This window comes from Epinephelus fuscoguttatus, linkage group LG6 (genome assembly GCF_011397635.1).
Source record: "Epinephelus fuscoguttatus linkage group LG6, E.fuscoguttatus.final_Chr_v1".
NCBI lineage: Eukaryota > Metazoa > Chordata > Actinopteri > Perciformes > Serranidae > Epinephelus > Epinephelus fuscoguttatus.
Window position 1 is genome coordinate 24232483 of NC_064757.1, and position 222264 is coordinate 24454746.

The window sequence follows — 222264 nt, forward strand, 5'->3', positions numbered from 1 at the left end:
CCACATTTTCAGCAGCGAGCAACAAATCCACTTTTTTTTAGCGTGTACACACACACACACACACACACACACACACACACACACACACACATATACATGGCCCTCCTCAACATAATACAGAAACGGCATATAAAAGAGCAATGCACAGAAGCATAATAAGTGGCATAAACAGTGACTAATAACACACCCTATCTCTCTACCAGCATCTCCCTCTCTCCCTCTGCCCCCTCTTCTCCACACACACACACACACACACACACCTCACCTCCTGACATTTAAATATTTTAAAACACAGTAGTTCAAACGGGAAAAAACAAGTGAGAATTTCAGTCCTGAAATCTTTCATTTTATTTTATTTAATCTCTATTTTAGTAATATTCCCACAGAGATTCCTAATCTTTTTTGACAAGGGAGTCCTGGCCGAGACAACAGCATGAAAAGTTAGTTAAAAGTAACAGGCATTCAGTGGTCAAATAATACTTTGTCCTGTTGTTAGAATTTTCTATGCTATAAAAAATTATAGGTGGGTTGGTTAGTTAAGTGGGGCTGAAAGAGTAAGAAGCAACACTGAGGCATGGCAGTAGCAGTAAAGCAGAGGGGGAGCTGGGAAATTTTTGGCTGCCTGGACTAGCTCACAGGCGTTGCCCCATTAATATTTGTATCTGCATAATTTGTGACACTGATATTAGTACAAAAACCACATTCAGGCGGATGTCAGCTAATGATGTCAGAGTCCCAAAAAGACCCCTTGGCTTTAAGAAATCAAAAAAGGCCAGCCACGTGAATATCCTCTAATATTTTATCCTGTTTTCTACGCTTTTTGGATTTTTAATCAGCGGTATTTCCATCACAGCTTACCCATATGTGAAATAATAAAAAATGACCAATAAATGAAAAAAAAAAGAATTTGATAAAACTCTTTATTTGATTAAATTACGCATAACGCAAGAATGAAAACGTAAAAGAGGTGCTGAACTGTTAAATCCACATGCAGTAACCCTGGTCCCTGTGTAAACTAGGATAAATAAATGTAACAAACGAGCCTGGAAAACATTTGACCTTTCTGCAGGAGGGGTCAAATGTGTCAGGGTTATGAAAACATTCCTCTTAAAGGTCCAGTGTGTAGGATTTAATGGCATCTAGTGGTGAGGTTGCAGAACGGACACTTCTCCAATGTGTGTAGGAGAGCTGTTGTGGCTGACGTGAAAGCATGCCAATAAAACGGCTCTACCTAGAGCCAGTGTTTGGTTTGTCCATTCTGGGCTACTGTAGAACAACATGGTGGACTCTGTGCCCCTAACTCCTTCACACTGGACCTTTAAAATCTTTGACAGGTCTAAAGAAGCAGCACATCACAATTCAAGGTTACAGTGAGATTCCTTCTGTACATTAAGTGCTTTAGAGGACGAACCAATAATGTAGCATTCGACATGAAATAAAATCTTAACACAACAGTGAATATGTTGACATGATTACAGTGAAGTACTGCTTCCTGTATTGATTCTTTCAGTCATTTCTCTCCCAGTAAAAAAAAAAAAATAATAATAATAATAAAAAAAAGGTTTAAAGGAAAAACACAAAAACTACCGGACTGAGAATAAACAGGTACCTGGAAAAACAGCAAAGCTCTTCTTAAGATGAACAAAGCTACTGTTGCATGAGAAATGTCAACATTCATTAAATTGCAGTCGTATCTTTTACTCCCTAAGTAACACTTTAATAAACTAAAACACAACACAAACTTAAAAACCCCAAAATCACATAGCTATACTCATATGTCTCATTCATTTAAATTATTTATATAGGGTGAAAGAGCTTTACACAGTTTTAGTTGCAAGTCATTTTCGTTGTAAAAGCTAAACAGGTGCAGGCACACACACACACACACAGACCTAAAAAAGTAAAGAGCTAACAGTTTTTGAATACATTCGCTAAAATTTTCAAAGACCTCATGAAACAAAACAAAAAGAAACTAATATATTTAGATGAGATCAAGAATATTGTGTGTATTAGGATTTTCAGCATGATCATCCTTTACCGTATTTATGGTATAAATTTGACTCTATACACTTTAAAGACTTGCCCTTTGTAAATATCAGAGCAGCAAACAGGATCTGTGGACCTTACACTTCATCTCATATCACCTATCAATGTTTTACTATCTGTGACAAACCCACACAGACTAGTGTGCTGTAAATCTGAACATCAGGCAAGCTGCAGTGAAAACAACGTGCATAAGAACGTGCTTGCTTTATCGGCCAACAGACTGATAATGGAAATACATTTGGTGTCAAAAGAGTACCAATCAAATCCAGAGAGCACATAGGCTGACATTTTAAAATCCGCTCCTTACATGTTTTTCTGCACATTTTATCAAATACACGACCATTCTGATGGTTATCAAATAATCCCTGTGAGATTTTATTCTGCATAATGCATCAAAAACCCTAAATCCAATCTTTAGTCAGATGTAATGGGATAATTTTTCAGGGCAGTGATAAACAGTAGAGGGCTTGTGTCACACTGGAAAGATGTTTTCTCAAGAGGAAAATAAGAGAAAGCAAAGATACTTTGATACCATTAAATTTATATCATTTCATAATTTAATCTCCCCATCCTCCCACAGATGCCTTGCGTTTAGACAATTTGTTGCATCAAGCCATCCAACAGTGCGGCCAGTGTTTTCGTTAGAGATAATAATGCCCAGACTTCTGTCTCTAACACACAGAAACAAACATCAACAGAACAGTACATGATAGGTATCCTGTTTTTCAACATTGGCTAGGTAGTGTTCACGGAGTTGAGTTTGCGGTTCATTTGTGTCTTCGATTATATACAGATTATTACAGAATTGCTTGTATTTAGTGGCCACCTTCATCCTAAAATCTGTATTTTTAAGTTCCTTCTCACATAAAAGATTCCAAATGCACAGTGGGACCAAAGAGATTCACACACAGTTATGATGTAAAATGAGGCAATATGGTTTGGATATATACAAATAAACATCTATGACATGACTGGCTATCTGCAACAAACTCATACAGGAAGTTAAACAGTTCTTCAAATACAGACACACTGAGGAAGTAAAAGAGAAGTACAATAGAAAAGATGTTTACGATGGCGTCCATCTGTAACCATGACGACAGCTAGGAGATCTCAGTATGAGGCTGTGCATTTTAATGAGTGCATACACCCGTGTGTATATGGAAACCTTTGTGTTTTTCTGGTGTGTGTGTGCGTGTTTGTGCACAAAGTGCAACAGTCACAGCCAGCTGTCAGTGACCATTCATAATAGTCTGTGATGTGGATGCAGTGGTGGGGGGCAGTGCTGACAACGAGCTGGGAGCGCTGGTGAAGAAGTTGTCGTCTTTCAGTTTGAGATGCTCTGGGAGCTCCAGCTTGACCTTGGCCTCCTCAATGTCGTTGTTTATGGCTGCGATGAGCGCTTCTGTTAGGAACAGAAATGAGGGAGAGATAAAGACGAGGAGAGACAGAGAGGTACAGGGAGGGAATCGTGGTGGCTTAAGAGGAAAAATAGCAAGATCAAATCTGGAGGCATGGATCATGTTATGCCTTTGACTGCAGGCATACACAAATTGAACTTGTGTGTGTTTGCGTGAGAGAAAGAGTGTATGTATGAGCATGTGTGAGTGTGTGAAAGAGGGAGAGATAAAGACAGAGAAAGGTGTCCTACCAAGTGAGTTGTAGCTTCTCTCTGGACGGATGTAGCCCACCATGACAACACTGAGAACCTCCCCATAAAAGTCCTCTTTGAATGTGTGAATCACATGAGTCTCCTACAACAACAAAAAAACAATATATGAATACATTTTTAAAGAGTACAACAACTGTCAAATGTAATGTACTACATTTTAATATTGTGTTATCAAACCAGAATGTTTTATGCTAGGTTCACACTCGGGCTGTAATGATACACTGACTTGGAGTTATCCAAGTAATCCAATATATATACTGATGCATATGGTCACCTTAAAGATACGCCTTTAGTTTAAAATTCCCACAGCAAGAATGTATCACCATTTCCATGCAGGCACACCTCCTTCCTGAACATTCAGTGCTAGCAGCCTAACGCCAGGCAGATAATGGCAAGCAGCAAAAAAAAAAAAAAAAAAAAAAAAGACACTAAGAGTATTTACCAGTATCGTCTGATATCAATCACAGGCCCCTGAATTGACTCAAATCCAAATGGTATCAAGGCAGAATTTGTGATATAAGCTAATATCATATCATCAACCAAAGAATCAATATTTAGTATAGTATCATGATCAAAGTTCAGATTTACACCCCTGGTTCACACAAGCAGACAGAGACAGAGACAGAACTCTACAAGTCACTGTGAACACGGCAGTAAATGACGAAAAACTGTTGTCTATGACGTGTGTACAAAGTATACAAACGGGACTAAAACACTTTGAAACAAATTTCATGACTTCATTCACAACAAGTGCTGCGTGGGTCCAGACCTTGGAGTCCCACCCCATTGAGTTCAAGTTGACTGATTTGTCTGGCATCGTGACATGAAGCAGATTAAGATAAGAAACAACCAATGAGCTCTGCGGAGGGGACTCATTTAGCCAACAAGCAGCACGACTGGGACTTATGCTTTTGTCAAGCTGTTGTCAAGCAGTGCTCCAGAACCAATGAGGAGTAATGACAATGATGAGTGCTACAGACAAGATAGACGCTGCTACTGCGGCTGTTCCTGATTGACATGTCTTCGCAATATTGCCTGACATCGAAGTTTGATTTACAGTCAGGTCCATAAATATTTGGACATTGACACGATTTTCAGCATTCCAGCTCTGTACAACACCACAATGGATTTGAAATGAAACAATCAAGATGTGCTTTAAGTGCAGACTCTAATTTGAGGGTATTTACATCCAAATCAGGTGAACGGTGTAGGAATTACAACACATTTTATATGTGCCTTCCACCTTTTTAAGGGACCAAAAGTAATTGGACAAACTAACATAATCATAAATCAAATTGTCACTTTTTAATACTTTGTTGCAAATCCTTTGAAGTCAATGACAGCCTGAAGTCTCGAACCCATAAACCCAGCGTCTGGTGATGTCCATGGGCACCATCATACTGCTTTCACAGTATGCTTCAGGTCATTGTCCATCTGCATTGTGAAGCGCTGTCCAATGAGTTTTGAAGCATTTGGCTGAATATGAGCAGATAATATTGCCCGAAACACTTCAGAATTCATTCTGCTGCTTTTGTCAGCAGTCACATCATCAATAAATATAAGAGATCCAGTTCCACTGGCAGCCATACATGCCCACGCCATTACACTACCACCACCATGCTTCACTGATGAGGTGGTATGCTTTGGATCTCGAGCAGTTCCTTCCCTTCTCCATACTTTTCTCTTTCCATCATTCTGGTACAAGTTGATCTTTGTCTCATCTGTCCATAAGATGTTGTTCCAGAACTGTACAGGCTCTTTTAGATGTTTCTTGGCAAACTCTAATCTGGCCTTCCTGTTTTTGAGGCTCACCAATGGTTTACACCTTGTGGTGAAACCTCTGTATTTCCTCTGGTGAAGTCGTCTCTTAATTGTTGACTTGGACACAGATACACCCACCTCCTGGAGAGTTTTCTTGATCTGGCCAACTGTTGTGAAGGGGTTTTTCTTGACAAGGGAAAGGATTCGTCTGTCATCCACCACACTTGTTTTCCGTGGTCTTCCAGGTCTTTTGGTGTTGCTGAGCTCACCAGTGCGTTCTCTCTTTTTAAGAATGTACCAAACAGTTGATTTGGCCACACCTAATGTTTTTGCTATCTCTCTGATGGGTTTATTTTGATTTTTCAGCCTAATGATGGCTTGCTTCACTGATAGTGACAGCTCTTTGGACTTCATATTGAGAGATGACCTCACCAGATTCCAAATGAATATACCACACTTGAAGTGAACTCTAGGCCTTTTATCTGCTCCTTGTAAGTGAAATAACGAGGGAATAACACACACCTGGCCATGGAAGAGCCGAGTAGCCAATTGTCCAATTACTTTTGGTCCCTTAAAAAGGTGGAAGGCACATATAAAATGTGTTGTAATTCCTACACCGTTCACCTGATTTGGATGTAAATACCCTCAAATTAAAGCTCAGAGTCTGCACTCAAAGCACATATTGATTGTTTCATTTCAAATCCACTGTGGTGTTGTACAGAGCTGGAATGCTGAAAATTGTGTCAATGTCCAAATATTTATGGACCTGACTGTACTTTGCTCTTCTCCACTCTTTCAACGATGTTGATGTTAGATTCAGGTGGATACATGTGGATACATTGGTCACTAGTTGTAGGTAAGGGAGAATCAAATCACCCTCCCCCACGGAAATCAGTTAGTGTGGACTCTGTCAGACTGAAGATGAAAACAGAGTGCAATGACTTGACAATACTGTCTGATATCAGGCAACAGCAGGCGCTTTCACTTGACTGAACAGCTCGGGGTGTTGCCTAAAGAAATGTGTCTACAGTGCAGACTATAGCCACTAGTCTCTTGAAACATTTTCAACAAAAAGGGTATTTATTTTATTTTAATAAAAAGTTATTTTTCTTAATTCAATTTTTTTTGTCCTGCTGCAGGAAATCTGATTCCAAATTTGAACGATGGCCTTGTGACTAAACCATCTCTGCCTTTCAACCCTGATTTGTCAAAGACTACTTCACATCTTATAATTAGATTTGCAATGTGCACGCCATCTTTCTGACTACAACACCATGCAGTTTGCAGTGAATGCTGCTTTCCTTGTACTGACCATGGACTTCTTGGTATTTTTGTAGTAAGGGTTCCAGCCAATGCTCATCACCATCTTGTAGACATCGCCATTACCGACACAGGCCCAGCCATAGTAGATCCCTGTGCTGATGTCTGCTGGAAGATTGTCCACCACTGAGTCAGGAAAGTTGGCTGGAAATGGGGGAGAGAGGGGGAGAAAAAGTCAGAATAAGGACAGAGATAAGTTAGCATGTAAGCTCAGCTAGAGAGCTGCTCATCCTAAAATACAGAAAGTGTCTTGCTCAGTGTCATCTTAAAGCAGAGAACTCTATTTATAGAAACTTTTTAACTAGTTGTTAAGATAACCAAGGTTAGACATTTGTCCCATAACTGTTTTTCATTACAGTACCTGAGAACACTGGGTACTTTCGGCATATGTCTTCACTGTTTAGAAGCTCTGCATGGTTGGGCACATGACTCTGTCTTAAAAGCTACTACTGTTTGCTTAATGATGTATTTACATATTCTTTATATTCAATAGTCCTTTTTAAACTACCTGTTCAAGGTGGGAATATTTCACCATTATGCCATAGATGTATAATACTAATCAGATACCAGATGACAAGATGGCGCCTATTCATTCCAACGGGGTTGCTCACCTAGCACATATGCCTAAAAAGTTTCTAGCTTCCTGGTTTACTTCCATGACATGCAGCCCACTGGATGTGCGAGGTAGTGTTTCTACCGCTGACCCCACTCACGGGATCTAGCTCCTTTCCTACATTAACATTGTCATTTTTCAAGGCTCAAGATAAGTTTTACAAATGTTAACCCTCCATAGATCAAAAATTCATAAAAAAAAAAACCCAGAGTCATAACTGATCTTGTTTGCAGTTCAAGGTGTCCTAGCAACAGTTTTACAAATGTCTTTTTTATGATGGTTGGGCCGCGGGGTATTCTGTCACTTCAGTCCCACAAACGGTAACTGGAAAGAATTGAAAGCAAGGCTGAGCAGCTTTCCTGGGGGTCGGAAGCGGACCTGCTCCATATGTAGCTCGATGTAACAGGTCATTTTAAGTTAACAAAAACTCAATGATTCTTATTTTCAGGTGATTATAAATTAATAAAAGCATGATGGTTATAAATTGCAGGAGAGAGGGGCGTCTGGGGTACTTTGCTTGGCCTGGCCCTGGATAAGCAGATGAACATTGATGGATGTATGGATAGTTATGGATATTATGTACTATCTGCCAATAGATGCCCCTTAATCCTACACACTGGACCTTTAAGTCTGATTCACCATCAAAAACAATGTGAGCCAAATTTGAAATGATTAAACACATGCACACATATGCTGTCATTAGCTACTGTATGTCCTTTCTGAGAGTAAATGGTATGTATAGATATTATATAAATAACATAGCGACAATATTACATTAATCACAACAAGGTACAGGTTTGCCTTTTTAACAGATCTGATTTGACTTTTTATTTTACGATTTTTATAACATTTTTTCGTTCGTTCATTTGGACTGAGATATGACGTTACATTTCTGGAAGCATCCACAGTGACATAATAGTGGTGATTTGGGTAAATACCGGGGCTTTCAACATCTGCCGAGTTTCGTTACTTACTCACATTTACTGCAGTCAAAAAAACGATGCGCGCTGGTTGCGTAAAACGGTGTCATCATCAGCGCAGTTCATTGAAACCGGTAACTGAACGCCAAGGAGTATGAATGATCAGTTCAGGTATCTGATGAATCATCAGAGAGAGTCTGGAGGACACTCATGTCATCACCTCACACTGACCATGTTAATTATCTACCAGTACACTAGTTCCCTCTCTGGTTACTCCGTACAGATTTCGACTGACCTTACGCTATCTGCGTAAACTATCTTACATGTTTGCCCCTCAAAAGCTCGGATTAAAGGTAGATGTTTAGCTTACCTGTAGGTATTCCCAGTTCTTTGCTTCCTCTCCCGAAGCCTCGGATGACCTCTCCCCGGCAGAAATACGGAAGGCTCTTCATGACTAGCTCTCTTAACAACAGCTGGCTACCTCAGATGGAGGCTACAGAATGACCTCGAACGACACAAGGAAGGAAGTCGGTCTGACTACTCAGCCAGCACTGCTGCCTGGCACTCTCTGACAGTTAGCACAACTAAAATATCACCCTTGTAGACTCCAGAGTCCGTCCTTGTATTTAGCTATAGGTTCACCTGCCTGGTTAGCTTGGTCGAGTTGGATAAAGTTGAACGTCACTCACTGAGCAGCGATGGTAAAAGTTCACAGCTATGCTAGCTAAGCTAGCTGTTGTTAGCTTCAGTAGAAGGACCCTGATCCCAGACCGGGTTTATCCAAAGGTTTTGGTTGTACAGTACTCGGCAGATGACAGTCCCGGTTCCACTTGGGTCCACTTACAGATGACGATGAAATGAAGCCCTGTAGTTACATGTGTTGGACACATCTGCCTCCGTAACGCTTCTCCTGATGTCATTGACCGCGTGACCAAAGCGGGCCGGGAGTCTCATGTAGCGTTCATGTGTTGTAGGAAAAAAGAGCGATTGGGAATGAGGCATTCATGGACCCATCTAGGGCAGAGGTCAGCCACCTTTACTTTCAAAGGAACCATTTTTTGACTAAAAATAATAATAAAAAATCTGTGTGGAGCCGCAAAACATATTCGAACCTTATATTAAAGGTAAAACAGTCTATTAATTCTAAATTGCATTTATTAATATGTTTTTACCAAAAGGTGGCTACCCTGTGGGGCATTAGGGGCCTATTTATGATTATTTAGTACTTTCACTTTGCAGAGCTGGAAGTGAAAACAAACAAATCTGTCCATGCACTTCTAAATTCTCTATTTTATCCTGAGATTTTTACTTTTTGGATTTGGTATCCATAGCTAACCAGCTAGGAAGACTCAAGACTAGCCACCACTATCGTGGTATGGCAAATTTCTGAGGAAAGGTACAGGCAGTAGATTTATTACTCACATTTTAGTTGTTGAATTTTTTATTTATTTGTTTATTTTAATTCGGAGGACAAGCTCCACATTTTTACAATGGAGAATGTAAGAATTTCTTCAGGTCTACAACACTGAGAAATAAAAAAAATAGTATGTTCAATAAAATAGCCGTTAGTCATTTCTATTTGATTTATTTATTATTTTATTTGAATCATTTATTTATTTTATTTCATTTAATTTCATCTGATTTTATTCTATTTATTTTATTTTATATTTTGGTCAAAGCCACAGGGAGTCACTGGAGAGGGGCCAAAGAGCCGCATGTGACTCCAGAGACACAGGTTGTCTAGGGGAAAAGTGACGCATATTTTAGACGCTAAAGTGTTGCGTTTGGGCGATGAAAACGCAAAGCATGTTCTACAACAAGCTAAGTGTACTATCCTTACATATCATTATTACTAAGCATTTTGCATACATTGACAGGTACTCTTTTCGCAGTGCCTAGTAGAATTTAAATTTGAAAACCAAACTATGGTTGACATTTTGGAGGCCTTGTCGTTTGCAAGTGCCTTCATTATTTCAAGTGTCAGTTGTAAAGAGATGTTACACATGATGTTTCACAAATCAGCAAATTAAAATTAATACGATTTAACTGCCATCAAATAGCCTAAATTCCTGAATTTCTGTAGTTTTTCTGTGTCGGTGGAAGTGTATAATTTGCCTAATTGTAGTCACCCATTGTTTTCAACTTGATGATAGCCCACCTGTTTGTTAGTTGCTTCTTTTTGGCGTTTGCAGCCACAAGAGGGCGACATAAGGACTATGCTTTCCCAAGCATCCAACCTATGGCCCAGACATACAGTCTAATTTAGGCCTAGGCTACATTGTTTTTAATGGGTCCTCAGTGTAAATGTGTGCCCAGTTGAACCCTCTGGACCTTGGATGTACCCTTTTAACTAGCCTGACCCAGCTGTGATATAAATGAGTTGATCCGAATGCTGAAAATCCTTCCTAAACGCAGGCTAATTTAAACTAAGGTTTTAACAATATCTATTAGATCGTATTTATTATCAGATTTGAAACTTTACATTATTTCAGCCTGAAAAAAATAAAATAAAAAAATCTTAAGGACACAGAAAAAAGAAATACAGAGATCCTCAAACATGCAAACATGAATTTGAATAAATATTCCAATTTTTACCTTATTTTGCCTTTGTTATTCAATCTGTTTCAATGCATCAGCAGGAGAACAGCAATAAATGGGTAGCCTAAATAAGTGGATTGAATGCCATGAAATTATTTTGCTTTATCAGATGATTTAAGCAGGGCTGGAGCATCATGAGCCCACTTTGGGTACATGACTGTGATTTCTAGGTCGTCCAACTGACTTCATAATCCTGCTTTGTGAGATCATCTCTCAGTACCCTGTTTGACTTTATACAGAGTATGAAGAACAGTTAAAATGTTGATAAAACTTAATGGCAGAATTACATTTCACATTTTTATTTTCATATGATATGATTGGGCGGCATGGTGGTGTGGTGGTTAGCACTCTCGCCTCACAGCAAGAGGGTTGCCGGTTCGATCCCGGGTGTGGGAGCCCTTCTGTGCGGAGTTTGCATGTTCTCCCCGTGTCAGCGTGGGTTCTCTCCGGGCACTCCGGCTTCCTCCCACAGTCCAAAGACATGCAGATTGGGGACTAGGTTAATTGATAACTCTAAATTGTCCGTAGGTGTGAATGTTAGCGTGAATGGTTGTTTGTCTCTATGTGTCAGCCCTGCGATAGTCTGGCGACCTGTCCAGGGTGTACCCCGCCTCTCGCCCGATGTAGCTGGGATAGGCTCCAGCCCCCCCGTGACCCTCAAGAGGATGAAGCGGTTAGAAGATGAAGATGATATGATTGCAAGTGGCTCAGCAGGTGAGCAGCTGTGGCTCAGAGGTAGAGCAGGTCATCCACAAATTGGAAGATCAGCTGTTCAGTCTTGGCTCCTCCAGTTTCCATGTCAAAGTATCCTTGAGCAAGATACTGAACCCTAAATTGTTCCTGATGACTGTTCCACCAGTGTGTGAGTGTGTGGCACCTTGTATGTTAGCCTCAGCCACTAATGTGTGTGTGAATGTGACTCTTTGTGTAAATAGCGCTTTGAGTGGTCAGATGACTAGAAAGGTGCTATACAAGTGCAGGTCCAAATAATGGAAATGGGTCCTGAAATATAACGTGTGCAACCTTTGGTCATATTTGCCTGGGCAGCAATTATGCTGGTCTCTTCCTTAGTTACTGTACACTCACACATAAAGGCCCTTATCAGTCACTGCCTGACATGTGTATATTTATGCAGACAAACATGATCATGGCATGATAAAGTGTTGGCACACCTTAGCCTTTTGAACTCATTGTGAGTGACTGTGTTCCTGCATATTTTCTGCAAAAGCAGTATACAAAAGCACACAGCAAGCCCTGAACAGCCACACCAGACATATAAATGAAAGTGTGTTTCCCTGTGTAGGCTACAATGTATGGCATCACCAATATGCAGCATATACACTCATCATAGGCATTCATTAAATCATCTGTAAACTGTCACCTCACTGCTTACTTTAAGAATGCCAACCCCATGTTTATTAAATCATTAGCCAACATTACTTTTCTGACACTGAATTCAACATCATGGGAAGATTAAACTCTACAACTGTTGAAACACTGAAGGGGGTAAAACTGGTTTAACAAGCATTCAACTGGCAAGTTACAGAGAAATGAAGATAAAAATCTCAGTCTGTTACTGGCATGAAAAAAAGTCAGATTTACCACGCATGATGTCAGACCATGCAGATAACGATTACACAATAGTTCTGACAAGTATTTTAGGTAGTTGTCTGATACTAATTTTATGCAAATGTTTTCTTGAATTATTCAGTCAACATAACTTGTGCATTAGGCCTCTTATAATCACATTGGAGAGTAGCGTTCAGTAGCTTCCTGCTTTGCCACGGTGCAGACGCTCCTCTTGTTTGCTCTCTGCTTTGCTTTTATTTTTCCTATTTTTTCCTCCTGTCACAAACATATTTAGGGAGGTTTCCTAACACAACTAAATCATTGGGAGGATAACTTTTGAGATCTCTGGGTTGCAGTTGTCTGCTTTTTCCTCAGAAGAAACTGCAGATATTGACATTTACACAGAGCCATGGCAGGGGACGGCTCAGACCAACGGGTAATGATTTAGATTTGAGTTTGAAGCACGACAGAAAAAAAGGATGTTAGATCTAGAGGAGATAGATTTCTTTGTAAGAAACTATCATTTGATGAGTTCTCATCTTTTGAATATGTGTCATTTAAAATGGAAATGAAGTTATTTCCATGTATCATAGTGATTTGCAGACCATGTAAATAGGTACTCTCCAAATTTTCTTCATGATTTTACTGACATACTTTCAATTATTTGCACTGAATTTGACTGTGTAGTTATTACAGGTGATTCAAATGTACACATGGATAATGTCTGTGAGAAAAATGCCACAGGACTTTCTGCCATACTTGACACATTTGATCATTCTCAACGTGTGACAGAACTGACCCATAATACAGGGCACACGTTAAATCTTGTCTTAACTAAAGGTGTTGACATTTTGAATGTTACTGGGCTTGATGTTGCTCTATCAGATCATCTCTGTGTATTTTTTGATCTGTCAGTAACTCCCCATAATGCCCATGGATCAGCAGATGTTTAAAAAAAGATACACCACAACACTTTTTACGGAAGCTATTAAATTTGAATCTGCCACAATTTCAAATCATGTTGATGATCTGTAGAACTCCTGCACTTCTAAAATTGCAAATGTCATTGATGCCATTGCTCCTCTTAAGTTAAGGTGGAATAGATCAGTAATAAGCAAAAGGCAACATGGAGAAACGCTCATTCTGTAAGGGTCCAGAAAAGCAGAACTAAAATCAAAGCTCCACATTCATTTTGAAATCCAGAAAGAAAATTTTGCATTTATAATCTGACTTTGTGAAGTGCAAGGCAATCATTTTTCTCTGAGATCATCAACAAAAACAGTAACAACTCATGCATGTTATTTGCTACTGCAGACAGTTTAACCAACCCTTCCAGTATCTCCACAACTAGTTTCTACCAGCAAATGTAATGAGTTTGGAGACATCAGATGTGCGATTAACTCCTAAATGCCAGAGAATAAAGTTCCCTCACTGCAGTCTTCCCAAAGTAACTTGTTAGGTATGACAGAATTTAAGTCCGTCAATGACAAAACACTGAAAGAAACTGTCTCCAGCCTCAGTTCTTCCACTTGCTGCCTTGATGTTTTACCCACTATCTTCCTTAAAACTGTGCTGAGCAGTGTGGTAAAACAACTGACTCTTAAGTTGATGCTTTGAAAACTGCAGTCATCAAACCTCCTGAAGAAGAGCAGTCTTGATGCCACTGTACTGAACAACTAGCGGCCTATTTCAAACTTACTATTTTATAGTAAAGTTATTTAAAAAGTTGTCTACTCAGTAACTTAACTTTTTGAAGCTGAACAGTTGCTTTCATAACTTTCAGTCAGGTTTTCAGCCCCATCACTGCACTGAGACTGCACTCGTAATCGCCTGAACACAGGCTCAGGCAAAGTCTCTATTTCAGTGCAGTTGGATTGAAGTGCTGCTTTTGACACAGTGGACCATTTTGTTACAAAGACTAGAAAACTGAGTCGGACTGTCTGGAACTGTCCTGAAATGGTTCAAGTCATATCTTCATGACAGGAAGTACTTTGTCTCGATTGGTAACTGTACGTCAGAGCAGATGGCTGTGACATTAGGGGTCCCACAGGGAGCCATCTTGGGACCCCTCTTGTTTAATCTCAAAATAATAGCATAGCCTACCATGTTTATGCAGATGACATGCAAATTAACATATCACTTTCACCAGGTGATTATGGACCTGTAGAATGCCTGTGTCTCTGTATTGAGAAAATCAATGATTGGATGTGTCAAAATTTTCTCCAACTCAATAGAGATAAGACCGACATATTGTTTTTGGACAACAGAAAGTAAGACAGAATGTCAGCTCTCACCACGAATCCCTCTCTCTTATAACTAAGAGCCACACAAGAAACTCTGGTGTTATCCTGGACTCAGATTTAAATTTCCACAGCCACATCACATCTGTAATGTCATCTGCCTGCTGCCATTTAAAAACATTGCTAGAGTGAGAGGAGCAATATCAATGCATGACCTTTAAAGGCTTACTCACGCCATTATTTCCAGTAGATTAGATTACTACAATGGTCTGTTTGTAAGACTTTTAAAACATGCGGTTTGGCAACTTCAGCTCATTCAGAATGCTGCTGCTAGAGTCCTGATAAAAACTAGGAAATATGACATTACTGGAGTTCTCTACACTGGTCACCTGTCACTCAGAGAATTGATTTCAAAATCTTGCTGCTTGTGCATAAATCACTCTGTGGCTCAGCGCCCACACATATCTCTGACATGCTTGTGACACATGAACCTTTGAGGACCCTGAGGACATCTGGGGTAGGCCTACTGACCGTCCCAAGAGTCAAAACAAAACATGGCAAAGCAGCATTTTGTTATGCAGCACAAGCCTGGAATAACCTCCCAGATGATGTTAGACAAGCCTCGACTATGACCACTTTAATTCAAAGATAAAAACATTCCTTTTTCACACTGTAATGACTACAATCTTACGTTTAAACTCAGTTTTAAATCATTTTAAATAATCTTTTTATCTTTGCACCTCTTGTCTGCACTTTTGCTATTTAATGATAATTTTTTAACTGTAAATCATCTAGTAATTAAAAAAACAAACAAACAAACAAAAAACATGGCAGACTCCATAAAAGAGGACCCACTTTGTATGTCTATATAAACGGCTCATTTAAAGATAATAAAGACACAACAATTTTTATTTTCAGGCGATTATAGACTAATAAAAAGATAGTTATGAATCTTATATACCATTTCTGCCAATAGATGCCCCTCAACCCTACACACTGGGCCTTTACTTGTATTTTAACTGTGGTTTACACAGTCTTCTGATCCTTACACATTTTCAGTGACACAGTAATAATTTGATAGTTAGTAATTAATCAGCAGTCAACTGTCTAGATCAGTTGTTCTCAAACTTTTTTCAGTACTAACCCCCTTTAAAATATCTTTTCAGCCAAGGCCCCCCTGTGTCATGGTGATGTTTGTTTTGGTGTTTGGTTTTGTGTTTGGGGTTGTTCTGTGTTTTCTTTTTCCCCTCCTTTCTGTTTTTTCTCCCTGGCAGTGTGTGGGCAGCTGAGGGTGTGGCTGTCTGAGCAGGGCCTTCATTACGAGGAACACCTGGTACTCATCAGTAATCACTCCTGCCATAAAAGCCTGGTCAAGACACCACCCCTGTGCCAGATTATCCCATTGCAGTCTGTCCCTGATGATTCCCTTGTTCATCACAGCTTCTTGTGACTTACGTGAGCTTCTTTGAGTTTTTGTTATTTAGAGTATGGACTGACCTGAGTTCTTCCTGTTTATAGTTTTCCAGTGTGCCTCGCCTGCAGTCTCCAGTGCTGCTATTTTTCTGGTGCCACCTCACCTGCAATGCCAGTCAGCCCTCAGCCACCACCTCCAGCCTCTTGCCTTTTTCCTTTGAGACAGTATTCTTTCAATAAAAAGCCCCAGATCTGTCCTTGCCTCTGTCTCTGCAATTTTAGGATCCAAACACCAAAACTTAAAACTTAACACCCTGACCATCACAAAAAATGTTTTGGTAGAAAACAAAAGCATATATATTTCAAATTAGAATCCATCACTAAATTCACAACAAAACAATTTTTTTAAGACTAAGACAGCATTATAGTTGCATTTAACTCCATCATTTTGATAAGTTGCACTAACATTTTTGTGGTATAATTAATTAAGGACTTCAGGTATGCATGACTAGTATCTTTAAATCAACATTTACCAAAGATACCACTTCCCCAGTGGTAAACTGTAAACAGCCAGAAAAAGAGGTGGGTATACTGCATATAGCTGTGTATACCCTCTACACCACCACTCATTTACCCCCTGTGGTGCTCCAAAGCTCCCCAAGGTGTACGTGTATCCCCATTTGCATGGTTCTATAAAGTCAGATCTGAGAAACTAATAATTTTATTACATTTAAACAATCATTAACCATCATTTATAATCTATAAACTTCACCGATAAAGGTTTAAAGTCTCAGTGGCTTCCATAAAGTCGATATTTTCCACAGCAAGAGCGTTCCTGGTTTGGAGCAGGTATGGGGGAGCCCTTCTGTACAGACTTTGCATGTTCTCCCCCGTGATCAGCGTGGGTTTCCTCTGGGTACTCTGGCTTCCTCCCACAGTCCTAAGACATGCAGGTTAGGTTAACTGGTGACTCTAAATTGGCCGTAGGTGTGAATGGTTGTCTGACTCTATGTGTCAGCCCTGTGGTAGTCTGGCAACCTGTACAGGGTGAACCCCGCCTCTCGCCCAGTGTCAGCTGGCATAGGCTCCAGCACCCCTGTGACCCCCAACAGGATGAGCAGTTATGGAAAATGAATGTCAGTGCTCCAAATATTTTTTAAACATGAGAATCTCACAGTAACTTTAGACATGTCTTTATGTGTTCCTCTGAATTAAAAGGTTACAAACCATACTTCCTATCAGTTTTCATTTACTCTATCTTCACAGCTTCCTCATATGATAAGAAAGAAATGGAAGAAAAATGATAAAGCAACAATCATTGTAACCTTTTGTATTTGCATGGTTGGTGGTACTGCTTCTCTTTTAATAACAAGTGCATTCATCCTGGTCTTTGAAGACCTGTGTCATTGCCTCACTGGACTGGATTCAAGTCCAAAGCTTCAGCAGAGAGGTTGTTTCTCAAAACTCAAGCTGCTGGGATGCTGTGCTATTTTAAATGTTAGTATAAGCTAGTAGATCATCAATTAAAATACATCAGTTTTGTATAACTGTGTTCATAGATGTCATCAAAATAAGGTGAAAGTAATAATTGTATTCATTTAGATGGTCTAAAAAACTCAGAAGAAAAGCATAAAACTGAAGCTAAAAATTGAAGGCTTAAATCCCCAGTGTCAAGCCTGCAGCAAACCAGCACCGCAGTGGTCTAATCTGCAAACACTTAAAAGGCTTTGAAATGAGCTCCGTCTGTCAGGAGGGTTATGTAATTTTTGGGAGCTGAACATCTTTCATGATCATTTCAAACTATACCCAGAGCACTATTGAAAAAAGGAGGACATCTTTCACTGTTTCTGGTGGGGGTTTTTAACTTATAATATGGGGTAAAAGACTAAATTTGAGAAAAAAAAAAAAAGTCTGACAGGAAGTCTCACTGTTATAGGCAATTGTGCCCCAGGTGTTTACACATGGACAGACCAGAGCAGCTGCACCCAGCAGGTTTACAGAGAGAGAAAGAGAGAGAGACTCGTACGGGACCTGCTGCTTGTAAAGTAAAGGTAGGAAACATTGAAATATTCTGTGATTTAGGTAAACAAAAGATGTAATTGTGACTTTTGATTGCTAGATTTTTTTTTGCCTAATAATGTTACAATGGTTCAGTCTATACAAAGTCACTGAAAACATCAGCTTAGTTTGTTAAGGTAGTCCCCGTCACCTTATAGAGGAGATAATAGAAATGGGGGAAAAAATAAAACCGATAAAAACAACACGAGTAACAAAAAATACGAGTAAAATCAGTAGTGTTAAGTCGTATTTAAGTTAAACAATTTGTTTTAAAATCTATTTGACTGAGCACAAAAAATACAGTTTTAGGGATGAAAACAAATTGTTATAACTTTAAAATGCTGGTGAGACATTGCTCCATTAAGAGGAAATCTGAAAATGACAAAAATAAAGTAAAGATCACTTCTTTTCCTTGACTTGGAGTCTCAGTTTCCCAGTTTCTGATGTACTCTGCATTGAATGGGATTTAAGATGCACGATTACAATTGATAGATTACAATAGGCTACTCCAAAATGTGAGGCTGGTTACGGACACTGGATGAAATTAAATCGTGGCTCAGTCTGACTGATCCAGGTGGGAAGAACAGCTATCCAATCGTCTCAGTCATTACTAAGCGCAGTCAATGTAGAACTGAATTAAGAATTAAGGAGAATGTAAAGTACAGTATGGTCAGATGGTCTTTTACATGACTGTGGAGTAGAATTTACTGAATCTGGAAGAACAAGCCCAGCCAGCAGTGCTTCAAGATTTTGTTTCAGGAATGATGTCAGAATAGCAAAGCCCTCTACACCGGAGCCTTCAGGGTTTTCCCTGGACTGTCTAACCTTATTTGAAAATTCCGACAATATTTTTTAAAGCCAAAACTGTTGTGCCTTTTATCAGCGACTCCTCTGATTGGATACCAGGCGTGCGCACTTTACGCGCGGCACTCCAGTGTGGAGGCTATGCGGGAGTGACACAAGTAAGTAATAGCGATGAATTGACGTTAGTTAGGCAAACAAACGTATGTTTGTCATTAAGAAGTAAATAGGACTGGACATCGAACCTCAGTATTACCTAATTTTTGAGTGCCGGTGCTTGACAGACCATTTTAGAAAGCAGGAATTCCTGTCTCATCTGCTTTACTTATCCAAATGGGTCTAGGGCAAAATAAAGACTGCCTTAGTTGTATCGAACAGTTCCAACTGATTCCTGAAGACAACTTTAAATATTGTTTTGTTTCCATGTGTAATTTGACCCCTGGCTAGACCCTATTGGGATATTCAGAACTGTAAATGTGTGTCCATGTGGAGAGTTGGGTTGGGTTCGCTATGTCGTGCATGTGAGCACACCTCATTTGGTATTTTTATTTAGCACACATGTAAAAAATCTTCCTGGAAATTATTAAAAAAGAATGATGTAATTGCCAATACCTTACCAGAAGTCAAAGGTTTATCTATTAAAGATGTGCTCCTCCTCAACAGCCTTTCCTTGTTTAAAAATCTGCTTGACTAAACGCAAAAGTAGAATTTCAAAACATTTTCACTTAAACTTTAGAGGGCTGAAAGGTAAACTTTGGTTTTTGAATATCTAAACTCCAACTCCAAAACTCCATCTTTTTTTCCTCTTAAAAATATCTACATGGATACACAAACTTTGCTTTATGATCAGCTTTACATTTCATACTTCAAAAAATCCTCTTTGGTGAAAGAACTGATTTGTCCACAACACGTTTCTTATCTTGTTTCCAGGGACAACAACATGTGGACTGACTAATCTGCCTGGATCCATAACAAGAGGAACTTATCTGCACATCCATAAATATAATATACAGCCATGCTGATGTTTAGAAAATCACAGCATTAAGGAATATCTAGAACATCACCCACCAAAGCATCCATCGGACATTGTTATCTAACTCATAAGTAATTTTAGAGACAAAACAGCTCAGTAGTGCATGTAGCCTACAATAACAATTCAGGTAATGATTTTAGACACAGAGACAGCACATAATAAATCACTGACTATATGAAAGAGCTATAAAGACTAAGTGCAGCTGGACTACATACAGAGCGCACACTGTAAAAGTGTCTTAGTTGAGGTCATCCTCTCAAACAATGAAGCGACTGAAACAAAGATGTCTGCTGCTGCTGAAGCTCACTGCGGTACTGGCATCACTATGGATGATTTCCCTGCTCAGTCACCCCAAACTAGGCTGGCACCCAACCTACATTCTCAGGTACAGCTGGTTGGAGTATGAAGATGCTGATGGCAGTCCAGAGAGCGTGTGCGACTGTTCAGCAATCCTGCAGGGAGACATGGAGGCTGTGGAGCAGGCCAAGTTACTGACCATCACTAAAGACTTCAAGAAGAGTGTTCAGATCCCCGATGAGTATTATATCCATGCAACCAAAGACTGTGGGTGTGTTCCTCTAAAGGTTTCAGCAATTGAATAACTGAAGAATATTTTTTTAATGCATTGGATATGGAAAAAAAAATTGTTCAATGTTGTGTATTTACAGGAATTTCAAGTCAAGCAGGAAATACCTGACTTTTCCGTTAAGCCAGGAAGAAGAGGAATTCCCTTTGGCTTACTCCATGGTTGTGCATCATAAGGTATGCAAAGTCTAAAGCAGTGATTTAATTTTTAAACAATCAGTGATTAAAGGGTCACTCCACTGATTTAAGATATGGAGTTCAGTTTACCTCTTGCAAGGAATCTAATATTTTTGGAACCTGCCCCATACTAAGGACAAGGCATGTCACGATACCAGACATGCATTTCAGTCAGGAGAGACAGAAGAATGAAGTTAAGATAATATTTAATACAGAATATGAGTGTACAGATTAACAGATGATTCTTTGGCGCTTGGACACCAGAGGGAAATATTTTGTGATCTAGGGGCATCTGAGTGGCAGCAAGACGGATGAATCAATTAAGACTAGGAGGTGGGGGCATACTAGAACACATGCAAGCATATATACTGTCCCATCAGGTCCAGAAGAATTGCATACCTGGTACCTATGGTACTGCAGAAAAACAAGTACCATCGCATTTTTACAACTTTGGCATCAACTTGGTACTGAAATACCAGTTCTTGTAACATCCCTACTAGACATGAGAAACTGTTATAATATTTTGGCCTCTGCTACGCTTGACCATTTCTTTAAATCTGTCTCTTTTGAGTCTCCCTGTTTTATAGAATAGCAATACTAAATTGCTGGAGTGCCCGTTTAAATTGTCCCAAAAATAGGCAAAATACATGTAACAATGAGTCTATGAAACATACACGTACACTTAATGTTTTTTTTTCTTCATGTACTCTAGGTGCAGAACTTTGAGCGACTGCTGCGAGCCATCTACGCCCCTCAAAATATCTACTGCGTCCACATGGATAATAAATCAGAGCCTTCGGTTGTCTCTGCCATCAGAGGCATTACTTCCTGCTTCCCCAATGTCTTCATGGTCAGCCAGGCTGTGAGTGTAGTCTATGCTGCCTGGCCACGAGTGCAGGCTGATCTCAACTGTATGGCTGACCTCTATAACTCCTCAACCAGATGGAAGTACTTCATCAACCTTTGTGGCCAAGATTTTCCACTGAAAACCAACTTGGAGATAGTACGGGCGCTGCGTTCACTGAAGGGCAGTAACAGCTTGGAGTCTGAAAAAATGCCTCCAGAAAAGAAGTGGAGGGTGTCCAATGCTCACCAGATAGTTGATGGACAAATCCAGGTAATTCTTTTGTAGATTTTTATGATCTGTCACCTGGCTATATTGATATTTTGAACTGTGACTTTATGGTTGTAACTTTTTGTTTAGATTGACTTTAACGACCATCACCATCATATTAATTCACTATTTCAACCGTCTCAGGCAGCAGGAAGGACAAAGATGCCACCCCCCTTCAACCTGCCCATTGTGTCAGGAAATGCCTACATTGTGGTTAACCGAGGCTACATCCGAAGCGTACTGGAGGACAACCGAATACAAGCACTGATCGAGTGGGCCAAAGACACCTACAGTCCTGATGAGTTTCTCTGGGCAACCATTCAACGAATGCCTGGTGTTCCTGGATCACTGTGGCCCAACCCCAAATATGACATGACAGACGTCAACGCAATTGCACGGCTGGTGAAGTGGCAGTGGCATGAGGGTCCACTGGGTTCACTGCAGGCTGTGTATCCAGAATGTCACGGCACACATGTGCGGGCAATTTGTGTGTATGGTGCTGGAGACCTGCAGTGGATGCTTAATCAGCATCACCTCTTTGCCAATAAGTTTGACACAGACATAGATCCCATTGCTATCTACTGCTTGGAGAAGTATCTGAGACAGAAGGCACTCGCTGAGTTACATTAGGTGTGCTGGTCATTCCTCTGGCAACAAAGAATGACTCAAAGCCAAATTTGACTGTCTTACAACTATGAGAGCTATTGGAACCATCTTTTGCTACAGGTAATTAAACGATGTTTATATTTAAAATTGTTTACATTTGCAATATGTCTTTATGTAGGAATGACTTCCAAACAACAATGTTGTATGGCAAAAACTGCTCCTCACTTACAGTCACCATGCAGCGTGACAGAGCCTGAGCCAGGCTAGGACTGGCCATCTGGCAATTCTGGCAAATGCCAGATGGGCCGGCCCACCTTGCAGGCGGAAAGGCCCCCACCTGTCATGCTGGGAAAAAAACACGGAAGGAATAAAAAAGAAAGACCTGCTGATGCTGCAAAGTGTTTCTAAGATTAGCAGCAGTGATAACAATAATAACAGTATGCCAGCAGCACTGAGTTAAGAGGAGGAAAGAGTAACATGGACAGATGAGCAGCAGTAAATTGCTAACACTGGAGTAACATTACAGGCCAGTAGCGAGTGTCTGTCCACTGTCCAAAGTTTTAAGCTGATATAAACACAAATTGCTGCTGCAAAAAGATTCTAGCAGTTGACCCTGTGCTTTTATATGGTATTAATCTGTATTAATTTTGACATTACATATATAGGTGTCACTGTGATTCAGTGTTATAAAACAAAAAAGTCTGTGCAGACAGGGTACTTTTGATTATTATGCAATGAGCAATGTGTTTATTGTGGTGTATAGTATTCTTTTTGTAAAGACTGTTGAGGAGGAACACATCTTAAATGACGTAAAACATTGGACATATTTTACAACAAATGAATACCTTGCAAGCGACAAACAAATGTATACAAATGTAAGAAAAGGCAAATAAAGGTACATATCTCAATCTGAACAGTAGGCACTATCTCAGCCCCGTCACCAGAATAAAATGTTGGTATTATACATTTCTGCAAACTACAGAGACATTACATTTGTACATTTCATAAATATATCAACATTTCAATAGAGATGTAATTTAGATAACATGTAAATGAGTGGCTTGCAGTGACCAAACCGGGTATTTTAAGCTGAAACACAATGTTTTCCAAACCTGAACCAGGTGTTTTTTGAGCCTAACCTAATCACACCTAACCAGAACATTGTCACAACATAGAATTTAATACTTAAAATGTAAATACACACATATGAAACATACAAATATAATGTATCTGTGGTATGTAGAAATGTACAAAATGTACGATGCCAACACTGATTCTGGCGATTGGGTTGCACTCCCCATACTTTACCTCTTTAACCATCATTCAACATTTAGAATTTCCTCATCACTCCCAACAATCTCTCTCTCTCTCTCTCACACACACTCTCACACACACACACACACACACACACGCATACGCACAAGATAAACCATGGCTAAAATTACAGTTATGCTTCGGGTGAGTTATCATATCAGAGTCATCTCAAACTGTCGCAACTGAAAGCATGCAACACATTACTGCAGCTACTCATCACTACGCTGGCCCTCAAAACTTAACACATCACAACTTAAGAACACAAATACAGAAATGGTAAAACACAATCAAGGACAGAAAACGTTGCTGAAATTTGCAGCGTGTTTCTGTATTCGCTTGTGTTTTCTCAGCTTGCTGCTCATACGCTGTCAAATTCATGCTGTTCTCTTCAGCTGAAAGTGTGCTGAGCTCTCAGGGCCGTTGTAGATAACTGCTGTTTTGCTACCTTTATGCTATGATGTTGCAAGTTTTTCTCACAGTGACACACAGTATTATTAGATGAAAGCCTTTTAAAGATTGTATGAGGTGTTGAGTGAGATGGTGACATCATGTAAAAACCCACTGTGACAGGAGCCACCTCCGCCATCTGTAACTATTCAAAAACCTCGGCTCAGCCATTCTGTTTCATGCCATTAAAACTGAACACACAGGTACAGTACAAAGATTTTGTCGTGTGAATCATATTATTGTAAACTGTTGACTACCTAAAATTACAGTCTAAATAGAGTGTCCCTTAACATTACAGACTATTGACAGAGCTACATTACAGTCACATCCCAATTACCAAGGCAACACAAATGTTTATGTGCGAGCAGATGGGCTGTAATACACTTTATGTTTGCATGTGTTTGGTTATTAGCTGTAAGTGTCATGAGCCTCGCCACAGCTTCAGAGAATCCCTACTTTTCATTATGAAGATGGGCTACAAAAGGTACAGGTGACAGCTGACAGGACAGATTAATACATGAATGTGACAAAGCCGGTTAGTAATTCCTCCACAGTGAATCACATGGGAATCAAAGTATTGTTCAAATTAAAGATTAAGTCAAAGAAAACAATCGCTACAGTATGGGGGAGACAATCAAGTGCTGTGTAAGGTACAGTAATACAGGATAAAGCATCTTCCCTTCGGCACAGTGACAGTCTCTGTACTGTAAATACAGTATTATGTTCAGCACCCTCAGGTTAGTATTTTCCTCAATGAACAAGCAACTGCCTGATGTTTTGTACCACAGCATCTTCCTTTCTAACCCGTTGCTAGTTGTTGGTGTAACAACTACGTGCCATACACATCATGCTGCAGGCTGGCTTATATTCAGATATGCTGTGGTAGAGCACAGCATAATGCAGGGAGAAGGTAGGTAGCAGCCAGGTATCTTGAAACTGTCAGACAAAGGAGCTCCCCTTCCTGTCGGCTCTGAGAGGGAGAGAAGATGAGGAAGAATTGTAGTACATCTTTGTCAGTGAGGCATTAGAATTAAACATTTACAGCAGAGGGACTGCCAATAAAAACAGTGGTCAGATCATGAACTACATACCTCTGCAAGCAATCCAGAAAAAATGGGGACTTTCTGCAAACCACTGACAAGTTACATTTGTACATTATAAAGTAGTGCAGTGTTTCCCAACTGGTGGGTCACGGTCCAAAAGTGGGTTGCGGGGCCATTCTGAATGGACCGCAAGTGACTCGCAAACGTGTCAAGTTTGTAAAAAAATAATTTCATTTTTAAGCACAGTGAATTTCTAGCACAGAGCTTTATGTTAAAGTCCTGTTTCCTGCTGTAGATGGAGTGACTCCATGGCCAACTATTACACAGAGAAAGCAAACTAGCTCGACGACATGGCCAAACACAAGTATGATGCTGAATATTTTAAACTGTGTGGACCTCAAACCAATGACTAAGGAGAAATCTGGACCCCGTGGCTGGACCAGGTGGGAACCACTGATGTAGTGGATATATTAAAAATTTACATTTAAACAACACTGTTGTTAACGTGGTTAGGTTTGGCACAAAAATCACTTGGTAATGGTTATGAGAAGATAATGTTTTGGCTTAAATACCCAGTTTTGGGGGCACAATCCACGCTGGAAAAGCAGGGATGTCTCAGTAAAAAAACATTTTTCGTGGCGCTCTATCTTTGGTGGAAAAACAGCAACAGGTCGCTACAAAACACCCATGTTTGCTGGCTAAAAGCTGCTGGAAACTCAGTGATGACTAAAGAACAGTTGGTTTTGTTGTTAGTTAGTTGTTAGTCTCTAACAGTGGTTTGAAGCAGTCTGCAGTATGGCAGGGGTATGGTCTGAGACTCTCTCAATCATCCACCTCTAACACACAGTATAACAACAAAGTCAGCTTATATACTTACAACGTCACTTTAGAAACACTGCTATGATACCAATGAAATGTGCAAATGTAACACATTCATGGTTTGCAGAAACTGACATTGCCAACATTTTCTGCTGGCAACTGTGCTGCTATAAAAGCTAAACTAGGACTGTTGCAAAGGCACATATTTTATGACTGTAACTGAAATTGGACATTAGATATGCATACTGACATTCTAACTACACGGATAGTATGTTTTTCTGTTAACTACAACAGTGTAAATCAGCATTTGATCAGCACTTACTAGATGTATAGTATGTATTCACTTTGGCATTTTTAAAGATGGTTTACTCTGGCTGATGAGTTATCTCTGCAGCAGGTTGGATACATGATTATGTCTTCATTCTACTGTCTCCATCAATTATTTTTTATTCCTTGTTCGTAAAAACAGATTTATTCACTGCAGCAGGCACCATGGCTTCGTAATAGTTGTTGTTACCTGAGCCCAGCATTTAATTACTACCACAGTCTTTGTTGGTCATGGAAACATTGTCACAAGCATTGTCTCCAATGAAATGCTAGGCAGGCAGACCAGCATGAAAGAGTTCAGTCAGTCAGTCAGAACTGTTTGTTTCACTGCAAGTAAATGAGCAGTGAAATATCTAAAGTTGAATCCGTTGATGTAATGTAAAATATACAGTAAGCATGAGAAGATTTTCTATTGTGTTTCTCTCACAAATCAGTGCCTGTATGTCTCATCCATGTCTTGGCTAATCAGAGCTTTATAAGCGACACCTAGGCAAGTTTAGAAGCAGTTAGCTGACTACATATAAGGCTAGTCTGGTTATTCTGTGATCAAAAGATGCAGAGCTAAAAAGAGACACACAGTTCACAGGGACTGTAACATGGCACAATACCAAGTTATATTAATACTAAAAAATCTGGCATGTGTAAACTCGCTCTATTTGGGCATTTCTTTCCCGTTCATCACAATATTCAGAAATCATTCTCTCTCTCGCTGACAGAGAAGAACGGCCCACTACTTACTTAGCTGCTGCGTCTTGCAGTTCTGTATCCAGTCTGGTTTAGCATTGGGTTGGAAGGCAGAGAGAGCATAGGTTAGCGAGGGAGGTTAATAAGCGACGGGTGGGGACCATATAGTCAGTACACATGCAGTTGCTGGGGATTAGTAGCCTGTATCCACACTGCCACAGGAAGGTGAGTGGAAGGAAAGGAAATCAAGCATCAGTGTTCTAAGGTGGGAGTTTTTCAGGATCAAAGGAGTGAGCCACAGATGCACTGCGATGCACAGGGAGCAAAAGTTCTCCAACAATAAACCAGTCAACAGAGCCATCATTTTACCCTCACACACTTTAAACACTTTTTTACAAGCACTGGGTCAAAAGGTCAGTCTCTAGTTTTCAGACTCAAGACATGAACCCTTAGAGCAATCATAAAAGTAATCATAAAAATCATACAACATAAAATGGCATAATATTTCAATGGTATTTTCTCTTCCACAGAAAATTTCCTCACCAGAGAAAAGCAACAGTATTGGTTATTTGTTCAAATGTTTATATTTCTCGCTCTTTCTCACTCACATCCTCTACCTGGGCTTCTGCAAGTGTAGCCTGTGGTGTAATTTAAGGTATGCGTGACAACCTACATCATCACGCATCACAACTCAAGGGTCACATGGCTTGTGTGTCCAGGCATAGCTTGTCATGGTTAAGTCAAAGATACTCTATAACAGAAGATAAAACATTAAAAGCTGTGCCAATGGTATGAAATAGTTCGGTTACGGTCTCCTAAGTGGGCGTGGTTGTCTCTCCCTGCATGCCCCCACCTCGTTTGGAAGTGACGCAAACATTGTGCGGATGGATGAAATCAGATTCAAAACAATACAACACTATGTACAGTACAAATTTAATGTCCGTTTGTTATTTTGCTGCTCGTTTTTATCTGCTAGGGTGTAAGATCACGTCAGTTGTTGCCATCTCACCAGAAAAAAGTCATTTCCATGTCATAATGTCTAGAAGGGTTGGGGCTTATGAAAAATGGGTCCAGTATTTTTTTTTCAGTGGCTATGGAGTGAAGGAAACGGTAATATTCTGCGCTCATGTTCATTTTTCCCATTGGAATGAATGGACTCAGGACCACTGCTAGTTGCCTAAAGGGGCCTGGCAGAGGTGAAACCCATGAGACACAGATACAGGAAATGGATCTAAAGTGGGCCGTCTCAGTTTGTCAACGGTCTCCAGTTAAGTTAGCCTACTGCTTAATGTTGTTGTGTGAAGCTGGTGCTGAATATAGTCCTCAACATACTTGCAAGAGTTGTCTTTTAAATAATATGACAACCCACATGTTCTATTTTAAAACTATTTTGTTTACCGACCCTGTCACAGGCCCTTGCCCAGCCCGGTTCACCAGGAATCTTCCCGCTGAGCCTATTTCCCACTCTCTCCTGAATGAACAGTGATATTAACCAATTTACAGGAACAGCCACATCACTGAATGAGACAAGTAAGAAAATCAATATCTGGCTCATTTCATCTTAGACAGGGAGACAGCCAAAGGTCAGTCAAAGGTTAGTCCCAGCATGAGGAAATTCAAGACAGCGTTGAAGGATTTTTCAGGGAGACTTACACACAACCAACTGATCAACACAGGCAGGTTAGGTGATTTACCTCATGCATGCAAATTTGTGTAAACCCCTCTCCTCGTCATACCTTGGGGCAAAGTGAGAGATTTTTTTAGTCCACAAGCATCCGCTGTAAACAAACAATGCTACTGTCTAAGACAGACTTGACAAACAAGTTTTAGTTGGCAATTAGTTGGTAATTTTAAACTGGTAAAGCTGGAATGGAGGAGGAGAGGCAAAGCAGTTCATTTGTTCACATGGTCCCTCTGTACAGACTATGATGACAGGCTGTCACCAAAAACAGATAAAAAGGACATGGTCTTCTGGTGGACTGCCATTAAGTGGTGTTGTAAGCTTTCAAAATAATCAGATATTTTCACACAAGGGGAAAAGGTGTTGTTGTTTTCACCTTATGTTTCCACATGTGACCAGTAGATTCATATGGTATACAAAAATACAGGTTGACTCACTTTACAATGCTGGGTGGAATGTGGACGTACTCCATTGGGATGATTTCTCCAAGCTCCTGCAGACTGTTCACATACTTGATCTTACTGCTAAACTTGGAGCTGTAGAAAACAGAAATCATAAAGGTCTGTCTCAGTAACGTGCGTGACAGTTGGCTCCTGAATTTCCAGTGTAATCAAACTCTCATCTTGGACACAGTTAAGGTCACAATGGGTGTTCGACTTGTGGTGGTGTTAAGTGATAATAGATCCTGAATTGTGTATCCTGTACCCTGGGAACTGTGATACTGTTGTGGAATTACTTTAGATCATGTACTGGTGGTGTGGCTATAGATACTGGTAAAGTTAAGAGTGCAATGTGTGAATTTTCTGTAATTAAAACCTGCAATGTGCATCCTGTCCTGTATTGCTCTGCAGTTGAGATTGTTCTCTGAATGTGAAGTTACAAACCTTATGAAAGGTCTGGTGATTCCAAGCAAAGTCCGTATGAACCAGGAAGGATGGACAATGATGAACATCTTAAGGTTTTTCTTCAGTCTGTGGGACGAGAGAAAAAGTGGTATAAACAGATTAGTAGAAGCTACATTAAAAACTATAACTTACTTACTTATTCAGAAAGACATACTATACATTCATTCATTTTTCATAACCGCTTATCCTGTTGGGGGTCGCAGTGTGCTGGAGCCTATCCCAGCTGACACTGGGCAAGAGGCAGGGTACACCCTGGACAGGTCACCAGACTATCACAGGGCTGATACATAGAGTCAGACAACCATTCACACTCACATTCACACCTACGGACAATTTAGAGTCACCCGTTAACCTGCATGTCTTTGGACTGTGGGAGGAAACTGGAGTACCAGGAGAAAACCCTCCTCACAGAAGGGCTCCCACATCCTAGGTTCAAACCAGGAAAAAACGTCACACCTGTTCCACCCATGGTCACCTCTTTCCTGCTTGATTTGACACACACCTAATTTTGAGGCTGTTACTACCTCTGTTCCTGGATCAGACGCGAGACAACTCTGCCCCCCCCCTTTCCACAATTGCACCTTATATACTGAACTACGAGGTGGCATAACGGCGCAACATTCCTGCCTTGAACAGGCAGTGTAAAAGTGATGGAAGTGATAAAAGGATGACTGTTGAGTCTCATTTCCAGGTTGATAAATACAGATCCTCTCAGTAAAGTCCAACAGCCAACCTAAGCATCGGTATTTAAGACCTAGGAGTGAGACTGCCAACAATTATCATTCTCCAGAATTGCATACTGTACCTTTAACCATTCCTGCTGGCAGATATAAAGCACATGGTATTTCAGAGTGAAGTTGTTAAGCTTTTGAAGATAAAAATAGCATGAGTAATATTTGAAGATTAACAAAGTACCATGGCCATGGTGTGTACTTTCTGTTAACAATCCCATAGTGAAATGTGTTGCATTTTATAGATGTGTCAAATCTGTCAGAGTTGACTCAGAATGACTTGGAAGTGTCATGCAGAGATGTAATTTTACTGCTCACTGTGGAGTGAACAACTGTCTCTGGACTTTAATAACAGTTGACATCCAAAAAGCTGCATTACCGCCACCTACTGGATGTAAACCTAACTCTCCACTTGCACTATATAAAATAATAATAATACTCCTATATCATCCACTTCCCACTCTGTTATACATTTCCTATTTTCCTGGCATTTGGGAGAGCAAAAATGTTTCTATAAAAAGCTGCTGTGCATCTTCTCCAGAAACTCTACTACAACATCCAAAAATCTCCTCGTTGCATCAGATTTTCTTCCTACTCCAGCAGTACACTAAATTAGCACTGCCACGGAGGCCAGAAACTGCACTTGATCTGCACAAATCAATATTCCTCATGTTTCCTGACTGACTTGTTCTCCTTAGCTTCCTCTCTCACACCATATCTTGCCTTACCTACTTCCTCACACTTATGTCTGATCGTTGTTGTGGCTCCTGTCTTCCTCTCGTTGGACAGTTAATCTCCCATGCTGCACAATCGCCTTTGCAAAGAAACACTCTGGTTCTCTCTCTCCTTCACATTCATTGTCCCACATTTACCACATCTCAGAATCACTCCTACACACAAACAGACCATGTCCAAATTTTCAACAATTCTTACATCCACCTTACTGGTTACAATATGTGGTCCATTAACACCCTATCCAGCAAGTGCTCTAAACCAAAGTAAAGCATGATGGACTTCGTCTCAAACTTTTCTTGAGTTACTTTGTCAAACCTCTTCATTGTGAAGCCTTCTGTCACGCCCGTACACTCTTCTCTTGCACACACTCTGTGTGTGAGACTCCGTCAACAACACCTTTTACTGGGGCATTCGTGTTCAATGTGAAACAAATCAATGAATACACATCCATCCCACCTCTCAAAAATTTGATTTCTGAGGCTTTTTCCATCTGCCTCTTTGACATGCACTCCATGTCTATCAACCCAAATAATTTGACATTGACTAGTTTAACTTCTCCCACTCCGTCTTGATTCATCTCCCCACAGTGTGCTTCCCTAACAAAGCTACACACCTGGCCCCTCGATCAAGCCCTGAACCTTTATTCCCATCATGCCTTCCTCTCTTTCCTGTTTAGCAACAGCCATGAGCTCTTCATCAGGAAGTGATCTGATCTTATAATCAGTGACATCATTACAGCCAAAAGGCACAACTGAGTTCATCCCACATTTGTTGTTGAGCATTAGAAAAACATGTTTATGTTAATCCCAGTCAGATAGTTAGTAGAATTTATGATAGGTACACCCCCTGCTGGCATACTGGCATAAAACATGGGCTGAGTTACAGTTATTTCTTGCATCACAATAAAAAAAAAAAACAAAAAACAAAAAAACAAACCTAATTAAACAAACAAATCAGTCATAAAATCCCTAGGTATTGATGAAAGTTTGGCTGAGTATGTGTGATTTTATTCATATAAAGTATTTTGTTCATATGAATAAAACCTATACTCTGATATTGAGCGAGTAATCTTTCTAAAGCCTCTCTTTTCTATGAGCACTTTCATAAGAGGTGTTGCAAAGGGAGACATGATTTATTATTTACTTTCCCTGATCACAGTTTGTTTTTTAATCAAATAAATGTATATGAAATTCTCCATTACAGTCTGCTTTAGACAACAGTGTTATATCCTGTCATTTAATCTCAATATATGTGTGATAGTGTATTTATCTCTAATAATCATAATAGTGTTTCATTATATTCTGTAGTGTTTTTTTAATTATATGTTTGAAGTCAAAGGTTAATAAGCTTTTGGTAATAAAGAACCATGGAGAGAGTTAAATTGTTTGGTTTAATGTGGTGGAGGAGCATGAATGTTTGTGTGTGTTAAACACTACAGTAATACTATACTGTACTATATACTATTGCAGTTTCTGTGCACTGTTTATGTGAATATTACCTTCTATCTATCATTTGGTAGCACTTTTTCATCCAGGTGAAGCCGGGCATCCTCCGGCGTGGTGTGGCGCCATTCAGGTAAACAATCATGTAATCTTCTGCCACCATTAGCTCCAAGGTACTGATTACATACCTGCACAGACAACAGAAAATACAGTGTAAAATGGACCTATGTTAATGTATGATGACTGTAACAAAAGCAACACAAGCAATATCCTTGTTAATTCAGTGGTATTATATACACATATGTGTTTATTCAATTGTGCAGTTTTGTGGTGTGGCTGTTTTTCATGGTTTGATTAGGCCCCTTAGTTCAGATTAAAGAAGTTTTAATGCAGCACATCATGATATTTTCTAAGGTGCTATATCGTAGGCAACTGGACTTGCTCGAGTTTCACCTCTCATCCAAGAGGCTCTTTCAGTGCTAAAGAACTGGTGCAGAGTCGCAGGCTCTGTGTGGGTATGAACCCTTTCAGAGTCATTGAGCCTTGAGTTTCAGAGTTGTTAAGATCACATGTGATTCGTTGACCCACCTGGCCATCATGTGTGTCATTAGGGTTAGGTGGGACCAGGTGTGAATGGGTGTTAAGTCGTCTGCGGAGGGATCTGTAGGTGGGTGATAAGAGGTGTCGTAGGCCACCTCCTCTGTTTAATGATGGTCCTTCTACTTTTTTTTATTTCATTCCTTTTTTAAACCATCTGGTTTCTCTGGCCAAGATGTGAACATTGCCGTCCTCGAAAGAAAGACATTCTCTCTGTAAGGGACATCTCTGTAAGGGTTCACACCCACACAGAGTTTAAAGCCTGTGACTCCACACCAAGTACGTTAGAACTGAAGAAGCCTCTTGGATGAGAGGTGAAACATCTTCAAGAGACTCAGGCAAGTCCAGCTTCCTACGATATAGCATTTAAGATGACCATGACCTGGATGACTGAGTCTTTACTGACATCATTATATTTTACATAAAAGAGTTGCTGCCAATTTTGTGGCAACAGTTTAGGGAAGGCACTTTCCTCTTTCAACAGGACAATGCTTACATGCACAAATAATATCCATAAAGAAATGGTTTTGGAGGAACTTGACTGACTTGACATCAACCACATTTGACATGTTTGGGATAAATTGGAAAACGGACTTTGAGCCTACAATATTGGATTTTTGACAGGATTTTTGGATGATGTACTGTAGCTGTACTCACAGAAAAAGATTTTCCATTACATAATTGTAGTTGTCACAGTCACTGTCAGGTAGAAAGCATGCTGCAAACACGATGATGGCATTCTGCTCAGCGTAATAACCTGGAATCATAAAACATAAACGTAAAAAGAAACTCACTGTGGGTCTCATTTACAGTACATGTGCACAAACCTTTTCTTTTATCATGCAGGAAACAAAAACATTTGGAACAATTGAACATTTCTCAAAAGCAGGGAGGGCATCAGTAGAGATCAAATGATCAAAAGCTATGAAACATACAGCAGAAACAGCTAGGTATGGATTTTAAGCATTTGTATTTGCATACCTCCGTGGGAAACAACTCTTTTGTACGGCTCAATGCACTTCATATCAATGCGATGCTCCTGCTCTCCGATCACCACACTCCTCCACAGCCTGTTTTCTCGGCTCTCCTCAGCTGCTCTGTGTCCTGTGATAGATTCACTTGATGCTGCTGCTGCACCCAGGTGAGACTCTTCTCCTGTTTGTGACATAAAGATGACTTTTACAAGACAATATAAAAACAAATTAATATTTTTACTCTGTTTTTTTTTTGACAATATAAAATGTGTGTTTGCATGTCTGTCTGTATGTCTTGTGTGCACATTTAGACATGTTTGCATTGTATCTTCAGGTGTGTATGGGTCTGACCGTGTCGGTTGAACTCCAGTGAGTCGGCCTCGTCAGGTGTGTCCAGCTCATCTATGTTGACATCAAGATCATCACCAGTATCCAAGGCCTCATCCTCTGTGTCCAGGGCATCTTCTGAGAGAAGAGACCCCTCACTGCGGTCCAGTGACACATTCATGGGTGGAGCTGTCAGCTTTCTCCTTTGATTGGACCCGCCTGACAGATCTGCAGAGGAGGGCGGATCTGGTAAAGGAGAGATGGTTCATTTTCAAGTTTTCATTTGGTTATTTACTGTAAGATTCCCCTCATATGACTGTCTTTGAAGAGGCATTCATCTTATTGCTATAGAGTAAGGTGCATTTACATTAAATTTATGGACCCTTCTTCTCCTCCCTCTCCTAAAATCATGATAATTCTTTCCTTTAGACTGCTAAAATATAAATCAAAACATTCAGAACAGTTTCCTAAACCTCAACAAAACATTACACATTGATATAAAACTTATACTTTTCATTTGCACTAAAACACCCAAAGACTTTAACTAACAGTAGCAAAATAAGTTTAGTTTATCTTGCTGTTCATTTACCTTCTCTGTTATCCATGTCCTCAGCAGCCTCCTCACTGGAGGCCGTCTTCATCATCATCCCTGCTGCACCGTCTCCCTGTTGGGAGTGTCTGCTCAGAGGCACAGATAGACAATAATGATCCACAACATAAATTATCATGGCTATCACCACTGCTATCAAAGGCACAGCTACGCAAAGTATTGGGACAAACAAGCCAAAGACAATCATCTACAAAGGACAATAAATCTAACTTTTCCCATGATATTGAATGAGGAAGAGTTTTCAGAACTGTTCATTTGACTTTGGACAAAAAAGATTACAGAAGCAGACAGAGGGAAAGCGACTCACTGCTTCATTCCCAGGCTGCACGTGTGGGCTGTGGAAACAATACTGTGCAGTGTTGCTACCTCCCCCCAACCACAGCCCCACTACCAGAGTCTGATTAACATAAGGCCCGCTAACAATAGGGAGGAGCAGCACAGAGAAACCAGCACACATGATTATAGAAACAAAGACTCAAACACACACTTTTCTTTCTCTTTTCAAATCCTCTGTCCAAATACACCTACCTTCCCCTCACAGTGTCTTCTCCCAGCATGAGAGACTGAACCACTCTAGCCATAATCAAGTCACATGACCACTTGATTATGAAAAGGTCTGCTGTGTATGCACCCTAACACACACACACACACACACACACACACACACACACACACACACACACACACACAGTAAAACACAGGGGAGGGTCGTGCATCCCAAAGAGGGGGCTGTCCATCTGAATTACAAAGTGGGACAAAGCAAGTACAATGATGCAACTGCTAATGAGGAACAATTAAACTGTAGTATACTTACACACATACGCCCACTCATGCACATACGTATACATGTACACACACTGAATACTAATTCAAGAACATGACTTTGATTGAGAAAAAATGCATCTTGGGTGAGAGGTAAGGTGCAAAACAGAAGCAAGTCCCTGCTATGGGCCCTGTATTTCCCATAATACAACTCAGTAGCATAATTTGTTAGGCCCTGCTTGACTGAGAAATGCTTGTGTCTCCAACTCCCCACACATTGGAGTGTGGCTTTTGTCCCCCGTCTCCTCCACTGGAAACCACTGTATGTTAGGAAGGGATCTTTAAATGGCCAGAGTGGACAGGAGAAACAATTACAGCTCAAAAACTTCTTAAAATGTGTATATGGGCATGTGAGTATCGTTTTGAGACAGACTTTAAAACATGTGAACCTATCCTTTCTGATGGTGGTCTGTATCAGAAAACAACATAGCCACATTTCCGTACATATTTCAATCTGCGCCGTTCCTGCTTCTCTGATCTTTCTTTGAACCTAAATGTATATTCTATAATATGACGCACTAACAAATCAAATGCCTTCACAGCTGCTTGATATGGCTGTAGCTGCTTTGGTATACAGAAAATAAAAAGATACCTGAAGGATCAATTGCAATTTTAAAATGATCTGTGCTGCCTCTATGTGGTAAAAGACAGTAGCGCAGCTCTTGGTCTTTGGAAAACCCATGAAAATCCACTGTTATCTCTCTCTGTCAACACACAATGGACATAATCCCTATAACCATAATAATAATCTTGTAAATTCTCATTTTTCTAAATTAAAGAGATTATTAAGTTATCAATTCAGAAAAATTGAGCAGTTTTTTCCCCAATTGAATGTATTATCCGTCTGTATGTTTTTGATTTTTTTAGAAAGATCAATACAAGAAAACCTCTATCCGAAAATACATTATCTCGCTAAGGTTAAATTGCAAAGTGGATGGGCCTTCACTTGATACCAGTAGGAGAGAGAGAAAGGATCCAAAATGTGTCACACTCTAAATCTCTAGGAATTACTATTGATTCACAGCTGACTTTTAAGAAACATGAAGCAGTGTAACACTATAAAATTCAATCTAAGGAACTCTAGGTATATAAAAAAAACAGCTCCCCTTAAATGCAGCAAAAACATACATGCATTCAATGATTTTTCCCCCCAGATTTCATACTGCATTACAAGCTGGTCACAAGCTGGGAAAAACAACACTTAGCCCACTGCAAATACTTTACAAACAAATACTCAAAGCACTGGACAAAAACCATTGTGTTATCACCACCGTAACATCATTCAAAGGCTTAATCTACTGACCTCTGACAGCTTTGTGTGCCTTGCTGATGCTCGTCTAGTGTGCAAAGTGATTAATGATCTGGCTGCTCCTCCATTAAAAGAGTTCATACAACTGCGCTCATACAATGGGAGGGCATCTCGGACGACCACCAGAGGCGACTGTGCAGTACAGCACAGATCTACTGAGTTTGGTGGATCAGTCTTCTCTGTTAGAGCTACAAACTCAGCACCAAGTGAGATAAGACAGTGCAACAGCTTTGTTGGTTTTAAATGTAAGATGAAATCATGGCTAACACCTGTTGAACTCGCTGAGAGGCACATTTCAGTCTGTATAAGTGAAAGCTCACCTTGAGAAAAGGAAGTGGACGTATCCCTCCGGCACATACCGTGCATGATCTTCTCTCTCAGGCTGGACATGTGATTGGTAAAATTGCTGTCCGTCATACTGGTAATGGCCGTGGTCTGATTCATACTGCCCCTGGTCATCAGTGTGATACTGAGAGCACTGAAGTTCAGAGTTGGAGTCATCTCCATACTGGCGTTCAGCTATATACGTGAACCTGGGACTTTGATCATCCAATCTGTACTCAGCATTGCCTCCAGCATCATAATAGCTCTCAGCCTGCTCAGATCCGTACTGTAGAGCAGTGGTATCAGTTGTAAACTCAGCATAGACATCTGTGGTGTTTTGCTGGCTGTTGGGTTTAGTAGCTACACAGGCTGTGTGGGCGCTCTGGTGTTCAGTTCTTTGGTCAATGTGGTGGTAGTTGTAGCCATGTTGGGTTTGATCCTGAGTTAGATTCTCACTTCCTGTCCACTGGTATGCAGCGTTCTCGCTGGTTGGCTGGGAGGAAAACTGTGATGTCACATCTTGGTGTCTTCTTTTAGGGGAATAGAGGGTTGGGGATCACAGCGGAGAGAAGGGGAAATTTAGAAAGAATTGTAAATACAAATATTTGCAGTGAGCCTCATTCATTTGCCTCTGGTATTTTGTATGGTCTATGTATCCTTGAAATACTAAAATTTTGGGTGGTTTACTTAAAGCAGCATATCAATCACACATTCAAACTGTCCAGTATGCTATCGTTAGGACAGCTTAGTGGCTTTCATTGTGACATTTCTGTTCTTCAGCTTGTTCAATAGACTGATGAAGTTTAAATAACAGAGTGACGCCTATGAGCTAGTTTAGACAGTCAACTCGAGCTGCACTGATTCATACACACACAACATACATTACCATATATCATCTACAAAACACACCCTCCCAATTTGGCGGTCAATTTAAGCTGCAAAATCTTCCCAGCTCTCTCTTTGCCTTGTCAGTGCTGCTGCTTCTCTGCATCGTTACTGCTACTTGCTCTTTTAGTCCCACCTCCACCCCAGCATCCACTCGCAGGCTCAGCTAAAGGGGGAAAATGCTTAATAATCACTCCTCAATATCTCATGTAATATATCTGTGGTTAACGATGAGGCTGGAGTCTAGATGCCAAACTCTCACAATGTTCCGCTGTTGAAATAAACATTCAAAACATAAGTTGTCTGACTCAATGAATCTTATGTACATGGTAAAGGTGACGACTAGTAGCACTATATAGCAATTTAAGATTATACTATCGCGACGTTTATGGGTGTGTACACCTACAGTGCTCAAGTGAGGTTGGCAGGCATCAAAGAGACACAGCCCTGAAACCCCCCCCGCAAATATAGCCAGGTGGTACGACTAATGAGAGTGAATCTGGAGCTGGTTTTTACTTTAACTTTTGCCGGAGCGCATGTTCACAAACCGTAATTGACAATCCTGCATAGTATACCTTTAACAATGCAGGTTTTAAAGGTTACACACAAATTGTTTGGAGAAGAAAATGCATTCACCATGTTTATCAAGCCTTAAGGCCACACACGATGTGTTTAGGTGAGTTACACTGAATGTAAACTTTTCACAAGAACACTCCAAAGGATACCTAAAACCAGTGGTTCCAAACTGGTGGGACGCGGTCCAAAAGTGGGTCGCGGGCTGTTATATTGAAGTACTGTTTCTTGCTGTAGAGTGAGTGACTAATGAACAGCTGCTCAACAGAGACAGCAAACTAGCTTGAGACATGGCCAAATGCAAGTATGACGCTGAATGTATTAAACTCTGTGGACCTTGAACTAATGACTAAGGAGAAATCTGGACTCTGTGGCTGGACCAGATGGGAACAACTGTTTTAAACAATGTTTAAAGCTACAAAAAACAGAATGAAATAAGATTCTGCTGCCCAACTCAAAATCAAAGTCCTCTGTAATAACAGACATGGTAGTAAACAGACTGCTTCACATACAGTATTTCTAAAACAATAACACAAAACTAAACAACACATAGGTACGTTGTGTACTCTTTGCTAATGTAAAGTTGAAGGTGCATGGCCAAACTTTTAATGTCTGCTACACACTGGGTATTACCTATGCATGTACACACACACACACACACACACACACACACACACACACACACACACACAGGCTTTCACGCATACACTCACACCCACACCTTGCAAGAGAGCTAGGGGAGCTGTTTCCATTAGCTGTGGTGGGGCTCCAGCTGTAATGAGGCAGGTAATGCATATTTAATGAGGCGTAAACAGATTTATAAACACACACACACAGAGCTGCAGATCAAAGCTTGCTGCCAAACACATGAAATACACCCACATACACAGTTTGTTTCTTACTCGCATACACATAAATATGGACACATAATCTCTTTCTGTCATACTACTAATATTCTTTCTGTTAGTCTGTCACTTACCTACACACACACACACACACACACACACACACACACACACACACACACACACAGAGATCAAACTCAGGAGGGCCTTCTAGCTCAATTTCGACAGTCTGTTCAGTGATGCCTTTATTCCTCTGAAATACAGACCATTGAGGAAGCTGTGGAAATTCAAAACCTAAGGGAGAACTGACGAAGGGGAGGGGTGGTTGGTAGTCCTAAATGTGTATGTATGTGTGTATGTGTGTGTGTGTATGCGTGCAGGATAGATGTGTGTGCCAGCCCAGTGACCAGAAGAAAATGCTGGCTTTGTACGTTCCTGCAAACCAGTGATACATTACATTTGCACATTTCATAAGTATCATATCAACATTTCTAAAGTGATGTAGTTCTGATTGAACGCATAAGAATTAACTTTGTCATGAGAAGGTAGAGGGGATGGACAACCTGTTGTTTTTTTAGCGAGACATGAGCAGCATTTTCAAGGGCAACTGTGCCACCAAAACTGGCAGTTTTTATCGAGATAAAAAGGTATTTTAAGTCAAAATATGATCTTTTGAACGTTAGGCAAGTGTTTTTTGTGCCTAAAAACAAACACACATTAACCACAGTGGCACTGAAATCCTTTCAAGTCTTTATGATGAAAGTTTTAACATATCCACTACATAATAATGGAGAAATGATACCTGTGGTTTGCAGAAACATACAGTGCCAACATTTATTATGGTGATTTGGTTGCGAGTGCTCAGGCATCTTTGTTCACTGCAAATAAAAAATCTGCCATGAGCAAAAGCAGAAATGCTGAAAAAATACTTTACATTTTTTACATGTAGCCCGTTAGCACAAACAAAATGACCTTTTCTTATACTGTGTTTGCATGAAAGTAGAAATCTGAGAAACGCATAACTGAAAACCCTGGAAAATCAAATCATAACCACCTGCATGGCTGGATATACACTAGATATAAATGACATATGTGTTTTCTGCAGTTTGTGTTAATCAACCATTCAATATTATCATTTTTATGCATGTATCTCATTTTTATTGAACTGTACTGACTTTTGAATAACTGTAATTGTGACAGAAGTAGATGGCACAGAGCTTAAGACATAAGGATATTATTTGATGTGCGTTGCTTACCTTAAAACAGGTGAATAACTTTCTTGAGAAGACTTATGGTCTCCAATGTGTTGCTCAGTTGACCATCTATCATGATCACCAGTCCTTAGAGGCTGTCCATTATAGTAATCCATTGTATTATGTAGGAATGTGTCTCTCTTTGGCTCAAGTGTTTGTGAATCTGTTTGTTGAAATGAAGACCCTCCAATCAGCTCCTCAGTGAAACTCAGCAGATCAGAAGTTCCTGCCTGTTGTCTTTCTTCCCTCCCACGCTGCACTTCCAAAGCCCATTTAGGCAGGTTAGTGCTCTCTAAATCGATCCCCTCCTCATGCTCCTCCTCATCATTCTCCTCTTCCATCAAATCTCCAGAAAATGGTAATCCAAGTCCTCTGTCAGTGGGAATACCAGATTCACTTAATGGGGTGCCAACTAAAGAGCTGGTGTGGGAGACCGAACTGTTGGTGAGTACAGGTGATTGTGGTTCAGATGTGGTTTGAGGTGCATCCTGTCTCGCTAACTGACCTCCCCAAACTTGAAAGTCGCTCAAAGAAGTAGGGCACGGTGGAGGTGCAGAGGGTGACTGCCCACCCTCATCTGAATCTTCCATTGAGATCTGTGAATGGACATACACTTCCTCTCTGGTTTTCAGAAAGTGATCTGATGGATATCTTAATGATGGAGACACACTTCTGGCCACAGTGCTTGATTTATCCTCATAGTTTCCTTCTTCTACCTGTGTTTGACTGTAATCTGTTGGTCTGGAATCTGATTGACTGGGACTGAGTATTTCTGGCACCATGTGATGCTCAGTGGCATTATCAGGACTTGCTTGGTAATGAGCTTGACTTTGCTCTGTAACTTTGCCAAGTATACTGTCAGTACCTCTGATCTCTTGATTTGGTCTTCTTTGTTCCTCCTGGTGTTCCCTCTTTGCAGCTTGGGCCTGGGTTTGCAGTACCGTTGCAGCATAGGAAAGCATGCTAAATGTCTCCATAGACTTTCTTGTACCTTTTGATTGCCTGTCGACCCTTTTAGGCCTATCGTGCCACTCTCTCTCAGCTTCTTTTACAGTGCCCGACACAATGATGTAATCCATTTCTAGACCTGATGAAGAATCTCCGTCAGAATTGGACCTGAGTTCATCGCGACTACCTGGGTGAAGGCTGTCAGGGCTATACTTTAGTGTGTCTCTTTCCCCCCCAGAGCTGGAGCTTAAAGACATGGTTTCTGTTGTTTTACCCACCACATTTCCAATGGTCTCACTATCAGGACCACCTTGGTTTTCAGCAGCAGGCCCATCTTCATTTTGGACCATTGTGAATGAGAGACCATGCTTCTTGGAAACAAGACTGTCCCACTCAACGAGGCTTGGGGATAGTGACTGGTCAGCCTGGATCTGAGTCTCAGCAGCTTCTCCTGGACTGACTGCGGTCTGACTGACAGTGGAGCAGTCCACCAGAACAAATGGGGAATGAACACTGGGTTGCTCTATCCATTCAGCCCCCTCTGATCCCTCTCTGCTTTTGTTGTCATACTGACTCTCAACTGAACTCACCCCACTACCAATCAAGTGACCCAACTCACTAGTTCCCTCAAATGAGAAGACCTGGTTGGTGGGCTGTTCTTTGTCAGAAATTACTGCTCTGTATTCAGTGCTTCCTGGAGGATCAGCCTGCTCATCTACCTGAATAGGTTTTGTCAAAGCAACAAAAGGGCTAGACTGCTCCTCCAGTTGTATCATGTCCACAATAGGGCTAGCATAGGTGTCAGGGGAGGATGTCAGGCTCCAAGTACCAGCTCCTACATTGTCATATTCTGAAGTAGAAGTGACCATGCCAGGGACAGGTAGGTCCCACATGTCAGTGCCTTGGTTGAAGGAAGTCTCATCTTTTGAATGTTCGGATGGCAAGTTCTGAAAGACAGAGCTCTGAAAACTCTGGGTCTCATCATCACCTGTTTCTTCATCCTGTGTTTTACCTTCTGCCGTCTCTATGACTATTTTCACATTGTGCTCATAACCTCTCCACCCCACTTCCTCAGGTGTCTGACTAAATGCTTTATTTAGACCTTCCTCCTCTTCTACAGATTTTTCTCCTTCTACCTGTTTGCTTGCATTTGTCTCGGGAGAATCACCGGCATCCAATGATCCCATGTGACTAAGGTTCTTTCCATTTTCAGGTCCTTCGGGGCTTGTTATTGTGGAAGAGCTGTCTTCCTGAATGGTGGTGTTCCACATCGCCATTCCACCATCAGAGAATCCTCCTGGACTTTCCACAGATGCACCAGCCTCAACAGTGGGATTCACCCCACAGAAAGAACCTGAGTTTCCAGACAAGTTGTCAGGGGTCGTAAGGGGTGATAGACTGTCATCTCGGATTGTCATATTCCACATATCTAGTGATTCAGGATAAGACGTGGTGGTCCCACTATCTGATTTGAGAAGTCCCTTCTGAGCTGTGTATGTCCAGAAGTCTAGCGGCTCAATCTGTTTGTCTCCTTTTTTCCCTTGTACCACTTCGTCTTCTTCTTTAGATGTGTCTGGTGTTAAAGTGTTTAGGGTTGCTTTCTTTTTCAACAATGAGGATGTTTTTTCTTTCACTCCAATGACACCAGCCCTGCATTTTCCAGTTACTTCCTCCTCCGGTGGCGTCAATTGCAGATAATCCAAACTAACAGGGTTCCAATGATCCTTAAGTACAACATCTGGGTTCCAGGTGTCATATGACTCAGTCTGCTCAGTGATCAGACTAAGCTGGGGTTCAAGGCTCCTCCCCTTCTGGTGGGCATTCTCTGACTTTAAGATCTCTTCTTTACTTTCTTGTTCTGTCGTATCATCAACTGACTCTTTCCCTGTAACTTCCTCCACAATATTCAGCGGGCTCTCAGATACCTTGGTCCTATTATCAGTAATATCACCTGAGGACAATGCTCCTTGTGTGTCAAAGCCAAGTTCATCCCAGGTCTCTGACAATGACGATGACACACTGTCCTTGTGCTGCAGACCATTGATCCTTTCAACCACATCTTCTGGGAAGAACCTGACCCCACAACTGCTGGGTGGGCGGCTACCTACCACGCTGTTGACTGGGGTTGGAGGAACCACAGTGTCACTCATGTCATTCCCATGGATTTGACCATGGTGGTCAATTGAAGAATTTCTACTGTCAAGCCCACCCAATGAATTTGGAGCAGAAAAATCAAGCAAGCTCAGCTCTTCAAGCTCTGATAAGCTAGAGCTCCCTGCTCTTCTTTCTCCTTCATCTCCTCTTACATCAGAATTTGCCAGTTCCCCTCTTGTTGGCATAGAGTGGTCACTGCTATGCAGCGGGTCAAAACTAAACAGGTCAAAGTTATCACTCTTATTTCTGCCAGAGTGGTGCTTCCTCCTCTCCGGTGGACAAGGAGGGGAGAGGGATAACAATCCCAGGGGAGAAGGGTTTCTCAGAAAGTGCCCTCCTGGCCCTGCTGCTGGCCCTCCACCTGCCATAACATCACCGACTGGACTGTCATCACTGAGGAACACTGAACTCTCCTTGGAGGAGCGACTGCTGCGGATGGTGGTCATACCACTATCAGGGCTTACAAGCTCCCCACCAGCACCAGCTCCTACACCTCCTGTGTCTTCTTCACCATCTGCCATAACTCTACATACAGAGATAAAATAACACTGTCACTGCATTGTGTCATTCTTGCCTAAAGTCCATAAATAAATAATATTCAAGCTCAGATTTCATGTTGTGATGACTTTCAGTGACACTGGATGAAACAAAATCAAAAGGATGCATTGAATTACCTTGCTATTGGCACCACATCTCCGTTGCCTCCCTCAGCTCTCTCTATGTCAGAACCATCCATGTCATTGATACCAGATGATCCCTGGGAGAACTCCACGCTGCCTGCCACTCCCTCTGTGGAGGAGGTCCTGCTGCTGGGGTGGCAGGCTAATACAGAGCTGCGTCGGTCTACAAAGTCCTTGAGGAGGCCCTGTATTTCTTCTACTAGTGGCGGAGGAGCACCAGTAGTTAAGGAGGTGTTTATGGGAATATGGTAGACCTGGAGACTCTCCTTGGCCTCCAATTCACCAGAAAGAGACCAGCTGGAAGACTCTTCCAACTCACAGCAGATCTGAAATGAAAGCCATCGTCCTGTAATATTTTCTGTTTTTCTATTTTTACTTTTTTAAAGGTCCAGTGTGTTGGATTTATAGCATCTAACAGTGAGGATTGCAGATTGTAACCAGCTGAAACTTCTCCCATGTGCCAGGTGACAAGGTGATTTAATCTGTTAAAAACACTGAAAAAAGCACTTTCACATTAAAAGTCAGTGTTTTTCCATTGCTGTTTGGCTAATTTCTGAGGGGCTGCTAACTACAGTGGCCAACATGAAAACATAAATGGCCCTATCTAGAGCCAATGTTTCGTTCTTTCATTCTGGGCTACCGTAGAAACATGTTGGTGCAAAATGGTAGACTCCCTATGTAAGTTTTAAACAGAACGTTTTAAGGTAAAGAAAACACGACTATTATATTCCATTTCTGCTAAAATATCCCCCTAAATCCTACACACTGGACCTTTAAAGTAGCACTTTGACATTTTGGGAAGTATGCTTTTTTGCTTTCTTGCTGAGAGTGTTTATCAAAGAGGCACTCGTGTTTCACTCTTGACATCTAAGTGGCTGTGTTGGTGGCCTTACATTTTATTTACCTGGTTTAGGAGATCGGTGTTGTTTGAGTAGACAGCCATCTGCTGGCGGGGATGATGAACTGTATTATTGATGGACAGGAGAACCACCAGCCCATCATAGCCGTGGCGATGGCTGAATGATTTCAGCCCGTCAACATAATCATGCCAGTCCTGGGTAAGCAGAGAGAAAGTAAAAAAGAAAAAGGGGGAAGGAATCAAGATCATTAAAGTGTAATTCGAAGTACTTGACAGATGCAACTTTTAAAAAATATATTATTAATGAACTAATTATGTAAAAAACAATCATTACATTTTACCGTAATAGTCTCAAAATGATTATCACACATGTTGGTTACGGCTGTATGGGAAACTTTGTTAGATCCCTGCCTTTTATTGCGCATATGATTTGATTTTTTTGTAAAACTGAAGTGGTTTCAAGTAAGCCTTCATCTGTAGCAATGAGAGACGAAGCTGTCAAACCGCACAGAGGGGTAGAGAGACACTTTGTGATTTATTGTTTGGAAATTAACTGTTTGCTCTTAAAACAGCCACCATGCACAGATTATGGTAATTCAGTGACACGCACAATGATTGATGGATGGAAAGTTGCATTAATTAATTGTTTTGCTTGTCAAGGGAACTTGCTTTTTCTTTCTTTCTGAAATGATTAACAACAATGTTATGGCAATCATAATTTGCAACGCAGGGTTACACATGAAGTGTGCAGAGTGATACTTTTGAAAACATATTTGCTTGATTAATCTAGATTTGCTGTACAACTGTTTGTTTTGAGAAGTTGTCAAATTTGTTGTTGTGCTTGTTTAAGTTGAACTTTCATTTTAGTAAAGCTAATAGAGAATTTCTAAGTTTGACATTAATGTGTGTGTCTGGTATTCTTGAAGACAATTTTTGTTGCATGACTTGTCTGATTTTGGCTGACTTTGAAGTGTGTTTGTATTTTTTTTCTGTGTGCTGTGTCTTACAGTGCATGTGGTCTTCCTCTCTGCTTATTCCTGTGTGTGTGTGTGTGTGTGTGTGTGTGTGTGTGTATTTGTATGGTGTATGGGTCCACTGAAAGTGATTGATGAGCGCTGCAGGCGCTGTATCTGCCCAGGCTGTGTCAATATTAACCTGTGAGGATGAGGGGGCTACAGTACTCCTCCCTCTGTTGCTCCCTCCATCCCTCCATCTTTCTCTTTCTTCACAATATGGCTGCTGTCAGACACAGGCCCATCAATCCTAACACACACACACAACTGTCACTTCGCTGACACTGCCATTTCTCAACTCTGATATCCTGATGAGTGCAATGAAGCCTCCCAAGATTCGTTAAAACACACATATTCATTCACATAAGTACAAACACACAAGTAAATGCACGCGTGACCCTAACACATGCAGATACACACATAAATCCGCCTGCAGTCGTCTACTGTAATCTCAGTGTATGAACAAACATGGACCCGTATGTACACATATGAGCTCTGGTAAAGCAATAAAGTCTTCATGATTTACAGTACAATAACAAAGAAATGCTCAAATGATGCTGATACTATAAAGCTACCACCCAACTGCGTGCATATGCACACAGAACTGCACACACACATTCTCACACACACAGGCGGGGAAATATAGTCAGAAAACGAGCAGAGTGCAAATCTCCGAGATAACATGCAGGGCGACAGTCTGTCTGCCATTTGGCTCTTAACTGAGTAAATTACTACTCATATTGCCTGCCCCTCCTCTTTCTCCCTCTTTCTGCCACCCCCAGATTCACAGATTGCCTTTTCTTATAAATTACCAACATGTTAGCTATAAAAATCCACTTGCTAACTGTCTTCATAACCTTAGGATCCGGACACAGAAACCTGTTTCTCATTTGTTGAGCTTTTGGTGAGCTGAGATATCATCAACAAATAGTTTCCCTTAAATCTTCACAGAAATTACTTTTTATTAACTTTCATTTTCATTATTATTTATTCAAGTTTATTTTGGGGGCTTTTTTTTTTTTAGATATTACAGATAGATGGGCAGAGAGAGTGGGTGTCATGCAGCAAAGGGCTGCTGCTGAGGACTCTGCCTACAGGGTGCACACTGTACCAGATGAGCTACCAGGGTGCCCCACTTTCATTTTTATTTAAAACAGACAGCCACTGGAAACAATTCTGCAACTGCAAATATTCTGAATATTATGAAAGTACTACAGATGACCTTGAGCAAATGAAAAAAGTGACGGCTGTTATCATTTGTGCTTCATAACTGAATCATTATTTATATTCAAAAAGAAAAACTTTGGAACAAAAGCAAACTTTTTCCGAAGTGTTTAAAAGACAGTTGAAAAAGCAACTAAAACAAAAAGGACGTAATATTAAAATGATCCTGGAGGTGAAGATGGAGCACTGAGTTGTGGCCCACAGTAATTGTGGTTCTTCTTTTTTTAACTGTGCTTATGCATATATTCATGTATATTAACAAAAAATGAAAAGATTTTGTACACTATATGAAATTGCTGTTTCCAAATAAAACTAAAATCAAAGAAAAGGAAAGCAATTTTAAAATAATAGGAAAAAAATGTGCAATACAACAGGAAGATACAGTTGTAAGGAAATAATACTTGAACCACTAAAAACCTTTAGTAGCATGTCAAAGGCTTAAAACAATTTTTAATCCAACAATGTAAGGAAAAACATTTATTTTTGTGCTTGTGAAGGTGATTGTGTAATATAGCCTATCTGACCTGGCTTCAGGTATGCTGGGGGGATTGGTCCTGAGGTCTTGACGTCTGTAACAGTGGCAGAACTATTGTGGAAAGAAAAGTATTGAAGTCTATCCCTCTGAGCACAAGTTTCCGCATAAACTTTAAGTGATGGACTACATATTGTACCCCTCTGTGTGCAGCATCTCCCAGAGTAATAAAACTTTTCACTCAGCACTTTAAATGACAGAAAGATCCAACTTTATACTTTGTGAAATTACATTTGCTGAACGAGATCTTTTATCAGAGACAGATGGTGTAAATGGTCCTGTTCGGTACCTCAGACTTTGTGCATCAAATGGGAATTATTCTCCCTATAATGTAACTTTATGTGTTATATCGGTTTTATTTTTCAAATGGCATCCTTTCTTTTACCCAGAACATTTTCATTTATCTCATTGTCCCTCACCTGTGTCTCTGTCTCCCTGTCACACATTGCTTCTGAATCTCTGGTTCTCACACACTTTACAGCTTCATCTTTCTCCCACACTAGGCCCCAATCTGCACACACACAGACACACACATACACACACACCCTCCCTCTCTCTTTGGTTGTCTTTGCTCCACAGGTAGCAAGTCTTTAGCGGCTGCTTGCAGTTCTCCCAACCTGCCATCATTATGCACAATAGCCTTAGGTACAAAACTCAGGCCTCATAACTCACGCCCCGCGCGCGCAAATTCCCGTGCAAACACAGTCAAAGCAAAAACACATTTCCTGCTGTCGCCAACATCTCCGGCAAAGAATTAATCAAGCGTTCATCCATTTAGGCTCTTTGCATACCCTTTCCGTCAGAACACAGAACGCTAAGAGAGTTGCGAGTTCTTCTCAGGCGATCATTTCGCCACCCTGATGAATCCATCAAGCGAGGTTTGATTTATACATCTGTCTGTGATCACAGCGGTACAGCTACAGCAAATGGGGTGGCAAGGAGCGAGCTGACACCACCCTGCTCAAATACACACATGCAAACGCATGCACACATGTGCAACACATACCACTTGCCACACACACATGCACAGCCGAACCAACACACGCATGTGCTCACAAACCGACAGTCATACACCCTTGTGCACACACACACACGCGTACACAAGAGTATTACTGCTTATGAAGTTTTTGGAGAGACAGAGGGAAAAGGGGAGGGGGGTAAAAGTTTGCAGAGAAAGAAGCCCAAATGTCTTTCTGTCTGTCTTTCTCATATGGACCTTCTCCGCATGCTCCATTCGCTCAGCTCTAAGTGCAGGGATTTGGGGGCCAAGATGCAAGCACTGAGTCTATAAATGTTTTGTTTTGTTTATTTGTTTGCCCTCAAAGCCCAAGGAAGCCACAGGGGGAGAATGAAAATGGGGGGAAGAGAAAGAATGAGAGTTTCTGAGGAGATGATGAGGAAGAATCATCAGCACAAGTTACTTAAGATAGGCTACAGTGTGATGACTGTCTTGTGTAGCAGTTTTCCAAACTTGTCTAAATATGTATATGAAAGAATTCATATGATGTGTGTTACAGCCAAACAAATTTATGGCAAAATATCTTCACAGCCTCTTTGTGTGAATGTATTCCCATATACAGAGCTACAACACAGCAACACTGGACAGATTCAGAAAGTGTGTGCATGGTAAATATCAGACTAATATAAATAAGATGTTATGTTTAAAGAAACAACCAGGAAGTCAGAGAGGAGTAGAAAGATAGAGGGATGGAGGGGCGGGGCACCCTGACTTCTTGGTCTTCAATCTTAGTCCCTGGGAGGCCCACCCTGCACCTGCTGTCTCCTAGTGCCTCTCATCAGAAAGGCATTTACCGAGTGCCGTGGCTGCGGGCCCCTTCATTAGCAAGCATAATTATTTGTGCAAGTGGCGTAGGGCAAAACTGGCCCCGCATAAACAAACAGAAGGGCCGGAGGACTGTGAACAAACAACACATTAGAGACAATCAACAAAATGAAACCTAAAGCGTACCTCAGACGGAGAGATGCACGGAAAGAACAGAACAAACAAATCTACATCATAAAACATTTTAGCGGTGAAAAACAGAAAAATAGTAACCAATGTCAAAAATTATGTTAAACCTTACGCAGATGCATTATTCCATAAGCAGATACTCAGACTTAGCCACAAATACAAGCGTGAAGATACAATAACCACACTCACACAGAACAAGAGATGATTAATTCTGTTTACCACACCGAGATATTAAACAACATAATTATTCGGATATCTGGGTGGAACACTGTTCGTGTGAGATTTTGAGCTCATACCAAAATAAAAACTTGTTTTACTTTCTGGTGGGAAAAAAACCACAACAACATATTGTAATACTTAGATGTCCATATTAACACAAGCAAAAAACACATTATTCATATATTCATGACTGTGTGTGTGGCTGTGGGCTCCTGTCCTTCCCACAGTTCATCAACTCCACAGCATGACAACTCTTTATCCGACCAGTGTTTCATCTGCCAGCGCTAATTACTGAGCCATGAAAACCTCTGATACACAAACACACACTCGCTGGCCTGAATCTGTGAATAATGTGTTTTTAGTGGGTTTGTTAATTTGAGTGTTAAGTGTGACACAAAATCTTACACACAAGCAAGAAAAACCTTCCAACATCTCTGTTAGCCTTGTGCCAACTTAGCCACTAGCTGTCATGTTTCTCACATCTACAGGTGATGCTGCACAATGACAGAGTGCCCCTGAGCAAAGATCTTGACCCTTGTTGGCTCCTGTGGCGTCTCTTGTGCTCGCTGACACAGTGCTGCTACTAACCTATTAGACAACGTAGGTGCCTTTTACCAAAAAAAGAAAAAAGTCCCAGTTGGCTTGACCACGCAAAAGTAAATACCACGCTGCGTGGCCTGAATACTTTGTCTGTTTGGCAGTGAGATACGGGGGAAAAAACCAGCAAGTATAAAAATGTTATGATGCATCTGTCATTACATAAAAAACTGCCACACAAAAATATGTGTAAATAAAAAATGATCACTAGAATTTTACCAAGTATGTTTAATTAACATTTAAGTTTCCTGGAAATACTTTAAAACCCTTACCTTTATTCTCCCCTAGAGTTCTAATTTATAAAGACTACACAAGCTTCAATGTGACGTATACCCACCACAACTCATAAGGACTTACAGTGTCACTTGTAGAGTACTGCTCTTGTTATTTATTCACTCAGTCACCAAATGTCCACTCAAGCTCATAGATTGCATACAGGACTGTGACATACACCAAACTGTTTGTGAGGCTAGAGTAAAAATTAAAGGTCTGGGCTTCCAGTGTTTTTTATGCTAGTTTTTTTGGCAGTGTTTTGGGCCATTGTAGCCAAATATGGGAAATATTGTTTGAGGATCTGATAGAAATATTTTCCCTTGAAGGTTTTAAATGTAGCGCACATTGATAAGCAGATACAAATGACACGCCGAAACATCCAGGCAGGCGCTGTGTTTTTAAAAGAAAAAAACTCCATTCATTTCCACTTTTCTCTTCCATAATAAAGGAGCACACAGACTGACTAATGTATGTTTGTACAGTACACAAAAATACATTAGTCAGTCTATATAATGCGTCCATATCATTACACCAAACACACGCTGAAGCTTTTTCTTCTGCTAACTAGGCAATCACAGCCACATCTTTTTTTTTGCTTTTTTTTTTAACCCCAAAATCTAACTCTGTCCTCTTTAACTGCCATCAACCACACACACATACACACAGAGCCAGACAAAAACACACTTTGACAAACACATAACACATAAACCATTAAAGACTAATTGAATCTAATTTATTTAGTTTTCTGGAAAGAATCATTTAAGGCAGAACTTCCCTAAGCCCCCTCAATAAATGACACTCTCATACCGTTTTACTCTCTTTTCAAACACAATTAAAAAATAATATATAAATATATACACACTGCAAATGACATGCATATAAGGAGTTCATTTTGGAGCCCGATCTCAGGTCATTAGTAACCCACCATGACGCTGTGGAGTTGGAGGGTCCGCTGGCGACACACAGGCCCCTGGCCATTTATTCTATATTAAGTCTCTAATGGGCCCTCTCTCTCTGTCTCTCTGTGTCTCTGTCTCTCTCCCTCGCTCCTGACACACAGCATGTCGGCACAGCGCTGGTAAAATATGCACAGAAAGTCCGGTGCGCACACACAGACAAAGCCATTCAAATGAATGGTTATTTATTCGCTAAACGAGGATCTGGGTGTTTAATGTTCCTTGGACGTTAGGTAGTTTTCTGGGGGAGGCAGAGCCATACCCCTACGGCTACAGACATCATTTATTTTACACATAGCCTAATACCGCACACTAGGCAGCTGCTGAGAAAAATGGGCTTTGGAAGTGAAAAGGAGATATAAAAGAAATAATGAATGATTTTTTGGGGGGGGGGCAGTGGTGGTGATGGGAGGGGGGTGAACACATTAGAAGTTAAAGCGGGGAGAAAAGCAAGGGGTAGGCTTAGAGGCTTAAACACCCTCTGTGTGTGTGTGTGTGTGTGTGTGTGTGTGTGTGTGTGTGTGCGTGCGTGCAAATGTGAGGAGGAAGAACAAGACAGCGACAGACATAGAAAAATAGAAAAGTCAACACAAACATTCCACAAACACGTGTGAAAATGTGTGTATGTTTCCATGTCTGTGTGTGTGTGTGTGTGTGTGTGTGTGTGTGTGTGTGTGCACTGGATTTTGGGATATCCGTGGGGAGGCAGGTGATACCTGGTTGTGTGTGAGGCTCTTAGGCCTCCATCTGCATCTCATCCGAATTCAGAACATCACAACATCAGAGGGGCTCCTCTACTTGCACAACAACACCTTCCCAAAGTGACACAGTGCCGGTGTGATGTATTCAAAACAACAAAGCCATTAAAAGTAACTTTTGAAAAAAAGAAACATTGTTTTATTCATTTCTACATTTTTTAACCAAAATGTCCACATTTTTTAAAATCTTTTAAAAGACTGAGCAAGTTATCACGAGCTTCTCTGGAAACAACTAACAAGGAAAGCGGACCGCGTTATATTCGGATATAATCACCATGATATATTAAAAAGAACCTCTCTGGCTAATGAGGCCATTAATGTAAGTAATAAGTGTATTAATTGGCCAATATTTCTATGTCAGCAGTACACAAGCTTTAAGGATCCACATTTATATAGTTTAACTGTCGTCAAATGGTTAGAAATATCGTATAAAATACAAACTTTAAAGAGTTTCTATTTAATTGTGGGGTAAAATGGACACATTTAAAATTTATCTAATAAAGCTGTAAATTGTAAAGAGGCAGACGGGACATTAACACATTCTCTTTGGACATGTTGTAAATTGTTCTCTTAGAGAAACATTCAAATATACTTTTCTAATAACGCCTTTGAGAAGATCTGGGAACCTACCCCACTAGTTGTTGTCCTAGGTGCCAATTGTGTGTTACCTTAGGCTGACAAGTAAGAAACTATAGCTATTTAATATGGTATGGTTGTGGCAAGGAAACTTATTCTACTTATGTGGAAGTCAGACTGCACACCAGATAAGAGAGCTGATGAATGTATTGTATTTAGAAAGGTTAAGGTTTTCCAATAAGAATAATGCCGGATTTATACTTCTGTGTCAAAACAACGCTGTCTCTACGCCGTAACCTGAAATCCAATTCTTATTTTTCCAGTCCTATGCTCAGTACTTCCCAAACACATGCATTTTTGCTAAAACATATTGATATAAAAACACATCAGTACAAACAGTTTCATGCATGGCCATGTAGCGTGCCTAGGCAAGCTCTGGCATCCTGCTTATACACAGAAGTGTTTTGAATGGTAAGGTTTTAGTGTTTGAGAGACTTGAGTTGTGTGAGAATTTGTAAATGATTGTTTTGATATTGTTTTGCAGGTAAAGTATTCCTTTAATCTTTATTGGGTTTTCCACCTTGCACCACTGGGCTCAGTTTACCCTTAATTAAAGGAGAGTATTGAACGACCTTCAACATTTAAAGTTTCAGAAAGAAATTATCATATTTTCAAAGAAAAAAAATCCCTGAATGTCATTGGTAATTTAGTTTATATTTTCAACTGATTGAACAGTAATGCAATTTGACATTTTGGGCTTTTTTATTTCTTTTGTAATATAAAACGTACCTCCTTATCTGTAGTCATTGAAGTGAGTGCTATGGTCATCTCTCCATCAGAAAATTCCTTCAGCTCCAGAGTCAGCAGCTGCTCCAAGTCTACATCCAGTCAGCACACACAAACAAACTAACAGTTATATCAAACACACACAAAATAATACAAAACATTTCCACAACAGACACACACAAAAAAACCACAAGCATGAATACTCTTTCCAGAAGTGATACTTGGAAAACATTCCAGTGAGCAAAATGTGACTCTACAGGCACAGAATACCTCAAACTGCAGAGGCAAATTATTACTTTTTGTATTATATTTTTTAATATATAATATAATGATTTTATATTTGTAGAAATTTCCCAGAGCCTTGTTCTATGTGTGTAATGTCCCTATGTCAAGTTTGTGAGTAGAGTGGGAACCTCTGGGTGCTGAACATCTCCGACTCCAGTATCCAGTTCTTTCAATACATCCATGGTGATGCCACAAAGACTTCCTGTTTGTTTTTGATCAGACTACTGCAGATGCTTCCTGGCAACTCATTTTCACATTACCAGCCATGACATCTTAAATCTTAATGGTGCAAAATAGTTGAGTAACTCACCAGTTTGAAATGAGCTTATAGTTTAACTAAGGAAGAACTTAGAAATTCCTAGTTCAGGGCCATTAGGACACTTAACAGGAATGGAACCATTATTATTTCATTAGTTACACCAGTACTTCTCATATGACAATGTGTGACATAAAAAAGTCTATCATAGCTAATGCTTCACCTGTTGCTGTAGTGTCTGCAATTTGCTTTATACCACAATTTTATGTGTCCTGTATAAGATGACAATATAATGAGGACAACAGAAAACAATACAGTTATTATCTTCATTATTAAACTGCATGAAGGAGCACCAAGGTTCTATGTCATAGGTAAAGACACAATCCATATAATCCAAGAGGGATGCAAAAATATGTACTTTGTCGCTTCGCCTCATCATGTTGACCTGCAGTGACATCACTCCATTGCTCCAAGGACCTCATAAGCTCCTCCAGTTGTGCTGACCGGCGGCCATGTTTGAGCCACAGGGCTTCACTTTGCAGCAGCAATGCCTCTGCAGACACACACAGAAACACATATGGGTGTAAGTTCATGTAAGTTCAATCTAGGTTCAAAAACAACATGGCCAATGATGATGATATATTTGATCAGGTTGTTGATGAATTTCTGCCTTTCAGAAACTCATCAACATGTATGTCCCTCTGTTTTGGTCTTAAGCCAGATTTTTTTGAGTCTACTTTATTTAGTTAGTTGACTTTTGAACTCTGAAATGTGGCCTTTATATTTATCTGCACTGTAAGCTGTTCCATAGACTTATGGATGCAAATCATTGACTGCCAATACTGGTCAGTAAAAGCAATTTGCTCAATGCCCTTTTAACCTAAACTGGAATCAATAAATGATGCTGACTGAAACTTTCCTCTTTTGCCAAACTTTTAATTCAACACAATGTTGCTGTCAGGGACAAGAGAGGAACACAGAAAACTAGTGACCAAAATTTGTGTTGCTTTTGGGAGACTATGTAGGGAAATTCAGGTTAAGATTAGACTTTCTAAATCGTTCTTGGTGTCAAGAACACCTTTTGAAGGTCTTGGTCTTGTCTTGGACTCTACTGCATTTTTAGTAAGTCTTGTCTCAGTCTCACTAGTCTCAAATATCACTAGAATGCCTGAGCAAAAAAGGAGTGTATATATGGCAATAAAAGAGGTTAATGAAGAGGAATCTACTTGTTTTCTGTTGGTGGTTTTATGTGAATGTGGCCTCGTTTTGTGCATACTCAATGTTTATAACTGAGACCTTTGGTCTTGGTCTTGACTTGGTCTCAATCCCTTAAAGTCTTGTGCTGTGTCTCAAATCGCGTACTTCTGTACTTACTCTTTATATTTTGAGTGCATAAGTGCGTTCACACTGAGAAGTATGGAAAAAGCAGTGCACTATGAGTGCCTGGATGGTGCACTTAAAAGAAGTTGAGTGTGGAACTATGGACATGTCTTGCCCTCAATGGTCGCCATCTTGGCTACGCAGCGGAAGGCGAGGGACCATTTTTCAAACTGGAAATGGCAGTCGAGGACTGTGCAACCATGAACGTCGCTGCATTGTACAAATACATGTGTTTTTTGCACTAAGCACCACTATAATGTTGTAATGTTTATTGGGTTAATTTAGCAGTCCGTAATGATTAGGTACCGCGAAAGATAACACGAATGCTAATGCTAGTTTGTTAACTAGCTAATCTGTGGTCATCATTTCCAGTAAGTGCACAACGACCGTGTTTGGTTCGAGACAACATTACCCTGTTGAAATTTGCGCACTACGCCAATAAGTACATAGTGCACGTAGTATACTACATGGAAGTGTACTAACAGAAGAATGTGATTTGAGACACACTACCGCTCTTGTCTCGAAACACGCTTAGGATGGTCTTGACTGCATCTTGTATGTACACACTGCCGTATCTGACGCACCAAAATTACTAAATCATTAATATTCAATGAATGGCAACAGCATAATTTGTGATTATATGATCATTCAAGCTTTTTTTGGTTCAAATATTTAAGATTTTCTGATATTCATGGTTGAATATTTCCCACTGGTCTCATTTTAAGCAAGACAACTCAAAAAAAATATGCAGTTTGTACATAATGTACAGTACAGCTGTAGCAAGTTTACTGTGTATTAAAACATGTAAAATAGCCATAAATAACTAATGCCCAGTTCAGTATATAAACCTATAAAAATTCAGTATGTCCTCTGGTAACATTTTTCCTCAGACAGAGTTTATGAGGCTCACTGAGCTGAGCTACTGGCCTCTTTAGGAATCAATGAACCTGAGAATGTAAATGTCCAAAGAGCTTTTACGAAGAAATACGAGACCCTAACTACACACAGTACATCACTCTGCTGCTCTAATCATCTCTCTTCTTCTGTCTGTGTCTCTTGACTTAACTTTTCCTCTACCTCCATCCACCTTAATTCACTTTACCTCTATCGGGCCATTCTCTGTCTGTTCGTCTTTCTGTAAATCACGGTGAGAGACGGCAGAGAAGAAAAGCAGCAGAGCGTTATTGAACAGGGATCAGTCATGTCTCCTGTCCGACCTTTACACAGCTGCTTAGCATTGACAACTTGGGCACCTGTTTTGGCAGGCTGTAACTGATTTAAACACACACACACACACACACACACACTGCAGATGTACTACTCCTTCTCTGTTTTATCTCTTGTTTGATCATGCAAGAATTTAAAAGCCTCCCTAAGTAGAGTTCCACTGATGTAGTTTAATTGTTACGATGTAGTAAACATTTAGTATAAGATGTGTATTACTCATTAATATTATTGTTCCCAAGCCAACACAGATACACATATTCTGTAGTAAGACTTTCATTCATACAGTACACACATAAATCACAGGTGTCAAACATAACATCCTGCAGGCCAGAACCGGCCCCTTAAAGAATCCAATCTGACCCACTGGATGACTTTGCACACCTCATATTGCTGCACTTGTGAAGGCTAAGAGGTGTCAGGTTTCAGAAGCAAATCAAACAGTGAATAGCCCACCTCATCTTAAATGCTGCTTCAGAGGCTTTGCCACCCTCACCAGAATATGGTTCTCTAAAAAAATAATAAATACTTATTGTGGTCATATTTAAAAATACTGAACACATGGGTGCTGATGAGAAAATCTTTTGTGATTTAACTTTATGTGCGTAGAGTGTTGGTGCACATCAATGTGACCTGGGGGGGACCAGGGACAGTCCTGCTTGGAATTTTTAATTTTTTTTAATAAATGCTGCAATTTGGCCATTGATTTTAAATGGACTGCACTTCTATAGTCTTCTGACCACTCACATTCACACACTGGTGGTTGAGGCGACCATACAAGTTGCCACCTGCTACTCAATAACCATTCACATGCATTCACACATCAGTGGAACAGCCAGTGTGAGCAATTTGAGGTTCAGTATCTTGCCCAAGGGTACCTCGACATGCGGACTGGAAGAGCTGCGGATCGACCCGCCCATCTTCCAATGGGTGGACAACTAGCTCTACCTCCTAAGCCACAGCCACCCCATTTTAGCCTTGGCAAAGGCATCAATTTATGCATGAAAAGTTTAAAATAAAACATTTTACCTTCAAAAAGTATGCTACTAGGGGCCATTAAATACTGGGTTTACTTTGAGTACAAGGAGCGTCACTTTCCCTTGCCATAATCCATTGTTTACAACATAAAGCCTTCAATCAGGCGAATGCAAAACGTAAAGCAGAGGTGCTTTTGTGACTCCCCTTTTTTCCTTTTCTTTTTTCTTTTTATTTATTTATTGTTAATTTGAAGCAAATAACAAAATCCTTGTTTGCGTTAGCAGCAAAACTACGACAATGATGGAACAAATAATTCACTTTGGACAGAAATTCTGTAGATGGAGCTTTTGCATCCATGTATTATGCAAAATATTGTCAATCAGCAGCTTCAGTACAAAAGTATATGTATCAGACTTTGATCTTAAAACAATATCAGTTGCCAAGGCACTGGTTAAACTTTTGATTTGTAAATGGTTTATAAGACAGGGGCTAACCAAACCTGCTTCTTCAATAGCTTCCACTTTAGCTTGGTATGGTGATGTCAGCATTACTACACAAGTCTGGAAATGTATGGAAAAATGCACATGTAATGACAGCGAGTAGTAGACTGACTGGATGTGGAAAAACTGAGACATATCATTGAAATTGCACTTGGTTTCTTAAGACATTTTAGGATTGGAGTTGCTGTTATTTAAAGTTTATGACACAATGGTTTTACTGGTTTGGCCCACTTGAGACACTCCTGACATAGACACACATTTTTATCCTCTGGCCCTCCCTACTTCTTGTTATCTCTATTATTTACTCACCTTTTATTCATTTTAAACATTAAGTGATTCCTCCATAATTTCTTTAAACAACCTTTTACTTTTTAAAAATACGGCTACATGACGAAACAGAAACAACTCAACAGACTAAACTAACTTCATTAAAAAAAAGAGTCACAATACAGGACTTTGTGTGTCTTCGGCACTCTTCCTTACTCACACTCACCACCCCTCATCTCTCTCTTTCTCCATCTCTCCTGGTGGGTGTTAAGCGAGTCATGTCAGGGGATTTGTGTGTGTCCTCCTTCATCGCCCCATTACTCCCCCTGGGGGGCGCCTGCGCCTCCCTCACCTCCGAGAGTCTCCCCCAGCGCTGCTCCGATGTGCTCTGCTGCCTCTTGAAGAATCTCCCCGGCGACTGTCGTCACCGCGGACGATGCCCCATCATCCGCTGTTTCCTGCTGCCCGTCGTGATGGACCACTCGCAGGATGCTGGACTCCAAGGTGTGGTACTCAGAGCTAAGAGAGTGAGAAGAGGGGGGTGAAGGAGATGTGGATGGCCGCAGGGGAAGGAGCGATGATTGTGAGGCATTTGCATAAATACAACTCCCCTTTGGGTCATGAGTGATGAACACACACAGGCCTGAAATACACACCCAAACATATTCACAATCTCATTTTTGCATCAACAAATACAGTCTTCTGAGCCAGAGCCCACTGTGTCCGAATATGTTTGTGGTCTGCAAGTGTGTGTGTGTGTGTGTGTGTGTGTGTGTGTGTGTTTCACTACACCTGTACACACATTAATCAGCGTTGGTCCATTGAAACAAAAATCTTCTTAAATTCACTGAACCCCCTTTCAGGTAAGATTTTAATTACTTCCCTGGTGTCTCATCTATAAAGCAGTTAAACATTAGCTGAAGTTATCGAGTTACGTGTGCTTTGACATGATTTGCATATGTGAGCGTGTTTACCTGTCGAGCAGTCCATCTCTCAGCAGTGTGAGGGAGAGTTTTCCAGTGTGATGAAGCTTCACAAGGTCTACATCGTCTCTCCAAAGCAGCAAGCTCTCGCAAATTTTTACCCTCCGCAGATACCTCACCGTCTCCCCGGGCAACTCAGCGTCACATCGCCGGCGGCAGAGCACCGGCACACACACTCCACCTGAAGCTTCCTTCTGGAGCACACAGTAAATCAAGCCAGAATCAGATTTTCCCACAAAGTTAAGCAATAAGTTGGTTTTATTTGATTAAGGTTTTTAACATAAATTAGTATTTTATTAGATTCTTGTACATACAAGTGCACCAAAGAGTACTCAAATCAGAGAAATTTGTCATTATTTCTTCACGCATCAAGATTTGTCTCCTCCTCCACGCTGATGACTCTGTTATTGCAGGCCGTCTTCATGGATCAGAACACGATCATGGCCCGGTACTGGACGAATTTGTTAGTTGGTGTGACAATTGGTGTGCCTTTACTCAACATTAATGTGTTCAAGACCAATGAGATATTTAATGATTTTCGGAGGAGGTACTTTGTGATCAAGGGGGAGTCGGTGGCAGCAGTACTGGGGCACTGTCTTAGATGACAAGCTGACCTTTGATGAGAACACTGACAGCATCTGTAAGAAGGCAAACCAGCGCCAATTCTTTTTAAGGAAGCTGAGGCGTTTCAGTGTAGATAGGACTACTATGAATATGTTCTGTTCTGCTTCTATCGAGTCTGTTCTTTCTTTTAACGTCATCTGTTGGTTTGGTACTCTGAGCCTTAAAAACAAGAACAAGTTGGAGAAAGTGGTGAAGTTGTGCTGTAAGATCACTGGTGTTACTTTTAATAACCTACAGCATCTGTACAGAAAGGGTCACCTCTAAAGCTCAGTCTGTTGTCTCAGACTCTCAACATTCCTTTCATGTTGAGTTTCAGATGCATCGGGACGGAGGTTTTGCCTCCTTGAATGTAACACTAAGCGTTACAGATCGTCCTTTGTCCCGTCTGCTATCACTTATCTTTACTGGCAGTGACCACCAATTGTCCATGATTTACCCCTGATAGTGTGTGATTTTGGATTATGTGTGTTTGTATTGTATTGTCTGTTTTGTTGTACTCAATGACTACTGTCTGTATCTCGAATTTACCTAATCCTTACTTTACCTTATTATTAGTCCACATTAATTGAATAATGTTCTGATGATTACATCTTTGCGATATATGCTTGAAATTCTTGAATACTTAAACAAAGTTTTACCACTATAATGACAGCATATTTATACACATATACAGCAGGGCTGCCTTCCGAAAGTCAAAGATTCGAATCACCAGTCAGAGACCCCTCAGACGACTGAGGTTCTTCAAGTCCAGCAGTTGGGGAGGTTTTTTTCTTCCTTTGTCAATCAGTATTCATTGTTCTTCTGGGGACCTTTTCATCCCTGCAGAGTGAGCTCTTCCTGGCTTTCACACTGCTCTCTGGTACAGGCAGCTGCAGACCCAGACCTATGGTGAGTATAAGTAAGATGGAGGCAGCTGCCCAGAGGAAGAGAGGCTTTGCCCAGTCAAACTCTGAAATAACGTTATCCTCTGCCTTCTTCTTAGAAGTGGTGAATTGACGGCTCACAACAACTTAATACGATACAGGCTCTGGCTTTTATTTGATATCTAGTGTCAGAAAAAATGATGCTGCACATTTCCGATCCTTCAGTGGTGTAATTAGCATGCATTAGCTCAGAGGGCTAACTGGGCTTGTTTATATGAATGCAGCTGTCACCCTGAATGTCCTGCTGAACCCTGAATAAACTCTCAAACTCTATATGGAAAAAAAGGAACGAAGTTGAGTATTTGCATTGAACAGCCAAATCCAGTAGACTAAGATGATGCTGAGTACAGCCCTTGTTTAAAAGGGGAAGTGGATCAAACTTGCAGGTGAGTAGAACAGATCAATCTCTACAGTGACCTGAGAGGCATTTTCATGGTGCACCATGTTTGAACCTTTTTGGTGCATTTGTTAGATAAATGAGTGATGCAAGGGGATTTACCACACTGCTGTTTAGCATAGGATACAGTTGCCAAAGCAGCACTTTAGCTTGCACTGAATGCCAGCTGCTTTTTATGTTAGTGGTTCACTGGGCAAGCAGCCAGATAAAGCCATAACAGAGTTCCCAGTTTTCAAGTGATTGGTACTCTGATGGATGAAGTTTTGGGAAATAGTGCAGTACTCCGAAACAAGAAAAATAGATTGCAGTGGCTACCACTGTCCATGAAACATGAACACAAATCAAACAATAATGAGTAAGTACAGACTTGTTTTCTAACTTGATAGCCATAGAAGTACGCTAAACCAGTATGCATACTAAATATGGTCAATTTCTGAGTGTGCCATCTGAGTGTGACACTGTTCTCCCACAGTGGGATGCACAAAGGAAATGGAGGAGCTGCTCACAGCTGGAAAGAATTAAAATATATTGTGAAAGTCCGGCTTATAAAACAGCATGCTCAAACAGCACAGGAGAGATTTGTACTCACAATCTTCAGACTGTGGAGCAGCAGCTCTCTGGATTGTAAGGTGACATTAATATTTCAATTAAGGTGCAAATTTAGGGGGTTGCTCCACATTTGTGGAGACTCTGAAGATTTTAGCTATTTAATGGATAAATAAATGTATCTCTAAAAGGGTTTGAATTGATTATCTTCTCCATTTAAAGTCTTTTCTTTTAAGTTGAACCAAACCTATCCCTCCTATTACCCCTTCCTATTATTTTTAATGAATTTACTGAATTGATAAATTGTACAAGAGGGTTTAAAAATACTAACTTTAGACAGTGGAGCAGTTTCTCTACCAACTGAGCTCTCAGGAATCTCAAATGTGAGGTGACGCTCACAGAGATGAATTAGATGGACGGTTTTAAATGACAACTCAAAACATCTTTATTCAGCCTATAACTAGCAGCTGTGTATTTTTAATCATTTTTACTGAATGAGTATTGTATAACTGTATGGTTTTAAACCAGAAATGAGAGCTGATTGTCAAGATTTCACTTCGATTTCAACTTGCAAAGTTACAACATTGTCCAAAAAGGAGGAAACAGAACATGTGAGCACAGGTGGTCGAGCTAGCTTGATGGCCAATTGTTCAAATGACTTTTTCATGCTTTTGTTCTGTTGTGTTTTCTTCTTTGGCAGGCTGTTCAAATGACTCTGCAGGTAATAGAGGAGCTGATCATGTGACCCTCACCTGCCTATTATAGTATGTCTTCCTTATTAAGACTTTTTATTGGATCATCTGCATACGTTCAGTCAAAATTGTTACATTTTAATGGATAACAACCCCTTAAAATGTAAAACTTTACAACCTAAATTAAAAATGAATGAATGTATGTTTTAAGTGTAAAACCCCTTAATATATACAAGTTCAGGAGTTTGCATGTTCTCCCCGTGTCAGCGTGGGTTCTCTCCGGGCACTCCGGCTTCCTCCCACAGTCCAAAGACATGCAGATTGGGGACTAGGTTAATTGGTGACTCTAAATTGTCCGTAGGTGTGAATGTGAGCGTGAATGGTTGTTTGTCTCTATGTGTCAGCCCTGCGATAGTCTGGCGACCTGTCCAGGGTGTACCCTGCCTCTCGCCCGATGTAGCTGGGATAGGCTCCAGCCCCCCCGCGACCCTCAAGAGGATGAAGCGGTTAGAAGAAGATATACAAGTTCACAGGTGACTATATCCTAATTTGTACCTTAAAGGACCTGAATCTTTTAATGAAGACACAAATTTTAGGTAAATGAATGCCAATCGTGTTTGAAACAAAAGCTGCAACGGTTAAAAAAAAAAAAAAAAAAAGGTATGATTTACTCTCTAGGCTTGATGTTAATGTCATGATCCTGGGTTTTGGTTTCATATTCTGTTATCTTGTGGACTTTGTCTCTGAGTTTTCTGTTTGTGTTTGTTCCTTATTTGATGTTGTTTAGCTCATATTTAATCTACATCCTGTTTTATTTTGTAGATTCTCTCCTTGTGTGCCATGTCTGGTTTTACTTCCCATCTTTGTTTTCCCACCTGTTTTCTGCCACACCTGTCTCGTTAAGTCTCGCCCGGTCCCTGAGTCTTCCCTTCACACCTGTTTTGTATTAGTCTTGTCTGCTCCACCCTGTTGTCAGCCAATCCCTGTTTCCCTCCTTTGCCTATGTCTTCCTTCTCCAGCTGTGTCTCATCCTTGTGATTAGTCTTCTGTGTATATATACCTGTGTGTTTCCCTTTGTCCTTTGTCAGTTTGTCTGTGTTCCTTCTGTGTTCATCATTCCTGCCATCTTCATGCATCCATCCCTGGTCTTCATGTCTTTTCCTGGTTGGTTTTAGTTTGGATTTTTGTCCTGCTCCCAGATGTTTTTTTTAGTTGCCTGCCTTTATTTGGAAGTCCTTCATCAGCTACATTAAAGCTCACCTTTTGTTGAAAACTTAAATCTGCCTGTTGAATCTGCATTTGGGTCCTCTCCTGAACTGGATACCATACCATAACAGTTAAATCATCCCTGCCGACGATAAATCTCAATGCCCCTCACAGACAGAATTCAATACATAGAAACGTATTTCTGTGTTATTTTTTCCTCCAGACTCCACAGAATGAAAATTTCACAATTTAGTGTGATAATGATTTTAAAATTATTATTACAAGCAAATTTTGTGGGTCGCTCCATGCCTTTGGACCTTGTAGATTAGTACCTATATGTAAATCTAAACCACTGGAAAAAGCTTGGTTGTCACATGTTTTTAGGTAGAAAACATGCACACAAACAGGCAGAATTAATGTTACCTGGCTGAGATGCAGTGCTATGCACAGTGTTGCAGCCACAGTGTCAACATCTGGCTCTGGTCCGCCTAAAACAGCATGGATGGGGTCATCTGCCTGGAAACAGATACACACAAACATACATGGTTATTGTTGGCTTCCTTATCTCTAAACATGCTTGACAACACATCATTCAGTGATACTTAATCTCTTTGTTTTCCAGCATCCAACAAAGAAAGCAGGTGGCAGTACTGTACATCACTGTTTGATTTGATAGCTGATGTAACTGTATCACTTGAAACTCCGTGAACCAGCATGACTGTGTTAGATGACTGCTGCATCTCGAAACCAACAGTACGCATTAATAATGAAATGGTGCTGCAAGGTTCAGCTTGTACATGAAAGAGAATAATATACAATATGCACCCCTCACAGGCAATGTAACAGCAAAGCAAAGGTCTTTGTTGGCGAGAGAAACTTTATCACTGCTAACTCAGAGTAACACGCTGTATCAAAGAAGTGACGAGTCCCATTAATTTTACTTAACAATGCAGACAAACCCTCCTCATTTAGGTTAAGTGGACATTAATGACAGCTCCATTACTGAGATTAAACATTCATCTCTGGGTGAAAAAGGCAGAAAATTAAGTTTCTCCCTTCATTTATTGACTCAGACTCTTGATATTAGACTTCAGTATGGCAGCATTGGTATTTAAATACAGGTGTTTCCATAGTGCTACACGGCAGAACACATCAAAAGGTCAGGATGTTCAACATCTGGCAAACATTATAAGAGAAATTTGAATCAGAATGAATCTGAATCAGACTCTAATGACATGCATCGTCATTCATTACACCCACTAAATTAAAAGGAGGCAGTGCAGTCATTTTTGGTAATTGGGATCAAAATCTTGCTCAGCCCTCCCCATCCTGCACTGGGTGTTCTGTGTCAATATGAAATGTTTTATCTAAAACAGATAAGCTGACTCACCACAAGTACAAGCCTGCCCTGCAGCCTGCACCATTAATCAAGATGCAAAATGTGGATACAATGAATATCCCGTCTATCTGCAGCTCATCTTAATGGGCTTGTAGGATGCTCTGATGGGAGAGGAGCAGTGGAGGGGAAGAAGCAGTTTTACAAAAACAAAGATTGTCAGGGAGCCTTGACAATTTCCTGGCTAGATTCTTGCAGGTAGCCCAAACTGGCAAACCTATGGTCCCAGACTCAGTTGTGTATCCTCTTAAGCCAGTGTTCCCAAGCTGGGGGTCAGGACTCCCTAGGGGATCACAAGATAAATCTGAGAGATCACCAAAGAGGTTAATTTTATTTCAGATTTTTTTCATGCAAATTGCTGGAAAATTGTACCTCACTACAACCTATTTAGATAGAACTGCAGGAGAGTTTGTCTGACCTGGTCATACCTTAAAGCAGTGGTTCTCAACATGGTGGTTGGGTCCCCCAGTGGGACCACAAGATAAATCTGAGGGGTCATGAGTAAACAGTTTTGGGAGGCAAAAAAAAATATGGCTTTTTTGCACCAAATTATTTTTCAGGGTTAATTTTCATAATCAATTATTTTACTTTGTAACACATGATGAGGAGTTAGACAATGACACAGCTTTATTTTCAGGGGTCAAAAGAGAAAAAGGTTGGAAAAAACTGCTTTTTGGATTATTGCAGAAAATAAGCTCTGTGGCAAACAAACGTTTATGGTACTTTAAGAATTGATCTTTTGCTAAGTCCCCCCTGCCCCCGAGACTGGCCAATCATAGTGGAGCATCAGGCCAGTTTAGACCAGGGTCTGACAACAACACAGATGTGCTCCATTGACTCTAATGCAATTGTTTCAGATTTCCTTCATGTTCAGGCTGGTTTTGTGGATTTGGAGCTAAATGTTGTGCCTGGGGCACGTTGTGTATTAATGATACTTGTTACCTGGAGAGGTTGGAAAAAGATATACGTTTCTGCCCTGTTCCAAAACCAAAATCAAACCCTGAAAAGTGTAGGGTTAGCTAGCTAGCTACTGAAGATATAGCCTACTGAATGTATACACATGCTGCTTTTGCTTTTTAATGATTATAACAGTGAAACAAAGGCCGACCCTGCTGTACAGGAACCAGTGAAGGGAAGCAGGGAAACTTTGCTGATTTTCAACCAGCTGTGTGTCATCGCATTGTGCGCAGATGAAAGTTGCTTGACCTCTGGCGGTGAAGGTCCAGGTGCTGGTAGTGGCACGGGAACACCTGCATCTGCACACACTGTGATGCCACACAACTGGTTCGATATCAGCAAAGTTTCCCTTTATATTCATTGTCTTGTGTGGCGATCAGCAGTGATGTGGTGGTTCACTTTTACACTGTGATCTGTAGCCTATAGTTCGGCTTTAGCTTCTAACTATCTTTGTCTTTTTAACCTGTTGTTGCTGCTGAGTCAGTTTGACATCCTGGATATATCCTTCAAACACAGACTGTAGACCCCTCTGTCTGCTTCTCTCTGGAATCACCAAAAATATTATAATGTTTCTTCAGGGAGTCCAGTTGGTTACAGTGTGGGCTCCCTGCTTACTCTGACAGCTTGTCAAACCATCACAAAGGGGCAAGATTATCTTCACAAATAAACAGCACGTTCATGATTTTTGAAGCCTAAATGCAATCGCAGAAATAAAAAACTAAACTATAAACAAACTACACCACTGTCACGACAACATCCCCACCACAATGAGGTGGATGATGTTCTGTAGCCTCATTTAGCCACTTGTTAGCAAATGCCTTTTCAAAGACATAAAAGCATTAAAATTCATGATTGGGGTATTAACTGATGTATTTTATGTCTTAGAACACGTACAAGTCTCTTGAGCTTGTGTTAACCACAGACCTTATTTCAGGCATCTAACCAAAAATACATTAAAAAAAAAAAAAAAAACAACCATTGCCTTTGAGACGAGGGAACTGGGAGGGCTAAAATGCTAACTCACTTCTGGGTTTAAGGACTCATTCCTGGAGCACTCTATTAAGGAATGGTCTAGCCTGCTGATATATAACTTCCCTGTCTACATGTGCAGTTGAATAGCCGCTGACTGAACAGCCTTCTCTTGTGGACAATCTGCTGGCTAGACGTTATTGAATGAAGATGCATTGTGTTTGAGTTCCAAGCCAGTTCCACAAGATGCTTTACATCTTAAAACAAAGACGATGCAATGTTATCTGTGATGGATTAACTATTGACACAATTAATGGAAGTCGGTGGCTGCCTTGGTGTGCATTGGAAAATGCTCAGCAGCGGTGTTAATGTGTAGTTAATAGGTTAAAACATTCAAAGCATGTTTTTTTGAGCCCCACAGACTGTAATAATTTTTTAACTTTTATTCAATAGAGTAATGCTTTCTCAAATATCACCCTGGATGCTGAGCTAATGCTTCGCACATTTGTTGACCTGTCAAATATATAATGGAGTCTGGTGATTTAATGGTGTTTAATGCTGGGGATACACCAATAAAGTACTGGTAATAATGCATAGGAAATAGAGTTGGTGTCTTGTTTCTGTTCAAAGGGCCCATTGGATAAAAGAAATGAGGGGAGAAGAAATGAGAGACCAAAGCACAGAGAGGCAGGGGAGGAGGAGGGAGGTTAGGGGCCGTTGATTACACTCAGAATGAGAGAGGAAGGAGGGCAATGAGCTTATGAAAAAGGGGGCTGAAATACAGGGAGTGTGGGCAGCAGATTGATAAGTCAAACATGTAGAGGAGGTGGGGGGAAGGGGAACAGGAAAGACATGGGGGACAGACAGGTGAAAAACTGTGATAGGGAGAAGAAAGGGAAAGACGGAGGAAGAAATTAGATAAGAGGGAGTGAAGATGAGAGAGGCAAAGAAGTGGAAAGGGTGGGAGAAAGAACACTATGAAGAGGAAAGAGGAGAAGGTGTGTGTGAGAGAGAAGGAGAGGAGGGAGGAGGTCTGCAGCCAGGTCCTTCATCGGAGGGAGAGAGAAGGAGAATGAATCAATACTAGATAGCCAGAGAAAGGAAGCGATGCATTAGCAGGAGAAAAGGCCACTCAGTGTCTGTTCTGCTGCAGCGGGAGAACATAGGTGTGTGCATGCCTGTGTGTGTGTGTGTGTGTGTGTGTGTGTGTGTGCGCGCGCGAGCATGCATCGGCCATCTGATATATCCTTCAATCTGAGTGCTCTCCCTCTGAGCTCTATCTCCCAGTCTCACCACATTCAGCCTCTCCTCTCCTCTCCTCTCCTCTCCTCTCCTCTCCTCTCCTCTGCGTTTGGTCATTGCAAACCAGCTTTGGAGTATATTATGAATCTCCTCTGGATGCCCTGCTGCCTTAGTTTGTATTTTCCGCCAAATATCACTCCGAGATGAGGAGATTTACTCGCTTACAGTAATTGCTCCTTGCATAAAAGCAGTGGGGCAGTTAAATACAACCTTTGAATGTACTCTGAAACAGTAAATGTTTTTATTTCTGGAGCCTGTCCCACCAGGCGCATTCGATTCAAACAAAGTAAATGCACACATGTCAGCTAATCATACGGGAGTTTCAATTTCATCAGAATGCATGTTCCTGGACACGAAAATGAAGCACCCAGATGAGACACTGTTAAAACAGGCTGAGTATAAAACACACACACAAGGACCCCAGAATGAGAGGCAATGCTGTATAGTGACATTAGCTGCGTCTCAATTCAGGGGCTTCAGCCTTTGAAGGACGTGACCTTCTCGGTCAACGTCGGCCATGTGACAAGATCCTATCAGCCAAGCCGAACAGTCTCTGAAATGGGACGGTCTGGTCTGCAGAGGATTTCCTGGTTGCATCACCAGTTGTTCTCGCCCTGACCCGTTGACACTCCTGTTACCTAGCAACCAGCTGCACTTGACGAAAGAAGGAGTAAGCTAGTAAGTTAGTTAGCCCTAAATCATGGACCCAGAGATTGTTATTTTATATATATATATATATATTTTATTTAATACTTGAGGAGATGATTCTCCGCTGGAGACACCACCGTTTGATATATTTCCAGCTGATGGACCGTTTTCAGGTCAACTTATTAAATTAAGATTGTTTAAGCTGTGTGCTTTTATCTTATAGTAATGTTCACAACAGTTAACTGTTAGCTAGTTAACAACTGTTAGTTAACTTAATATATAATCGTCACCAGCGCACAATGCATCTTGGGATAGGCTCGGCCATAAAGGATTCAACCACTGCATCCTTCAAATTCTGGGAAAGAAGGCTGCATCTCTCTGCCGCATTTGAAGGAGCCTTCAAAATGGGACGGCCTTGGTCACCCTGATGTGATGCAACCGGTCTAGATGCAGCCTTCGAAAGCTGCAGCCCCTAAATTGAGACACAGCTTGTGTCAACCAGAGTTGGGTACTGGTAACATTTGAACCAATACTGGTACCAGTACTTGGAACTGGGTACTGGTACCCAGTGGTACTTTTTTTTGGTACTTAACTCTTTCTGTAATAACAAAAATGTAATTTTTTGAACAGGCTGCAGGGGTGAAATTGTCTCTTTCTCTCTGTACTCTGCACCAGTCAACATGCAATTCTGCTTCTTCACTCTTTTGTAATCACACATAGAGCTAATCTTTTGTCTCTGTTTGTCTGTCTGCTTGTGTTTGTGTCTCCTCATCTCTCTCGCTCTCTGTTTGCATACACCTGACAAATATGTAGGGCTGGCCAATTAATCAAAAATTAATCGGAACCGACATCAGAACCTCTAATCGACATAATCTTGCCCATGTCAGTGATTTTTTTTTAATTTTCTAAATTCTTTTTATACTTTCCTAACTGTGTGTGTTCATGTACTGTCCCCTTAACAACGTACTGCCGCGTGTAAAGTCATGTGATTCCGCTGCGTCCAGTTTGTGACATGGAGACAACACGGAGGAGAAGTCAAACACTGAGCCAACTGAGCAACTTGAGCAGCTTGTTCCAAAGAGAAATGTTTCGTCCCTCATTTGCACACATTGTGGCTTTGGTGAGGATGACATTGAACAGAAAGAAATCAAATGTAAACACTGCGGAAAAAACATTTCAGCAACCAAAGGTAATACCACCAACTTGTTTCAGCACTTGGAGCACAATCACGTTACTGAATATGAACATAAAACCAACTGACATAAAATAGACCAGACATTGAAACCATCGCCGCAGATTGTGGGCCAGCTGCAGAGTAGCTTCAGGGCATTTGGGGCTCTCTGCTACCAAAAATTGGCACTAATGGATTTATGGTGCACGGTAGTAATGACATGATTCAGACAGTACACCTAAAGCAGTAGTTGACAAAGTCTCGAACACAACTGTCATTCACGTCAATCACAGCTCGTTAACTGCGGTCAAACTGTCAAACTAAGAAGCGCTGATTAAATATGAATCAAGATTTTGTTACTGCATTGCCTATTTCTCACCTCAAATGTTTTCAGAAACATAATGTATAAGCAACTAACTGTATTATTCATTCAGTCATTTTCTGTGACCGCTTATCCTGTTGGGGGTCACAGGGGGGCTGGAGCCTATCCCAGCTGACATTGGGCAAGAGGCGGGGTACATTCTGGACAAGTTGCAAGACTATCACAGGGCTGACACAAAGAGACAGACAACCATTCATACTCACAATCACACAGTCACCAGTTAACCTAGCCAGTATGTCTTTGGATGGTGGGAGGAAGCCGTAGTACCTGGAGAAAACACACTATGACATGGGGAGAACACAGACTCCGCACAGAGGGGCTCCTCCACCTTGGGTTTGAACAAGGAACCCTCTTGCTGTGAAGCAACAACGCTAACCACTGCACCCCTGTGCCAACCACTAATTGTATTACATTAATAAAAAACTACGATTTATGTGGAATATGCTCAGTGAACAAATCAACATTTTCCATGTGATGATTTTCCATGTTTTCTTTATTTCCTTTTGGTTCACTCGTGCTATAAAAGCTTTATAAATGATTGCACTTCCTGTAGCCAACCTTCCTTTTCACAGTAGAAATGCCTAGAAGACAGCAAAGGCAATTTGGACCTCTTTAATCTAGCAATTTGTTTTACGTCACAGCTATTATGTGTTGGAGTAAATACTTATTGGGATGAGTGGTGACAAATGTTGGCTCACCCTCGACTCACAAAGGGTTTGAAAATTACCTATTCAACTTTGGAATTATCAGTTTCTGGTACAAAGCACAAAGCTAAGAATCAAAGTGGTCCTAAAAAATGATTTTCAGGTGTTTGTGTGTGTGGGTGGGTGTATTAGTGTGCAGACTGAGAAGGACAGATGGTGGATGTCCACTCAGCACATTGCTTCAGCTCTATGCCAAATGATGGGAGAGTGAAGGAGGGAGAACCGTGGAGCTACACAGAGAAAAACTGAGTGCGAGAGAAAGATAGGTTCAGTGAGCGCTAAGAGCCGGGCCAATTAGAGGTATGGATGTCCTGGACGGTGGCCATACAGAGAGTAAAGAGAGATAGAGGGGGAGAATGACAGAAAGTGGTCAGCAAAACAGCCACTCATCAAAGTTTATAATGGAGCACTGGGAGATGGAGATATAGTGTTTGTGTGCATGTGTGTGTGTGCGCATGGGAGAGAAATGGTTGATAATCATGACATGTGTTACACTTTATCTGCAACCTCCATGACACTCATCAGTTGCCCTCCTTATCACTCAATTACCCTGCTGTGCTCTGATCTGCGGATTTGCTTCTTTGATCTTCTCTTCTCCTCAGCTTTCCCCTTCGTTTATGTGAAGTACATCCCGGATAAAAGCTCTTATCCTCTTTAAATTTAATTCCAGACAGGCTGTTCATGTGCATGTTTGTATTGTGCCGACAGACACCTGTTTATATGAATAAACTGAATATTCTGAATACTATAGCATGGCTGAAAATATAATTAATAAAGAGATTAAAGCAAACACAAGCCTGTATCCTGGGTACCATATAGCCTATGAGATGTAGTAACAGCATATTGGTGCACATATCAACACATTTTCTCTAGTGTCCCTTTAACTGAACAAAAATTTGATCATGTTTATGTTCATTATGTCCTATTTTAGAATTTCCCAACTTCAAAAGCATGTTTTACTATTATTTGCCACTAGGGGTGTAACAATAGCCTACATCATGCAGGGTCGATATATCAATTCAGAGCTCTACAATCCAGTATCATTGCTGCAAAGAAAATGTGAAAACATTGATACCTATTGTCACCTTCAAGGTATATTTTATCTAATTTTGAAGTTTACATGGCACGCCTGTGTCACCATTTTCATCCAAGTGCACCTCCTTCCCAAACGTTCATGCAGTGCTAACGGCCTAGTGCCAGGCAGACAATGGTGAGCAGCCAAGAAAGAGACAATGAGGACATTTACTGATATCATCTAACATCATTCACAGGCCCCTGAATTAAATCAAAATCATATCGTGGCAGACTTTGTGATGTCAGCATATTGTATCGTTGTCTAAAGAATCAATATCATGTCATATCGTGATGAGATTTGTGAATTTCACTGCTATTCACTACTGACTTTTGTACACATGAGCACCATCACCATCGTCTGGCCAGGAAGTACTTTGACATGCTCAGACAATGTATGTACCTTTGTCTGCTGATGAAAATCATGTGACATTATCTAAAGCTCAAAGAACTGCCATTTCAAAGTTCCGAATTGATGTCCTGAAAGAAATACTTCATACTACAAAATGACCATTTGTAAATCAGTTCATCATGCCGTGTCACATTAAATTCTAAAAGAAAACTTTTAAGTATGATTCCACGGAAAATGGCCAACACATTGATCTGCTGATGTTTAACAACAGCAAAACTATTCAAAACATCCATTAACAAACTCTCACATGACCTGTGCAGTATAATCTATGTCTCATTTACCCAGTTATATGCTCAGTGCTTCACAAAAACATGCATTTTCACAAAAATTACTATTTAAACCTGAAGTAAAAGTGAAACTCATCTATCCTCTCTTCAAAGCCAGACTCTATGACAAGTGTTTGAGAAGCACTGAACATACAACTGGATAAATGAGACTTGGATTACACTGCACAAGTTGTGTGAGAGTTTGTAAACGGACGTTTTGATATAGTTTTGCTGTTGTTGAATATGATCCTCAGTCAATGAATAACTCAATATGTTTGCTGTTTTCTTCACAAATTCAAGGTAACAGCATAATTCACTGATATACAAATGTCACTGTGTAGGTGAAGTATTTCTTAAAGGACTGAGCTTCACTTCTGAACCTTTGAAATGGAAACTGACAAAACACTCTCACCTTAAAGTCCATTCAATAGCTTTTCTTAGAGCTTTTGATCATATCACATTATCTTCTCCAGCAGACAAAGGATCATACATTGTCTGAGCATGTCAAAGACCAAACTGCACATTTCCTGGCTATTCCTTTAAAGTACTCTAAAAAGGGAGCATCTATGACAACTGGGCAAAGACCCTTAAATGTCTAATATGTCAGAGAACTGATAACAACATGGCGGTATCTATGGAAGAGAACCCACTCCATATGTAGACATGAGCAACTCATTCTAAGGTAACAAAAACACAACACTTATTTTCAGGTGATTATTAAGCAACAATAGTTATGAATATTAGATACCATCTCTGCCAATGATGTCCCAAAATCCTACACACTGGACCTTTAAAGTGAGATTGTTTTGTCAGCTATGGGAAATGTTAATGATGGGATTTTCCCTGTTAACTTTGAAGAGGGACAATATTGCCCATAGAGGACTTGCAAGAAGTTGGGATTCAGCTGTAGGACAACATAAGTAAATCATGTGTGAATGTACACGTGTAAATATTTTTCATATCTGATTGTGGATGTATGAATGTGTTCTCCCACTCCTTTCTTATGCATAAAAAACAGCACCATTACAGCACAATAACCAAAAACAGTACTATTACTATGAATAAGTCACTGAACAATAGTGTGTGCATGCTCTTCTGTGGCTGACAGAGTTATTCCTGATCAATTCCTGACATTGACAGGTGCCTGGACATGTTGTATACTCCTCAAATGAAAAACAAAGGGTATCTAACTCAGCCAAAATACAAATGCCCAAGTGCAGCTGTGCCAAATATCAAAGGAACACTGAGTCATCACAAATGCTCTTTGAGAATATACTGTATGCCCTCACGGCTCAGAACCTCTGAAAGGTACCATCATGGCCGAGCACTGCAACTGATAATGTGGTCATGCCATTTAAACAAGCACATATAAAAAGAGCAGTCTCAGGGGCCCTATAGCTCAGGGCCTCAAGGCATGTGCATCATCCATGAAAGACTCTCCTGATGTGAATGTCTGTGCAGATCTTGCAGGTATCCCTGACAGACTGACTGTACACAGGGCAGAAATGTAAAAACAACTGAACCACATATATATAATCTCCAACAATATGCAAATATGTGTGCCCCACAGGCTCCACAGTCATTTAGTCTATATAAATTAGGTTGTTTAGTATTTGCATGAGGCTTTTTTTTAATGTGTGAACAGATATTCAGTCCTGGATCAAATGCAAATCATGAGTCAGTATCTGCAGAGCAACCAGATAGCAGGGAAGGACAGCCTCTGGCTAAACTTGTTGATGTCACGCCTCCCCCTCATTAGAGATCAGCTCCTCATTCAAATTCACACACTGATGTTCCTGTAAACACAACGAGCTTATTGTATGGGGCCAAACACGCCTTCCTTTTCCCCTGTGCTGTCATATTGTCGATCTACAGGTGCTTGGGGGACCGAAGGGACGTGAGAGGCTTTTGCCGTGCGCTTTTTCAGCAACAGGAACGCAGCCTGTAGCACGGCAGCATCAGCCTCTCCGTCATGGTCTCATTCATTACACCCACAACCTGGTGTTATAACGCTGAAGGCTCTCAACTCACCCCGAGTCTGCTCTGGACCCTCCGCAGATACTCTTCCATGTCGGCCTGCGTCGCTACGGCGTCGCTGCAGCTCTCTCCATAGACCAAGTTTCGGCAATAAGGCTGCTGATGCGTGTGTATGTGTATGTGTGTGTGTGTTTTCTCTCTCTCTCTCTCTCTCTCTCTCTCTCTCTCTCTCCGCTTCCGAGTCCCCTGCTGCGCTCGCACTGCAGCACTCTCTGCTGCTGTGTGTGCCGTCGGTCCTCCCCTTCTCTACGGGGTGAACCCACAACACCGAGCAGTGGGTGTGACGGCAGGAAGAGGAGATCCGACGGTGGCGCGCTCGGTGATTCAACCGCGCTCCCTGCGGTAGGGAGCCCCCCCAACCGTCCCCCACATACACACACACACACACCTATCCTATACCGTACATAGCCTCGGCGTCCACCAATGACACATCGTGGTGAATGATGTAGCCTATATAGTAGCGCTCCAGCACCACGGACAGCACAATTTAATTGCTAGCGGCTGTAGCGTTGGTTTCAGCACATGCATGTCTGTATTTTGGTGTGCGCCGCAATTTTCACACATTTTTTCCATTTTGCCGCAATGTGATGAAAACCAGTGCCAGAACCAAAGTGCACTGCGATGCCTTTCTGGACCGTGAGTGTGACAGGAAGCACTTTAATTAATCTGAGAGAAAACAGAGAACACACCAAGACAGAGGCTATCTCTCCCACACACACACACACACACACACACACACACACACAGAATAGACATATAATAGAAAGCCAGCCAGCCCTGGAACTTTAATATTTAAAATGGACAAGACATTTATCACTGGGTCAGGGTGCCACTGGATTTATCCCTTTACATAGTCTATCTATCTATCTATCTATCTATCTATCTATCTATCTATCTATCTATCTATCGCCCGTACTGACCCCCACCCTCTGCATTATACAGTCATATCCTGCTTTATCTATAAAGCAATATTGGGCAAACTTTCAGCCTACCCGTCTGCACCCTTCTGTGTGTCAGCTCCGGTAGTTACCAGCTACTCTCCTCTGAGTGGTTTTTAATGAACCCCGGGTTTTTACAGATCTGGGGAAAACTGCATTCTCCTACTCTGTACCATGGGCATGGAACAACCTCCAAAAAGATCTAAAATTAGAAACATTTATATCCACTGATGAAGTTAAGGTCGTCATAAAGAATGTGATGATGTGGATTTTTGTATTATATGTTGTATTTGTTGCATTTTAATGTGTTTTTTTAGCTGCTACCTCGGTCAGGTCTCTCTTTTAAAAGAGATTTGCAATCTCAAGGGGACTTCCTGGTTACATATAGGTAAATAAATAAACAATGCTATCTGGCCCCAAGGTTTCCATGTGTCATTAAGTTTGTGATAATTAAACTGCACACAACTTTGTTTAGGAATTGCACAAAGCAAACCATATAAACTAAATCAAACCTAAATTAAATTATTAACAACCCACTGACATTTGGTGAACCTGGAGCTTTTGGGGCACCTGGGGGCCTGGGACACATTTAATAAATTTTGTTACCCCCTAAGGATTGGGGTGGGGCCCTTGGTGCTTGCCTATGTTGCCTATAGGAAGATCCGCCACTGCGGACACACGCATGTATAATTTGTGTGTGTGTGTGTGTGTGTGTGTGTGTGTGTATGTATGTATGTGTGAGTGAGTGTGTACTATTTCCACTGTTACTGTCAATGGCTTTTAGTTCAGCACTACATTTGTTGGAATCAGCGGTAACCTGACTCTTTTTACTCAAACAGGAAATATGAGCATCTCTAAATCATATCATGGTTTCCCATTTGTGGTGAAGTTAGTGATACTCTGGTCTCAAAGTAATGGAGGCTGTGTTAGTGCACTATCAATGTGGGCAGCCAAAAGGTCTTTGTACTCTCAGACCAGAGTCACACCAGAGATATGATCAATATGACTTTCATATATATGTGTGTGTGTGTGTGTGTGTGTGTGTGTGTATGTATGAACTGTTTTGTTTTTTTTTTAGCATTACAGAGTGAATGCATATAATGTGTCAATAAAGGCTACAGGGAGACATGCTCCTTATGCAAAACACTACATGTCCTTTAACACTAACATAATAAATTGATATTAATTAATTACACATCTCTATCTCTTTCTTTTCCTGCGTGATTCTTCAGTGTTGATGTAAAGTAGTGAGTCACACAGTAAGTCACAAAAACCTGATATTTTGCTGCTGATGTTTAGTTAAAGTGCAACAGCAAATGTGCTGGTGATATCAGGCGTCTCTTCATCTAGTGTGTGGACAATTATGGATGACAATACTAAAAGTACAAAACCAAACAGCCTGAAAATAAAGAGTTAACTGTCACTTGTTACAGTAAAACAGAGTTTAAGGTACATAAGGTTCAAAGTTTTCCTTTGAGATCTGAAGTGAGCTCCTGTATGGATTCTTATCTTGATGAATGAGAGCAGCTGACAGCAACTGACAGCCTGCAGTGACAGCTGATGGGAAGTAGAGGACCTCAGTGTGGTCACTGTGTAGTTGCAGTCTGTCAGCATTATCAGGTGTGCAGGATTGAGACCGGGGTGACAAAACCAAACGCTGCCTCCAGATAAGGGCATTCACATTTTGGAGTTTCTGCATCATCCTTTGTAATGCTCCTACACGCTTATCATACAGGAGGAGTTTTAGTTGGTTGCAGTCTGCAACCTCACCACCAGATGCCACTAAATCCTACACACTAGTCCTTTAAATCAAATGGATACTCCTTTAATAAGAATACAATGACAGTCTGTGACAGCAGAGATGAAACTCACAGCATGGATGGATTACTGAATGGATCTACCGAGCACAGGCCCAGGGCCCCCCCTGGCCTTCCTTTGCAAAATGTTACTCAAATTGCCACCCAGAGAGAGACTCAAAATGATCACAAAAACAAAATAGGAGAATTAAATGCGGGCTGTTAAATATGAGGTCTCTATCGTACTAAGCAGTGTTAGTAAACAAATTAATTTCAGATAATCATATTGATTTACTCAGTCTCACCAAAACCTGGCTGTGTCCAGATGAATATGTTAGTCTAAGTTAATCCACTCCTCCCAGTCATAATAATACCCACATTCCTCGAGGCAGCGGCCGAGGAGGGGGAGTTGCAGCCATTTTTAACTCTAGTCCACCCTGGATCCAGAGGTGTTAGCCAACTATAGACCAATATCTAATCTCCCCTTTCTTTCAAAGATCCTTGAGAAAGTAGTCGCCGACCAGCTGTGTGATTTTCTCCATGATAATAATTTATTTGAGGAATTTCAGTCAGGATTTAGAGTGCATCATAGCACTGAGACAGCACTAGTTAAAATTACAAATGACCTTCTGATTGCTTCAGACAAAGGACTAGTCTCTGTACTTGTTTTATTAGCTCTTAGTTCGGCGTTTGACACAAATGACCATCAAATTCTGCTACAGAGACTGGAACACTTAATTGGCCTAAAAGGTTCTGCACTATGCTGGTTTAAATCTTATTTATCTGATCGTTTTCAGTTTGTTCACGTTCATAATGAATTGTCCTTACGTACCAAAGTTTGTTTTGGAGTTCCGCAAGGTTCTGTGTTCGGACCAATCCTATTTACTCTATATATGCTTCCTTTAGGTAACATCATTAGAAATCACTCTATAAATTTCCATTGTTATGCGGATGATACACAGTTGTATTTATCGATGAAGCCAGAAGAAAGTAATCAATTAACTAAACTCCATAACTGCCTTAAAGACATAAAAACCTGGATGAGCACCAATCTCCTGATGTTAAATTCAGACAAAACTGAAGTTATTGTTCTTGGCCTGAAACAACTCAGAGACTCTTTATCTGATGACATAGTTTCTGTAGATGGCATTGCTCTGGCCTCTAGCACTACCGTAAGAAACCTTGGAGTAACATTTGATCAAGATTTGTCTCTTAATTCTCATTTAAAACAAACCTCACGGACTGCATTTTTTCATCTGCATAATATTGTGAAAATTAGGCCTATCCTGACCCGAAAAGATGCAGAAAAATTGGTCCATGCTTTTGTTACCTCAAGGCTGGATTACTGTAACTCTCTATTATCTGGTAGCTCTAGTAAGTCCTTAAAAACTCTCCAGCTAATTCAGAATGCAGCAGCACGTGTACTAACAGGAACTAAGAAACGAGATCATATTTCTCCTGTTTTAGCTTCTCTGCACTGGCTCCCTGTAAAATCCAGAATTGAATTTAAAATCCTACTGTTAACTTATAAAGCTCTAAATGGTCAAGCTCCGTCATATCTTAGAACGCTCATAGTGCCATATTATCCCACCAGAACTCTGCGCTCGGAGAACGCAGGGTTACTCGTGGTCCCTAAAGTCTCCAAAAGTAGATCGGAGCCAGAGCCTTCAGCTATCAGGCTCCTCTCCTGTGGAATCATCTTCCTGTTGTGGTCCGGGAGGCAGACACCGTCTCCACATTTAAGACTAGACTTAAGACTTTCCTCTTTGATAAAGCTTATAGTTAGGGCTGGCTCAGGCTTGCCTTGTACCAGCCCCTAGTTAGGCTGACTTAGGCCTAGTCTGCCGCAGGACCCCCTATAATACCCCGGGCACCTTCTCTCCTTCTCTCATCCCTCTCATCCACCCCTGACTCACAGCTATGTGGAGTCAAACATTATTTTTAGAAAATCTATAGAAGAAAATCTGCTTCAGGTTTGCTTTAGTGGCTGACAAAAGATAAGAGGGCCTTGGTATGGATGTAATCAGTGGGAGGGCTGTGTGACAGAAGGTCACCTCAGTGAAATTCAGGTAGTTGGCTTGTGAGAACTGTTAGTCTGTCTATGAGCATGTTATGAGTACAGGCTACAAATCCTTCTAGTTAGGGCTGTATTAAGTGAGAACACAAGCAATGTGAAAGATATAGGCTATTGTATTTACAAGTTAGTGGGCCAGAAAAGGTACGGAAAGGAAAACCTCATGAGCCTCCCTTGATGACCCTCTAAATTAAATCACAGACAGTCAAATAGACAGTCACATAAAGCAGCCATAGCAGCCACACATTCAACCTCACGGTGGAAGAATGTGTGAACTATTGTGAACTGCGCAAGCTCTGTGTTTGTACAACAGCCTACTGTCCTCTCCTATAATACTAGAGGAAAAAAATACCTGAGCAATAGAATCTCCCCTGTTACTTTCATAACTGCAAATTGCGTGTGTGTGTGTGTGTGTGTGTGTGTGTATGTATGCATGTGTGTATATGCACAAGGAATTACGGTAATGTTGAGAGAGACAGAGAAAAATAAGGAGCATGAGGAGCAAACAGTAGAGAGGTACGAATGATTGTCCAGACGAAAAGTACATAGTGCATACTGTCTGCAAAATCCATCTGCACAGGCATCGGTGTGTGTGTTGGTTTTTTTTTAATCGGTGCCTGAATGACTATTAAAAACCTCTTAGATTAATTAAGAAAATTAAAAATACCAAAATAACTTTTCTTTATCACCAACAAGTCTGGGTTTTACATGTGCTTTTTATAATGCACATTTTACTCGCAGGTTTGGGATTATTTTGCGACTTTTAAATGTAGATGTTGAATCTGTCCAACTCACAGTTGGGAAAGCTGTCAAAGTTAAAAATGCAAAAGCAGTAATTTTATTAACAATCCCAGCTGGCACACAACAGAACTTCAGTGTTGAAATGTGGTTGAAATTATGTCAGTTGTTGTTTCAACATTAAAACAACATCGAAACAACGTTTAATTCTGATGGTTGTAAACAGGTTAACAAAATTCTCACAAATCAACATTGAAATTTCATCTGTTCAACATTGAAACAATTTTGAAACAATGTTTAAAGTTTATGAAACAACACTGCAAAATTAAAGTTGATTCATCTGTCAGAATCAAAACATAATATAACAGTGATTCAACCATGGTGTATGACGTTGATTCAACAGTGAATAAACATTAGTGTCAGCTGGACTTATTCCATACATATCAGTAAGTCCTCAGCATGAAACTTAATCAGCCACTCAGGGTTTTGACCAAATTAAAGGAACACTTTTCAGTGAAGTGCAGTCCAATACAACAGGAACACATATTATAGTCTATAATTTAGAATACAATTGCTTGAACACCTTTTTGGCAAAATTAAAGCTTAAAAGCATTACTTACAGCACGTCTACTGATTTGGATATCATTGTACTCTTTGGTATTTCTGTTATTTTGTCCAACCCTGTAAAGTTCCCATAAACAATATGTTTTAACAGCTTAAAATCATGTTGCAAAATTTAAATATTTATTTGTATATAACACAGACACTAGTGTGCAATGTGAAATTATTCATTACAAAGTGTTACAAAGCTCCTAGATAATAATATTCATCTTGTTCTGGTGACAGTTTTCTTCTTCTTGTTCTGGAAGTTTGAGGTCAGAGAGTTTGGGAAGAATACCAGACTGCAGTAAGTTTGCCACTGTGATGAATAATGATGAATAATGATATAAAGTTATACCTTAGCTGGCTGAGATAAACTCTTGAAGGCAACAGGCAGACACACTGCAGCTTTGATCCATTAATGCCTGCTCGCTCTTTTATGGGGAAACGGAAAGATCTGTCGTATTTTGCCTCTAAATAATTTCCCATTACACAAGTAAGGCTTACAGCGTCTGCACCACAGTCCTAAACTGGTTTAATTTTCCATTGAAAACAATAGGCCTCGCTAATTGATTTTAATGGCTCTCTCCGCGACGATGAGCCCCTTATGACTTGGAGAGAGGTCTTTAAGATTATTATTATTAGTATAATTGCCATTACCCCCACACTTTCCCTTTGCGAATGGGAGACAGAGAGAGAATATCTTTGCCCTTAAGCTGAACAAATAATTATTAGAGACAGGAAACAAACAGACGACCGTCACTCACACGCACGCACACAAGCACACACACATATAAACTCTCCACCTTAGAGCAGACCCCCTCCTGGCGACCCTCATTCCCTCCGCCGCCCTCTTCGTGCAGCGTGCCGCTTGTAATTTATGCAAAATTAATTGATACATCTTTTATAATTGATGTGCTGTAAACTTAATGAGTAATTTATGTAATTAGTCAATTAAGGATAATTCCAGCATATGTTCCGTATGCCCAGAAGGTGTGCTTTACAACTAGTTATTTGTCCAGGAGTTGGGTGCAGGCGAAGACTGCCGTAGACTACCTAATTAATTTTGTTATGCAGATCAGCCACGGTGTCTATTTAACGGCCCCCTTTGTGAAAACAGATTTAATATTGATCTTTCCCGGGCGTTTAAAGAGGATGCTTTTACCCGCGTTGGCCTCTGAGGGCCTCAGAGTTTCAAAACTCATTTTTCAGGCGCCAGGAAAACAATTAGAAAACAAAAAATACAAGCACAGCAACGACTTTCTTTATTTAGCGATGGATATATAAGTGTTCGCTCTCTGTCAGAGGAAGTGGCACTAAAAAAGTGATTTTCCTTGCAATTACATGATGTCTTTAAAATATGCTCTCCGTCGACACAGTTGACCTTTTGAGTGGGTTTGAAGGACTGAGACATAACGGGAGAGATACACCGGCTAATTAATTGACACAGTTTTGAATATTCATACCCAATACAGCGAGCATGCCCTTAATTACATTGTTGGACTTCTCTCCTAGGAGGCTAAATCACGAAAGGCTTAATTATTGTAATGTATTCGGGGCCCCACCGGGGCACCGGGGAAGACAGGAGCCGTCAAGGACCCAGTCATGACACCTGGCTAGAGAAGGAAAAAAATATACGAGGAGAGGAGCAGCTTTTGTTGTTCTCGGCTGAACAGAATTCAGAGCAGGGGATGAAGTTTGTTTACATCCTTGTAGGATTCACCGGAGAGTGTTTGAACAGACAGACAGCCGCCGGACTCCCCTCTCAGCAATTAATCAACAACAGCCCCCCTCCTCTGTCTCTCTCCTCCGCTTTCTGTGTATGTGTGTGTTTGTGTGCGTGCGCGCCCCTGTAGTTGAGAGCAGAGCGCACTGATGATTGTGCGCAAAGGAAGACATGATTTATTGTTTGCAAAGTCTGAAAAGTGCAGTCGAGCAAATTTAACAAAGAGGTTGTATTTATATATTCCATTCTTTACTGTTTATTTCCGCGGGTGAAATGTGCAAAGTTGGCGATTCAAATCCACATCAATACACTGTCATGGTTATTTCAATCAGCACGAGACATCTTGATTTTAAAAACATGCTTTCCACAATTTTTATGAGACGAAAATCCTTATATGCAAAGCAATGGAGCCCTCCAACACCATCACATCAGTGTGTTCCCTACAAACTTCTAAATTGCGTTTGTTTTTGTTTGTTTATTTAAATCAGAGAGGTCAAAGGTCATGGTCAGCTACAGAGGAGCAGTCATGGAGGTGTTGGGGTTTTACTGAAAGACACTGACAAGAGTAGTCACTTTACACAGCTTAGTGGTTAAGATCAGTCACTCTGGTTATTTTCTGCCCCATACTTTACGCAGGACTCTTTGATTGGCAAACAGGAGATTAGAAGCAAACGCGTGTCTTGAACGGAACGCACCACCCACCCCTCATTTTTATTCATTTCTTTACCCCCATCTCTCTCTCTCCCTCTCTCTCTCTCTCTCGCTCATACACACACACACACACACACACACACACACACACACACACACACACACACACACACAGCCCTCTGCTCTCCCCTGACGTGTCCCCTAAGTGTCTGGATAATAGATAATAGAGCCAGCGACCTGCGGGGGTCTTACAAAAACGGCGCTCGGCGAGTGGGAGCATCGCACAAGAGGAGAGGAGCACACACGCCACACACAGACAGCGGAGCAAACTGGCCCCTCGCATCCTTCAGCCTCCGCGGGAACAGGAAGGACCTCTTAACTTTTACGCACAGAGACTGACTTTTACGCACAACGTCGAGCGCTGAATTTGACAAGGAAAAGTCTTTAAAACAAACTTTCCTGGGATGCAGGAGCCTCTTACGGATCTTACCTGAGAGCAGCGGGCCTTCAGGCTACACTGTGTTGATCTTTATTCTGATCTGATGGCTCAGAACTTTGGGACAAATGCGTCAGATGGAGACTGATATGAAAACTGTCAAGTTAGCTCCTTAAATTATAGAATTTTAAAATAGAACTTTACAGGCTGTTTTACTTAACGATTCAAACTTGTAGAAAACAGTAACCAGTCATGCCTCGCCCTGGGAAGAACTCTTACAGCGACCAGAAGCCCCCATATTCCTACATATCACTGACAGCCATGGCTATCCAGAACTCATCCGAGAAGATGCTGCCTCTGAGTGACATTTATAAGTTCATCATGGACCGTTTTCCGTATTACCGAGAAAATACCCAGCGATGGCAGAATTCCCTGCGACACAACCTCTCCTTCAATGACTGCTTCATCAAGATCCCTCGGCGGCCTGATCAGCCCGGGAAAGGCAGCTTCTGGGCTCTGCACCCGGACTGCGGTGACATGTTTGAGAACGGCAGCTTCCTGAGGAGACGGAAGCGCTTCAAGGTGCTGCGCGCTGAGCATATGGCCTGCAAGAGCTCCCCGATGATGCACTACTTTCACCATCACCACCACCACCCGGGCAGCAAGCTGGGCGCAGCATCGGGCCACCATGACCACTCAGCCGGCCCGGCAAGCACCGTGGGTCGGCTCCCTCACTTTCAGGGTTACGGGGGCATCACTTGCGCACAGTCCGGCGGGTTTAAACACCCATTCGCCATCGAGAACATTATAGGACGGGACTACAAGGGCGTGATGGCCAGCGGGCTCCCTCTCACCTCGGTCATGCACCACCTGGGTTACCCGGTGCCCCCACAGCTCAGCAGCGTGGTCAACTCCATGTGGCCGCATGTCGGGATGCTGTCGGAGTCCATGGGTGGCGTGCACGTACCCGCATCATCCGAGTACGCGCCCTTCAGCGTGTCAGCAAAAGGCCTGTACCACAACGCCAACGGGCAAACCCTGCCCGCCGTTCCCGTGCCAATCAAACCCACCCCGTCCCTGGGTCCCGTGCCCAGTTTGACGGGGCTGCAGTCCGGCCCGGCCCAGCTCTGCTCCCCGGTCTCAGTGATGGAGAAAAGCGACCTGCTGGAGGGGAAAGGCAACCCTCTCCACCCGGCTCTCCTGCTGTCCTAACCGGTAAATTGCGGGTCATTTTTGAAAAGTAACGCAAACAAGAAGGACACTGACACTGCGTAAAATAAGATAAGACAGCCTATCAGCGGCATCATAGTTTAAGTTAAGTGCGGCTGTAGGAGAGTTGTAAAAACTAAGGTTAACATTGTGCTGTGTAATGAATTTTTCATTAGACCCATGTTGATTGAAATCATTATTTATTTGCACAATTTGTGAGGGCATTTACCACATACTGTAATGTGGCACTGATAAATACAATCAGACAAGTAGACACGCTGAACCCAAAGAAAGCTTTGACTTAGGAGACAAAATTCTTTCCAAATGCAATCCAACAACTCTGTTTCTATATTTTGCTCTTATTCTATTTATTCTATTTTAATCTATGGCAGGCCTATCGGCTAAAGACACATGGGCCTTCATGTTTTATAATTAGGCCTGTTGCACCTTTTTTGTGTGTTACTTAGCAGTGAAATTGAAAATGTTATGCTTGTATTATAACACTATTTATCTGAGAATATTCATAAAGAACTTAAAACCGAATCTTGTTTGGTGTTGTAGTTATTTAAATACTTGTTTTGATTAAATGTCCACACGGTATTTTCAGGATCAGTGTTTGCACACACCAGCTGAAGGAACAATTAGATTCAATTAAATCTCCGACATTATTTTTTATAGGAAATTACTTTAAGATTGGCGTTTATTTAAAGGATAAACCTATTACTTATATTAAGTTAATGTGATTCAAAAATCTGATTTCAAGTGCACTAATTTAAGAGTCAATTTGGCTTATTTTTGCGTGCGTAATAATTGCTTCTCTGAATATAATTATTAAATATTCTAATAAGTGGTGCTCATATCAGCCTGTACAGCAGGAACTATTAACAGCAGGTTATTGTGCATCATTGCCACCAGTTGCTCTCCCAAATGCATTATTGATCACTCAGTTTATTTTCCTTATTTCACACCAGCAGTTTATAGATGTAACAGATCCCCATTTTATTGATAATTTTGGCTGTAAGAGTATAGGGGACATACAGTTATGATGGTCAGAGTGAAAGCTGTGATCTTGCATATGACATGAAAGTCATCTGAGCTTTTAGGAGTCTGCCCAAACAAAGTCAGGAATTCTTCTTGAGCACTTCTCTCATTAATCACAGTGGCAGTGTATATTGAATTTTAAATAATTCAGCAGGGGGATAGTGCAAATGCTTTCTCAAGGTCATAATTTCCACCTAACATATGAGTTCCCCAAATTCTAAAAAATAAAATTATTTAAAAAAAAATGTGTAAAAACAAACTTTACTCAGAGAGGTGTTGAGATTTAAGTTAAGCTATTATCTTCTATAATTCATCATTTTGTGTGCACACATTCATGCAAGAGAGGGCATGGTGACATGATTCACATCTGGAATGGGCATTATGTGCTGATGCATGATGATCTTTACTAGATGGCTAAGAGCAGCCGACACCCTGGGCTGTAGCCTCACAACTTCAAAAGCAGGCAGGGCGATCGGATCAAGTTTTGCTCCTTTGTTTGCTCTGTTTAAACACAGCTTTGAAGCTTCTCCTCTCCAGCAGCACAAAGCGCCAGGTTCAGCCCACTGAAAGTGACTTATATTCAACCCTCCTGTCTCCTGTTTAGCATCCCAAAGGCTCCTGGAGCCGACACTATTGTCACACCAGCCTCTGAACAAATAATTGAGATGCACCAGTGGAGGAGAGGCGTGGGAGTGAAGAATTAAAACCTATTTGGGCGTCATTGCTAACGAGCAGAATACATATAATCGTGATTACCCATATCTTCTACCTTGTCCTTATAATTCTCTTATTTTATCCTATTTTTTGTGTCTTCATTTCCTTTTTTCCTCTCAAGTTTCTTCTATTACACGTATATCTCCTCTTCTGATCTTTTACTTCTCTCATCTATACACACACATTTTCACGCACAGTTTCACTGCAGGGTGTCTGTGATTCCTAGTTAAAGGGAACTGACTTTGCAGTGGCATGACGAAAGTGTCTATGTGTAAAGTGTGTGCCTCTGCCTGCAGGTGTGTGCGTCTGTGTGTGTGTGTGTGTGTGTGTGTGTGTGTGTTGCTTTAATTCCCTGATCAGCAGGCCTCAATGTCTTTAATAGCCCTCACTGCATTAGTGCATAATTAAATGTCACTAATTAAGACACAATAAGAGGAGTAATAATGCAGCCATTATTACCCTCCATGATCCTCTGTCCTCACAACACCGGAGTTCGATGCCTCTGGAATCATAATATCACATGAGGTCTCCTAATGGGCACATGTGTTTATGCACAGGCTAATAGGAGGTGTATGTGCAGTTTATTTTTCACACTGTGATGGCTGTGTCAAAGCATTTAGCAGCATATGTTAAATGATTTTCAGTACAAGTCTGCAGAGCAAGTTGGGAAATAGAGATGCACGTCTGAGCTGCATTTAGTTTTGGGGGTATGTTGGTATGCAGGCTCCATCATCGTGTAGGATCCTATACCTGGCTGTGTATTTATGTGGGGTGTCAATACAAACATTTTTGTTTAATATGTAGATAGCCATTGTAGTAGCCATAGTAACGTAGGTAGCAGTGTGTTCCTACAAAGTAGTTGCATTAAAAATAACTTAAACAGCTGCACTCTAAGTTATCTGTACAATTACCCAGGCATGAATATTTTGAACATTTTGAGTTTGTTTTTTCTTTTAACAACAAATATCCAACCTAAAAGTAATCATCAGATATAATCGTAACACTTTTTTTGAATAGTTTGCTAAAAGGTGGTTTATAGAGTATTTGTAACATTTCAACATCTTATGAATTCAGCTGTTTCATTTTATTCAGTAGATGTTTGACAGATTAACCAGAGTATTTGTGACAATTCATGAACTTACCTACATATTCTTAGAATAATTTAGTTGAGCTCAAACTATTCACTCAACCTGTGCAGTACAGGTTGAGTGAATAGTTCAGATTATTATGAGAATATGTAGTGAACTGTCATATGTACTTAACAGATAAACATCTACAGACAAAACAAAAGCTGAATTGTTGAATCTCAACTAAAGTGCTGCTGAAATGTTACAAATACTCTATAAACTATCTGCAGATGGGCTATCCAAATAAAGTGTTACCAGTATTATTGATTAATTATTGTTTTTTCTTTGTTTAAATCAAAAATACACAGCTCACTACATGCCTCTCCTCACTGTGAGGTAAAAGCGATCAGTAACTTTAATGCACCAGACTGAGGTCTTTGCAGATGTGGGTTGTCCCATAGCTCACCTGGTAGAGCGTGCGTCCAGTGTATGAAAGGATGAGCCCTTACCGCAGTCACTGGGTTTGATTCCAGTCCGCTGCAGCTGCATGTCAGCCCCTCTCTGTCTCCCCAGTTTCTTGTCTATCTTGAGCTGTCCTATCAAATAAAGGCAACAAAGCCAAGTAATAATTTTGCAGATAGGAATTGGAAAACATCTTAGAGTGATTACAGTAATAATGGGAAAAAATGACAAGTACAAAGGGTTGTTTCAGTGTCTCATTCCAAAATTGAAACCACAGGAAACTGCTAGTCTTCTGTATTGAAATGCTACAGAAGCAATCACACTGTGTTGTCCACTCAACTGACTTCTTAAAACAGTGATGAGGTTTTACCTAAAAATATCAGGGAGGAATCAGAAAATACAGAGAATTGAGTTCAGTTTTCTATCAGATGATTTACTGGTGATGAATATATACCTGTTAAAGTAACAACTGAAGAGTCAAGACTTGTAGCACCAACACAGAGCTGTAATGTAACACAATGCGTCCAAAGACTGCACCAGAAGTAAAGGCAGTTTAAAATTTATTTCAAACTAATTATGTTTGGTTACTAAAGACGTTCCAAGCATACAATATATAAAAACTAATAAACAACAGTAAAAACACTGATGATTTATGACAAGGACAAAGTTCAGTAACTTGTGCACCAGCCTGTAAAATTAGTTTCTGTTTTTGGTTTTAACAGCTGACCCCTAATCATGCATCCATTACAACAACAGGTTTACAGAAATATGATATTTCAGTTACTCAATATTACACCATATGAGAAACAGTTAGCACTGATAAAAGTGTGCAGGACATTAATATGTAAAAACTGTTAATCATGTGAAATATGAGCTTAAAATGAATAATAGGAGTCTTATGGATGAATAAAACATTTAGGTCAGAGGTGCTTCACTGTCAGCCCTCAGAAACGAAACGTTACGGTCTTGAATAGGCGATGATACATTAGTGGTAATTACCCACACTTCATAGGGGCCAGGATGGCAAATTCTACATGCGTTTTTCTTAATGACCAGCAAGAGCAGGCCATCATAATGAGCAGCTTAATTCATTGATCTGATCTGCCATTCGCACTGACTCAAGCACACTGGCGTGCATACACATTCACACACGCAAACATGAACAACCTTAAATATTATTCTTTGTTCCAGACCGTCTGACTTTTATTCAACATATTGGCAACATCAGATAACAGAAATTTGTTCTAATTTCTTTAAACCTATAATTGAAGTGCACGGATTCCTTGTTGAGTGGAGCCATTTCAACAATAAATGGAGGCATACAACTACAGCAAAGCAACTATTAACTTTGTTAAACAGCTTTACCAGAGACCAGAAATATGTCTATCACATGACCTTCATAAAGCCCTCATTATCAAAAGTTAAAATGCATCCAATGGTTTCATTATTTGCAGAATCAGAATACAGTGAAGGGAACCCATTACAAAACTCACTACTGGAAGCTGGCTCAGGATTCTTTACCTTTTAACCACAACCACGAGAAATGAAAAAGAAAGGGGGATGACACAAGCAGAGAGAAGGTAAAAGTGTGACAAAGAAAGAGAACATGAATGAGGCAAGAAAGAAAGAAGGAAAGAGGACATTGTACAAGAGATGTACAGCTGAGGTCATTAGGACATCATACCCTCTTACAGAACTAATGAAACTGTAATATTCTTAAGAGGTTTTCTTTTTGTCACAGATTACAGGATGACTGCTGACCTCATAATGCAGTCTGACAAGATTTGTACATGAGGACCTTGAAACAGACAGACAGACTTTAGGGAGACAATTTAGGGAGACAATTTTATGGACTGGCTGTCTTAATTATGTTTTAATCAGCAAACTGTACTGACACAGTCTCCGAAAACACAAGTGTTCCTTTTTATTGAAGGAACCCAAATTCCATTATACATAACAATACAGTGTAGTGCTTTTAAGTCAAATATCTATGAGAATATAGATACCATAGTCTTAATAGTGAAGAAGATAAAGAGAGATCCAAATGAAATATGAACTGAAAATGGAGATGGTAAAAATAAAACGACGACATACCTGTTTGTTTCTTGATTTGTCCACATCCACATTAGATGAATATAATCTGGTTTCAGATGTCCTGTAGTTGTTGCATTAATACAAATATTCATATTTTTGAAAGTCCGTTGGCCAAACAAATATAGACAACAAGTTAGTCTATTAGTTTAACATATATATCTCATATTTGAGTTGTAATAAAAAAAAATGTAAAATATTCCACATGTTATTTTTCTCCCATATTTTACCTTCTTTCACCTGCTGCAGCAATGATCTCATTATGGAGGCTGAACTGTGCCAGTTCAATAATAACAGACTTGTTTCACTGATTATACATAATCAATTGGTTAATATATAGAAATATATAAAAACATAATGGAGAGATGGTGATAATTAAGAGATAAATCAAATCTACATTTAAATTATGCCTTTAAGAAAACCATTAGCAAAAGAGTTACACAAGGACAATTACGTAAATGTGCTAATTAATAATCCTATTATCCTGTCTTTAAATTATCAGCAGGTTATTAAAATTTCAAATGGTTTTGCATTTTGAGAATGTACTCCATGTTAATCAGTTTGCTTATATATCTCCAATTAAATTTACATCTCACAAATATTTTGTCTTTTGCATTAACAAATATCAATTCATGAAGACGCCTACAGTATCTTTAATTTCAAGATGTGTAGTGTGACACACTGGATATTAAAGGTCCAACCTACCAATGGAAGACGTCACTGTTTAGCTGATGAGGGCTTAATCTTGCTCACAATATAGGAAATTATGGCTGGTTGATAAACGTTAACTGGAATTACTTTTTAAATGTATTCTATTAGAATATATGTAATTTCAGTCCTGCTGTCGTGTATCATGATGACAAATTAACCTTAATTCAAACTGTGTCATTCTGCAATTTGAGTTTCTCTTAAACATGTCGACTCAGTTTCCCCTATTTACTCCATTAATCTAAAAACCTGCCTCAAGGGATTTCTAAAATCTATTTCATGTGTATCTGTCATCAATTTACAGATGCATATAAAATGAGGGGGAATCTGACACTGTTTGAAAAAAAGATGGTCAAAGTGGTCAAATTACTATCATGGGAAAATATCAATGAATAGAAGCTACCAGAGGAGCACTTTCTTACACTTTTTGTATTTGAACTTTATGTATTTATTTATCTATTTATTTGCGAGAGTGTGTGAGTGATTTTCTCTTTTCTTTTTTTTAATGCTTAGTCTTATGTTGCTGTACAGGAAAGTTGGAATACTGAAAGAAGAAAAACTGATTATGAACCATTAAATATAGATAGTGGGCAGAACCTTGAATATGAAAAGGAATCAAAGACATTTTTCTATGACAGAAAAATTAGGATAACATACTTAAAAATTCAAACCTGTACCGTAACTGTTGGTGTTATCTGATGTATCACTGGGTGACACACATAATGCCATCAGAGCTTTGCAATGGCTAAGATACACGAAATGACATGATGACAATAAAAATATATTTTTAAAAAATTACAGGAGTGTATATACTGACTTTGAAAAAAAAGAAATATTAGTCTTGTTTTTCTGAATTAATAAAGATTATTATCCCCACATTCTGAGAAAAGTTTTCATGAAAAAAATTCTTTCACCATGAAAACATCTCTCATAATTCTGAGATAATAATGTAGTTAATTCAGAAAAAACAAAGCAGTATTTTTTTCTCAAGTGAGTGCTTTACGCTTCCAAATGCTTATGTATCCATTACATATATTTTTTTTCTAACCTTAATTACTTAAGGGAAGTTTTGCTGAGAGTATTGCCTCTGATCACACTCACACACTTACACACATTCACACATGAAGCTGCCCAGTTCTGATCTGCTGGTCACTGAGCGGCTCCACTGGAGCAGCTGGGGGTTAAGTGCTTTGCTCAAGGGCACCTCAGTGGTAGTAATGAGGGAGGGGTGGTGGCTACTTTCCTACTGCCGGTCCAGTGGCGAGCCGCTCCTCATAATATTCACAGTATCATACATTTACCCTTTTACTCTTCACCATATGTACAAACACCATGTGCTTTAAAGCAGTGGTTCCCAACAGGGTATAGTCAATGTTAAATTGCATAGGCCAGTTGAGAACCACTGCCTTAAAGTACGTATGGTGTTTGTCCACTCACTGTAATGGTGCAGTTGTGGTGCATGTGGTAACTTATGTGAGTATATGTGATTCAGTGCGAGCAGGCAGGCGGCATACGGCCACATCTGCTCTTACCTTGATAATGGTCGTCGTGTCATATTCACTGCCATGGTCTTCAAACGTGGGACGAGGGGTCATTGGGCACGTGGCAAGGGAGTCAGCATCAGCCAATGAAAAGGCCATCTGGGGGGATTAGCATATTGGCATCAGGCCTGGAGACAGAGAGAAGTTGTCAGGGGGAGAGAGTCCTAATGACAGGTCACTCTGGACCACTGCACATTACTATAACTCTTCTCCTGTCTCTGCTCCATAATGTAGCACATTGTCTTTCCCTGATTACACTTTATTTCTCTGTCTCTCTCTTTGTTGTGTCTTAAAATGCATCTGATCCTGTTGGCCATACAGGATGTGAATGCTTCTCTGAATGTTTTTGTCTTTTTAACCATTCTTTTCTCCTCTCCTCTTCTCCCAAACAGTTTCCCCTCTCCCCTTACATTCCCTCATCCATTTCTCTCCCTCCCCTCCATCCGTCTCCCTCTCCTTCCTTAATAATTAGACAGTGATTCACTGATCTGGGGTCAAATTTTATCTGCCCCCTCTGGCTGAAGTGTATTGTCTCTGCGCCGTCCTCGGAGTAAGGTCTTCTGACGCAGCTCCTATCGTCTTCAATCTGCCACCTATCTTTATTGGCCCAAATTATTACACCTTATTATCCATTATTACATTTTATTATCAATTCAAAACAGGTCAGGAGTTCAGCCGTTCTGGCCCCCTTCCCACCATTTCTCCTCTCCGACTTCCCCACTTTCTCACTTTCCCTTAACAGTTCACACAAAGAAGTTCTCTGGCCAAAAAACTTCAGCAATTTCATAAGAGGTTAAGTGCTCTGCGAGAGAATGAGAGGCCATATAGGCTCACTTGACTCCTCAATAATAGAGATTAAATTGAAATGGAAAATAACAAAGTGTGACATCAGCTCTTCCCCTGCACAGAGTTTGTACTTGGAATTTTAAATCTCGTCTCACAATGTCAAAACATGGTAATTGGCAGTGTTACAGAGAACACCTTATAACAAAGGTTTGGCTTTCTAAAACTGCCTTGGATCTGCTGTAGGCAGGACTTGTTTGGTTACATGAAGGTACAGAGAGAAAATGTGTACAATACATAATCAGACATTTCCTTTAGAGACTATAAAACTCCCTAAATCAGGCTAATAAAATCATTTAAAGTTTTGACTCATTTCTGTAAAACACTGTGTAACCTAGGGATTTAAAAACTTACCCAAACATTAAAGCAATCCAAAACTGGTGATGCTGAAACAGTGGTGTTGAAATTTACAATTAAAGGCTATTACCTCATCAGTGTGTGCTAGTTCTGCAGTTTTCTGTAACCGCTTATCCTTTTAGAGGTCGTGGGGGGGGCTGGAGCCTATCCCAGCTGACACTGGGCGAGAGGCGGGGTACACCCTGGACAGGTCTCCAGACTATCACAGGGCTGACACATAGAAACAGACAGCCATTCACGCTCACATTCACACCTACGGGCAATTTAGAGTCACCAATTAACTTACATGTCTTTGGACTGTGGGAGGAAGCTGGAGCACCTGGAGAAAACAAACATTGACGCGGGGAGAACACATGGCACAAGGAGGTTTTCATCATACTGCTTTCTAATCTTTCCTAATTTCTTTAAAGGCATTACACCACACTACACTTAATTTTACATGATATGTGATTATTTAATTAGTATATGGTTTCACAGTATGGGTGTAAAGTTTTGCCTATCGCCTTGCAAAAATACTACTGAATAAATCTTCAGCAGAGTTTCAAATGGCACGCTGACATGAAACTGATTTATCATTCGAAATCGGAGCTTTAAACAAAAATTACCCACAGAGAATCAACAAAGACTCTCTTGACTGATCTTTGATCATCAGACACCAGAGGTCTTTCCTGTCCCATTCACTACACCGAAGTGAATCCCCACCAACTCTTAGGAATAATTCCTCCTTCTGAGTGAGTTTGAGAGAGTCAGCTTCCATGAAAACAGAGTTAAAGTTTCCATTGTACCGTCTTTGTGATGAAGGAAGGCTAAAAGGTCACGTTTAGCTCTGGGCTGGTGGTTAGCGGGATGAAGTTACAGCCTGTACATCAATTATAATGTACGCACTATCAGTGAAGTGGCTGTTTGCTCTGGGTTTTTACTGGCTCAACTCTCAGATGATATCCAGAAGCTCCTGGTTCTTTCTTGCAGCAGACACTGGTGTGTTGGCCTGCTCCCCAAATGAAAGGAAAAAGACTGTAAATCTGAGTTTGAATAAATGTTTAAATTATGATGCTTCAAAGGGTATATGCATGGCATTTAAACTTGTTTTGGGCACTAGCTACATTTACATGCACACTAACATTCAACTCACAATATGACAATATTCTGAATTTGAGCTGGGTCATGTAAACAGCATGTTCAGTTTGGATATTCCAAATTAGACCTTTTTCCGAATGAAACCTTTTCTGTCAGGATTCTGACTTGGAATGTGCCAGTTTTATTCTGGTTTTAGGAGCTTTCTTCGTGCATGTATGCAGCGCATTCAGAATATGCATCTTGACTGGGGTTTTTACAGCAGTTTGTGACACACAGCCTCTTGACTGTTTGCGGTCGGCTCTGTGCTTGTACACAAACCAACACTCCAGCAGTTTGCAAGACTGTGGGGAGAGATGCATGCCCAACAGAAAAGCCCACATTTCTGGTCAAAAGGACAAACACACCTACTTTTAAACATAATGAAAGACTTGGATATCAACAGATTTTTGGATATGTGCAGATATCGTAACATCAAACTTTTCCAGAAAGTGGTTGAAGAAATGAGAGAGGAAGGCTAGTTTGATGCAAAGAAGCAAAATGGCACAAGCGGTTCCAGCTGTTCCACTTTTCCATATTCTGACAACATGTTAGGGCACATTAACTGAGGTATACACAGCTGCATGTAAATAGGAATATTAATTTTCATTAGCCCTGTAAACAGCTTAGTAGGACTACTGTCTTCTTCGAAACAAGGGCAAAAAACTAAATATTTTGCACATGTAAACGAAGTCTGGGAGTAGCGTAAAAGAGGGAAAATGTTTAGAGCAGTGGTTCCCAACTGGGCCAAAAAGGGGGGCAGGTCCATTCTGAATGGACTGCAAGTGACTCACAAACATGTAAGGTTGTCAAAAACACACTTTATTTTTAGGTACAGTGAATTTCCAGCACAGAGCTTTAATTTTGAGGTGCCATTTCGTGCTGTAAAGTGAATGACTAACAGACACCCACTTGACAGAGCTACCCAAACAACATGGCTGAATACAAGGATAATGCTGAATGTATTAAACTGTGTGGACCTTAAACTAATGACTAAGGAGAAATCTGGACCCTATGGCTGGACCATTGGGAACCACTGGTTTAGAGTGTAGCTCTATACTGTAGTGAGAGGGTGTTAAATTACATAGTACTTCACACAAATTCACTCTACTCTGCCTGATATTTGACCAGTGTATTGGTGTTTTCCAAAAGCTAGGTATGGAATAAAACATGGCTCAATAAATGACTACTGAACTTAATGAAAGCACAGTTTTAAGGTTCTGAGTTTAAGTCCTACAAAAGTCTTCACAAAACAAGCTAGACTGGAAAGAAAAGTGTGTATTCGCTGAGACCTTTAAAGCATTTTTGGTTGATTGGTTAACATCTTGTTCTACTGAATGAATTAACAAAATGAAGCCCACAAAATATATAAAAAAATAAATTATTATTTTAAAAATGTGGCGCTCCAGAACAAAAAGGTTTAAACACTAATGCACTTGACAGCGGTGGAGCATTTGGCAACAATGCACTGTTCTCTCGTTAGCGTTAATTGCAGCTGTGACAGCGGTTAAAGGCAAAGGTCCTCCTCTGACTCCCAATCATTTATCTCTCCATTACGGAGAGCACTCTGGGTTTTTATTGGCGTAATAAAGTCGATCTTCACTATCACAAAAAGCCTCCTGACCCCTGGGTGCTCCGGAGGCCCCTGACTCCTCCCAAATGTATTCATCATCTTCATATTCATTCTCTGTCACACACACACACACACACACACACACACATGCACATGTACAGGTACACACACTGCATGCAAACAGTGGGCACACAGGCAGAGATGTTGTTTCTCACTTACTGTTTAATTAGAACAGAGAGGATCATTTTAATGAACCAAGGGACAGGTGTCTTGAGGGTGTGTTTTTGCGCGTGTGTCTTAAGCAAAAATGACTAACTCTGTATTTCCATTTCATTTGCAATCATTTTCATAGATGTTTTAATGTTAATAATGTATACAAATATATCAACTATATCCCACTGATGTCTTAACTGAGACAAATAAGAGTTTAAGGATGCTTGTTAGTAAATCTGGTACTTGTGCGCCCTCTTGTGGTGTGAAGAACTCACATTGTTCAAAGGACCTGTTAGTTGTGCAACCACATACATGTTTGATAACATGAATGTTATGTAATTTCTTCACATAGTAAGGTCCAAAAAATAAACCAACATAACAGGTGTCCTTAGATAGAAATGCCACTGTCTTATAAATTAGCTGAAACATTTTCAGAGGAGCATGAAAAGTCCAAAAAGGGTAATCTAAAATAGATAAAATCACAATTCAATTAAAAATCTGGACACTAAACTAGAGGAAGAGAAGAAGTGGTAGAGAGGCTGAGGAAACAAGATGTTTTTCTGTGTAAAAATCTTCAGTTTTAATATGTATAATTCCATCAGTGCCAATAAAAAGTCAGAAACTGTCTCATCTGCACACTGAAAATGAAAAGATTGAATGACAGAGGAGGATGAATTCATCCTGCAGATACAGATTACCTTCTATGCTCAGTGACTCATATGCCGAGTTGGCATTTACCGAGTGTATTAAAATCAATAAAGGCAGTCAAACGAATACATGTTGTGTGTTACATAAGCCTATGATTCTGGTCAAATAGGTCACCATTTCTTCTGCTGAGTGTAGAGGAGCAATGTCTGCATTTACAAGTATATCTGTCATGTTTGAAATAATAATAAAAAGACATTGTTGAACTGATTATAAACAGTATTATCTTTTTTTTAATCTTTCAAGGATCAATGCAAAGTCACAAAATGTTCCCTCATTTACGTGAAAATAAGTGCAAGTTTTTAAAAAGTAACATGTTTCCTTATATATCTGGTCAGTTATGGGTGTGGACTGCCAGCTGTTTAAAGGTTAGTGGGTCTTTGAGGTGGTGGGTGCTCTCTGTAGGCCTGTGACGCTACCTTTGAATCTCCTTTGAACAAGAGGTCAGCTCTCTCGAAAACAAACTACACCTACGTCATCACGACCACAACACACACTTCAATGCTTTAAGTAGTTTTAGTTGAATTAGACTAAAGGAGGGAACTGGGACACACAAATCTAATAGCGGTGTATCGTGAATATTCAACATCTGTCTGAAATATTTCAACTCACATATCAAAATGTAATTGATGTAGTATCAAAATGATCATTTTTATAGATTAAACTGTAATTTATTGGTATGCTGCATGTTAAAGGAATATTCCACTCAATTACTCACCTCGTGTTACACTGAATTTGTGAAGAAAATCTTCTTTTTCTTGCATGCCGCTACATTAAATGATGAATTCATAAATAATGAAGGAAAACAGTGACACACATGTATGAGTATTTGGCACATTCGGGCAAGTGCATGCAACTCTGCTCAGTGGAATATGCAAGCAGAGCTCAAATGCAAGCACTTATCCAGGTGTGTTACTTGTTGGCCTAAGTGTTTTAATGGTAAGCTTTTAGTGAAAATGCATGTGTTTGGGTAGTACTGAGGATATGACGTGACTTGCATGAATTATGTGAGAGTTTGTAAATGGATGTTTTGACATAGTTGTGCTGCTGTTAAACATGACCTTTTCTTTGTTCACTGTGTTGGCGTGGAGGCATTGATATCCAAATGATTATTTTTATGAGTGAAGTATTCCTTTAAAGAGGAATTCAGAGCATCACACATAACGCTTTGTGACTATGCCCTCCATTATTTACAGTGCAATAGGCGCATTTCACTGTTGTTGTAAACTGAAAAGCTGACGTCACATCCTTGTAGCACAACTTAATGCACATCGATGCCCCCGATTCTGACTGCCACCCGCCCACCCTGTCTCCCACAGACACTGAGTGACATGATGCACATAATGTGTGTGTATGCACGTATGAAACCTGTTTCTGACGCAGGCGGGGGCGGCAGACCAGTGACGCAGAGCCTCGTACTCACCTTTAAAATCTGTCACTGGCACATTGGTGACACTCATACAGATCTTCCTTCAGAGGTGGACAGATCAGGACCTCAGCAGGTAAGAGAGAAGACAATACTTGTCATTTCACCATTTGAAATAAACTTTAACTTTCTGTATTTCTAGTTCTGTAAATTGTTTTCTTTATTTGTATGATTAACCTCAATTATACTTTTCATTCTAGGTGCAAAAGGAAAAAAAATTGACATCACAGCATATTTAATCACCAGAAAATAACTATGTGGGTCTTTGAGAAGATCAGGGAGAGTGTGGAGAGCATTCCCCTGGAGCTGAGTCACTATTTGGGGAAGAGTGAGGAGGACATCCTTCTGTCTTCTAAGGCCAGTCTCTCTCACAAGCTACACAACAACATCCTCACTCCGGACAAGATCCCAGAGTTCTGCCTGCCGCCCAGGCTCTGCAAGAGAGGTCCACTGCTAGAAGCTGAGACAACGGTACCTTACCTACACTGTCTGAGGAAGATGCCCAAAAGCAACACTCCTCCAAACACTATGCATGTGAAGAAGGATGGTGATGTATCAGTGGCTACAAAGAAACCTTTGCCATTCTCTGCAGAGGGGTACGGCCTGGCTGGGATATATGAGAGCCCCAACACTCGAAGGAAAGAGTCTCTGTTCCACTCAAAGTGCCCTGCTTACATGTTTGATAGAAGCCTTCCCAATGCAGCACCCAGGCTGGCAAAGGCAACAAACCTGCCCAAGAAAACTTTATCGAGGTTTCTCCCTCTGGTGTCATCCAAGAGCCTGTCAGAGACAGGAAGCACAGGAAGCGAAACACCTTCTTCCAGTGACTCATCCCCCTTCAGTTCCCCTTATAGTGCTAAATCCTCCCCGTACTTCCCACCAAGCAGTGGCCGTCTGAAAGGAGCAACATCCTGTCCCTCGTTAACTGACAGCAGGGAGATTAGAGGGAGGTGGAAGAGGGCGATTTTAAGTTTAACAACCTCGCCCAGTAGCCCTCCAAGCTTAGAGGGAAGCTCACCCACCTTAGCCCCATCTGCCCTCTTCCCGTTGGATGTTCTGCAGTGCCAGGAGAGACTTCAGCATGAGCACATCCTCCCTTTGCAGTGCCGTGGTAAAGTGCGCCTCTACATTGAGCACAACACATTGTCCACCAACACAGTCTCACCCATTTCCACAGTCAGAGTCCGCGTGGTGTCTGTAGAAGGCCTATGGGATGACACTGACAGACGAACCCTCAACTGTGCAGTCAATCTGTGTCTGACCCCAGGGAAGCTGCAGCAACAGGAGAGTGCCACCATCAGGAACTGCCGCAGCCCTGTGTTTAATGAAGACTTCTTCTTCACAGAGCTGAGCAGAGAGGATCTGCTGGAACTGCAGCTCAGGTTAAAAGTGGTAGATAAACCTGCAGCTGGAACGCTAAGAAGAGGGACAGTGATTGCAGCAGTCACCAAACCACTGTCTCAGTTACTCCTTCTTAAAAAACAGGCAGAGGAATAACTTATTTTTCATCATTTGGTGGGAAGGCAGATATGATACATGATCAAAATGTGTGGTAATTATTAGAATATGTACAAAAGAAAATGTTGAAGAGAAGGAAATAATAAATAATGTAGCTTGTGTAGGCTTCATTTACGTTTTGCAGCTGCTATGTAAATTTTCCCTATTGGTATTTAAATATGAAACACAGTACACAAGGCAGTCATTAGGTACTGAATATCACTGTACTTTTGGTATTCCCTCTTGATCATCTTAATGTACATTTGTGAAAGCTTTTTTGACCACCAGCTAATCTGCTGTGTGATCTGTAGCATGTTTATGTAAAGTCACATTGTTCTCAGACTAAACAACACATATAATAACAGCGTGGGATGTGCCAGTTAGATTAGTTGTGTTTTTTTCTTGTCTTCCTATAAAGCACCATTTGTGTAAAATGGATACTTTGCCAATTTTTAACTAGCTTTGTATCATAACAAACTGGGTAGCATGTGTAAATGAACTATGGCAAACTTCACCCCATTTTACCAGCGCCCACATCTCCCTGCTCATCTCTCAGCTCAGATCCACTGGCTCTCGGGCTGGTGCTCGAGCTACAAGTTGTTCTTCCGAATTTTCATCAATGTACCTATAAAATTTTAAAGAGTAACATTATAGAAGTGGTTCAAGAGAAATGCCAGCCCCTCACTCTCTCTCTCAAACTCAGATCAGACTATGAAACTAGGCAGTGTTGATCAAATATAAACCAAGACTCTGTGACTGTATTATCTATTTCTCACCTAAAATGTCTCCAGAAACATCTTTTAACATACTGTTTGGCTGTTTTGTGAGAATTTGTGCACCATAATGTTTCTTGTATTGGAAAATGATTCCAGATTGTTTGCTTCAACCTGGCCACAATACTGCTTCCTGTAGAAAAACATAAATAAATTTATATATATTTGATCTTATCAGGAGGAGCATGCATTGGTTCAGTGCCATGCAGTGCATTCTGGTAGTTGTCGGTTATCTTTTTTAAAGACCATCTTTCCGTCAGTGAAATACTTCTTTTAGTAGGCCTACTGATTTGAAAAGAGCTATACAGTTTTACAGGGGACAGATCAATGTCTTTACATAAAAACAGAGCACATTTCATTCAACTTATCAGCTGTCATAAGAAACTGTTTGTTAACTGTGTCAATATAATGTTTGGCTTCATTCATGCATTGTAAAAATAAAGGTTTTGAATATGTGGATATGGTATTTTTGATAATATGATTAGACAGTAACTGTAAAGCCCATATAGAGGCAGTTAGCATCTACTTACCCTCGATTCCTTTCTTTCAGTGCAGCAGCTGGGATACATGCACATGGTAGAAGTTTGCCTTCAGGCCTTTTTACCAGCAGGCCCGCCGTCAGGGGAGGTCAAAGGGTACAGATGACCCTGGCCAAAGGCTAAGGGGGGCCCATGAAAAGGTCTATGGCTGACCCTTAAATTGCATCAAGTACAATTTACTTACTGACTTAAATCACTGATAATACAAGTTATATGTATTAACATGATAAATAAATATAATTTTATAATTAAACGACATTTCAACGTGCCACCTACCCACCAGCAGGTACCATGAAATCTGACATGGGTCAGGTTTGTGATGTGCAGAACTCACAAGTGCTGCAGATATAAATGTGTGAGGTGGACTGCTGCCTGATGTGCCAAGTCAGAATGCCTCATCAAAAATCAGGAGCTCCTAAAGGAAAATCCAGGGTACAGAGAGAATGAGAAAATAAAGGAGCAGGGAGTGATGGACAAGTGTCTGGAAAAAAAATGTGAAGAAGCAAAAGGTGTGACAGGCAGAGCTGAAGGTAAAAAGTAGGGCAGAGTAACAGTAAAAAAAATAGTAACATGAAGACACGTGTATCATACAGTATTAAACTAGAGGTCCTAAGGCATCCATTGGTACCAACCATGTTATGCTGACTTGTCGGAAAGGGGGGCAAAAAACACTCCAAAGTTACGCTAGATTTTGACAAGGGAAAAAGGAAGATTACATAAATTGGGTGTGACCAGAAAACTGAGAGTTGACAACTTTATACTCTTCACATTATTTCAGTTCTGCACACAATTTGACCAATATTTAATTAAGGACTGAATAAATAAATGTAGAAAAAAAGTTCACTCATGATTTGATCTTATGATTTACTAGCATGCAGTAATGTTTCTAATCAATGTTCATTTTACTTTTCTCTAACCATTCATTGGAGGACATCTTTTTGGCCCAGGATACATGACTACCTCTGCTTTTCAAAGTATAAGAACAAGGTCTTAACACGCAGTAGATACAAAATACATTCGCATAAAGCATAAAATTTCGCATAGTGATATGTAGAGTAATTTCGCCCACGGCCCTTTGATGGGTGCGGATGAGTGGCCCACTTTTGAAAATGTTGTCCCCTTGCCCATATCTTCTATCAGCTGGCCTGCAACCAGAAGCCCTTTCTGTAAGAAATCTCACCCCTTTCCTGCAGGAGACTCATGTGCCTTACAAGTCAGTAACCTCACCTTGCTGTAACCTCACAGCAACTGCCACCAACAACAACATGGAGGTTCACAACTTTATTGAACAGTGTAGACATAAGACACAGCCAGACATTCAGTATAAAAATGAGTTATATATTTCTCTCTATTTCAGCATGTCTGTGTGCTTGATTTCTGTTATGGTACACATAGCTCTTACTGGTCTTCAGTATTGGGGAAATCCAGCAGCATCAATTCCCTTATTACACCTGGTAGTCAATACATGTGCAGTAATTTACCCTGAGTGCATTCATCTTTTTTAAAATTACACAGGGAGCGAAAGGTAGCGGTAGGTAGGTAGAATATTATGACATATTAAACATTACAAGATGATTAGACATTAAAGGGGGACAAAACACACCCTCCCTATGCCTACATTTATATTTCAATAGACCTTTGTTTTCTCCGTGTCCTACCTCACATTGTTCTTTAGAAAGAACAAATTATGAATTTTGCATCAGGCCTTTCCTGTCATATGGAATAAATGCATGTGTTTCGCACTTTTCCTTTGCATTTTTTTTTATACCTTTATCCATGCAGCCTTTAGATTTTTCTTTTCCTCACGTTACTGGTGTACTGCCCAAATGCTAACTGGTGAGCCTTTTTAACTGCAGAAAGTATTGCAGGTGTTTCTTGGTAATCACTGCTCTGACACCACTCGTGCAATTCCGCAATCATATCTTTCACAGTTTCTGATGGGCTTACACCGACAGTGGTGCTCTCAATCAACTGGTTGCCACATTCCTCTGGCAAACTGTCTTGCAGAAGTCTCTCTGAAAGTCTGAGGCACACACAGATTTCTTGAAAGCTATTAGCAAGACATGTGCACTGTTTAGCTTGCGCACTAACAACCCCAAAGTCATTTTGATGATGTACAATCAGATGCTCTCCATCCCATTCGTAACTTTGTTGTTCAAATAGTGACCTTGCCACCTCCTTTCTAAGGTCATCTATATCAGCACCCATTTCTTGGCATTTTTCTTTGGCCAAAAGGATGTGCTTACACAGATTACCTCTGGTGGAAACAGCACACTGACACTGCATCGTGACGACATCAACATGATAGTATTTTCCTTCAACTTCAGAAGGAACTGAATACAGACCGGCTTCCTTCACCATAATTTTGTGAAGCAACCCTGCACTCTTCATGCTGGATGCAGCTTCCACTGTGTCTTGTGTCCTGGAGTCTAGAATCGGGTCAGCACCGTGGAGGTCGTCCATGTAGCTTTGAATAAGGAAAGACAATGAACATTACAGAACGTGGAAATAAAATGAGTGATTTGCAAATTTTAAACATCAAAATTCTTATCTTTGTCTCAAAGACCCAGTTGTCTAACATGATGAAAAAATATTATTTAATTCACCCTCTACTTGGATCTTAGAAAAGCAAACTCCCTTGGAATTAAAGAAAATAAATTAAAAGACCTATCTTTTCAATTTGGCTTTTAATATAGTTTAAATTAACTGGTATTATTGTTATTTTTTGTGTGTATTGTGATCAAACTGTTTTTTTCTGTGTTTGATTGTGTTGTTTTCCCCTCACTATTAGTTTTCAATTGCTTGTTATTGTTTATTTTCATATAATCTTGTTTAGACAAGCACTTTGGGCTGCATCTTTGCATGATATGTGCTATACAAATCAAGTTATTATTACTATTTAGAATATACAAACAGGGTCACCAGGACTGCTGACTACACATGCTTTTCCTTGAGTTCAGGAGTGCAAATATTCAACTATCAGTATGCTACAAACCTGCAGTAGTTGAAAACTTTTTTATTCAAGAGTAGAAGCAGTTCATCAAGACGTCTGTTAGCATATCCTCGAGGAAACTGATACTTGATGCTGAAAAAACAATATTAAGAAAAGAAGGGTATGAACTGAAACTGGCCACAGAGATCACTTCATGTTAACATTTATTTCTTTTTTGTTATGCAAATAACTAACTGGAAATGCTATAAAATATGATGTATACTGTTACATTAAAATTGTTTTAGTATTGGATTTAAGAGCCAAACCTCTCCACTAAGTTGTTGGTTTTGTTGCTTTGATGAAAAAGGCGTTGTCCATACTTGGCCCACATCTCTGCATGTTGGAACCACTGTGTTTGCAGATACGTGGAGATTGTTTTGGTGCCAGTCATTGCATCAAGCTTCTCTGTGACCTCCTTAGCTTTTTCAGTGAAGTCAGTTGCCTATATAACAATAAAATACAAAAAATGAGGACCAGTTTTTAAATTCATTGTATCAATGCACTGCCCAAGCACCTGAGGTCATTTGCACCCAACTGGGTCCAACAGGCTGACGTAGAAATCCACACCACCATCACCTGTGTGTTGGTGGGTGCAGTTCAAGGGCACTCCAAAAAGGAAATGGCACTGTAATAACAAATTACTTACAAGTGCACACTGCTTCAGCAGGATCATTGACCTAATGACCTCATAACGTACTACTGGGTTCTTGTTGCAACCCTCCTGCCGCAGCATCCAGCGATGAACAGCCTATTCAATACAAAACATGACAAAATGTCTCAAAAGTATAACCAGAGACAGTCCAGTGATTTTAAATATCAAAAAATGATACAGATGACTCTCCATTCAAAGAGACAGTGCTCAGGTCGTGTTAGTCTTCCAAGTCCCTGTCATCAAGATAGCAACAGCGTGAACTGGCTTCTCTACACTTAATATGACATTAGCACTGTTCTGTTTTGACAGTACTTTATGTCTAGGAACTTTGGCATTACCTGGAGAACATGGAACCAACATAACAGTGTTTTTGCATGTGGGAACACGTTGCGTATTGCCTCCATCTTCTTCACATCACGGTCAATCATGATGTACCTGTAAACGGAAACAACAGACTCTTTGTATGGAATGTTTGTGTAGTATTTTTTCTTATAATATGGCTGCCTATAATGATTGGTAACCATGTTTAAAAGAAAATCCCTAATTTCTGTGCATTGGGATGGTAGTTAAAATGTTGGTAAAGCATATTACCAGATTCGGAGCACTGTGGAAGTTTCGAATAGAGAAATCTGCAACACTAACGACTCCACCAACAATGAAGTACTTTCTACATCACAAACATATTCAGATAAAATAATGAAAAGTGATTTGTGACATCATCATTTACTGCATCTAGAGGTGAAATGTGAATTTTAAAGGTGTTAAAAACTTAATCATGGTCTCTAGTAAAAGGCTAAGTATCGCACAGAGAGAGGTTACTATGGTTACAAAGGACTCTTTAACAGATTAGCATATTAGCCTGTCCATCAGGGTGAAAGATATAATACATAGATGAATATTTATACACACTTTAGACAGAATTATTTGTGGTGTGGTATTTTAGACGAGTTACCTTGGATGAAATGGACTGGCAGCCTCTTGCAGCTTCTGCAAACATAGTGACAAGTATTGTGATGATTCCTCGCTCAAGATGAAAAAAGCAACAGGGACACCCCGGCCATGGTCCGATTTGATGGCAACAGCATATAATACAAATCCATATTGTGTAATACCCTTGTATGTAGCGTCAAGATATATCATCTCAGGGCCATATTTTTTTAACTGTTGAATTTGCCAGGGTGAGCTTAAAACAATAATCAATGGCTTCTTCTTACTATGTGAAAGAGTCTGATAGAAAATTACACTCTCTTTTAACTCTGTTTTGACCAGATGATCGACAGCAACACTATCATTGCCGATGACATGCACTCTGGTCTGTGACTGAAAGTTCTTTTTTAACAGTGTAATGTCCTTAGGGGTAACAAAGTAGCTTTGATCTGTGTGATCCTTCTTCCCCTGGGCCTTCGCCCACTCTTTGCATTTAAGCAGGATTTCTGCATTTGAATCTCCCAGCTGAAAACAGGTATGAATGTAGGCAATCAAATCGCTGTCGACCTGATTTGAGCGATCTTCCTGAGGATTGCTGAGGTCATGTCCCGAATGCTTGTTCATTAGGCGCACAATGCAGTTGTTGAAGGTGTTTTTGCTCACAAATGTAAATGAGACATAGGCTCCACAACTGTTGGCCCTTGTGGTCATGGGATCTCCGCTTGACTTCCCTTTACATTTATTACCTCTTTCACACCGCCACTGGATCTGGTCTGGTCCCCTTTTTTTCATAGCTGTGAATATTCCAGTCCCATTACTTTCTAATTCCTCCAAGTGTCTTGACATGAACTCGTCCCGTGTCTCATTGCGGGGTACGTTGTGTACTGTCCTTTTAACGTCTGGATGGCGTTCTTTGCGGAGATTACTTTCCAATGACCGCAGACAGTAAGAATCCATTTCACTGAAATACAAAAGAAAAGGAAAAGTCAAATAATCATTGAACAATCATGACATAATTTAAAAGGAACACTGTCTAATGAGAATTAAAAGGAAATTTAGGTCATTTACTTCTGCTCGACTGGCAATGGCGTAGTTGTAGTTGATGAGGTGGGTGTACTACGAGGTAGATAGGTAGGTTACTGAGGAGAAAGTGGGTATACTCTTCTATATATTCCATCTGCCTTTTGGCTGACAGTTGGGTATACTGTGAATGGTCAGAAAAGGAGGTGGATATACCCCATATACTGTGTATACCGTCCACTACACCAGTGAGACTGTGAGAAAGTATGTGACATTTCACAAACAGTATGAACTTATTCAAACTGTAATTCTCAGTCATATCTATTGAAAATGTAAATCTATAATCCTACTGGACATAAACACTACACTCATCAACTAGTGCAAGCTGTTGTGTCAAACAAACAATACAGTACCTACCAGTAATAAACAGAAAAACTATTTCCTAATTAATATTTAATAGATACCTCTGATAACTACAATAACCTGCCTGTTTATATTTGTTTCTTGTGATAATTGCACTAACCATTCTCAGAGAAACATAGTTGATATTACTAGCTACTAGTGATAATAGCACTGTCCTTTCTGACAGAAATATAATTAGTTTATATAATTAGCTACCCGTGATAAATGTGTTAACGTTAGACTTCTTATTAGCTATCAGTAGTATATGCGTTGGCTTTTTCGACAGGAAAAACTGTTAAAGCTAGCCACCAGTGAAAAACTGACTAACCTTTCTGACAGGAAGACCATTGTTATTATTTTTATTTAACTAACATTACTAACTTATGTCACAAAATGTGATTTATCTTTGGAGCTGCCGGTGATAAAGCACTTTTAATTTAGCAGACTAAATCCATCTTCAACTGCTAAAAGGGGCTAATGTTAACGCTAATGTTCATTTAGCAATTTCTGCAAAAATGTAGCTTGCAAGCTAACATTAGCAAGTTAGCTTGTTAACTCTCACACACAAAAAGCAATAACTAGTTTGTGTTAAATCAACGTTAATAACTTCATTACTTACGAATGATGTAAACTCTGGACGGTTGGTCGGAGCGGAACTTTTTGCACCACTGGTCGGAGCGTACCGGATGTTGCACATTGGACTTCCTTGGTTACAGCAGAGTGGGACAATTCTGCCGGAAGTATGACGTTGGGCACCGCCCACCGCAGAACGTCCTCATCTGACGTTGGGGCAAGCGAGTCCTCAGAATGTAAACATGGTGACAGGTAGATGAAAGAAAAGCCAAAATGGTCTTCGAAAGCTTGGTGGTTGATGTCCTCAACCGGTTTTTGGGGGACTACGTTGTCAACCTCGACAGCTCGCAGCTAAAGCTCGGCATATGGGGAGGTAACTGAACTTGTGTTTGTCGTTTTAGTGGACGAGCTCGCTAACCAAGCTAGCTAGCTAATGCTAACACTCATTAGCCGTCAGTCGTGTGAGACAGACTCCCTCAGCTGTCAGTGTCAGTTTGTCTCGTTCAACGTTAGCTGTCCAGTTTGAGCTAAACAGTGCAGCCAAATGCTAGTTTATACACAGACCAGTCAGGCTTGTTAGTTTTTGGCTGCTACAATTACCTTATGTCAACGTGCCTCATTTGCTACTGCAAGGCTGTTTGCTCACTGCATTCATGCGAGTTACAGAGGAGCCATCAGTTCGGGGTCACACCCTTTCACACACCCAGGTTAAGACTCGTCACTGTGCTTCATACTGGGTCCCTTTCACAAACTCAGCCAGGATCGTGCACAGTCACAGCTCTGTGCACGATCCGGGCAAATGAAAGGATTAGTAGAGAGGTTTCAGAGCCACTGCTAAACATGTACCAACTTGTAGCAAATACTCAAACCACAGAGTAAACACCTTCTTTAATTTTTTTTTTTTTTAACCAAAGCTTCCATGAATGTTTTTTTTTTTAAATAATATCTGATTTCTATTGCCTGAATGTTGTGTTAAATCAATAGACAAAGGTCAAAAATCTCGGACTACACTGTGTTTCTATGCACCTTACAACACAATACTGATCTGTTTGGCCTCTCATAATGTACATAGTAACAATCAGTAAACAAATACTCCTGTCATTGCAGGTGATGCTGTTCTAACAAATCTTGAAATAAAGGAAAATGCCTTGGTAAGTTGCAAATAACTGTTTAAGTAAGCAAAACTAGTCTGTCATTACATTCTGGCATTCATGATGGATTTGTGTTACAATGATTGTGTTACTGCTCTTTCATTGCAGAGTCAACTTGACATTCCTTTTAAAGTGAGAGCTGGTCATATAGGTGAGGTTGTTATTTGTCACTATTTGTCACATACCCTTTGGCAGAGAAGAGTATCTTCTCACTTTGTGTTTCTTTTAATAGGACGGCTGGAGCTAAAGATACCATGGAAGAACCTCTACACCCAGTCAGTGGAGGCGACACTGGATGGTGTCTATCTGCTTATAGTCCCCACAGCAAGTGAGATCACCGTCGACATCCACCTAAATTCATAAAAAAATCATGAAATTTATGTTCTCATCATAGACATTATAGCGTATACTGTTGATTCCCACCATTTCAGTCAACACATACAGTGCCAAAAGGATATTAATCTCCTTTATGTCAATGTTAAGATTTTTACATGTTAAAAATTAAAAAAACACAGTAAAAAATGCATTCAAGTCAGTTGCTGTGAAAAAATATGTAAGTGTGGATTTAAAATACTAGGTATATCATGTTCAGTCAAATGAATAAGCCTTATGATTAGCAAACACAGCTCAGTGTGGCACACTAGTCAGACAAAGAAGGTCTCTCACTTATTCATGATCCTAAGGTACTTGTCAGGAACAAACAGAGAACTCAAGCTTAACCTTTTGTATATTTAATTGTTTTTAAAGATGTACAGACAAGTTATAATTTTTATTGGCCCCATTCTTTCCAGGTATAAAGTATGATGCAGACAAGGAAGAAAAGCAGCTACAAGAGGCTCGTCAGAGGGAGCTACAGAGGATAGAGGAGACAAAGCTGAAGGCTGCCGAGCAAGGTCAGGGTTAATCTTTTTTTTTTCTGTGTCTGTGTGTGTAGACATGTGAGTCTGATAAACATTCTCTGTATGTCACTGCATAAATTAGGAAATTTTTGCTTCCAGGTAAGTTTTTAACAGGTTTCAGAGACATTATTAGCCAAACAGTGAAAATGAATTACTGCCAGTGAAAAAATTAAGTTAACTATGACTTCAAACAGCAGTAATGAGAACTAAGGCTCCTTCAAACCCTCCCTTTGGGGGGGAGTTAGAGGTCAAATTCTTGTTCCTAAAGCTGCAGGACCAGATGAGTTCTAATATTTATCATATTTGTTTCTGTATGACAGAGGACCCTAGTCTGGAAAAGCAGGACACCTTTGTGGAGAAGCTTGTCACTCAGGTCATCAAAAACCTGCAGGTCAAGATCTCTAACATCCACGTACGCTATGAAGATGATGTGAGTATTTATACTGGGTTACCTTAGTGGTGTATTTATGTACAACGTAACTCAGATTTGCATTTGTAAAAATAGCAACAAGTGATAGACACAGGGAATAAGATGTGTTTGCATTTTTACAGCCCCTCCGACAATGTATTCTTGTGCGTAAACAGTTCACAGGCTTGACTCTGATTTCTTTTGTTTGTTTTCCAAAGGTCACAAATCCAAACTGTCCTTTGTCATTTGGAGTGTCACTGAAAAAACTCAGCCTTCAGGTAATGTGCTGTAATGTCCCTCCTGTCAGATTGTATCATATATTGCATTCAGAAATTAAGGAGTTCTTAAGCCTAAATTAATACATGAAATTTAAACATAATTATATATATATGTATCACAATTTAAAGTAATCTCATGAAAGCCCCTATATCGCACTGCTTGTTTGACCAGTGACTTCCTGGGGCGCTGCTCAACTTGCGACCCAGGCAGTAGTGCTTGCTGCATGTTGATGACTGCCCCTCAGTGTATCACCAGTAGATCACCACCTTTAAGTCCTGGTGTGACAACCATCCCCTCATTTTTAATAATAATTAAAATGAAGAAATCGTATCTGACCCCAGGGAGGTGTGAGTCAATGATCCTGTAGTCATTGGTGACAGTGAAATTGGGTAGGTGTGCTCTGAAAAGTACTTGGGCATACAAATGGACAGTAAACTATGGAGTGGAGTGCCCATGGTGAGTGTCTGTGTGCTAGGCTGACTCTGAGACTTTACTTTTTTCATAGCCTCAGACTGTTTGGTTTGGGAGACCGAGATCATGTTAACATTTTACAGTGCTGTGCAGGAAAGTATCATTAGATATGGTGTGACACCCTTACAATTAAGTTAATGATGAATTCTGCAATGAAACGTAAGAAAGAATTCCTATCGCTTCACGCTATCTATGAGAGACGTGCAAACAGAATTCTGAAGAACCGGTCTCATGTTCAGTATTCTGAATACAAACTATTACCTTCAGGTAGACGTTACAGTAAATTTAAAATCAACCGCCTCAAGGTTTCCCGTCTTACGAACATCTACACTCGTCAACAAGAAAGCAGGTTAAACCATAATCATAAGTTTAGTATGTAAGAAGGCACTATTGCACTTTGTTTCATGGGTTATGTATTATGGTTTTTATGACTTCTGTCTCATTTCTACAATGCCTATGTATTTATATCTTCTTCCAAGGCTTGTGCAATACTTTATATATCCATGTTTTTAGTTTCATTTTGTGTAATTTATAATACCTGTGATGTACCACTGTATTGTCACATTGACTATGTATTGCTTCAAGTTAATTGCAGCTGGGTGTAGCACTATTGCCCAAGCAAAATTGCCCTCTGGGGATAACAAAGTATATTATGATCTTATCTTATCTTACAGACATCTGACAAGAACTGGAATCCCAGTCTTTTGGATGAGAATTCCAGGCTTTTCTATAAGGTAAAAGATTCAACTACTTAATCTGTCATTTATGCCTGCACTTTATGACCTATACATTTATGTTTAACGGGAAATTTAAAATGTGTCCAGTGTGACAAGTTTGTCATTGCATTTGATGACTTTGTCACCTCAAGTAAACTCAGACTTCAACTAACGTTTGGTAGCAGTTGTTCAAGGAGCCATTTTTTCCCTCATAGCCTAATTTTGGGCCTTGATCCAAACTGTAGAAGTCATATTATACTGTCAGCTATGTTTCATACTCATGATAGATAAATATTTGTACTGCTATAATTGATTTGTTTTTCCTCCTTTCAGCTGGTCCAACTAGACAGCTTGTTTGCCTACTGGAATGTCAACTCACTTCTGTTCTCCAACCACAGTCCAGATGAGGCCTTGGTAAGTCTCCCTGTCACTACTGGGTTGTACCTTGTCTCCAACAGCTAGGATTAAGTCCACCTATTGACTGTCTTTATCTGCTTTATTGATTTTAAAGCCTTTGCTATTAAATTCTTTTCTGTGAAAGTTGGAAAAAAAGGTTCTTGAAATGCTTCTGTGATAAATGCAGATTTTGTTCACCTTTCATTTAATCCACAGAGGCTCTACTCATCATAAGCCCAATGGGTAGAATGTGTATGTGTGTGGTGTTGTGATGGTTAATTTTTCTGTGTTTAATAAAAATAGATGAAATATGTTAAGAGGTTAAAGAGATAGTTTGGACCTTTTGAAGCCAGGTTGTATGAGGTACTTATCCATAGTCAGTGTGTTACCTACAGTAGATGGCGGTCGGCTCACGCCCAGTTTGAAGAAGAGGAGGAGCTGCTGGTCTACCACTGCTTCAGTTAGTTAGTTTGATTGTATTATTCAGCGAATCTAAACTAAATGCCCAAGTCACACAATAATACAAACAAACTAAGATATAACAGCTTCAGTTCAAGGCAGGTGCAATTCAGTTCCTCATTGGAAATTGTCTGACGGCAAGGTGAAGTACCGAAAACATTCTAAATATAGCGCACACTTAAACTGATATTGATTTTTTTTAGGTGACTAAGATGTGTTTTGTTGCTGACCCCTTGACAGCACTAGATTGCTTAGCTTCTGTGTCAGTACTCCTGCCTGTTTTTCCAAACTGGGGGTGAGCCCAACGACATCTACTGTATGTAGTACACTGACTATGGATAATAACCTCATACAACCCCACTTCATAAGATTCAGACTGTTCCTTTAACAAATAACTGACAAAAGAAGACAGATATAATGATAATGAAGCTCCTCTCCCTTTGCTCTTTTTGTAGCGATGTCTCCAGAGCAGCATTGACACCCAGAGCTCTTTTTCTGCCAACCATGACTTCAGTAAGTGTCGTCCTTTATTCACACTTGTTACAGTGTTCAATATGTTCACTTTGAGAGTTTTATCTTGACCACCTAATGAAACCCACCGAAAGCCACGTGTTACTTGACATGCAAGAATCAGTAGTATGTGTATAGACAGTGAATTGACACTCTGTATTGGCTATGTTACACTGCAGTGCCTGACAAATGTGTGAATCACACAGCTTGATGCACCATCACCACCGACACATTTCAACAGATTTTCAGCACATTTCAGCAGATTTTGTTTTGAAGCACAGGCTCACAGATTTTTGAAGTTTCTTACACGAAACATATTCACAATTTTCATATCCCACAAAAATACTGGTCAATTTGTTGCCCATACAAACATTAAGTCATGTATAGTACAACCCCATTTTTTAAACAACATAATGCCAAGGTTTACAGTTTGCTTTGAATAATCAGTTCCTTGTTGCTGGTCCACAGTCTTTCGTCCTATATCAGCGGATGCTAAACTGCGGATGAATCCGAGGTCAGATTTGGACCACTCTGCTCCAAAAGTGGACCTAATGGTCAACCTCAGTGAGGTGGCCATTGAACTCAACAGACCCCAGGTAGGTGTGTGTGTGTGTGTTGTGTATGAACTTGTCTTTGTAGAAGCCTGTTTGAAACAAGGTTTTCTGGGAGAGAGAGAGAGAAAGAGAAACAGAAGACAAACAAGGTGACAAGAAATTAATTTATAGTTGAAATGCACAAATAATTGAGTCAGTTGTTCACTGATGACAGCTGCACTTCTGTCAGTATTCTTTGCCAACTGGTAATTGCTCTCCTCTTTTTCAGTACATCAGCATCCTGGAGCTGCTGGGCTCAGTGGATATGATGTCGCGGAATCTGCCGTACAGGAAGTACAGACCCGTGGTCCAGCTTCACAAGAACGCCCGCGTGTGGTCAGAAAACACTTTTACATTTTGACTTTAATTTTTGAAAGCAATCTGACCAGACAGTGTGTGACGTTTAACCTCCATTGCATGTGTTGGTACTTAATATTGCAGGTTGTAAAGTTGACTTTGTGCTTCTATGTTCCTACCCCGCAGGTGGAGGTACGTGATCACAGGCATCCTGGAGGTGGATGTGAGACCTCGTCTCCATATGTGGTCATGGCAGCACATTCGCAGTCACCGGCAGATGGTGAAACGCTACCGAGAGCTCTACAAGACCAAAATCACCAGCAAGAAACCCAGTGAGGAGCTGTTCAAGGCGCTAGAGGTGAGACAGGGCTGAACTGAGCTGAGCAGCAGGAGGGGAAGGAGATATGTAGTTTCCCACTTTTATATCTTAGCTTATTTTTGTTTGATTTTAATATTTGCAAATGCTCTCTGGTCAGACATTACTGCTCGCACAAGTCCAGACCGGCTTGACTACAATGACCATAATATGAAATATAAATGTATATAATATGCAAGTAGTTAATTATACCTTCTCAATATCCTTTCAGTGATGCTTTGCTCTGGCCACAATTACCCACTTATCCAGTGTTCAGTCCTTTTAAGGCATTGATTGAAGTGCATTTGAGATTGATGATGTTCCTCAGAGAAATACAACATAACATCTAAAGGCTTTGTCCTCTGTCTGTGATGTCCGAGCATCATCTTTCCCTTCATGTGATTAATAATGGACATTTAGTGATGATGCATTCTGGCATGGAGTAGCAGGAAGCCACTGAAAGCTCTAATCAGCTTGTCTTGTATCTGTTCTCAGGAGCCTGAGAAGACCTTGGATATTTTTAACATCACGCTGGCCAGACAGCAGGCGGAGGTGGAGGTAAGCTCTGTCTCACCTACTTTATAGCTGGCAGCTTCACTTTGTATACTTAACTTTGTACTATGGCATTTGTAATGACCTGCAGTATTTAAGTTCACACATTCAGCGCTCAGTTGGTAATGTTCTTAAGATCTTTATATCCCCAGTATTCTACTTTCACAGATACAGAAAAAAACAAGTTAATACTTTTCCATGATGGATTTGAGAAGAAATAGACACAGAAATGATACACAGTACACAGAGTTTATTGTATGTTACCACCAACATAACACATATGACCAAAGTGATACAAGACTAAACACAAACCAGACAGTGGTCACAGTTATCAGCAGTGGCATCTAGTGGTTGAGGTTTTGTCAAACATTATGCACTCAAGATGCAGCTGTCATTTCCTTTTACTTGACAACTGGTAAGAAGTTCTTACATAATCTTGGCTTCCCTGCACAGCATTTTGCTATAGACTGCAATTTTACCACTGATTTTTTTTTTCATATCATTTATTGCTATTAGGTTTATTAATAATGAAAAACATTGTTGGCCAGTAAAAAAGATTTTTGTTTCAATGCTCTTGTGTGTGTACCTGGTTATTTCATGTGTCAGATAATGCAGTGAATATGTGCCTCTTTAATTTGCCTCTGTACTTACACAAGCTGAACAAATACATGCAAAACAGTTTAAGCTTAGCCTTAACACTCAGACTGAAATAAGCCAAAGTAAACAGCCAACATATGTAAAACATCTTTCTATACAATTAGTTGAGATGTTTCATTTCTCATTTGTTTACTGTGCTCTTGTAACACAGCTTTGGTCAGATATTACTGAAAATTTGTGTTGCCTCTGTCTCTGCGAGAGCTTACTGGCTCCGAACTGTAGTTGGGAACATGCTGGCTTATTAACATTAAATCAGCTTGCCTCGTTATTAGCTGGTATCTAGCTTCTAGCACTCTGGACTACTCTGCAGAAGGAAGGATGGCAAGGCATTCAGGTGCCATTCACCAACAATTGCTTTATTGCAGTCTTCACCAAAATACAATAAACATGGCCTTCTCATGCGGTTAAGATGTAGCCCTGAGCTTATCTAGACACTTAATTATACTGCTATCATCACTCTTTGTCGCCTGCCGTCCTCACTGTGACGCCCCGAGAGAGCTGCTTCCCTCCACACACACAATGAAGTACACGTCACACCCTCACAGGCTACCCATAAGGCCACCACCCTTAAAGGGCAAAAAAGGGTGTAACACTTGTCATGTTTGTTCACATTAAGATATCAAACCTTGTCTGCTAACTTGTATACTAGGTGAGAAAATGGCCATTGCGCAACCAAATATTGTACATAGTATCAGAGTTGTTCCAATACCAATACCATTATTGGAAATTCCTTTAATACTACCTGAAATGTCTGAGTCAGGTATCAGTGAGTATGTGAGCCTGTGAACTGATCTGATATTAGTAATTTATTAATAAACTAAGTAAATAGTTGCACGCCTTTATAAAATGGCACTTTTCCTGGTTATCTTTTCTTCCTTGCAGCTCTAAACAGTAGCCTACACGGCAAGTTGAGCAGTGCAGCCACTGGCAGCTACTGTTTTAGAGCGGTGAAGAGGAATTGATTTGTGGTAAATATTGTTATATTGGCTGTTTACAACAAAAACAAAATGATAAAGAAAGTTGAATGGCATTTATTCTCTTTATTTGTTCATGTTTAACAAAGGGTTTAACCTGAACCATGCCATTCAACAATGATAGCAATCATTTCACATTGATACAGCGTCAGTAGTGTACAGCTGTTCTTTTGTTGTTTTTAATGTAATGGTATCAGATTGGTACTCTGTAGTGGCCGATACACAAGCTTATAAATCAGTATTAGGAAGGAAAAAAATGGAATTGGAACATCTCTACAAAGTATGATTATTCAGTCTTAAACTTAATGAATTGAAAACTACATGAACTGAAGTGTTTCAGCATGGTGAGCTGGAGTAGAAACCTTATGAACCTGCTATCAGTGAAACACGCTGCTCTAATTCTCCAAGACGATGATAGGCCTGACGAACTTTATGGACCCTGGAACTTCATTAGATCCTGTCTGGAGAAAGCTTGCAACGATTCTGTGTTATTGAATCCCTGTTGGTATATTCTGTAAAAAACAAACAAACAAAAAAAAAGGTCCAGCTCTCAACTCTCATCTGTCTTTTTCAACTTGCCCAGGCTAGCAAGGCAGGTCTACGCATTTACCGGCCAGGGCTTAAGATGGAGGAAGAGGAATCACAGGGTTGGTTGAGCTGGGTGTGGAATTGGGGAGGAGAGCCCGAAGCAGAAACAAAAGAGGCCAAGAGTGGAGGTAGGATGTAGAAAAAGGACAAAAGGATATATGTATATGTAAAAACATCATGACATGTACATTTATAAAAGATAATATGCACGTGTGGCTAACAGGACCAAAGCAAAGTGCTCCAGTGTATTTTTATGCAAACAGTTATTTGTGTTTGCTTTTCTTATTCCTCATTTTATTCCTGTTCCATTTACTCTCTCTTGCCCTGTCCGTCTGTCTTAGGTTTTGATGAGCTGTTAACCCCTGAAGAGAAAGCCAAACTCTACACTGCCATTGGATACAGTGAAACCGCTGCTAATCCCAACCTGCCAAAGAATGTGAGTCACTTCCCCCCCAACACCCACCTGTCAACTAATAATACACTTCCCTTTGGCTGTCTGTCCCACAATATTACTAAAATCAAAATGCACATGCAGTACCAGGTGCTTACATTTGGCATTTTGTTGTCATTTCTTTGTAGTTTGAGGACATGAAGGTGAATTTCCACATGGAGAGGCTGTCCGTGTCCATCAAAGACAACAAGGACAAAAATGAGATCATCAGGCTGACTGTGGGAGAGATGCACTCCACACTCACACAGAGACCTGGAGCACAAGCCATCAAGTTTGTCTTAACTCTTTGTTTGTTTTGTGGGTCTTTGTGGGTGTAGTATTAGTACTGTATGTTTTAAAGACCCTGGTCTACAGTTCAAATAAGGTTTTTCATTTGATTTTGTTTCATTTAAGAAACACATTCAGCACAAGAACTTTTGTTTGATCTTCATTAAAAATTGAATATAAATCCCACTGATTAAATATTAAAAAATTAAAACAGCAACACCGTGATTAGCAAATTATTGCTAGAACTGATAGAGGCAGTTTGTGGTTTTACTTTTGGTCAATTAGAAAACAACACCCCTCATTAACACCAAATCCCTATAAGGGAATTTTGATGGCAGAGTCTACTACAAAGTAGCAGCCTTATAGTTGGTGTTGTATTTTTTTCAGCAGGATGGTAATTACCCGTAATTACCATGTTTTTACCGCAAATTTTTTTGTGAAGTCCAACATTTTTAGATCTGTCCAGTCATAACATCCGGTTAAAATAATTCCCTATAAAATCTTGTCCTAATTGAATATGACTTGAGCGAGCATCAGCAACAAAATAAGTCTGATTGCACTGTCTTCTATTGCACTGGCCCAGCTGGCCAGGAGCAAAGCTGTGCTGCCATTTTGAGCTGAAATTTTGTCTGATGCACTGTTTCTGTTTGATTATGTTGCTTACTTTGGAAGCACGGTAATGAATGAAGTATGGCTATTTTGGGAAATGAGAAACACAGCACAGTACACTGCAAAAACTCAAAATCTTACCAAGAATATTTGTCTTATTTCTAGTCAAAATGTCTCATTTCTAGTCAAAAAAATCTCATTACACTTAAAATAAGACTCATCACCTAAAAAGTTACTTGTTTTTAGGCAATTTTCACTTGTTTCAAGTAAATTTTCTTGTAATAAGAAAAAAAACCTTGCTCCACTGACAGATTTTTCTACTTATTTCAAGTGAAAATTTACTTGAAACAAGTGAAAATTGCCTAAAAACAAGTAACTTTTTAGGTGATGAGTCTTATTTTAAGTGTAATGAGATTTTTTTTGACTAGAAATGAGACATTTTGACTAGAAATAAGACAAATATTCTTGGTAAGATTTTGAGTTTTTGCAGTGTACCTCCTTATTTATCTACCAAAACTTCAATAAGTTGACAGCAGGCCGGAGGGAGATTGCCAGGGAGCTGAAAGTTTTTGGTAAATGACCATTGCTAACAAAAACCTACTTGTTGTTGGCTATATTGTGTGTCATTTCTAGTAAATTTAAAAAGCGTGTTTTCGGTTTAAAAAGTGCAAATGTAGGAAGATGGCAAGTACTCTCCCATTTTAAAGTGGTTACATCTCCAGTGGAGATGCTCTATGGAGCATAAGTACTTGGCTGTTGGATACTTGATTGTTTACATGATGCAACAGTTCTAAACTCAATAAACATAGATACTATTTGACAGGAATCTAATTTGTCCAGGATTTTAAAATCTTCCAGGACATGTGGGCTGGCACAGAACCCTGCAATGCTTTTAGTATATCTCATCCTCAGGATCCTGGGATGGGTGTCACTGACATTTATATATTTTTCCTCTTTTTATCAGAGTCACCGCCCAGCTTAGTTTGTTTGAAGTCACCGGCCTGGCCAGTAACCGGCCCGCTCCAACACTCCTGTCATCGAGGAAGGCAGCCACAGGAGCAGGGACCCCGCTGCTTTGCATCCTGTTTGAGACCAACCCACTGGACGAGAGCGCCAACCAGCGGCTTCATGTGGAATCACAACCCTTAGAAATCATCTATGATGCTGTGAGTGGTGTCAGTCAGTGTGCATGTATTAGCATGGACAAAACATTACAGGGGCACTTGTCAAATGTATTCTGTGTTTGTGTGTGTATGTAGATAACAGTGAACAGCATGTCAGCGTTCTTCATGCCTCCTGACGACCTGCAGCTGGATGAGCTCACCAACGCGACCCTCATGAAACTGGAGCAGTTTAGAGACCGCACAGCCACAGGTCAGTCGCACATACTTGCACAAACATCCATTGTATGTCAGAGGTTGATTCCAGGCTTGGTCACAGCTCTCTGATGGGCAAATGTTTCCATTCCTCAGTCTTTGTGTTTACTGGGTCATTTTTCTGTGCTTACACACAGCCAGCACGTCTCAGCCACTGAGTTACTGTTTATCTCTGTCAGACTAATTGTTTCCCAAGAGTGTTTGCTGATGTTCAAGCTCAGTTTTTTCATACAGTGGCATGATTCACTGTGGCCCATTGCTGTACATTCATAGAAGCGCTGTGATACTGATAATATATCATAACTGCAATTCAGGGATGAACATTTGAAAGACTTTTCATCATTAGAAAATAACTTAACGGCATGGATTAAATTAAACATAATTCGGCCATTATTATTATATTTCCTTCTGAGACCCTGTGTCCTTATTTGAGGACATCACATTTTGGGTTCACTTGACCTTATGCTTTATTCTACTTAACACTTCTATGTGCCGCCTAGTGGTAGTAAGAGCATAATACACATGTTTAATTGCACACCAAAGAAAAGCTCTGGCCTCTGGAGCCAATGATTGTAACCTGAGAGTGCACTAACAGCAAGGTGGGAATTCTTTTGGGTGGGGTTGCTTATTATTATTAGCTTATTAGAAAGTCGAGTATACTTGATCACAAAGCTCATCTGTTGTTTGTTCTGTTCTGGCTGTGATTGATAAGTTAATGACATTTTGTTTTTGTTATAGGTCTGATGTACGTGATCGAAACTCAGAAAATTCTCGACCTGAAAGTGAACCTGATGGCCTCCTACGTCATCATTCCACAGACCGGCTTTTACAATGGCACTCAGAACATCCTGCTGTTGGATCTTGGACATTTCCAGGTCAGAAAGTTAAAAACTTTGCAAACAAAAAGGCTTTTAACCAGAAAATTGCTCAAGAAAGATGTACTAACCATGAAGGAGTGGATCATCTTAGTGTACAATATATAGATAATGCAAAGTATTGCATTTAAACCAAGGAAGCAAATTGACATCTTTGATGAGTTTGATCAAAATGCCTTTCTCATGTATCAACTGTAAGGTCTGAATTTTTATAGTAGTACTATACCTACATAAAGGGCATGTCTTTCAATTTAAAATAATGTTCTTTTTCTCCAAGAGTGTATGTATAAGGATATTTAATGGCTATGTATATATACTTATACATATATTTTTTTGGGATATTTAAGGATTCTTCCCTAGTTGTTTATTTGAACCCCATTTTTTCTTTCCTTGTACTTATTTTTTAATTTGTTTTAAGTGTGTTTTTTGTGTCTGGTCCTACTTTTGACCATGCAGTACAAATAAATGATGATGATGAATAAATGAATTGTGGTTTCCCTGAAGATGCAGTGAAAAACAAAACAACAACAGAATGAGCCTTTTGATAGTTTTTCAGAGGCTACATTTAAAGGCTATAAAATTTTAATTTGTTGTCTTTTCAGATGTCCAGTCAAAGCAGGAAGCATCTGCCTCAGCTGTCAGTGGGCTACAGCAACATTGAAGACATCATGTCCAGAGCGTACGACAGCTTTGACATACAGCTTAGCAGCCTGCAGTTCCTTTATAGCAAACCAGGTACCTACACAAGAGCGTTCGCCTGTCACTTTTTAAAGGTTCTTTACTGAGTCTCTGTAGAAACTAGGAGGTCACATACGAGTTTAGGGTTTATTTAATCTACTGTTTGAAAGTCAGGAGGCTCAGACTTTTTAGAAATTGTTGATACTTTTCACAATATAACACAATTCATACAGAGGAAACTGTATTCACCGTAATCAGCAGGTAACTGTTGCAGCCCTGATGACTGTACTTTGTCTCAGCCAAGAAAATAATGCACAGACATCAGAATATATCAGGTCTCAAAGCTTTAATGGTGTTTGATGTTGAGGGATCATGTATAAATGGAAAAATGGAAATCATGTATTTCTCCAGCAAAAATGTATTTTATGTTTGTTTTTGTCTGTGTGTGTAATAAAAAGATATGCAAAACATTTTCTGTGTGTGATAGATGGCGACTGGAAAAAGGCCCGTAAGCAGAAACAGTCACCGCTGCACATATTGGAGCCAGTGGACCTAAAAGTAGTTTTCAGCAGGGCGATGGTCGTCAAAGACTCCCGCATGGCAAAGTAGGTTTAAAGTTTTTTATTATCTATACACCCAGTTATTTTGTTTCCCATGTTGTAAGGTTCAAAAGTGCATGGCACACTAAAGTTATAGGCTGTGTATTTGCATGTGTATCTTTGTGTTTCCATGTTTGCATATGTTTTTCAGGTATAAGATGTCTGGAGAGCTCCCTCTGCTGTCTCTTCGTATTTCTGATGTTAAACTTCGAAACGTTCTGGAGCTTGTAGAGAGTATCCCACTGCCTGAGAGCAGACCTGCTGCACAAGGCTCTGCTCCATCCTCCACTTCAAAGGTCAGAATAACAGGATGGTCTCTAGATGGCCCTGATTACATTTGGTATGGAGTCAGATACCTGGAGGAAGTAGAACCAGGAAGAAAAGGATTTTTATTTTCTGCAGTTTTTTTCTATTGTTTACTGCAGATTAATGTTGTTGTTTTTAAAAGAAATTAGAGAATGAAGAAATAAAATAAGATGAATATCAATTGATGAATACTGTGTGCTTTAAAAACAACACGTTTGTACGTTTCTTGCTGGTATGGCTCATGTTTTGATGTTGTATCCTCCTCAGCCAAGGCAGTCGTTTACCCCACAGCTCACTCCCAGAAGACCCCCCAACTTAGCCGACCAGCGCTCCTCTGTCATTTTCGAGTCATGTGAGACCATCAGCATCACCTCATTGGGTAATATACACTGCATGTTCTATACAAGCGACAACCTCTGGGGCTGAAAAATGAAGCCAACGCAGAAGTGCCAGAAACTGCAGTTCCTTGAATGGCCACATGAGGCCGGCTCCAAAAGCCAGTCATCCCCCCCCATGTTAAAATGTTCAACTTCACAGCAGAAATAAATAAGTTTACAGCCTGGTACAAAAAAACGGTGTTGGTCTCTAAAGCAAATTTCCCCATTCTTGACAGCTGTACAGGGGTTAAATTTTAATATCATTCACCCGCATAAATTTATTCAAATATGGTTGCCTCTGGTTACAACTGGCTCCAACAAACGTAAATGGCCAAAATGCCAAACTTGAGGCCTCATAATTGGAGCCCACAAACCAATGAGTGATGTCACGGTAGCTACATCCATTTATATTTACATAAATTTATATTCAGTCTATGGGTCTATAGCCATGTCTCTCACTCTCTACATCCCTTATGCAGCCACACATGCATAATCATTGCGCCACATACATGGCAACACTCTGTGTGTGTGTGTGTGTGTGTGTGTGTGTGTGTGTGTGTGTGTGTGTGTGTGTGTGTGTGTGTATGTACCTGCAGTATCACAGGTGGGTAATTGTGTGTGTTTTTGTCTCCACTCAGGGTCAGAGGAAGATTTGTTCTATGATGCTCCCAGTTCCCCTGTTGGTGATAAACCATTCTTCCCAGACAATCCCATGCCGCTGCGCTACGCAGACTTAAACAAAAGGAAAAGTTCAGAAACTCAGAAGAACATGACTGACTTCATCATGACGTTTGAAATCAGTGAGGTAAAGAGAAGTCCTGTTGAACAAGGTGACAAACATAAGTCTGTGATGCTGTTTTAATTCTTTCGTTGCCTTTCCTTGTATTCTAATCTGTTTTTCCTCTATGTTTTCCTTCTAGTTTTCTGTTCAGTTGTGTCGTCTCTCTGAGGAAGAGGAAGTCACAGTCCTCCACTTGGACATAGAGGGTCTGGGCACTGAACTGAAACTACGCACCTTCGACATGACGTCTAACACCTACCTACGAGAGATCTGCCTCAAGTGCCCTGAATACATGGGTCAGTAGATGCTTTCAGGATTGAGGTGTTGCCTCAAACAGTTCAGGAGACATTCTTCATAGCTCAAATTTTGGCTAGCATTTGGTGATTTAGAAAAATTCTAATAAGCGTTTGTGAATAAAAGTCAGGCGAGTCTACGCTGCAGTTTTTATTTGTCTTGTTTCTTTTCTTTTCTTATATAGATTCTGAAGAGAAGCAGGTTCAGCTGATCACCACTCTAGACAACACAGAAGTTGACCTGCTCACCTTGGAGTATATTAAAGTACATACAATACCTTAGGTTGAAACAGACCCCTTCACATCCATTTGTTCACAGTAGTTCCACAGATTGTCAGTATGCTGACTGATAATTCCCCAAATGGCTGTAAATGGCCTGCTCACTTATGATTGTGTGTCTTTTCTAGGCTGATAAGAATGGCCCAGAGTTCAAGTCTCAACACAACAATACAGAGCAGCTCATCAAGGTGAGGGAAATGTTAATTAAGTAGTATCTAAAATGCTTCTATGGTATTCTGTTCTGCTGTATTGGAGTAAGTTTATTGTGATGCAAAGAACATATTTAATTCCAAACTTATCTTGATGTTCTTGACAGTAAAATTACAAGTAAGCAATGGCACCTGATGCAAGAATAGCAAAGATGCTATTTGACTAATATTTAAACATTCTGACATACTTTCTCCACCAGGTGACCTTCTCTTCCCTGGATGTCCATCTCCACACTGAGGCTCTACTCAACACCATGAACTTCCTCAACAACCTTCTACCTCCATCCACTAAGAAGGAGGGAGGGGCTGAGGAACTCCCCACCATCCCCGAGGAGGACGAGGCAGAACCAGAGAAGGAGGGAGAGAAGAAGGAAGACACTACTCTAACCAGGAAGAAAAGTACTGGCATCACATTTCACATTCCAGAGCCTTCATTTTTCGTTGTCATCTTCAAATACTCATCTTTTCCTTCTTGTCACCTTTTTCTCACAGGTACAAAGACCTCAAAGTTTGCAGGTGTGGTGAATCTGCATATCAGAGCCGATCTCCGTTGTCTGAAGGTCTTCATTCGAGGACAGAAAGCCAGGATCTCTGAGATTAGTATCGAAGGTATGAAAGTGTTGTGACATCTGCTCTGTGTTCCTGAAGATGCTAAAATCAGTCCCTCTGCATTGCATTTTTGTAGATATTGTTTGCGCTGTTGTTTCATCAATCATAAATGGTGATGAATGTGGCAACAAGTCTGGTGCCAAAATTCTTTCTTTGTCTTAGGATGCAACCTTTTTGATTTGCTTCTCCATATGTTGCACACAAGTATGCCATCAACAGGAAAATGCAAAGAAGTGCTTTCTCACCATCTCACTTTTTTAACCATGCAGGTCTGGTTTCTGAGGTTCTGATGAGGAAGAAGGAGATGGAGGTTCTGGCCAACCTGAAGAACATCGTGATCCTAGACTGCGACAAAGATGCAATGTACAAGAAGGTACAATCAACAAGCGTCCTTCATTCAAAAATGTGAAGACTCCATAGAGCTTGTAGCGATGCAGTTAATGTACTTCTAATTCGTCTCCTTCCTCTGATTTGTGTTTCCCCATAGTTCTTTAATCCTGTTTTCTTATCTCTCATTAATTGCATAGGCTGTGTCTATTGCTGATAAGGAAGTGTTTGCCTTCCGCATGGTAAACTACACAAATGCAACAGGTGGAGACGCCTATCTGGACATGTCTAATGTCGACACCGCTGTCACGCTGACTGTGGGATGCATCCAGGTCATCTTCCTCAACAAGTTTGTCTCCTCCATATTGGTAAGAATTCTGTATCCTCGTCAAAATCCAGCACATTAAATAGTTGGTGTTGTGTGTGTATCAGTTCATCTGTGTGGGATAACGATGGTAGAGCTGCACATGCACATTTATGTGTAAGGCAGGATTATTATTTCATGAATATGTGAGTCTTTCCATTTGTTTTATAAGGTGATAATGAAATTAGGAGTGCCATAAAACTTAATTTAATATGAATTACTTACTGACTCACTTAAAACTAATGATGCATATATGTTAATATTTCTGTGGACCTGTGTTTTTTCTGTATTTAAACCCAGACTTCTAATAATTTCTTTCCTACATTCTGTTGTTTTCTCTTCATTCTTCCTCTCAGGCATTCATCAATAACTTTCAAGAGGCTAAAGATGCCTTGGCTGAGGTGACAGTTCAGGCTGCAGAGAAAGCAGCGTCAGGTGTGAAGGAGCTGGCAGAGCGGAGCACTCGTATCGCTCTGAACGTCCACTTCAACGCTCCCGTCATCTTCCTGCCCCAGTCCTCCTCTTCCTCCAATGTCATTGTCGCTGACCTCGGTCTGTTGTCAGTCAAGAACCGCTTTTCCAAGCAGCCCTGTAAAAGCGATGCTAAGATCCCGCCTGTTGTGGATATAATGACTGTGAGACTGACTGACCTCAAGATGTACAGGTCAGAGACCAGACATTTTAGGGATTATGAAGAGTCACAATAATCACATACTCTCTCAATAGCTTCTCTCATTATTTGTGTGTTGTTGCTTTTTCTTCCACAGGACCACATACATTGATGGGGGTTTTCAGGGAGACACCGAGCTGTTGATGCCGGTCAGCCTGGACTTGGAAGTGCAGAGAAATCTTTCATCCAACTGGTACCACAGCATACCAGACATAGAGATCACTGCTCATCTAAAGCCCATGAGTGTAAGTAGTGCTGTAGCACTGCTAGCATGAGAAGGAATGACTGATATACAGCAAATTAATCTTTCTTAAACACTAGTGCGCTGACAACAGCTCATGACAGATTTCTTTGTCTGGTCATCTGTTCCAGGCACGTTACTGCATGTGTATATATTATGTAGCTACGTGCTAACATCAGGGGAATGCATACTTGGTTGCCTTTTTGGTCATTTCTAGCTTTTATTGATGATTTTTCACTGTAAAAAGTGCTTTTATTCTCACAGTTATCTAAGATTAAAACATGTAAACAAGTTCTAGTAAGAACCAAAAATACAAAATGAACCTGAAAATGAGCATATTAGAATTTTGTCCATTCTGATATCTGATCCCAACATAAGGTTTACGGTAAAACTCTAAATCGACAACCATTTTCCCAAGTAGGTTATTATCAGTTTCTGTGTGTGTTCCTAACAGCTGATCCTCAGTCAGGATGACATGACAGTGGTCCTGAGAACTCTGAGTGAGAACTTGTCAGAGAAGTCTGATGCTGTTCCACCTCCTGCTCCTCCGCCCATCAGTGACCACTCCTCTGACTCTGTCTCTAACAAAGAGTCCCAGGGCTCTGGAACCACTGGACCAGCCAGCAGTAAGTCATTGTGGTCATGCTTGTTTGTGTTTGTGTGTTAAGTTCTAGAAATTAGACAGAAGACGTAAGATATGAATGGACACATAAGTACATGTGTCAGTCCACCAAATGACAATGGACCATTTTATTTTTGAGTTTGACTGATAAGGTTTGAAGAACATTCTTCAAAGCTTACAAAATCTGAAGATGTGTTTTCTTCAAATGAAAGTATTTTAAACCATTGTAACCAAAAACAAATGAACCTTCATGACATGGATTTGTGCTGTGATAACTTTGTAGGTAACACAGTAGTGACGGCTGCAGTTGTAGAGCCCCACAAAAGCAGCAAGTTGAAGAACACGCTCAAATTAGACTTCAGGTTTGACTCAATGACGCTGGTCCTGTATAGCCCTAATGACAATGAGGTAATGCACGCACACACACACAAAGTTAGTCAAGCACAAGTGATGTGTGAACATGAGACATGTCCTTCCTCACTTTACAATACTCGCACAGCCAGCACAATCTAACACAGTGTATATGTCATTATCTAGTTACAGCTGTTGGACTCACACGATGAGCAGCTGAAGCTGGCAGAGTTCACTCTGGGCACCATCTCCACCTCCGTCCACATGTACTCTGACAGCTCCATGAAGGCCTCAGTCAGACTGGCTGCCTGCCTTCTAGATGACAAGAGACCCAGAATCAAGATGGTCACCCCGAGGTACTAAAGACACACACACACACACACACACACACACACACACACACACACACACACACATATTAATTACTCTAGGCACACAATACACTCTACACTGTTGCACTCATTCATACGCATCCAGTGAGAGATGTCTACTTTTGTACTTTTGCTGGTCAAACCATGAAAAATGGCCAAACCCCAAGATGACAAGAGAATGTTTTTCCCAATCGACTAATAGTCCTAATAGTTCGTAAATGTACAATGACTAGTCAACAAACAGTTCAAGCTGTCTGTTGACTAGTCATTGTACATTTATAGTATTAATTCACTAGTTATATTTGGGGGGGTGGGGGGTGTTGAGAAAATGGTTTGAGTTCCAGGGCTGAGAAAGAATGTTGTGAGAAACATTACAGAGTACTACAGAGTACTACATTGATAATGAACCACAAAATATACATTTTACAAGTGCACGCACAAAGTGAGCTGCTTGTTAACGACAATGCAAACCGCAAAAGCGGTAGTTATTATGAATGTGTTGGAACAACCAGCAAGGAGACTGAAACACAATAAAAGATGACATTTATGAACCTTTAACAAATACTGTACTGCTGTAATGATCCTCTCTCTGAGCTGGAAATAAACTCTCAGCCAAATCTGACACTGCAAGTATATCTTGTCTCATTTCTCTGCTTCAAGGAATAAGGTGATCTTAAAATGTTGGTCTAGGACAGCAGCTTGGATACACAATATATGCTGGTCTCGAGACTCCTTGTGAGCTCCTATCTCTTGTCAATTTGTTCTGTTAGTTTTCTCTTCAGTGCATTCACAGCCGTGTTGTCATCATCGCACAGCAACAAGTGCCATCTCTTTCTATTTATAAGTCTGCACTGACTGACCAATGAAAACTTGGTTGACTAAGACTATTCTCATCGACTAACAGTTTGGTCAACTATTAGGGGGCAGCCTTAATATTTAGTTAAGATTCTACACACCGTCTTCTCATTATTCACTCTCTCAGTCTCTCTTTTATATCCATCTTATGACATTTATACTCTCCTCTGCATCCCCTCTGTTGAAATCTTTAACTTGTGTCTTCTTCAGGATGATTGCAATGCGTCCTGGTGCAGAGCAGAACATGATGGTGGAGGTGAACTACCGTCAGGGCCGTGAGGGCACCACTTTGGACACACTGGTGCAGGATGTGTACCTGTGTGCCAGCATGGAGTTCCTTCTCACAGTGGCAGATATCTTTCTCAAGGCCACCCAGCAGGGTTTTGCTCAAGTGCCACAACCCAAGAACAGCACTGGAGGAGGAGAGAAGAAGAATATTAACTCCTCTACTACATCTAAGGAGTCCAGTGAGTCAATCATACCAGTTTTACTTTAGTTGAAAGTGATCCAAGAAAATAAAACTATCTGCATGTTCTCTTAATCAGACGAATGAACTGATGTTTTCCTTTTATACCCTCTGCCACTGTCAGCTGTAGCTCCAGCCGTGGTGTCAAAGACCGAGATGAATGTTCTGGTGCGTAACCCTGAGATTGTCTTTGTGGCTGACCTGACACGTGCTGATGCTCCGGCCCTGGTGATGACCACGCAGTGTGAACTAGTGATGAAAAGTGGTGCAGATGGATCACAGATGACTGCTGGGATCAAGGACCTCAAGGTTTGTATTGTCATTGTAATGTGACCCTGAGAAAGGCAGATTATTAAAAGAATTAAAATGTTATTGTGCATGCAAAAATATCTGATATAAAAGAGAATGTCTGGATAACGGTTGTTCTTGTAGGTTGTGGCGTGTCCCTTCTTGAGAGAGAAGAGGAAAAACAATGTGACCACAGTGCTGCAGCCTTGTCAGGTGTTCTTCCAGAGTACTCAGACCCCATCCTCCCCTCAGGCTATGGAAGTCTCCATCAATGCTCTCACGTTAAAGGTAGTTATTCTATTATTATTATTGTTGTTAGTATTATTATTACATATTCTGAATCCAGGAGTTAAATCTATGAAATGCATTGTTTTTAAATACAAATGTTAAAATATTTTTCCAGGGATTAAGGAAAAACACAGTTAGACACTGACATTTAGCTTTCAGCTAAGAAGTTGGTATGAACCAGTTTTATGTGTCTGCTGTCTGACTCCCAGGTATCTCCAATCATCATCAACACGGTGATCACCATCCAGTCGGCACTGACTCCCACAGCAGAGACCCCAGAGGAGCTGGACAGTCCTGTTCCTGTGGACCTGTGGGAGAAACGGAGCTGGAAGGAGCTCAAATTGTGGTTCCTAGAAGAGGAGGGGGATGAAGACACGCAGTCACTGGCCCCACTTATACCATCAGGAGAGTCATTACAGGTATTTGGCTCCATTGTGACACAGCCAATAATACTGTATGGTAAATTGTATGCTATAATATACAGTCACTGTTATACCACAAACCCACGTTTGGTTTTGCGGTGGTATTTTATTCTTTACACAGAATAAAGAGAACAGATTGTGTAATTTCATTGGCTATCCATCCCTGCAGGTGACCATCAGATCAATCTGTCTGACTCTGGAGGCTGGAGTGGGACACCGCACTGTCCCAATGCTTCTGGCCAAGTCCTCCTTCCATGGAGACGTCAAAAACTGGTCCACGCTCATTAACTTACACAGTGAGCTCAACCTGGAGGTAACACACACAAGCACTGTATTTATTTCCTAGATTTGATCCGAGGACATTATCCTGATTCCAAAATTAACATCACTGTAAAATAGCCCTAGAAATGTTTTTGACTTCTAAAGTTGTTTTCTGTGTTTTTGGTTGGTGGTTCATTCAAGTATAAATGCATAATAGACTTGTAAATGATGTATTTTTATACTTTATGCCCTGTAGAGATTAACCCCCCTATTTATTTTAATTTCTTATATTAATTAGATACTTATTTTATCTTTTTTTTTTTCTTTGTTGATGGTTAGGTCATTTTGTTTTGTTTCTTTTTTTTCTATTTGTTTAATTTAATTTAATTTTATTTTAAATTTATTTTGTTTTATTTTATTTTTCCACTGCTTTTGCTTGCTTACATTTTCCAGCTTGTTATGGCCAGAGCTCACATGGCTGTAAAGGTCACTAAAGTTTCTTACCTTTTGCCTTTAGGTTCATTATTACAATGATATGATGGGAGTGTGGGAACCGCTGCTGGAGCCCTTGGAAGATGACACAAGAGATGGTTTCAGGCCATGGAGACTGGAACTGAAGGTACTGATATACATCAATACACACACGCATTCTGTATCATCACACATGCATACACACATGCACAGTGATTCTAACATTTCGCTATCCTATAACCAGATGAAGAAGAAGCCAGTGAAGTACACAGGTTTGTCAGATGAAGTGGATTTCAATGTCCCAGACTATAAGACGGTCATTGTCATCAGCAGTGAAGATCAGCTCAACATCACCCTCTCCAAATGTGGACTTGCCATGCTAAGTAACCTGGGCACGGTAAGAGAAGCGGCGTTATCATTTTAACAGGAAGTGAAAGGATGGGCGATCATCTATAATGTTTGTGTTCTTTTCCCAGGCGTTTGCAGAGGCTGCTAAACAGACAGCTGACTCCTTCCAGAAAGATGAAGCTCCGTTTGTAGTGAAAAATCGCCTGGGTTTGCAAGTGTCTGTCCGCCACAGTGAGATGTTTTGTCCCACCGGCCATCAGAGCACCAACGGCACAGTGACGCTGCAGGATGGGGAAACGCTCGGGATGGACTATTCCACCACGACAGACTCCGACCAGTTCTCAGCCATGATCTCCCTGAGTGGAAGGGACTACTACATAGAGCCTAGTGAGCTGACCTGCATACACAATTATACTGTATATGCAAATGCTAGGAAACACTGATGCAACTTGGCAGTCAACTTGGATTTACCATGAAGTTAAAGCACAAATTGTAAAAGATAAAAAAGGTTTTGATTTTTAAATAATGAAATGAAATTATGTCTGTTTTTATTTTGAAAAAAATGGTGCTTATCTTCTCTGACAAATGTCAATATCATTTATTCTCCCTCTCCTTTCTCTTGTTTTTTTATCAAATTATCTACTATAAGAAAAATGTCATGGTAAAATACTCAGTCAAACGCATATGAACTTCTCCTATTTCCTCTGCCCTCCCCAGCTCCGATGGGCCACACCTCAGCCAGTGTAATCCCCCTGATCAAGGTGGGCAGGGGAATGTACAGCGTCATGCACAAAGACTCTGGAGTCACTCGTTTCCTGGTCTGTCAGATTTACTCTGTGGAGGGCAGCAAGTACATCAAGATCCGCTCTCCTTTCCAGGTAACACAGTGATGGGCTAATTCCCAAAAGGATTACGCAGCTTTTGCAGCTGCTTAACCTGCACAAATAAGACAAAACGACACCACTCAATACTCAAAGCACCTGCAAAGGGTGATGATATGCACCCCTAACTGCTCTGCCAAGCAAATAGCGTGTCTGTGCTCCTGTTCTATTTGCATTTTTTAAAATTAGGTAATATCCATACATATTTGTTAAGATAGAATAGGATTAGAGATCAAATTGAAACACAAGACAATACGTTTTAATCCTAATAAATCCTTCTTGATTTTGTCCTCTTTTATGCAGATCATCAATCATTTCTTAATCCCATTCAAAGTTTTTGAAGGATCAACATGTCTGGGAACAGCTCTCCCGACTGAAGAGTTCTGTGTGCCTCTGGACTCATACAGGTGAGGGCAAACACACAATCAAGCTTGTACATCTTTTTCCAGTCTCTTTTTCCGTCTGTCTGTGCACAAAACAGCAAACAGAGGGTATAATGAAGAGAGGCACACATTTTATTGTACACACTCCTTGCCCCATATTTTTTCTCTGCTGCCCCCCTCAGGTCTGAGCTAAGCCTTCAGCCAGTAACAGAGGACGGCGCTGACGATCAGGGTGAGCATTTCGAGTGCTCAGAGGGCTTCAGCTACGAAGACATCAGCAACCACCAGCCTGAGACAAGCCTCCAGCAGACCTGCCGTCGCAGTGGAGATCAGGGTGGTGTGCTGACGGTCAACATGGTGCCATTAAAAGATGCCGTGACATTCAAACACACTGGAGGTGTTGGGGAGAACTTTGATGTACCCTTCGTGCTTCACCTGTGGCCTTCCATCGTGCTACGTAACCTGCTGCCTTACCCCATCTCTTACAAACTGAAGGTAGGATGTGTGTGGTAATCATCTCTCAGAGTAGCCTGTGTAGACTCGAAAGGAACAAATGGGTTTGCATGTTTCAGTGCACGACAAATTTTCAAAACTGCACAGTTGTTAGAAGATAGACATTTGAGACTCGAGACAAACAAGATAATAGACAAACAAGATAAACAAGATAATTGTGATTAAATGATTATTGTGCCACATTCTGTTTCACAATGATGCCCTTGTTTTGTCTTGTGTATAAATCCTGCGCACACCTTTTCTTTACAGCCATGCGCTCAGTGTTACCAGCTTGGTGACGTTCTCTCTAGATTTAGCGGCTTTTCAGACACTTATAGTGACTTTATTTCTAAGAAGCAACTAACGACTAATGTAACAACTTATTCAATCAGGTAAAAAGCATGAAACATATTCATTCCTGTTAATCGCTCCTCTGTTAACAGCGCTCTCCCTCTCCTCTTGTGCCTTGTTTATATCAATATATTATTTATTTTCTTTATCTTGTGTTTTAAAACATTTTTTTCATTTGCTTTTCAGTTGAAATATATTTAAAATTTAAATAAATATATAGAAAAATCACTGTTAAAAAGACATTGAATAAATCAAGTTATCAGAAGTATCATGTTAAAATCATCGTGATTATTTTGCCATAATTGAGCTGCCCTGTTTCACAGCATCCATGTTTGCTTGTTGATTATCCTTTAAGTTATAATTTCAAAAACACAGCTTGTAAATGCAGTGATTTTTGAAAGACTTCTTCCAGATGTTTGAGCATCAATGAATGCACCGACAAGAAAATTATAGTCTCTTATTGCAACTGCATTGTCGCCAGAAAGATAGAAAACCTAAAATTTTAAGAATATGCTACACTGTGGAAAATGGTCAGTTACTAAAGTGAACACACTTTGAAGGTAAGATGTGCAAATTCACCATCATGGTAACACAAAGGGTGCACATGATTAATATAAGTGCACTAAATATTGCTCTTGGATCATGTGGAACAAGCTCTAAATTAAGTGAGAGAATTCCTTTTTCTTCCTTTTTTCTTACATATTTTATTAGAATTAATACTGAGCCTTTTTGGCTAACCAATGAAACTCAGTGTCCCTCTCTGCCTCCTGCTCAACAGGACAGTGGAAACACTGCACCTGAAGTCACTCTGAACCCGGGCCACTCTGCCCAGCTCCAGACCGCAGTCATCAACCAATCAAGTCTCGATCTCGTCCTGTTGAACTACTTGGCTCAGGACTGGTCCTCTGAGTACAGGTTTGTTATCAGTTTGATTTATTGTTAATGTTTTACTTTCCTGTTGTTATTCCTGTTGTCTACATATGTTGAGCACATTGGTCATCACCAACGTTTTTGTGAAAGGGAAATTTCTTTATAGGGGAGTCATTGTTCTACTTTTTTATTCCTGAACATTTTTACATTGTAAGAGCAGGAGGAAAAAGCAAATTCGAAACAAAAAAAATTATGAGGTCGTGGGATGATCAGTAAGTTAAGTCAAATTTGCGTAATTTAAAATAAAATATTGCACATTGTACATACAATAGTTAAGATCTTTCTCATTGGCTTAATAAATACTTTTCACACAGCTTTTCTCCCAATTCTTTTTGGAGTCATATAAAGTTGGTCTGATCATCTGTTCAAGGAGATGTAGGTGGTAAACAGTATGTACAAAGAGGGCAGCAGTGGGACAGTTTTACTGACACCACTATTTTGTAGTTGCCTTTTTACTTGCTGCCAGCAAGAACTTTACTGTAGGAGGTAGGTATCATCGTGATTTAGGCTGTTAGGGATATGTCCAAGATCGAGAGATGTGAATGTTGTACTGCCACTGAGATAATTCATGCTACTACCTTCCAGAAAGTGTGAATACAGGGACAAGAGCAGTAAACATGAGCTTGATCAACAATGATTTCTCAACATTCCCTCCAGCAGCATAGCTGAGTGCCAGGTTGTATAGACATCTGTTTGGGAGTGATAAAAAGGGAATCAGGTTTATCCAGGTCCAGGAGTTGGTGGAGGGTGACTGTCTTTCCCAGGCATTCAGCCACATGTCCTCAGTTATTTCCAGCTCTTTTTCCCATTTTTGTTTCACATAGTCTGTGGTGTAAAGAGCAAATCTAAAATGCTTTCTGTAGTAACATTTACATTTCTAATTTAAATCAACACATTATCCTGTCTTACAGTCTCCGCAGTGACCAGGAGGAGATCACCTTCATAGTATTCCAGTCTCAGCGAGAGAATGACGAAGACTATGGTGAAGGGACGGAGAGGAAAAAGGCTGAGCTGGACATAGCAGTGCATGTTAAATACGACCTGGGACAAACAGTGGTGGCTATCCACTCACCATATTGGATGGAGAACAAGACAGGCAGGTTGCTGCAGTACAAAGCTGATGACATCCACCGTAAACATCCCCTCGACTACGACATGCCACTGCTTTTCTCCTTCAAGCCTCGGTACTTCCTGAAAAACAACAAGGTGAGAGGGTTTTACAGTTAAGCCTAATCAATTTTGAAATCTGGTTGCATTATGCACATAAGGAGAAACTTCACAGATGTTGACAGAAAAAGTTTGAGAACTACTTGTGTATATATATGTTGTGTATTTCTTTTCATCACTCAGGTCCGTCTTATGATCTCAGACAGTGAACTCTCTGATGAATTCTCCCTGGATACAGTCGGTAGCTACGGAGATGTCAAATGCAAAGGCCGATACAAAGATTATCTGGTAAGATTTTGCCACACTGGCAGATATTCAGACATAATTTTAGACTCAATGTCGCATACCCTGCATTTGGAAGGAATATTAAATCACTTTTTATGTGACTATGGTAGGTTATGTAATTGAATAAGTACATAATCATCATCTGTGTATTTGTGTGACACCTGTCTGACCTCAGGTTGGTGTGAAGATTGATGCGAGCAGTTTCAGTCTGACCCGCATCGTGTCTTTCGTGCCGTTTTACATGCTGGTCAACAGAACCAAGCACAGCGTTTTCATATGTGAAGAGGGGCAGGACAACTGGACCGAGGCTCTGCCAGAACAGGTAGGAGCCAAACCTGTTATTGTTTACATCTGTGTTCTCTGCATATGCATTATTGTGGAATACTACTGCTAATGATAGTACTACTTCTTGTAATTACACTTAAGTGTATACATTCATTATTATGATTTCCTGTGTAACATTTAAGATGAAACCTTTACTTCCAGTGTTTATAAAGGGTTTTGTTTTATTCCACATTTAGTCAGCCATCCCCTTCTGGCCTGAGAACGACACCAAGCGGCTAAAGATCAAAGTAGAAGGTTGCTTATTGCCTCCTCGCACTATTGACTTCACACGACCGGAAAACTGCCTGTTGCTGCATCTGGACAACTCTGTAAGTACACACAAAGATAAGAGTTGTCCCTTTATGTGAAGTCATTTATTACAAGTGACAGTTGATGTTTAAGTATATTGAGTCCTGACAAAATGTACTCACACTGGCTTCCAGAGCATTTAAAAAACCCTTGTTTTGACAAGACTGTTATTTGCTTCTTTTTTGCAGGTGGGCGGGATCACTGTAGACGTGAACCTGTCAGAGCACTCGGCCATAATCCGATTCTCTGAGTATCATGACGGCGCAGCCCCCTTCCTCATCATCAATCACACAAAAGACCAGACACTGCATTTCTATCAGAGGTGAGAGAACAAAAGAAGGACAGTTAGAAGGACATAGACATTTTTTGAACAATGCAGTTTTGTGTCAGCGATTGTGCGAATATGGTCAGACTAGGGAGGAGAAAAAATTAGGTATGCGCTGATTGTAAAATTCTGAGACAGTACTGATTCTGATGCTCAAAAATTAGCAGTTGATGATACAGATGTATTGTCGTTGTTGTTTATTTATCATCCTGTGTTCCTCCTCTTCCAATATTAATGATAAAAAGAAAAGAAAATTACTGGTACTTCACAGCTTACTTCTTAGTAAGATACATGTTATTCTTTACAAAGATGATAATATCTGCTTTTTGCAGCTTAGCCTATTTCTTTTCTCATCCAAGATATGAGATGCGTAGCTTGACAGCTGCCCACTGAAAGCAAACATAAAAAAAAAAAAACCACAAGCCACACATGCACCTGGCAGCTGTTGCCCTCCTAAGTCATGCCAGAGAGGGGTCCAGCCAGTGGTTTCTTCTCTACATCAGCAGCTGGCTATGCTAGCTACTGCCGTCTGAAACTGACAGCAAATAACCAACACTACATTTGGCCTGTGCAAATTTGGTGCAACACAAAAGGTACGCATCAGCCTTCAGCCATTGCCATTGGTTAATATCATCTTAATTGATGATAGGCTGATGGCATTCAACAAGCCGAATATCTGGGGATGCATACCTAGAAAGAAAAGAAGTTTAATGCTAAGCATGATGAATGAAGCATGTCACCATGGTTCATCATGTGATCAAGCGTGTGACACAGAGGCTAACACATAAATTAAAAATGAAAGTTATCTTGAGGGCTCAATAAATGACCTGATTGAGATGCAGGAGCGAGGAAGGAGACAGGGAGTGAATGAGAAAGGAAGTGAAATGTATTTTAAGTATTTGCTGAGAGAGGATCGGCACTCCGTACTTTATTTTGGTGTAGCTAGATATAAAACTTGAAACCTTGACATAGAATTCAGTTTACTTGAAACCTGTTACTTTCAGTTTGTGCATAACATTTTGTATAGCTTTGTTTCATACAGTAATACGTCACGGTTTCTCTGGTGTAAGTCTTGTCTGTAAATGTGATTTCAAAGTGTTCCAGTTTTCATTTAAATTATGTTGCCCTGATGTCGCACTCGCCTTAAGATAAAGAAGTGAATAATCAAGTTTAACAAAATAATCTCTTTGGATGACTTCCCAGTTGTGTCATGCCCGTTCATTCAGCCTCTGTGTTTTATTTTCACTTTAGGTTTCTGCTTATTTCTATCACTTTTTTTTTTTTGTTTCTAAATTAAATCTCTTCAAATGACTCACTTTGTAATCGTAGAATTTCTTCATGTGAATCATTCACATTCATATTTCATTGATTTGTATTTTGCACATTTGCTGAATGACGATGATACTTTTTTCCCTCTTGTTTCAGAAGCCTTTAACAGTTGAGTTAATGACAACTAACAGTGTTTGTATTTGCTGATAGCCATTTATGTTTGTGTGTTGTGGGTCATGCAGCGCCCGGACAGAAACAACGTGGGTGGCTGACGAGCTGCTCGACCTCTCCTTCTCATTGGAGGAGGACAGGTAGAAAATATGAAAAGGGGAAACTCTTCTGATGCACTCTGAACTCAAATAAAGACATAGAATTATGGACTGGAGAATAAGAACAGCTGCAGATAGCTAGCATTGCAGCATGCTTATGCAAAACGAGGGGGGAGCCAAGGATGACAGTATAATTGTAGCATTAAAACACTTCCAAAGACCAAGAATGATCCAAATACTCATACGCATAAACACACAAATGATGCAGCACATAGATACAAATTGGTGGAATATTGTAAGTCTGATATCACAGGCAAATTATTGTGACAACACACTTGAGTGCAGAGTATGGTCAGATGAAGAGTGCAGGTAAAGATAAGTAGAAGAAGACTGCTTCAGTTCTGAGTCTGGTTTGTCTGTGTAATCTGCTCCTAAAACTTACCAATGAGAAATATATACAGCACAGGCCTCATCAAAAATAATATCATCAAACTTTCTTGTACATTTTTATTAAACTGCTGGAATTTTTCACTGATCTAAAAAGTTTAAGGACCATTGAGATGGAGTAAAAGGAGCAGGTTAGACATCTAAGCCTATTTATTTATTTATTGCCACGTTTCTTTGATCTCTTATCAAGTGTTAAATCATCTTTACTTGTAGAAGTACTAGTTTTGAATGCTGCTGACTGGATGGGATTCTGCCAGCGGAATCACACCTCCTGCTTCCTCCAGTAGTTCTGTTGCTTCCACTAGTTTTCTCTTATTTTCCACCTCCATCTGTAAGTTATTTCATTTTCCCATTCCTGCTTTGTTTCGCCCGGATAGAGATTCGTATCAGAGTGAACATGCGTATACATGCCTTATCTCTCCAGTTGGAGGTATTGGGGACTTTTTGGTGTTTGGCTGTCGTACCGTCACATACTGTCATTTTTCTGTCTGTTGATGGGAACTGTTTGTGTATTCTGTCGGACAGGTACTTTGGATTGGATGGTTGTCATGGCGGTATATTCTTGGTGGCTGGGCTCTGTTATATTGTCCTCTGTTTTACTGTACCGTCGTCTGTCGTTGTTTGCTTACTGTCATCTCAACTCAGCTGATTATAATTTCTTGTTTAGTAGTAGCTGTAAGTGATGTTACTGATACATATGGTATGTGTGTGTCTGGTTGCGTCTCTTGTGCGTGCAGCTCTCAAAAAGAGGCGGAGCAAGAGGAGCTGGAGGCAGGGAAAGCTGTGCACTACACCTGGACGGAGCCCACTGGATCCCGGGAGCTTTGCTGGAAGTGTGGTTCTTACAGTGGGAAGCTGAAGAGTGAAGAGGTACTGTGCTGAACCCGAGATACAATTACTGAGATTTATTTAACTGTGTAGCATGTAATCCGTTACTTTATTTTACTTTAGTTAAATTTAGTTAATTTAAGAGGGGACTGTGCAAATTAATAAATACACATGGTATACAAATACCAGAATAAGCAAAAGGCTATTTTTCATCTGTCGTCCCCTGGCCAAGATGTTACACAATGCTACCTAGAATACAAGAAAGCACAAAAAAGCAAACAAACAAACAAAAAAAATATTTTACCATTTCTAGTTTTTTTTAAGTCACAAGAATGTAATGATCATCAAGTGTAATTCAGTGCTAAAACTCGAGGCAAAGTTGATGCAGTATAAAAAGACATACAGTTTTTAAAGCACTAGAGGCAGCAGTGACATATTTTCATACAGAACAACATTGCATTGCGATTACAGTAACACGTTGAGTCACACTTTTCATGCCTCTGTGCCAGCAATTGCTGTGATGGCCAGATGCATCATGTTTTTTGGTTGTCCGTTCATCCCATTCTCGTGAAAGCAATATCTTCAAAGGCCTTGAAGAAATTTCCTCAAATTTGGGACAAAAGTCAGCTTGTACTCAACGATGAACTGATCCGAATTTGTTCGTCAAATGTCAAGGTCACTGTGACCTTGAATCTGTCTCTTTCTCACGAACGTGATTGGTCAAGAAGGCCTCGAGGGAGTTTCCTCCAATCTAGCATACATGTTGATTTTGAGTCAAGCATGAACTGATTAGAATTTCGCAGTCAAAGGTCAAGGTCACTGTGACCCTATGTGTCGAAACATTGTTAATGTGATATCTCTAGACCGCCTTGAAGGAATTTTTAATCTGTCAGTTATTTTCCCAATAGATTGATTAATTGTTTGGTCTATGAAATGTCAGAAAATGATGAAAAATAGCAGTGTTTTCCAAAGCCCAAGATGACGTCTAATGTCTTGTTTTGTCAAAGAGGAATAAAGAAACTAGAAAATATTCACATTTAAGAAGCTGGAATCAGAGATTGTTTTTTTCTCTTAAAAAATTGCTCAAACTGATTAATCCATCATAAATTAGTTGGTGAATTAATTCATTTAATAGTTTACAACTAATTGATCAATCAACTAATTGTTGCAGCTCTAGTGACAATATGTACTTACAGTGGAGAATCTGTAGAAATAGATTTGGTCTAGTTCAACCATTTTCTGCCTCTTTTAGGGCCAAATAATAGTCTTACAATATGAAATGTTGAGGCAGTTTAACCTTTGTTGTGTTTTAGATGTGAACACAATTGTTAGATGAGACACTGGGATGTTTGTGTAAATACTTTTGTGTGTTTGTCTGCTCTTGTGTCTTCAGGACCAGCGTCAGGACATGAACAATGACGGAAAACTGTATGTGATCTCCTTGTATGAAGGTAAAGTAAAAGGAGCTTAACATGAAATTCTGTACTTTGGCCTTATGCAGTCTTGTGTGCACTTCTCAAATCTTCGCAATCGCCAGTTTATTGTTAGTGCATGAATGTAGCCAAGTGCTAAGAACTCACTTTCTAGAAAGATACAAAATATACAGTTTACACAGACAACAAGGTGACATTGAACACGGAATGAGGTCAAAGCTTGTGTTCATCCTTGATGGACACAATCCTGTAACTCATCCTGACCTCTGACCTTTGGGGATGAATAAAGTGGGAAATCATTTTGGGGGGTTATTGTTGATTCAAAGGTCTCCAACGTGTTGTGGTGTTCACTGAGGAGCAACGCATGTACAAGATCCTCTGTGAGAGCGAGAAGGCCCAGCTAGCTGAACAGGAAATCATCCTAGCGCTGCAGAATGTGGGCGTGTCTCTGGTCAACAACAGCACCGGCCAGGAGGTCTCTTTCATCGGGATCACAAGGTAGATAACCAGCAACATACACATGTGGACCTGTAAAAAAAAAAGCACAAAACCGGGCCAGATTCATGTTATCACTGTGGCTTACTGCCTGTACAATACATCAAATGTGTCATGGCAGTGATAGTGATGTTGTGATGTTGTGTGTGATTTGTAAGTAATAATTTATAAATCAAGATATTTTCTGTAATATGCAGTTGAGATTGTCAGAAAACATCCCGCGTCAGACATGATGGGCTCAGATGAAATGTAATTGTTGGCCAGAGTTTTAATTGAAATCTAAGATAATTTAGTGACATTTTGTAATCTTTCAAACATAAAGCTACACTAAGATGCATATGTATTTGCATTATGTTTGTCTTCTCCTGGTCAGTCCTGCAGCTGTGTACAATTTAATGATTTCACACTCTCATTTCTTGTCATAGTTCTGATGTTGTGTGGGAAATAAAGCCCAAGAAGAAGGGTCGGTGGAAGACTATGAGCACCAAAGAAGCTGACATGCTGGAGAACAGATACAAAGAGTACACGGAATCTGGACCTGTGGACAACGCCATTGTCGATCTGGAAAACAACTTCCAGGTTAGAGACTAAATCCTGTACAGTCAGTATTCATGATTTCAACCAGTAACAAGGGATTGATACAGTTTAAAAATGGTACAAATGAAAGCTGTCCATTTCACTTTACCCATGCAGGCCATATAATCATAGACAGAGTTTAAACCATGTCAATTGCTGGTGGTAAATAGTTTAAAGAGGTCCAAACACCAGCAACACCTGTCGTATATAGATCAGCTGTACTGTAAGCCCAACGTGTTTCAGATTGTAGCCTTCATTAGGCTCATCAGAAAAAACATTGCAACCAACAGTCAAATAGGGCAGGTATCCCTCAAGGATCTGTGAAGATTTCATGCAAAGAACAAGACAATCAGGAGGGCTACCTTTACCCAATTTCTAGTTCTTCTATTGGGTGGTGAATGTACGAAATATGCCTCACTAGCTGGGTGCGCCATCTGCAGAGGTACCAGCATGACTCTATATTGAATCATCACACTGTGGTATAACCTTATTGCAGCTCCTCCATTAGAAATGTTCACTTACGTGTGTAATCCGTCGGTATATAATTCTCTCAGACTTGAGTAGGAAAAAGTTATGATTACATTCAGTGTCGATTCTGGCACCAATTTACTCCAATCATATGTTTTCACCTTAAGATATGGAACAGTAATGGTATATACATCATTTTAAGCACCTGTATGTAGATAAGATATTTGCCTCATTTACTCAGTTGACTCAAAAGCGTAATATCCCACAGGCCCATTTCTTCAATTTTTACAAATTAGAAATTTCATGTGGAGCAGATTTCCCTAGTTCCCCAATTTACCACATGAAACAACTTTAGATAGAAATCTCAACATCTCACACAACAATGTGAACAGGGGAGTCATCAAAGTGATATATACTACCAATATATTATCAACTCTACATTCTTCGCCTCTCTCTACTATTAGATCCCAGTGGGAGGATGACTTGGCCTCCAAAATCACAGATCACGATTGGCAGTCCATTCTTTAAAGAGCTCATTCTTCCTTGTTATAGGAGCCATCCAGGGTGTAAAATGTGTGTAGGCTGCGAATTTGTCCTGTAGTGGTCACTGTATTGTCATGGGTGTCTTCCAGTGTAGGCAGGAACCATTCATTGAGGGACAGGTGTTGCTAGATGGGGGAGCACACATAGTTTTTTGACAGCAATGCCAGGCCATGTCAATTGAGGTTTACGCTGCTTAATACAATGGTGAAAATTTGTACATTTGAACGGTTTATGGACACAGATTCATGAATGTTTGTAAGTTTTTCGTTGAAGACTACAGCGATGATAAATAGATAATGCATCAGAGAAGAAGAGGAAGAAATGGAGTCTGTGTTTTCACCTGATGAGCAGCGGTCTGTTTGGTCAGGCGAGCGTGTCAATTAGTAAGTAGGGAGTGTCCTATAAGGGACATGGGTGGCACCATTTTGGTCCACAAACTGGAGAAGCACAAACAACGGATGGTACTAAGTCTTTCCAGAAGATATGATGTGAAGATATTTAAGAACCACTATAAAAACATATTAATTGGTGGTTAATTGATTAAAATAATCATTAGTTGGAGGCCTGTTTGTTCAGTCCTGTGATATTTGTAATTGTCTCTCAGGTGTCCTTCACTCCCAGTGGTATCGATATGCGGATGCTGCAGCCGAGTGACGCTCCTCTCAGGAGGCACTTCCTGCCTGGGGTGAAGGTGGAGTACAGCGTCTCACCACGACAGGTCGCCTACCGAGTCCAGATCCACCGTATCCAGGTGATTAGAAGTCAAATATAAACAAAGATCTTACATATATCCATGTCCGAATTACAGTACTACAAGTCATCCAAATGCCTTCCTCAACATTTGTTTATTAATGCATCTTGAGTCCCTTTTTCTGTCCTCTGGCTCATAGTTCACATCCTTTCTTCCAACAGATCCAGAATCAGTTGCCAGGAGCGATCTTCCCCTATGTTTTCTACCCTGTAAAACTGCCAAAATCTATCACCATGGACGCAGGTCTGTTAGTCCACCCTGTATGTCATGTTTAATTAGAATTATGTGCTGATTATATGCAGTGTTTCAGTCTATAATATGATTTTATTTTTCTTACAGAACCCAAACCTCTAACTGATATCAGCATTGTTACCAGAGCTGCAGGACACTCTGATATCTTCCGCATCAAGTAATTGTTTTTCATTTGATTCTTCTGTCACTTTACTGTCACTTCCTCCAGTGCACCACCTCTGTCTTTGCTATTTGTGATGCACTATGCTGTATTTGTGCTCTGTTTATCCTCTGATTCTGATATGCTCTCTACAATCTCATTCATACTTAAAATGCCTTTTAGCCACATTCTGGTATATACTGTAATCCATTAAATATGGAAAATGGTGATCAAAATGTCTGTCGACCTCAGGTACTTCAAGGTGTTGATTCAAGAGATGGACCTGAAGCTGGATCTGGGCTTCCTGTATGCCATCCTGGACCTGTTCACACCTGAGAATGCCAGCACCATGACCTCAGAGCAGGAGGTCAGACACTCACATATTTTATTTTGTTTTATTTTTATTTCATTTTATTTTACTTTATTTTATGATTTTATTAATTTATTTATTTTAAAGGGACTATGTACAGTTCAAAAATAGTCCAGATTTCAAGGTCAGTGAGTACAGAGCTGAGCAGCTTTTATCCAAACACAGTGAACATATTGTTTCTCAGAATCTGTGATACATCATAATAATAATAAGAGACCTGAGTCACTGAGATCCATTCTGACTTTTTGTTGCTGTGCCTGTTTTTGTTTGTGCTGGTGTTATCCCTCTAGGTGGAACTGTTTGAGAAGGACATAGAGTATGTAAAGGCAGAACTGAACCATGCCTCTGCTGCTGACACCTCTCCCATCAGCCTCTATGAGTACTTCCACATTTCCCCCATCAAGGTTTGTACACTATAGATTACTTATGCGAGCCCCACATTTTGTTTGTCATCTCTGCAACACCAAAAGTTTCTTAAAATAAAATGGAAATTCACAAGACAGCTGCAAAGCACATTTCAGTTGTGTGTTTAACACCAGAATCACTGATGCTTAGTCATGTTTTTTTATTTGCAGCTGCACCTGAGTTTGTCTCTGAGCACGGGAGGAGAAGACGGCCTGAAGGAGAAGCGAGAAAAAGAGCTCATTCCCGTCCAGTCCCTCAACCTGCTGCTGAAGAGTATCGGCGCCACACTCACTGATGTGCAGGACGTCGTCTTTAAGTACGATTGACAACACATAAATCACACACATAAGCATTTATATATTTATTTTTCTGTAAATTGTTTTGGGAGGTGCTACTTGACTGATTCTGTTGCTAATTTCAGGCTGGCCTTCTTTGAGTTGACCTTCCAGTTTTGTACCGCTCAACAGCTGCAATGGGAGGTCATCAGGCATTATTCAAAGCAGGTAACACAAATGCACATAATAACATCAGAAACTACACAAGTGTTTTCATGTGTCATTTATTTATGAACAACCAATGCTTGGCTGCCACCAAGCTCACCAGTTTCTATATATGTATCCCTCAGGCTATTAAACAGATGTATGTGCTGGTGCTCGGCCTGGATGTACTTGGAAATCCTTTTGGACTTATTAGAGGACTGTCGGAGGGAGTGGAAGCCTTCTTCTATGAGCCTTATCAGGTAGTAATGTAATACAATAATAATAATAATAATAAGAGTAAACTTTATTGATAGGCACTTTTCAAAACAAAGTTATAAAGTGCTTAAGAAGGTTGAACCAGGATTTAACACGTTGCAGGAATTACACAAATAAATTTAGGCAATTTAAGTCATACAGAAAGTAAATGGAAAAATGCATTTAAAAAATGTATTAAGCAGCAAAACTAGCAATAAAGATAAAGAACTAATAAAACAAATAAACAATGTGTGCAATTACACTACCCTTAAGATTTTATCGAGGCAAATAAAACCAAACAGTTAGAATAATACAAATCAACAGTGTCGTAGCTTTAAAAAAAAAAAGTTTAATGATCATTATTTAAGCTGAACAATTACTAGATACTCTATTCTGAGTATGAACATATTTTAGGACTCCAGAGATTGTGAGCATTTATTAAAAACCTATTGAATATTCATGATGTGTAATGTGGTTTATGTTAACATTTACAAAAGTGTGGCTGCTTAAAGCCTCCAAAGTGTATTTCTTCCTTCTATGTAACTGTTATCCGTGGTTGTCCAGGGAGCCATCCAGGGACCTGAGGAGTTTGTTGAAGGAATGGCTCTTGGAGTGAAGGCTCTGGTAGGAGGAGCTGTCGGTAAGTATGAGGCTCCTATAAAAATGATATCTATTAAAAAGGTGTCTGATCTCTTCAGGTGCCCACATTAAGATCTCTGTGGTATATACAGGGTGTCTATGGGTCCTTAAAAAGTCTTAAAATGTCTTTTTGTGCGAATGAGTGAAGCCTTTCTATGTAAATGTCCACATTCCTGATGTTACACATTTTTAAAAACTATAATACTGTCATTTTACTTTGTACTTGCACTTTCCTCCTGCCAAAATGTATGCACTCAGTCTAAAAGCATGATAGTTTACAATGTCCGAGTATGTGAGTTTAGGTTGTGCATGTGGGTCTGTAATCTAGCCGTGGGCTGCCACGTCATATGGATCTATGTTGTTTATCACAATTAGTTTGTCCACATACCGTTGCTTGACCCCCATAGCTGGGCACAGGTAACACAGTGTGATCATAACAAGATGGCGCTTCTATCCCAGAAATTGAACACAGTGTGATGTCAACTTCACATTCTCTATACCTGTAATAAGAAATGTGCCATATGAATTAAATTGCCAGAAGATGAAGACACAGTGGATTACAGAGAGTAGCACAGTAACAGTTTCTCCCACAAGTCATTTGAGAAGAAATAGACTTATTAAAGAATTTAGTAACTTTAAAGACTCACATCTGCCTTCCAGGGGGTATAGCAGGTGCAGCCTCCAGGATCACAGGTGCCATGGCAAAGGGTGTTGCTGCCATAACGATGGACGAAGAATACCAGCAGAAGAGACGTGAGACTATGAACAAGCAACCCAGTGGCCTGAGAGAGGGACTGACCAGGGGAGGAAAGGGATTAGTGTCTGTACGTACTCAAACATGTGTTTATTGGTGAAAAAACATACCTTTTGAGGCATGTTTTAAACTGTTAAAATGTACAGTTATGGCCTTAATTAGATTTTCTGCTCATTTAATTATTAAACAGATTAACTAGTAAGACTAATAATGTGGATTTACCACTGGCTGTAAAGAGGGTCTGCCATAATGAATGAATCACGGCTGCTTGGTAATATTGCTGTGTTTTCCTGTCAGGGTTTTGTCAGTGGGATCACAGGGATTGTTACTAAACCCATTAAAGGTATGTTGAATTGGACTCTCTTTTATGATTAATTTGATGATAGTTGGCATGTGCTGATAATGAAAATTTAATAGCCAAAATAATGGCATAAAATCCTTGAATTCTGTCCTGATTGTGGAGCAGTGTACCAGCTCTGTTTTATCCATTTTAATGTGATGATGTGTTATTGTGCAGGAGCCCAGAAGGAGGGAGCAGCAGGCTTCTTTAAAGGTGTTGGGAAAGGTCTGGTTGGTGCAGTTGCCAGACCCACAGGAGGCATTATTGACATGGCCAGTAGTACTTTCCAAGGGATCAAGAGGTATGTCCTTTTCTGGGTGTGCGTATACTCATGAATGTTCTATAGTGTAGAAGTCCTGATTTCCAGCTTTTCAGGCTTATTTTGTGGCTGAATATAATTTGTAGCTTCTTAAAATATGAAGATAGTGATAGTAAGATACTGGCTACAGTTGCATTTGTAGTAGTGATGAAACGGTGAAAAAACGTAAACAAAACGAGCATCAGATGGACTGTATTCATGATAAATACGCCACGATAATATATGTAAGCAGAGCCAATTAATTAGTCATTGAGAGAGTGTGTGTGTGTGTGTGTGTGTGTGTGTGTGTGTGTGTGAGAGTGTGTGAGTGTGTGAGAGAGAGGACAAAAGCACATACAGTAAGCAGCAGCAGTGACCCACCGTCTGACACTGCCACACTGTGAGAACAGAAACAGAGGGCTGGGTGGGATGGAGCATCTGCTGCAGTCATTTTGACTTGACCAGCAGACTTTACAACAGGCCGATTGGCTGTGGAGACAGCTAATGAGCCTTACGTTCTAAAACCAGCCACTGGTGATTTGACCATCGAGTTTGGCTTTAGTCGAGCTCAGACCAGCCAGTTCACACCGCTACAACTTTTCTCTGCAATGTTCTAAAACGGTTTTGTCTTGTCGCAAATCTTTGGTCTGAACTGGGCTTTAATGTGATACTGTGTTTGTACAGTTATGCATTATTCATCCATGTTGTGTGTGTGTTCATAAGGAAGCTGTGTCTCAAAATGTGTTTTGTCTTGTCTTGTTTTCAGGGCAGCGGAGACTTCACAAGATATAGCCTCCCTGCGTCCTCCTCGCTTCATCCACGAGGATGGTGTCATACGACCATATAAGGAGAGGGAGGGCATCGGCAGTCAGATGCTCCAGGTAGGACAAATCATTGTCAGCTCTCCACAGTCTGACCTGGGCAAATAACAATTGGTCATTATTCTTTATTTAACTGAGATTTTATCTATTTATTTCATTTTCTACTGAGATTAAAAACTCACAGCAAACCGCAATTTACATTAAACACTAATAAGCAGTGTTCAGTAACAGGACATGTACATTCAGTTGAGATGAGTAAAATTCAACATTCACTTAAATACCACTGAGTATTGTTATCAGTATTTTTATTTCTGTGACTATACTCTGAATTAAGTGGTGCACTCTCTAATTTGCCCAGGTTTGCCAGTGGAGTTGTGTGTGAGCGTACATGCAGGCACACACACGCAGACATTAATTTCTCATAGGAAAACCTTCTTTCAAACCCTGCTCCTGTTAGTCTGCTTTGTTTTAATTATCTTTAAACTTATCTCAGCAATTGTATGAGCCTTCCCTGTTTATAGATCCTCAGAGAGCAATTCAGCTTAATTCTCAGTGATTAATTCACCTCTGTGGCTGTTTGGTGTTGTGAGAGGGTAAAAAACACATCGCATAAGCAAAAGCAGAGAGAAATTTAAGAACACCTTCAGTTCCAAAGTAAAGACGACCGTTTACTGAGACATTTAGTGTTCATTCACTTAATTAGGAAGGAGCTTCTGTGCAGGGAAGGTACCTCAATGTTTCTGCCCCACACTGTTACTCAAACAACATGATGGAGTTAGTGTCTTGTGGTGTGTTACGTTGCAAGTGTTGTCCTCAAGGTTTTAACACAGGTAACTGGGGTAAAAGTATTGTCGATTAACACATGAAGCTGAATGTAGGTGCGTTTCCATCCACCTCTTTTTATGTGCATTTTCAATTTGCACGTAAAAACCTGAGTGGAAACGCCAAACATTTTTAAAAATCCCAAAATGTTGCAGAACAGTATGCTTGGGGGATTTGGAAAATTGGTGTATTGATAAAAGGTAAATGTGTCTCGGTGCAATGGAAACAGATTGAGCAAATACATGATGACACAGAGTCATGACATACCGTCGTTGCATAAACCACTGCAAGCTCTCTTCATCATCTCTGGCTTTTAACACACTTACATGCACACAGGGCTGTTACCAGAACGTTTCCAAGAACACATAGCTGTATTGTTAGTCGCTCAAAACTCTCTAGTTCCACTGTTCAGTTGTCCTTTGTTTGAGGTTTGACTGGCGCTGTTTTAAGTATATCTTATCTCATTGAAGCAATTCACAATAAACACATAAGAACAGCGGACGGAAATTAGCATTTTCTTTTGTGCTATATTTGGATTGAAACCCAGTTGAGCTGCTGTCAGTAGAAAAGTTTTCTCATAATTGTAGATTTTAGTATAGCTTTGAAGTGTTTGAAGTTCTTTAAAGTGTGGGACACTTTTTTGTGCTGACATCGCTGAGCAGTCGTGCTGGCTGGAGTGGGTTGAAGTTTCTGCCTACGAGTCTCAGGTCAGAGCTGCATTGTTTGGCTAATAGTGAGGATTTGTAGTAAGGTGACAAATTGAAGTGCCTCAGTGAAGTGTTGGATCACAGCGAGCCTCCTGAATAGCTTTAATGCTCCTCAGTAAAGATTACACAAATATCTCAATCCTGCTGGAAGGAGATCACCTTGTTTGGAATTTTGACGGTGGTGGTAGGGAGCACTGATCAAGACATCAGTTTGGTTAAGATCTGGGGTCTCATTTATAAGACAGTGTGTGGAAATCATACTAAAAATGTACGTACAGACAGAGCCAAAATAAGTGTGCACCTGCAATCAGGCTTATAGGTCACCATCTGTGTTGCCAGTTTCCCGTCTCCAAAATGTTTGTAAGCATGGGTAAGAGTTTCTCCCATCAAGTCTGTTTTTATAGATCACAACTTTTGCATGGGAAGTAGCGTACGCCTCTTTCAGGCCTCATTTTGTGCACACACAGTGTTTATAAATGAGACCCCTGGTGACTGCAAAGACCATAGCATATGATTCACAATATTTTCATTCTCATCAAACTATTCAGTGACCCCTCTGTGTAGAAGCATCTGCATTCATTATGTTTCTCCCAGCATTTCACCCAGGTTTCTCCTTTAATTTGTCACCTATGTGTATCAGCAGCTTTAGTCCTAGGCTAGATTTTAATGTATGTTGATGCATTATTGACAGATTATTCCCATTATGCCAAGTTAGGACAGATGACACAGGTAATAAAATACATCTACAAATCATGTGACTGTCACATTTCATGCTCGTGTTTTATGATTCTGTTGTAGCTGGTTAAAAACTGTATTTAATCCACTTCATACTTCAGGTGGGAAACTAAAGTAAATTTAACTGGTCTTTAGTCAAAGATATAAATGAAATATATGATATTTAAAACAGAATTATTTTTATATAGAGGAGAGACAAGGCCAAACTCACCATCATCTTGGTCTGAATGGTTTTGATCCGTACGTCACTGACAGTGCGACAGTAGCTGGCTTCAGTTCTGACCTTGACTCTTCTCTCTTGTCATGTCCACAGAGGAGACTGGCCCATAATGAATGGCATAGAACTGGATCACAGGATGAGGTTGATGAGGAAGAATAGCTAGAAGTGAGAGCTGTAGTGTAGTGTAGCAGTATAGTGTTAGTGTGTTGAGTTTGAATAAAGTGATCCAGGTTCACTTTTAGAAGATTTAAACAAACCAAAGAAAAGGCCTCTGAGTAATGTGTTTCTTTGTATTTTATAGTTTTAGTTTATAACTTTATGTGTATTTATTTATTTTAGTGAGTGCCTTTATTTTTCATTGTTTTACTCCATCAGTTTACTTTTTATGTCACTCTTTTCTTTTATCTTCTTTTTACAAATGAAACCTTTCTTTTCCTTGTTTTCATTGTCAAAATATATCTCATGATTGTAGAGATTTGTCTGCTTTCTTTATTAGTTTCATCATCCTGTCATCCACAACCACTTTTCACTGCCCTCTTGTTCTCAATAAAATAAACTTCCACCTGCCATCGTCTTTGTCTTTGTTTCATCCCATCTTTCCTCACCACAACACTACATTTTCACGCTGTTTGCAGAGGACCCTGGAAGGTCATGCTTAGTTACAGTTTGCAGTTGTTTGAAAATGTTTTGAACACACTGGAGCACAGACATCCTGGCATTCATGTTTTAGTTTAATGCAGACTTTGAGGTTTTTTTTTTTTAGTCTCACTGTTTGTTTAAACCAGGTAAAAGAGTTTGTCCTAGATCTTCTCTATGTTAAAGTGTCCGTAGATAAACTCATTCAAAAGCATGTGCCCCGTGCACAGCGCTGTCAGTCCCTATAACTTGGTGCAGGTGATGGCAGGAAACATTAGACTGATAGTAAATAAGCAGATACACTGCACACAATAGGGCTGAATTGCTTCTTCTTTTAATTCAGTCTTCATTTGAAGTTCATTTGAAATGTTAGAAACAACACGCTTCGCCCATGGCTTCATCAGGTTTGTTGTATAATACAATGCACAGGTGCTTTTAACAAGAATCCAATCAGCAGCAGGGTGGATCATGAGTAAACTCCATATATGGTTCTGTACACACGCCCACCAACCGGGAACCACCCATTTGTCCTGAGACGACTTTTGTTATGACTTTGCATTACATTCACTCACTTTCTTTCTCTCTTCCTCCAGAAAATTGAAAATGGACGCTTTGCCAAGTACAGATACTTTGCTCACGCCAAGGTCAACGAGTCCGACTTCCTCATGATCACCAAGAGGTGAGTGTTTTTGTCATCTGATTGAAAAAGAAAACAGCTTTTCGGCTGTGTTCTCATCTCACAGCCATTATACAGCGCATCCAACAAAAACAGAGAAATAATTGAATAAGATTACATTTAAAAAAAATACAATAATAATTAAATAACATTTTTTTTAAAAAGTCAGAGAATTAAACCTTAATAGACATCAAACAAGTATGTTAATTAACCATGTAAAATTAAGTAAAATATTGTCTACTGTATATATGTAAATGTGAGTTTAGGGTAACCGGTCATCAGAGGCCGTATCATGTTGTATGTCCCATAATTATGAGAAGCCTCAGAACCTTAAGAAGTATGTTTATCAGGTCTACTGGTAAATAATCTGCACAGCTGATTTTTATTCCTTTTACAACAGCCTGTAAGTCTTTTTTTTTTATAGGGGAGTGTGTTAAAAATCTCTCTGTATCAGAGGGTAACACTTGGCGAGAGGTCCAATTGTGCAGGACATTTTTTCAAGCAACTCAAACATGCTTCTCAGAAAGTTTGTAGTGTGATGCAGGGAGATGCAAAAAGCCCAGGAGGTGAAAACATCGGGGCCTTCTTTAATTTTTATTTTAAATATCCCACTAATTACTTTGAAAAGAAACATGCCCAGAATCTGGAAAATGATTTACATTCCTAGAAGCAATGGAAATACATCCCACTATCAGCATGCCACTTAATGCTTAAAGGACAAACGGAACGATTTATTTTGTGCGAGGTGTTCGAGTTGTATTTGACATGAGCATTACTTTTGTTTGCCTATCATATTTACACACACCAACAACAATTTTAAATCATTATGTCATCTTCACTGCATGCTTTTATCAGATGTAAATCCCACTGTATTTTTGTAAATAAGTATTTAATATTTCTATGCTGTGCATTATACTGTCATAAAGACTGTATACTGAAGCCTTCACCAAAAATACAGGGTCCTCAAAGGAGATACTTGTTGCCTCTAACTCTTCTTATGTGGTTTCTTTTCCAGGGGAATATTTTTTGTGACCAAAGGCACATTTGGCCAGCTGACCTGCGAATGGCAGTATTTGTTTGAAGAGTTCACCAAGGATCCAATGATTGTAGAGGACCGCCGACTCCGCATTGAAGCCAAGGTACAAAAGTAAAACTCTTCAGGCCCTGACACACCAAGTCAACTATCAGCTATCGGTCAGTGTCAGGCTGTCAGTGAGCGTCTGTCGCCCTAGTGTCTGTGGTGTGTCATGCACCGTTGGCATTATTCGGCCCTTGTGGGCTGTTTTTCGGCCAATTTAGCATGAAACAATGAGGGAGGCAACAGAGCTTCTGATTTGCAGCTCAGCTCAGTGCAAGAGAAGGGAAACGGAAGTGAGGAAAGCAAACAAACTTGTCATATGAGGTAACTGGTCACTGGTGCACAGTAGATAGGCTATCATTTGTTCTTGCAACATCAGGTTGAGTCGTTAATGTTCTAACTGGCTAACTAGCGTCTTGAATCCATCCTGTCAGTAATGAAGATTACAAACTACTGCCGCCTGCTGCTATGGAGAATTATTTCCTCTCACCCAGGCACAGAATGTACATGCTAGTTGGCCGTTGGCTGTAGTCTTTACAGTGTGTGTCAGCCTTTGTCGCCAAGAGTTCTTGTCAGTTTTGTGTGTCTGAGCCTTTAAATGTCAGAAGCTAGCTTTTTCTCCATAGGAGACTAATGTTTGTTACATATTTATAGCAGGTTTTAATGTTATTTAGCAGATTATAGCACTAAATGCCTTGTTGTATGCACTGCAGGAGAGAGTCAAGTCTGTGTTCCACGCCAAGGAGTTTGGGAAGATCATAAACTTCAAAACTCCTGAAATAGCCAAGGTGAGCTGAGAGTACAAAAGTGCCTGATTGTGATCTGCTGACTATATATAATCAAAACTTACACTTGTGCCTCCTTGTGTCATCCAGGCCGAAGTTACTGTGTGTGTCCAACCTGCAGTCACAGTAAATTATCGCTCTAACTTTGGTTCTTATTTCTTTTCAGTGGGTTCTTGCCAGATTGGATGATGCAAGAGAGAGTTTACCCAAATACTGACTCATCGAGATGAGTGAGGAATCAGATACCTAAAAAAAAAAAAAAAAGAAAGAAAGAGAAAAAGAAAACACACACACAAAGCCCGTGTGTGTCAGTGCCTTTGTTCTTTACTGCATGCTCCCTTTGTTTACCTCCATGTGTGAGTCGTGGTAAACGATGCTGTATGTTGACTGTTAGCGTGTGTCGCGTGTGTCGAGGGTGAAAGGCTGAGTGAGAAGTGTGAATGTGTGCATGCTTACTGAAGTGCTATAAATAGACAGCACAGAAGCTCAGAATGCACTGAACCAAACTTAACTTCACTGTCTTCACTCTGATCGCACTCATCCTGTCACACACACATAATTGACTTTTAATGATTTACATGTTCGTCTTATCACTGATCTGCTTGGATCTGACATGCTGGTGACATTTGAGGATTGTCTTGGCATTTAGCTTGCCATTCTTAATCAAACACACATTAAAGGGAAACTTTGGTATTTTTCAACCTGGACTCTATTTTCTCATGTGTCTGTGTCTAAGTGAGTGATAGAAACAAAAATTGCAGTGTAATCCCTACGGGCAGTTATGCACCGTGAATTTACGTCCACCAACAGTGCTCGTTTTTGCCACTGAGAGGTTCAGACTGTTATTAGAAGCATCTGATAATATTATGGAAAGGACCTTGCCGAGAAACAAAATGCTTTTCATGCTTTCCTTTTGCTGGTCTATTTGTTATTGTGACCGAGTCTTGCTCAAGTAGAAGTTCTGAAATCCCGCAAGAGGCGACAGTGGTGGAAACATGAGTGAGAGTCGTAGTACAGAAAGGAGTACAGAAAGCTTAGCTTAGTGTTATTTAATATGTTTTGAGTCATGGCTGAAAATGAAGCTGATTTGGACAATGTGTAAAAGTCTGGAAGATTTTGGAAGGAAAGATTTCATTGCCTACGCCCAAAATGAGGCCTGAAAGAGGTGTACGCCACTTCCCATGCCAAAGTTGTGATCTATAAAAACAGATTTGATAGGAGAAACTTTGACCCATGCTTACAAACATTTTGGAGATGGGAAATTGGCGACGCAGATGGTGAAGTGGAAGCCTGTCGAGTATTTTCTTGGCGCATGCCGTTTTTGGCTTTTGCCTATATGTACATTTTTAGTATGGATCCTGCACGTTTTATAAATAAGACCCCAGATCAGTGAAAGGTAACGAAAAATGTTTCATTTCTCTATAGGGTCTTTACTGTAGTGTTATTAGACACTTACGGTAACAATCTGAGCCTGTCAGTGGCAAAAATAATCACTTTTAGTGGACGTAAATGGAAGTTGTGCAGTTGCCCTCACTGTTGAGGCTGGAGTGTTCTGTCTCAGTACTGGACCAATCTCAAATACTGTCATCTCCATTAGTCACTGAGACACAGAAAATATGGTCTAGCTTAAAAAAATACAGAAGTTTCCAAAGTCACTAATGTCATTCAGTTTTATTTTTCCAAGTAGTGTTTGGCTGTAGAAGCAATACTATTACAGTGCTAGTAAGAGACGTGGTAGAGAACAGCTTGAATAACACTGAGGCCAAATCAACCATAGTAGTTGTAGCACATTTAATGTTGTACACTGTTTATTTTACTGGATTATATAAAAGGGAAACTAATTTAAATTCTGAGTATGCCTCTGTAACACAAAGAATTCAAAATGTGCTGATTTTCAAACGCTGTTTCCTTTTACTCTCACTTACTCTCAAGTTTCCTTTTTTTTTATACATTTCTGCAAGATGAAGACTGTTCAGTGTGTTATTTAGAGCTGCATGCTATTTTTATACCGTACTGAAATGTATCAGTCTGCTGTATATTGTTCTAATATAGCATCCTATCTGTATATATCCATCCTCACAAGATAGTCTGTATAACGGCGTTGCAGATTGTAATTTTGTGATTTTTATGTTTTTATACCACACATATGCAATGCCAACTATGTTGATGAATTATGCAGAGAAAAGTATATTTAAAAGAAATGAATGCTAATTATTAACAGCTGCTGTTTACTCTGATGTGTATTTTAAAGGTTTGCTTTTGGTTTGGGGCACATTGCAATTTAATACGACTAAGTATTTCTGTTGCCATTAATGTTCACTGCAGTGGCTTGATTTCTTTTTTCTCCCCACTGTTTTAAAAATAAATAAAATATGTGTTTCAGATTTTGTTTATTGTGGTCCATTAAATGTCTCAAGCACACAAATTGCACTTGTTGTTAGGTAACTATAATTGTTTATTGAAAATGACCATAAATATAATGATACCCAGTTCTCCTGAGAAGAAACAGCTTTTGTGTGTTTGCAAAAAGCAACTTGAATTATTTACATCTAAACAAAGTCAGTGGCTGTCCTGAGTCAACAAGGCACTTGGAGGCAAAAGCACACACCCATGGCTCAGTGTTAAAAACAATGGAGAAAAAAATCTTCACAACATTAAATCACAAAACAGCTATGACATGAGCAGAAAATGCATACTTGGATCCTATTTCTAATACATTGTAAAAGGTAATAAAACAAGTAGTCCACACAAAAGGTCAATGCTATTACATTCTTACTTCTACTGCAAAGTATCATTTTCTTAGAGCACATATCTATAAAGGCTGGAATAAAAACTAAAGTATACAAAACACAAAATACACAAAACAGCATTTCAGACACAATGTCCTACAGAAACAGAAGTTTGGACATGTTACATGTTCATATTCTCTTTGGCTGGATTTTTACAGGCACCAAAGTTGAAAAGTGAAAATATTTAAACCTTTGGATTAAATAAATCATAAATATTCTCAGTGGATCTAATTGTTCTCTGTTTAGACAGCACTGTGAAGTTTTGTTTCATGTAATTCTCCATCCTATCTCAGCTCTCCTCATGTCTGTCCTCCTCCTCCTGCTCCTCTTCACACCAGATTGAACTCCTTCAGGTTGTGTCTGAGGATGGTGTCTTTTACGGCCACAAAGACGAAGCGGATGTTTTCCGTGTCTGTGGCGCAGGTAAAGTGAGGGTACAGCGTCTTGCCCTTGTCCGGGTTTTGTTCTTGGTACATTTTCAGGATGAATTCTTGAGCTGCTACAGGATCCTGCTGAGGTCCTGCAATCCAGGGTTAATATAATTGTATTATATTTTTCAGTAAATTCAACATTTAAATGATTTTTATCGTTTGTTTAGATAGATAGTTCCCCACAAAATCAAAAGTATTTTTCCTCCTACAGTCCCATACAGGGCCCATTTTTCAGCCCGTTTACTACCCACATGGGCCTCTCATACAAATGTTGGCTGGGAATCTAGATTGATAAATAGCACTACAGGTAAGAGAAGGATGTGGATTTTTGAGTGAACTGTCCCTTTTTAATAGAAAATTATGCCTGTTCTCTACCGATTTACAAATATGATGAGTGACCAAATGTGACACTCAATTGCTGCTGTATTAGGTACACCTAGCTTAAAGTTTGCGTACTATTGCCTGCCCAGGGACTAGAGATGAAAATGAGCCTTTCTGACTCACCTTTCTGATTGCACTGTCCCTGTTAAATAAATAAATAAATAAAAACTAAAATTACTGCCCCACGGTTTCACGCCTCTGTGCACCAGTCAAGTTTCTCTTACAGTTTACATCCATGTCTGAAAACATGGATGCTTCACACACATATTCCCCTCGACTGCACAGAAAATCTATACAATCAGCAAAGTTTCAAGGTGGACACCCAGTATTTCCCCTTCTGTTCCTGAGATATGACGATGAATAATGGCCAGAACGGTATGATGTCACAGGGAAGCTGACCTTTGACCTTTTGTCATCACTTCATTATTTCATCGTATTAGACATTTGTGGGAAGTTTTGTCATCATTAGCACATATATTCTCAGGTTATGGCCAAAAACATATTTTGTGAGGTGACACTGACCTTGACCTTTGACCTTTAACCACAATATTCTAATCAGTTTATTCTTCAGTCCAAGCGGATGTTTGTCTCAAATTCAAAGAAATTCCCTAAAGGTGTTCTTGAGATATCATGTTCACAAGAGCATGAGACAGATGCAAGGTCACACTGACCTTGATCTCCGAATGCTGAAATCCGTGACTTTGACCTTTGACCACCAAAAACTAATCAGTTCATTGTTGAGTCCAAGTGGACATTTGTGCCAAATTTGAAGAAAGTCCCTCAAGCTTTTCTTGAGATATTCACGAGAGATTTGCAAGAATGAGATGAACGGACGGACAGACGGATGGGCAGCCTGAAAACATAATGCCTCTGGCCACAGCTATGGCCAGCTTGGAGACATAAAAAAGGTGTACCTAATAAACTGGTCAATGAGTTGTACATCACAATCACAAACAAACAAACCTGTGAATTCAGGGAAGTATGTGGCTACATGAGAGTACATGATCTTCTCTTGGAGGATGTCAGTCTTGTTGAGGAAGAGGATGACAGAGGAGCGCTGGAACCAGGGGTAGGTTATGATGGTTTTGAACAGGGCCTTGCTCTCCTCCATACGGTTCTGAAATCAAAATTACACCATAAAAACAGGCAGCAATGAGGACACATGTTTTTAAAGGGTCAAAGTCCAGAAAATGAATTCTCACCTCGTTGTCGCACTCAGCCAGGACCTGGTCGTACTCGCTGAGCGCCACCAGAAAGATGATGGAGGTGACGTTCTCAAAGCAGTGTATCCACTTCCTCCTCTCTGACCTCTGACCCCCCACATCCACCATCCTGCCGTAACAGCCAATCCAACAACAACAACAACAACAGAAAAGGTATGCAACATCACCAGTGATGCCTCCTGTTCCTGCAGTCATTACCTGCCATAGCGCTGTGTTATGTTTTACCTGAAGATGACGTTCTCCATGTCAAAGGGGTACTCGATGATACCCGTGGTCGGCACTCGGACTCTGAGGATGTCCTGCAGGTCAGGTATATAGGAGGGCTGTGAAATTCGATCCAGGTCGGTGAGATAGCTGGGGGGAAAAAAGGAGAAAATTAACTCAAGTGGAAATATGAAGGAAATTAACAGAACTGGGGACATCCTGTGGCCACTAAAACTGGAGCACCTTTTGTGCTGACATGCAGCCCAAAGTGCTTCAGATGGCAAAATTGAAACAACACAGACAAAATAAATAAAGTTAAATTAAAATTAAACAACCATAAATAAAAATCTGCAAGTCCAAAAATTACAATAACGAAACAGTAAAATGTTAAAAATCAATATATTTAAGACAATAGAATACAATTAAAAAGGATAATAATGTAAAAACCAATGAGAGACAGAACATGAAAAACTGGATTTATCTACTACAGTCCTAAAATGAAGTCATGTGATCATAAATTCTAATATCGGATTAAATGCACATGTATGTGGATTACTTGCAGTTATCTGTGCATCATCACTTAAGTATTGTCATAGGATTTTTGAGTGTCTGTTAGCGCAGCATAGAGTGGAAACTGAAACCATTAGAGAAACAAGAGTTTTGCTTCAGTAGAGAAGTACAAATAGAGAGTGTTTTAAAAGACACTGCATCTGCACAGCCAAAAATAGCAACCACAAGCTAAAAACAGTCGCCTCTCTTTTCCTTTTTTATCTGGATCATGAGCTTCACAAACAGCAGTATCTTTATTAATGCTAATTGATGTTCCCATGTGAGCGAGTACTCATCTGTGGGGTCAGAGGGGACACCTCCTGTGCTCATTACAGTGTCTCTTCATACTTACAAAACATTGCAGCCAGATTGACACAGCAAGATACAAAGGGTGGATCTTTACACATTTTATCTCCCAGCATTGACATTTAAATGTTTGAAACCTTTTCCAGTGCAAGAAAAAAAACGTCTTTTATTTCTTTACTCATTTAAGTTGGGCTAAAATTAGTCCCGACTTGACTGGAAACACAGGAATCAACATTAAAAAACCACCATGTGTATGTTTGAATTGAAGGTAAATTCCCCGCCAGTTACTAAAAACCCCAAATTTACAGAAAACAGAACCAAGAACAAAACCTCAGTGTCTTTAAATGTCGCTACAGCTCCGCCCATTAAATGCAGTCCCCTTCAGCAGCAAGTTACAAGTTCTAATGCTCACTATTTGGTGGAGTCGGACAGCTGGTACTCCCTGCGTCTGTCGTAGCATTTCTGTATTCCTGCATCGTCCCACAGACTCCTGATGGCCGCCGAAAGGCTTGAATCTAACTCCTCCACCTTATCCACCTCCACCTCCAGGACTAAGTTTGCATGGCTCTGTGGACACACACAGATAATACAGGGACACAGTCAGAAAATGATCCATCCCGCATTTCCAACGTCTCACTTTATACTTTGTTAAAGACAAAAATGAACCTGGACTCCAGAGTCAATACTAAGTCTGACTCTGTCTGTTCAGTACCTGGTTCTGGGGATCAGCGAAAGATATGCTAAGTGCCTCCATGGCTCGGGTCATGGCCTGCATGGATGTGACGATGTTCTGGTAGACCAGTTTGGCGTAGCTCCTCTTGTCCTCATCTGTGTATCCTCCTCCGTGGATAATCCTCATCTGTTTGATGAAGGTGCTCTTTCCACTCTCTCCAGTACCTGTAGTCAGACACAGTGAGGGTTAAATCCAATCACACCTTTTCACACTCATCTGTTTCTTTGCAGCTTGTTATTGAGAGTCAAGTTAATACTAATTTATAGACCTCTTCATATTCAAACATGCCATTAGTGCAATAGATATAGCTGGTGTACCTGATGAACCTGCAACAGATGAGAACATTTATATTTTATCACAACCCCAAGATCGCATTGTGGTGAATGTTTATTCAGACAGGTACAGGCTCAGTATGTTTTTGTGAGACAAAATCAGATTAATGTGTGTGTGCTTGATCGTTTCATGGGCCCCTGTAGAGTGTCAGCACCACCTGAAGACCATTTAGGGCAGGGCATAAGGAAAAGTCAAGCTTTTGAGAATAAATCAAGCTCATACGACTGCCTCTACAAAATGCCTCATGTAGATGAATTGGTGAAATGCTAATTTGGAATCGTTTTTAGTAACGAGGAAATGATTTCTCTTCAGTAATAAGTATTTGGACTTTAAAGAGGTTGCACAGAGACTTGCATCTCTTCAGAAGGAGAAGAGGTAGCTGCATTCTTGAAATGGCTAGCTCAGTCAGGAACACTTAAGTCAAAGAAAACTTTATTTCCATTTGCAGTATTATATTTGGCGGTATGGGCACACCTCCCTGCCCTTCCATGCGCCTACATGGAAAGCCTAAGGCAGGGAGAGCAGCAACAAAAAACCGTTGGGAACAGAACAGAGCAGCATTAATGACACTGATAAGACAGACACAGCATGAAAAGGAGGAGTTGGGGTGGAGGCGGAAGCAGGCAACAGTAGCAGGCCTGAGCAGTTTAAATAGGGCACCCTGAATGAGATTTGCCAATTGGTTGCATAGACATCTTTTTCTTCCTATATACCTGGCCCTAATATTCTCATGTGCATAATGGCTTTCAACGAACGAACGAATAGACACACACTATAGATAACATTTAATGATAATAAATTCTAAGTGCCCTAACTCACATTGTTCACTGACTGTCTTTTTTTAAAGATGTTTTTTTTTTTTTTTTTTGCGTTTTTGCCTTTATTAGACAGGACAGATCCAGAGTGAAAGTGGGAGAGAGAAGCAGGATAACATGCAAAGGGCCACAACTTGAAATCAAGCCTGCGGCCACTACGGCAAGGACAAAGCCTTTGTACATGGGGCATCCCCTCTACTAGGTGAGCTCTAGGGCGCCTCTGTTCACTAGCTGTCTCAGTTTGACACACACACAGTCTCTGTCTGTCACGTTCCCCTTCAGTTCAGTTCAGTTCGGCTCCTAATTTTCTCATACAGACCACATGATGCTGAATGTATTTGTTTAACAAATGTGTGTTGTCACCAGACCTGAATGTTTGAAGTTGCCATGTGTGCGAGTGTGTTTATGTGTGTGTGTGTGTGTGTGTGCGTGTGTGTGTGTGTGTGTGTGTGTGTACATGCCTTGCATCTGTATCCCTTCCCATCAGCAGAGTGTGTTAGAGCTCTGTGATGACACTGAGTGGTGCTAGGCAGCAGTGTTCTTGTTTCCGGGCTGTTTTGCATGGCATCATGAAAACTTGAGTCTTTACATCTCAGCAAACAAAGCTTAGACAAATCGGCTGCATTTGAATGCACCTTGTTTACAAGTCAAGTTTCTTAGAGATGAGGGGGGTTCGGGTCAAGACGGGGCAGATAAACACTGACATAAGAGGCAAATCATTATCCTGCACTTCTGCTGGGTTTGACTTGTTCAGAGAGTGGCAGTTTTGGATGAGAGGCCTCACTCTTTAATCAGAGTATGCATCCTGGCTTTCAGGTCCCTTGTAGGATTCATGTGAGGTTTTTAGGTTTATTCTGATTGAGATATCTTTGTCTTTAGTTAGTTTAGTGACTCTAACATCAGATGTTAGCAGATCTGTGTTGCTCATTGCTATCTAAACACAAAGGGTCAAGATGGACTCTAATATTCCTCTGTGTATTAATATCATGAGGGATTATTTAATAAATTAATGATTAAATTACTTGTGTTATAAAAACTCAAAGACAAAAATCTGTGTAACAAGTAACCAGTGTCCACGAAATTTCTCTTTTCTTTTTTATCTGTAAGTTCTCCCTAAGTTGACACAAGTAGCTCCAATAAAATAAAAATAATAAAAATGTATTCTTGAATGACTTGCTCATGAAATAATGAACATGTCATACATATCTGAAACACTTTAAGGGGCACTCCACCATCTGTGGCTCAAGAGGTACAGCGGGTTGTCCAATAATCGGAAGATCGGTGGTTCAATCCTCCTCCAGTCTGTACGCCTTTGAGCAAGATACCAAACCCCAAACTTAACTGAACCGACAAGTGGCACCTTGTACGATAGTCAGTGTATGAAAGTAGCGTGTTGAAAGCACTTTGAGTAGTCAGAATACTAGAGAGGTGCTATACAAATACCAGTCCCTCACTATTTCACACATAAAGTTAATTTTATTGTCCATGGGGAGTGATTCTCAGCCTGTACACTGTTGTATATGATCAGAGACGCCTTATTGGCTTGGATTTGGAAAAAAACACATTGTTTAATGCTGCATTGTGGTGGCTTGTGTAGGTCAAGTGTTTGTCGCTGTAGAGGAACACAAGCTCATTTGCCTACATTTGTGTCTTTGTGTACATCTGCATGTATATACGTGTATATGTCAGAGGTGGTGATTTACAGTTTCCCTGTGGGTGCTGACCACAGCCGTCTCTACACACACGCACACACACACACACATAGAAACAGTCAGGAGACATGCCACTCATAAAGAATTGACCATAAACACAGCCTCACACCTACGCATAGTTCCTCATGATGCCATGCCGGCTCTGTGAATGAATGTGGTGGGAAAATCACCAAGATAATAGCTACTATCACTTGTCATTCTGCCCTCTTTAACTACAACTGAAGCTAACATACCAGGTGAGGCTTTGGAGGAAACTATAGGCCAATTATACACACACATTTTTGTCAACATGGTCCATATCTGCAGATTATATTCTCCTGTTCTGTTTAGAAAATGTCATTTAGTCTCCATTTAACTTCTTCTCAGCTGTGCCACTATATTTCTTCTCAGGAACAATAAAAACTGAGAGACATGAAAACAGCTGCATAATAATAACTAGTGGTGGAATCTAACTAATTCTTTTAACTCAAGTACTTAAATTCCGTTTTATGCTACTTTATACTTTACTTTTAAAGCTATAGTGTGTAACTTCTACAGGTCCGTAAATGTCAAGCCACTACTAGAGGAGATGACACAATGCTGATTAAGCCGATCGGCTCCTCTAACATCTCACAGTATTTTTCAATATATATCATTTTTAGTATGCGTGTCAATCGGCGACATTCCCGCGCTGGTGCACAGGAAATGCTTCCTCACAACAAGAAGGGAGGAGGAGGAAGAGCGGAGAGTGTCATAGCAAGAGGTAGAACGCAGGTAGAAAGAGAAAGCAACATGGCGGAGAAGCAGCCGAGACACGGTTCAGAAGTGGAACCTACCACAAAGGCAAGTGTTACTCTGTGTACACGGTGTGTGGCGACTAGCAAGTGTTACTCTGTGTACACGGTGTGTGGCGACTAGCAAGTGTTACTCTGTGTACACGGTGTGTGGCGAGTGTTACTCTGTGTACATGGAAGTGCCGCCGGCTTATTAGTTGTAATAACGCATTATCCGCTGGGAGGCGACAGAAGTTACGCACTATAGCTTTAACTCCACTATATTTATTTCCCAACATCACTTACTTTGCAGGCTCTGATTATGAATACAAAACATTAATAGACTTGTACAGTATGATGTACTATTATAGTTTAAACTACCCAGCAGTATAAGTAATTAAAATTTGCCCCACTTTTACCAGCTGCAGTACTACAGTGATGAACACACTGATGCGTCAATAATTATAATATGTATTCATTTGAAATGGGCCACTCTGCACTGGGAGTAGTTTTACTTTTGGTACTCTAAGTATCGATTGTTCTTGTCTGTTCTCTTTGAGTGTTTTGTGCTCGCATGTGTTTGACTTTAATATTTAACATTCATACTACATCTATTCAGATGTACAAGCCTACATAGTTTGTTTAGTCTGTAAAAGTGTTCGATTCCTGCTTTCTCTCACTATATGACCTGTGCTGTCTCCAGTAGTCCTGACATGTGTGCATCACCCTACAGCTTTTCAGGTGCAATTACTGAATGGACAGAAGAGGCAAAATGTGTTGATCTTTCATTCTGTCTCACCCCCACTTGTCCTCTCCAGGGACCTGACTGTGACCGTCCTAATGAATCCACTGAGAGCTCTGACTTACTGGTAAGGACTACACGTTACTTGATAACTTGATCAGTTAGATGGAAAATCAAAAGAACTGTAAAGCGTAAGATACAAAGATACACAATAAATATCCTGTGATTCAGACAGCACTATGGCAAACCATGATTACACATTAGATCAAGATCTGCAAAATAGTGTTTTAATGTTTCAAAAGTCACACTGAGTAGTGAAGTTTGGTGACTAAGACATATTTTTTCTGCTGACCTGATGCACTTGTTCCTGTTTATCAGATAATTCAGTTTCAGTTCATCTGTTTCATCATCCCACATTTATTCATCATCCTCCCATGAACTGTACCAGAATCTATGCATTGCTGAATGTTAAGGCCTGCCACCCTTTTCAGATCATATCTATCAGTGATGCATTGGCGGAGCAGAGCTGGAGGTTTGGGGCTTTCAGCTACCAATATTTTATCAAAAGCCTTAAATCTATGCTGCTCCATAAAGAAATCTCATGTAATTGACTAAATGTTCTTCTGTTTACTCGACTTTGTTGGGGATCATTGATTTGCAATTAGAGCAGCCCAGATAATTATGAGATGGATTTAAACATAGCAGGGTTGATGGCCAAACATTTATTCTGTAAACTCTACTCTACTTGACTACTCTATAGTGTATTAAAAAAATGGGTTTCAAGGTTAGTGATGCTGTTCATGCCAAAGTCCTACGCTACTTATGTAACTTAAAAAATAGTAACATCGGACCATTTCTGCCTCTTTTTATGTGACAGGAGTGAAAATTAGTCCTCCTCAGCATTTGTTGTGTTATGGTTTCAGAATAATGAAGACAGTTGGAGAACAATTAGATACAAAATATGATGTCAACACAGCAGGATTTTGTTTTTCTTGGCAACTATCATGTTTTTGTTTACAGATTTTTAGGCATTCTCTCAAATGTCTTGAAAAACTGTGCATATAGCTTCCATACACACAGAAAAATGTTGGTTGATCAGCTGTTCTTCGCATGGGTTGAGGTGCCACATAGCACCGCTGCCACACAAATATCTTTTTAAGCCCCTTTATGGTTCTGTAGAGGATCTCTACTTGCTCTTTCCCCACTAAACTAAACTAAACTAAACTAAACTAAATTAACCCAACCAAACCAAACTAAACTAAATGAAACTAAACTAAACCAACCAACCCCAACCCAACCAAACTAAACTAAACTAAACTAAATTAACCCAACAAAACAAAACTAAACTAAACTAAATTAACCCAACAAAACTAAACTAAACTAAACTAAACTAAATTCACCCAATCAAACCAAACTAAACTAAACTAAACTAAACCCAACCCAACTAAACTAAACTAAATTAACCCAACCCAACCCAACTAAACTAAACTAAACCAACCAACCCCAACCCAACCAAACTAAACTAAACTAAACTAAACTAAACTAAACTAAACTAAATTAACCCAACCAAACCAAACTAAACTAAACGAAACTAAACTAAACCAACCAACTCCAACCCAACCAAACTAAACTAAACTAACCCAACCAAACTAAACTAAACTAAACTAAATTAACCCAACCAAACCAAACTAAACTAAATTAAACCCAACCCAACTAAATTAAACTAAACTAAACTAAATTAACCCCAACCCAACTAAACTAAACTAAATTAACCCAACCCAACCAAACCAAAGTAATCTAAACTAAACTAAACCACTAAACCAAAATAACTAACTACCAAACTAAACTAAACTAAAACTAGACTAAACTAAACCAAACAACCCCAACCCAACCAAACCAAACTAAACTAAACTAAACTAAACTAAACCAAACAACCCCAACCCAACCAAACTAAACTAAACTAAACTAAACTAAACTAAACTAAACTAAACCAACCCCAACCCAACTAAACTAAACTAAATTAACCCAACCCAACCAAACCAAAGTAATCTAAACTAAACTAAACCACTAAACCAAAATAACTACACTAAACTAAGTTGAAGAACCAGCAGTGAACTTTTTAAGCCCCTGTATTGTTCTTCAGAGGCTCTCTACTGGCTCTTTAGCTTAGTTAAGTTAAGTTAGGGAGAGAATAAAACACTACATTACTACATTAAATGGATTACTATTCCATTCCACATTAAAATATTATACTATATCCAGGTAATAACACATTGAAGAAGTGGCTCTCGTGCACGGAAAAATTACAGGTTTGTAAAGGTAATGCGTTTCTCAGTAAGCATTTTGGGAGGATTCAGAATTTTTAAGGCAACATTTCATAAGAAATTATTAATAATCATTCATATTTTAAGTTAAAGTGTCATTTAGAAGTATTTTGACTCATCCATGGTATCTGGTGTCATTGAAGGGCCCCTAGGCTAAAAATATTAAAAACAATATAGCACTATAAGTTACCCCTAATGGTTCTATAGCAGTATTAGATAAATGCACCATCTAGCACCTTTAAATGATGGGTGCCATGTAGCACCAAACAGATTCTCATATGATAACAACTTGTGGGTGCTGTTTAGCATTGTTTTTGTTGAGAGCGTGAATGGGAAAAAAATTCTCTGTGGGAGCATGCGCTTGGAGCCCCCTAAGTTTAGGCTGACCCCCAAATGTTTGCAACCTTTGGCTCCGGCCCTGTTGTGTTGGTAATCTACTGTCCAGTGATCTGAGAAAAGAATTTTCAAAGCAAATTAAATGGGATTTATAATAAATTGGGTTTAACCCTTCCTAGGAAAGCAGCGGAAGCAAACCTGCAGCTCATTTCTAGGTCAGGGCTGGATTTGCATAACTTTTGCATGAGGCGCACCCGCAGCAGCTAGTTATGGCTTTCTAACACACCACTGACCGGAGCCTTGACAGTGACTTGTGTCCCTGAGGTGCTCCCACACTGCTGCTGTCAAACAGGCTGTGTCCAGAGACCTGATGGAGTCATGGATTCGTTTAAACTTCCCTGATGTGTGAAGTGCTCCCAAAGCTACACATGTGAACACAGATCACAGTGTCATAGTACTGACAGAGAAAACCTGGGTTCAAGCCTCAGGCCCTTCCTCAATTGGACCTGCTTAAGTGTCCTTGAGCAATTCAGTGAACTCACACCAGGAAGTAAGCTGTGTACGCCCTTCCTTCACTGTGACAGAACAAGTGAAAAAACTTTAGCTTCACATTATTAACACCTTTTTTTAAAGGCCTCACAATGTATAAACATTACAATCACTGATGATGTACTGATAACTAACAGCTTATACTTTCCCCTCACTATTTCTCTTTTTACTCCCTTCAAGTTGGCTGGAGTTTATACCAACAGACGGACAGGAAACACCCACATTTTTCCAGTCCATCATGAAGCAAACACACAGCTCTCTGAGGGAATTTAACTGGAAATGAACGCGTTGTCAGCAGCTAGTTTCGGTTTCTATAGACATTTAACTGGAAATGAGCAAAAGTCAAAACGCAGTCTCGTCTTAAATTGTCCAATCTCTCTCTCCATGCGACTTTTTTCAGTACTTTTGGGCAGGCGGGAACTAAATGAAGCCATTAGACTACATTTATAAAACTTGGAAACTCTCCACGGTGCGTAAAATCAATGGTGCGACTATGGCGCGCAGCTGCTCACACCCTGAATATTCGGGGAAAGCCAGTGCGCCCTGCACTACATCCGGAGAGCAGAGAGAGGAATGAGGAGAAAGGAAATGTGGAGAACAGTTAGATATGAAGCTTGTGCCTCCTGATGCACAGCTACATCGATACAACCCATCACACATCTCATAATAAGCTACAAAGAATGGATATCCCACATGCTCATTGAAATACATTTTGACAGGCTGATGGTGGCCGTGTCACCTGCCGTGACACCTGCATGTCCAGGTGTGGTCAGGAAGCAGTACAGCGGGCTATCAGAAGCATTTTTAAAAGCTTTGAAAGATTTTTTTTTTTTTTTTTTTTTTAGGAAATGCGCAGATAAATATAAACATGGAGTTTCATCCCATTATGACCATATTTCCAATCTACAGTTTACCCCAGTGTGTCATATATTCAGAGGTAGGGTTCACTAATGTGTGTGAGAAAGGCTGTGTAAACCCCCCTGAGGTCTGATCCCTGGTCAGTGATGCTCACCCAACAGCAGCAGCTTCAGCTCCCTGCGAGAGTCCTTCTTGTCTCTGCGCAGCTGCTTCTCGATCTCCTCATTGATCCTCTGGTTCTCCCTCTCCTCCGCCGACACACAACATCCAGCCATCGCTCACACACTGACCGGCTCCCTCTCCAATGAGCCCTCTGCTGTCGCCCTGGCTGTGCTGAAGGCTGTGAAGGTGTCCGCACCGCCGCGCTCACTTCACAGACTCAGCGGGAAAAGACGCAGAGCATCTTTAAAAGTGATGCTTTCTTCTTCTTCTTCTTCCTCAAATAACACAGACACTTTTTTTAAGGAAAAAAGACTTTCCAAAATAGTTTGAATATTCCGCTGGAAAACAGAGAATCCTCTTTTAGGGGGAAAGTTCAGAGATATTTTTAGTTTTTAGGAGTAAAAGGAGTTGGACCTCTCTGACAAAGGTGCTGCGGTTGGTCTGTAGCAGGAGGACACTTGTTGAACTTTATCCTGCTGGCTCGGGAGGGCGTGGCAGTGTCTGCAAATAGAAAGGGATAAAATGGGAAGTTCACGTCGACAGCTAGCAGACAGTGCTGTGTTCACCCCACAGAGATGACTGTGACATGATGAATAATGAGAGCTCAGACAGCAGGAGTACAGGGTTTACTATAATCAAAGAGAAAGCTGCAAAATAAGGATGATAGCCATCAGAGCCATTGGACTGACTTAGATAAACTGGCACTGATAATATGGCTGCCAGCTGAAAGCAGCTTTCTTTTTCTCAGACATGTATTAGAAGAGTTCAGGACATGAAACATCTTCCAAAGTTTAGCAGCTCTTCACAGAGAGGGGAAGTGAATTCTCCTGCTTCAGTGCATCCTCTGACACTGCCATGTCTCCTAACGGCCACTAGAGGTCAGGAAGGCCAACTGTGACTGACTGAGTGGGTGTTTGAGTCACAGTACATCCTGGGTTCATGTGAAACTTTGCATTTTAACACTTCAGGTCTTGTAGGAGAACAAAGGAGGGGGAAGCCCGGTGTGCCGTGCTGCCATTCTAGGTGTGCCGTGGGATTTTGTGTTAACCAGACATTATTATTTGCAGTATTCAGCTGGGCCTAAAAAGTTATGAATGTATCAGTATGTTGTGTTCATAAAGAGGCAAACTCTAGCTAAAAAATGTAATTTAATTTAATTTAAAAAACTTTCTAAGGGAACCTATTTGTCACCATTCATGTGCAGGAATTACAAGTGTGTGACAAATCAAAAGCCCTGATTGGCAGCCAGTGTGAGGGATGAAAGCACCAGCAAAGACGACCTTTCCCCGAAAGAAAAGAGAGGAAAAATGAAAGCTACCTGTCTTATTTTTCTTATTCTTACTGTCTTATGTCAGGATATGAGTGATAACACATGTTAAAGAAGCTATTGTGCACAGAAACTGAATAAGGGTCATCCGAATCCTAGCCTCATTTATCCAGTCGTAGGCTCAGTACTTTCCAAACATATGCAATTTGACTAAAACTTTACAATTGACTTAAACTTTTCTACTGAAAATACTTCCACATACAACTAACGCTCCTTTGGCAGAGCAAGTTCAAAAGCAAACGCTTGCCCAGGCCCACTACTCATCTGTGTGTGAGACTGTTTATATGGATTATACTGCATGAGCTGTGTGAGAGCTTGTCAAAGGATGATATAGTATGTATGATATAGTTTTGCTGTTGTTAAACGCAGCCCTCTTTAACTCTAGCTCACCAGGAATTATCTCTGGTTTTGGATTCTCCGTTCATTGTGGAGGCATGAGAGAAAAATAGACACACAGGGTGAGTAATTGATGTATAAATCATCATTTTGTGGGTGAAGTATTCCTTTAACACAAATGGCTAAATGAAGTGAGCATGAGTGACACCAATCAGTGCTCATTATCAAGGTAAACTAGAAGCAAAAACCTTAAAAGACAGTGTGGATGTGGGTGTGGTTAGCAGTCAGATGCAGGGGACAGGTGTGGGGGGGCTCATGAGAGAAGCACCAGGTGAGCTGATTGACACAGCTGCTGCTGGTTTGTTCTGATTACATCGCTCCCTTTGTCATGTAGTACTGTGCTGGCCCTCAGATGACTGCGGCCCAGACCAAGGAGAAGGACACTGCCTGAGTTTTTGGTTTAAGACTTAAAGGACTGGGAGATGTGCCGGAGGAGCCGGGTAGCCATAGGTACATGCTGTTGACTCATTTTGTTGTTGTTTTGCTGGGCAGCTGTAAATGCAAGTATTGTATTTAGATGGAAGGCTGAATCTGTGTCTGTGCTGGGGCACTCACAGGGGTGCCAAGAGAGAAAACAAAGTAACTGGGAGAGAATAAATGATGTGTAAATAAATTCATGGAAATATCAAATGAAAGATTATAAGAGATGAGGAAAATGTACAAAATGTTCTCAGTAATTACAAATACATTGTATGAACCTGTAGGAACAATAATGGGGATTTTTCTTTCTCCTCTTCTATGGTGGTATAATCCAGACTAGAAAGAAAACATGAACAGAGGAGCAATGAAATAGCAGTTGTGGCCCTGTAGTAACTTCATCAATCCACACATTAAAATACACCTTTTAGAGATACTCAATAATAAAAATTAATTCAGTATTAATAAACATAAAACATAATTCACTCATGTGAGAATGAAATACAGTATGTTAATGTGTGTGTGCCCTGGTCTCAACCATGATCTTAATCATTCGCACATTAAAATATATAAATGAATCATGATTGCTTAGTGTTGGGTGTACAGTCGCTAACCTTGATAAAATAACCACAGTCAGTCTTCAGGCTTTTTTGTGCAATTTACTCTCTGTTTATCCACACTTGTGTCCTCTTTTTGAACATCGTTCTCAACACATACATCTTAGACAAGTCCAGTCTACTCTGTATCATCATGATTGCTTTGCAACAAGAACATTTACAAAAACAGAGACTGAACACATCGGCGGTAACGGTACAAAGATTTCACTTTTTCTACTGAGTCGATCAGGGAGGATCTGCCAACACAATACCCTAACTCCCATTTTTCAGTGAAGAATCTGGCTCATGACAATTTGTTTTTGTGAACATCAATTCTTCAAGAATATAAACACAGTGTGTTTTATGTGATGTGATGGATTTCCTCTGTCTGTCAGGGGGATGATTAACATCTAACGGGAAACCTCAAGTCGAAGTTTATAATTCTACTTCCCAAAAATCACATCTGTGTTCACTTGTTACATTTTCAGTGCTTGACAGAGATTTCTAATACAAACTGGAGTTCAAATACAGCTTTACTCAGGACATGTGGGCAGAAGATTTGGTGGGGACTAATGATGTAGATTTAAAGGCATTTAATTACCACACTGTAACAAATGATAGCCATAACTAAAATCACAAAGAAAATCAGAGTTGACATACTTTTGATAAACAGTAACATGTTGAAGGAGCGCCAGTTTGTGGATACAGGAAATATTTTACACAATGATTGGACTATTTCAAAATGAAACTCCAGGATAAAAGCAATCAAGATGATGTGTCTGAGTAATAAGCAGTTTATGGAAAGTTTCTTTTCCCCAAGCTGGACCCTGCAGCTCTACACGATGCAGTCCTTAATATACTGTACGTAACACTGCGCTGCTCTTGAACATACTGCGTGAGATTTCTGTCAGCAAGCCAATACCAGCTGGAGTCTGTGCTCTTATAGGGAAAATCCAGCTTGATAATAACTCATATTTACTCCCTCAGAGTGATGAAACAATCAAACTTTGTCGCTCCATATTTATTTAACAAAACCCAATTATAATTTGAATTGTTGCCAGTACAGTATACTTCTTTTATGATCTGCCTTCATTGTGTGAAAAAGCTAAGCTTACTTACTGTGGCTCACAAGCACAGCCGGGCGGTCTCTGCTCAGTGAATGCAGTGTGAGAGCTCTCTACACAAGGATTTTCCCTCTAAGTAGCAGGGACAGTGAGCACTTTACAACAGCAGGGACACAAGTTACTGATTACTGCAACTCTACAACAAGTGATCATCAACACTGATAAGTTGAAACTATAGTCCAGCTTCAAAACATCCCTGGCAATTAGTAGAATCACTTTAACACCATTCAGTAAAATGTGTGACGAGTTGGCCCCCATTTTTCCCCATTGAGCCCTGCTGTTGAGAAGTGGTTATTGTAAGATTTACTTCAAGTGAATTGGACTGGAAATTAACTTGTTGTCGCCTGCCAAAATCAATCATCCTTGTAAGAAATTTCACCGGCCAGCTGAAATATCTGAAAACAACAGGGCCTCTGAGTGAGGGTTGGGCACCTGCCAAAGCGGCTGGCAGATGCCGAACCACAGCCAAAAACACTCGGCAGGTGTCTGGTGGTGGTTTAGAGTCCAGATTGTGGCACATTCTGCACATCCTGATGACTGCTGTTTAATCATACTCACATCAGGCAGTTCAATGCACTGTAATGCACTGCGGCGTGGGTTTTAAGACACGAATCTGACATGAAATCAATAGAAAGTGTGTTCTAATTACAATGCACTCATGATGTTCTTATGATGATGTCATGTTAGCTACATGAGCTACACCTCAAAGCTGTTCCCAAGGCTTCTTATAGAACAGAATAACAAAGAGAGACCACTGAGCCAAAAAGCAAACAATCCTCCAGCTGCACATTGAGACATTACTGGCTGCACTTCACTTCTTATAGAAACACAGGTGCCTTGCATGGGACTTCAGAGGCACAGCTTATTCAATAAGGCAATTATGTACATGTGAACTGTCGTGTGTTTTCTCCAATGTTGTCATCTCATAAATAAAGTCTAAAATAATACTGTACATTCTAATGGAATGGTGGCAATTAAAATGGAAATGAAGTAAAAAAGAAAATATAAAAGCACCTGTAAATATACTGTCCTACTTAGGCCAAATGGCTGAGTCATTCTGTGTGTGTACAGTAGTCACTGACTCTGACAGGCAATACTGAGTTCTATCAGGGCAGAGGTGGTATTAAAGGGATAGTTCACCCCAAAATCAAAAAACTTTATATCAGTTATGCTTTATATCAGTCTAGATTGTTTTGGTGTGAGTTGCAGAGTGTTGGAGATATCACCGCAGAGATGTCAGCCTTCTCTCCAATATAATGAAACTACATGGCATTTGGCTTGTGGTGCTCAAAGTGCCAAAAAATACATTTGAAACACTCAACAGCAATGTCTCTTTCCAGAAATCATGACCCAGTTACTCAAGACTCAGACCTTGCTGTGATGGTTTCATGTAGGAACTATTTTCTATAGCATCATCAAGCAGAAGGAAACATACATCTAGCACCGAGCTAACTAACATTACAGCTCAGCCGAGGACGACACCAATAATGTTTATATCTCATGCTGTCACAGGCGCGGGCCTCTTGTCCATGTGCAGATGCATGCTTTCTTCTGAGCATGCATACTGTTTGCAGTGTAGTTCATTTATTCATTCATTTTCCATATCCTGTTGGGGGTTGCTGAGGGACTGGAGCCTATCCCCGCTGACACTGGACAAGAGGCAGGGTACACCCTGGACAGGTCACCAGACTATCACAGAGCTGACACATAGAGACAGACACACTCACATTCACACCTATGGCCAATTTAGAGTTATCAATTAACCTGCATGTCTTTGGACTGTGGGAGGAAACCGGAGTACCCGGAGAAAACCCACACTGACATGGGGAGAACATGCAAACTCTGCACAGAAGGGCTCTTCCACTCGAACCAGGAGCCCTCTTGCTGTGGGGTGATAATGCTAACCACTGCACCACTGTGCCGTTCAAGAAAGAAAGTAGTTCCTACATGAAACTGCTCACAACAAGGTCCGTGAATTATCTTGAGTAACCGGTTCATGATTTCTGTTAAGAGACATTGCTGTTGAGTTCAAGTGCATTTTTTTTGGTGCTTTGAGCACCACAAGCCGAGTGCCATCTTGTTGTATTATACTCAAGAGAAGGCAGAACAATCTAGACTGATAAACAGCACTACAGGTAAGAGGAGAAGATGTTTGTTTGATTTTGGGGTGAACTGTCACATTAAAGGTGACGGCATTCCCATGTATTAGCATTAACAATCCCATAATTACATCCTTAAGATTTTTTTTTTACAGAATCTGAGCCAAAGCAACATTTAACCTGCCGTCCACCTTGATCTACATGCTAAATAAAACCTATAAGGGTGGGTGGGTGTTGGAGGGAAGGGGACTGCTCAGGATCACTAGGTGTGCGGTACGCTACGAAATCTCAAAGTTAACCAATACTTATTGAGATGCTGTGTGATTAAGTTAAATATAAAAGAACAAGAATGAGTGACGTGACTACACCTATATGACAAGTGCTCTGTTGCCTTTAAGAACTAAAGGATTGCAGTTAGCCCTGTAGTTTGGATTCGGTCTGCAGTTTTTCATATAAAAGTCAATTCAACAAACCGGCTACTATGAGTACTGGCATATACCAATCAGCATGTTGTTGGGTAATAATATTCCTCTTTATGCAGTTCTGAAGCTGAACAATGTTTCTTTGCTGAGAAACAAAACTGGCAAAACACAAAATTTTACATTCTCCTCTTAAAAAAAGGAAACAAAAACAAACATGTAAATAACATATTCTTTTTCTTCCAAAAATGAATTAGCCATTAGACATACAATACAATTACATAGATACATATTTTCAATACCGCACATTCAATCTGCCAAGAAAGTAATGATTACAAAGCCAACAGAGATGCTGCCATATATATAGAGAGATGTATGTACAATGATTATAGCATTCATAATTGCACTATGCCTCAATAAATGTAAATTACAGGCTTATGTTCGAGGGAATCGTTACAAAAAAATACTCAAAGTAACGTGGGAATGAGGGGATTGCAAATCAGAGGTGCCAATAATGAAAGAAGAAGGGCTTACTTTGGTACAAACTGAACATCAACACTGTGCCCTTTCACATAGGAATTAGCCAAATTTATTCTCCACTGCTATTGAACTACAACAGTCAAGACAGCTGGGCTGTGATTGGACGAGGACAAAGACACGGCTAAGATGGGACTGGATGGGGTGGAGGCCAGGGGGAGGCTGTGATTGGACAGTTTGAGCAGTTCAGCACACTGGGTGATGTCCTCCTCTCCTACAGCCTGATAATCAACTGTAGCTTGAGTCAGTCCAGGCTGTGGTTGTCTGGGTGGAGGTTTGCTGGGAGGGCGGGGGTGGGAATACCGTTGACTTTGTCGAATACTTGCAGGAATCAGTCGGTTGATTGTTCATTAGTGATGCTCTTTTCCGCTCTTCAACACTTTTCATTTGAGTAGTAAACAGCGCAAAATGGAGTCCGGTGCTTGAGTTGTTTTGGCATTGGCAATAAGTACACATATTACCGTAATAATAAAAAGCGTTAATGTGGCACAGTTGAACATAATCATTTAACAACAATGTCTCATAAATTATCACATCCTCATCTCCCTCCAGTTTGTGTAAAGCAACCATTGTGATTTTCATGACGTAGCAGAGCGGAGGTCCCCCTGTGCACCCTCACCTGCTTGCTCGAAGATCAGAGTGCGTTTTTAAAGCCAATTTCTCTCAAACTTCGTTGATATTTCACCCCCCACAATGTGGCAAATCCACGGTCACACGTGCTCTACTCGTTGGATGGTACCAAAGTCAATGCAATGTGATAATGATTTAAGTCAGTCAATACCAAATCAATATGAAATAATTTAAAAATCACAGTTTATACGTATTTATCAAGTGACTTGCCAATCAGTCCTTTAAGCAAAATGGAAGCTCTCAGTACGAGATCTGTTACATCATTTCCTGTTGGGCCAACAGGTGAGTGCCCAGGACGACAGATAAGGAGGGAGGGTAAAAAAAAAATTAAAATAAGGAATGAAAACATTTTTCTTGTTTATAAAAATGCAGGAGGCAGGGAGCACATTGCATTCGGTCCAGCTCTGATGTATCAGACTGACGGACAAAACAACCCCCCAAACCTCAAGTGCACAAATTAGTTCCTTTCTTTCTGTCAAAAAAAACAACAACAAAACTTCACAATGCGCAAAGCCTAGAAATGAGGATTGTTGCTGTACATATTCAACAGCAAGTCCCTCGCTGACCCTTCCAAATATCTTGACCCCCCCCTTCCACCCCCCACCCCTCGTATATTTCGTCAACTCCTTAAATAGCAAGATAACATTTACTTTGCTCACCCCTTGGGGACCAAGAGATCAACAAATGGCAAATAAATTAGTATTATGCAACCATTCGATTTTTTTTCTCTGATTTTCTTTTCATGTGTGTGTATATGATCTATCTCTTCACAGATTATGTCAGTCAGTGTGTGTGTGTTCAGGGCCTCCTGTTGGCAACCCCGCTCCCCCGCTCTACACCAGGTTGTACTCCTTTAGGTTGAGCTGCAGGATGGTGTCTTTGACGGCAGCAAAGACGAATCTGATGTTCTCTGTGTCAGTGGCACAGGTGAAGTGAGAGTAGATGATCTTGTCACTGTCTGGATTCAGGTCCACAAACATCTTGAGGATGAACTCTCGCCCTGCTTGGGCATCCCTCTGGGGACCTGAAGAGGGGAAGACAATGCTCTGTGAGTGCACTTACAACAGGGAACAGCTGTTTCTGTCATTACAGTAAGTACCTGCACATCCAAAATACATTTGACAGGATTTGATTCTCCGGCAGGCTAGTGCATTTTAATCTATAGGGATACTTATATTATTCTTCCTCAGACGTTGAACTCAAACCATTGTTTTGCCCCGCCCAAAATATATAATTTAATATTATATATTAAACATAAACATAACATAAACATGTGGGTGACTGGTCGACTAAGATTCTTAATCGGGGGCAGCCCCAAAATACACAATAAAAAATAATTCCAAAACTCATTATGTCCAATACTGTTCTTTCTTCATTACAACAAACAAAAAAAGGAAGCTTTGTTTGGTACCTGTCCTGATTTATGTCTTAACACTCAAGAATATTTAGACAAATTAATTTAATGTTGTTGAATCTGAATATCTTTCATAAATAAACAGATAATTGCCACATTTTAAGACAATTGTTTTATCATGGCTGAAAGAAATGAAATCTCAGACTTAAGCCCTTGTAATTAACCAATATAAAACAAATATATCTAATACTGTATAACAGGCCTATCCAGCTGGCAGCCTGTGGGCCACTTCCAGCCCAGAAGCCACCTCAGAGTGGCCCAGCATACATAAATCTGATATACTGTGTAAACTCCATAGAGTGTCTAGAGGTCGGTAGCGAGTGAGCCATCTCACCTCCTTCTCATCTCTGTTACACATGCCTCGTGCTGATCGGGCAGGATGCACAGATCAATACAGCGACATCACCAATTATATCTTTAACAAATCAACATTTTCTCATGTGATGCAGTTCTGATCACACATGGTAGCTTTTTAAAAAACCCATGCTATGGTCAAACAGTACAAAAATGTGTCCTGTGTCTTTTCCTAAATACTTTTTCTTGACCTCGAAAATGTCATGAGATGAGGTGTGTGTGGTACAGAGAGGGGAGTAACATGTTCTGGTTCTGAGCATTGATAGTAGGGCTGCAATGATTAGTCGACTAATTGATGACTAATCGGCGATTAGGAAAAAAAGTACTATAATAAAAGTACCCCAAAATACTCTTATTGCAGCTTCTTACGTTCAAATGTTGGCAACTTAACACACTCTCCCATGACAGTGAACTAAAACCCTTTGGCGTGAGTACGAAACAAGACATTAGATGACATAATTTTGGGGTTTGGGAGAGACAGACCGACATTTTTCAACATTTTAACACATTTTCCGATAAAATGATTAGTTGACTAATCAAAGAAATAATCGACAGATTAGTCGACAATGAAAATAATTGTTAGTTGCAGCCCTAATTGATAGCTCTTTTTCATTCTGTTTCTTCATTTCATGATATGTCTGGGTTGGATATGTGACTTTCGATTCTTTTATTTCAAAAGTAAAACAATAAACATTGATATTTTTATTACATTCATTTGCATTTTTTTTTTAATTTGTCATTACCAAAAGCTAAAAAAGGTCTTTAATAGGCTGCTGAAACTGTCTGGCCTCTCCATTTCTTGGTTTTACAATCTGGCCCAACAAAATTTGTAACTGAAAAGCTCTGCTGTATTATGTATCGCACAATTTTTTTTGCAATTTTTGTCAGATACTGAAACTGACTGATATATCAAGCAGCATCATTATCTAAACAGAACTACAAGGATAATACACTGATGGTATTTAATGTTATATTTGCCAGAATAATACAGAATATTAGGGATCAGAGGCCAGATTCTGCCTAGTCAGATGATCCCTCACAGCAAGGGCTTGGTCTAATTGTCCAGAAAGTTATCAGACATAATGGCACCAAACAGACAGAATGTAATTGAATACTTTGTTAGTACATTCACTGTACCATACGCAGTCTTTTGCGATGTATTTATCGCACAAGTTGATATCATGATGACTATTTAAAAAACAAAAAAACGATACATAGTGCAGTCCCAGCCAAAAAAGCTAAACTGACACTTTGTGTTCTTTATTACATCAAATGAACAATAACACAAAAGTCACATGGCCTAATTTTCAGAAGAAGTTTATTACCCTGAGGAAGGCATGTCCAAAAAATCTGCGAAGCACCTGCGTTCGTGCTTTCACAGTGTATCACTATGGAGTGACGCAAACTAGCAGCTGACAGGAAGAGCTCTGTGCTGTGTTTCAGGTGTTTGATGTTCGCGTTGGACCGAGCCGTCACTCACCGTCATACTCTGGAAAGTAGTCGACCAGATGAGAGTACATGATCTTCTCCTCCAACAGATCCTTCTTGTTGAGGAAGAGAATGACCGAGGAGTTTTGGAACCAGGGGTATGTGATTATTGTCCTAAACAGAGCTTTACTCTCCTCCATCCGGTTCTGCAGAGAGAGTGTGTGAATGTGTGTGTGAGGAGAGGTGAAGAGAGGGGGAGAGAGACATACAGAGAGATAGAGAAGGACAGAGGGAGAGTTAATCACTTAATTAAACCACAGTCTTTCATACTCATTAAGTACAGATTTTAATAAACGCTTTACCACACCAGAGGGAGAACAGTAACGATGAGAGAGAAGGCCGGCCGTGTCGCCTTCAACAGTTTAATTTCTCCCTTGCACTTGATTTCAGTGTTTAATTGAACAAAATAACTGTTGTGAAAGCAAGCCTCAGACATCACCCGGCAGAGCAGTGTATTAAGAGTCCTAAACAGAAGATCTCCTGTATGTTATAAAAACGAATCTACTGACATCAGAACAGAGAGGACATGCAGCTGGTCAGTCTTCTTGTTCTTGCAGGGTTGTGGTAACAAAGGAAGGAAAACACATGGGCGCAGAAACAGACGACACACACATACGAACACACACCTGCTCATTAATACACTTTAACAAACTGACACACACGCTATGTCCTCTTAAGAAGGAGATGTGGCCCGAGGCGGTATTCAAAACAGCTGGCTGATCATTTACAAATGCTTTCCAAGGGAAAAAAAAGGTGAAGCAAGGCCAGGCAGGAGGAGAATCTGATTTCCATTGTTTTAAATAAGGAATAGATTTTTATCTTCAGAGCCAACTCATCTTCCACATCAAATGAAATATTAAAGTGTTTCAATAGGTGAGGTGGTTTTTTTGAATATGTGAAGCTAAGACTCACACTAAGAATATAGTTTGGTTATTAAATTTACTTCTGTTCATCATTCACCTCATTGTCCGATTCCACCAAAACTTGGTCGTATTCGCTGAGCGCCACCAGGAACATGATGGATGTGACGTTCTCGAAGCAGTGGATCCACTTCCTCCTCTCCGACCTCTGACCTCCGACATCCACCATCCTGTCGTGGCAGCAGCGTGCAGGAGAGAGAAAACAGTCAGTATGATATCTCGGAATGTCTGCTTGAATTTCTTCCTGACACATATTGCGGGGTATTGCGTAATTAAAGAAACAATAAACCAAAAGTGAAACACATGGGATGACTGTGCTGATCCTTCGGCGTGACTTCGATGTGATTCTAATATTCAACTCGGTGAAAGCAGAACATTAACATTTTGACCTTATCTACTACTTTAACTTATAATATTCAAAGTGAGACAAGGGACAAAGGGGGTTAATGTGTCATACACTGAAGAATCAAAAGTGAAACAGCAGCTCAGTGTGAAGCTGTTTCAATGCTTTCCTGAAGCTGTGATAAGAAAAGAAAGTTTATCAGTGTTCTAACGGGAGAATTCTGTGCTTCAGTCAGGAAAATACTCAAATCCTTTACAAGAGTAAAAGCAGTAATGCCACAATGTAAATATACTTGTGAACAAGGCAAGCAACTTTTCATAACTTTACTGTTAGGTACTATAAACCTTAAAGCATCTTATGTTACTTACATTATATCAGCTTATTGTACTTTTGATGTTTTAAATGCAAAAACAATTATAACCAATAGATTAATGTAGTTGGGTGAAAAGTACAATATTTCCTTTTTACCTAAACATCAAGCGACATTGTTTAAAATCTTAAGATAAGTCCAGTAAGATATCTGACAACTTTGCATGAATAAAGGCACTTTCTTACTTTACATCTATGACAAACATAGTTGTGTAAATATGTTGTAAACTAAAATGTTTGGGAATCCTAAACTTATTAGGATCAAAACTCCATTCTCCTTTAGGTCAGGTCAGTAGTTGAGGACTATTATTATTCTATATTATGTGAATGGCTTTGAGATCTAAACGGACCCGCTTTCTTTTAACATTTCCCTAAACATTTTCTGTGCTTTTACTGATCTGAACAGCTGTAAAGACAAAATAACAACAGCAGCACTGTCATTGTGTTGGTATGTACCATAGACTGTCCAATAAAGATGGACAGTATGACAGCCTCTCAAAAGTGAAGCCAAAACACCTCCATCACCCTTTGGTGGCTGGCTGCAGTACAGGTCATAAACTCCTTCCCCATCATGCAGCAGATGGGACATGAGCCAAACTAAAAGCAGAGTACACGTCAAATAAATTTTTCCCAGAGACGGTTTCTGTCATTTTAGGTAGTTCTTATCACGCTGATGTTCAAGTGTTTTCTGATACGTTTGGTTTTCATAAGTTATTTGATGCTCTAAAAAGGTGGTGTGACATCATGACTGACAGCTGTGACAGACTCAAGATTGAGTCGGGTGGGTGATGGGGCGGGACCTTGATGCCGTGGCTCCATCCCTGATCATTACTGCACAGACTCTGGCTCCAGACGCCAGACTATTCAAGAGAACTTTAACAAAACTATTAATATATGCAAACTTCATACCTGATTATGTAAACCTCTTGTGAGGGCTACAGTATTTTTTTTTTTCGCTTTATGCATAGTTCTGTTGTGGACCTAATGTCTCTAACTCTTTGTCTATCCTGTACCACATTCCCTGAAGATGTATGTCATGATCACCAACTGCATTGTTTCAAAAAAAGTCTTTCATTAAAAGTTATTAAAAAACATCACCAGTGCAAGATAGCAGCGAATGCATCCAAGTAATTTTGGCTTCATTTTCTTACAGCAGAAGGAATGTAAAATGTGTTGTCCATCTTTATATATGGTCTATGTTATGTACACAAATGCTATTCATGTTTTCTGATCCTGAATATTTTTTCTTTCTCACCTGAATATGACACTCTGCAGGTCAAACGGGTACTCAATGATGCCTGTGGTGGGGACTCGAACCCTCAACACATCCTGCTGGGTGGGAAGGTAAGACGGCTCAGCGATCCGGTCCAACGCGTTCAGGTAACTACAGTCGCACAGAGGAAATGAAACAGGGTGTGTATTTGTTATCACATCCAAAACATTACTCCAGTTCCCTCCAGAAAGTATTTCACCATAAAAAGCCTGATGTCAGTTCATACCCAGTCTGGTTTTGACATTTGTATCGTGTTGTTTCCACTCTACTCACTATTTAGTGGAGTCTGAGAGTTGGTATTCCCTCCTCCGATCGTAGCATTCCTGGATGCCCGGGTCATTCCATAAACTCTTGATTGCATCTACATAAGGCTTCTCGAACATGGAGACCTTTTCTACGTCCACCTCTCTCACGATGTTGGCGTTGCCCTAGAGGGAAGGAGCAAGAAAAAAAAAAAAAACATGCTGTGATGTCCTGAGACTCATCTTGATTTAAAAACCCCAAACAAAAAGTAGTACATAACCTATCAAAAACTTCATCAAGCTTTTTGGATAATGACTATGAAAGACAATCAACATACAGGTTATGCAGTCCTAATTATCACTGGTTTATTTTCTCCCTCACTCAAATATTCTATATCCAGAAATTACTCTGCACCTCCAGGCTCAGCATGGACCTAATATCTGAAGCTCAAATCCCTCTGGGGCTATTAAGGGGAAAGTTTGATGCCCCAGATTCCCATTAAAACTCTCCTGTGTCCCATGACAAGAGATCAACATGTGCCTGCATGTGGAAACTGTTCCTCTCTTATGTGCTGCACTAATTATAGTTAATACACAAATAGTAATATAAAAGAATATAATAAAATTAACAAGTGAGATGTCACAGAGGAGAAAACACTTGTCCAGAAGACATTAGATGCACTGTGCTATGGTTGGCCTTGTTTAACCTACAATCATTGCATTTATTATAAGTGGCCAGACAGCCAGTGTAAACACGATCGACAGGTTTCATTTTCACTTCCTTTGTCATGTCAGTGAACGCCTTTGTCAAAGGTATGGCACTTCCCATTTTCTGTATATGAGAGCAGAGGGATGTTGGGCACAGAGTATGACAGGCATTCAGTAGTTTTGTAGTACACACACACACGATGTTTGCTGAACTCAGGTGCTTTCATTGTACACTGCCAGTACTCCAGTGTTTTTCCACTGAGTACTGACTGTCTTTTGAATGACTGACATGTATTTGTTTTAATGAAAAGGGATTATAGTAGCATTATTTTTACTCTGAATAATTGTTCTGCATTGTGTTCAAAGTGGGTAAAACAATGGTGAAATGGCCAGGCTGAAATAGCACATTCAGTTTCATTCTTCATGAGCACGCACATGTGGGGTGGGAAGCGAAAGTTAATGCGGACAATAGTGATCCATCCACCACAACAGCAAAGAGTCAAACTCAAGTTATGGTGCCATTGTAAAGTGTCGGTGCTGACCAACATGTGGCGGCATCTGTTATGTGGCAAACTGTTGCTTTACCGGGCCAGCAACCTTCAGAAATCTGCTTATTAAAGGGATAGTTCAGAAGTTTTGAGGTGGGGTTGTGTGAGGTACTTATCCATAGTCAGTGTATTACAACCAGTAGATGGAAGTCAGCAGGCCCACAGTTTGGAGAAGCAGACAGAAGTACTGACACAAAACTTAAGCAACGTACTGCTGTGATTGGTGGTTTACAGAAAAACATTTTTCAGGCACCTGAGAAAAATCTATATCAATTTAAGTATATGCTACATTCAAAAAACTTTAATCACTTTACATTGTCATCAGACAGCCCTTTCTGATGGGGAACTGAACTTAAAGTGAAACTTATCTGTGGTCCCTCTGAAGCCAACAGAACCCCTTGGCCAAAAAACAGTAATTTTACCTGACTGAACATGAAAGCTGCTGGTCTACCACTGCCTTGACTGGGTTCCCCATACATTCATTTATTTGTGGCAGCCCGCCATGATATGAACGTCTGGTGCCATGTTTTGATTTTCTATTTTTGGAGCTGGACCGTTCATTAGGTGCACTGAAAGAGCTCCACATGCCGATGGTTATTCACTGCACCACAGTATTGGGGTGCAGAGCGTACTCTGGGCACAGACGGAGCAGCAGAACAGCACACACTTTGAAAGTGAAATTTAACCATTCATTGCGCTGGTTCTAAAAGTTTGCTTTCACTCACAGACAGCTGCTGCTGCTCTCAACCAATCACCCCCCACCGTCATCAGCTACCGCCACACATGGTAGCTCATTAGCAAAGCTAGCACACTGTCATATGGTCTCTCCAAATCCACCACAAAGTTACATTTTTTTTAAACGTACTCGTGGCAAATTCAAGACCTTAACTTTACAGAGGGAAGAGTTTCACAGGCACATTGGATATCACGGAGATTCCCATAGGAATGAATGGACTTCCAGTTGCCCCATCTCCGTACTCATACGTAAGTGGAAACGAGGCCTTATTATTGTGTGACTTTGATGTTTTAAAGGGTTTTTCTTTAGATTCACGAAACCCACACAATAGCACAAACTAACAGATTGAGGCAGCAAATTTTTCTCCCCTTTTTCTGTGTGTTACCAATAAAACACACCCTAACACTCCAGGATTATGATCTGACTTTAGGATATCCCCCTAAAATTTACTTAATAATTTATCAGCCCCTCGTAACCAAATCTCTACAAAACCTTTCAGAGAGAAACGTCTGACTGGGCTGTGGCCCGGCAGGAAGAAGCTGAAGCAGCGTAGTCAGCTGTCACCTGAAATGGTCTGATTTATTTAAAAAAGGTGATGATGACTGCGCTCCACTGCTTTTCAATTGTCCCTCTCGCAGGGAATAAACCGTGAGTAAGAGGTTACTGTAACAGCTCCCAAAGCTTTGACTACAAGGGTGACAGAGGAGACAAAAAAAGGACCTCAGGAGAAAGCTACAGAACACTGAGGTCAAATTTGGGTGAGGAGTGCAGGGCAGGTCTTTCTTGTGTATTTGCATACGTGTATTTGTGTGGACATACGCACTCACAGATTTGTGTGCACTGTAACACAGGCAAAGACAAATACACAGAGGGTGTGATGGAGAGCTGGAGTGCTTTAGGGACACAGGAAGTATCAAAAAGGACAGGAAACGATTATGGATGGCTGTTCCAAATAAGATAGACGGCTCTCTAAAAATATACAGGGACTCTGTGGCTACTCTGTAGCGTCTTTTTTCCCTTAAACTATTAGTCATCCTTTGCAACAGTCGTCATTTCTGTTGAGGAATCTGAAATGGCTCGGGTGAAAGGTTCTCATTTACCTTATTGTGCTCATATTTGAAGGGGACCTTGAGGGTCTCTGAGGCTCGGATCATGGCCTGCATGGCTGTGAAGATGTTCTGATAGACCAGTTTGGTGAAACCCCTCTTGTCTTCGTCAGAGTAACCAGCGCCGTGGATAATCCTCATCTGTTTGATGAATGTGCTCTTCCCACTTTCCCCAGTGCCTGAGAAAAAAAAAGACAAAGACAGGGAGTTTATTTATTTTGTACGTTTGTGCAGGGTTTCTTTTAACCAAACAACACATTTAATCTCCTGCGTCGGCATCCAAACTCCTTATTCCTACCATACAGTAGAATACTTTGAAAAGATTTTTAAAATACTTTTAAAAGATAATATGTGAGTTTCTAGTCACAGATTTTGCAAGGACTGGGGATCTTGCAGGTTCACTATTTGCAAGACTAAAACCATTTAATGCTCCTGCTCCATCGAGCCAAATCCCTTTGAGAAATATGACATCCTAACAACTGTCCGCAAAAACACACAACTCTAGAAACACAAGAGAAAAGGTGTCATATGTCAACAATATTCTTGTCAATCAGGCATTAAAAAACAAAAACAAAGAGAAACTGCATTCGTGTACAAACTTAAAATTTTGGCTTTTGTCGCCTGAACTCGCTACAAGCCCCCACTAGTTAGCTCCATTATTTTAGTGGGAGGAGACCGTGGGAATGAGAGACGAGCTGTTTCTAAAATTAAGATTTCTCAACTAAAATAAGTGCCGCTTGGTGGATCAGACACACATTGACTTAAACACTGACTCCTGCTCGCTCCACAACTTGACCAGTCTCTCCTCCTTTACCATAGTCCAAGATGAGCAAGATTTGTTCGAGTTCTTGCGCCTCCCTGGCTTCTCCTCCATTTTGACTATCTATCTGGTTTGCTGCTTCCTGGTGCTGGAGGGAGTGCAGCTATTGGCTGCTGAAAATGTTCACATCATTAATCTTCAGTAATTGCATGAGCCAAGACTAAAAACTTACGATAATATTAAACACGTTTGATTTTATCGTGATGTCAAGACGAGAAAAAGACTGACTTAAGACAGCTCAGACTTAGTTTTATGACCACCTTACACCAAACGATTGAGATCACGGGAGCGCAACAGAAACTCCCACGATTTTCTGTTGACATTGGTAATTGGTCTTCAATAGTGAAATCGCTTGAAATGTCTTTTGGGTGTAAGGTGGGTACTGAATGGACATTTAGATATTTATGACTTTTATGGACCTCTAAACTGAGCAACAAGAGGACAGCCATAAAACTTTCAAACATGTTCTTGCAGATGAGAGTGCAATCAGAGACACAGCTCCACAGTTGGGGTAGCTGCTGCTTTATTAGTCACTTGCCCAAATACAGACTGCCGTCTTTACTATAGGCCCTTTTAATCAAGGTGCACAGAATAAGCTAAAGTCACACACCTTATAAAGTTCCTCTGACAAACTTTTTGGCAAACAGTTGCCTGTTTACACAACCAGCAGACACAAGGTCAGATCGTGTAAGAACATTTCTGTAACATTTTAAACGACTCTAGTCTGACTGGGATGTTGTGAGATGTTTGTAAAGCCTGCAGCAGCACAAGGTGAAAAACACACGGAGAGGTTAAATCATCTTGTACAACCTTCTAAGATCTCTGTAATGCATTTTTTTTTTAAATCTCAGTAATCATCATGAAGCCATGAGGAACATTACCGAGAATTAATAATTAAAGCAGTTTTAATTAAGAGCAAGATTTGGCTGAATATGGGAGTGAAAATCCTTCTAAAAAGATTTTAAAATGTAAATGTGAGGACTTCTCCTCAGGGGAAAAAACTGAACCGTGGCTTTTTGTAACACAACATCCTGTCTGGGGAGAGACATGCGCGCGCGCGCGCGCACACGCACACACACACACACACACACACACACACACACACACACACACACACAGATGTACAGCACATGCACTCAGTATGTACTCACTCACTCACTCACTCACTCAGTCAGCCACACATATAATATTCTGCGCTGGCTACTTTCCTCCCAGCCTGTTTGCTTGGTCTGGTGACAGACCAAGAACAACATCTCTCTCCTCTCAGTGGTGACAGGGACTATTTGGGTGTGAAGAGCTGGGGGTGTAATTTCTCTTTGGTTCATTGAGAGTCTTGGCAGACGCGCTGAAAGGTCTAACTTTACCTCACCACACTAACTCTTGAATAACTTTGGCAGGAAGGAGTGTATGTGTGTGTTTAGCATGTCAGTGGCCAAGAGATGTGTGCTGCATTCCAGTGTAACCCCAACATCTCTGTTATAAAAGTCTATATTGTGGAATATAAACTCTATTTTAGCCAAATTAGGCTCCTTACTGCCGGTCCACAATACAGACCAAGCACTTAACAAAACCAAGATAAAGACATAACTTCAGCTGTAATACCATAACCTCCAGAGAAACAACTTTTCTATTGTGGGGTTGCCAATTTAGAAGCCTAAAATGAGCAGGATAAATAGTAATGACAAAACAGGAGTTAGCACAATTTCACGCTAAGTGCTCTGGAGCCAAGCACTTAACTCTTAAAGGGACAGTTCACCCCCAAATCAAAAATACACATTTTCTCTCTATAGTGCTTTTTATATTTTGGTGTATGGACGAGATTAGTTTACAGCTAACCAATACTGCTAGCTCACCTAGCGCCACTGAGCTGGCTAAGGTTAAAGTTTAGCATAGGAGGACGCGTCTCATGTGTAGATGCATACTTTTTTCTGCATAGTGATGCAGTCGGTGGATATAGTTCGCTAGAAAGAAAATAGTTCCTACATGAAACTGCTCATAACAAAGTCTGTGGATTATCTTGAGTAACCAGGTCATGATTTCAGGAAAGAGACATTGCTGTTGAGTTTTTCAGATGATTTCTTTTTTTCTTTTTTTTTAGCTTTCAGCACCAAAAGCCGAGTGCCATCGAGTTCCATTAGGTTGAAGAGAAGAAAAAAGTACAGCCGATATCTTCAACTAGGGCTGAGTGATATGTCCTGAAAATTGTATCACAATTTTTAGGCTATATCTCGATACACGGTATATAATCTCAATATTTTAAAATCTCCTCAAAAGCACTCCATTAATGCTAGGACTGGGAGACAGAATGGAACATAATATTTCTGACCAAATACCCTCCGATGCAAAAAAGTTGTATGACTATTGTTTTTTGTTTTTTTCAGAAAATATTAATACACAATAACGACTAAGTGGGTTAAGGCAAGGGTTAAAACAAAAGCCTTTATTATTTATTTTCAGCTTTTGCACAGCCTTTAAAAAAAATGAAAAAACACCATTTATGCCATATCATGATACGATATCCAAAATCTATGACAATATATAGTCTTGAATCTCAATAACGAAATAATCTCTTCATATTGACGCCATATCTCCAACACTCAGCAACTCACACCAGAAAAATCAAGACTGATAAATAGCACTACAGGAGGGAATAAAAATATGTAGTCTTGACTGTGGGGTGAACTGTCCCTTTAAAATCCTATTTACAACTGTATTTTGTTTTTTTCTAGCCACTTACATTACTAATTAATTTTAACTTATACATTCAAACTACACCCTTTTTCAAGACCAAGGCCATTTCAAACATGCTTCCACTATTTGTTGTTGCGTTGGTTTACCTGTTAGCGCTACATGCTAATGTTGTTCCTCTGGTGCACCTTAAAATATTCACCTTGTGGCACCGAAAGCAGGGTGAGACTTGTCACCACCTGGTTTCCACCCACACACTCTGCCCACCCATAATTAACTATTACAGTAACCTCAATGACAAGCAGTAGTTGTTGCAGGCTACAAATAGTGTTGCACAAGAGTTAATGCCTTACGGCATCCACCCCTAAAAATAGACACACTCTATTTTTTTTTTTTTTTTTTTAAACAGGCGAAGTGGAACAGTGAGTAATCTCAAAAAACATAAATTAACTGCCAGTGGGTTTTGGACTTGTACTGGCACAAAGGATCTGGGTTGCTGTTGTGTGGCACAGTTCTGATCTCCTCGCTGTTCAAACACAGGAAATGGGAGAGAACCTGATGTCCTCGCACAAGAGCAGGAATGTGAGTGGCTCATGAATTCATCCATGGATAGGAACATTTATGATTAAAGCTGCCTTTAACTTGCCAAAATGACCTATTAAATTCAGTTTTACGTTACAAAATTGGGATTTAATGAATTTTAAGACAGCTGAGTCTACTTTTAAAAGTTTCTTTTGGGGATTAACCCATTTATGAAAATAATCCTCTCAGATAAACTTAAATATATAAATGACTTGAGGTGGGGGGAAAATCAATACAGCACAGTATTGCAATATTTTGACAACATTTTCCTTTGGAGACAGAATTTGTAGTTGTAAATAAAGGTAATAAATCACAATATATGTTATCACAATACTCAACATATCACAAAACGTTTAAAATCGCAATAATATTGTATTGTGACTTAAGCTATTTTATACAGGTTACCTTGGATTATAGAAAAATGAGAAGGTTACACAGTGTCGTATAACCAACAGCTGTATGTAAGATAAGAAAAACGATTCAGAAGCTTTAAAATATTAACGACAATTTCTCCAGAATATTCCAGGATCGCTTGACCACATCAGGGTCCTAATGGATCTTCTCTATTACACCAACGAGAGACACTGAGGAAGATAAAGAGACAGCGAGTAAGCTGGGTATGAGTGTGTGTGTGCTGGCCATTAGAGGCTGCTGAGTCACCTTTCAAACCAATGCAGTGACCCAGGATTAACCCCGTGTTTGAGGCTGGCGCGAATGGCTCGACATTACATCTGAGAAGAATACGTGATGCGCCCCAGGACTCGTGAACGTGGACGAACTCAGGGGAAGGAGAAAAGAAAAGACAAAAGACAGAAGGCGCGCTGCTCTGTGTCTGTGTGTGGTGCGTTCATTGACTTGTGCAAACTTGACTGTAAGCTGTCAAGTATTCATAGCCTATGCTTTCACAAGCTTTAAGTGTAAGAACAAAGAATAAGCACATATAAAGATAATCAAAAGGATCATGAGAATTTGGAAGCCTTCTCCATTAAAAGCTACATTTTTTAAGAACTGCTGTCTCAAGTTATTGTAATTGTTTTGTATGTGATCTGTTTGTCAGGTTTATTGATTTTTTCTTTTTCTTTTTTTTTTCTTTTTTTTTTACTTATCTTATAGATCAATGTTATGCTCATCAGTTTTTGTAAAATGTAATACTATTTGTCACGCATAATGGGTAGCCTACTTGTAATGAATATTTGATCACAAAAGTGTAAATTTGCAATAGTGTGTCCCAGTGATGTCATTTTTCTGTAGGCCAATGTGGAAGTTAGCTTCTCCCTGACTGCCTCGTCAAAAAGCCTTTCGCATTTTGGATAATTACAGTAAATAAACTGTGGCAAACAAAGGTTTATGATATTTATACATTTTGTTTGGGAAGATCATTTTCACAAGTGAACACCAGTTTTATCATTTTTGAAGCCTAAATGCAACTGCCAGGAGTAAAAGGCAAAAATGTCGGGCTATAAACTAACATCACCATGGTCACGACTTAACATCGCCACCACAACAAGGCTGTAAAGCTGTGTTCAGCATGATGATGTTCTGTAGTCTCATTTCTAATATACCTAAAAGTGTCAATTCATGAGTTGGCTATTTACCAATGTATTTTATGACGTAGATCAAAACGTGAAAGTCTCTGAAAGTTGCGGTAACCACAGACGTTATTTTTAGGCATTAAACCAAACCCATTCAAAAAACTTCAACACAATGGAACTGGGAGTGCAAAAATGCTAACTAATTTTTCAGCACATTCTCACTCCGACCTCGCCACTTATTGACGTTTGGTCATGGACTTTCCACGTCCACATATGATGTGCAAGGTACTCTGGGTGCATTGGTTGTTGAGGTTCTGGGACACCGTGTCAAGTTTTGCCTGTTAGGTGCATTGTGTTCTTTCGAAATACACGTCCGTTTTCACAGGAAATTTACTATTTACATACAGTCTCTTTCAAAGTAAACACAATACGATGGTATAACACCACAAATTGACGTTTTCTTTCCTTCAGCAACAAATGCACATGGTTGGGTTTAGGCAACGAAAACAGATGTGGGAAAAAAGAACAGGGTTTGGCTTTAGAATCTTACACCAAACTCTCAGGTGAAAGTTGGTGTGTGTTGGACCCATACACCACCCCTCCCGCCTACCCCAGTTAGACTTTGTCCGCCTCAACTTCTGTCCTTGTCCTGCTGCCGCCAGGCGCCATTAAACTGTAACAGCAACCGGCATTCTGACATTAAAGGACTCCTTTTTCCTTGGTTTCTGACACTGCAAGTTACTGCCCAAGCGTTTTAAGACTCATTCCTGGAGCAATCCATACCTCATGGTGGAAATTTTTGTACACCAACTGACCAACTAACCAACAGAGTGACCTATGGAGCTGCTGGTTGAAGCTAAAAAGGCTGTTGTTAAATGGCCATAGAACAAAGTCTTGGAAGCTGCGCATTTCCACAGTCCCTGAATGCACCGCATCAGTGTCAGCTATGCACAGAGACGCCTGCAGCTGACTTTTTAAACCAAATGGGATAAAGGATGCAAGCGCACCACTATGATGCTCGAACATCATTATAAAAAATGCATGAGCAAAGAGGAAATGAATTCACCACTGAGAGCTTAGCAGCACCTCGAGGAGAGAGTTTACACACAGAGCACAGGGAAGCTGTAGTACACACACACATTCACTTTTACAAATGCTATAGTACAACTTGCAGATTGTTTCTCCAACTACAGTGTGTAGTAGGCTATCTGTGCAGTAGTCAGATCTGTAAACACCACATTGGTTAGATTTATCCTTACTTAACCTGCATCATCACACTGTGGGCTGTGCTTCTCACAGCATTTAACAAGGGTCAGACACTGCTTAGATCTTATCATGAACTATAAGGTTATAATGTGGTTACAACAGAATTATTATGGGATCACTGTTGTAGGTATTGGTAAGAATGTCAAGCTCTCAACAATACATGAGCTCTTCTCCATCTCAGCTAAATGAACATGATTTTCAGCTTTTGCACTTTGATGAACTGAAAGTTGAGAGCTCTGTTCTCTGATCTGAGGAGTTGGTTTTGGTTTTCAATTTCATAGACAATAAACTCACTCCTGTGGGTGTCAAATATATTCAGTGTTAATGGCGAGCGGCCTTACGCCAGCACCAGCAAATCTCAAGGCAAAACAAAAGGCAAACATGAATTTAATGAAAATACTGCTTTGTACCGACGTACCTCTCTAGACAGCATTGTGATGTTCTGCACCAGCATTCACCATATATGTGTATATGCCACTGAGAGTTATTTTAGTTAAGGACAACTGGATGTGAATTACACTGGAGAAAATCAGGATATATTAAGTACTGAACTGCATTACCATGTGTTATGACCTGGAATTTAATAATATTGTAAAACTGTTTTTCCTCCTTCATCTGGCACTTTCTATAGCTGCATTCATACCAGAATCATATGACATCTTTAGTGCTTCCTCTCACAATTACAACCATGTGTTTGTTAAAAGCTTGTTAAAAGTTGCGATGGACTTTGTTCAGCCGTAGCCTTGACAAAGTTCCCACAGCGTTCATCTGGCTGATAAAAGCAGCTGACAGTGATTGGGTTAGATCGACACTCCTGCACATGTTTCTGACAGATGATATGATAAGTTTAAGAGTCAAAAGTGTAGATTAAACTTGTTGTAATGCAGCAATGACCTTAAAAGTCACCCAGCTGTGCAAAATCTGAACACAGTTTAGCTGATATAATTCTATAATCTTAATTGTTTAAAACTGTTGTGCTTGTTTGGATGTTTTTAAGCCGATCTACCTTCAGATCCCGTCATCGCACTTATCTATGATTTCCTCTGTGTAAGTGTGTAAAGGGGGGCAGATATCATAAACTAGGTCCAATGGCCTCTTGAGGGTTGAAGCTGGGCCGTGCCACTTCTGTAATTGAGCAGTTTTAAATCAATTTAGCAGACGGAGATGAGCCTGGTAATTATTCACGTGTGACCCTTTTGACTGTCAACAGATGTTTCAGACCTTAATGCCCAATAAATAGAAGTCAGATGTATGCAATGCAAGTAGGAATGCAACAGGGAAGTAGAAAGTACTACGCAGCATTAACTATATCCTAGGAGGGTAAAACTGAAGGCACCTGACTATTGATTATTTTTAATTTTGATAAATCTGCCAATCATTTCTATCAGAAAATTGTGATAAATTTACATTAAAATTTACCAGAGCATGAGTTGACATATTGAAATTGTTTTTTGTTTTTTTTTTTACCCGAGCAACAGTCCAAATCCAAAGTTTACTATCATATGTGACAAAGGAGCACCAGAGTTGCCATAAGGCTGCGGTAGGCGAGGTTCTGCCGTTAGGTGTGGCTGTGTTGCTCGGAATAAAGAGAGAAGGGGTGGCCACTCCGATCTTTTAATACCGATTCCGATTTTGTACAAATAACGTGATCTGTGCCGATACCCAATCCAAGGACACAATGGTTCCTATCCACAACTCAAAGTTTTTCAGTTTACTGTCATAAAGGAGTAAAGAAACTAGAAAATATCCACATTTACAGTAAGGTGCTGGGATTAAAGAATGTTGACTTTTTTTTCCTTAGAAAAATTACTCAAACCAATTAATCATTTATCAAAGTAATTAGCAATTAATTTAATAGTTGACAACTGGTCGATTATTCGAGTAATTACTGCAGCCCTAGTGATTTTGCTCATGGGTATCTAAACAGGTTTGGCCTCAGTGGGCAAAAAACAATATCTCAATCCACTTTGATAAAATAGATTATAATAAGCTACCGAAATGCAGTACCATCCTAGGAGACCCTACACTGTGCATGTTTTAGTAGTTTCAGTTCAGTGTTGTGTGTGTGTGTGTGTGTGTGTGCGTGTGTGTGCACTAAACACACGCCAATCAGGCAAAGCATCTCTCTTACTATTCATGATCCACACAAACATGGACGTCCTACAGAAGGAACGAGGGAATTTGGTTCATTGACAGGACTTTTTTTTAAGTTCAAGCATCCATTAACTGCTATTGTACCATGAGCTCACCAAAACAAGTTCCAAAAAAATTCTGTTGTAACAGCACTTCTCTACAACTTTCCAGTCTCCAGTCGCTATGTCACCATTCCTCGGCTTAGCTGCTGCTTTCCTTTCTTCTTCATTCATCTTCCCATGACTGCACAGGTCTGGAATCTCAGCTAATGTAATGGAGCCTTCTCTCCCCTGTTGCTTTACATTTCTCCAGACCTAATGTCATGCTTACAAAGGAGAGGTTCTCTTTCCTCAGAAATTAAGGTGAGAACAGTCTGACTTTAGTGGTATTCATCATTTTTACCATCATTTAAGATGTACGTCCCCTAAATCAAGGTCTCGCTTCTCAAATAAACATTGTTTTAAGCTAGACACCCCCGTCACAGGCACATTTCAGAAAGTTTGGCAAGTTAAAGAGAAGTGCTCTTCTCTATCTCAACAACCAGTCAAGTGCCCTCTAAGCATCGTCAACTCCTCCTCCAGTGGAGCAGCTCAGTCAATGAGCCTCCATTGGAAAACAAGAGAGTTCGCTTGTGCCGACTTCCGTCCCAGAGAAAATTCTAAATGTGCAGACTGCACCTACTCAATTTCTGCTGGGCTGTCAGTGGGAGGGCCGAAGATTAATTCTCTGTCCCCACAACCGTCTCATTTCTCTGACATAGAAAGTCAAAGTCAAAGGTCTTATCCAGCTCATGGTGTTATTATGCATCACTTTGTGCCTATGTGCCCGTTTTTGCTTATGTGTTGTGACATCCTATGATCAGGTGGCTAATGAGGTAAATTTCGCTGTTAGCATTTTATGATTAACTTTTTGTCATAATTCATAATTATCTTTTGAGTGCAATAATTCAACTGCCACAATCTCCTGTGCAGTTTTTCAACTGTGAAATATTTTCACTTCTTGAATATATATCAATTCGACATACAATGCACACAACTTGTATATTCCTTATGTTTACTCTAATTCTGTTCTTATTCTATTCTACTGATGTATATATTGTAGTTATATTTTCACACTTAAAGCCTCAGCACACTGGCAATATATTTTATTTTAATATTTAATTTTTTATATCTTGAGTGTTAAACACGGTAGCATCATGCACATTTTATTTTATTTTAATCCACATTTCTTTTCTATTTCATTTTATTGCTTTGTATTTACATACTTTTATTTCATACTCTTATTCTTACTTCTTAGCTCCATTCTTTACATCGAAGCAACTGTAACGAATCATAATTTCCCCTAAGGGATCGTAAAGTATTTCTGATTCTGATTCTGAAATTAAAGTTATACATTGCAGGAATTGTCGGTTTCCAGCTAAGTAAAAGTGAAAGCAAACCCCAGATTCACTCTTGGTTTGAAACAAGCTTTGTCTGCTTGGTGTTTCGCCTCGCTATCGTTTTTTCAGCTGTTCGCAATTTTTGTAGCTTCCTCTTATAGATGCAGCTGCTAACCGTCAAGCACCTGGTTGCAACCATTTTTAAAAAAAATCCCGACCTCACCCTTTTCTGTCATTCCTGCTTTTGAGAGATCTTGCTAACCTACATCTGGTTAGCCTTGCTATCATCAGAAAACTCTCATGTTTTCTCTTGTTTTATTGGTTCCCAAATGATTCAAATAAACTTATGTTTTACTCTCAGTATTAATAGGGTCTTTTGTCAAGCATGGCACATGATGCAAAATATCTAAAGTTGATACAGCTACATTTTGGCTAACAATGCCAACAGCGGAGACAGTGCTAACAACGCAATAGTGCTGACAGAGCGAATGGTGTTAATGTAGGGGGGGGACTGGAGGGTGAGCATTATGCTTCTGCTTCAACACTGTTCTGGCACCATGGGTTGGGACTGTGTTATCAGCAGTAACAGCTGTATGGACACAGTGCAGAGCGGCAGGGACGTACATGCACTGACATGCACTTGCAGCCGGACAGTCTACCAGCACAAAACAGAGAAGCTCGAATTACAACACACACAGAAGGAGCAAGACTTCATCGTCTGCTCAAGATGCCATCATTCCACCAAATCTGCTGCTGTATCAATGCTCCTAACGTTGCATACAGCTCCTTTAACATGAAGCTTTGAGCAAAAACAGGCGGGGGAAAAGATTTATCTGTTGTTTCTTTCCTTGTAAACAATAGGAGGTCTGCGCTGTTCTAATGATGACATCACTATGACTAATATGACAGTGATTTAATTTTCAGTTAATGTGTTTAGGTGCATATATTGCTGGAGGAGATCGAATTCAGTGTGCTGCTGCCGAGATGCCACGCCTTATTCTGATTTGGCTGACACTGATTTTAACTGCACTTTTCCTGAGTCACCTATCTCAGTGAAGCCTTTAGTGTCTCTGACTCATTAGCTAGCTTTAAACTATGTGTGTGTGCCAGACGGCTCCTAAGCATTACACTACATTACACAAACCCCCTTCTCCTCCGCCCGCTGCAACAACTCTTCCACTCTGTTGCTAGTTACGTATTCTTGGTCATCTGCCCGGTTAAATGAGTGACAATTCCAGTACATCTCCCTTATTAGTTTACAACGCCTTAATGGATATTAGGTTGCACAAGGAGGATGGATTAAAGACTCGTAATGTTTTTTAAACTTCCTCATTTGTTGTGTTGTGTGGGCTTCGATGTACCCGGCCTCTGCGGATATAAAGCAATTAGTGGGTTTGAAAGACTAAGTGGAGAAGCTGAGATGATTTGTGAAAAAAAAAAAAAAAAAGAGCAACGGACATTTTGAAAATTAGACAAACTTCTAGACTTGACTGAAGAGTTTTGTTCTAGATCCCACGGGACATTAGGCAATTAGTGAGTCTGAAAACCCGCAGTACACAGACACTGTAGCATATGGGTTAATGGAGCCATAGTGGAGCACGCACAACTTCCTCCGGTTAACTCTGGCACTAGTAGTGAGAGCAGTGGAGTCTGTGTGAAATATACCCACGAGTGCTTTCACTGTGAATCCAGAGCCCTGTGTGTAAGCTCATATATTCGATGAGCTCGAGTGTCACTGAAAAAGTGGTTGATTTAGCCAGAAACGTGAGCTCAGACACCAGCATGTTGGTGTGAGATCACACATATGGTTCATCATTACTGGAAACTTTTTACTCTGCTACTTAATGGATCGCATCTTCCCTGCGACTCAATATTCAAAGGCATTAATTGTGAACATCCTGTCATTAGAGGCCATAAACCACTCTGAAACATAACACCACACACTGATAAGAAGCTACTACACACAATATACATACTGTCATTTAGTTTGGGCCATCACTCATTTATCACTGAATAAATACTGTATTTTATACTGTTTTATGAGAAATACAGTTACGTCTTCAGACTTAGACATCACCACTTTTCGGTTTGGGTCATTGGCTGTTTGTGCATTTGCATAATAGGCGAATTGTTGGGTATTAAGAGATTAGAGGAAAACAACAACACAGTTATTTGTGCATAGTTAACAAGGGAGGTGGCAGTCAGCTCCTTTAAATCCTGTTAAGGGGATTCATTTCAGCATTTTGAACTACCCTTCAAACTGTCCTAAAACACCCATAAAGAAGCAAAAACCCTGCCGAAAGTAGTCTGGATAGTACAATCTTAACTCCCAGCGTGCTTCACCACCTTCTCCTCCATGCATTATCTAAGGGACTGAGAGACGATGGCTCTGGATCAGGAAGAAAGGGTTCTGGCTCCGATCTCTACAACTACGGTCGTCACAACTAAATGGGCTTTTTGTTTGCCAATCTAAAAACGTGATGGTGAGTAGATGACTTTCTCCGGTATGACAAATACTTCTTGACAGGATTAGCACCCAGCTTCATACCACAATGCACAGGCACCATAAGATCATTTACTGGTTTTACAAATGGCACTATTATTTTATGATTCTGTGTGGATGAACAACATAAACGGTAGGATCAAGTATTTCAAGTCACTGCATTTGGTTTCAACTTGTTTAAGAATGATTTATGTAGATTAAAGTGGGTGCATGAGCATACCATCACACAAGCCTCTACTACAGGGGTGTCAAACATACGGCCCAGGCTCCAAAGGGTCCGATCCGGCCCACTGGATGACCCTACACACCTAATAGTGATGCACTGGTGAGGTCTAAGAGGTGCCAGGTCTCAGGGACAAGTACATTGAGTAGCTTTCAGAGGCCTTTCCACTCCGACCTTAATGCAGCTCTTTTCTTAGACTTTAGTTTGGTGTGGACTGAGAAATATTTGTGAAATTGCATTTATTCTTCTGAAGACATCACAAGCTGTTTGTCATCTGCTTTGTAAATGGATTAAAGTTTATTTCTTTAGACAAAAAACTAGAAAATTTTGGAGGTGTCTGCATCTATAGGATGGTTTTACAGCTCCGGCCCACTTGCGATCAAATCAGACTGTAAGTGGCCCGTGAACTAAAATGATTTGGACAACCCTGCTCTACTATATCTTATAGCAAAGCATGTTTCCAACCTTGCTCCATACACTGACACCTGTGATATAATCACTGCCAGGGTTAGGTGTTAAGCTGCAGTGCTGCCTTGATTACTCCCAATAAAACCCTAGACTTTGGCCCAGCCAGTGTTTGACACACTCATGAGCACACCACCTGGACGGGCCCTGTAGGCCTGGCTGCACAGGTTGTTGTCTCTCCAGTGACATGCATGGAGAGGTAAAAAGGTGAGGCCCATGAGCATTTGTTTCCTCGACACTAACAGGTCGCAGTTATTCAAATCAGGTGTTTTTTGTACACTGGGAGGCCTGACTGGGCAGCATCACCTGCCAATCTGTGCACTGGACTCACAACACTCAGACACATCAACCAACTTCACTCAGGTGGGAAGCCCCATTAACAGACCCCCACCCCTAAGGTGTTTTTGGGTGAGAGGAATGTGCGCTTTGCATCTCCTCTCCCTCCCCGTGGAGCTTACCGAGAAGCAACAGTTTCAGTTCCCGGCGTGCGTCTCTCTTATCCCGGCGGAGCTGCCTCTCGATCTCGTCGTTGATCCGCCTGGCTTCTTTCGCCTCCTCGCTGAGGCAACACGCCATTATGGACTCCAGGGTCATTCTCACTCCTCTTTGATTTAAACAAAACTCCGCTTTTTTCCCCTCTCACTGACTCATTCAGATTTCAGATTGGGTTAAAAAAAAAACACACAAAAAGCAGAGGCCTGTGAGAGCCAAATAACGTCCTCATACAGGCCTACGTATGGTGAAATAACGCGTGGACGCCCTTTATAATGAGCCCGTGCACAGCGCACAGATTGTGGTGGAAAGGAAAATGAGATATTTGAGAAATTATTGACCCCCCCCTCCCCCCGTTTCCCTTCGCTTTCTGGGCTTCCAGCCTCAAAATAGTCCCCCAAAGCTTGCTGAGTTGAATATCTGTGCAATCTTAATTGGTGTAATCTGCTTTTCCTTCTCAATATGATCAACAGATCCTTTTAAGACACATCCTCCGTGCTGGGATCTCGTTAAGCGTTGCCATCCGTGCCCGGACACCCTCCCTTCAAAGTCCTCAATGTTGCTATTTTTTCAATCAGCAAAAATCCCCCGTTTTCAAGTGGTCGTCCGTGGGTGAGGGCCACGGGAACAACACATGAATAAAGCTGTCCGTTTATTTTCCAATGGCTCCACTCCCGGGCGTGGTAAGGCAGAATATGGCGGACTTTCACTCCAATCCGCTAGGCTGGGATACAGTACAGTTATCTCTCTCTGTCTGCTCAAAAACCCAAGAAAGCCACACATAACATGGCTTTTCAGCTGGAGCTGTCGATGCCGCGACGCAAATGTATCTCAGCTGCTCTCACAAGGCGTCCACGACACGTCCACGGCTGCTCGGCGGGGCGAGCGGAGAGGAATACACGGCGTGTTGTTGCTTTCTCCCCTCGGCCAATCTTCTCCTTTTCCTCAATTCTCTTCATGTATTTTTATTACACAGGCCATCCACTCCTCCGCTGGCAGAGTGACGTCGGCCTCCCATCGACAAGGGGGGAGTGTCACGTCAAACACACGCCACACACAAGTGTTGAGCCTATACTCCAACCTGTGGAATAGAAAATGTGTATGAATGGAGAAGTGAGCTGTGTTTCTTTGTGGGCGTGGGTAGAATACAGGACATTTTCACTTAAACTTAATGTCTGTGCTGACTTAGTTACAATATGTGTTGCTATATATGACGCATTTTAAAGGAAAACAATTTATGTCGATATGATTTTCTGCAAATGTAATAACATTTGTGTGTGTAGTTCTGATTGCATAATGATCACCTGGTGGAGGTCAACCAGCCATGGGCGGATAATGAGACAACAGGCCCCTGGGCACAGACATGCAGAGGCCCCCACCACCTCCCCATTATGCATCTCTCTGTAATAATAATAATTAGCTCCATTCATACAGCACTAAACATTTAAAACACAATGCGAATAAAACAAACAACATGTCATAAAATATCATCTAAGTAAAAGATAAAATAAGCTGGGATGTCAGCTGGGATAGGCTTAAGCCCCCCGTGACCCCTAACAGGATAAGCGGTTACAGAAAATGAATGAATGAATGATTTTCTGCAAAAATAACTCATTTTTGTGTCTACCTCTGATTGCATAATGATCGCCTAGTGGAGGTCAACCAGACATGGGCGGATTATGAGAAAACAGACCCCTGGGCACAGACATGCAGAGGCCCCCACCACCTCCCTGACAACCTCTTTCTGTAGTCGTTATGCATAATGATAATAAACTTTATTTATATAGCACCTTTCAAAACACAGTTACAAAGTGCTGTACAATAAAACTAAACACGCTGAAAACACAAGGAATCCTTACCTATGGTCATGAATGGATACAAGCTGCAGCCAAAAAGAGTTTCCTCTGGCTAGGCTCAGCCTCCGAGATAGGGTAAGGAGCTCGGACATCCAGAGGGAGCTCGGAGTGGAGCTGCTGCTCCTTCGCGTCGAAAGGGGTCAGTTGAGGTGGTTCAGGCATCTGATCAAGATGCCTCCTTGGCTGTGTACATTGCTCCACAGTACACAAGTACGGCCTCCTGTTTTTGTTGTTGTTGTTTTGTGTGTGCCATGTTCAATGTCATTTATGGGCAGGAAAACAGATTAGTAAACAGTAGAAAGCAGCATGAAGTTGCTAGCCTGCGCCGGCAAAGGGGCTAAAATTAGCACATCCACCTGGGTGTGGTATTTCCATCACTTCCAATTGGATCTGATCGGAGCTGGAACCATAAATACCAGTGACTACTACAAAGCGAGTTTTCCCAGGACTAAATGCTGATTGTGACCTTTCCCTTAGTTGGTGTTAGTAGATTTTTTGTTTGGTGGGAAAGAGGCTTTTGTGGTTCTTTTGTGCTTGTGGTCATTTTGAGCATCCTGGTCAGTATGTGTGGGACCCCTAACACTTAGGGACCCTGGGGCTGAACCCGGTAGGCCCACTGAGGAATCCATCCATGTGAATACTTTCTATTTTTGTTGATACTAGGAAGTGTGCAGATTGTGAATATAAAGTTGATTCTCTGTGTCCCAGCAACGTCATAATATTATACGTTCCATAAATGTACATTTTTACAGCAGGACAGTTAAGTTGCATTATATTGTACAAGTCGTCCTTTAAAACCCACCCTGTGTCATTGTTACATGTACGTCATCTGCGGCATATGCCTTTAACAAAGCGGAGAGTTACCCAGCAGTTGTTAGTCACATTATTCTAACAATAGGCTCCCACACACTTACAGATTGATGAAATGATAAGTGGATGGATGGATAGATGGATGTTAGAGGCCATATCATATATCCACAGTTGTTCCATTACTCTGCGATCCACCCCACTGTTCTTGCCTCAGCCATTAGTGTTATCAGAGAATCTGTGTCCTTTTTACTTCTGCCTTTTCCACAACCAAACAATTGACCATCATTACCCACTCATTATTGGATGGACAGTCAATCATGTTATAAGTCATCAACACATTACTGTGTCAGTTTGGGGCTCCATGAAGGTCCTGTTCCTACAGTGAACTTCTAATGAGAACAGTAATGAGCCCTGGTCAGCATACTTAACTTCTCATTTGGACCCCAGTCAGATTACGATCAGTTGCCAGGACTGTAGAATGAGTGCTGACCTGATTTATGGGCTGGTTTTGGTTTCAAGGCTTTTTGTGTTCAAGGCCTGCCTGAAAACATACCAGTTTTGTTTATGTGGTGAGTCACATGCTGCATTCCACCTGTACACTGACTCAATTAGAAATCATTTCTCGGCACTGCTTTGCTACTTTTTAGGGGAAACAGCCACACTACTTACAATATGTGAAACTTTTAAATGGAAACATACATTTTACAGTCTAATTAGTGGACGGGCATTCACAGGGCAAAGTTCAGGACTTTTTAACTGCATCATAAAAGATCTACATTACTTCAGCATACTCTCAGTGCTTTCAGCAGTGTGTGACATAAATCTCTACATAAGTCCTCGTGACAGTGTGGGAGAGGCAAATGGATCTTGGCACCATCAACTCAGAGATAGGGATTATAGTGAAGTCGGAGCACTTGTCTTCATCTTACAGTGAGTGAAGTACAGTGTATCTATGTCAGGGCATAATTTATGACAATATAGTCTTTAGAAGCCAAAATTTAGGCTATAGACTTCTGTTTGTGTACCTGTGCAGAGACATATTACTGCCTCCACTGTACACACTAGGAGAATATAGTAAAACGTGTAACTGGAATACATTTTTTGTAAAATTTGTAATACCATTATGTGATAGGAATCAACATTGTTTTGCTGTAAAGTGCCTGACAAACTAATTAAAGAGTTTAACTCATGAAAAAAAAAACATTTGCTGCAAACAAAAAGTTTGAATTGAGGTCACCCCACATAGGTATTGAACAGTGTTGATTGTAACCTAACTAAGTGGCCCATTTAAACCACTTAAATGGGGACATCCCAGTCACTCACTGCTTTGTAGCTTGTAATGCATTCTTTCAAATGCAGCTCATGAAGTCAAAGCTTGTCTTGTCTTATCTTTCCTTACTCCATCTACCAAGCAAAAATCAATCAATGCAATAAAGCACATGAAACATGACATGAAAAGAAAACCTGTGAAACAGTTCCAGTAAAATTAATGTTAGTCGTCCAGGGACCCGTCTGATTCGTCCCAGATTTCCAGCTTGGGTAACTATTCAACCTGTGCCTGTAATGAGGGTCAACTGAACAGCTCTGTGGAGGGACATCCAGCCACAGGTCAGTAACATTTTGACCTGTCATGTGTTGTAAAGGCGATATACGTTAAACAAATGCATTATGTTGTCGGCTGAGAATCACATCGACCCAGTTTAATTTCTTATAGAACACGATGCAAATGGCAGGAATTTATTGTGATCAAGCTGTGTAAACTTATTTTAACTTACATTTTAACAAAAGAATATACACACAACTTTCTTGCATCCTTCTTTGACAGGGTGGGGATAGAAGCAAGAGCACTGAGACATTGATGCTATCTGGGAAGAAAAGTTTTGGGTTGTTGGTTCTACTTTAGACAATGTTAAGGCTTTTATAAATTTATTGGTAGCTCACTGAGGGGAAACATGAATAAACTATGTTACTACTACTACTACTATAGACTATGTGAATAACAGCATGTGCAATGGATGTCCAAAATGTGTCGGCAGCTACACAGGGTCAGACTGGGCTAGGCATGTTTAATTTAAGGTAGATGCAGATAGTACAGTCAGTGTGTTGTCTCTAGAAGGGCACACACAAGGCTGGATTACCAACTGGGAAAATTTGGCAACTACAGAAGTTAAAGCTCCAGCAACACTTGTAGGAGAACAACTTTATTGTCAGCCCAACGTGTTTCAGCTTGTGGCCCTTGTCAGGGTCATCAGCCACCAACCAGGCAGCTGCCCCAGGGACCCTCAAACACACCAAGTTGCTTTTGTGGCAGCTGGTTTGTGCTACTATTATTACTTGTTTTGATTTTGTTGAGGAATATAATGTGAAAAAATGAAGTCTTTATGCTGATGATACACAGATGTACCTGCCTGATAGAGCCACAGACACTGGGATGACTGCCTTACTGATGTTAAAAGCTGGATGTCAAATTTTTTTCTTCAGCTGAGCTCAGACAAAACAGAGATTGTTGTCATGGGGCCCCAGCGCGTTACTCAACAAATTCCACCTTTGGCTGGTCCCCTCTTGGATAATATCAAATCTGTTGCAAGAAATCTTGGAGTCTTGTTTGACAGTAATTGAAGTTTTGAGCATGTCACAAAGCTTGTGCAATCATGTTTTTATCATAGAAATATTTCAAAAATACAATCCATTTTAACACAGAGACAATTTTACATGCCTTCATCTCTGCACCTCTGGATTACCACAACAACCTCTTTTCTTGCCTGAATCAATAATCTATAATTGGCCCCAGACTGTACAGAATTTAGCTGCGAGGCCCGGCTGAAAACTGAAGGGGACAGAGTGTTTGCTATCAGGGCCCCGAGGCTCTGGAACAATCTACCCGACTCAGTTATCTCTTTTAAGTCCCATCTTTAAACAAACTTTTATTGGAGGACCTTTCTTGATTTTACATGAGTTTTAAGTTCATTTAACATTTTTTTATTTCCTCTGTTTTTATACACGTAAGTGTTTTTATCAGTTCTTTTAAAAGTTGTCTTTTTCATGTATTTTCTGTTTTAATTATTGACATGTAAAGCACTTTGTAAGTCTGTTTTGAAAAGTGCTTTATGAATAACGATTATTTTTATCATTATTACTACCGAAATATAGATTACTAGCACAACCATAGATGTAGTTTTCCAGGGAGGACGCAGGGGACACGTCCCCCTCAATATTTAGAACATGTGCATTTGTCCACCCTAATAAAAATATGAAAGTAGTAGAGGATTTTTATTTTGTATTTTTGTCTGTATTCATTTTTTTTTAGATTAATAGAGGAAAATTATCATTTAAGAGGGTTGTTTATTTATGAAACATACAAAGAGAGAACAATGTGAAATACCGATGTGTTTCAGTATTGTGAGTCAAGTTATTGAATGGACTCAGTGCTGATTTGAAACTGTGTAGCTCTCTGAGTTTTAAAAAAGCCTTAAAATGCGAAATGATTATGGATTATAATATAAAATGATCAACATGTAAAAGAGTGGATGATTATAATGTAGACTCTGATGTATTTAATTAGCTATTGATTGATTTATTTCCTGTCTTTGGTATAGTTGATATTTTGGGTTATCCTTTGGTTAATGCAGGATAGGCTTCAGCCTATGCCTTTTTTGGTTACTGACTGAGAGAAAATTTGTGTGAAATAATCTTTGTTTTTCAAGATATATGTAACCAAAATAAAAATTATTCATTCACACACAAAAGACACAAACTGTTGCATAGAAATTCACCAAAATACAGGACATTAAGTATTCCATGTCCCCTGTTTTATGTGTACACGTTGAAACCAACCCTAGCCTTTGTGCACAATATCAACTGATGATCCCAAGAACCTTAAAATGGGTCCCACTTTATTACCTGGTCTTGTGGCCTTGTTTTGTAAAAGCTTCTTGTGTCAAAATTCGGTTTGAGGGCTATAACTATTTTAGCTGATACCGTGCTCACATGGTACATTTTGAATGAGAAGGGGTTGATGGGAGGTAGCTCAGCAGCACACTTGTCCCAGAAGGGGGAAAAAGTCAGCCTCTTAAATATATCCCCTAAAAAAGTGGATTGTAAGTGGAGGAAACATACAGGTCCATAAATGTCACTAAACAGTAAATCAGACTTTTATTTTGTTGGAGGACGCTGTCGATTACTTCCTGCCCCGTGTCACGTGACCCCGCCCTCGCCTAGATACGAGAAAGCGTCGCTCCATGGTCGCTACGGAGGGAGGGATGGGTCCGCTGTAGGTGAAGAAAGACACTTCTGAGCACTTTCCCACGCAGTTAGGACAACTTTCTGTCATGGCACTCTGTGGGAAACGTTTCTCGGTCGTTCTGACAGCGGCTCTAGCAGGTTTTAACGTTTTTACATCCATGTTTTGGTGCTACTAGGGCATTAATCTTTCTTGGCATGACAGATAAAGATTAGTTAGCATGCTAGCGAGCTAGCCGCACACCCTCAGTCAGCATCACACAGCGACCACACCTGCCGCTGAAAGGTAAGAAATCTTGCTTCACTTATCTGTAAGAGTGTGTACCCCACCACTAGTCATGCACTGTGTTTTTTTTTTACCATTAGTAAGTGCGGTTTAAATGCCTCGGTGTTGTTACACAATGATTGCCAGCACAGTTCATAGCAGGTGTTTTGGAGCGACTAATTCCTTGTGACAGTAATGATGCGGCTCTAATAGGATTTGAGCCCTCTCTTTCCTGTCGATTGTTTGAGGAGTACGCCAGGATGAAGGAGGGAGGAGCAGAGCTGTGCGTGTGTGTGAGAGAGTAGTGTTTGCGTGGGAACGTGTGGTTTAATCTCACCTTGTAGACTGGTCTGTCTCAACCTTATGCAAGATATTTTGCAGGAAGAGACTGTGTCTATTTAAGTTGGGATGTGTGGTATATGTAGGTGAGCTCTGTGTTCTGGGGATGATCTGCCGCAGCTTTTGGAGGAGGTCACAACAGAAATGAGTAAATTAAAACAATAAATTGTCTTGAAATTTAAACAACATTAAACAAAACTAAATTTATGTTGTTTGGAAACTGCAGTACAGACACAAAAATACAGATTACAATTGATAATGTTATTGTGAAAAGAGTCTATGAAACTAAATTTCTGGGAAAATATACAGTGATACATTTACAGCAAGAAAACACTTAGTTTATCAAGTCAGATCATAGGGGTGTCATCCTGAAACATTTAGAATTTCAGCCTGAGTGTAGTTAATGGCAATGATATACTTCCAAACATTCAGTGTGGCGCTGCTTTCTTTGTGTTTAATGTTTTTGCTAATGAGATTTCCCTTTTCGAGGTTCTGAAGTGAACTGAACTCAAAAAAATAAATAAATTTGTAGATTGATGTCTAAATTTGTAGATTGGTGTCTCACACACTTGCCCAACCCTCATGTGTTTACAAGACACCATTACAATGACGTTGCAGTAACAATCAAAATACATGCAATTGAACTACTCAGTCCAGAAACAGAATACTCTGCCTTCTACTCCAGGCCTGGCAAAGACATTTAGCCACAAAAAAAGTTCCCCTTCTGAAACAAAACTCAAATTTTTCATGATCAGCCAACCAAAAGACATCAGCACAGACAGAGGTCATCTTATGTCAGGACAGGAAGAGTTGTAAAGTGGCTTAATCCATTGCCCTTCACCATCACCACTCACTACTGTTCCACCTGCTTCTTTCATGTTATCCGTTACTAATTGGGCCAAACACACACACATAACTGGCGTTAGGGTAATGGATCTCCTCACACCCAGCCTTGCAGAGCCAAATGCTAAGGCCATTGCAACCTCAACAGGGCAGGACATCACATACTCACTCAGTCACCACCTTACCCTGCTGCACTGCAGGCACAGGCACAGGGCACTGAGCTTCAGAAGGGCATGCATTGGGAGAAGCCTAATCCCTGCAGCCGTAGCTGCCTCATAGGCCTCGCTGAGTGTGTACTGCTGTCTGTCATTGTATGTAACTGTGTGCAGCTTATGTGTACTGTTTGTTTGATGTGTACTGTGCTGTGGAAAAGATGGTGACGATGAAGTCTAAAGGGAAGGATAGACATAATTATGGATGCATCCATGATTTTTTTGTCTTCTCTTATTGTATCAGTGTGGCTGCAGGTCTCTAGCAGACATGGGCAAACTACAGAGCAAGTTTCGTAAGAGGTCTGACCTCTACAGGTGAGACGTGCACTACTGAAATGATTGTCCTTGTATGTATTATATTACTACACATACTTATTAGAATCAGGATTTCACTATATAGCCCGTTCACACTAGAGAAAAATAAAAACAAAGAACCACTGAATATTAATTATTTCCCATGTGTTGTAGCAGATACTGGTGCTATGAAGATAAGTTTATTGCATGCTGTATAAAGATGATTCTCGTACATAAAGTGTAGTATTAGTGTATTTACCTTGTTGTATGTTTATATGGGCCATGTATACAGTGTAACGCAGCCTGTAAAGGAACATAATATGCACATAGTACAGAGATAGTTGTACTGCAGACTAAAATCAAGTTATTTAAAATAGTTGCTGGTTATGTTATTTTTTTCTATTGTCGTGTCCTGTGCAGGGCATCTCAGGGAGAGAAGGCGGATAATGCCTTTGACAGCCAGGTGGTGCAGTATGAACCTGCCCATCAAGGGTCCACCAACACTGTCACCAATCTCAGCCCAGATCTGTGTGTTTCTGGTGGGAGTGACCAGGTAAATTACACTGTGCAGACTTTAGTAGCACTTTTTCTCTGGTTTTTAGAGGGGTTCAGGTGATAAATGAAGGAGTGTAGTAGTTTTAAGATCAGTTGAGTCATACCTAATGCAAGAAAAAGACTGAAATTATACAGTTAACATTTTCATTTACATGGTACGAGAAGTAGAAGTGTGTTACACAAGACAATGGACCCCAATTGCTCCCGATGGTCAGGCCAACACCCTGCCATCAGTGTGTGAGTGGGTGAATGAGCAACAAAACCTTGTAAAACACTTTCCATCAAACTGTGCACAACTGTCACCATTCACCATTTAATTTCTATGACAAAAAAAATCCCTTAACATGCAGTGAACATTGGGTGCACATGTGTTTACATGTGTCTGCATACGTGTGTCTTTCACCCCTGCAGGCTGTGGTGGTATACGACTGGAAACAAGGCCGCATGTGTCAGTCCTTCCAGGGTCACAACCGAGAGGTTACCAAGGTAACGTTGATATCGCGTGTGTGCACAAACTGATAAAGGTGTGACGCTGGTCAGAGCTGATACACATGTGACATACGCGTCTCCTCTGCCAGGTGGTGTGTTATCCAGGCAGCACATGGATATTCAGTGCCTCACGGGACAAGACTGTTCTGATGTGGGACCTGAACCAAGGGGACGAACCTATTCAGGAATATTGTGGGCATGAGTTGGTGGTCAATGGACTAGCTATCAGCCCTGGTATACATGAATACACACGCTCACACACACACACACACACACACACACACACTTGATGAGTCTTGTCACTCTTGAGTGAATATTTTAACTGTTGTCTTAAAGCCTTTTTATTGCTTAGGAGTATACTTCACCACAAAATGACCACCTGCACCCAGCAATGGAAACAGTTCTCTTGTTTTATTGTCATATACTTAAAGTGAAAAAGTCTAGTCCTGAGGCTGTTGTCATGGCTTTATAATTTTGTGCACATTGTCATTTATTTCATATCACTGATCTGCACTGAACATATGAAACTGTTTGTTTTTATAGAGGGGAGAAAGCTCTGCACCGGCTCTCGTGACAACTGGATGTGCCTGTGGGATATAGAATCTGCAAAATGTGAACAGAGACACAACATTTCTAGAAACCTGGTGAGAATGATTGTATGTGCTTTCATGTGCACACAAGCTTGTACTTAGAATTGTTTCAAGCACGCTAAATCGCCTCAGGTGCGTACTGAGCATGTAAGAAAAAGGATCGAATCAATAAGCCATTCAATCTGACTTTTACTTCCCGTGTTCATGCCCTGAAGACTTTTAACTTTTTCACTGTCCTTTCCTGTCTGCCCAGGTGACTCATGTGTGTTGGGTGCCAGGCAGCTCCTCTATAGTCCAGACCTCTGAGGATAAGACCATAAGGTACAGAGAGATATTACTGTAGATGCACATGTGCCATCTCGCCTTTTTATACTTTATCTGCCACTGATGCTTTTTTGATGCTAAAATGAACTGCACACAGACTTGCACAGTGGTTGATTTTTTAAATAATGAGTTTTTGAAACAGATGGTGATGGCTGATGCACCTACAGCAGCCAATTAGCATAGCAGAGATGAAATAATTCTTGGGATTGTGAGAATGAACAAATTCTCTAAAACTGAAACAGATGAACGTGTTTATTTGTTTAAATTACACTTTTAAAGAACCATTGTAACATCACACCTTCTTTTATTATCCAAAAAAAAGTCCAACTAACTAACCCAGGTAGCCAAAATGACCTGGCCCAGTGTTGGCCTAAACTCGGTATGCCAGATGTCATTAACTGGGCCACATCTGGTTGCCCAATCCAGCTGAGACTTGGCATGAATGACGCTCTAGAAGTGGGCCAAATCAGCTGGCCTGATCCGGCTGCCGACACTGCCATCACTTGGCCGTTATCAAAAATGACCTGGCCCAGCATCGGCCCAAACTCGGTAAGCCATATGAAATTAGCCGGGCCACGTCTGGTTGCCCGACTCGGTTGAGACTTGGCATGAGTGAAGCCTCAGATTCGGGCCAAATCAGCCTGCCTGATTCCAGCTGCTGACACTGCCATCACTGGGAGAAGTTAGATGTGTCCACTCCTGAAAACAGCAACTGCTGGTGTCTTTGATTTTATGCACTGGATATTGCACAAGTGTATTTCTACAGTAATGTTTTCTATGTGCACAGGGTGTGGGACAGCCGTGCATGGCAGGTGACCAACACTTTTCCAGCCAAGCAGTACATCCAGACCCACTGTGACGTTTCTGCAAATGGACACTACTTGGTGTCCAGCAGCAACGGCTTTGGAGGACAGGGCTGTGAAGCCACGGTGAGACCATTGCAGGTGTTTGTGTAGTTAGATAGGAGTATAGGTTCAGACCTATTGTCTGGGTTCATTTGAGTCGATGCAAGACGAATAGCTGAAACAAACAATGTGTTTTGTGTTTTTACAGGTGTAAAACCTGGCACCTATAAAGCAGGAAGGCCAGTAGCTTCTTGATTAATACCAGTTCTTTCTAAAAAAATGTTCTCAAACAAAACAGTAGACATTGCCGTTGTGCAGATGGTCTCTGAATGTTTCCCTTGTGGGTTTGACTCCACCAGCTCGACCAGTTTCCAGTCTAATCTGAGTCTCCTAAAAGTAGCAAGAGACAAGGGTCAAATATTAAGTTAATCCTATTTGACTAATTATTAGTGGTTCTGTAGTACAGTCCAGCCTAGTAACAAAGCAAAGCACATTAAAGCAGTGGTTACCAACTGGTGGGTCGCGGTCCAAAAGTGGGTCGTACGCAGCTAGTTTTTAAATCTCTGACATTGTTGCTTGTTCTCAGTGGATTTGTGTCTGTGTTGTTAGCTCTGGGACCTGCGTCAGCCTGGCTGTAAAGTTGTGGAGTACAGAGGTCATCTCCAGACCACCGCCTGCTGTATGTTTCTGCCTACGCCTCCTGGTGGCGCAGCCCAGGTAGCAACGTCCTCCCATGACAGCTCCGTCAAAATCTGGGATCAGAACACAGCAGGTAAAGCCTCCTACAGAATGTGAGGTTTTAGCAATCTTATAAGTTTAGCACAAGCTTCAAGTGTGATGTATGCAGACCGAACGATGACACTGCCTACTGAATCGCTACGACGTATGGTGCAATAGCTTCCTATACTGAGTGCGCAAGGATGCTGCACGGGTTATTACTCCTCCAACTGTGAAGCACAACATAGAGGTCACATTATTATATGACCTAAAGTTTTGTGGGCACTTTATACTGTGATGTGTCCGTGTGTTTGTTTGCTAGCTGCTAGGTTGCTCACCTTTGTCCTTCTTTACACGTCATCGTGACAACAGCCATCCTTGAACCTCTTTTATCGTGCGGCGTAGGACCACCATTTTAGAGGCACGACCAAAGATATTGCCATGTTTCTTTGACGTTGGTCATCTTTCGTCTGGGACAGCCCAAAAATCGCAGCGTGTATGCCAGGCTTAACACCCATCATGGATGGAAACACTGATATACAGAAATATACACTGATTAACATGGGCACATATACACAGACATCTCCTCTAACCTTCCCTCCTCCATCCCCTGTTCAGCCTGTTTAGCCACGTTGTCTCTGGATGGTGCTGGTCCGCTGATTTGTCTGGCACCCACTGACTCGACCAACATGCTGTGTGCCAGCTTTAACAACGGCCTCCATCACATCCAGCTGGGCCACGGATCAAACCAGGCTCAGGTCTCCGGAGCAGGTTCAGGTGGAGCTGGTGGTCTGGACATAAAAGTCGTGGCGCGCTTCTGACAGCCCAGAGGAGCCTGGTGTGACTTGTAACCCTGACCCGTGAACAGACAGTGACTCAGCGCAGTGTGACTCACTGGATATGGACGTCATGACAGTTCTTTTTCTTTTGTCTTTACTTTTTTTTCTACAATTTTACACATCTATAGACATTTTTGCTTTACTAGACTGCCATACAATGAAGAATGACAGATGAGAGCAGCGAGAGCACATGTACAGAGGATGCACCTTTTGTCCAGCAAAGCCACCTGGATGCCCATCGTAGCTGCTCCTCTGGGAGACTGGTCTGTAAGTCACATTACCTATTCATTAATGAGACTATAAATATCAAAATGATCCTGCTGCCTTCTTGGATCAAATCAGAGTAACTGGGGATTACCCTCAGATTTTTTACAATGCTCCAGCTAGGTGGATTGGACGAGAAGTTTTGTGCACATGTTGCTTTTATCGTTGCTGATGAATACATGTTTGAAGGACATCATGCAGCCGGAGAGATGTTGAGAATGTGGGAGCGCTCATAGAGCAGGAAAAAACAGCTATTTGGTCAAGTGTTGGTTCTCTTAACTCTGACAGAGAGGTGGAAGCCAAATAGTTTTTCATACTAAGAGTATGTCATTGGTTTTTCCTGGATAAACTGTAGTAGGTGCAGTCAGACCTGCAGATCTTATTTGTCAAACACTTAAAGTTTTTATCACTGTAACAGAGTAATACAGAACATGTGTATGTTGATAAATATCTGTTGATTAGCTCATAGCTTTAACCTGACAAGTGTTAGACCAAATGAATATGACACAAGACTGTATGAACGTTAGCTTTGTTTTTATGTAGATATCAATTCATGATGATTTTTAAAGATACAGATTCTGATATTTTTTAACTGAAGCTGCCGATAGCTGATGTCTGGTGCAGATATCCAGTATTTTTAAATCTGAGAATTACTATGCAAAATACAGAGTAATTCCCTTTTTAACAAAATATTGTTTTAATAAACAGATGGGAATAAAAAGATGTTGCAAGTACAAAAACAAAGCTGCTCTGTGACCTGTCAACATGAAACCTACTACCAGTTTGTTATGATAATGTTTGGTCAACATTGGTTGGGGTATTATATATTTTTTAATATGATGTTGCTACTGTGCTGATACCAACAGCTTTTGAATTACTCTGTTAGGATGAGCAATCCAGACTTGGCTGTAGTTTACCCAACAAATACTAATATTAATATTAGCAGCCTTAAAAGTGCAGTCAGATATTGACCTTTTGCACGGCCCCTCCCCTTTGTGAGGGTCCATCAAGCTGTCAGAGTAAGCATGGAGCCCACACTGTAACTAACTGCACTCCCTGAAGAAACATTATAAAAATTTTTGGAAAATGAAACAGTGATTCCAGAGAGAGGCAGACAGAGGGGTCTACAGTCTGTGTTTGAAGGATATATCCAGGATGTCAAACTGACTCAGCAGCAACGACAGGTTAAAAAGACAAAGATAGTTAGAAGCTAAAGCTGAACTATAGGCTACAGATCACAGTGTGAAAGTGAACCACCACATCACTGCTGATCGCCACACAAGACAATGAATATAAAGGGAATCTTTGCTGATACTGAACCAGCTGTGTGGCATCGCAGTGTGTGCAGATGAACAGTGTTTGTCTTCACCCTCTGCCAGCACCCGGATGGGCAGGGATCTCCGAGGGAAGTCAAACAGCGTTCATCTGCACACACTGTGATGACACACAGCTGGTTGAAAATCAGCAACGTCTCCCTGCTTCCCTTCAATGGTTCCTGTACAGCAGGGTCGGTCTTTGTTTCACTGTTATAATCATTAAAAAGCAAAAGCAGCATGTGTATACATTCAGTAGGCTATATCTTCAGTAGCTAGCTAGCTAACCCTACACTTTTCAGGGTTTGATTGTGGTTTTGGAACAGGGAAGAAACGTATATCTTTTTCCAACCTCTCCAGGTAACGAGTATCATTAATACACCACGTGTCCCAGGCACAACATTTAGCTTTAGGAAATCTGATCCAATACGCTTGGATCAAATTTTGGGAATATTTCATCACAGTATGCTAGCTGTTCATTTTGTATGTGTGGTGAAAAAAAAAAATCCATTGTGCATACACAGACCTGGCTCTGTAAATTGAAAACTATTCCAGCCAATCACCAAAGGCCATGGATGTAAAAAGAGAAAGGCAGTGGGAGCAAAGATAGAGGCTGTGGGAAGTACTGACGGGAGAAATGTATTTGTTTGGGTGTTGAGTTCAAATATCCACAATCTCTCTCCAAAATTGCTGACGCCACCTGAGTAAATTTGGCCACACATTACATTCCTGACTGAAACTATTCTAGTATTTTATGTGTACATTTAATACTGATTACATTGTCAGTTTCAGCATCTTAAAATGGCAGAATTTTCATTGTTTGTTCATGTTTGTAGATATGCAGGTTACCATCTCTTCTAAAGACAGTGGCTGCTATATCATTCGATTCTGTTTTAGAGAATTATCTGCAACTAGGAGGACAAAATGGACAGGTTTGGAGGTAGGGTTATCACCATATCAGAATTTTAAACTTTGATACAATTCTAGCATAAAACAATGATACTTAATACCTCTTTTGGTACCATGGCTAAAGAAACAAGCCCTTGGCACCCCAAATTATGATGACAAAATGCAGAAACAGCCACAGGTTGAGGACCAGTTGATTTTTCTTTCCCGTGGTTTCATCTGTGCAGCCTTTTACATAGCTTTGGTACTTTCGATACCATCAATTGTATAATTAAAGGAAGTCGTATTGTTATAGATCGAAAAAAATTATAGTGAAAAATTATCCAAGTGTATTTTTGACAACTTCATTAGGAGGCGGATCAGTAACCAGTTCAGTGGTAATGTACTCTCAGATGCATCCAAATACAGTTTTGTAAATATGCTCTCAAATCATAATTTGGTTTAGTATCTACTGAACATTGTTCCAGGCAGACGAGGCGCAGCAACAAAAGATCAGAGGTTAGGGTGAAAACTCAGTGTCTTTGCCATACAGTGCTCAGGAATCCATATTTAGTAATTAATTATTTTTCTAAAATATAGGCAACACTACAAACAGTAGTCAACCAAAAGTGATCAGACATTTAATTTAACGAAGATTTACTGTTTGGGTGTTTGTCCCTCTAAACATCACCAGCTGATTTTATATATCTGTGTTTGACGTATTATGATTAAGTAATAAACAAATCATTTGATAATATCTGAGGAGTAAATCGTCGCTCTTTTCGTCATCAGAGGGTTTTTATTTAATATGCCTCTAATATGAATGCTTGCTTTATCTTATCCAGTAGAGTACTACAGACTATAAAATCACTCAGTGCAGACCAGCTCACTGTGAGAGATGTATCCCAATACAAATCAGTATGTACTTTGTGCCCACTGTGAGCAAAGATAATAGAAATTCAAATTAAAATAATCTTATCCAGTAACATAACTAACTTTGACATGTCACTGGCATGTTTCAACAAGTTTACGCATGTTGTTGTAAGACTAGAATTTTCTTTCAGCAGCCACTGGCCAGTTTCCACTGGAGCTCCACAGGGTAAACTGTTTTCCTTAAGGGTAGCATGACAGTGTGTTTAAAGAATGGACTTCCCCCACCCAAGCTTTCCTCAACTGTTTGCAATCATTAATTCACTTTAACAAGAATGTCCTCGCCTGCTGTGTGAGCCACAACACAGCCACAGACTGTTGTTTTGAAGCACACTTTGTTACATGAAGAGGATCAACTAACATTATCGAGTGTACACAAATACCTTTCAAGAGTATTTTATGATTTGTATGTATACAACAATACAGTACTCTTACAGATGACACTAATTTTATTACTTTTTCAGGGTGTCTACAGATGTAACTAAGCTAAATTTAAGACTTTAAGACATTCTTAATAGCATCCTGCTCCTTACCTTTTGAACAGTAAGGAAATTGACAGCAGTTTGGTGAGTTTAAGTTTAATGTGTTTAATGTAAAAAGAAAACAAAACCTCATCGCTGTCATAAATGCTATTTACTATTGCCATTCTACAGTCTGTCCAATGACTGTAGTCATTCATTGGGTCTGTTAGGCCCCTAGAAATTTTCACCCTAATGACTGTAAATATTTAAGACCCATTGAATCTGAATTGAAGACTTTTTGAGGCCTTACATTAAGAAAATTTAACACATTTTAAAACTTTTGAAGGACTCAGACACCCTGTTTTTAGGCTATTGAGGATATGGACTTTTTTGTCCAGTTAACTGTTAAAAATGAGCATCTATTCCAAAATGGGCTTTAAGAAAAGAAGATTGATCAGTGCCACCTAGTGCCGGAATTGTCCTTGTTAGAAAGTTATCACCAAATAATGCTGGTGAGGAAAAAATACAATCTAATTGACATTTAATCTTCAAACATACTTGCATTTATCTCAAATGATTCCTATGAGTTTTGATATATTAAACATAGTAAAATTAGTATATAGTATATAGTAAAAATTCTGATTACAGCATAAATGCTCACCCACACATTCATATCTTCATGAAATCATTAATGAATCAAAGTAGAAGTCTTTGTCATACTGTGGTGTTTAATTTATTCAAATCTGGACCTCATTTTCACTGACAAAAAGAAAAAAAGGAATGATTTCTCCATGGACAGGTTTTTATAAAGACACACACTCACACAGACAACGGCAGGCAGGACAGTTTGGTGCTTGCCACTAAAGTACAGAAATATTCAGATAAAAAAAGGTCTAAAAATATTGATGAAATGGAAAAAAAAATCAACACAATTATTAAACAAAAATATAAATTATTGGCACAGCATGTTATAAAAAGCAGGCTACATGGCATAACAGGAAAAAGTAGGACAGAGTACATTAAAATAAAGGAATCACCGGCCATTTAACCGGCGGGTTTAACGGACAATAAATATAATCAGTGCTGAGGGATGTCGACAGAAACATCCACTGGCATCTTGCAACATCCAAGTGGTAATGACAAGTAGTAAATGAGTTGGCCTATGACGAGCAGCAACTTTAAGTTTACAATTTCTCTGTTTTCTCAAGCTGGTTTTTGTCTCACAAACAAACATTTTTGTGGTGCTAGATATAATCAATAAAAACAGTGAGAGAAGTGTGCAGTTCAAAGAAAAACAGTTTCACTCCTCATCCTTCAGTTTTCAGTGTCTAAAATACAACAACCTCCTAAGTACCTCTCAAAATCCTGAATCTTTCGAAATGTTTACTAAAGCTTCAGTACCACCATCCACTGGGAAACTGGCTACAAACAGTCCTTCAATAACACACGATTATTATGTTTCAATCATCGCCTTCATAAATTACACATACTGTCATTAGGAAAACACGCACAGGGCTTTAGACTGTAACCACACAACACAAGACACCAGCATCAAGCCCCTCTTTCAAACAGCTTTACCTCTGCAAATCGATTTCCCAACATATTATACAGTGGCTTTGTGTCCAGTTAAGTGTTATATTTGATGCACACAGTTCAGTACAGTCGTCATTTCAAATGTGACTGAAGTAATGCAGAAAAATAAGACTCATTATAACACAAAATAATATAATTAACTTCTTGACTAACTCCATCACATCACACATCACATTCTGTAAGAGTTCTCTACCTAGGCAGTCAACATGTATATAATGTAACATAACATTATAGGCATAAAGCATGCAAGAAAATCCCAATTAATTAGACTTTGGGTTTACTGGGGGGTGGGGGGTTACTGCGGGTATGAACTGGGTGTGTTTGGGGAGAGAGAGCTGTGTTCAAATATGAAACTGATTTTGCTGACTTAACTCCAACGAGGATGAAAGGCAGAGCAAAATATGAATCTGAATCCAGCCATTGTACTGAATGTATTATTAAAAATAAAACATGTGATAGTAATTATCTGACTGTGCTGAGACACAGAGCCCATATGTGTGGTATTGTGGTGATGCAACACCTTCTTTCTCAAAGAAAAATATTAACACTGCACCGTCACAACACTGAGAAACATGAGGAGGGGGGCAAAATGCATCTCGCACATACTGATAGTTGCTGAGGATTTTGTTAATGTGAGTGTCGAGGGTATAAATACTGGTTGGTTCTTTGGCCTGGGTAGTGTCTTTAACTATACAAGACTACTGACTTGCATAAGCGCTGACTTGGGTGAAACATAGGATGGCCAATAAAATTTAGGTAATGTCTGATGACGTAAGGAGGCTGTGTGCTCCTTAGTTTGGGCTGTTTTTGGTAGTTATCACTATAGTAGCTTCCAGGTGCATTAACACTATGCTAAAGGCCTTTCCTTTACACTGGAGACTCTCTTTACAGTATATGTTGTATCTGTTCCATCTCTAGTCTCTAACTGGAGTGATGTTGCACTGTTGAGACAGTTACGCACAGCAGATCTGCTGGTTAAATTTTGTGCAACCTGCATCCGACTGTTGTAAAATGACTACAGAGCCTCACATGATTATGTGCGCATCAAATGTGTCTTTGATTAACTAGTCTGCGCAGTTTCTTTTGCATGTCAGCAGGCATGTTGGAGACTGACACACTGAAAGCAGTTCACATCTCTTACTTAAATGAAGCTGGCCAAACTGGCCTGGAGCTGCACATTTATAAGTATAATACAAATAGATGTGGCTGTGATGGGCAATATAATGTGGTAGAGATCATTCAGGTTCAAAACTGAACTTTAAAAAACGATTTCTGAAGTCTTAGACA

General features: G+C 40.3%; 10 protein-coding genes across 15 annotated transcripts; 5 read left to right on the plus strand and 5 right to left on the minus strand.

The window, feature by feature from the left end:
• Positions 1 to 906: 906 nt before the first annotated feature.
• Positions 907 to 9266, minus strand: rfk (riboflavin kinase). The gene is made up of 4 exons (XM_049579199.1): positions 8700 to 9266; positions 6789 to 6940; positions 3695 to 3797; positions 907 to 3448 (listed from the first exon to the last, which is right to left on the minus strand). Exons 1-4 carry the CDS (start codon positions 8779 to 8781, stop codon positions 3276 to 3278), a joined length of 510 nt encoding a protein of 169 aa, XP_049435156.1. The 5' UTR covers positions 8782 to 9266; the 3' UTR covers positions 907 to 3275.
• A 10252-nt stretch (positions 9267 to 19518) lies between these two features.
• Positions 19519 to 22614, plus strand: LOC125889659 (beta-1,3-galactosyl-O-glycosyl-glycoprotein beta-1,6-N-acetylglucosaminyltransferase-like). Its single transcript, XM_049577704.1, is given in 5 exon segments — positions 19519 to 19529; positions 20223 to 20609; positions 20710 to 20803; positions 21516 to 21920; positions 22062 to 22614. Coding segments are annotated over 5 exon segments (1383 nt in total). The 3' UTR covers positions 22548 to 22614.
• Positions 22615 to 22651: 37 nt separating this feature from the next.
• Positions 22652 to 76635, minus strand: LOC125890558 (uncharacterized). Of its 4 annotated transcripts, none has more exons than XM_049579253.1 (20): positions 76288 to 76635; positions 65402 to 65494; positions 60582 to 60784; positions 59960 to 60126; positions 55677 to 55811; positions 54721 to 54809; positions 45857 to 46006; positions 44947 to 45278; positions 41174 to 44797; positions 37611 to 38141; positions 35139 to 35227; positions 34574 to 34795; positions 34230 to 34403; positions 33906 to 34005; positions 32708 to 32839; positions 29723 to 29809; positions 29276 to 29374; positions 28852 to 28893; positions 27212 to 27244; positions 22652 to 25254 (listed from the first exon to the last, which is right to left on the minus strand). In XM_049579253.1, the coding sequence occupies exons 1-20, from the start codon at positions 76324 to 76326 to the stop codon at positions 25224 to 25226; spliced, it is 6372 nt and encodes a 2123-aa protein (XP_049435210.1). In that variant the 5' UTR covers positions 76327 to 76635; the 3' UTR covers positions 22652 to 25223. The 4 variants fall into 4 exon arrangements, with proteins under 4 accessions (XP_049435210.1, XP_049435209.1, XP_049435212.1 ...); XM_049579252.1 differs by having other exon boundaries at positions 37611 to 38144; XM_049579255.1 differs by lacking the exon at positions 28852 to 28893 and having other exon boundaries at positions 37611 to 38144.
• An 8869-nt stretch (positions 76636 to 85504) lies between these two features.
• Positions 85505 to 86464, plus strand: foxb2 (forkhead box B2). Its single transcript, XM_049579023.1, has one exon. It carries the CDS (start codon positions 85505 to 85507, stop codon positions 86462 to 86464), a length of 960 nt encoding a protein of 319 aa, XP_049434980.1.
• Positions 86465 to 100355: 13891 nt separating this feature from the next.
• LOC125890389 (C2 calcium-dependent domain-containing protein 4C) lies at positions 100356 to 101867 on the plus strand. Its single transcript, XM_049578993.1, has 2 exons — positions 100356 to 100391; positions 100516 to 101867. Exon 2 carries the CDS (start codon positions 100571 to 100573, stop codon positions 101810 to 101812), a length of 1242 nt encoding a protein of 413 aa, XP_049434950.1. The 5' UTR covers positions 100356 to 100391; positions 100516 to 100570; the 3' UTR covers positions 101813 to 101867.
• Positions 101868 to 104390: 2523 nt separating this feature from the next.
• Positions 104391 to 110039, minus strand: LOC125891013 (uncharacterized). The gene is made up of 7 exons (XM_049579999.1): positions 109737 to 110039; positions 107721 to 108656; positions 107107 to 107203; positions 106763 to 106864; positions 106383 to 106558; positions 106120 to 106209; positions 104391 to 105591 (listed from the first exon to the last, which is right to left on the minus strand). Exons 2-7 carry the CDS (start codon positions 108650 to 108652, stop codon positions 104910 to 104912), a joined length of 2079 nt encoding a protein of 692 aa, XP_049435956.1. The 5' UTR covers positions 108653 to 108656; positions 109737 to 110039; the 3' UTR covers positions 104391 to 104909.
• vps13a (vacuolar protein sorting 13 homolog A) lies at positions 109926 to 158011 on the plus strand. 3 transcript variants are annotated; one of them, XM_049579995.1, is made up of 76 exons: positions 109926 to 110063; positions 110798 to 110841; positions 110950 to 110992; positions 111074 to 111169; positions 111633 to 111734; positions 112061 to 112170; positions 112368 to 112427; positions 113574 to 113633; positions 113949 to 114029; positions 114926 to 114983; positions 115449 to 115576; positions 115803 to 115909; positions 116057 to 116228; positions 116721 to 116783; positions 118992 to 119124; positions 119338 to 119432; positions 119576 to 119718; positions 121288 to 121489; positions 121583 to 121697; positions 122438 to 122574; positions 123177 to 123309; positions 123740 to 123857; positions 124003 to 124147; positions 124425 to 124536; positions 125173 to 125339; positions 125455 to 125611; positions 125794 to 125873; positions 126016 to 126075; positions 126297 to 126495; positions 126589 to 126705; positions 126975 to 127078; positions 127233 to 127400; positions 127753 to 128060; positions 128164 to 128311; positions 128762 to 128933; positions 129213 to 129337; positions 129467 to 129636; positions 130717 to 130973; positions 131097 to 131281; positions 131405 to 131548; positions 131758 to 131967; positions 132140 to 132283; positions 132749 to 132850; positions 132947 to 133099; positions 133179 to 133437; positions 133768 to 133928; positions 134235 to 134338; positions 134497 to 134809; positions 135936 to 136072; positions 136999 to 137293; positions 137438 to 137542; positions 137715 to 137861; positions 138061 to 138192; positions 138361 to 138494; positions 140009 to 140077; positions 141220 to 141352; positions 142704 to 142761; positions 143070 to 143241; positions 143664 to 143817; positions 145430 to 145576; positions 145738 to 145819; positions 145916 to 145985; positions 146220 to 146334; positions 146628 to 146741; positions 146913 to 147058; positions 147164 to 147245; positions 147368 to 147481; positions 148041 to 148116; positions 148776 to 148939; positions 149167 to 149212; positions 149387 to 149510; positions 150274 to 150388; positions 154042 to 154127; positions 155140 to 155263; positions 155916 to 155990; positions 156154 to 158011. In XM_049579995.1, the coding sequence occupies exons 1-76, from the start codon at positions 109964 to 109966 to the stop codon at positions 156202 to 156204; spliced, it is 9831 nt and encodes a 3276-aa protein (XP_049435952.1). In that variant the 5' UTR covers positions 109926 to 109963; the 3' UTR covers positions 156205 to 158011. The 3 variants fall into 3 exon arrangements, with proteins under 3 accessions (XP_049435952.1, XP_049435954.1, XP_049435955.1); XM_049579997.1 differs by having other exon boundaries at positions 124425 to 124509; XM_049579998.1 differs by lacking the exon at positions 140009 to 140077.
• A 437-nt stretch (positions 158012 to 158448) lies between these two features.
• gna14a (guanine nucleotide binding protein (G protein), alpha 14a) lies at positions 158449 to 171982 on the minus strand. Its single transcript, XM_049580000.1, has 7 exons — positions 171179 to 171982; positions 162583 to 162767; positions 162283 to 162437; positions 161037 to 161165; positions 160791 to 160920; positions 160552 to 160705; positions 158449 to 159296 (listed from the first exon to the last, which is right to left on the minus strand). Exons 1-7 carry the CDS (start codon positions 171297 to 171299, stop codon positions 159106 to 159108), a joined length of 1065 nt encoding a protein of 354 aa, XP_049435957.1. The 5' UTR covers positions 171300 to 171982; the 3' UTR covers positions 158449 to 159105.
• Positions 171983 to 178399: 6417 nt separating this feature from the next.
• LOC125889894 (guanine nucleotide-binding protein G(q) subunit alpha) lies at positions 178400 to 203379 on the minus strand. The gene is made up of 7 exons (XM_049578149.1): positions 202281 to 203379; positions 188227 to 188411; positions 185166 to 185320; positions 184875 to 185003; positions 182948 to 183077; positions 181980 to 182133; positions 178400 to 179755 (listed from the first exon to the last, which is right to left on the minus strand). Exons 1-7 carry the CDS (start codon positions 202414 to 202416, stop codon positions 179565 to 179567), a joined length of 1080 nt encoding a protein of 359 aa, XP_049434106.1. The 5' UTR covers positions 202417 to 203379; the 3' UTR covers positions 178400 to 179564.
• Positions 203380 to 209220: 5841 nt separating this feature from the next.
• wdr31 (WD repeat domain 31) lies at positions 209221 to 219369 on the plus strand. Its single transcript, XM_049578707.1, has 10 exons — positions 209221 to 209505; positions 211123 to 211193; positions 211593 to 211725; positions 212139 to 212213; positions 212306 to 212450; positions 212760 to 212860; positions 213060 to 213127; positions 213918 to 214059; positions 214585 to 214747; positions 215311 to 219369. Exons 2-10 carry the CDS (start codon positions 211147 to 211149, stop codon positions 215511 to 215513), a joined length of 1077 nt encoding a protein of 358 aa, XP_049434664.1. The 5' UTR covers positions 209221 to 209505; positions 211123 to 211146; the 3' UTR covers positions 215514 to 219369.
• The last annotated feature ends 2895 nt before the right edge of the window (positions 219370 to 222264 follow it).

What these genes read in the sequence shown, in the direction of transcription:
- rfk (XM_049579199.1), bottom strand. Translation starts at nt 8,781, where the DNA reads ATGAAGAGCCTTCCGTATTTCTGCCGGGGAGAGGTCATCCGAGGCTTC. An exon ending in AAAATACCAAGAAGTCCATG is followed by an intron (nt 3,798 to 6,788) that starts GTCAGTACAAGG and finishes TTGTTGTTGTAG; the next exon opens with GAGACTCATGTGATTCACAC. An exon ending in GAGAAGCTACAACTCACTTG is followed by an intron (nt 3,449 to 3,694) that starts GTAGGACACCTT and finishes TGTTCCTAACAG; the next exon opens with AAGCGCTCATCGCAGCCATA.
- LOC125890558 (XM_049579252.1), bottom strand. Translation starts at nt 76,326, where the DNA reads ATGGAAGAGTATCTGCGGAGGGTCCAGAGCAGACTCGGG. An exon ending in AGAGATGGACTGCTCGACAG is followed by an intron (nt 60,127 to 60,581) that starts GTAAACACGCTC and finishes TCACTCTCTTAG; the next exon opens with CTCTGAGTACCACACCTTGG. An exon ending in ATTCCACCCAGCATTGTAAA is followed by an intron (nt 28,894 to 29,275) that starts GTGAGTCAACCT and finishes CTTTGCCCCAAG; the next exon opens with GTATGACGAGGAGAGGGGTT.
- foxb2 (XM_049579023.1), top strand. Translation starts at nt 85,505, where the DNA reads ATGCCTCGCCCTGGGAAGAACTCTTACAGCGACCAGAAGCCCCCATAT.
- LOC125890389 (XM_049578993.1), top strand. Translation starts at nt 100,571, where the DNA reads ATGTGGGTCTTTGAGAAGATCAGGGAGAGTGTGGAGAGCATTCCCCTG.
- LOC125891013 (XM_049579999.1), bottom strand. Translation starts at nt 108,652, where the DNA reads ATGGATTCTTACTGTCTGCGGTCATTGGAAAGTAATCTCCGCAAAGAA. An exon ending in TGCTGAAGCAGTGTGCACTT is followed by an intron (nt 106,559 to 106,762) that starts GTAAGTAATTTG and finishes ATTGTTATATAG; the next exon opens with GCAACTGACTTCACTGAAAA. An exon ending in ACCAACAACTTAGTGGAGAG is followed by an intron (nt 106,210 to 106,382) that starts GTTTGGCTCTTA and finishes TTGTTTTTTCAG; the next exon opens with CATCAAGTATCAGTTTCCTC.
- vps13a (XM_049579995.1), top strand. Translation starts at nt 109,964, where the DNA reads ATGGTCTTCGAAAGCTTGGTGGTTGATGTCCTCAACCGGTTTTTGGGG. An exon ending in TAGAGACCGCACAGCCACAG is followed by an intron (nt 121,698 to 122,437) that starts GTCAGTCGCACA and finishes TTTTTGTTATAG; the next exon opens with GTCTGATGTACGTGATCGAA. An exon ending in CAAGTGCCCTGAATACATGG is followed by an intron (nt 125,612 to 125,793) that starts GTCAGTAGATGC and finishes TTTCTTATATAG; the next exon opens with ATTCTGAAGAGAAGCAGGTT.
- gna14a (XM_049580000.1), bottom strand. Translation starts at nt 171,299, where the DNA reads ATGGCTGGATGTTGTGTGTCGGCGGAGGAGAGGGAGAACCAGAGGATC. An exon ending in TGGCTGAGTGCGACAACGAG is followed by an intron (nt 160,706 to 160,790) that starts GTGAGAATTCAT and finishes TTTTGATTTCAG; the next exon opens with AACCGTATGGAGGAGAGCAA. An exon ending in ATACTTCCCTGAATTCACAG is followed by an intron (nt 159,297 to 160,551) that starts GTTTGTTTGTTT and finishes CCTGGATTGCAG; the next exon opens with GACCTCAGCAGGATCCTGTA.
- LOC125889894 (XM_049578149.1), bottom strand. Translation starts at nt 202,416, where the DNA reads ATGACCCTGGAGTCCATAATGGCGTGTTGCCTCAGCGAGGAGGCGAAA. An exon ending in CTGCAGAGTGTCATATTCAG is followed by an intron (nt 183,078 to 184,874) that starts GTGAGAAAGAAA and finishes CTGCCACGACAG; the next exon opens with GATGGTGGATGTCGGAGGTC. An exon ending in CTACTTTCCAGAGTATGACG is followed by an intron (nt 179,756 to 181,979) that starts GTGAGTGACGGC and finishes TCCCCTCTTCAG; the next exon opens with GTCCCCAGAGGGATGCCCAA.
- wdr31 (XM_049578707.1), top strand. Translation starts at nt 211,147, where the DNA reads ATGGGCAAACTACAGAGCAAGTTTCGTAAGAGGTCTGACCTCTACAG. An exon ending in TTTCTGGTGGGAGTGACCAG is followed by an intron (nt 211,726 to 212,138) that starts GTAAATTACACT and finishes TCACCCCTGCAG; the next exon opens with GCTGTGGTGGTATACGACTG. An exon ending in CTGGGATCAGAACACAGCAG is followed by an intron (nt 214,748 to 215,310) that starts GTAAAGCCTCCT and finishes TCCCCTGTTCAG; the next exon opens with CCTGTTTAGCCACGTTGTCT.